At 39.6% G+C, this 282,930-nt stretch overlaps 16 protein-coding genes across 28 annotated transcripts in view; 5 read left to right on the forward strand and 11 right to left on the reverse strand.

Moving 5' to 3' along the window:
- Positions 1-1,315: 1,315 nt before the first annotated feature.
- fam76b (family with sequence similarity 76 member B) lies at positions 1,316-7,452 on the reverse strand. The gene is made up of 10 exons (XM_078266091.1): positions 6,918-7,452; positions 5,778-5,842; positions 5,617-5,671; positions 5,321-5,476; positions 5,054-5,232; positions 4,495-4,545; positions 4,305-4,382; positions 4,029-4,164; positions 3,846-3,947; positions 1,316-2,459 (listed from the first exon to the last, which is right to left on the reverse strand). Exons 1-10 carry the CDS (start codon positions 7,002-7,004, stop codon positions 2,370-2,372), a joined length of 999 nt encoding a protein of 332 aa, XP_078122217.1. The 5' UTR covers positions 7,005-7,452; the 3' UTR covers positions 1,316-2,369.
- Positions 7,453-9,966: 2,514 nt separating this feature from the next.
- On the reverse strand, positions 9,967-17,058 carry mtmr2 (myotubularin related protein 2). 2 transcript variants are annotated; one of them, XM_078265754.1, is made up of 16 exons: positions 16,786-17,058; positions 15,106-15,208; positions 14,984-15,007; positions 14,772-14,835; positions 14,552-14,646; positions 14,364-14,468; positions 13,912-14,016; positions 13,743-13,826; positions 13,512-13,661; positions 13,230-13,418; positions 12,905-13,090; positions 12,581-12,787; positions 12,390-12,482; positions 12,188-12,301; positions 11,856-12,032; positions 9,967-10,803 (listed from the first exon to the last, which is right to left on the reverse strand). In XM_078265754.1, the coding sequence occupies exons 1-16, from the start codon at positions 16,863-16,865 to the stop codon at positions 10,639-10,641; spliced, it is 1,941 nt and encodes a 646-aa protein (XP_078121880.1). In that variant the 5' UTR covers positions 16,866-17,058; the 3' UTR covers positions 9,967-10,638. The 2 variants fall into 2 exon arrangements, with proteins under 2 accessions (XP_078121880.1, XP_078121879.1); XM_078265753.1 differs by having other exon boundaries at positions 14,772-14,838.
- A 1,061-nt stretch (positions 17,059-18,119) lies between these two features.
- Positions 18,120-20,684, reverse strand: cwc15 (CWC15 spliceosome associated protein). Its single transcript, XM_078265755.1, has 7 exons — positions 20,581-20,684; positions 19,553-19,703; positions 19,240-19,352; positions 19,032-19,126; positions 18,837-18,947; positions 18,552-18,700; positions 18,120-18,440 (listed from the first exon to the last, which is right to left on the reverse strand). The coding sequence occupies exons 2-7, from the start codon at positions 19,687-19,689 to the stop codon at positions 18,311-18,313; spliced, it is 735 nt and encodes a 244-aa protein (XP_078121881.1). The 5' UTR covers positions 19,690-19,703; positions 20,581-20,684; the 3' UTR covers positions 18,120-18,310.
- A 2,129-nt stretch (positions 20,685-22,813) lies between these two features.
- On the forward strand, positions 22,814-36,440 carry LOC144528037 (uncharacterized). The gene is made up of 8 exons (XM_078266442.1): positions 22,814-22,920; positions 23,676-23,722; positions 23,842-23,953; positions 26,833-26,910; positions 33,033-35,315; positions 35,433-35,495; positions 35,627-35,726; positions 35,847-36,440. The coding sequence occupies exons 2-8, from the start codon at positions 23,713-23,715 to the stop codon at positions 35,955-35,957; spliced, it is 2,757 nt and encodes a 918-aa protein (XP_078122568.1). The 5' UTR covers positions 22,814-22,920; positions 23,676-23,712; the 3' UTR covers positions 35,958-36,440.
- On the reverse strand, positions 28,812-31,774 carry LOC144528038 (uncharacterized). The gene is made up of 2 exons (XM_078266443.1): positions 31,445-31,774; positions 28,812-31,045 (listed from the first exon to the last, which is right to left on the reverse strand). Exon 2 carries the CDS (start codon positions 31,038-31,040, stop codon positions 29,742-29,744), a length of 1,299 nt encoding a protein of 432 aa, XP_078122569.1. The 5' UTR covers positions 31,041-31,045; positions 31,445-31,774; the 3' UTR covers positions 28,812-29,741.
- A 632-nt stretch (positions 36,441-37,072) lies between the features above and the next one.
- On the reverse strand, positions 37,073-39,719 carry plp1b (proteolipid protein 1b). The gene is made up of 7 exons (XM_078266745.1): positions 39,587-39,719; positions 38,822-39,008; positions 38,564-38,720; positions 38,132-38,309; positions 37,801-37,874; positions 37,506-37,571; positions 37,073-37,244 (listed from the first exon to the last, which is right to left on the reverse strand). The coding sequence occupies exons 1-7, from the start codon at positions 39,717-39,719 to the stop codon at positions 37,173-37,175; spliced, it is 867 nt and encodes a 288-aa protein (XP_078122871.1). The 3' UTR covers positions 37,073-37,172.
- Positions 39,720-44,536: 4,817 nt separating this feature from the next.
- On the reverse strand, positions 44,537-57,472 carry LOC144527623 (neuroligin-3-like). 3 transcript variants are annotated; one of them, XM_078265808.1, is made up of 6 exons: positions 56,819-57,472; positions 54,884-54,943; positions 53,762-53,911; positions 52,759-52,944; positions 49,962-50,751; positions 44,537-46,478 (listed from the first exon to the last, which is right to left on the reverse strand). In XM_078265808.1, exons 1-6 carry the CDS (start codon positions 57,297-57,299, stop codon positions 45,686-45,688), a joined length of 2,460 nt encoding a protein of 819 aa, XP_078121934.1. In that variant the 5' UTR covers positions 57,300-57,472; the 3' UTR covers positions 44,537-45,685. The 3 variants fall into 3 exon arrangements, with proteins under 3 accessions (XP_078121934.1, XP_078121936.1, XP_078121935.1); XM_078265810.1 differs by lacking the exon at positions 54,884-54,943; XM_078265809.1 differs by lacking the exon at positions 54,884-54,943 and having other exon boundaries at positions 53,762-53,904; positions 56,809-57,472.
- Positions 57,473-65,610: 8,138 nt separating this feature from the next.
- Positions 65,611-74,612, forward strand: cchcr1 (coiled-coil alpha-helical rod protein 1). Of its 2 annotated transcripts, none has more exons than XM_078266413.1 (19): positions 65,611-65,990; positions 66,220-66,514; positions 66,616-66,783; positions 66,887-67,004; positions 67,202-67,396; positions 67,803-67,966; positions 68,068-68,182; positions 68,396-68,506; positions 69,160-69,303; positions 69,425-69,535; positions 69,799-69,905; positions 70,060-70,172; positions 70,272-70,344; positions 70,782-70,972; positions 71,090-71,278; positions 72,648-72,749; positions 72,914-73,047; positions 73,130-73,277; positions 73,815-74,612. In XM_078266413.1, exons 1-19 carry the CDS (start codon positions 65,921-65,923, stop codon positions 73,943-73,945), a joined length of 2,679 nt encoding a protein of 892 aa, XP_078122539.1. In that variant the 5' UTR covers positions 65,611-65,920; the 3' UTR covers positions 73,946-74,612. The 2 variants fall into 2 exon arrangements, with proteins under 2 accessions (XP_078122539.1, XP_078122540.1); XM_078266414.1 differs by having other exon boundaries at positions 70,854-70,972.
- Positions 74,613-91,348: 16,736 nt separating this feature from the next.
- gria3a (glutamate receptor, ionotropic, AMPA 3a) lies at positions 91,349-162,757 on the forward strand. 2 transcript variants are annotated; one of them, XM_078265733.1, is made up of 15 exons: positions 91,349-91,436; positions 91,851-92,009; positions 106,780-107,019; positions 123,466-123,653; positions 133,209-133,262; positions 133,516-133,677; positions 134,060-134,227; positions 134,681-134,785; positions 137,146-137,253; positions 139,200-139,406; positions 140,815-141,188; positions 143,695-143,893; positions 149,238-149,485; positions 150,198-150,312; positions 162,512-162,757. In XM_078265733.1, exons 1-15 carry the CDS (start codon positions 91,349-91,351, stop codon positions 162,755-162,757), a joined length of 2,661 nt encoding a protein of 886 aa, XP_078121859.1. The 2 variants fall into 2 exon arrangements, with proteins under 2 accessions (XP_078121859.1, XP_078121860.1); XM_078265734.1 differs by lacking the exon at positions 150,198-150,312 and adding an exon at positions 161,256-161,370.
- Positions 162,758-167,312: 4,555 nt separating this feature from the next.
- Positions 167,313-195,043, reverse strand: thoc2 (THO complex 2). Of its 2 annotated transcripts, none has more exons than XM_078265219.1 (39): positions 194,933-195,043; positions 191,670-191,725; positions 190,513-190,604; positions 190,244-190,295; positions 190,024-190,094; positions 189,564-189,685; positions 189,340-189,473; positions 188,773-188,933; positions 188,445-188,537; positions 188,046-188,201; positions 187,313-187,485; positions 186,914-187,109; positions 186,787-186,825; positions 186,504-186,634; positions 185,988-186,089; positions 185,204-185,288; positions 184,545-184,638; positions 182,375-182,455; positions 182,159-182,255; positions 179,882-179,999; positions 179,575-179,754; positions 179,296-179,460; positions 178,556-178,831; positions 178,162-178,303; positions 177,052-177,209; positions 176,446-176,574; positions 176,216-176,347; positions 175,908-176,092; positions 174,968-175,143; positions 174,508-174,610; positions 173,982-174,367; positions 173,610-173,668; positions 172,098-172,133; positions 169,938-170,069; positions 169,618-169,684; positions 169,377-169,522; positions 169,170-169,246; positions 168,257-168,303; positions 167,313-168,166 (listed from the first exon to the last, which is right to left on the reverse strand). In XM_078265219.1, the coding sequence occupies exons 1-38, from the start codon at positions 194,995-194,997 to the stop codon at positions 168,276-168,278; spliced, it is 4,695 nt and encodes a 1,564-aa protein (XP_078121345.1). In that variant the 5' UTR covers positions 194,998-195,043; the 3' UTR covers positions 167,313-168,166; positions 168,257-168,275. The 2 variants fall into 2 exon arrangements, with proteins under 2 accessions (XP_078121345.1, XP_078121344.1); XM_078265218.1 differs by having other exon boundaries at positions 167,313-168,169.
- Positions 195,044-195,442: 399 nt separating this feature from the next.
- stag2a (STAG2 cohesin complex component a) lies at positions 195,443-214,891 on the reverse strand. Its single transcript, XM_078265747.1, is given in 35 exon segments — positions 195,443-197,459; positions 197,983-198,060; positions 198,914-199,040; positions 199,196-199,306; positions 199,454-199,694; positions 200,012-200,217; positions 200,318-200,446; positions 200,568-200,716; positions 201,099-201,200; positions 201,291-201,430; positions 201,545-201,719; positions 201,829-201,921; positions 202,350-202,430; positions 203,109-203,196; positions 203,411-203,481; positions 203,583-203,786; positions 203,883-203,972; positions 204,068-204,160; positions 204,265-204,368; positions 204,563-204,680; positions 204,877-204,985; positions 205,537-205,644; positions 205,998-206,077; positions 206,269-206,367; positions 207,026-207,149; positions 207,422-207,495; positions 208,200-208,351; positions 208,469-208,673; positions 208,860-208,936; positions 209,036-209,132; positions 209,338-209,449; positions 209,451-209,497; positions 209,905-209,983; positions 210,143-210,261; positions 214,668-214,891. Coding segments are annotated over 34 exon segments (3,831 nt in total). The 5' UTR covers positions 210,187-210,261; positions 214,668-214,891; the 3' UTR covers positions 195,443-197,435.
- Positions 214,892-217,578: 2,687 nt separating this feature from the next.
- On the reverse strand, positions 217,579-219,009 carry epd (ependymin). Its single transcript, XM_078266130.1, has 6 exons — positions 218,888-219,009; positions 218,736-218,767; positions 218,476-218,613; positions 218,198-218,384; positions 217,993-218,074; positions 217,579-217,857 (listed from the first exon to the last, which is right to left on the reverse strand). The coding sequence occupies exons 1-6, from the start codon at positions 218,961-218,963 to the stop codon at positions 217,731-217,733; spliced, it is 642 nt and encodes a 213-aa protein (XP_078122256.1). The 5' UTR covers positions 218,964-219,009; the 3' UTR covers positions 217,579-217,730.
- A 6,562-nt stretch (positions 219,010-225,571) lies between these two features.
- LOC144528291 (uncharacterized) lies at positions 225,572-228,545 on the forward strand. The gene is made up of 5 exons (XM_078266815.1): positions 225,572-225,653; positions 226,891-227,049; positions 227,175-227,276; positions 227,573-227,764; positions 227,872-228,545. The coding sequence occupies exons 1-5, from the start codon at positions 225,618-225,620 to the stop codon at positions 228,052-228,054; spliced, it is 672 nt and encodes a 223-aa protein (XP_078122941.1). The 5' UTR covers positions 225,572-225,617; the 3' UTR covers positions 228,055-228,545.
- On the reverse strand, positions 228,437-241,425 carry myo1ca (myosin Ic, paralog a). 6 transcript variants are annotated; one of them, XM_078266810.1, is made up of 33 exons: positions 241,277-241,425; positions 240,860-241,107; positions 237,920-238,078; positions 237,715-237,830; positions 237,104-237,302; positions 236,779-236,859; positions 236,449-236,628; positions 236,267-236,365; positions 235,730-235,843; positions 235,563-235,634; positions 235,342-235,461; positions 234,737-234,819; positions 234,466-234,571; positions 234,282-234,362; positions 234,077-234,168; positions 233,851-233,945; positions 233,665-233,711; positions 233,444-233,524; positions 233,109-233,214; positions 232,487-232,604; positions 232,269-232,382; positions 232,004-232,080; positions 231,515-231,583; positions 230,937-231,021; positions 230,680-230,839; positions 230,461-230,544; positions 230,266-230,359; positions 230,111-230,190; positions 229,871-230,006; positions 229,334-229,404; positions 229,150-229,247; positions 228,942-229,041; positions 228,438-228,824 (listed from the first exon to the last, which is right to left on the reverse strand). In XM_078266810.1, the coding sequence occupies exons 2-33, from the start codon at positions 240,875-240,877 to the stop codon at positions 228,798-228,800; spliced, it is 3,162 nt and encodes a 1,053-aa protein (XP_078122936.1). In that variant the 5' UTR covers positions 240,878-241,107; positions 241,277-241,425; the 3' UTR covers positions 228,438-228,797. The 6 variants fall into 6 exon arrangements, with proteins under 6 accessions (XP_078122940.1, XP_078122936.1, XP_078122937.1 ...); XM_078266811.1 differs by having other exon boundaries at positions 236,455-236,628; positions 240,860-241,425; XM_078266809.1 differs by having other exon boundaries at positions 240,860-241,425.
- Positions 241,426-246,377: 4,952 nt separating this feature from the next.
- Positions 246,378-257,384, forward strand: arhgap35b (Rho GTPase activating protein 35b). Its single transcript, XM_078266808.1, has 7 exons — positions 246,378-247,180; positions 248,924-252,826; positions 253,234-253,375; positions 253,768-253,845; positions 254,033-254,164; positions 254,392-254,497; positions 254,629-257,384. The coding sequence occupies exons 2-7, from the start codon at positions 249,107-249,109 to the stop codon at positions 255,038-255,040; spliced, it is 4,590 nt and encodes a 1,529-aa protein (XP_078122934.1). The 5' UTR covers positions 246,378-247,180; positions 248,924-249,106; the 3' UTR covers positions 255,041-257,384.
- Positions 257,385-262,187: 4,803 nt separating this feature from the next.
- The window catches only part of LOC144527753 (cell adhesion molecule DSCAML1-like), a 52,392-nt gene continuing 31,649 nt past the window's right edge, over positions 262,188-282,930 (reverse strand). Inside the window, exons 6-33 of one of the 2 annotated variants that reach the window (XM_078265985.1) lie at positions 282,890-282,930; positions 282,278-282,574; positions 279,615-279,887; positions 278,460-278,744; positions 278,154-278,273; positions 277,887-278,063; positions 277,114-277,313; positions 276,694-276,790; positions 276,418-276,546; positions 276,165-276,332; positions 275,963-276,033; positions 275,119-275,359; positions 273,903-274,088; positions 272,457-272,612; positions 270,540-270,679; positions 268,098-268,251; positions 267,378-267,495; positions 267,087-267,250; positions 266,878-266,976; positions 266,389-266,577; positions 265,527-265,814; positions 265,291-265,446; positions 265,138-265,168; positions 264,896-265,014; positions 264,611-264,763; positions 264,188-264,388; positions 263,221-263,532; positions 262,188-262,621 (exon numbers count right to left, since the gene is read on the reverse strand). The exon at positions 282,890-282,930 is cut by the window's right edge and continues 235 nt beyond it. In XM_078265985.1, the coding sequence (XP_078122111.1) occupies positions 262,188-262,621; positions 263,221-263,532; positions 264,188-264,388; positions 264,611-264,763; positions 264,896-265,014; positions 265,138-265,168; positions 265,291-265,446; positions 265,527-265,814; positions 266,389-266,577; positions 266,878-266,976; positions 267,087-267,250; positions 267,378-267,495; positions 268,098-268,251; positions 270,540-270,679; positions 272,457-272,612; positions 273,903-274,088; positions 275,119-275,359; positions 275,963-276,033; positions 276,165-276,332; positions 276,418-276,546; positions 276,694-276,790; positions 277,114-277,313; positions 277,887-278,063; positions 278,154-278,273; positions 278,460-278,744; positions 279,615-279,887; positions 282,278-282,574; positions 282,890-282,930 (4,999 nt within the window). The remainder of the gene's footprint in view (positions 262,622-263,220; positions 263,533-264,187; positions 264,389-264,610; positions 264,764-264,895; positions 265,015-265,137; positions 265,169-265,290; positions 265,447-265,526; positions 265,815-266,388; positions 266,578-266,877; positions 266,977-267,086; positions 267,251-267,377; positions 267,496-268,097; positions 268,252-270,539; positions 270,680-272,456; positions 272,613-273,902; positions 274,089-275,118; positions 275,360-275,962; positions 276,034-276,164; positions 276,333-276,417; positions 276,547-276,693; positions 276,791-277,113; positions 277,314-277,886; positions 278,064-278,153; positions 278,274-278,459; positions 278,745-279,614; positions 279,888-282,277; positions 282,575-282,889) is intronic. The other variant, XM_078265986.1, reaches the window with a different exon arrangement.

The raw sequence follows: 282,930 nt of genomic DNA on the forward strand, positions 1-282,930 counted from the left end.
ACCAAGTGACCCGGATGGACAGGGTGATGCGTTTAGGCACTCCCTGTAACGTGGGAAACTGTTGTGTTTATCACAAAGGATCTTCAACATCCAGAAAGTATTATTTAGCAGTCTGTAAGTATGCATAACAGAGCGCGGCTGCCTTTCTAAGGGAATATTACATTGTGCTTTATCTAATTATAGTGGATTTCTGCTACTAATATCCCTTAAAATATTTAAAGTTCTTTCTCCCTACTATCAGTAACGTTAATACTGTTGGATACCACGCTCCTTAAAATGTTGTTTTGTAGCTAGCAAACAGTTTATGTTCAGTGTCCAATGCGTTATTAACTTACATGCATTGTTTATATGACTAGACACATTATGTTGTTTGCAAGGGCCGAGTGCTTTTATTATGAAGCCTGTAGAGTGCCAGCGTTTGAGGCAGGTCAGTGTTGTCCACACTAACAACTTTGACAGCTCTGGTTTCTTGTAATTCTTACTTTAACTAATATCGTATCTGATGAAAGCTCATATAAACGAACTAACTAACTAACAAATGTAAGCATTAATCCTCAATTATAAGTTAGAGTTTTGCTTTATGTATCCTAAATATACATTTAATAAATGAAATGACCAATTATTCCTTAGCATTGTGCTTTCATTCTTGTGGAAAGTAGCTATCAACTTGTGAGGACCAGAAATATAAAATATATATATATATATATAGTAAATATATTATGTTTTGTTTATATTGTATGAATTAGAAATCTCATATATTTAATTCCACCTCTTTAACTCGCCTCTCTAGACTAAGGATTTGACCATTTAATAGTACTATATTAATTGATAGTAACCATGAGTGCATATTGCATGTTTGAAAGCTGTAAGTACAATTACCAGACCTTTACAAGCTATGAACAGTATGTGTCTCAGTACATGCCTTATCCTAGTCACTCCAGTTTCCCTTGGCCACTAGGCTTAAGTATAAATCCCCAAATTGGACTTTTATCATGGTGGATTTTTTTGCACTCTTCAAGCAAACATCTTCGCATTCACATGGCAGGATGTAATGTAAAATACCATTAACGTTAAGTACAGTAAGAGGTACTAATCCTTTAGTGGCAAAATAGGATAATACTTAAAACTGTTATTTTACCTCAAAGATGATGTCGTCAGTTCAATCAGGTCTTGGGGACATCATTACTGAGAATGTGGTTGAAAAGTGAAAGTTGATTGGACGTCTACATTACAGATATTTCATACTATTATAACAATAGGAGGTCCCAAACATCTAAAACTTAAACGTATATGGTCAATAAAAACAAACATACAGTAACAGTTTAGCCAGTTTTAATAGTTTTAAAACACTTGGTTTGGAAAAAAAGTACAAAAGTGATCCTGGACGCCACAGTATGAAACCAGCCCAATAATGCAAGGTGATAGGTGTGTTCCTTTAAAAAGCATCTTCTACAGACATGTTAATTTCAACTGGCCTTACCATACACATACTGTACTCACTAAAACAGATACAAGCAATAGTTTAAATACAATTGGCTGACCCCAGTAATACATTTACAAGTGATTCTTAAAAAACTAATTAAAAAGGGAGGGAAAAGAAGAAGTCCGACCACAATGCCAACCGGTGTCTGGCAGTAAAATCATGCAGTATTACAATCGTTCCACTAAAGAGAAACAGCAAAGCACTACAGCTGTCACACAGTGAGAAAGAGGGCAGCCAAGAGGTGTCTCTCTGTCAGACAGCCTTTTAAAGTGTTCATTGGTTGTTGTATGAATTGTTACTGAGTGGGTTGTCTACTGTTGAGCAGTAGCTCAGTGGTCACCCTTCCCACGTTTGCATACATTGTAAAGTTGCGCAGGATCTCCATTAAGGAGAACTTGTCTCCCACAATCACATAAATTTAGAAAAATATAACTAATTGCTATTGAAGGAAACCCCAAAATGTGGGATATTCTCTTAGTATGTTGTGAGGAAATAAAAAAGCTAAGAAATACAGTTGAATAAATAAATTGCATGACATCCATAAAAATTAGGTGGATACATTAAGTTGACAGAATGCAATCCACATATGCACACCATGCTTTTTGTTTTGGCCCGGCAGTGTTAAAAATGAGGGCTCCATCCTCTACTCCTTTTAAAGTCACATCCTATGAACCCGTGGAAAAGTCACCCTAAAATATGCAGACATTTAGAGAAAGGTGTCTTTGATTCAACAAGGTGTCTTTTGATTTCCATGTACAACATGGTCTCTAACGTTACCAACTGAGAAGTAATTGATGTTGATGGCAATGAGGAAACACAGGAGGGAGACTTTCACAGTGTTACAACAATGAAGCCACTGTGTCGTTACCCGTTGGCTGGCCTATTGTTAGGGCAACAGCAGTGAACTTCCTGTCCGGTCAAACTTTTTTCCTTTAGAGAGGGCAGCCACTTGTTTCATCAACTCCCGGTTCTTGCCCTGTGAAAACAAATGATAAACGGTGTTAAAACCAGATGCGTAGTTCTGACCTTTCTAACACCTTAGTTGAGGCATTTGTGAAATCGCAATGCACATTTATATCGCAATTTACGTGAAATCTTGATTGTGATTTTAATGCCAGCAAACACACACTAGCTGGCTTTAGGACTTTGCGGTTTCAAAGCATTTAAGTACTCATCATTCATCCGACACTACAAACTGGAGGGTTTGCCCAACATGCACTCCCTTCAACTGGTAGAAAAAACACCTTTGGCGCATCAAACAAAGGAACACGTCAGTCAGAGTCACACTTACAAAATAGCAACCATGATAAAAAAAAAAATAACACCAGAGTCTGACAGGAAATGGCCCAACTGATGCATCGTATCCATAACGGACTGCAAACTTATGCAACAAGTGAATCATCCCTGGCACATATATGACACACAAACATGATACGGGTCTGGATACTAATTAACATTTTTAAGCAAGTATTCCCCAATAGTGATAGCTATACAACCTGATTCATTGTACACCCCTACGTGAAATCACGTGGGCATTTCTGAATAAATCACAGATAACAACAGATAAGGATCGCCATGCAGTGTTTCTCCAACGTGCCCCCTGGGTAATGTTATGTATCCCTATAAACTAAAATGCTATTGTATGCAATATTCAGAAGGAATCGGTGTGCAGGACAGTGTGTGTTGAACAACTGTGATGTTAATTGTTTCTAACAATATTAGTGATTACAGATCAGTCGGCAAAATTACAGAGAATGGGGTGTGTACTCCCATGCATTGTCCTGTCAGGTGCATGCGAGTTACTTTTAAATTCCAATAGTGATATCTGCATATTCAAACAATTGAAATACAAGATGTGTACTTGAAACAATAATCTCAGGAACGGTCATTTAGATGGGACTGGTTTTGCTTGAGGTTATGTCTTAAAAAAAAAAAAAGATGGTATTTGAACTGATGTGACTGAATATCAGTGATGGGCAGGACTAAAATAAAAGACATGCTTTAGTAATGATTATATTACCACACGTACTTGGAACCTGCACATCAGAACCTTTGGACTCTGTAAACCTCTTCAAACCCACATTACCTCTTTAGATGCAACAAATATGTATAAAAACAAAATAAAGTAATATAAAGTATATATTAGTCAACACACCAAAGTGCCATTACAAACTGATACAGTGAATACAGTGTGAACAGTTTTGAGCTGCTGACAGTTTTTGTAACACCACTAGTTAGCTGGAGGATGTTTTACGATGGTGGCAATAGAAAAATGAAGCCCAAGTGTGGTGTTGAAAACTATCATGTTTACTTTGGTAAGCATTTTTGTGACATGTCACATGTGCATAATGTAGTTTCCTACCTGCTGTTGCTCCATAGACTCTTTGTGCGCTTTCTCCATTTGGTTCATCTTAACTCTCATGTTGGATTCCTGGTACTGAAAGTCTGCTTTGAGCTCTGTGAGCTAGAGGAGAAATTAATAATCAATATGTCAAACATGCAGCAAACAGTGATGCGACTTTGTCAGGCAAGGCTGATAACCTACCTTTCGGTCCTTTTCGAGAATGGTTTGATCCCTTTGCTGCAGAAGTCTCTTCAGTGACATCACTTCCTCTTTCAGCTGGCTGATAAGAATGAAGTTGTCTGTTCCTCCAGAATCCATGGACTGGGTGATGGAACTACTGATGGGAGAAAGGAAAGAGCTTGAGGCCAGTACTTAGATGGGTAGTTAACATAAAAAAAACATGGGCAGGATTATTTCCAAAAGGAATGCCCATTTTTATATAACCACAAATGTAAACAATTGTATCACTTATCATACCTGTCCCCATTGGATGGCTTCATCTCCAGTTTTGGTTTCTTCTTTGGAGTCTCCTTCTGGATTGAAGACGATTTATGGCTGCAAAGAAAATCAAAATGGCAATGTACAATGTTGGGCCTAAAAACGCAATAAATACATTGTTTTCTGATACACATACATCATGCAGTTCAAATGAGAAGGAAGGTTTTACCTCTGCTTCCACAGTCCCTGCTCCTGCTCAGGACTCAAGCTCCCACTTAGTCTGAGAAAGATAAGTTAGCTGTCAGTTGACTTGATCCAATTTTCTGCTTTTCATTGCTTCATGTAAAGAAACATACAATTAGGGCTCCTTACTTCAGCTTAGTTCTCAGCCGAGATGGACGGCATAGCGCTGCAGTGTTTTAACATTGCACTTACATGACATAAATTAGCCTAGCGGCCAGTGGAGTTTCCCTTTGCTCATAGCTTAATCCCGACAAAACACCATGTAGACTAACATTTTTAAAACAGAGCTGCTAATATTGGCAGAGAGAGCAGCAAGTTAGCGGACTGCCGAGTCGCCCTCTCACTCTGCTCAGCTGCGCTGCAGAGCCACCGCTCCGGCAGTGTGTTAGGTGTTACCTTTGGCGAAACTTAACTGCCATACGGAGGCGATACATTGTTCTTCACCATGGTGAGAAAAAAAATTCATACCGTCACAGCCCTACATATAGTAGCATAAAACAGACACAAATCGTTTCACTATTCTGTGACACAACAGGGGACATTACTTGTGATTAGAGCTGCTGTGTCTGTGTTGGTGGTGATGATGGTGAGGTCTGGAGTGGTGGTCTTTCTCGTTCAGAGATGAGGAGTTGGAGGAGCCGAAGCCCTTCCTCTGCTCCTTGGTCTTCTGCAGGACACGGCGGTAGGACAGAGTACAGAGCCAGCAGAGCAGTTTCCCGTCCACCTGTAAGAAAAGTAGGAGACAGTAGTTTGTAAGACTTGGTGTTACACACTCACTGTCAAATTAGACTGTATGCGTGCAAGATGTGTACCTTTCTCCTGCCTTCCTCCTTACGATCAAAAGCACATTGCTGTTTGCACTGCTCACATGTCTGTGGAGGTCCATATTTCTTCTCTGAGTTAGTACAACGCTGGCACTTTGTCCCAATAAAAGCTGCAATGATGTTACAGTACTGGCAGGGTTTGGGCTGTAAAGACAGACAAAAGAATGTGTTAAAGGTGTTTTTACACATGATGGACTATAAACAAATGTAGACTAGTGCAACTCGATACATACAACTGGAGTTCAAGGGGTTTCAGGAAACAACTGGAGAAACGGGTTACTCACTGTTCCAAACTGTTTGACGTTCTGAGCACACTTCTTGCAGATTGTATTGGTTTTACTGTAAAGAATAAACATGGGTTTATATCCAAAACAAATGACATAAACTATTAATACTAATAACATAAATAAATGCTGATATGTATTACTAGGAGCACATATCTCACCTTTCCTGCTGAAACTCAGATCTGCAGTACGTGCACTTCACTATTGGATGTGCGATGCGACACTCCTAGGGCAACAAAACAAAGAAATGTTCTCATGAACGTAATGGTGCTATTACAACAGAACCAACACGGCATCATAACTCGTTCTGTATGGCAACACACCTTGATGTTTATTGCTCTTGGCTACAACACCTGTGGAAATACCTACATTTGACTATGTGTGTATACGAGCAGTGAAGACTACCGTGTATTTTAACTGCTTTTGTTCAGTCAACCTAACACATTATTGCAGTAAGGCTGGGCAGTGTGGAAAAAAATAAGCACACTTGACCAGAGCGATTGTTGGATAACTTTAGGTGGCATGCAAGAATTTTTTTGCCATTTGCACAGGTACAGGACATTAATAATTAATATAAATAAATATAATATAAATATAAATAAAGAATTTAAAAATTAAAATATGTACACACTTCATACCCTAACTACACACTGTGAATATAAATAATATCTTTCATAATAAAAACATAGAGAAATCTAACTGTAATTGCATTTTAGTGTTCATCTGTAGACCTTGTGCTTTAACTATCCTGTGCAAATCAAAGTTCTCTGAATATTCAAACTTCTCTCATGATGTTTACAGAGTGATAGCAATGTCCATTTTGTCTAACCTCCCTGCTATAAAAAAAAAAAATATGATTCAGTGCAGACAGTTTAGTAACGTTAAAGAAAGGTAGGAACAGCTGGCAACAACACCTTTCTCTACAGAAAGAAAATGTCTGTTCCACAGCTGTACACTGAAATTCAACATCTGGGGCTCTACAAGAGCAACAAGTTGGCAAGTATGTACATCGATGACCATAAAGTATAGTTCTTTACATAAAACAAAAATACTTTAAAGAATTGTCATCGGTGTACATACTTGCCAACGTGTTGCTCTTGTAGAGCCTCAAATGTGTTATCAATTCCTGTTCAGCAGGTAAAGATGTGGTGAATGCGTTAATAACGTTACTCTTTAATAAACAGGATCGTAGTGCAGAATGATCTAAACAAGATTACAGTCACTTTATTAGCGCTTCCAGGTTGGACGGATAAATGTTACATAATCCGAGCCTGCCTGCGATCACACACACATTCATTTACCTTGCACAGCTGCTGGCCCTGCGATAACTCCTCGAAGGGGTACCGCTGGTTACACTTCGTACAGGCGTACAGAGCCGATGTTGCCATTCTAGCCCAACTAATGTCACCGAACAAGGAGAGGTTAGCAGAGTCCAGCTGCAAACTGAACGGATTGACGGCACTATTTCTTTTCTAGCTGTTTGCTAATTCAGAACTAAGAACACACAAACAGGGTTGGCATCCAGTGTTAGCTGACGTTAGCTAGCTCGGCTAGGTAACGTTAGCGTAGGGCAACACAGTAATAGCTTAACGCTAGCTGGAGGGAGCAGGCGAAGAACAATAAACTCCAAATATTTGTGATCTTTCACTGCTCATACGTTATCCGACCATAATAACTTGAGATAAATAGGTAGTTATGCCTTCATAAAAGCAACCCGTTAACATAGATCTGGCTATTTATATTAAGTTTCCGCTGTTCTCGCCAAGAAAGGTATTTTCCTGTTTTCCTTCGCTCTTTTTGTATCAACGCCGTCGTCGTCATGTAACCGGAAGTGGTCGACGGCTCCAGAAGAAGAAAGGAAACCTATCGCGACACAACATCCGTCCGCGGCATTCACAGTTTGAAATGCGCAGAGCCAATCACATGCCTTGATTTACTCAACACAGCTTCACATCTTGTATAATCATGTCATTAACTTGTGTAGTTTTTAAATAGTTTAATCACACCGAAGTCACGACTACAATGGAACTGGACACCAATGTTATTATTCCACCTATGCCTTGTGAATGTATTTGTATGTGCAATTATTGAGTCATCATTTCAAATGAAACCATCCCTATTCTTTTGAAGTCTGCAAACTCTTAATTTTCTACAAATATTCAGAAATGGCATCCCAGTTTAGTCAACCATGCTGCAGAAGTGTCACTAAAGTCCCCAGGCCCTAGATTGTCAGGAGCTCCAGAAAGTCACAAGATAATCACAAGTCAAGATACATTTGCAACATCTCTGTTGATTCATCATTTGTTTAGGGGTATTAGTAGAATTATATTATATAGCATGTTCTATAGAATGTAGTCAGTGTATGGCAGAGCTTTCATATTAGTTTGGCTCAACAAGATTATGTTCTGTATATGATATTCAGTATCATACTAACAAGGTATTTGTAACTCAGTACTTATTTCAACTAATTAGATCTCAGGTCTGAACATTGTGTTACATTTCAATCATTGTCAGAATGAGGTTATGGAAGGGTTGAGTAATTCATATCTGGCTCTATTGTTTTCTATAATGTGTTCAGTGATTCCTCCTTACAGTGAGGGGGTTCCTGGATAACCTTGTTTGGTGCCTAATTCTGTGCCTCATTCTGTTATTTGAAAGAAAAAAAAAAATACTTAAAAGACAGCCGTAACATTTGGTGTGATTTCAGAAGCTGTAATAACAACACAAGGGGTGGGTAAACCCAACTTGGAAAGATGGACCTATCAGTTTTTTTTTTTCTGCCCCATGACTCAGTTCAACAACTAAACCTTATGTTTACTGCGTCCCCTTTAGCATGATGTGTTTCTCCCTCAATTCTGTTTTCTCTCTCATGTCTTTGTGTGACTTTTCGGATTCAGTTGCTTGTTAATTAACAAAATACAACCAGGAATAGAAATAGGAATAACCTTGCTGGATCGCGATGAAAACCTTTACAACATACTTTATGCAAATAGGGTTTCCTCCATTACCCTTTTTTTTTTTTATATACACACAAAAAAGAGCCCAAAAGTTCACAAAAAGTTGACTACATAATATTAGCATTTTAATTGATATTAAACATTTTTAATATATTTTGACATTTGCTGTGGCCTGCAGTATCAATTTCTGAAAACAAGTTTTGAAGCAATGAAGTGCTTTCAGCATCGCAGTCTCACTTAAATCGTGTGGAAAAAAACCGTCATACTTTAACAGCTGTACATTCTTAAAGGGAGAGTAATGCAATTTAAGTGGCAACATGAATTAATTTAAGTGATGTAATAAGCCTGCTGATGGTTAAAGAATGTCTTAAAGCCAAACTTACGGCTATTTATTTAATACTTAGAGAGGGAAGCAGCTTGAATATGACCATGTTAATGTTTTCAGAGCCATTGCAGTCTAGTTTTACCCTCCAGCACAGTCGCACTGTAAATTTCAGACTTCATTCTTAATAAAAAGCACTTTTTGTTATGAAAAGCCCACAGTAATAACAATATGGATAATAATTAAAGATACATATAGCCACAAGCAGCAATGATCAGGGTATAAAATTGAGGAAAAGTTGCAAAACAATTAGCAGAGCAGAGGACCATTGGAGCAAAGATGCAGATCTATTGAGAGATTCAATCAGAACGACGACAATAGGGCTCCAGCTTGGACCCCAAATTATTGCTAATGTGATTGGGGTTCTGCTATTATTTTAAACAATTATAGGTAAAACCAAGAAATAAACTGGAGGTTGTTGTGTTCACACCACGCTAATGTAACCGTAATGAAGTTGAGTCCTGTGTTTATTTATTTATGATTATTTGATATATATATATATATATATATATATATATATACATACACATAATATGCAGAGGAAAGGCTAACTAACACTGTATTCACCCTTTCACCTTGGCAATTAAAAAACTGCACACTTTTATGTTGTTATTCTCACAACCAGTCATTCAGAGCAAGGCACAGATATTCATTAAACTGAAGAACAAAAAATCCTAAAGCAAATTAGTTATTACACATTCTGCTCCCTAAAAAAAATATTGGCCGATTCTAGCTTTAAAAGCATCTGTAAGAAATGTTCACACATTAACATTTTAGTTAAGTAATAGTCTATTAACTTCAACTAATGAACTGTTGCATATTCGGTGTCGCTTATTAATATTGCATGGAAACAACTCTAATCAATTTATGACATGAGACAGATGTGTTCATGAGCCATAAATACAAGTCTGGACTAAAGGATAATAAATAACTAGTTAGAAAAATGAAACTTACAAAACCTAAATCACTCAGTGAGAGGAATGCCATACATGACACATTATGTATTAATAAAAAAAAAACAAAAAAAAAAAACAGATATGGATATTTGGTCACAACAATCTAAAAGCACTAACTTGTAAAGATAACCTGCTAACGGTTTTTTAATGCACTCTTTTTACATTAGAAGAAGCTAACATTACAGCCCTTTAGCTACGTTTTTGAATACGATACAACTCCCGAGCCATTTAGTTGGTGTTAGTACTAGAGCTCTTCAGTAATGTACATCTTCACAATTGCTTTCAAATCAATATCTAAACATTTGCAGTGCAGAGGAATGACGCGAGTGTTCTAAAGTGTATAAGGCATTCATATTTTACCAGAGTCATATTTTAGTGTACTTCAAAATTATTAACACTGATTGTAGGTAGGTCGATATGCTAAACAGTACTCACTATTCTGGTTATGTGTCCTCACAACCCTGGATGAAGAGTACAATATGGCTGTAGTAAAGCCGTCTGAGTCAGATCCTCTTCTGTTGCATGCAGACTCTACATCACCTGTGAGAGGTGCAAATAGATCAGACTTTTGGTGGAGGTGTATTTACATGGTATGTGTCACCCAAAGAGCCAGTTTGGCACACAGGTCCTTTCGTGGCACTAGGTGTGGCGTACTGATTACTACTGTACGGGACCTTCTCACAGGTAGGATTCAGCTTCTGCGACCGCCACGAGGGTCAAAGGTGTGTCAAACAAAGGTCTGCACTGGAGTGATGGAGCGTGTGGGGGAGCCCGCACGTTCAGAGGAAGAGGAGGCTGAGCGATTGGTCACCTCTCGCTGTAACTCATCCACTCTCTTCTGCAGCTCAGCGCGCTTCGCCAACAGCTCCTTGTAGCGCTGATGAACAGGTTCCTGGCAAAAAAAAAAAAAAAGGCCAATGTGTCAGACTTGGGCGCAATCTATTTTTTCGTACCTTCCTGAAATTTCACCAGGGTAGATGGTATTTGTGTTAAAAAACAAAAACAAAAAACGCAAAAGCTCAGCTGCTGTTGATAGAAGTCATCGTAGCATGCATGACATTGTCTAGCCTACAATGCTGTGTCAAATATGCTTCTCAGACAGATCTTGCTGGATTTAAACTTATGGCTCATACTGTAGAATATGGGGTGTATGTATATGGGGGTGGAAGAGGCTCAGTCCATAGGGAGTTGGGTTAGGAACCGGAGGGTCACTGGTTCAAGTCCCCGTATGGAGTGTGGACTGGTAGCTGAAGAGATGCCAGTTCACCTCCTGGGCACTGCCAAGGTGTTCTTGAGCAACGCACCGAACCCCCAACTGCTCGGGGCGCTCCTCACTCTGACATCTCTCCATTAGTGTGATAGCATCTACAGGTCCTGAGCATATTTGTAATTCAGCCTGTGTTTAATGTGTGTGCAACTGTACTAACAGAGTGAAAATTTAAGAATTTGAAGAACCCACACGGTGGGCTTAACAGAGATAATGTGTGGGTGTTAATGGCAGACAGGCCGTTGACTAAAATCATGCACACAGCTTTGTACGTGTTGGCTGGCTCACCTTCATCATCAGGGCTAAACCCAAAATACTCCAAAAACAGGAGCAGAGGCAGTTTTCTTTACTAGTCTAGTTTACTAGTTATCCCATCCACTTTGTATCGCCTTTTTCAACTCAGTTGCCTATTCCACCAGTAGAGACTGACCTCTGTTGGCACCTGCTGTGCACTACAACACATCACCTCAATACAGCATATCTGTGTCAGTTTAATGGAAAGAGGAGCACCTGTATTTTTGACGGTACTGAAAATCATACCTTCGGGGTTTCTAAATACCCCCGTATACCGTAATAAACTCATAGTTCAACTACTAAAATGGAACATGTATGGAGTGCAATTTCTTTTGAAAACAATAAAGGCAGGCCTTAAACTAGACACAGGTTTTTCGACATACCTGAGGTCTCATGCGAGGGTTCCAGCGGATGTAGTAGCCAACCCAAAGCTCCAGGTGACGTAAGCTGACTACAGGGAACAGCACATGGTTGGAGTAGTTCACATACAAAGGATTAGTAAACTCCTCTAGCTGGCTGTTTATATAAGCCCAGAGCGATACTGTCCTCCTGGGAACCTCCTGTAAAATAAAAGGTGTGGTTGTCATGACACTGCATGTGAACCTCCATCCTAGTAACAAACTATCTACTCCACACTTTCCCCCAATATTTTACTTTAAAACATCTCATTTTGTAACGGCACCATAAAATGCTGAGCGAAACAAAATGCTCTTACTTCTTTTAACCTCTGCTGTTCGCTGTTGCACAAGAATGTCCCAAACAGGCAGCTGTACAGGTGGTCCAGGATGGTTACCAGGAAGTATTCATTAAACTCAAAGGCTGCAGGAAACTTAAATAAAAAAAAACAGCCTCGTTATTGTCCTTAAAAATCATGTTCTGAAGAAATTTTCCACATATCTGCACCACTTATGGCTTACCTGGCGAGTCAACTGCCAGACACAGTCGATGAACTGAATAAAAACAGGTGAGCGGTCTGCGTCTGTGTGGTTCTTATCGCCATGACCAACACGCTTAAAAAACAAGACAGGACAATCAGAGATGCAACTGGAAAGGCCATCACACCTCATGCGGTTTCCGAAGCATCAAAAGTGTATGAAAACGTGTTTACCAGCTGGAAGCGGTGACCAAAGCTCAGCCACTCTTTCTCAAGCAGCACCTCGAAGCCGCGAATGGTGCGGTAGTAACCGTCTAGCATGAGCATGGCCAAGGAGGTGAGCTGGGCTGTGCGGTCCCAACCGTCACTACAGTGCACCACCACTGATGTTTTCCCAGACTCCACCTTGTCTGCAATCCGCAGTGCTCCTGCCATGATCAGCTGACACACACACACACACACACACACACACACACACACCTTGGTCAAGAGCCTGAGAATTGGCTCATCTTCCTTTCATTCCTCTTCCAGTTCGCAACCACAGTGATGCATTAGTACCTTGATGTGTTCGAGCCAATGAGTGGACTCCAGATTGGAGAGCCAGTGGGAGTCCTCAATGTTGGGGTAGACCACATCCTTCAGCTTACGGAGTGACTCTCTCATCACGTGGATATTGTGAATATCTAAGAACACCAGCTCCGCATTTTGATACGCATCCTCACTTTCAAAACCACCGCCTTTCATCTGAAGAAAAAAACAAGTGGAGACAGGGTGGGTGGTAAGATGGTTCATCCATTTAGCAAGGATAGCCTGAGCTTCCTTCCTATATGAAGGTTTTCATTTTATAGTTATAGTTTTCCCGGAAAAGAATCATCTAATAAACCTTGTTGGCAGCAGCGTTGACACTGGGCCTGGCATCAAAGATGAAGAGTTTATGGGACTGAGCATTAGCATCCATGATCGCCTGGAGGTATTTCTCATCCTCTTTACTGCGCTTCCCGTTTACTCCGACCATGGGCTGACTGCAGCGTGTCACTGTTGCCTGGCTCTCTGGATGGATCCATGACAACACCTACACACAGAGTATAAAAGAATATGATCACATACGGTCTAGCAATCCAGATGCACAGGACAGTTAGATTCATGCTGAAGACCAGTCACTCACGGGTACCCTCCCTTTTGCTCGGAAGGCAGCTACTCTCTTAAGCTCTTCGTCTGGTATGTTGACAGGCACCGCCAGAGTTGATGGGTAGGTGTCACAAACCTCGTAGTGATCGTTGACTTTTGTTATCCTCCAGCTTTCATTGGGTATACCCTTTAAAAACACAAGCAGCAACCAATGTCATAAGCTTTCTGTAACATTAAGCTAAGCAGACGGACCGTGTCGTTTAAATACCTGTCTTTTGTATTCCGAGACAGCGTCATACACCTTCCATCCGTTTTCAGGAAAGACTTGCCCATATTCAAAGGCAAAGATTGGCTGTGGAGAGTGGGAGAGAAGTTCATCCATCGGTAGCCGGTGCAGAGCTACAGTGACATAGACAGTGTGGCTGAGAATCACTCACCAGCCCGTTGGAAACAGGAAACGCAAATTTCATCAGCACTTCGAAAATGGACTTCCTGAGTGTGTCCTCCATTTGTTTGTGTGCAAATCGTAGATTACGTATATCCTGCGGAGAGGCAGAGCAGCAGGTCACGGTCAAACTCAGGGGTCAACAGCTGTATGTAAATATGATTTCATAGCAGTAAAGCAACTACATGCGGTAACAGTATGCTATTGTGGACATAATGTAGAGCTTGTTCATAGACTCACTCTTTCTTAATGACTATGAATTCTGATAGTATTGTTTACACAGCAGAGATGAGAGGAGGTTCATCCTCTTTGTCTTAGGCTGTGCACTGTATAACTTCTATTTACTGTGCTGTCTGGAGGTTCTTGCATCTGTAGCCTGTAAACATCTGAATTGCCATATAAAGCGAGTGTGGCTATTCCAGACCATTTCCACATTTTACTCACCTTGCAAACTAGCCCGTAGGACACATCACCACGGCTTGATGCGCTTCCAATCTTTTCCACACGACTCACCACCCCGAGGGGCAGGTCCAGCACAAATGCTGGCTCCTAGAAGCCAACAGCACATTAACAAAAACAGAACGATTCTTTAAAAATATGAATAGTGCTTCTGGAAAATTCACGAAGCATACCCTGTCCATGCATTTGAAGAAAAGTCTGTAGTTGGTAACTGTCACTGTTCCCCTCAGTGCGCCAATGAAAGGACAGAAGTAGGTGACATCTTGGGCTATAAAATAAAATAAGAAAAAGAATCTTGATTTAGCAAAGAACAAAAAAATATATTACATACTTTAATATGGAAAAAAAACAACTAATTTGCCTTTAATGCATGTAAGCAAAGAGAGGACCTACCCATGTCTTGCACGGTTTCATTTGGAAGTAACTGTGGCTCTTCTTTGTCTGAATCTCTAAGCACCTGCTGTGAACATTATATTAATTAGCCATGATTGTGGAGCAGTCTTTTGACCCAAAGCCATGACATTTGCTAAGCTAATCATAATAATTGTTATTATTATTATTTAAAGAGATGTGTTAGATAGTATGCAATTCACGAGATGGCATACCTTGGCAGCAGTTTTGGGCTTGACCTGAAGGGTGCGGAAAAGAGGAGAGTCATGCTTCGCTCATTATTATTAGTCATTAATCAAGCAGCAGAATGTGAGTGAACTATGTGCAGGCTACTAACCCTGAGCTCTGGAGAGAGCTCTGCAGAGGTAGCCACAGAGTCGGAGGACATCCCAGAGGGTGGCTTGGCCTGGGCAGATCGGTCAGATCGAGAGGTGGAAGAACTGGTCAGAGATAACATGACAAACAATTAAACGAAAGACCAGTAGGCTGTAACCATAGACATAAAACAATAGATGTTTTATATCTATGGGTGTAACCATTTCACTTGTGCCGAAACAGTTATTTGAATAAATAATTAGATAGATAGATAGATAGATAGCACTTTATTGTCCGTGTACACGGAAATTTGTCTTGCAATACAAGCTCCAACAATTACAACACAACAATCAAAAAGCTAAAAACATAGAGGGATCAATAAAAACATAAATAGATAATTAATATGAGGGGGGGGCCCTGCCCTGCAAGAGTGGTGGTCTTAAATAGCCATACATATATAGATTAAGTGAAAGTGTGTGTGTGTGTGTGTGTGTGTGGGGAGTACTATCACTTCTTTGCCCTCCTGTATTGATTCAGCAGAGATATTGACAGAGGAACAAATGAGTGTTTATATTTGTTCTTTCTGCAGTCTGGGACCCTATAGCGCCTCCCGGAAGGGAGGAGTTGGTACACCCCATGCAACACGGGAAGAGCCCTGGGAGGTTTTATCAGCCAGTCTGACGATGTGCAGTAAGTGGCTTTCAGTGAACGCGTTCTACGCGTTCGCCACTGACTGTCCCACCAATTTGGAACAGATTCCCAGGAGCCGTAGAATCCTGGCCTTCAGATGAACCGAGAGGCCTCCAAACCACACTGCGCCTCCATACTGCAGAATGCTTCGAATTGTTGACACAAAGAAAAGAGACAGGATTTTGCTGCTCGCTCTGAATGACCTAAGTCTCCTTAAAAAGTAGATTATTTGCTGTACTTTGCTGCAGATATAGTCTACATGATAGGTCCAAGAAAGGTCACTGTCCACATGCACTCCAAGATATTTGAACCACGATTTTTGTTTTATGGTTTGATTGTGAATGATTATTGGTGTAATGTGGCACTCATGAGAGGTGCCGAAAATAATCTCCTCAGTTTTCTGTGTGTTGAGGATGAGGGGATTTAGATCACACCACTTTACCAGATTATTCACAGTTTCCACATAGAGATCAGACCCCTCCCCCTCCTTCATCAGAGCTACCAGTGCAGCCAAATAACAAACAATAATGAATAAATAGTATTCTGTTTTTACTGGTTGAGTAGCAATTTTTAGTCAGTCGATAATGTAACGTTAGCTACTGTAGGGTTTTTAGCTGTTGGTCAGACATGCAAACATATGACATTACTCTGGACTCTGGCGATAACTCCTGATGGCCATTTGCTTAAATTCTCACACCTCACAGTGTAAATGATTATTCGAGCTTTTGATTAAAAGGGATAATAATACAACTAGCCCATAATGACAACAGCCATTAAATGGTGCCCTAATTTACCGTCATCATCAATGGTCGTTTCATGGCAGTGTGTTAACCACATTAAATTTTTTTGTGGTTTACAGGTCACCTCTTAAGGGTAGCTAACGTTAACAAAAAGGGCATTAGGATTAACGTTAGACAAGTTAACTTACAACACATGAATATAAAGCCGTCTGTCAGTTTCCAAACTTTTTAGCGAGGTTAAAAAAGCAAAGTGTTGTGGTGGGTTTAGCTACCTGGACAATGAATCAACACTTGGATGTCGGGAAGAGGAGCGCTTCGATCCCAAACTGTCGATGCTCCCACTCTTCTCCATGTTCTCCTGCTTCAAGTGTTTGAATAACTGGCAGTGTGAACACCGAGTATGCGATGGAGATCCGTCTATCTACTGAAGAATGTCTTTAAATCCTCTTTCGGAGTACAGTAAATCCGCACAAACAAAAGGAAGCTGCCATGTTTTCCCAGCAGCCTCCCAATCCCTGCGTTGGTCTGTCACAAGGGAGCGATTGTTGGAGAAGCGCGCCCCCTGCCGGCTGAATGTTGACTAGTCGCATGCTGCGTTCACTGCTCATGGTAACAGCTGTTACAGACATTTGGTGGCCAATATTTGAAAAGGATTACATATGCATTTAAAATGTGGATAACATATTTTCGAACAATTTTGAGGAAAACATCATACGTACATATCTCACGAGACACATTCTCCACGTTCCCTGCCCCATAAATGCCACATCTATGTAACTTAATTCTTTCAGTTATATTTATCTACTTGCTGCTAGAATAGTTAAAAAAGACCACACTCACTGCAATATAGTTTAATGTTGCTTATTTTTGCACTAACTCCTAAACATTTCTCCTTTATATTAAAGGTTGAATATGAGCATTTAAACATGTGAAATGTCTATCCCAACATGTTTAATAAAGAGTATACTTTAAGTGAATTGTTATAGCCCAAATCATATTCATGTTGGAACATAGGTATGTATTGTACTATCGCATCAGGTTATGTTGCACAATGGCTATTAGACAATAGGTACCGTGTATGGGTAAATAGGAGTATAAAAGAGAAGTTGTTATTCCCCACAAAATTCCACAAGACAATGTGTTCATAGCTTGAGTATGAGGTTTGCTTCAAAACATTAGTGCAGACATCCTGAAATCAAAACTTACACCTCAGATGACATTAAAGAAATGTTATGGGATTCAAATGTTGTGGTTATGTAGAATATTTTGTATTCTGTAAAAACTACAAAATACAAAAATATATTGAACTAAGTTCCTGATTAATATCCTGTCCCCTGTTCAAGTACTTTAATTTCCCAAGGTTTATAAAAGTTTGTATTTACATAAATGTATAACACCCATTCTGTCTATGATCATGCTCAATGAGAACTGCAATAGATATATTCAAAACCCCAAACAGACACATTTAAGAATAAGGTAGAATACTTAAAAAACAAAGCTGTGAAGACATCATTCTCAATGACATCACTTTTCCTTGAATAAATTCCTGCGACAGTCTTTAAGTCTTTGTTTATTGAAATGAATCTTTAAAAAACTATGACAAGACTTAGATGTTGAATCTCATTTAACATCTGTAACTCACCAAATCATTTATATACAACATGTTATGTGTTAACTGTACAAATACTAATGCATTTGTATACAGTTCTTCTTGGGACAGAGGGAGAACAGGAGGGCAAAGATCAAAGAAATGAAATTAAAAAAAAAGAAAAACAATAAAATTAACAGACACAAAATCTACTTTACATATTTCTCCATGAATTTCTTATGAAACTCAGAGCGCAGTGTGTCATTGATAAAGCGTTTCTCCTTCCGTGCTTCGTCCACTCCTTTGGCGCAATTCTTGAACACAACATCATCATCCCACCTAGAAAGATATTAACAAATTGATTGTTGATAGTTAGTCAAAAGTGAAGAAAGCATTTTTCTTCAAATACAACACTCATGTTGTGCATAAATGTGTGTGTTTGTGAGATACCTTCTCTTGACTCTGAAGGTACTCTGACTCTGGGTCATCTGCTGCTGCTGTTGTTGCTGTTGCTGCTGCCCGGCCAAATTGATCAATGGATTGCCACTCAAGATATTCTCCATGCGAATCCTCTCCTCCTCTGCCTTTTGCTCCCGCTCCTAAGATGGAAAAACAAACAAAGTCACTAAACAAAATTACGTAACATTTGCCTGCTCTCAAACGTAACCCGCGTCTTAATTTGCCAATTGTGCCGTCAGCCCCGTTCAAATACGTCAGTCTGAAATGATACTTTACTTTGCGTTCTTGCTCTTCAGCCCTCTCCTTCTTGATCTTCTCCAGTTCTGCAAGAAGAGCTGCAGTGTCGTCGTCATCACTGTCCTCCTCAGAGTCCTCGTCCTCGTCATCCTATAAAACAACCAAGCATCATTGGTGAGGGAGCTTAATGAGTGCTAATCACCACCAAGTGTCCACTAACAAGCAAGCACTTACATCAGTGAGAGGGTCGTCGGCATCAAGGTTGGCCGCTGGGATCTGATCCAGTCTGGGCCTCTTTGAAGATGATGATGATGATGATGTTGTATGCTCTGGAAAATTAGGGTCAAAGCAGTATTTTGAATATTTTTTCTCATGGGTATACACTTTAGATAACATAAGGGACTTGGTCCACTAAAAGTTTAATATCTGCAGAAAGACCAACCTCTTGGTCCCCTTTCTCTGGTCTTATCACGTGCAGCTACACGCTCCCTCTCTTCCAGCTCCCTGCGGAAGTCACGGGCACGCACCTCCTCTGGGGCATCCTGGGTTGGTTGCCTGAGGGCGGGAGAACATTTGGTGAAGAAAATATATAATTTGTTTTGCTTCCAGCATATATCCACCTTCAGATTGAGCAGGTGCAGTAGGAATGATTCAGTATCGTACCAGATGTAAAACCATGCCTGTCTAACCAGCCAGCAGTGCCCTCAGCAACACACTGATTACAACCCAAAACCCAAATGCACTGATATACTGACCTGTACTTGATCTTGGTGTGACCCGGAAGATCTCGACTGGAATACTGCTTGGACAAGGCACTCAAATCACCTCCACCTTCTCCTTTACCCCTCCCTCCTCTCGCTGGCTCAAATGTCGGTCTTGCAGCTGTAGTCATCTTTGATGGGTCTGCTGTAGGAACACATGAAAGGAGAACAAACATGAACTAAAAACCAAGTCATGTCGTTCAGTACAGTGCACACCAAGACCTGAGAATAATTACAGAGTGGGAAAAACAAAAACAGGCCGCTCCTGACACAAATATCACGTAGACCTGTCAATAATGAGGCAGCAGTCCCCCTCATTTAAATCTAACATCTTACCATACGTACGGAAACTCTGTCAACAACCTACAAATCACCCATCCACAAATTGTGTACAGGGGAAGTGTAAAATCCCTTATAAATTACAGATGATATGTTTGTGTGGTAATAAATGTCGATGCTCTGCACAACTAGCTACATTACCGTAATGTAGCTAGTTGTGCAGAGCATCGACATTTATGATTCTATCATTACAGTTGAGAGACACTGAGATAATAAGTTATGCTACTGAAATGACCAATTTCCCAATTGAGGCATGAATTACAACTAACGTTAATGTGTCCATTCGTCAAACATTAGCTAGCTAAATGAAAGAAGCACATCCAATAACAAGCTAGGCAACATGTTAAATATGTCAGTAAGCGTTTTGTTGATCAACGTAACACCTATTTTGTTGTCTTTGTAAGACATACACCCTCTTTATTGACAATAAGCATATACGATTATTAAGTTAATGATAACGGAGAGAACACAAGCTAGCCAGTTAGCTAGTCACTAACGTGAACTTGCAGCTAATAAGTTGCTAGCATGCTAACCTGGTCTTAAAACGCTGTTTAGGAAGAAAACAATGCTATTTCCTCTCGCCGGCCTACACAACTTTAATAGAAACTTATTTTTATTTAAATTAAACCAAAATTCAAATAATGGGCATTTTAGAATTTTAATTTGAGAGCAAAAACACATACTTAGCTGCTACCACACGACTAAAAAGAAGACCCGATACAATGAGTTCCGGTAGGACTTCCGGTAGAACTTGCGTGTGAAAAAGATGCATTCAATAATACTCGGAAATTAGAAAACACTCAGAAATCTACCTACCAAATAATCATAATTTATTGATATATTTGTCTAATTATCACTCAAAACATGCGTTGAAGAAGACTTACTAAACAACTATTCTAAATAAACTCTACCTTTACTTGCAAGAACGTAAAGTAAAGTGCCTTCATATGAATGTGCAATGTTGTAGTGAGGAAGGTAGGGGCAGATGGTTATCAGATGATGCATCAAAACTCAACTTGCCTCTGGTTTTGAGTAATTTGGATGCTTTGAAAGTGTTTTGGCTGCATTATAACCCTGATTGCCAGATTTACAAGATTGTATTGGTTACATTTCTACATTATGTGTAAACTATACAATGTGGATGCCATACACTACACATTTGAGTTATACAGTGGAGTGGGGTTGATAGAGGCTGGGGACAGATTTAATAGGCACAGACAATAATCGTTTTTAATTATAGAATTTTCAGGCCAGCCTAGATATTTCAAGATGAGGTCTCATAAAATCAAATCTTTATGGCCAGTTTTCCAAACTAATATGGAAATAAATTACAGTGTAAACAGCCAAACAGAAAAACAACACTGTTAAACTGTAAGTAACTTTCAACTTTCCCCTTTGTTGTCCCAAAGGGGAGATTCTTCTTGCAACCAGGTAAAACACAGAACACACACTTGAAAATAAAAATCATAACTGAATACATTTAAAAACATAATAGACAAAGCACACACACTGTACAACATTTTATGTTTATATTTTAATTATTCTGTGAAATAACAATTATAGGACAGTCTCAGATTTGAAAGTAAAAAAACCTACCTATACCTTTTCCTACTTTAATGGCATGCAGTTTACTGATACAGAAAAGTTCAGAATGTACCCTTCTGTTTCTTTAAGCAATACACATTCCACCATGTGAGTTCTGTACAGTATGTATCTCGTTGATGATCTCAGTCTTGTGCTGTAGGAATACTAGGAATTTTTACCGAAGATTTTGGCTGAGATTCAAGGAGCAAAAACAACAGAGGAGGTTCTGCTAGATTCCTCAAATAGTATGTGTCTAAAAGGTGTGTTTAATGTTCTCAAGTGCAAATTATCCCACAGACAAAACCCCAGAAAAGTGAAGACACAATGCAGAATTTCTGGTAAAAACAAACTATTAACAGTGTGACTGGGATTTATTTCAAGTAATACTGTAATGTGATCTTATTCATACAATACACACACACACACACACACACACACACACACACACACACACACACACACACACACAAATATTTTATGAATGTAATTGGCCTATTCAGTTGTTACAAAGGAATTTATATTGTCTAAAATAACGAAGAACTATTGAGGATGTTGAGCCCGTTTTTTTAATTTGGGGAGGGGGGTATTTTAATGTAAGTGTTCAAATATGTAATGTTTTTCATTCACATAGTAGAATGGACCCTGTATGATCTCAGGGAGAAAATAAACTGAAAAAATGTACATTGAAATATATGAAATATTTTTGCATCATAAATTTGTATATAGACTTAATAATTTACTAAAGGGTTGCTGTGTGTGTGTGTGTGTGTGTGTGTGTGTGTGTGTGTGTGTGTGTGTGTGTGAGAGTGAAATAATGTGTGCTATTGCCTTTTTAAATGTACCTTTTTTAGGGCACATTTAAAGGGTGAGTTTATTATTTCTTATCACTTACCTCTGTATCCAGCAATGCAGATAATTTTAACTGCAGGTTTTGATATATATGTCTATCCAGATACTCTGAATAATCCACCTACCAAACTTTGAACATTTCAGTTGATTACATGTAAAATTACTCAACAGAAAAAAACTGAAGTGGGTTGGTGCTGATTCAGTTTTACTGGAGAAGATGCACAATTTGCTTGAATGATATTGAAAGTCTCTGATAAAGCAGTTGATTAAATAACAAGTCTCTCTTGATTACAAGTGTCCCCCAACTGGAACAGCATGTTTGTGAAGAATGTTTCTGTGGAGCCAAGAGGAGAAAAATGCAAAAACATATTTCAACCTGTCATGAAAAGTAACCCACCCACCCACTTGATTAACCTGCATAGCAGCATCCAGGCACGTCACCTCAGATTTACAGGGGGTGGAATCTGAAATGACAGGGGGTGGGGGCTCAGGCTGAAGTGACTTTACCTGCCTGCCTGTGTGAGACAGAGACCCAGAAGAGGCTTGACACCATTCTGCGCTGACAACGCTGACACAGCTGACCTGAACAGGTAAGAACACAATGTGGTGCGAGAATGGACTTCACACTAGTTCTGATTTCATGTTGGCTCTGCGGTGTAAGGGCTCATTACAAAGTCAGAATTGCTTTTATTTTCTATGCATAATAGATGTGATTTGGTTATTTGGTGCTGGCACATCTCCCGTGAGATTCATTATACATGAGAATAAAGCACTAAGTGCAGGTCAAAATGTTAAGAGAAGCTCAAAGTGAATAGAGACAAGATGCAGTGGGATAGGACATGACACTGTGAACACAGGGAGGGTTAAGATCCTGAGCAAAAGAGCGGATAGCAAATATGGACACTATTATGCAAGAACACTATTACACAACTCTGTCCGGATGATATTGTTTACTCTAGGATGACATTTTTTCAACAGGTTTTGTTTTAACATAAAATGTGGTGAGCACTGACAAAAGCATAAAAAACGTTACCTTAATATACAATTTTAAAGTGTATGCTTCAAATTCTGATCCAACAGAACATAGTTGTTCAAAATGGCTAGTACTGTAACAAATGATAAATACTTCAGTGTACAAGTGGTTTTGCTGCAGAATTCAGTATGCCAAGTTGTGTAAAGATGCTGGGTTACTGAACAGGTCTGAAGTCAGTGGGGAGAATATGGACAGAAGCCAGTCAGGAAGCAAATGCAGTATATCATAGTTTTACACGCAGTGAGTCCTGTTTTGTTTGCACAAAAACTTATAAAACAAACCTGTGATGAATTTGAACATTTTCATCTTTAGTTTCATCAGGTTGAAGATTTGAGAAAATATCAGCATCATGTCAAATGGTAAGTCACACTTGAATCCAATATTTCATCTTTTTTCATCTTTAAAGGATAAAAATGGTATGCAAGTATTCTTGGTACCCAGCACTGACGAAAAGAGTGTGTGTGCGTTTGTGTTGTAGATGTTAACAGGCACAAGGTGTTTCAAACCACCAAAGTGCGGACTTCACTGAAGAATGATAGCTGTTGGATCAAAAAGACACAAGAGGAAACAGAAGAGCAATACAAAGCAAGGTATTCTCAGCGATTAAGATGCAACAATAAAAACAAAGACTTATTTGTTAATATTATTATTACAAATTTGAATCTAATGCTATCTTGCTATCCTGCATTTTACTGATGTACTGTACTGTTACTATATTTTTGAGGCCTTTTTGGTCTAGTTTAGCTTTTCTAGTTATACTAGAATGATTTTGCCACCTTCTTCAAAGACAAAATTCAGAAAATTAGACAAACAGTCAGTGCTTCCATATTGAGTACAGGGTATGTGTTGTCACAGTGTCCAGGCAAAACAAATTCCAATATGACCCAATTTCATATGATTAACCGTAAAAACCTGGAGGACATTATCTGAAAACCTCCTCCTGCTGCCTTGATATTCTACCAACGGGCATTTTCAAAAATGTTTCGAATTGTTTGGCTACAGATCTACAGATTGTAAACACGTCTCTTTCTCAGGTATCTTCCCACAGGCCCTGAAAACTGCAGTCATTAAGCCACTCTTAAAAAAGAACAATCTAGACATGTCACTAATGAGCAACTATAGGCCGATATCAAACCTTCCATTTTTAAGTAAAATCATTGAAAAAAACGGTTTCTCAACAACTCAACCTTTTCTTGTCACTAAACAACAATTTTGATGCCTTCCAGTCGGGTTTTTGACCACACCGCAGCACTGAGACAGCTCTTGTTAAAGTCTTTAATGACATCCACTTAAACACAGATAGTGGCAAAATTACTTGATCTCAGTGCTGCATTTGATACGGTCGATCATGACATATTACTAAACCGATTGGAAAACTGGGTTGGCATTTCTGGCTCAGTACTAAAGTGGTTTGAGTCTTATTTAAAGAATAGGGACTACTTTGTGTCTGTAGGGAATTATACATCTGAGCATACAAATATGACGTGCAGAGTTTCCCAAGGCTCCGTTCTGGGGCCTCTCCTATTTAACATATATATGCTTCCACTGGCTCAAATTATGGAAAACAATAAAAATAAGTTACCATAGTTATGCGGATGACACACAAAGTTATATAACCTTATCGCCAGGGGACTATAGTCCAACACAACAACTGACTAATTACATTGAACAAATTAATGACTGGATGTGCCAGAATTTTCTTAAATTAAATGACGTCACTAGGATTGAAAGACAGGGGGGGCTTAGCCCCCAGGGTATTTGTAACTTGCGTTTGCAAAATCTTTGCGCTCACATCTTTTGTTACTGTATTAGAACTACACTTATGTCAACCACCAGTCAAGAAACCAATATGTTGTATCTTCTTCCATTTCTACTCTGTTCCTTCTGTCTTATCCTTTAAGATAAAACAAAATCATGATGCTAATTTCATGACTTCAAAATGCAAATTGGTCACATGAAACAACATCCAAAATGTCCAAAAAGGCCAGACAGCTAATACGTTAGTAAGTTAAACAAATATGACAAACAGCAGGTAATTAAAAACAACTTACAATTTCACTCTGTATCACTACGTGTAATCAATCTTCCTTTCACCAGGAGGGTGCATAGCGAGTTCAGACCAAAGAGTAGCGACGAGACCAGATGAATCCCCCAGTTACTTGCAACGCGCCGGTCTGCAACGCTCTGAAAGCTGCCAGTTCACACCAATGCAACGAGACGCTTCGGTGCATCATCTTGATAGCACGACGACTCACTGTACTTCTGTCTAACTTTCGACTTTTCGGCTATTTTTTTTGTAGCTATATGTATCATTTGTTGCGTCTAAATATCATTGAGGATAAATCAAATTGTTATTGTTGTTCTTATTATTATTTAGGGGGGCTTAGGAACATTTTGGGGTAGCTTCAGCCCCCCTAAAATAGGCCTAACGACGTCCCTGACGAAAAAACTGAGGTGGTTGTTTTTGGAGCAAAAGTGGAACGATTAAAAGTCAGCACTCAGCTTCAAACGACAATGTTAAAAACAACAGACAAAGCCAGAAATCTTGGTGTAGTCATGGACTCAGACCTGAATTTTAACAGCCACATTAAGACAATTACAAAGTCAGCCTATTACCACCTTAAAAATATATCAAGGGTTAAAGGACTTATGTCTCAGCAGGATTTGGAAAAAGTTATCCATGCTTTTATCTTCAGTAGACTTGACTACTGTAACGGTGTCTTTACAGGTCTCCCTAAAAAATCTATCAGACAGCTGCAGCTGATTCAGAACGCTGCTGCTCGTGTCCTCACTAAGACCAAGAGAGTGGATCACATCACTCCAGTAGTGAAGTCTCTACACTGGCTTCCACTGCCTCAAATAATTGATTTCAAAATACTTTTGCTGGTTTATAAATCACTAAACGGTTTAGGGCCAAAATACATTTCTGATCTGCTGCTACACTATGACCCACCCAGACCTCTCAGGTCGTCTGGGACAGGTCTGCTTGCTGTCCCCAGAGTCAGAACTAAACAGGGGGAAGCAGCATTCAGTTTTTACGCTCCACATATCTGGAACAAACTCCCAGAAAACTGCAGGTCTGCTGCAACTCTCAGTTCTTTTAAATCAAAGCTAAAGACCTATATTTTTGATGTTGCCTTTCTTTAAATAACTGTTCATTTGTTATACTGAAGTTGCATTGATGACACTGTATTACATTCGATAACTGCCCTTTAATGTTTAATTTCTTATACTGCACTGTCAATTTTATTCTTGTCTTTTATGTTTTAATCTGCTTTGTTGTTTTTTTTAATCGTTTTCTAACTGCTCTTAAATGTTTTATGTAAAGCACTTTGAATTGCCCTGTTGCTGAAATGTGCTATACAAATGAAGCTGCCTTGCCTTGCCTTGCCTACACACAAGCACTGACTTTTTGAGAAAAATTATGCAACAAAGATGCTGCAAAATCACAACTTCTTCTGTCTTGCAGAACGGACCATGCTGTGGAGATCAGACCCGCGTTGGTCAAACAGAATTCATACGTCCTGTCCACAGCCAAGAAATTTGCGTAAGTATCAGACAGATATCGCCGCTTTTATTGAACAAGATAACAATAATTAAAGCAGTAAACCCACTTGTGTTCTGACTTAACTATTAATCTTTCAATCAATATAAATGCAATATCAAGGTTTGGCCAACAGAAGATTTTCAACACAAGTGCTTCAGTGGCAGTGCTTCTGAAAGCTGCGTTTCCCACATTTGATTTGATTAAATTTATTTTGAACATGTTAAAAAATAAAATTAAAGATAAATAAGAACATGTACTGTGCATTTCAGTACAAGCAAGACAATCAACCAAACAAAATGCATCAGTCACACACATCACTAGTAAAAGTGTGAGATCTGATGACATATTTAAAGCTATAGTGAGTGGTTTCTGTCGCCCCCATGAGGAATTCTATAGTCGTATAGTCGTCAATGCAAGCCTTCAGTGATCGCTCACCACCCCCACCCCTCCTCCACGCAGCTGCTAGTAGTGTTTAACCCGTCAAATCAAGGACACGGGGATTAAAAAAAACATGATGGACTCTTCAGAAGAGGTAATTATCTTGTCATTTGTATGACCTCTTTGTCTCCAAAGCTGAACGCTGCGGTTGTCCTTTCTAAGCGGTGACGTAGAACACATCACTCGAGCTGCTGCGCGCGAATGTCGCCGGACTACACCACTTTGTAAACATAGCCATACTGACAAATACAGAGAGTTGTGTGGAGCTGATGGGCTTAATTAGCTTTGTATCAACTCATCTGGCAATGGCTTGAATGTAACGGACGTTCATTAATATGAAAATGTTGTGCACTATAGCTTTAAAAATAAAATGTATCAATTGTCATTTCTATTATAGATTTAGTTAACAAATTAGCTTTTTTGGGTTGAAAAATGCAGTAAAGCAAAAAGAAAAATTAAACTGTAAGTAATATTTAAATATTAGACCCCTGCAACATCGGCAGGGGTTATAAAATGTGTTGCCATGACCCACTTTGAAATGAACAATGTGGTGGCAGTTCTGCAGGTCAAACTGAAATTCCCCGATGACTCTGTTGTGTCAGTGAATACAAAAAAGTATAAAGGCTTCAGGCAAAAATCACCATCTGTGATATTGACATACCTTAACATTAACTTGGCCCTGAGCAGCTCTGCTGCACCCATAAATACCTACGGTGCACTGCAGGCAAATTTCTGCTTTAGCTGGTTCATGATCATTGATCTGAACACAATTCTTACTTGAGTATTTCCTCTCAGCTTCCTAATGAAAACTACACATACATAAATCCCCAATTTCAGCTGTACAACTATTTTACCAGCCATCCATTTTTAGTGATCATGTGTTAAATACTAATCTCATTGTTTTACTGAGCACAAAAAGTCATTTCCTGTAATATAGTATTTAATAATCATACTTTTAGACTGTAGAGATGTTCTGAAACATTCATTTACACTGTAATCATAATTATTAATACATACGTTGCCTGCCTGTGTATTGTTGCCAGCTGTACCTATTGCATTGACATTACATCACCTGACTTGAACATGTACAAGTAAATTATTAAGCCTATGGACACATTTGTGATGCAAAAATATTTCATAATATATTTCAATTTACATTTTTTCTGCATTATTTTCTCCCTGAGATCATACAGGGTCCATTCTTATTATATACATATTTGAACACTTACGTTAAAATCCCCCCCTCCCCAAATTATTTTACACAATATAAATTCCTTTTGTAACTACAGAATAGGCCAAGTACATTCAGAATACTCAAGCAAAGGGATATGATTCACAACTGAATTGAGTTAGCTGTTTCAAAGACATGTTATCGTTTTCCTTCTATCAGTATTAAAAAACATTGTTACCCCTCCAGTCTCTCAGCTTGTTTCATAGCAGGCCTGAACATCACAAGTAAGAAATAACTTAACAAGTTTTATTGTCTACAGCTTTTTTTTTGCAAATCTTCTGCATGGATACTGGACTATAATACATCGTGCCAGACCACAACATCTACATTTTCACATTGTACTTTTTTTAAATTTAATTATGGAGAGTTTCAAACAAGATAACGCTTGACGATGTGGCTTAGTTTTAAATTTTTCCTTTTTATCTAAATATGTTAAGAACAATAAGGTAAATTTGTTCTCATGCTTTAATATGTGAGATGAATACACATTGAATTATTAAACCACTTGTTTGATCAGTCTAGAACAGTTGGCAAGGTAGCTCACAGAATAGCCTCCCACTTACTCCACTAAAATAGAAATCAAGCACAACTTTGTCTCTATTCATACTGCTTAGTGTTAGTTTGCTTAGCTAGCTGGCCATCAATCACAGGACAAAATGACAGAGCTTGAGTTCATTGAACTTGAGTTGTACAGTAGTAGTTCTCAATCTTTTTGGCTCGTGATCCCCTGAAATGAATAAACACATTTTTAACCCTCTGTCACAGGTTATGGCCTTAATGTGGACATGATTTGGGAGCAGTTCAACCAAACACTGTTTTTTCTGTCTCCGCTTGTTTCATTTGAATGATTTCAAGGGGCCTGAAAGTGTCCAGTATTTTACAAAAAAGCAATAATTAGAGACATCTTAGAGAAAATAAAACATAATTTTGTTTATATGAAAATATATTTTTCTTTCTTTTTCCATTAAAAACCCTTTGACCACAACATTGACAAGTAATTAATATCAACACCCCTTTCTTCTGGCGAGATGACAAACGGAGCACTCTGCAAGGAAGCTGGAGGAGGTGGTGAACAATACTAGTCAAGTTTTGTTAAATTATGCAGTCACTCGCTTTCCTCAAAGGTACTGATGGCTGACTGATAGTCTTGAGCAGTTATGAGTTAGGAGGAGGGTCCAGCAGCTATGACGTCTCCTACAGTGTGCACCCCCTGTGCTGATGTGGACAAGGAGGGACCAGCTGCAGGGCCCATGCTGTGCAATGGCATTAAATGACCCTCGTTGATGGCGAAGTGGTTTAGCGGGTAGATGCCACATTTCCTAAAGCCTTCCTTCACAATCCTGACACCCTCCTCCTCCTTCACTACCTGATACGTCTCTTTAAACACACCTGAGAACTCCTTCTTGCTGACTGCATAGTGAGTATCAGTGGCACAACCATCACCTATGAGTGCTGCAAAATGCTGCTTTAGGAGAACAAAGAGACCTGCGTCGAGTGGCTGCAGAATGTGAGAGCAATGAGGTGGAAGGCACAGAAGGATTACATCCTCCTTACGAGCTGCTTCCACCACCTCAAGGTTTATGGGAGACTTGTGGCCGTCGAAAATCAGCAGCAGGGGACGCTCCTTCGGCGTGTGTAGGAGGAAGTGTTTGAGGAACCATTTCTTGAAAAGGTCAGAGTTGATACAGCCAGAGTCTGACCATCCATAGAGGGCATTTGGAGGCCCTTGAGTCTTGTAACATACTCCCCCTGGGTATGCCTTTGAGTAGATAATAAATGGGGGAATGTCCTCTCCAGTTGCGCTAAAGCAAGCCAGGATGGAGATGTGGTCCCTCGAGCCTGGCGTTGGCTTGCAGCCCAGACTGGCAGATTTGGGGAGAATCACCCTCTTCCTGCCCAGATGAAAGCCCACCTCGTTGCAGTTAAGGATTTGAAGAGGCTTGTCTCTGATCCCATGAACTTCCATGACAGTGCTGAGTAAATGAAAAAACTGATCCACTGCTTCCTTCCTCACACTAACCGTCCTCCCACGGACAACATTGTCTGCTGACTGAATGGTTATATTCTTTTCTTGCCTTTTTCTAAAATTGAGCCACCAGGTCTGGCCTAGTTTAGAAAATGCCACCCTCCGATGTTGCCGTTTATAAATGGATGAGGCGAAGGACACCAGCTGTTGTTTCGTCAGTGGGAATCCATGCTTCGACATGTATAAAGAGAACTCCACCAACAGCTCCTCGTCTGCAGATGTTATAAGCTGAGCTGGCCCGCTGCGACTCCCTGGTGTCACCCGTCCACTGACTCTGTCCCCCAGTGAAGACTTAGGGACTCCAAACTCTTTGGCAGCCCGTCTCACCGTACACCTTCCCGACTTCACCTCGATCAGAGCACGTTCCATAGCCTCCTCTGTCCATTTCTTCTTCTTCTTCCTCCCAATTTTGTCAAGGTGATTTCTCGATGGCATTTTCTCTAGGACAGCACAGGAAATGCAGGCATGAATAACACATTAAACAAATATGATACGCATAAATCAGCCTAATTATGCAAATGTGTTTCACAATCACAAACCTAAATATAAACAATACTACTTTTTCACATCACTTAATTTAAATAAATCTTAATCTGTTTTAACACTTCCCAACGTTAGTACAGGCGCAGCCTGCTTGTATTTCTGGTCTAGACTTGGTCGGTGTCTTATTTTATTAATAGTTTCAAATCGTAAACAGGGTCTAAAACAGTATATATATATATATAAACACAAAAATGTTAACGTTACTATAATAATAACGTTACTGTCCTTGTACTTTCTGTCACAGTCAAAGCTCTGTTTACGTGTAGGGAAACCTGTTAAAATACCAACTGACTTACTGGTCTTGGGGAGTCGTCGAAATGTAGCTAGCTAGTAGTGTGTGGGAGACAGAAGACGACTCGGACTCGTCCTGTGGTGGTTGTGAGTGACGTCGCGCACCGTAACGTTACTGTTTGTAACCGTTAAACTAGCTCGCTAGCTACAGTACAGACACATTTACGCTTAAAAATACAAACCAAGTGACAGTTTGTAGTCGAAATTCGCCGCTACATGTCTGTCGGTTTCAGAAAGTTTAAATGAGGCGGTCATGTTTTAACAGAACCGCATGTTTCCCTGCCTAGCATGAAACGGCTAACGTTAGCATCACAAGCCAGCGGAAAAAACGGAAGTTAAGTGACGGTGTCTTCAAAATAAAATAATTAAAATTCCTATTACAAAAATAAGTGTCCAACTTTACAGATATTCAGATACAATCAATAAATTGCATCACAATGCTTATATGACGTGAAACTATAGTTATAAAATAGATAAAACAAGGCTAAGGGTTTCACAACAATATCATTCTATATCACTCCAACATGGTTGTATTATTCCTTCTTGGTTGGGTTTGGATATTTTTAGGTTAATACCACCTTACCTAATTAGATATAAAGCATTTTATATCAAAATATTAGTGTACTTTCCTTTCTTTCCTCGACAGATTAAGATACATCTTTATCTATTGCCATTTCTGAGGACAACACCATGGCAATTCATTTGAATAATTAGTTCCAGTCACTTAACGAATGAAAAAGTTCACATGGTTATATTGTGTGTGCAGGTGGGCCATGACCTTACAATCTTTCAAGAGTTACATCATAGTCAAGATGTTTAGCTACTGCAAGCATAATTGACCCAATCCATTTGTGCATGTCTCTCATCTATTATGAGTCAATAGATGAGAGACACAAACTGGGACTGAATTGACTCAAGCATGTAACTGGATCACATTCCTTGTTCAAGAAATCATCTCCACACCCTCACTTCAGTGCAACATGTTTGGTGATATTTACATCGTAAATAAGCTTTGTGTTGACATATTTGTCAGCTTTGCTTCATCAATCAATTTAGCTGGCCCCTTTTTTTTACCACTCAGCTCATATGCTGGTGTCCTATATGTGTGATTTATTGTGCTGATCTTCCAATGCAGGTCAGACTTTTTGTGCAACATTTTTTGTGTAGGTTATAGATGAACCTGTCACGTATGTAAAAGAAGAAACTGAGTCATATTCTGAAACTGCCATTCATCTAATCATCCCTTGCAAAAGTTGTATCTGTTGACACTATATTCAGTAAGAAATTATACGTTACCCGTCGTAAAATTGTACATTTACATTATCCCTTGCAAAAAAAGACTCTTTCAACCATCTCAATATGGAGCATTTGGCTTTGATGGCAATTTTGAGCTAAAGTAGTTTAAAGGTAATCAAATCTGAATTTGCTCCAAAAAAGGTGCTTAGCCTGAGGGATCAACAAAGGCGACCACAGACGATGCAAAGTTAGTACACGAGAGCATCTCTCTACTGACTGTAACTGCTGCTGAGTGTAGGGATTTTTGTTCATGTTTTTTTTTGCATAATTGGGAATAAGTAACTCCCTCTGTTACAGGCCCCAAGCACTCACAGAAGAACTTATCCAAAAGTGTGTGGAACAACCAGAAAAATCAGTTACCAACACATCTGCAGAAAACAAGGAAGAATATACTGCAGCAGTTTACCAGTCAAATGTGCAACACAATGACAGGGTTGCTGAGGTCTCTGCAGAGGTTCATTTTGCAGAACGTATCCAAAATGGTGAAACCCAACCAGTTTCTTCACCAAAGGAAAATCCAGAGCAACCAACTGCCAACACAACTGCAGAAAACAAAGGAGAACATGCTGATGCAACAGTTGAGCAGTCAAATGTAAAACACAATGAGGCCAAGGTCTCTGCAGATGCTCATGTGGAAGATCCAGTTGCAGAAACCTCTGCTGCGGCTGGCACAGAGGAGAGTAAAGAAGCAGTTGAACTGAAACCTCAAGAGGAACCTTCAACCAAAACAGAGCCAGCAAATGCAGTCGTAGAAACAGCTGTTCAACCTACAGAGGGCAGTTGTGAGAAAAGTTCTCCAGAACAGGCTGCAGAAGAGAGTGTCGAAGCTGTAGCTGAGGTTGTGGCAAAGTCATCATCTGACACGGGTGACGTGGTTAATGCAACACCAGGAAAAGAGGCTGCGCTTCCAGACAGTGTTGAAGCTACAGCTGAGGTTGTGGTCAAGTCATCGCCTGAAACAAAAAATGTGGTTAATGCAACGCCTGAAAAAGAGGCTGCTCTCCCAGACAGGGGTAAAACTGTAGCTGAGGTTGTGGTCAAGTCATCGCCTGAAACAAGAAATGTGGTTAATGCAACGCCTGAAAAAGAGGCTGCTCTCCCAGACAGTGTAAAAGCTGTAGCTGAGGTTGTGGTCAAGTCATCGCCTGAAACAAGAAACGTTGTTAATGCAACACCAGGAAAAGAGGCTGCTCTCCCAGACAGTGTAAAAGCTGTAGCTGAGGTTGTGGTCAAGTCATCGCCTGAAACAAGAAACGTAGTTAATGCAATGCCTGAAAAAGAGGCTGCTCTCCCAGACAGTCGTAAAGCTCTAGCTGAGGTTGTGATCAAGTCATCGCCTGAAACAAGAAACGTGGTTAATCCAACACCTGAAAAAGAGGCTGCTCTGCGAGACAGTGTGAAAGCTGTAGCTGAGGTTGTGGTCAAGTCATCGCCTGAAACAAGAAACGTGGTTAATCCAACACCTGAAAAAGAGGCTGCTCTGCGAGACTGTGTTGAAGCTGTAGTTGAGGTTGCTGTGGCGCCAGAGAACCCTGCTGTGACAGATGCAGCAGGAAAAGAGGCTGCTATCCAAGACAGTGCTGACACTGTAGCCAAAGTTTTGATGAAGTCATGCCCTGACACATGTGATCTGGTTATTGCAACACCAGGAGAAGAGACTGCTCTCCAAGACAGTGTTGAAGCTTTAGCTGAGGTTGTTGCAAAGTCATCATCTGACACAATTGACGTGGTGAATGCAACGCCTGAAAAAACGGCTGCTCTCCAAGACAGTGTTGAAGCTGTAGCTGAGGTTGCTGTGGTGCCAGAAAACCCTGATGTGACAGATGCAGCAGGAAAAGAGGCTGCTATCCAACATCTTGTTGAAGCTGTAGCTGACGTTGCTGTGGAGTCCTTACCTGAGACCCCTGCTGTGACTGGTAGAGCAGGAGAAGAGGCTGCTCTGCAAGTCAGTGTGAAACCAGTCTCTGACTTATTGGCAGAATCTGTATCTGAATTGTCCACTCAACCTGCTGCTGAAACTGCTACAAAGAGGAGTTGTGAGAAAGGTCCTCCAAAACAGGCTGCTGAGGAATCTGTGGCGCCAGAAAACCCTGATGTGACAGATGCAGCAGGAGAAGAGGTCGCTCTCCAAGCCAGTGTGGAACCAGTCCCTGACTTGATGGCAGATACTGTGCTTGAATCACCTACTCAACCTGTTGCTGAAACTGCAGTTAAGTCTGTAGAGCGTAAAGTCGAGTCAGCAGCCTCAGCAGAGCCAGTTTTAAAGACCGGAGCTGAAGAGGTTGTTGAGTTTGAAGTCACGCCTGTTGTCAACACTGTTGTCAAGCAAAGTGTTGAGCCAACGCCTGAGAGAGCAGCAGACGGTGTGGTGGAGTTGAACACCAAGGATGCTGTTGAACCTGTCACAGCTTCAGCATCTGAATATGTTCCGGATAAGTTCTCTTACATACCCATTGAACTGTCCGAAGCATTAAATGTGGAGCCACCAACAACTGAAACTGCTCCTAAGCCTCTGAAAGATCCAAAACAATCCCACACCGAGGAAACCAAGCCGAACCAACACTCTGAGCATACCAACACGTGAGTAAACTCTTATAATAAGGAACCACCTCACATTTATTGTTTTTCATATGATATTTGTTTATACTTGAGCAATAAAATGCATCTTATTGTTTGCTGATGTCTATTTTCTTGTAGATCTGAAATGTTTAAAAAGTCCAAGGAGAAGGAACAGTCCACTCGAAAACAGAATGGGACCAGGTAATGTCTCACAGTTTAAAATTTCAAACATTATGTAAGTTATACAAAGTAACTTAAATATACTGTTATGGTATAGACACAAAGTTTGTACAGAAAGGTTAACAGTGATGAACACTTTCTCTCTGCTGCAGGATTACCAATGTTTGTTCATTCTGTGACAAAAGAATTGATGGAAATATCAAGCTCCACCTCAGTGAACCTGCGGTGACCTGCCACCCTGACTGCCTAAAGGTTTGTTTTGTCATTTAGGAAACATAATGCACATACCACCTATTTGTGGTTATATATACTGTATATTGAATGACAGGCTCTTGTCATTGCATAATGTTAATATTGAGTATATTTTTGCAGTGTGGTGTGTGTGCTAAGGTCCTGGGATATCTGCTGACCACCATTTTCTTGCATGACCAAGTGGTCAAATGTGGTGGCTGCTTTGCAAAAGCTCTCGTTGCTGAAGCTTAACTGGAACAATTATGTCGCCAGAGAAGACTTAAAGCCAGTTGGGACTGAGGACCTCACCCCTGTTGCCCTATTGTTTTTAAACCATTTTTTTTTTTTACTACTGAATGTTTCTTTTAGGACATAGTGTAATGTCAGGGTTAAGGGTTAAGGTTTTTTTTTTAAAGATTATTTTTTTAGGGCTATTACCTTTATTTTGAAAGTGGATAGACACGAACGGGGGAGAGAGATGTGGGACGACACGCAGCAAAGTGCAGCAGGTCGTATTTGAGCCCTGTGCCGCTGCAGGACTCGCTCTAAGACTCTAAGGCTCTAAGACGCTCTAACTGGGTGAGCTAGTGGCCGCCCCAGGGTTAAAAATTCTGTAATGAAAAGGTTGTTGGTGTTGGCATATTATTTCTTGTAGTAATTGCCTAAGATGCTTATATGAAATACAGTTTTTATTGTGACATATATGGTTAAATAAAATCACAAATTTCTACCTCAGATTTAATTGGTTTAATCAGTAATTAAAAATGAGCACACACAACACAACCCAGCTCAGTAAGTAGCAGGGCTACACATCAAACATGAGTCACCTGGCTGCATGTTATAGAAGCATTAACACCTCAGTAACATAAAACAGCTCATTTTAAGCAGTAACCCCGAAACATCCAGAAAAATGAATACATGTCTTTGTTTCCCTCCTACACAGTGGCATTTAAACAAAATACATTATGAATGAATGCAAAGTACATGTATTGTAAGTGAAAGCACGAAGGGAGATGGGAGGATACACCTAACCCATGCAAAGAACTTTGGTACATTCAGCCTCCCTTGCTTTAGTTCACACAATGTTGCTACACAAGATGGTGATAATGAGGCAGCAGCAAAATCATATTCAGAACCAAAATATGCATCAGTAAACACTGAATGGAGTGCAGGCAGTTATGATTTTATGTCATGCATCACAATCTGACAACAGCATCAGCACCAATGAAGCGTCACAAAAAGAAAAAAAAATGAGAGATGCAACCTGCTAGAGGAAAATGAACAACACAGCTAAGAGAATCATCTGAGAGGAGGATTTGTTGAGGAGGCCGGAGCTTGCTGCTGAGTGTGAATCTAGGTCTAAAGAAATACTATAGCAGGTGATCCAGGTTTGCTGTTTCCCAGAGGATGAATGGAAGTGTTGACTGTCCATCTCATAGCCAAAGGGTGGGGGTTGACTGGGTGCACTTAGCGGACCCCTTTCCTGCCCAGGAACCGCAAGACTGCGTAGTTGTAGGTGGTGGCTGCCAGATACAAAAACTGCAAAGCAAGAAATTGAGACAGAGTAGGAAAATAAAAATGAAAAAAAGTTGCTCTTAAGTGGGCCTTTCGTGTTTTTTACGTTAGCTGAATGCCCCCTGTAGGTTTTACTACACTCTTGGAAAGGGAGGAGTGAGGGGTGAGGGGTGTTCTGACAGTTGCAATCTGCAACCTCACCGCTAGATGCCACTAAATCTAACACACTACATGAAATATTGAATCTGACTAGAAATCATGCAAATTGCCAAAGTCATTGCTCACCAGTGCTAAGAGAGTGACAGCGGCACCAGCAAATGCAGCTATGTACAAGTCATAGGTGACGTAGAACTGTAAGACAAACACAGGTTAGTTTAGTGTATATTTAGAGAACTGAACCAATCCCTTGTATGTTTGTGTTATTTCATTAGCCTATATAAAGATGTCTGCTTAAACACCCATTCATTAATGATTTAGAGTAGATTTTACATTGATTCTGCACAATGATTTTAACATGAGGTTGATGATGCTGATGAAATTCTGAAGTGTGTGAAAGGAAATATTGGATTCAGCTACTCACTTCGCTGGTTTTGCAAATAGATGCCAAGGTCAATCCACAAGCCTTGCCTGGCATTGCATTCCAAGGAAGCAGACCTTAAATGAAGACATGACTTAAGTATCTCTTACCATTGCTGCATCATGATTAGATATGACGCATTTTAGTTCCTGCTTGCATACAGCATATCAGTAGTGAAGAAGTTAAGATAAAGGTCCAGTTATCTTTAATATTTTATAACTAATTCAACAAGCAGTTTTGCATCCACCCACCAATGACTAATTCATAGCTTTCACGGATACATTGGCATTCTCATCAGGTGGGCATGCGGTCAATCATTATAAGAACAACGCACCATACTGTCTGGCGTCCATGCAAATCCAGCCGTGCTGATTAATGCTGGGGGTTGTTTCAGCCAGGATGTTGATGTTGTGGCAGGTCTGCTCCATGTTGAACAAGAAGAAGACTGGGATAGCAGTGAAGGCAAACACTGCCAGCCAGATGAAAGCCAAGATGTACGTCACTATGATAAACTGTTAATAAAAAGTGCAGAACATCAGGTCACAGAGATGTAGCGTAGGTAGCCCAGGTTTCAGTGTGATAAATGTGGTGCCATTAAATCAGCTATCAACCATAATTCATGATTCTGTTTAGAAATTGTGGAAACAAAGAACATTGCATTGAGCTTAGAAGCTTAAACAAACCAGTATTCAGCATCTTAACAATGAACTTACATCATATTTCCCCTCCCTCTTTACTTCCCCCTGTCCCTCCTCCCTGTTCTCACCGTCAGGCTGAGGCAGCGGCCACATTGGGTGCTCCTGAATTCACCAAAGGTCTGCTTTACAGCACTTGTGGTGTAGAAACCCTCAGCCAACAGCAGGATACCATAGAGGAAGAAAAATGATGCCAGGCCATAGATCACGTACTGGAAGTATTTGATACTGGGATAGTCACAGGGAGAAGTCAGGTCAAACAGTAAAATGAAACAATTCTCGAGAGGTCAAAAGTCACAATTCAGAGAATTAATTGACGTTTCACTCACAAGGAGGCCATGACAACAAAGTCTTGAACATTGCGGGCGAAGTAAGTTTCGACGAGGACTTCGGTCTGGGACAACGCTTCATGTCCACAGCCACAAAATAATGCCATGCCAGCATAGCACAGCAGGGTGGCCACCAGGGATGGGTAGGGCACTGCCCCAATGCACCGGATACAGCACTCATAGCAACCTGAGGGGGCATAATACATCAGCACACAGGCGGCACACACCGCACATATAACCACACAACACATCTACGCCACGGTGGGGAACTATTTTACCCTGTTGGGAGAGCTATGAAAAAGGCCTTGCTCTGTGTGCAAATCCATGAGCATACACCAAAACCCCAGCAACAGGCAAGAAAGCAACAGAAAAAAAATTAGTGACAATCAAGAGTTCAAGTAGCAGATCCCAATAAAGCGTCCAAACAAAAGCAGTCACCACTGACTTTACAATCTCATGCACTTCTTCCAGTGTAAGCTGTGCTGTTGAAGCGGGTAGCAAATATCCACAGTGTTAATACATGCATTGGCAGAAATGGGATAGAGGAAAGCACCTAAGGCTTTGCAAAGCCAAGGCTGCCTGACCGGAAACATTTGCTGCTTCTGATCCTGTACTCCACAACAAGAGAGATCCCAATGCCAACCAGTGATGTACAGTGCTGCCTACGAGCTATTGCCACAGTAAAATAAGTCCCTGCGCTGACTTCATCTGTATGTGGCAGTTTCTTTGCTGGTACCAACACCTCACAGCTCAGCCCCTACTAACTCTGGTCCTGCCCTCTTTCTTCAGCGGTCACAGGCGTCACCAGGCGAGTGAGAGATGGTGGAGAGTGGTGAAACCCTGGCTTCAGGGGCCTGAAGAAAGAGCTTCTCTTTGTGGCTGCAGATACAATATCCATTGTCTTTGCCATGATCAGGAAGGAACAAAGGGCAGCGATGTCAAACAAACAAAGACCATAGTGCCACATTACACACACACAGTGGTGGCAGAGGGGTCACCAGGAGCGTCTCTACACCACTACTCAGGCCATCCTCCCTCCACAGCTGGCTAAGACTGGTACCATGGCACTGAGTGTCAATGCCGGCGGGGGTGTTCAAGAGTGGGTAGAAGCATAATGAACGAGAGGGGCAATTTGAATATCTTCCCAACAACAACACTCCACTCAAAAGTAGAGTTTTGTCGCTACACATTTTGAAATCCTTAGGTGCATATAAACTATGTCAGTGCAATATAACATTCTGATAATTTAAGGTTATGGTTACTTTATTGTCTCCCATGGAAGAAAATTGTCTTGGATTTAAGTAAATTGTTGCATCAAAACCAAGCATTACAATAACACACATTAAATAAGAACATACATGCAAACATTAGTCTGAGATAAAACAGCTAGCCTCCCTCATGCCAATTTCACAAATGATTGGATTTTAGTTGGAAGGAACAGAGGCTCTGAGTTCAACAAACTGCTACTAAAGTATAAATAGTAACTGCAGGAAGACTGCTAGAGTCCCAAAATGATGACGCCCACGCTTCAGCTGTGCCCTGCTGCAACAGTGGTTGGTTGCAGTGATAAATTGATACAGGCCATCATAGCCTCTATTTAAATTCAGTGCAAAAGGCATCAATGCATTGACAGTAGATGCCAGATAATCAATCAAGACTCAAAAGCTGTCCAAAGAAATGTATGAAAGCACACAAGTTGTTTGTAAGTGAGAAAAAAATTGTTAGCAGAGGTTGTTTGGGTGCACAGCTCTCATTGTAATTTGCTAATTTATACCCGTGACACATGTGGGAGTATCTGACATCTTTCACATGAGTGACCTGGCATGGCCTTGGCATGATGAGATTCAATGCCCATCTCTGTCAGCCACTCTTATTCCAGTCTTGTGTATGGTGAAAAGGGGTTAGAAGAGGTAAAGAGGAGTTCTTTCTTTATTGCAAAGCAAGTAATCCTGGCTGAGCCCATGTGCTGTTACCTTTTCAGTCTTCTGAAATCATCCTTGTATGTTAAACTATATAATTAACAAGGGTGAATCAGCGATAAATCAATGATCCATCTGTGGATATCAAAATACAGTACTTTTGATAAATGAAACATAGGATTAGTTTGCAGCAAATCTTGCCCCCAGTGCACGAGACATGATGTCTGAGGACAGAAAGGATATATTAAAGGCAACATTAGTAAGTTATTGAAATCCATATTTTCAAATCACATTAATAATAGATGATAAGAGTTAATAAAGATTGTGTGCACTCACCCATGTCCAGAAAGAAGTGCAGGGGGTTATTGAAGTTTTGCTGGGTGGCTTTGTGACTGTGATATGAGGATATGAGAGGTTATTCCCCGCCACTCCTATATGAATCTGACTCGCGCTTTTGTCTCATCAACAATAGATAGACCACATCTCCCAGTCACATCTTAAAGTCACAAAGTCCCATTTCAGCTGCCAGTCATTATTTATGGAGCCATTGGTTCAGAACTTGGAACAGAGAGTGGGTTATACATTCTAATATGAGTAATTGTTTCTTGGTATTTGGTGACATTTACTGTATTTGAGCTTTTTAAATCCTTTGATTACACTAAAATATGTGGGTAATTTAATAATTTGCATGCATTCTTTAGACAGTATAACAGTCACAAAGATTAAAGATTAAATCAGTTGAGTCTAAAAATATTTTTACATTTCATTTGTAAGGGCAAAGTTGCAGAGTTTTTCTCAAATTAATATGCACAATGCAAATAAACTAACAACGATCCAGAGATGTTTTACATGTTCTCACCTCAGAGGTGTTGAATTAGTGCAGGGTACATGTCAATAACTTTCAATAGTTCATCTGTTTATCGTCGACATGCATGTGTTGTCTGTCAGCAGTCAAGATACAATTAACATGTCTGAGGGTCCTCATAGCAGCATTCTCAGAAACACACAAAAGAGTGAAATAAATCGAAACACCAGTGACTGACATCGATGAAGTTGACTAACAAGGGTGACATTGACGGTTGGGTCCAGCTGCTGCCCTCCTTCCCTCCCTCCCTCATGTTTGACCCAGTTGATGTCAAAGCTGGGTTCAGTACAAAGGAGCCAGTGTGGAGCAGGAGAAAACACCATACTATCTTTTTTTTCTTTTTTTGGAGAAGCCCCTCATATTTTAGGCTTATGACAAACAAGACATAAGTCAACATTATACAAATACATTGATGATCCCTTTATATATTACAATATTGCATTTCAATGAAATGTTACACTTTGTAAGGTACCATCACTTGCTAAGGGAGCTACAGACATACTGCCATTCCAACAATTGGGCCAGATAATCCACATAACAATCATCTGGTCTCCTTACAAATCAGCCCATTTGAGAGACTGATCTGTTGTTGAACATACATTCACTTCTCTTAAGATGGTGTGTTCACAAAATAAAAGCCTTGTGGATTGGAAAAAAAATGTTTGGTTTGACTTTAAAGTCTGTAACATTCTCTTAAAAACCCAGAGCAATGGCACATCAAGTAATTAGTATGTAGAAAGGATAAATCAGAAAGTGAGAGAGCGGAGAGGAATGATGCTTTTCAAATCTCTGAGAAAACCATGAGAGAGAGAGAGAGAGAGAGAGAGAGAGAGAGAGAGAGAGAGAGACGAGGAGCATTAATTAACCTCGGCGCTGTATGTGAGAGCATAGAATGGTTGTCAGCTTTACTTTCGAGATCTGAATTAGCAATAATGTTGACAATCAAAGGACGGAATTAGGTAGGAGTACAAGTTTAAGAGGCTAGCTGTCTTGGGTGACACGAAGGGAGCAATTCATTCATTTATGAATAAACTATATTCCACAAAAGCTGATGCATATGGTGGTCGGGGATGAGAGTAGCTCAGATTATGAATTATTTGGTAACACTTAATAAGACTGCCTAACAGTTATAAGTTAATGCATGAACTGATTTTGAACTACCACATTACTCTCTCACTTTCAAGTAGGTTGCAAATGCTATATTAGGATACATACATCAATATATGTTTTGCATAATCACATATAAAATGGTACCTATATCATGATCAGCACCATGGACAGCAGTGACTACATTGTGAGTGTACTATGTATCAATGTATGTGACTGTGTATGCAGTATGTATATGTGATGTGGCACAGTGCTCTATCTTTGAGTCATTTTTATAATTGTTTGCATTGTGATAGATACACTCTGGAAGTGGTAATATGCATGTGTTTATAAAGGGAGGAGGGGGGCCCTGTGAAAATATTTGCACCACCTTCTATCTGTTATGGTAATGTTTGCTATCTTGTGACAAAATGAACAAACAGACATCAAACAAACCAACAAGCACTTGGAGGACAAAAACACTTCAGGCTTAGTCAGAAATAAATTCAGTGGCGATGACCTCCCATGGTTAGTGCCCAAAGTATTTGTTTTACCGCTCGATGAAGTAAAGAGAGGACTGAGCTGTTCTCCAACAGGGTGTTAATTTGCTTGCGTGTTTGATTGTCTTTCATGATAATCTCAGACTTCTCTGACTGCGTGTTTGAAGCCTGGGGAAACTGCAACCAGGCGCTGTGTTCCAACATTTTTTTAAGATTTACCCTGAAACTCCAGGAGGAGCAGAGCAACAGCTGTTAGAAGCACGAGTGGAACATTAAGATTGCTGGAGGTGGATAAACATAAAATTGGAAGTGATGAGCAAGCATGGCAAAGCAACTCAATGAGGTTTGGATAGTGAAGTTATTCTCTGACAGCCCTTAAGAAATAATATTTAACTTTTACAGCAGTCACTGTGAATTACATACAGTGATAAATGGTAAAACGTAATGTAACAATGGCAAAAGTAGAGAATAGTTAGTAAAATGACTCAGAAATGTCAGTTACACAGCATTATTCTATTATCCCATGCATTCTTCTTTGTTCTTAAAACCTGGTGCCTACATTACTGACAGTTCAGTCAGAAATTTGGGTGTGCTAGTAGTGGCTAATGTAGCCTGGAGCCACTAGCCTCAAGCAGAGACGAGAAGCAGGATGCAGAGGTTTGGTAAACTCACTTCTTTCTAACTCCACACCCCCAGATTCTTTTTCTATTTAAAAATGTCTAGTATTCATAATGCCTGGTTAGCTCAGTTGGTAGAGCGGGTGCCCATATATCAAGGTTTACTCCTCGATGCAGCAGGCTGGGGTTTGACTCCAACCTGCGGCACTTTGCTGCATGTCATTCCCCCTCTCTCCCCTTTCATGTCTTCTGCTGTCCTATCAAAATAAAGGCTGAAAATGCCCAAAAAATAATCTAAAGGAAAAAAAAATTCTAGTCTTCAAGTCAGATTTATAAGATTTTTTTTATCAGCTCCCTCTGGAGCCACAAACAGTTTGATGCAACATGTTTCACATATGCAGTAGTACTCTCCATGACTGTGTAAACAGAATTTGATGTTTCTCATGCATTAGCATACATGAGAGGCACACACTGAGGCTAATTTAACCTCAACTCTCAACTCTGACCCAGAGACTGTATAGCTTTGGACTACACTTCACACGGTTATAAGTATCCTTTTAAACTCTGTAGACACATTATTCCAACTTTTGACAAGACTCATCTTTAGTTCCAAAAATCTTTTAATAGTCGTCTCATTTAGATTAAACAACATTATGATAGGTTCAAAGAAATCAAATCTCAAAGTTTGATGTCCATCATTTCTATTCAGTAAAGAGTAGTGACCCCTGCATATATCTTCGTACGGACGGGGTCCTAACGACTTGGAGTAGGAGCAATAATCTGTATGTTTCATCAAACTCCCTTTAAATGTGAATAATTGAGTTGGTATACATACAATTACAATATAATTACAGTTATCTTTCCGAAGACCTTACAGTATTCATAAACAAACGACAAATAAAATGTTGGTCTAAGTTTATTCTGTACAAAGAAGCCAAGCCATAAGTTGGTTGGAGTAAGAAAACACATTTTAAGCAATTCTCTTTTATAGTAAAGCAGAAGTTATATTCCTACAATGTATTAAGCAAAACTGAAGACACGTGAAACAAAAATATAGCAAGGATACTCAAATAGACTACAATAGATTACACAACACTACAAATGCAAAACTAAATGATTAATTTCAAACAATGGCAAATTTACTTTTGTAGCACATTTCTCACCACACACACACACACACACACACACACACACACACACACACACACACACACACACACACACACACACACACACACACACACACACAGAGGAGTGCTATATTTTGCACTACCAGATAGAAATATTTTGGATAAACTGGACATTTTTACTACGTTTGACCAGTATTTGAGTATAACTGGATTCCACAGTAATTCTTTATATGAGCGAGTTACAAGGCATTTAAAAGTAATTACAGTAAAAATACATTTTCATAATAAGCAATGTACGATGAGAAATATGTATAAAATAGCTTGATAATAATAATAATAATACTGCTTTTCAGCTTTTCCCAGATCTCATCACTGTCCACCACGAGTAATGTCACTTCGTTCCACGAGATCAAAATCGATATCACAGAGTAAGAAAAAGCTTCCCATACAAATCCAACTGTATAAACATTATACTAAGTTCTTGCTAGGTAAAGTTCCAAAAAAGCCAAAGTGGAAAATGAAATGCACTTTTTCTTTTTGTCTGCCTTTGAAAGTGATTATTATAAAATGACTCTGCAGTTAGACTTCCTATTATGAGAGAGCAAAGGCAGGATGTCGGCGGTTGTACACCTTTGGAAAAGACAGAACAAACATATTCAATCCTATTTTACCTACACATCCTAAATACAGCTAAATACATTTCCATGTTTTATGTACGTCACGGTTCTCCTCCCGTCTCCGGCTAGGCTATACCCGAGTGGTAGAGTGGGTGCTTGGCAGGCCTGCAGAGCTGTAACCAGCAGGGAAGGTGCTGTATGGACTCATGTTGGAGAGGCCCATCAGGGAGTTGGGGATCATGGTGATGTTGTTTGGGGTCATCAGAGGGATGTCGTCAGGGGAGCGCCGTTGGCTCAGTGAGTAGTCCAAGCTGGGCGAGATGTGAAGAGGATCGTGAAGGGCTTCACACTGGTTCCTTTGCTGGGACAGGGTCTCGTCTACAGTGGTGGTGTGGCTCACGTTGTTGCCTTTGCTGTCATGCTGGGGACTGGGCTGCTGGGAGGTGTCCTGCCGACTGCGCTTGTCCTTGCGGTAGTACAGAGCGGCGAAGGCCAGGACGTTGAGGAAGAGCAGTGACGCTCCTACAGCAATGGTGACGCTGAGCTCTGTGGAGTAATCCCTCGGGTTTGGCATAATCAGCGGGCCCATCTCCCTCCCGTCCCCGTCAATGTGGGCGGTGGATACAGGAGGCCGCCCGGTGCTGCCGGACCTCTTACCGTTGGACTGGGTGGGATCCAGTGGGGTGACCTTGGTGGTGGTGGAGGAGTAATGGAACATGTCGTGGAGGTTGTAGAGATGGGGCACCAAGTGTTTCCAGAAGGCCACCTTGGTGGCGCGGTAGTGGTCACGGATACGAGGCTTTAGGCCAATGTGCAAGTACAGCTGGTCGAAGGGGTCGTACTTAGACCAAGCCACCTCCTCGAAGCGGTTGGCCTTGGTGTGGATGAATTTGGTGTCCTGTGGCACTGGTTTGTTAGGATCCCTGCAGACACATGATAGACAGAAAACTTAAGTCATGAGAAATACATTATGGAAGAAAGCTAAATGGTAGTATTCCTATCCCAAGTCCTCTCTTTCCCTGTGTCCCTCTCTGTCCATGCGCAGTAATTCAGTATTATTGTTTATGAACTTTCAGCATATCATCATACTGATATAATCTGATCAAGATATTGATCGTGAAACATCGGTGTCCAAATGAATGATTCAAAACAAGCTGTAAATAAAAACAGGTTGCAGAAAGAAAATGATTTGATTTTTGTTATTTTACACACAGTTTTTTGCTTTGAACAATAGTTTGATTATTTCATATGTGATTTTGCTTACATTTGCCATACCATGATCGTTACTGAAAAATATCTTTATCCTCACTTATATTGTGATAAGGATTTTAACCACATAACCCAGCCCTAGGTATTATACATGCAATGTTGCCATTCCAAATGCAAATGAAATGCAAAAACAAAGATCCAATTGTTCAGAAGAACATAAATCAACTCAATGTAATATCACCATCTCTCCTCAAGGGCTCAGTATTCCTTTAATTCTACACACTAAAACAGCAGCCTACTGTGACCTGTGCTGTGCTTCATCCTGCTAGAAGAATCATCCACAAAGACTCATTACAGCTGTGTATTCAATATGCAGGAAGATTTTAGCCGGCAGCAGCAGTGGAGTCCTCGACTACAGTGCAACTCACTTAGGTGTCTCTTATCTTCACAGACACAGCAAATATGTGCCTCTGTTTGACAAATTGCAAAACAAGCTGTCAGAAGGTGCAGAAGCTGCAGAAGCTGCAGAGCTTCACTCTGTTGCACTTTCAAAAGCATGTTTTTGCAGTGCTGAGTCACTGTTAGTGTAATATGAGGTCAACTGTTAGCTGTTGACCTGATATTACACAAATTATATTTGAAAACCTTATAAGCTAAATATGTCTTCTGCCATCCTAGGAATACTTTGAAAGTGTCCCTGCTTCTAAAGTTAATCCAAAAAAAGTAACTTTAAGTCTATGCCTAAATGTATACAGTACCTTTAATAAAGACATCAATATTGTGTATTGCAAGCAAACCTACACAGTATGTAGATGATATTCCTGTACTGATTATTTGTGCCAGCCCTATTTGAAATTACAACTCCCTGTAAAGTTGGCAGAGGTTTATGGAGTACATCTTAACTTCCTTCTTCAAATGTTCTCTTCAACGTAACCTTTTTGTTAAACAGTGAATAACTGCTTTAAACATTTATGTGAATTAAGCAGTACATTTTAAAAGCCATCACCTTTAGGAAGTCTGCCCAAAATGATGAAACTTTGTTATGTATGTATTAAAGAGAGGTTATACAGAAGCCTAAACTGGCTCTTTAAAAAAGAGACAACATGGCATTTATGGTATGGTGTGTGCTCATTTAATGTGACTGTACAGTGAAGCATCACCAACATTTGTAGCATTTTGCAGGTAGTGTACGCGATTATATATCTTCATGGCGGGGTGGTGATGGCGCAGTGGATATGACACATTCCTTTGGTGTGGGAGACCTAGGTTCAATTCTCACTGCAATACATCAACCAATGTGTCCCTGAGCAAGACACTTAACCCATAGTTGCTCCAGAGGCGTGCAACCTCTGACATATATAGCAATTGTAAGTCGCTTTGGATAAAAGCGTCAGCTAAATGACATGTAATATAAAAATTAGGGCTGTCAGCATTAACGTGTTAATCGCGAAGTGATTAAGGGCCGAGCACAACACGTTAATTTTTTTTAATCACATGCCGGCATTTATTCATTTGTTTTACACTTCACTCGGCTTTGCGTCGTGCCTAACAGGCTACTATTTTGACCCTTTGCAGCACCGTTACTTATCAACAAGCTGCCACTTCCTCGTAACACATCCTGCTGCTGCAGGCTGCAGGCATAATGGAGAAAGACAGCAGCAATAACTCTGAAAGGAGCTTTTATTTTCCAAAACTCCCGGACAGCTTGTAGACAAGTCGAAAGCCATATGCACATTGTGTAAAGCCGAATTAAAATATCACAGAAGCACGTCAAGCTTGAGCTACCACCTACGGAGCTAAGCATATAGTTCAGTTAACGTGATGCTACCCGCTAGCATGCTACCCACTCAGGCAAAGCAGTATTTTGGAGAGTGCTACTTGCCGACCTGTGGATGAAACCAAATCCCAAAAAATGACTACAGCTTTTGCGAAACGGGTGGCAACTAACTGCAAACCTGTCAGCATCGTAGAGGACTCGGGTCTTAAAGACGTACTACGGTTGGCATGTTCTGACCTGTCTCATTGCCGTCGAGGCAGACAGCAGCCCCACACACAACCTGTATGACACGGAGAAAGCAGCCACAGTGGAACTGCTGCAAGGTGCTGCAAACGCTGTCTCGTTACCGGTGATCACTGGACGTCAGTGAGACAAAGCACTATATTGACTTTAGTAAGGATAGGGATTTTTTTGTTTCTTAGTTAGGTACTTGGAGGAATTGTGCAATAATGACAGATTCACACATTTTTCTTTTGTTTACAGTAAATAAATAATTACAAATCTTAAAATCAAGTTCATAAAGTAACTTTCTTTGCATTCATTTGATTCCCAATCAAGATACACTGGTAAGAATTGCTTTCGATTGTTAATATGTACTTAAAAACTGTTCTGAAATGCAAAATAATATAATTTTAATCATGTGATAAAATACGTGATTAATCGCGATTAACTATAGAAATTCAGCGATTAATCGCGATTAAAAAAATAATCGTTTGACAGCTCTAGTAAAAATATCTAGTAATTATAATTTTACATGTATAGTGAGGTCAAATAAATCTGAGTAAGGGGGAGCAGACCTAATTTACAATAAGAAGTGTGCATTCATGATACAGGTAATTTATAGACTTTCAATGTTAAGGAATTCATATTAATTACAAAAGCACACCGTTCCATGTGAGAGTTCATGTGAACTAACAAAGGAAGGCTGGAAGACATAGCAATGGGAATTCAGGCTGCACTAATTAGGAGGCACTACTTAAAGGGTAACTACCCTGGTAACTACCCAGGTTTTTGACAAAAAGCAAGGCTCCACAATTGCCCCATTATGTTACATTGTAGTTCGGTTCGTTATTACGATCTTGCTCAATACTGGATCAAAATCAAAGATTTTTGGTCACATCAGTCTATTAGACCCAAATGCATGGGGAAATGGGGCCCAGGTTGAAATAAACGGTAATAACCCTTTAAGGCTGGATCCTGCAGTCCTTTAATCAGCATGATAAAGGATGAGTGAATGTAGCAGAAGTTAGAGGTTGAACATCTCAACACAAATAAAATCTGCACAAGTGAGGCCAATAATGTTATACCACAGCACAGGCCAAGAAAGGGGTGTAAAGTGGGATACTGAATGCATGGCAACTATATGTAAATAAGCCTAATTAATGTACTTCGGTTTGTGCCTGGATTTACTGTTACTCACCCACTCTTGGCAAAGTTGGTCCAATAAGTCATAACCACAGCGCTGAGCATGATGTCGTTCCTGGAGAAGTTACAGGGGAACAGGTCAGTTGGGCCCACCATCGGGATGCCAAACACATAAGGCACCTCATCTCCGTGCGCTGAATCCGACCACACTGGCTTCATGAGGCTCTGGCAGTGGTGGTAGAAGGCGTAGAAGTATGTAGGCGACCCGTAGCGGGCGTGTAGGTCAGCAGTCACCACAGAGGGCTCAACCCATTGGTGGTCAGTGAAGAGGGCCACCAGGGTCTTCCTCCTGGTCTCCGGATTGTCCTTGTCAGCCCAGTCTGTGTACATGAATTTAATTGTCTCCCTCAGTGTGTCCTTCCCTTCTGGGTAGCCATACAAACTGTCCACAAAGTCTGACACTGCAAAGTCAAAGTCACTGCCAGACACGCCGTCCTCCAGATCCATCACGTTCTCCACAAAGCGCAGCCCTTCTCCTTGATTAACACCCAGCATTATATCATAGTTAAGGAACTCGCCCTGCTCCATGAGGATCTCTGGGTCATCCGGGATGACGTCTCCGTCAATGACAGGACCAAAAGCGACGCGGTATCGGGCAGGTTGGATGTCTTGCTCCACCAGCTCCCTTGCACTCTTCTTCTGCAGGCAGGAGACCATGTCCACGGTGTCCAGCACGTTGCAGCCAACCCTCTCGGCCAGCATGCGAGTGTACTTGACTGGTTGGTAGTTGACAGCCCAGCTAGACAGGGCTGAACCACTTTGGATGATGGCTCTGTGGAACAAACCTTGAGATACAAAATTCAGAACAAAAAGACACAGAAGGCAGCAGAAGCCCAGAGAACAGTGGTTAGTATTAGTGATCTTTTTCAGCACAAACCTCTAGAGCATTTAGAACTGCCCTAACAAATATTCACTTTAAACTTATTGATATTCACAATTAAATCCAAGGTTTGTTGACACACAACAGTTAGGTAGATAAAAGCAAACAAGCCCACGTGCAATGTTCTTTAAATACTAGCCAGGGAGATAAAGCATTAGAGTAAAAAGCGAGTGAAAAGGCCAGATTGAGCCTTGCTGATGTTGAAGCTGCTCAGTAAAGCAGCTGGTGGAAGAAATGAGCTGCTAATGGGATGTTGTCCCATGTTATTGTTATTATAATGGTAAAAGAAACCTGACAAAACTACTTGCTTTCCTCTGTTGATCAAATTAATGATCAATTTGCAGCATTGTTTCAGTGTGGAGGTGTCTAGTTTTCCCTACACAGTTATTCACACACGTATACTGTAATTGTAGAATTGTCATTCCTGTGTGTCTAACAAGCTGCATAGCTTACATATGGACTTCTGATGCCAACTGTGCGGTGGAGGTTCTGTGCAGGGAGCTGAATATGCAGTAACCCTGATCCTTCAATGTTGATACAGTAAACACGGTGCTCTTTTGAATTGTTTATATACAGTGCATCACCTATGTCTCATGGGATTTTGTATCTACCACCTAAAAATGACAAGTGATATGTATCAAGTCAAAAAATACTCTGCTGGGGTTAAGGCATAGCAGTGCAGGAAAAAGAGTGCAGGGACAGTGTCACTTTCTCCCTCCTTTGCTGTCATTTATTTCAATTTTGTTTTAGGGCAACAGCTAGCTAGTCTTCTTCAAAGACAGCCGGAGGTCTTGGTGCATTCTCTGCAGCTGAGCTAGGGCATCAAATACAAACCTCACAAAGGACAGTTGTCGCAGCCTCCCTGGCATTGATGAAAACACAATTTGTGCTCTTCTTGTGATTCTGTCCAGCATCAATGGGGTGGGCCGGGGCAATAATACGGCAAAGATAATATGTTCAATTCCCTGTGGGCCATCCATATTGAAATACGCACCTTTGATTCCTGCAAAGAGCTTTGGATAAGTGTTTACCAAATTGCATGATATCCACTGAAAAGAAAAGTGGATCAGACACAGTTTCCTTCGTGTATACTCTATTTTAATTGAATTCATATTAACTTATATTATCATTTCAAAAATGATACAGTTGATAGGATGAATTTGTAGTGTAAGCTGGACTAGGCTTCGATAAAAGCACTGCCAATATACAGTACGTGGGAGATAGAAAATATCAATTTAGAAAAGAAAAGAATAGAAGAAAAGAATTTGGTCTTTTTGTTCGGGTCCTGCTTCATTCTCAAACCAACCTTGTCTTTTGTAAACACTGTCTTTACTCAGGGCTTTGCAAATAAAGATGACAAAAGCAAAAAAGAAGGTTTTATATTTTTTTCTTTGAAACATTTCACAACGCAGTGCAGGTGGTTAAAGGAGAGCAAACAAATCTGATGCTGAAAGACGGAAATATTAGTCAGTTTGAATGTTGAAAACTGATGGACACAGGTGAACGTGATAGCATGGTGAAAGTTTATAATGCCAGCAGGCATCTTTCAGAGCTTTGCATTTTAAGAGGCAAAGCTTTTAGGCTGATTAGACTGAGTAGAGGGGAACAAAAGCAACCACTTACTTAATATACCCCCTTTACCCTACTCCCATAATATAACACTTCATCTCACTGACAGACCATTTAAAGCTGCACTTGAAACAAAGAACCAACTTGAAAATGATTAAAAATTGTAGTTCAAATTGACATCTACAAGATAAGAAATTAATATGATTGTGATATGAAGTTTGTGGATTTTGACATTACTTTTAAGTTATTGCATTAATTGCTCAAACTTGAGCTAATAAATGCATATCTGTATAACGAATCTGAATTGATTAAAGTCAGTGATGACTGAGATGGTGATTCTTACCCTCTGAGTGGTGGGACAGAGTTAGCAGACTGACACATGAAGCACCGATTCCAGATCCAAAGACTGTGATGCGACCTGGGTCTCCTCCAAAGTAACCAATGTTCTTACTGATCCAACGGAGAGCTTGAATCTGGTCCAGGAGTCCATAGTTTCCTTTTGCTGCCTGGTCACCAGTACTGAGGAAGCCTGAAGTATACAGAGAGACATCAGAGCTACTCTGCTGAAGTAGAGCTATACAGTAGCCTATATGCTACAGCTTTGATCTCAAATTGTAGCCCTGCAGGGCATCTGAGTGAGCTGACACGTTTACCCTCAGGTGCAGATATGCCTTGCTCTCTCCCACAGTATCTTGACTACTTTAGTCAACTCCTCGTAACAGTCTCCGAGCAGCGACACCACCCAGGAAGTGATCAGGGCTCTGCTCATCGAATCTGAATTCTCACCTCGCATGTGACTTCATAAAATTCAATGTGCATGTATAAATAAATCGTTGCCTATTTCTCTTCATGAATTTCATAAAACCACGCAGAGGTCACTGGTGTTCTTACAATTGATCCTATTCCTTATTCCCTTGTCTAGTCTCATCTAAACAACGTTCTGTTTTGAATGTTAAACACAGGGGAAACTCTTGACCTTGTGAATGCTGCATCCGTCCATACTGTATTTAAATTGTTATTCTTTCAAGAATGGCAAAGGCTGATCATCTTTTACAGATTAGATAAAACCATCTAAAGGAAGATAAATTGTGTTTTCTAAATAAAACAGCTTGTGTGCAACAAGGACAGATCATGATAAGTATTTGCATCACTTTTTCTCTGAGGACATTTGTATGCAAATCATGAGCTATGCCATTCTACCAAGATCTCAGTTGACTATATTTTCTTATACTGGTTTACATTTTTTTTTTTTTTATTCTTTTTAATAGGTTATAATGGCAACACAAGTGGAAATTAATAGCCATTATGACACTTTATTATGGGATAAATACCCCATTTGTCATCACCTAATATTCCAATTCTGTAGTTGAGCGTGACGACAACAACATTCCCATAACTGGCCAGCACGCTGCCGTCCATCATGTTCCCAGTGCCCTCCATATAGGAGCCTCCATGGATGTAGACCATCACAGGTCGAGCCTCAGAGTCCCTTATATCTGCAACATCAACACACACACACACACACACACACACACACACACACACACACACACACACACACACACACACACACACACACACACACACATATATACGCTGAGCAAACAACTGCTGAGGCAACAGTTATGAAATGAAGAATTACTAGAGCATTGTTATTAAAATGTTATATCAACTGTTCAGTATGAGGTATGAGTAAAGACAGCTTAGAAAAGGTGCTTAGAAGCAGTGGTAGGCTTGTGGGTTGTAAGCTGTAATGACATTTAGAAAATGCATGGTCAATACACTCTGACAAGGGGTGTATGAATAAAAGGGTCAAATGTAATTAACAGCAGTTTTTACAGTGCATGTAAGTGCACAACCAAGCATACTTAGCTCTTTATCATATCTGAAGTTCTCTGGATTAGAGGTAAAAAGAGAAAAAAATTGATCTATTGATCTGAATTGTAGTTTGATGTCAGTTAAGAAGAAATTCCTGTAATGATGGAATTTTACAGATCAACATATAACATGCATGCACAAGCATAAACACATTTTAGTGTAGACTGAAACTACACTGAGCTTGTTATCTACTAGTTCATGTTAAAATAGAAACTGTTATTTTTAAAATAAAAAAATAGAAAATATATGCTTCATGTTTGGACACCAATTTGTTATATTGACCAACCAGTGTCTTTAAAAGGGACTATCAGATGGATAATAATGCATAATAATCTTGTCGATCAATGTGCATGGCAACAGAGATGTAGCTCTTACTGAACGGATTGTGACAGAGCTCAATCCAAGACAGGTGCAGCAACAGCATACTTATGTAATCATACATCAGAAAACATAAATTTTCTTATTCCACTCAAAATAAAAGAACCCCCACGGTTCCTCAGGAAAGTAAAAACTAAGAATTGCAAGATCTTCATCCACCAAACTCAAGCTAAAAGAATCCATGCATCAAGACTTTAAGCTCTTGAAAATACCTTCAGATATATGAGTCTCAGCATGTGAGAAAGCCGCCCCCTTTTTCTTGTGTTGGCTCCCTGCGATTCACATAAGGAAAAAGAAGTACAAAATTCAAAATAGCATGGTTGACTGTGCCTCTTATTTAACATGGTCGAAATCAAACTGACAGAATCAGGAGAAAAAGATCCATAAATTATAGGCAAAGAGATGATCCTATTTACATAGAGCATGTTGCACTTTTACCTGTAATTGCTTCCTGACAAAATGTAGATGACATTATGTAAAAATCTTTAGAGATGTATAACACAATTACATTCTGAGTTAGAGTAGAGGTACACATTAATCAGTGTTTCTGTTTTCATTAAGTGAACACATTTTTGTTCCTTGTTAGATATTTTTAAGAAATGGCACAGTGTGTATACGCACACACACACATGCACACTCCTACCTTTGAATGGTTAATTATCTGTTGTTGTTTTGATCCAGCTGCCTCAGCTTTGACTGGAGTAATACATCATTCTTGTTTTATTATTTTCTCTGTGAACAATTATATTTGAACCCTGTCATGTTGATTCTTCAGGTAAACCACTGCAGCATAGTTACTGAAAATGTGATGGTGGATGATTAATAAACTCTGACTTGAGGTGGCAACAAGCCAAAAAAACACATATTCAATAGTGGAAATTTGATTTGCCAAAAAGACTAGTGCAGATAAGTAAATATGAAGTAATACAAATAATAAAGTAACAAAATACCCAAGGTGCATTTTAAATAAAAAATGATGATGATGAGGAATAAAAAAATGTATAGAACCGATGGGTTATGTTATTTCCTTTGAAATGTGAATGCAAGTGTGAGATTTAATTAGCCTGTTTGTGTGCCGGGTAAGGAGGCCTTTAAGCAGCACTCAGACCAGGAGCTTTACAAAACGTGGGCTGCACCATTTTGGACAGCTACCTCTCAAGCAGGCTGTTTATCTGTTGCTACGCTACCATAGAAAAGTCGAGAGTGGCATGTTACAGACAAAAGCTGAACACGGTCCAACTTTGAATGCTGAATGTTTTGTGTTATACTGAGTGCTTGTGAGGGAGGCAATATAAAACCATGTTTAACTGGTGTATTGAAGTACCATTAATTAGAGAAATCTGTTTGTCAACACTATATTTAGATACATTACATATATTACATAGTTCTACTAATCAGATTCACAGCAGAGTGAGCAGACACACAAACCCGTTGCTTGTTCATTTCACAGTTCTATTAGAAACAAAAATAGGATGGATTCAGCCAGCGATAGACATTAGTTGACTCCTGCACCTGACTTATTGGCCCCCCAACAGACACACTGTCTGAACAAAGCAGCGGTTCAGTAAAATATGACGAAATTGTAATATTTAACAAACATGAAAAGCTGGCACTGCTGGCTTCACTATATCTCCTAAGTCATTCTTCAGGATTACCTTTGATGCTCAGTGACAGCCCAATATGCCAACTCATCATTTTAAATGCTGAAAATTATTGTTCAGTGTAGGTGGACCAATACTTGAACAACACCTTACCTCAGCAATATTTCACTGGATTTCGATTAGTGGGGAAACAAGCACATACCCCAGTACATTTAGGTTTAGTTGTGCCTCTCTGTGCACATTCATTGGCATCAGGGTATCTTTAGATGCCACAACTACCAATATACAGCATGAATACATTTCTGCTTATCAACATGATTGTTATTTCGAATGGAATATGACATTATATGTATATATATATATATATATATATATAACAATTGAAACATTAATGACATTGCTTTGGATGGTAAATCAGCCCTTGGTGGCAGCAATGACATGAGCAGCGATCGCACACATGCTTTGTAATGATAACAGAACAACATCAATAATAATGATAAACAGATATGGAGAATCACTGCTCTCTGTTTTACCACACCAACTCACCCTCCTCTGTCGGAGCGTAGATGTTTAGATATAAACAGTCCTCGCTCTGATCCTGAATGTATGTGGCTACTGTGTCCAGGTTATAGGTGAACCATATGGGCATCATGATCTCTGGCACGGTGTTGTGGATGTTCTGAGGGCACACAGGCATGAAGTGGGTAGCATTCTTGACACCTGACCAAGAGGCTGGCTGGTCGGGGGGCATGAAGCGCTTCTCACCCACAGGTGGAGCAGCATAGGGGACCCCCAGATACTGATCAACAGGCCTGAGCACCTCGCTGGGCACAGGAACCCTGAGGCCTCGCAGTTTCCCAAACTGAGTGGTCACTGTCGGGTAGAATTTCTGGCTTGTTGCCTTGGTGAATGACCAGCAGGAACATAATATCCACCAAAGAAGAGCACAGTGGGTGATGGTAACAGTCCCTTGATGATGTAGCAGGTGTGCAGGCAACAGATGGTCTCTAAATGTAGCCAGCCACATGGTCTGGGCTGGACAGTGCCCTTGCACAGCACAAATGCACACTGTAGTGTCCGCTCAGTCCCTTTGTACTGACTCTGTCAAACAGACATCACTCACTGTGCCTTTGACTGCGATGGTTATCAAATCCAAAATCACCTTAGCCAGGTATGGACCACCCCCACTTCCACTTTTCATTGCAGTGCACACAAATCTGAAAACAAGATGAGGCAAGAAAACATCAAAACTATGTGAAAATAGTCCTAAATACCTGTATAATTGACTAAGTTTTGATAAAGTATGATCCTCTTCCTGTATCTTGGGGTGCTAAATATACTTTTATATACGCTTAATATCAGTATGCCAAATCCGCTGTAACCCTTCGATGCTAATAACCTTTTGGGACAAATTGCTGTCTTAAAAGAGCAAATGTATGCTTTGACATGTACAAATCACTGAATACTGATTTCTGTGTATCACTGGGGGAGATGTGAAGAATGTTAAAAAAAAATGTTGGAGTGATGCTGTAGTGTTAAACACCCATTTTCTTATGTAAAAGAAACAGTGAACAGCAAAGAAAGACAAACCTTCAATATGCATTGAAGAGAGATACACTGAGAAAGAAATATCTGACTTGAGGGTGATGTTCAAAAACACCAAATGTCTCACATCATGAATAGGGAATGTTTGCATTTTTGTGTGTTTTACACCTAAGCAACACTGTCAGCAACTGACTTAAAGATGCATAATGGAAGTATCACAGAACAAACATGTCTGATTGGACCGCAGTAGCTCATCCTTCCTTATAAAGCAGAGTAATTGCAGGTTTATTGAAAGACTTGAGGAAGGTTTATAAGCAGTGAAAGACCATGTGTGTTCAATATTAGAGGAAAAGGCTCCTTTGACTTCTTCTTGAGAATTTGATTTGTGATAGTGTTTGTCTGCTGCATCCACCCCCCGCCCCCCTGCACACTCCTTTCAATAAACACTAATAGTAAGTTGTTTAGCTTGAATCCATGAATGAGTTCCTGCTGATTCCACATTTTTGTGAAAAAAATCTTTGATCTTGGATCTTATTTCAGCAATATTGGTCTGATTGATGCAAAGATGCAAACATTTACATTTAACCTGTTTTCTGATCCAGCTGCAGTTACTAGAGCTTCTGTGTGATGATAGTTTGTCTAGTTAGTGGTTCACCAGCGTGCATGCGTCAGTGAACTGGGGAATACACATTCACCCCTAATCCCACACTGTATTCAAATTAGGTATCAAATGTAAGATCACCCATGGAGAACTACAGAGAGTGAATTGTGTTGTGCATCTCCAGTTAACTACTTTGTTATCCAAAATGCATCCCGTCTTAGTCCTTATAACGGTCTAGGATAGCATTAAGCATAATATGTTCGACATCAGGTTCTCGCTGGCTCATCAATGAGAAAAGCAAGAACAAGCTTGTTAACCTAATCACATCTATTGACGAGTACTGCCTTGAGCATTGCGAAAGACTACAGCTAAACAGCTCATTGTCAGCCTGATGAACCTATCTATTAAAACAGGGGACAATATCTCCCTCCTAATATGAGAAACTAATTAAGCATGTGGTGCATTGGCATCTTTCCCTGCAACATTTTGTTTACACTATAGCAGGAACATGCACACTGCTCATTCTCTCTTTCACAGGTGTAGCACATTACCTGATATGGACACCATCCTAGTTTGCCAATGTTTAAAGAATGAGACAAGTCAGAGTAATATGAGAAATATTGTACATCTCTGCCCTAATAGGCCAGCTTTGTCTGTATTAATTAACACTTGTGAATGTTCCCCATAGCCAGAAAAAGACAAACCTTGTTCAATCCCCTATCTGTTATGTGACAATGATATACGGCTCCCAAGACATTAAAATGGGAAATATATAGAACCTGATTCTTTTTTTTTTATACATCGGGGCACATCTCCTGGTTTGGAACTGACACTGATAATAAATCATTTGGGGGTACAAATCCATTGTTCACAAAACCTGCTGTGAAAGTGTTCATCAAATTACAGTTATGGGCTGTACAGTGGACGTTACCCATCAGACTTGGTTAGCTGTCTGTAGGTTGCATAGCAGCAGTCCTGTCCCTGCTGGGGCTGCTGTAGATCAAAGGATTACTATGAATTCTTAAAATGAGCAGCATTTCCATTTAAATTACACATGCACTCATAATATTAGTATCAATCAATGTGCTTTTTTTTTTGCTATTTGACATCAAATCAAAGTTTTGTTTAATTTAAATCATTGGAGCAAAGCTAAGGTATACATGGTATACAGTACTTTCATTTTGTTTTACTAATTGTACTGCAGACTGCCAGAGCAGCTGAATACTTCCTACAAAAGGGCTGCAGAGTATTCTTTTTCCAACTTGTAGTCTGCGATAGGACAGATGTGGATAAAAGCTTTATAGCTAACACCAAATGGGCCATGTAATAAAAATGAGCCATCACCCAGTCAAGTTTGATACACTGCAAGTTTTTGTGCAATTTAGACTGGCAACATGCCCAGCAACAGGGAAGTTTAAATGAAATGCTTGCAATAACTCAGCAACTGATTGAAAAAAATCAAAAATCAAGATGTTTTACAACCATATTATTCTAATAGACTATTTTTGCAACATCAGATGTTTATGCACCACAGAGGTGGTTTGGGTCAAAGACAAGGTTTTTTTCTGGAACCCAAATCCTTTAATTTGACTGACTTGATCCCAGATACAGACCTATTAGAATGATAGCTTTAATCATGCTTCTCTCCCACCATTACTATCTCTACACTAACATAATCGACAGGCACATAATTCAACAGCAATTCACCACTAATAAAAATCTCTAGGACAACATCTTATCGACCAGGTTCTGGTAGCCTGGGGGGGGCCTTGACATGAAAGCATTTGAGAAGGAGCCCAGTATGCTATGTCAGACAACAGTAGGCTACTGGGGTCCCAATGCCCTTGTAATTCGACTGGTGTGGATCAAAACCGTTTTAGTGGATTCCCCAAATCCTCCTAATTTAGCAGTGCAATAAAAAGGAGCAGGGATTGACGCCGAGGAGACTACTTTATAGAGAACATGCAGGTAGCACTCAACATAATGATCAGTGCTTTATCAATGAATGCAAGGATCCAGACCCACAGAAAAAACCAAGCCACAGCCCAGATAGCATCGACAAACTGCTGTAGCGTATGTGTGTGTGTGTGTGTGTGTGTGTTTGCACTGCCTCACGTTGTGACTGGTAATCTTATTTAATCTAGGTCTAGGACGGTGTAAAATTGGACAAAATGGGGAGAAAAAAGCGACCCAACAAATGTTCCACCATAGCCTATTGCTAAGCAAGAGATTTAATTGAAACAATTAGCTTAGTAATGTCAGTGATCAATCTGAACAAAAATTCGTCTCACGGAAAAAACAGAATCATTAGGTTAACTCACCTGCTTTTACAGAAGCTGATACGCGCTCCATCTCTCCATACCATGCCCGTCAGTTTCGCTATAAGACAATGGGGCTGTGTGAAATATTCCCCGGGTTTCAGTATCAAACACGCGGATCTTTACTCTTATCTCCTGCTTTGCACAGCCTGTGTGCTTTGCGCATATACGACGCCAAGGTCAGGAGCGCCAACGGTTTTAATGGAGCGCCCACCATAGAGATCTCTCTACGGCGCCCACTGCCAGCGCGTTACTAGGCAACCACCGGGATACGCCAGTGCATTAAATTCACCCTCCAACAACCGACAAAATCCCAATTTAGAAACCATTAAGTAACCACCGTAACCTCGGACAGCACTCACGTACTCACACGCTTTGTTTTCGGGCGAAACCAATCTAGCCTACCTTAGAACAAGTGAGGCTATTCAAGGAGTGTGCAGACCTGCATGGAGAGAAGACGTGCATTTGGAATAGGCCTACATTAGATTTCATTGCCATAAGCCTTTTAGCAAATCTTGCCAGCCATGAAAATGGGGTAGGATAAGAAAAAATGCAAAACCATACTCCAATATGTTTTCCCTATGTTTTCCCACTGGCTTTGTAATACATTTTATATTAGATTCCTATACCTCCTGAGCAAAGTCTAAACAAAATGAGTTCACTAATGAAAGCCTGTTCTCTCATCATTATAGACATTAGGCTAAAAGGAAAGAAAGAAAAAGCAGTGCTGAAGAGCCTTGTAATGGCATCTCTGAAACAGCAGGCCAACACTGGTTTAACAAGCAGATTCATTCATTTCATTTATTATACAGGAAAGGATTAAAAGTAGCATTAAGTTACAGTTTAAACGGGCCTGACTCAGTTTAAAAACTGGTTTCCAGCAGGTTCCTGTTCTGCAGCAATATAGAACACAGTTATGGCACATGAAGACAGATACACACATACAGGACATTAGCATGGGCTAGACAGATACAGACAAACTAAAAACAACAATACAGACAGTGCAAACAAGACTTGGACAATACATGAACAATCAATGAGTGCAAGTGTAACTGTTGAGAAGGAACAGTTTGTATGCCTTTTTGAAATATGTGATGGATGGTAGTGTTCTGATGTGATGGGGACTGTCATTCCAAATTTTGATTGGATGGGCAATGCATGGAAAGACCTCCTTCATACTCCTTAAGCCACAATAGCAAACTACTTTGAGACAAAAAAAAGACCACGAATGGCAGGAAATTAGTCCAGTGCAGGAAAGTTGCTCCTCTCTTTATAGAACACTTAGAAAAATCATGATTGTATTATTGCTTCGTACACTCCTTCCTAGCTTTCTGGCTGCTTAGCCTATTTAGAGATTTGAGCTTATTCTTCTGTTGCATTCTTAGGTTGAACTTGAATTCAACATATGAATATCAGTCTGAAATCTGCCCCAACCATACACAAAAAAATCTATTAAGATATACAGTATGAGGCGAAGTCCAGGTTGCTGAAAGAGCAAACATTTTTCTCACATATGCTTTTTGTAGGCTATATAATGCCCAGTGGCAATAGCTGTGATTAGTGCATGACCTGAGGGATCGTCTTCATAGTTCTTGGGAGTGATGCTGCCTAGTGATGTTTGTTTCATGCTGGGTTTACCAAAGCAAGAGAGAAACAGGACCCACATGTATTGTCTGTTGGTGCTCATGCAGATAACAGTATCTGTTTGATAGGCATTCTAAACCACATATATAATAGATCATATGTAAATGCATTGAGAATATTATCTTCCTTTGAGCAAGTTAGTCTAATGCATTCCAGGTCACCTGTGGTTTTAGCAGGGCCTTATGGATCCACTACCAGTACTATGTTTTTAATGAGGGCATTTTTCTGTGTGTTCTGGACTTACCAATTTTACCCCTGTGGCATACGAAGAGTTCAACAAGCACATTTTGAAAGGAAGACATTTTAATTAAAGACACAATTTCCTGTCCAGATATTTGCAGTCATGGACAGTTTATCCACATGAACCCTACAGTAATTGTGGGCTGAGTCAGCTTGACAAAGAAAAAAGCAGTTTCCGTGGCCATGAGTGTTCCAGGATATCCATTGTCGTTATATGAGAATAAGAGAAATATTTACATTCTCTATCATAATGAAAATATTCACACCTAGGGTTGAACTGACAGGGGTTAAGTCTGTCAAGAGGACTGTTGCCATGGGTATGGCAAAGTCATGTCAATCTGTCAGTCACCATATATTTAATTTCTGCATATGTATTTGCCCTGGTTCATGTACCATAGGTGTGTGTGTTCAGGGATCAGTTTGCCAAGTCTCACTTCTGTCTATCAGCTTGACTATTGCACTGAACCTTTACCTGTAGGCCAGGCGCACAAACCAATGCTGAGCCTGACTGGGCCCCATGGTTGCAGGCCACCAGACACTATGAGCTCCTCTGCAGGTCATGCTCAAGGAGGATTTTTGGGGTGGGCAAACTCCGGTGTGGGAGGAATTTGGTGAGGCAATGGAACAGGACTTTCAGTTGTCCTCAAGGAGGTTTTAGAAAACTGCCAGATGGGTCAGGAAGCAGGTATATAGGAAACCTGACAATGTAGTGTAGTGTTGGAAGGAGAACTTTCAGGAACTCATGAATCCAACTGATACTGCCTATGTGGTCACCTATATAGTTCATGGTGGTCACAAGCAATGGGTAGTGACAGAAAACAACGTGATTGCTGTTACAAATGACCAAAATGAGCTTCTGTTGCACGTGTCCGGCCTCATCCTTAGGATCTGGGTGTGGAGACATTTGAAAGGAACTTGTTCTCCCTGAAATTAAAAGGAACCAGTTGAGGCGGTTTGGGCATCCGATAAGGATGCCTCCCAGGCACATCCAACTGGGAGCAGTCCCTGGGGCAGACCTCCATGGAGGGATTACATATCCCATGTGACCTGGGAACTTCTCGGGAATCTCCAGGAGGAGCTGGAGGACGTGGCTAAGAAAGGATGTCTGTGCTACACATTTCTGGTGACAATTCACAAAAATGTCTCAATCTGCTGTCTGCCTTTTTCAAAATGTTCATTTTAGCTGTCCTATAGTATTTCAAGTGTGATAGGCAGTGGAGGACCATCTTGATTAGCTCTTAAGTATCCTTCAAAGAAACAGAGCTGAATCTTAATTCTGCCCTCTTTCTGAAAAGGATCGGTATTGTTTTGTTTTCTAGATTCCCATATAGCCTCCCATCCCTCTTTTCTTCTGCTTTGTTCTTCAGGACCTGCTGCATTGTGTGTGTTGAGTACTAAGAGAGGATACAATACCAGCATGCCCAAATGATGCACAGCACTCACTGTTCTCCAACAACCATTTCACGACATTATGAATATACGAGGTCCACAGTCTTTGCTGCACTGGCATCAGTTGTCTGTCTTGGCAATGTACCTGCATTTTCATGCATCTTTTGTCATTTGTTAAGGTATTTATGTTTTGAAGCCATCCCCTCTATCCTTTATTTCTTTTTAAATGTTATTGTATTGTCATGGTTGTATTGATATATGTGATCATTTACGTAAACAAATCAAACTAAAATGCCTCTTTGTTCATTGAATACATCATGAATAGATTAGATTAGATTATATGAAAATTTTATGAACCCCTGGGGGAAAGTGGGTCATGGCAGCTGTAGAGAAGAGGATACACTTTAGGTAAGACCAAACAGAAATGGGTGGTGAAGATACCACAGGAGAAAAAAACATGAGAGGATATATGAAAATAGTGATGATAGCCTTCTGAATAGCGAATATTCTGTCAATCATACAAGCAATAGATGCAGTCCTTCATTTGAAGGTAAGCTCATGTTTGCAGTTTGTACAGCATGAATGCAGTGTGTGCTAATGTGCATCACTTGAGATAGAGGAAAGTAGTAAGCACACAGAAATCTGTCGAAATATGCAAATGCATAATGTAAATTATTCATATAATTGATAATTTCACAGTTGGAGGTAACCTATTTACAGATGCACCTCAAACCACACAGTCACATAATCAAATTATCACCAACTACCATTCACAGCTGCAATTATTTGTTCCCTGAAAGCATGCTCCATTGCTTCCTTTTCTGCAGGACTCGAAATATCATGCAGAAATGGTCTGGTTGGGCGCCGGGATAGCTCAGTTGGTAGATCGGGCGTCCATGTGTGGAGGTTTGCTCCTCGACGCAGCGGGCGCGGGTTCGACTCCGACCCGCGGCCCTTTGCTACATTTCATTCCCCCCTCCCTCCGTTTTCATGTCTTCGGCTGTCCTGTCAGATAAAGGCCTAAAATGCCCAAAAAAATTACCTTAAAAAAAAGGGTCTGGTTGTCAGATGTTCTTGAGGTGAGGGAATCCCGAGCAAAGAAGGAATGGCTTAGTTTTAGGATGTAACTTAATTAAGTGCATTTACACTGAGTCCCTTTCCACTAATCATCACAATAATATATTTCAATATCTCAATGATATCTGAATAAGAAATCCTTATGAAACCACCTTAAGAATAAAGTGGAAAATTCCCCATAATTATTATGACATATAAACATATGTGGAATTGTCCCCCTCACAGAGCAAGTGCAAGAAAACTGTGGATATGGACTTTCGTTATCCTGACTTTGGTCTATCAGGTAAGCTGATTCCCAGGTTGACCATGATATACATCGTGGATGTATTATACATCCATGGGCATGACCCGCCCCTGCCAAACTCTGCACCAGCCAATATATACTGTATGATAAGGGCCAATGCAGGGTTCTTGTGATAGAAGCGAGATTTGAGGGCAGCCTGAGATGAAAAACACCCTGCAAGAAATAACTCAGGGAGAAGTACTATATATTTGCCAGGTTCCTTCCACTTTCCCGTGATGCACTGCGCGATTATAATGTGTGACAGCAGTTATGTTCGATAACGTTACATCATTTAATTTATATTAACTTCATAAACATACATGTTTTCCGGGATGGTTCAGGTAAACGTAAATAAACTGAGCATCAAAAGTTGGCTAGCTGAAAAGTTTAACGTTGCAACGTCAACCCGTAACTAAGGCAACCACGAATAACATGACTCGCGGGAGAATAACTCAAAAACAGCACCTTAACAACCCTGAGCTGTTTAGTTAGTGACTTAGCTACAGTCACTTTGCAGTAATAGCTTAACGCTAACGCTACGTGTGTTGATCATGGAGAGACGTAACGTGGGAAAAGAAAGGCTCGTAGTACCCACTGATTTTACCTCACCAGCGGTTTCAAGTAAGTTTCTTGCTCCTAACTTCAAGCAAATGTTGAGTTCAAGACAATGCTAGCTAACGTTATCCTTTAATGTAGCTAACGTAGCTAGAGTAATGGTGTTCCGTACACTGCACGATGTTCCGTGCAGTGTACGTATTTACAAGAATATGCTGTATTTCGGGGAGGGAAGTTGTCATGATTATCTTGGTAACTTTTTTTTTTTAAATTTTTTTTATTTGATGTTATGTAGGTAATATCCAGGAAGACCTGGTACCCCCATCGCATTTCGCATCAAGTGTCCAGTCTGCTGGAGCACACAGAGGCGTTCAAATCACAGGGACACTGCCACCCATCTCCTGGATAAACCCAGGCGTAACATCAGTTCCATCAGGGGATCCCAGTCCTGCCAATCCATGGCTTGCCATCACTCAGGCCCAACAGGAAATATTGGAACTGAGGAAGGAAAATCAGAGAATCATGATGCTACAAGGAGACAGCATAAGAGGAATGATTCCAATGGATCACCCATCAGACCTTAGGGCAAGGTATCCCACAATATGTTGTGTACCATTATAGAAATACCATTATTCATTGTCAGTAAGATGGCATATTAGGTACATGAATAGCTCCTCTTCCTCAAACACAGATGTGCAGAGAGAAGTGAGCAGTGGTCCAGATGGGAGTCAGAGTGGCGTCTGGAGGCAGAGAAGCACAAGGCTGAAGCTGAGAGGTTGAAGGGGCAGGTGGAGTCCCTGAAGGAGGCTGCAGGGAGACACAGGGAAGATATGAGAGACAGAGGCAGCACTCAGAACAGGTAGAACATATGCTTATGTTATGCAATCGAGCAATTTTACATTTCAGAGATTACCAATGAGTCATTTGAACCAGCTTAATATGGCGTAACCTTTGTACGACAGACAGAGCCATGAGTTGGAAGCAATGCGGGAAGAGCTATGTAAGGCTAAGACTGAACTCAGCCAAATCAGAATGGAGCTCACTCACAGCAGTGCAGAGAAGGAGAAAATAAGCTCACAGGTAAGGCTATTCACTAACAAAACATTTCATTTTACAAAGATCACCTGAGAATTGATGGCATATTGTAACAATTTTTTGCAGTTTGAAGTCAGCTTTTTTTTAGTACAGTCTTGTAGTCTTAATAATAGCTTACAGTCACCTGAGCAGGTTTCACTATTTTTAGTTTAATATATTCTCAACATTTTTGTTTCTTGCAGCTTGATAGACTAAAGAGAGAGTCGGGTGAGGAAATTACAAAGCTGAGGAGGGAGGTAGCGAGGAGCAAAGAGGAAGCCCAGGAGCTCGCTCTGAAGGCTGAAATGGGCAGGTTACAAGCTGTGGAGGAGGCCAAACAGCAGACTATAAGACTGTCACAACAATTGGAGGAAATGCAGAAGAAGCAGGAGGTGGAGGTGTGTGGCAAATTACTGTAAGGACATTTAAACCATCATAAACTTTGTACATACTCATTTGAGTGATATCAGCTCAAGGTCCTGTATCCATGAACCCATGTAAATATAGTCTCGCTTTGCCAGACCTTCCTTCACAGTGCTGTGGAGGAGGGTCTGGCTAGTCCACACAGTATTTTGGGATGGGAGAAAAACGTGCTCTTGTTTATTGGCATTTCTTTAAACCAATCACTATCGTCATGGGTGGCGCTAAGCGCCGGACGGAGCCACGGTGCTGCTGCAAAATAGCCTCGGGAAGAAACTTGTTTTGGTGGAAGTGGGACGTTGTGGATATAGACTAATGTAAATAAGATAGTACATCAGTATATGTGTCTTAAAATGTTCATTGTTTGTCTCTTTAAACTTTCAGCTGCAACAGTTGAATGCTTCCCACTGTGCAGAGGTGGGTGCAGCAAGAAATACAAACAGTGATCTACAGGACAGACTTCAATCGATGACTTCAGAAATGCTGCAGCAAAAAAGCACTCTGATGGAGGTATCTACTGAGAGAGACGTGCTAAAAGAACATTTAAGGTGCCACATTCAATCTAAACTGAATAGAGCTAAACATGTATAGCCCTTTGTAGTCAGATTCACAGATTCTTTTTTGGTGGTGGGGGATGTTTATTTTTCAGCCAAATGGGACAAGCTTTTGAGATACAATCAACAACGCTGCACAGCCTCAGAAATTACATCGGCCAGCTTGCCCCGGAGAAAGGAGAGAAGGAACAATTAAATAAAGCTGTTGAGGTGAAGACAATAAACAGTATCGATTGCAATCAGCCTACTGTAAAGTAATTGCACGGTGAAAAAAACATATCTTGTTCTGTTCAGCAGGTTAAAGAAAGAGTGTTAAATAATGAGTTAACATGAATAACAAGTCATCCCATTATTTATTTATATATATATATATATATATATAATATATATAATATATATATTATATTATTGTCCATTGTGTAGAAGCTGAACAAAGAGAAAGCAGCTCTTCAGATGACCACAGAGCTTTTAACAGTCAGGCTCAACTCTGTGAGTGAGATACTCGCCCTCCAAGAAGAGAAAATAGTGAAGAAGGTGAGTGTTGCATAACAATGCATGCTATGCTAACACATGGTGAGCAGTAGCACTGCTGCTTGCAGGCTTCCTATGTAGACCAATCAAGTACCTACCATTCTGTTTGCAAAAGTATGAGAAAATGGTATGAAGGATGGATGCTCTTCATGGTTCTTAAAGACGCTCATGTTAACCATTTTCCAAAGGAGACCACAAGGTTTAAGATTGATGATAGAGCAGCTCCAGACAGGATGGCAAAGCCCTGCAGGAGTAATTCAGTTGGCTAAACACTTCACCTGAGGTGCTCTATCCAAATGTTGTGTATATACAGTATGACTCTGCATGTGACATATAAAACATAAAACAAAAGGGAAAAGAACGTTTTTCTTTCTTTTGGAGTGCATTTGAATTAGTTTGGAATGAATGTCAACTTGCAGAAATTTGACATTTGTTGTATGGTGATGCATTTGAGAGCAGAGACTGTTTTAGAAACTCTTCTCTGATAGCTTGTTAATATAGTTGTGGGAAAAAGGAAAAAGCACTCATCGTTCTAAAACACCTTCAGTATGCTTTGGAAAACATCAAGGCAAATTTGTATGCAATAATTACCTCTACTCATATTAAGGATTTGCTGAAGTGGTGTGTGCACTTACCATACGTGTGTGTTTTAATAGACCTTGGCAGACCCACTTGTGAAGAATGGATGTGAAGGCCTTCAAGTGCTTCAGCTCTGGAGAGACAAAGTATTCAAGTTATGCGTCCAGCTTCGCTCAAAGGACATTGAACTAAGAGGAGAGAAGGATAAACTTCTTTCAACAGTATGAAAAGCGTCATCTATTAATATACCACAGTACAAAGATGTCCATTGTGTTTGAAACTGTAAAATTAACCGTTAAGTTGTTTTTGTACTGTATTTAGTACTGTATTGCTGTGTTTTAGGTCAGATTCATGGAGCAGCAGCTCCAGCAGGAGCAGCACCGGGCTAGTGTGCTCCAACACAGTTTAGATGACAGGATAGCTGAGCTGGAGCTGGAGAGAGTGGAAAAGGAGGTTAGTACCAGAGCAAGTGATGTGATTTACGTGGCTGTCTGAAATTTTGATGATACACAATAAATTTGAGGCTGCTTAGGAAAGTGATGAACACTCATGCATTTTTACCACAACAGAGGATGCTGACTATATGAAAACTCTGCTAGGTTCCTAGAGCAGTTGAGGTTTTAAGAACAGCAGCTGGGCACAAAGACATTCTGAAAACTGAGCATCACATTTGAGTACAAAACTCTACAACATGGATGTGTTATTTTTTCCCCCAGACACTGAAACAGGACATGGCCCAGGAGCAAAAGGAAAACTCACAGCTAAAGTCACAGAGCCAGAAAGAAGAGGCTGAACTAAAAATCCTGACAGAGGCAGTGCGTAGGTAAAACACATTTATCTGAATTAGATAAGGAGGATTAGATGGTAAAATAGAGGAATAAAAGGAAAAACAAAAACAAAGCAACTGCTCTTGTCAGTGTTTAAAGTTGTATTACAGTTAATGCTGTATTTTCCCACATTGTCGCTATGCCTCACAGGTTCAGCCTGGCATTTGAAAGCAAGGTGGCAGAAGTAGACGCAGCTCAAGCAAGGCTCAACACTTTCACCCAGAGGCTAACTTTTGCTAAAAGACGCATAGAGACAATCCAAGGTGCAGTCATACTGAAGGTTGATTGGGTGATCGCAGTGCTTCACTTTGAATTGCATATTTCTGGTAAAGAGAGTACGTCACAATGTTTTTGTTTTTCAGGTTTGATCATAAGGAAGGTTGCTCTGCAGAAAGTTCAGCAGGCCAGTAAACAGACAGAACAAGCTGCTGACAGGTTTGAGGTTTCACCGATCATTTTTACATGATGAATGCACCTAAACAATCTTTTCCCAAAGCAAGAAAGCCTTCTTTTTGTGTCTAGTTTTACATATAAGTTAGTGAACAATACATTAGAAAGATAGTTTACTAATCTAAGTACTCATATAAGACTGAATGCAAATAATTTATAAATGGCTGAAGTGGTGAATGCATGTTTGTGTGTGTGTGTGTATGTATTTATTTTTCTTTTCCTAAATATTTGTGAATATGTGTGCTTTGGAAGAGGTTTTGTAATAAGGTGTTTCAGTAGTCTGCAACTCACTGCCAATTATGTTTTTTAATTAATTGATCACAATATTTTACTCCGTAATGCCAAATGCACAATGTGCATACACAAAGGCAAATGTATGCAAAGTCACTCTTGTTTGGCTTCCTTTGTTGTACACCATGCAGTTGCTTCTCCACCCCTGTGCTTGACTCCTCCACCTTTATTTGCTCTGCCATCTTGTCTGTGTTGCCCTGCAGCCTCACAAACCTTCAGACAGAGCTTAGTTTGGTGTGCGAAGAGAGAGACAAGCTCACACAGGAGCTCAAAAGAACCCCGGAGCTCATCGGGAAAGCTCTGGCTGATCTGAAAGAACAATGTAAGCACCCTTACAACTCACAACATCTTTTATTACAACACATTATCTGTTTATCTGTTGGGTATCCATGTTTTGGCAATGTAGGTGTCTCAGTTTACTTTTGTACATCCTTCTCAGATGAAAGCAAACTGAGGCTGCAGCAGCAGGCGCTGGAGCAGAACTGGGTGGAGGTCCGGCAGGCTGTGGCTGGCAGAGAGGAGGCCGAGCAGAGCCTGCAGCAGGTCCAGGCCCAGCTGGAGGAGAACAAGGTCAACCTGGAAAAACTCCGCTCTGTGCTGCTCAGCCAGCAGGAGCACAGCGAACGTGGTGAGGCAGCGGCTACCTTAGGCCACATGACTGTTTTTCAGCCTTGACTAATCCAGGGAAAGCACACTGAGCACTCCTGCTCTATTTCAGAAATGCCCTTCATCACCGTCTCCACATATCCACACCTGGCCACCCCGCTCTCCTCGGTAGCTTCACTGGAGCAGTTGGGGATTAAGTGACATGCTCCAGAGCACCTTGATTGTCATTGATCAGGGAGAGTTACTGAGTTTCCCTGATACATTTTCCCCAGTCGGTACAAGGATTTAACTTGGCAACTTAGGCCACTTAGAATACACAAAAATAGGGTCACAATTTTTTAAATAGTCAGGTGGCCTATATGCACGTTGAAATAAGGTTTGCTTGCTGTAATGTGGACTTCGTCCCTTATCACATATGCTGAAAGTGTTTAGGAAGGGATCTTTTAATGGCCTGTATAAACAGGAGGAATAGTTAAAGCAAGCAAAACCTGTTTCAGTGTTCATCTTGAAAAATTGTAAAACTATCCCTTAACTGACTGACTGGCCACTTTGTGGCAGAAACAAGTTGTAAACACAACTTGCCACCTTTTTTAAGTTGATATGGCATACTTTTTAGCAAACAGTGGCCTATGTACACACACGGAGCACCATTGGCATTCATTGGTAGTAATGTTTGTGTCCACCTAATGAATGTAAGTCCAATATTCACTCTAACTTTATCCCTGTTTTGCTTTACACCTACTCTTGAGGGAAATATGTCTCTTTAGCTGCTAAACGCTCTAATATTTTCACCAGAAAGTTGTCTGCCGTTGGGTGCTGGGCAAGTAGCGTGCCGTTGGTGAACCAGAAAAGTAAAGTTGCGGGTCAAAAAAACAAACAAACAATGACCTGAAAGTCGAGGGGAACTGTAGAGTCAGGTCTTCATTTTCTCTGTGGAATGTCATCATTATGATCGACTCCTTTCATATACATGTCATCATGGGATCCATTAGTAATATACAAGTATTGATTATAGCTGCTTTAATGATGCAGACATCAAATCCACACTGTTAGATTTAATTTCCTTTAAATTCCAGGTCTTTAATTGCTTTACTCTATAGCCCTCCTTTCTTTATTGAAAGAAAAGATGAACAAATAGTTGCCACTAGCTGACCCTTACGCTATTGCCACCTGGCTTTGTTGCAGTCCTTTATGTGAAACCGTGGTGACATTGTAATAATTGATGAATCTGGAATTGATTTAATCAGCTTGAATTTGTGGAGGTCTTGCTGTCTATGAACATGTGCACTCAGATGCAATACAATCCAGTTTATCCCCAGAAGTACATACAAATACAGCATTAGACTCTTGTATGGGATACTGTATTAAGGAATGGTGTTGTTTCCTTTCAGCTCTGCAGGAGAGAGTGTCTGAGATCGAGGACTGCTGTGCTAAAAAGCTAAGAGAGATGGAGGTTCAAGTCAATACTGCCACGAGAGAGCACACCAAAGCAGGTAGCAGGATTAGAACCATGCTATCTCAGCCCACAACAGCTTAACATTGGGGGATGAAGTCATATCTGTAATGCTGGCTGTGATCTAATATGATTGGAATTGTTTACACAGTATATAGCAGCATCTCCCCATGGCTTTTGATCTGTCTGTATTGTCTCTTGCAGTTATGACTTTGCGGCAGTTTGAGAGAGAGGCAGCAAGGCAACAGGATGAGATGAGAGAAACTCAACAACACACAAAGAGGGAAGTCCAGAATAAACAACTGAAGGAGATGGAGAAAGAAAGACAAATACTGCTGGTAAGACTTTTTAAAGCAAAGGATATTTGTGTTTCTGTCGTCATTTCTGCTGATGAACTCCTATAACCTGAATCTGTTTTAGGCCACTGTTGCTGATAGAGGGCTGACAAGTGAGTATACAAGAACTCACACAACAGCTCTACAAAACTCTGCTGTTCCCAGAAAACATCGAGAAAAACCCTCAGAGAGCAGTCGCTCTGTGGGAACAGAAGTCCAAGTACCTGCAGCCGGTAAGTAGTGTCAGACACGTCCTAGTCTGTATCGACGACAATTCATTTACGGGATTGTTCTGCCTCACATCCCTCATTTTCGGCCAGATGTCCCTCACCTTCCGCTTTCTTTGTGTTGGCATTCTAAACTCCGACCGATTTCTGAGGACTATGATTAACTGCTCCTCAGATCTCTGCAGGGTAAATCCAGACAGCTAGCTAGACTATCTGTCCAATCTGAGTTTTCTCTTGCACGACTAAAACAGCTTTTGAACGTACACATGTTCCACCAAAGCAAGTTCCTTTCCGAGGCAATTTTGCAGAAGCACCGTTGCTCCGTCAGGCGCTTAGCGCTGCCCAAGACGATTGTGATTGGTTTAAAGAAATGCCAATAAACCAGAGTACCTTTTTCTCCTATCCCGGAATGTTGTGTGGACTAGCCAGACCTTTCTCCGCAGCGCTGTGGAGGAAGGTCTGGCAATGCGAGACTAGATACATCCTAACATTTACACAGACATGATGACTGATCTGACCAATGGCCTGTCTGTATCCTGTTAGGGAGACTCCTGTCTGTTTTGGAGGAGCTCCATTCTCTCAGTGCTGCAGTGGTAAACAGCTCTGAAGACTCTGCGGAGGAGGAGGGACAGAATGACAGCGTGGGACCATCCACTGGCAGTCTGCACAGCTGATACCTCATGATGACTGACTGGAGCCAGTGAACGCACCTTTCATTTGTACAAAAGGTGGGCAGTGTTGAAAACCTACAGTCAGTGGAAACAATTAGTTTGAGCCAAACATCAGAAAACCACGCATGTCATATTGCTACTGGGTGTATATGAAGAATGATAGCTATGACACAGTATGCTTGAATATAACACAAATGTAAATTTAAGTTTATAAAATTCTTTCCCTATGTTTACAAAGAATACTGGAAATACATGAATGGACAGATTTGACTCAAAAAGCAAAGTGGTATGAAAGGTTTAGATGTTTATGTGAATAAACAGTTTTTCAATCTCTTAAGACTTATGTTCCACACTTTCATATAACAGAATTGTTGCCATTGAATCAATGAAATGCTTTAAAGTTTATATTTTTACTGCATGTAGAATAATATAATTAATGACAAATCAGTGGACAGATGATGATGACTTCAATAAATGCAAATATGTGACTACTAGATTTGTTAGTTACCGTGAGCTTTTTAGCAGGTAGCAAAGAAAAAGCTATTCGTACACTGCTAATGTGCAATTTCTGTTCTGTTGACTTTGATCCTAGAAGTTTGTGATTCTTAGTTATGCAGAATCGTGTATCTTACTTTTTGTTGTGAATTAATAAAGTATTTTTATATTGCAATTCTATGGCGTATTTTAATAAATATCGTTGATGCAATTGATAATTTGATATGAATATGAATTCACTACTCACTGGTAATTTTCAGTAGGAAGGTCAAAATACAAAGAAGAGCAACTAACATATGTTAGCAGTTTTTAAACAAATTAGATCTTTAAATAAAATTAGATTGTTGCATTAAAACTTTGAATTAAAAATACACAAGAGTTTTTCTGGTTTATAGTTGGCTGAGAATGTTGACTTTGTTATGATAAAGCAGGTTTTATTGTGATTGGTGCATCTGCCCTGTTACTCTTTATATTACATAGGTACAATTTGGAAGGCCTGTATGATTTCATGTTGAAGAAATCAATATTTTCTACTTGAGGTATGGAGGTCAATTTTGCAATCATAGGATGGATGATGATAAACATCCTGATGAAGCAGTTAATTGTACTATTTGTCATGGTGTCATGAGTGCTAATACATTCAAAGTTTCAAGCCTCTAGGTAAAAGCATCTCATGGAGAAATGAGAGAGAGCAGAGAGAAAATAGGAAGTAGGAAAGTCTAGACTTTATTAGTATTTTCAAAAAACATCAAAAGTAATTTGCAGGGACACACTCATTGCTGGAGAGGTGATTCATCACAGCAAGCAGAGGATGAATGCATCAAATTCCATTTTTTTAATGCAATATTATTGGATTTAAGCGGTGCACTTTTATAATCTGCTGCTTAAGAGTTTGCAAAACAGCACAATCCAATTTGTATTGTATTTGAAGCCTCTGATACAAAAAAATCCATAATGTCATCAATGACACAGTGAAGGAATTATGTAATGGTCTAAACTTACATGAATCATGATGGATACTTTTAAAGGAATGTGCCACCAAATTCAAGATTCCATCTTGGACTATTGGTGTTTTTACATTGTGTGATGTATTTTAGATCACAGCATGCATTAACATCATACATTATATTACATATACAGTAATAATAATTGTGAGCAATGATAGCAAATATTCAAGTAGGCCTACTGCTGAAAGAAAAAGCATGACGTAAAGCAAATCATGTGTCCCCATAGGCAGTTTAAAACCAGCAGAGGGCAATGTTGTCAAAGGTGAGAGCAGCACATCTTTCAGCATTCTTTTAGGCTATACTTTGTAAAGTGCAGTTTCCTCAGTGGAATATTATTTAGAGGGTAAAGAAAAATATGATTTCTAAAGGTTACACGGGTGTTCCTTATTTGCAGCTTTAAAAAGGCTAGTGAGTAAGGATGGCTATGTGCACATGTTCAGGATGATGCAAAATGAAAGTTAGGATATACAGCCTTAATAAATGCATTTATACCATAGACTGTATGATTTATACGTCTTCACTGCCTCAGCAGTGTGGAGAGAATTGAACAGCAGCAAGTGAACACCGTGGTTAACCTGATGAATAATGTAGTAAAGCATTGCAATCCAGACAAGACATGGAATAAATGAGGTGATAAAAAACAATCAATAAGCTCCCGACGGATTTTTATTAACGGAATTAATGGCATGTAAAATTAGTGGTTCAAAACAAAACACGTGAGTGCCAACCAACTGTGTTTTTACATATCTGACTTTAAAGGGGTGGTTCAGAATTTTGGACATAGGACCTCATTTCCAAGTTAGCCAGTGTGTTATTTATCAGTGAAGACCGTTTTCAACACTTTTCATCCAGCCCTTCCAGTTGCAGAGTTTGCTGGTGCTAGGCTAGCGCAAGTCAACAGTATCTGCTAGCCTGCCACTAAAAATAGTCGTACCCACTCCACAGTACACCCGAGGCAAATAAATTATAACGCCAGACTATTGATGTAAATGTTTCTGTTGATAGAATAATGTTAGAAATAAAACTACCCTTGCATATATTGCAATAGTTATACTTTGTTCCCTGTAGTTGGTAGCATAGGCTACAGCAGCGGCAGAGTGATATTACCTAGGCTACTGAGAAAGCCGGTTTCCATGACAATCACACAAGTTTATTTACCTACTGCTGCAATTTGCATGTAAACTGTCCGAGCTTACATGACATTTCTGTCAGTAATTACCTAAAGTTAGCGGTTAGCCCAGCCAGGTATCTACCAAGAGTGTAGCTATACTGTTAGCTAACGTTGTCACTCTCCACAATGCATTGAACTGTAACGTTATCTCCACTGACGTTGTCAGTCTAAATCGATCAGTAGCAGCTAGGCTAACGTTATGAAAGGGGCTATATTTATTAGCTAGAGTAGCCTACTAAAAGTTATTACCTGTTCATCAGTAGCTGTTGGTGCATCTGGAAAGACGGATGGAACCGCATTCGTTGTCAGTGACTTGTGGACTTGACAGTGACTTGTGGACAGTGGAAGTCGTCTGGTCTAAAATGATCACTACACATTTGCCACTTGAGTAGAGTCTCCGCCTTGATGTCCAAGCCAGCAGCAAGAAGCCACAGTTGGTTCCTTTCTGGATCCCCCAATGGAAATTTGTGGAAACTTTGTGGTGCCCATTTGTTTATTTTTACAATTTCTAAATGCACACTGAATCACCATGTTGCCTAGTCCTTAGTTTCCAATCCAATGCTTCAATACCAATGTACTAGGCTACTACTAGGTGTCACGACTGTAGTGCGCTTCTCTGTTTACTTTTCGGCACAGTACTACTAACAGGAGCAAAGTAAAATTCCGCCGCTGCTGAGAAACTAGTCCCTCAAAATGTAATGCAATCATTGAGATGCAATGGTAGTTTTATTTCTAACATTATTCTATCAACACAGACATTTACATTGATAGTCTGGCGTTATAATTGGGTGTACTGTGGAGTGGGTAAGACTGTTTTTAGTGGCAGGCTAGCAGATACTGTTGACTTGCGCTAGCCTAGCACCAGCGAACTCTGCAACTGGAAGGACTGGATGAAAAGTGTTGAAAACGGTCTCCACTGATAAATAACACACTGGCTAACTTGGAAATGAGGTCCTATGTCCAAAATAACATGGGGTGTGAATTCATAGATTGCAAAGTATTTTGTGCTTGTCCCCCTGGTTCTGAGGCTGATACTGTGCTGTCAGAGTGCAGCGTGTCAAATCCGAACATCTGCTGTCATCGCCCCTGCCTGTCATCAAGTGTCTGCGTCAAAGCTCAGTTCTATACTTCTTTTTCTAGTATAAACAAAGCGCCCAAACCTGCAGGTTCTTTCCACTGTTTGGATCCTGGGGAAAGAATTTTGTCCTTTCGCTTGTTATTGGTTTATTTTCAAGTAATGATTAATGGCCTTATTATTGCTAAACCTTGTATCAAATATTTATGTGACAACACATAAAAAAAACCTATTCTTACAAATACCTTAGCGATGCCAGAATGAGTTTGGAAGTTGGGGGGGTGGTCACTAGCTTTGAATGATGTAAAAGGCTAGTGAAGTATTTCAACATCCTTACCATCGCAGCCAATCTGTTGTACAACTAAAATATGGTATGGAATGCATTCCCTCTTCTCATCAGGGTACATACAGATCAAATGGTAGCATGGTATGGTACTCGCCTACTACCATACAAATAGACAGCACTGCAGCAGAGTGAGGTTTAGGCTTATTTTCCAAAGTACTAAGTGCGTCTGTCACTCCCTAAGCAAAAGCTATTTAACACTTTGTTTATGTCAAAGTTGTCAGGTCTTTGTGGAAGTGCAGGAAAAGCAGGTTGTTTAGCTGTTTCTCTTGTAGATCGGATGCAGGTTTTCAGATGACCAAGACTTCAAAAACGCCGCTCAGCTATGCCATTGGTCATTGGCACATTGAGGTAGAGATGCTTTTCCACCTCACTAAAAACATGTGGTGCATCTCCCGCTGCTGCCAGAACATCAACAAGGGTGGCAATTTTGGTGACTTTTGTGATGCATGTAGAGTTGTGAACACCTGAAAGTGGGGGGTACAAAAAGTCTTGATGTCCCCCGTTTTCCGGCGCCGGTGCTTGGGATTGGAAGTGGAGTGCTGTGTTGTCCACCACATTGAGAAATGTCTGCCAAACGTCAGGTGCATGCCTTCTCCATGTTCCAGATGACCAAATTCATATTTCTGGATTATGTTGTTGATATACAAGGCATACACTTCAGATGTCTGAAGCGTTGTGGAAACTTTATCCTCTGCCTGTAAAACGTTCTGTCACACTTTGCCAAATGTCCCCAAAGTCCAGTCCTCTTGGGGCCAGTCCTCATTCAAGTTTGCTACAGACAGTAACTGGAATATGCTACAAAAATATCTTAAACTAGTCAATTTTTACCACTGTATATTCTCTCAAGGACATTATAGCTCTTCTCAAACATGGTATTCAGAGCATCCCATTAATCTACCTTATTTGCTGCCCCTAATATTTAATATCTACAGTATAGTTTATACAATTTGCACTCTGGAATGCTAACTCCTTGCAGTTGATTTGAGATTAGAGGACATCAAAAAACATCACATCCTCAGTCCACATCTTTGCAAAGTTTTTGCAGGCCGGAGGTCAGAGCAAACTTAAAGCAGTGTGTGAGGTTGATGTGATCCAGTAAGTCAGGGTTGTCGACCACCAGTGTTGCATGCTGCATCAGAGCCTGGTGGATGGTTGTGTACTGCTGTGGCAGGCCATGCTACAGGGCAAAGCATTAGCCACGGAGGAGCAGTGCAAGGACATGCAGCCAAGTAACCCTATTTATAGATGCAGGCAATGTGGGGCATTGTTCAGAGGGTCGCATTGGGCTAAAGTGGCCAATCTTCAAACTACAGCAACAGTATCTACAGTAACTATTTTCCCGTAGTAGGTGTACATTATTATTTATTTTTGGTATGATACACTGTATTAACATTTGACCACTGCCAAAAATAGATGATAAAAATACTGTTGTACTCAGTATTTTGTGTTCTGGCCAAGAGCATGAACTATTAAGGTGTATCATAGAAGAAAACTCATCAGCAGTATACATTAATAATACAGTACCTTACAGTTTTCACACACATTTCAATTAATTTTAATCAATAAAAAAAGGAGCTTGAAGCCAGACCTCTTTTACAGAAAACGTTAGAACGATCCAACTTATGGTTTCTTTTCTAAAAAGCAACAGTAAACATGTCATCATCCATGCATGATGAGGTCTCCACCTGTGCCAATCAGTCACCTTGTTTGCGGCTGTAATTGCAGTTTGGGATGATCAGTGTAGTTTGGAATGCAGCGGTAAAATGCAGGCAGTGTTTACCAGATGCATGAATGAATGAACAAATGTTGTAAAGGATATGTCTCACCTTTTATTACCACACTGCGACATAAGAAAAAGGCTTTTGGCCTGCATGTGTTTTACCTGTTCTAAACAATTTTTTTCTTAAATCCGGCAAAGTCTTGATTAAAGTCATGATTAGTGACATTTTTGCTGAGGTGGAATCTCTTAATTAAAATTATGATAAGTGACTCATTTGGAGGGATTGGTGTAGTTACAGTATATGCTTGTCACTGTGGGTGCAACTAAGCTATTGAAATTTATGTCAAGAGTAACACCTGCACAGGAACTTCAATCAAACAGTTTTCTTGAACAATTAGCTTCCAAAGTTTCAATCTAGCAAAAAATATGATTTGCATTGGTGTGCAAGTCATTATTGTTTAAAAAGATATATATTGACTTATGTGGTCAGCAAATGTGCAAATTATTTTACATGCCCTTTTTACTAATGCTACAGTTTTTTTAATAAACCTTAAGAGCACTTATCTGCTTGTTCAGATATAAAAAAAACATTCAAAATTGTATCTGTTTTTCCCTTGCACACTTGCAGCCCACCTGTTTTAAAAGCCCTCAGATTATCTTATATAATCGAAAATAGAGTGAATCCCTCAGTCTAAATATAAAAGTTATTTGTAGCTGTGTAGGTTGCAACCAACATTGTATTTTTCCATAATTAACCAGGCATTAGTATCTTCATATCTCCATCAGTGTCACAGATGCCTCCTGTTTACCACCTCAGTTTGAGTATTTAATGAGTTTATACATATATTACCTCGCTGAGCATCCAATATGCATTTAAAAAAAACATCAGAAGTCCCTTGTTCCTTTGTGTTTGGAGCATTGGGGAATATTGGCAGCAAACATTGCATTTAAAAAGTGCTTTGCTGTCGGATGAGCTTACAAGCAATTTTGACGTGGATCAGCTTCTACTGGCATCACTTGCATAAGCAGAATGGAAAAAAGTCTGCAGCACTCTCGAGCCATATTCACAATTAGTTTTCTGAATATTGTCATTGAATATTTGACATAACACTGACACATTAGATTATCACATGAAATATCCTGCAGAGTGTAGGTTTACTCCACAGTTTTAGAGGTAATATGGAGAGCATCAATGGAAAGTCAGCCAAAAGGCAGAAAGTCTGTTAGTTCTGTCCTTTAAAACATCTATTGTTGCGATCTCATCAGGCAGAAAAAGAGGAAACAGAACATTGATAATTAAAATTGCCAGGCTAATTTGTTTTGTTCTGTAAGCGCTTTGCCTGTGGGATATTCTGTTAAAGACGTGGGGATGTTTAATCAAATTTCCATTAATATTACGTGCTGCTGCACCTTACCTCCCTCTGGTTACCAACATGCTGTTCAAATAAGACTTCCTAATTACCAGAATTTTAGACTTTCATTTCATGCTTTTCTCAATTTGCAGGCAATCTGTTCTACTAAATATAATTTGATTCAGTTGCTGCTCTGTTAGAGAGGGTTGCCATGTGACAGTTTAATTACATACTCAATATAGTAATGGACAAGTGGACTTTTCATCCCAGTGGAATAGACTCTTTTCAATTATGTATCGTCACAGTTTTTCATCATGCCAAGAAGAAAAGAAATAGTAGTACACCGAAGCAATTCTGCCATCTGCAAACAATAAATACCTTTCAGTGTTTGACTTGAAGAAATGAGCCTAATGATTACAAAGCATTGGGATTAATTTCACTACATAAAAACATTCCCTTGAGCTGCCCTTCTTTTAACAGATATGCTAATATTAGGTATTAGGAACTATAAAATGGAAGATAAACTCACCTAAACTGATATTACAAACACTTTATCGCTATGAGATTATCTCATTGAAAAACATAGCGTATGCACGTTTTGGAAAGAAAAGCTGACTACAAATTACTCTCAGTGGCCCCACTCATATACGTCATAGCAGGTAATATTAAACTGTGTGTTATACTGTATGAAGATGTAGTCGGATATTTCAGGGAATGAAGCATAAACTTGTGATTTTTCCTACCATGTAACAGGTTGTGTTGTATGTATCAGTATCTGTATACTTTGTGAGTGATTTTAAGTAAAAGGAGATTTAAAGTTTTTGGCAAATCTATCTATTTTGATGGTCATTTAAGTGTTTTTTTTTTTTTTAAATGAATAACATGCTGGTTTCAGCTTCTCAAATGTGAGGATTTGATGCTTTACTTCGTCATACGTAAAAGTAAACTGGATACTTTTAAGTTTTGACTGTTAGTTGGACAAAATATTTTATAGACAAAACAATTGAACGATAATTCAAGAAAATAATCAACAGATGAATCGATAATGAAAATAATCATTAGTTGCAACCTTAGTTACAATATCCCTACTGAGTGGGAGAGCCTGTCCGACACGCAACATCAGCATCTGACAGACAAGGACCTGGAAGGAATTGACTCGCTAACGGGCCCTTCTTGGCTCATTATCACAGTATTGCCCTTTCTTGAAAAGTAATACAGAAGTACAGTATCTCATTCAGATACATGTTCACTTTTGAATGCCTTTTATATGCATGAGCTGTGAGTGCAGTTTTGAGTCTGTATCATCTTGGTGCATTTGAAGTTTGGGATTTTGCCCCATTATTCGTTGCAGACATGCTCCAGCTTTGTGGCGATGGATGAGGAGTGACTGTGATCATTCCAGGTCTTCAGTGAACGTCTTATCAGAGCTTTAGCTGGGTTATTTAGGGATTTTCTCATTCTTGCTCATGCCTTTGTCACAACCTGTTTACATTATTGTGATGCACTTTGTACTTACATAACACAGTCACCCTTAAATAATCTTCAGTTTGTTTAAAAATCCTGCTGCAAGGCTCCAAGCACAGTCTCCTTACTAAGACTCATGTGTTGTGTTAAAGCCTTGTAACACTCTCAGTCTCTCAGCACATTTTAAATTGATTTTAAAATCTGGTTAATTATCTTTACTGTAAGTACTTCCATGGCAGAGCTCCAACCTGTATTCTTCTAAATGTATATAGATTTATACAGATTCACAGTTTGAGTTTGGGCTTTAACACCTAAGAATGCAGCAAAGTGAAATGTGGGTTAAATACTTTATGAAGGCATATACACATCATTTTCTGTTTTTAACTTACCACTAAATCACTGAACAGTACTGCACACAGCTCGGTCATTATTTTTGCAGTAAACTTGCCAGATGGCATATATACACTTTAGTCTCGTCATTAAGCCCATAAACAGTGATCAACACTGTGTGTCTCCAGTATTTAGCAAATTACAAATACTTTTAAGACTAAATGACCTATTTGCTACACGATTAAAACACACTATTTTGAAACAGAATAAATAATGAACACATACAATTGAAGTGCTCTGAATGTTTTTATTGGATGGGTGAATCCATTAAGTGTTTGTCAAAAAGTGTCTTTCTTTATTAGCAGCTTAGTTTTTAGCAATGTTAGCTGCATGGTAATAGGTGGCAATGCTAGTCTGTTGGTCGGCCCATTGGCTATTCCCTGACTTTTCATAAAGTGCCATAATGTCAACACTTTGGTTTATGACTTAATACCTGCAAAACTAATGACATATCCACTAGCCTCAGCTGTACTCTGTGATAAGTAGTAGTTAGCACTTGTTAGCAAGCACTCTAAACTAAGATGGTGAACATGGTAAACAATATACCTGCTAAACATCTGCTTGTTAGCATTGTCATTATAAGCATGTTAGCATGCTGACGTTAGCATTTGGCATCACAGCCTCACAGAGGCACTATATGGCTGTAGATTCCTTCCACAATATTTTCTTTGTAGGAGTTTAGCCATATAGAGCAACTCTTAGATATGCAGTGATAAATGAACAATTAAAGATATAAGTTTACTAATTTGTCTCTTTCTGACCAAAATTGTATTATAACACATGCAAACATTGCCAAAGTAAGATATTCTTAAACAGATATAATTAGCTAAAATATAATGATAATAAAAGAGTTTTGTAAACTTAAATATCTTGTAACCCCCTAAAATGTGTGCTATCATAAGCAGAGTTGAGCTGATATCTAGAGAACTGAAAATAAAATAGAAAAAACAGAGTATAATAATTATATTCACAGTTTCTATCTTCCATGAGGTTTGCAGTTATCACCTGTAGGTCAAACAGAGAGACATCGTCTGCTGTGGACACGCCGCAATGGATTAATTACTCGGTTGTCTGCTCAAACCGGTGTCATGGTAGGACACATCTGCATCCTGCTCTTGTCGACTCAGCTGCTCCAGAGAAATACTGTATGTTGGCTCTCTTCTGCCCACAGCAGCCTATGTACTCAACACTATAACACTTTTCTTATACTGATGAACTCACTGGCTCTGTACACAAATTATCTTATTATCACTTTATCTGGTGTGTCTGCTTGCACTTCCTAAGTCATATTTCTTCTGTTTCTGCTCATAAACACATTTGGGCTGAAACTTAAACCTCAATATAACAGTATCAAAACTGCTTCTAATGATGAGAATTAAACATATTAAATGAGATTTCAATGGTGAAGATTAGACGGACAATCTCCAAGTCAAGAGCAATACAATGTCAGCCTATATTGTAAGATGTGGCATGTTGAGAGGCTTGGAGCACTCACTGTAGCTAAAACTCTATGTTGAGCAATAAATACAGGCAATTTACAGGAAGCCTTAGGAGAATTAAACATGAAAGGTTTTAATGTGGAGTTTTATAGCACTCAGCGTGCTCTTTTTATCTCCTGACGTTTCTGGGGATCTCCAGTCCACTTATTGCAGCCCTGACCCTGGGTACCATAACACAAAGTACAATATCATCATTTCATCTCAAGAATATTACAGGCATTACTTTTATTGTTTGGTTACACATAAAACCTCTCTTGGGAGCCACTTTTCCGGGCTTTGGCTCAAATATTAGTAATCCCAGTTAATCCACTGCACACTATTCCCTCAGGCCGTCTCTTTGTATATGATATTGGCTGAATGAAAGTTGTTATATTATAGCAAAGTCTGCTGCAGTTTTATCTTCTGAGCATCCAGGAAAGCAACACCTATCAAACTTTATTAGATTGTATTTGCTCCCTGTGACATTGTTTCCAACTAGATTTCTTGCCTTTAATTATTCAGTGCCAGCCCTAATTTATGTTATCTGCCTAAATGAGGCCACACATGCATCAAAGCACTTAGGCGGTGCACTTTTTAATTCTGCAGAGCCGCGCACATGTCTGCAAAGTTCCACATCCAATTTCACAGGTTCCAGCTCTGAGTAATGACACTAACTTTTACTAAATAAACAATGTTGTGAGTTCCAATACTGAAAGCAACTGTTAAACAAAAGGAGTAAAAACAATACAAAATAAATACATACCTAGCTCTGCTTTTTGCCTGATAAATAAAAATAAGAAAGTATGACCAGCTTTTTATAAAATGTACTGATGAAGACACTTGCACAGTGAAAATCATTTTCATTTTTATGTTAGACAAATGTGTTCACACAGATTTTTTTATTTTTAAAGAAAGATTACAGCTGAGTAAGAATCTGTTGCCTTTTTGATGACTCAACTACTGTGGATGTCTTATGTGTTTGATTGTCACTGTGTGCTCTCTGTTAGTGCTATGTGTATCACTGCCTGTATTTAGGCCACTCTGCCCCCTCAGGCTTACAACTTGTGTGCATAATTCTGTGGGTTTTAACAAGCAATCACTATACTGTATATGAAACAAGGTTAAGTTCATAGACTTTGATAGATTGTATTAACAAGTGATTGAAAATGTTTGTTTTGTGATATGTGGTTGTTTTTGCTGTATCACACTAGACACATTATTCTGTTTAAAACCTTAAAGCAGTGCAGGGGTTTGGGATTTATCATCACATTGCTCATGTTAGTGTCTTGGATCAACGCCAGAACAACACCATGCTATTTCTTGCACCCACCATATGGTCGACACCTCATAACTGCCATTCTTACTTAAACTCCATAGGAAGTTCTGGTAAGACCTGCTGACATTTACACTCAATTGAATCTTGCTAAACAGGTTGTGTATCAGACAGAGAGTGAGAAACTCCCTGAGCAGATTTCATTTGCCACGGTGGAAAGTGGGAAGCATGCCCAAGGTGTGCTGAGTGTCAGTGTGATGGTTACCTGAATGCTCTCTTAAAGACTTCTAACACTTATTGAAATGCTGTCAGATATTTGCTCAGGAACTTCTCACTAAGGGAAAATGTCAAAGTTACTGTCCTCTTGATCCCAGAGAATCAGAGGCTACAAAGTTACGCATAAATTGTACCATCAAACCAATTCCAGTGATTCCCCCAAGAGCATGCATGAATGCGTAAGTGCGACAGTGGCAAGGAAAACTCCCTTTTAGGAAGAAACCTTGGACAGACCCAGGCTCTTGGTAGGCGGTGTCTGACGGTGCTGGTTGGGGGTATGATGAACAATGGCAATAATAGTCACAATAAAGATATTGTAATAGTTATAATAGTTCATGGTGTCGTAGAGCACAGCAGGGCGTAACAGGGCGTGGCAGGGCGTTGGCCGGACATAGCAAGTTGAAGCCGGGCATTGCAGTGCGTAGCAGGGTGTAATAGGGCACAGCAGGGCGTAGGGCAGGACCACGGCGACAGCTGCCACCATGATGTAGGTGCCATCATGATCCAAGATGATGATGCTGGGCGGAAAAAGAACATAAGGACTCCGGGGAATAAGCTCCCCGGAGCTATGTAAGTAACAAGCATTTCTGTGACACAAATACACACAGATGGAAAGAGAAAGGAGAGAGAAGCTTAGTGTGTCAAAGGAGGTACCCCGGTAGTCTAGAACTATAACTGCATAACTAAGAGCTGCAGAGAAGGGGAGATAGGGAGGCTGCGTTCCGTGATTGTCGCTACACACCTTCCCCTGCCAGTCTAGGCTAACGTTGTGAGTCATTACTTCCTAAGTATATGTAAGCTTTCTATGGGGAGAAGCAGAGATAGGGTGGGGGTGCGCCATGACTGTGGCTATACACTCAGCCCCGCCGGTCTAGGCGAACGCTGCAACTCCTCATACCCTAAATATAGTAAGCTTTCTATGAAGAGAAGCCGAGATAGGGAGGCGGTGCGTCATGACTGTGGCTACACACCTTCCCTCGCCGGTCTAGGCGAACGCTGCAACTCCTCACTCCCTAACTATAAGCTTTATCGAAGAGGAGAGTTTTAAGTTTACTCTTAAAGGTGGTGACGGTGTCTGCCTCCCAAACCCAGACTGGTAGCTGGTTCCACAGGAGAGGAGCCTGATAGCTAAATGCTCTGGCTCCCATTCTACTTTTAGAGACTCTAGGAACCACAAGTAACTCTGCATTCTGGGAGTGCAGTGCTCTAGTGGGATAATAAGGTACTATGAGCTCTTCAAGATATGATGGTGCTTGACCATTTAGAGCTTTGTAGGTCAGGAGAAGGATTTTAAATTCAATCCTGGATTTTACAGGAATCCAATGCAGAGAAGCCAACACAGGAGAAATATGATCTCTCCTCTTAGTTCTTGTCAGAACACGCGCTGCAGCATTCTGGATCAGCTGGAGAGTCCTAAGAGTTTTATTTGAGCATCCTGATAATAGGGAATTACAATAGTCCAGCCTGGAAGTAACAAATGCATGGACTAGTTTTTCAGCATCGTTTTGAGACAGGATGTTCCTAATTTTGGCAATGTTACGAAGGTGAAAAAAGGCTGTTCTAGAGGTTTGTTTTAAGTGGGCGTTAAAGGATATATCCTGATCAAAAATAACAGACAGTACAGTCTGACAGTAGTGCTGGAGGCCATGGCAATGCCATCTAGAGTAATTATATCTTGGGATAATGATGTTCGGAGGTGTTTAGGGCCCAGCACAATAACTTCTTTTTGTTAACAAAACAATTTTGTTTGAGTTTAGCATCAGGAAATTGTAGGTCATCCATGATTTGATATCTCTAATGCATACTTGAAGTTGCATTGCACTGACTGGTTTCGTCTGGCTTGATTGATAAGTATAATTGGGTGTCATCCGCATAACAGTGAAAGTTAATTGAGTATTTCCTAATAATATTGCCTAGAGGAAGCATATACAAGGAGAAAAGAATTGGTCCAAGCACTGAGCCTTGAGGAACGCCATGGCTAACTTTAGCGTACTTGGAGGATTTATCGTTGATATTGACAAATTGAGATCGATCAGAGAAATAGGACTTAAACCAGCTTAGTGCGATTCCTTTAATGCCAACTAAATGTTCCAGTCTCTGTAAAAGGATGATATGGTCAATAGTGTTGAATACAGCACTAAGATCTAATAAGACAAGTATGGAGACAAGTCCTTTGTCAGCAGCAATTAGAAGGTCGTTAGTAATTTTCAGCAGTGCCGTCTCTCTAAATCCTGACTGAAAGTCCTCAAACCTCAAACTCATTAAGAGGCAGAGAAGAAGGTAAAATTAACATGGCATACGTCTTTATTCTTAACATGTTTAGTAAAACATTTACTGCAGCAACATTTCTCTCTTCATGTCACTTTCCCTGCTGAGAAATATGCTTGTATCACACATGTTGGGGACTGTTTTTTTTTTTTTTTTTACAAAGTGAACAACAAGGTCCATCACACCTGTAACTTTCATACAGTCCCTTATCTGGTTCAATGACTGTGTTCCAAATTGCATACTAACGTACTGCATACTACATACTCAATCTGTATGTACTGCATACTGCCTACTATATGCTTACTACAAGCAATACACCTTCGCTGCATCACGTGACTGCATCGATTACGACGTTACCGATCCGAGCGACCATTGAATGAATATTGTTCATTCCTTTCTTCCTACTTGCTAGAATACATTCAAGCATTTCTTGTGTACACAAAATCAATATACTATGCTGTTGGAACGCACTACATACTGAATTTTACATCATACTTGGTATAAATAATATGTTGGTATGCGTTTCCGAAGGCAGCCGTAAACATAGAGAACTTAGTTAACTGTAGTTATAGCGACACTTCTTGTGTTTAGCAAGAATTTCATTTAAAAAAATCAGAGTTTATGTTAAAGTGAACCTAATTGGATCATTCTTCAAGTGGCAGGGAACTTACATCAACAAACGACATACTAACAGTGTATGCCTGTGAAAAGCTCATACCATCCAGACATTGTTTTTTTTCATGAAATTACACTTATAGTGCAGTTGTTCTACTTGCTACTGTGTCCTGTGAAATATTAGCGTTGTATGCCAAGCATTAAATCACATCTAGATCAATAAGCATAGACTCTGTAGCTGTTCTGCTGTGCTGGTTTTGCAGCAGTTTAAATAGAAAGCAGTAATGATTTCTACCACTCCAGCACATATATATTGTGTATTATATATATATATATATATATATATATATATATATATATATATATATATATATATATATATATATATATATATAATACACACACACACCCCCCTGTTCAAACAAATTACACTTTGTGAACATAATTGATATTGTATTTGTTCAGTTACTCTAATGGAATGTAAGAGTTGCTCAAAGTGAGTAAGCAATGCTGAAGTGAAAAAAGCGATTTAACTTCATTGTCTTGAAATAGATAATTGATTAAAGAGAATAAACTTCAGGCAGAAGAGTGGTTGTCCTGAAGAAATGGAGTTCAATAACTATTTAAATCACATTCCTGTACAGCGCTGCAGCGTGGAGTACAGAAAGTGATTTAAATGACATATTACAGTATAATAAAAAGCACCATGAAATGTTGAAGACTGAAAATCAGCTGTAAACTTACTCTGGCGGTGTGATTTGGTAAAACTGTAGATGCTGCATTTTGTATAGGCTGCTGACATTAGCGGCAGTGTCCTAAATGAAAAGCAAGAGGAAAAACCAAAAGGATAACAATAAGTTAACACCAACACACACACACACACACACACACACACACACACACACACACACACACACACACACACACACACACACACACACACACAAACACACACACACACACACACACACACACACACACACACACACACACACACACACACACATACACATATACACAAATAGAATTGTATTCTCCATTACTGGAGTTTTAGATCCACTGACATCATTAAGTTTTAAGGCCATCAACTCGTTAGGTGATAGAGATCACTGAGTGCTGCGGTGCCGGTGTACTGATGTTGTCCGTGAGTCCCATTCCTCTCATGTGTGTCTGATTCCCATTGGGAGCACAACGTCCTTGTCATGTTGATGGTGTGATAATTGGATGGACCATGTTAAACCACAAACACACGCTCAAACATCTGTCTGCACTGATCCCTCCCTTGTGGACTCTCTGCCTGAGATTCAGCCATTTTTAAAGACAAACAACTAATTGTATCATAATTAATAATGATGATAACTTCAGGCATCTCAGACATGGTGCCTGAACATGTGTAAAGATGCAAACAGTGAAAATCATATGCTCTGCACTAATTTATCACAGAAACTGGCCTCTTTTCCATGTGTCAGTAATGTGCATTCAATTGCACATGGTTAGTGATGAAAAAAATACCGAGTGCCGCTGTTTTTCATTTAGAGTTTTACCACTAAGAAACACACAACTGCAGCATGATGGTTCTCGGATGAGTGCAACAAAAGTACGTGTAAGTCAATTAGGATTCAAATATATAGCATTAGTGAGGCTACTTGGCAACCAGTGATTAAACAGTGATAAATCAGTGCATTAGCTCCCACATGTACAGTCTCTGCACTCAAACACCTGCAGGGGACAGCCTAAGATTATGCTGCTAGTGTGCAGGACTAATGCTGCTGCATGAGTGTGGCTAACACATCTGATCACAACAGGGAGGGAGACAAGATGTACTGTATTTGAGAAAAACGATGGATAGATAGATAGATAGATAGATAGATAGACAGACAGACAGACAGACAGACCTACATGGCCTGTACACACATTGCTTACACACACTTACAAGTCAGCAGTATTGGTCTGTATACTAAGATGCTGGTGTGTGCTACTCTGCCTTTGCACCACACACACACCAACCCAGCAGAGGCTACACCGCCTCACACCAACTCTGCAGTGACGTGAGGAGAAAGGGAGCTGCTATTATAATTCAACGTCAGACCAACTTTGATAAACGTCCCCCCCCACCCACCCACTTCTCTCTCTCTCTCTCTCTCTCTCTCTCTCTCTCTCTCTCTCTCTCTCTCTCTCTCTCTCTCTCTCTCTCTGTCTCTGGCCCTCTGTGGTCCTTATCCACAGTAGAAGAGATCCGATTTCTCTCTCCTCCGCCACCACCATCTTTGAGATAAAACACTGGCTTTAGGTTTCCAGCAGCAGAGGGCTGGCGCTGCAGTTGCGCTGGCACACATTCAACGTGGGCGCACACAGTGAGTGAGCGAGACCCGCCGCATCTTGTGGATTTCTTTGCGTACAAGCCCGTGTACATGGTTGTCCCCGCTTTCCCTCTGTCACATCCAGACCAGGAGTTGATTTCACTTCTCGGAGAAAAATGTGGCATCGCACAATAGCGACAGTCCTTGTTTTATTGTATTTTTGGGGGGACTCGCTGGCAGGGTTTCCAAATCAAATCAACATTGGTAAGTTCAATGGGATACGTCTTTGGTCACATCATTTAAATAGGACACGTCTCTGCAAGTCGCACTGATTATTCGCATATTAGCTACCAAGTTCAGTCCTATATACAACCAAAGGGTTGTGGGATCCTGCGCGTGTTTATAGGCGGTTTGGTAAAAATAGAGTTGATACAAATTGTGAAAACGTTTCAGTATCTGCAGTGCATTATTTTGTGAGTGGTGACACATCCATTTCTTGGCGTCCTTTCTTTAAATTAAAGGATCAATCATATGTCCAATAATGCGTAATTGTAGACTACGGCACACTGCCCTCACTCTGTAAATAAGTAATACCCTGACGACGGGAGTAAAAAGTGCATTCTTCATGTATGGGAATGAATTAGAGCGCTGTGTTATGTGACATTTTCTTTCCTGTAGGTGGACTGTTCATGCGCTCTACAGTGCAGGAGCACAGCGCCTTCAGGTTTGCTGTCCAGCTGTATAACACCAACCAGAATGCGACGGAGAAACCCTTCCACCTCAATTACAATGTTGACAACCTGGAGTCCTCCAACAGCTTCTCTGTCACCCACGCCTGTGAGTAGAACAGATTGTACTAGTTAAAAAAGAGTGTTCCCTGCACAAACACAGAACATTATTTTTTAACAACAGGAAAACCTCATGCTTTTCACTGCTTTTTTGTAAGTTGCTTGTATAAGTAATGAGTCTAACACACACACACACACACACACACACACACACACACACACACACACACACACACACACACACACACACACACACACACACACACACACACATAGTATGCCAATAGGAAAAATGATCGATATTACGCTTTTAAACAACACACCTGCCAAGTGTCTAGCATAATTCAGAAACTCCTCAGTCATGCCATCCAAAACTCACCAGCTGGATGATGAAGCATGATGGTCTGTAATTGGCCAAACACTGTGATTCTGTAAACTGATTAATTCAGTAATTCCAGAGCCACTGAGGAGCAGCACTAAGATGACTGTACTTGAAAGCGGGGAAAACAAACATTGCTATTCTTGTTGTTGTAGTATCTGGCTGTGACATCAGATAATGGCTGCCAGTTACATGTGTATAGACAGGTGGCTACTGGTTAAGTTGGTTGTTTTGTGCAAATTGTTGCATTTGATCTTGTCTATCTCCTTAAACGTTACCGTCTCTCCACTGTCAAATGAAAACAGAAATCGTCATTTCTCGGCACTAGTCAAATATATTGCAGCTTAGTAGCCATCTTGAGGCAGTTGCCCATTTGTCCATGTGTTTGGGTCCGTAAAATATCACATTAGGTTATACTGGCAGAACAGTGGCGTAAATTCTTCTGACTACACCTTTGATGTATAAATAGCCTACTGTATCACCTCTCACATGCTGTAATCCGTGTAGTCATCTCTACAAACGTGATGGATTTCATAGGAAGGGCTGTGGAGTGTGAGATGGCTTCATAATTGGTCTACCAGTCATTCCTCTGCCATGTAGGGCACCAAGCTCTGCCTGGAGAATTAATTTGTTATCCTTCTTCCCACCAACTGCACTTCACACTTCACGCTTAAGGATCAGCTGCGGCTCACCAAACTCTGTTAGCTGCCATATAATGAAGTCAGAAAAAGGCTAAAAAAGAAAAACACAATTGTACCTCGTACATCTAGGGCTTGGCTGTGATAAAAAAAAAATGCAAAATGCTGTTAAGGTGATGTAGTCAATGGTGAGTGTAACAGGGAGGAGGCAGCAGCTTTGGGGAGAAGTTGCAGTGAGATGCAGGTTTACACACTCAGACACACTTGGCGCAGCTCAACCACAGCCTTGCACTGTCGGCTGCTGAGTGATTACACTGAGGGCGGCTGTGGGGTCAGTGCTTAGCTCAAGGGCACTTCAGCAGTTGTCACTTATGAAAAGATGAATATTACATGCTTGGCTTGTCATGATCAGGTGTAAAGCACAATCTCTACAACTTTAGCCTATTTTTCATTTCAAGGAGGCCAAAAGCAAGCCATTATGTAAATCACTCATCCAGCAGAAACATTTCTTGTGACAGTGTCGATGAGCTGTTTTCCCTCCAGTGATCTTTAACTCGTGGCTTGTCTTCGGTCCTGTGCGTTTATTCTACAGGATAATGCTTGGATTTATTGTCATTTCATCTTCCAACATGTTGGTGAATGGAATTTAAAAGATGCGTAGAGTTAAACAGGGGAAATATTGGCCTGTTGAATTACAAAGCATCACAGTTTATTTTGGGATTGTGCACCTATTAAAGATTCAGATCCGAATTCTTTTTGAACCTCGATCCACTGTTTTTAAAAGAAGCTTCCTAAAGTAAAAGAATAAAAACAAGAAAATCAGGAGGATTCATTTTGGCGAGATAAGCTAATGCAAGCTAAGCTAGATGCTTCCCAGTTGAAAAAGACAAAGCAGAGCAGCTCATTATGCAGACGAGCCAGGCCAGTTTATGACTAAGATGTTGCTTGAAAATGCACCAAACTCCATTATTCCTATTTTAGTAGTCAGGATTGCATAATGCCCCTGCTTGCCTGGCAGGTGTTGATGTAGCAAATGAATGTGATGATTATGATTTGACACATTTCTATTCTGGCAAGAATGACAGGTTAGTCATTGCTTTCTCACAGCTCACATTGTCAATTTTGATAAGATAAGCAAATGACTGAGAATTTAAATCTGCCTATTGCTAGTGATCTTTGGGATTCATTGCCCACAAAACTTCCACTTTTGTATATTGTATAAATGAGAGGAATTACTTTTTGCTCAGAACTCATTTGTAGCTTTTGTTGTATGGATCCTGAATGGAAAAAGCAGGACAACACTGCTGTCCTCCAGCCGGGTCAGTATATAATGATTGTTACAAATCCCTGATGGCAAATGACTATGTTATTGGCAGTGTGGATCAATAGTTGAAAGGCTACTACACTCCAGCAGTATTTGTGTGTGTGTGTGTGTGTGTGTGTGTGTGTGTGTGTGTGTGTGTGTGTGTGTGTGTGTGTGTGTGTATGTGTGTGTGTGTGTGTGTGTGTGTGTGTGTGTGTGTGTGTGTGTGTGTGTGTGGCTCCAGTTTGTTCTCCAGTATGGAAAAATCAATTCTCACCAACCTTTCTTTTTCTCTATCTCAGTCCCTCTCTACTGATATACGGCTGTTCTCCAACTTCCCCTGGCCAGATACACTGAATCTTCAATTTGATGCTTGCATAGCAACTATGCACGTTAAAAACAAACAAACAAACAAACAAACAAACCTGTAAGCAGGCAATGATACACCACGGCAAACTATTTCCAGTCATTGCAACTTCATTAAATTGATTTCGACAAAGAGAACTTCACTGTGCTGATGTGTTTATTATCTCACCAATTTGTGGCTGGCTGGAGTGAAGCTGCAGGATGTATTGATGTGACACATTGCTCCAGGCCAGGACAGATTGTGTGCATAAATGCATAAATGGGAAGGTTATATCCATTAAAACTGAGGTCAGGGCAGGAAGAGACAGCAGAGACAGAGCTGCTGGCCTGGATGTACAATGAGGAAGGAGTGAAACTGAGTGCATGTGGGATTAGAGTTTTTATTTTAGTTTCCAAAGCATTTACTCAATGTATAATTACGTGTCACATTAATTTACATGAGTGTAAAATGCTTGTAAATGTATTTAAATTTCTGAAACTTCGCTGCATCATGCATTTTTAAAGACATTCCTCTTTCACTTCTCTTGTCTAAAGTGGCAGCAGCATGAATCTGCTCAGACCAGAATTATCCAGAGATGAACTGGTTATTTGATCAAATGTCAACGAGACAGTGTTTTTCTTATTAGAGCGTTTATTATAGCCACCTATCCTCCCTCTGTTGTGACTCAACCAATGTGATGCAGCTCAGACAGAGGCTAATGTTAGAGCACTTCACTGTGTAGGCAATGGACAGTCCTACTAATGCAGCAGAGACCAGTTTATGTAGCCAGATCGCCTCCTCCTCCTCCTATTCTTCTTCTTCTTCTTCTTCTTCTTCTTCTTCTGCATTATTAAGACTGTGGTGAATACACTCATAAAATGTGTCCAAATAAGGACATTTTAGTTTTTCCAATGCTTAAATGCAAATGTAGCATGTGAAAGAGTATTCCTACGACACTGATGGTATGAGCTAAAACTATCCTATTGTTCTTTGCCTTGTTATTTGCATAGAAACAGTGCAGGCAGGGGAAAGAGTAGCGGCAGCACACATCGGCACATTCAAATTTTTTATGTGCAATTTTAACAACTTGAAGATAAGTTTTTAGTAAAAAAGAAAGGGAAAGGATCACCTTTGTCTGGTGTGAAAGTCATATTGTTCATAATTGGCTGTGGATTCTTGATTACATGCTCTGATGGTGTAGTGTTCAATATCATTTTGCGAAATACACATATTCACTTTCTTGCTAGCTAGCTTGGCTCTGTCCAAAGGCAACATAATCTGCCTACCAGCACCTTTAAAATTCATTAAGTAACATGTTCTATCTTATTTGTTCAATTTGTACAGAAACCGGAATGCAAAAATGACTTTTTTTGATTATTTCAAATAATAAAGCAAAATTATCATCTTAAAATAGAAGATATACTGTCTCTCACATCACATAAATTATAAGCAATCTCTGTCATGGTATTGACTGTCTCTCATTTGGACTCAGCCTTGACTTGGACTTAACCTCTTTGGACTCGGTCTTGACTCGGTCTTGACTAGTCCTGGTCTTGGACTTGTCTTGGACTCGACAAAGGTGGACTTGACTACAGCCCTGGCTGGCGGTAGCTTCAGATTTACTGTATAAACAACAAGAGTGGTATCGATCTCCTTCTCTAACTATCTCTGAATGCAAAACGTATATTTCACAAGTATCTACGAACGCTCACACACAGCCATCATTTCATAAGAAGAAAAAAAGCTCATCAGAGGATGTCTTCACCAGTTGGATAATTAGAGCTTTAGAGCTTTTGGAAATATTGTAAAATCTAATGGTAAATGTTTGGCAATGCTTTACACAATTTTTGCAGCCGTTACTGTAGTAAAACATGCTGGAACGTAACCAAACAATACATAACAACCTTGGATCTATCATAACTTTGAGAACTCATTTCAACCGACAAGTCATGAATGATGCATGAGCACCAGAGACAAGGTTGTCAAATTGTTTGGCCTGAGGGAGAGCATTCTGCATGATAGTGTCTATCTTAATACACACTCTTTGCCTGGTGTAATAAATGTGACACACAATAAATTGTTATTGAAACGGTTACTTATTTACATAGTAGCATCAGAGTCCCTGAGGTCACTGATAATCAGAGGAAAAAAACACTATGTTCGCCTAAATTCCATTATTAAAACTTGCTCAGCATGAAAAACATATTCAACATATTCAACAGCTCTGCTTAGATATTTGGACAACCAGACATCTTGTATGTTTGTGTTTTATTTAAACAGAAATAGACACTTACCCAAAAGCATGTCCTTTTATCACAATGCACTGTTAAAAATAGCTGAGCTGCTGCTACTGCAGTCAGAGTCCTGTCAGTTTGGATGACCTGCCCCAAGTTGACAAGTACTCATCCTCAGATTTGTCATGGCTTTCTCATTGGGGAGCATAATAAAAACATAAAAGCTTTTAGAATGTCTTTAGAATATTTGTATCTACCTAAAGCGTCATTTCACTTGCAGTCAATGCCTGCTATCTGATACTTTCACTGACATGAATACATGCTTTGACCCTTAGTTTAACAAGAGCTTTTAGGGTGTATTGCTGTGGAGCAACACAACATTCATGGGTCATCATGTAGCATACATACATCAGCTTTATTTGAAAAAGGGAGTACAGATGCTAAAGAAATGGCCATGACTACAACAGAGGCTTTTAAGTATTAGTTGACTGAAGACATCACTGGCAGTGAAGTTCGAAATGCTACATGTATTTGGCCAAAAAGGATTACAGCTATTTGCAAGAAAGGATATTATTTCTTGTTTTTCTTACACAGTCGCTCAACTCTGGCTGGTCATAATGCTGTACAATGGTTGAATAGTACTGAATAGATTTGGGGGCAAGCTACTGTACTAGAGATGTGCAGTTAGTCTTTCATCCTGTGAATCAGAATGTGCGTACATGTCAGCGCTGTAACCGAGCGACGGTGATCACTACTGACAAGCTACAGTGATGCTGTAGCAGTTTGTTGCAGTCTTACACAACATCCTTCATGGAGGCTGCCTCGGAGAGCTCTGCTGTTATTAACTAAATGTTACCTGAGATGATCCAAGGACAACAAGCTGTGAACTACACAGAATAACGCGAAAGAAAACCAAAGATGCCGTCGGGGCAGTGAATTATTTAGAGGGGCTGCTTTCATAGTTGTGGAAAAGTTGTATGAGCCTCAGCTGTTGGATGTTAAAAAGAAAAATCCCTTCTAATGCTTCAGTGCTTTTGGTGTTTAAAATAGACTTGAAACAAGAAACAAATCTATACCTCATTAGTTTATTATTCATGATTTTCTGTTCATAGTGAGACATTTGTGTCATGTTATTTTACAAGACTGAGCACCAGAACAGATTATTTCAGTTAATGAATTACAACAAGGTTAGAAGTTGTGTTTTATAATTCATTTTAATCCATAAAATGAATTAACTTAATTGGATAGAATGAAGAATTTGGATAAGTTAATTGAAACTGTTTTGACAGAGTCATAACACTTTCCACGTAACTTCTTTTCTTGTATTTTTCCTTTTTTTTGTGTTTTTTTCTTTTTTATTCAGTGTCTTCTGCAGCATTACAGCATTCCAACCTTTTTAATTTGAGTGTATTCCTCTGTCTCTTGTAATAGTGCTCCTTGGATGATGTTTTTACAGTATATGCAAAGCATGTGTAGGTGGAGTGTTAGCAGCGCTTTTTCTGCGGTGCAGTGAATATTAAAGTGTATTCTTCCATACAGGACTCCAATAGCCAAAGCCCATGTCTGTGTATCGCTGCTGTAGATTTCCTTCTGTCATGTTATTTTAGCATGTGGGTTGAATCCAGTTGTATTCCTCAGATTAGGGCTAATCCAACGAGTGTTGCCCCGCTTTTTGCGTATAATGAGTATCTGCTCGGGGTAACCCGCTGGAAGATGTGTGCTTTCACAAAGCTGTAATCTGTAGAGAAGAGGGAATTCCAGCCAACATGCAACCACACTGCCTGAGGAGAAACACCTACTCAGGCTTCAGTCCCTATATGCCCTCTGCTTTCTCTGTGGTTGGTCAACTGGGATGAATTGCACAACAATGCAGACTGTAATGCAGATACAAATATAAGAACACTTAAATGTCATAACACAGAGATCATTTAAACGTGGTAAACTTTGCCTTAGGTCAGATTATCATCGCAAAACAAACATTTACTGTGATTTTATGGTGAAATTGAACTAGCAAATCAAAACAAGCCTTTCAGTAGAATGAGTGTGGCTTATTAAACTCAAACTAGTTTAGATGAGGTAAAGATTTACTACTTAAAGGCTCATGTGCAATTTCAGAAACATAATAATGCATTTGGTTTCTTTTTTTATTAGCCATGTTGTATGTCTCAATAACTATTGATTACTATTGATTGACTATTGGATGAATTGCCTTGACATTTTGTCCGGACATTCCTGTGGCCCAGAGGATGAGTCCTAATGAGTTTGGTGATCCCCTAATGTTTCCCCTAGTGCCAACTGCAGGTTTAAATTTGTGGTTTTGACTGAAATATCTCAACAACTAGTGGATGGATTCCGATATAATTTGATTGCAAAGCTAATCATATTTATATTAGCTTCAGATGTACTGTGTGTTAAATGCTAATTACTGTAGCAAATGATAGCCTGCTAACACACTAAGTCAGATGGTAAACATGGTAAACACATAGCCCAGTTTAAATGTATATTTGAATGTCCATTTGCAAAATCCATTTCACAGTCAATTTTATTGTATATTTTAGTTCCACTGAGTTATGCTCCAGAGTGAATTGTGAAATATATTGTATGTCAGTGAAGTTCCTATTTTATTTTTGACAATTGTGATGCATTTTTTTTTAAGATTATTTTTTGGACATTTTTAGGCCTTTAGTGACAAGACAGCTGAAGAAATGAAAGGGGAGAGAGAGGGGGAATGACATGCAGCAAAGGGCTGCAGATCCGAGTCGAACCCGGGCCAGCTGCGTCGAGGAAAAAAACCTCTATATATGGGCGCCCGCTCTACCAACTGAGCTATCCGGGCCCCTTGTGATGCATTTTTAAACATGGAAATTAAAATAGGATGACTAATATTTGCTTTCAGGTTTGTCCCACATTATAACTTACATATTCTAACTATGTTAAAAAGGCTTGCAGGCATAAAATGTTCAAATGTAATGAAACAAATCTTTAGAATTACAGTTTCTTAAAGGTCAAACACTGTAATGGATTCATGTGGAAGTTATTGGAAGATTTAAAGGATCGGCAAGGAGAGAAATCTAATTTTATGCTTTGGAAACAGAAATCAACCATGGTTAGGGATGGAAGATGTGCTGAGACATTGCCTATAAATAGAGTGCACTTTATTTTTTTGATACATGTGCACAACAATTGCATTAGAAAGTTACCGTTAGGGCAATATTTAGATAAAAACTTAAAATATACTTATCATAGTTATAAAGTATTTAGGGTTTCCTGCATTGTGAGCTTCCCTTTTACAGTCCAAAGACATGCAGATCAGAAGGAATCTAGAGACGATAGTATAATTCCTATGTATGAATACCATACCAAACACCCACAAGCCACAGTACCAGAAGTGGGTGATTATATGTGTGTTTATCCAACCTCTGTTTAGCCAACCTCTTCAATGTCTCTTTGCCTGCTGCCCAGTGCATCCTGGGAGGGCTTGAGCCCCTCAATGCCTCTGTTAAAGCAGAAATGGAATTATTGAGGGTGAAAATTGGTTCTCAGTGACATACAGCTGTGATAATGTTTGGAAACACCTGCGACCCACTGGAATGTGTCGTCACTCAGGTGTCAGACACAGACAGAGTCCTGAGATATTCCCACAACATCCCTGCCCAGCTGACACACTAAACAGCTGCTGGCACAATGCAAAGGAGGCATGCTACCTGGGATAACAGGGGAGGGATGTTGGCTGTGTGTTCTGACCCTGCAAATCATCATTCAGAAGACCAACGGCACAGCTTAGCCGCTCAGCTTGTTTCCACGAGGAAACACTAAATCTGCTGAGTGTCTGTCAGTCAGCACATTTACAAGATTAGTTGGCATCCTCAGTCCAACCTAGTAATGCTGTCTCATTTGAAGATCCCCTTTCAAACATAAGTGGAAAGAGATCATGATTACTTTCATGTTTTTGTGACCCAACATTTTCTATCCTTGCAAGTATTATATATATATATATATATATATATATATATATATATATATATATATAAATAAAAATAAATAAAATGTGTCAATATTGTTGGTTTGGCAGGACTAAGCCATAAGTAGTCTAGTGAACTGGGTTAAGTTAGAGACAATCTGTGTTTCATGATGGGATCCATGGATCACCTTGATTTACAGTGCATAGTTCTTTCCACAGTTGTAAATCATGCAGAGGTTAATGTGATATCTGGGGTTAATGGTCTCATATAAAACCTGATGTAAGAATCAGTCTGACATTTTGATTAATTTACAGTAGAAACCCAATAGACAGCTAAGATTGACCATAGTGAAGTTGACACAGACCCAAATAAAAATAGGTATTTCTTGTGTTAAAGCTACATTGTGTAAGAATTTAGTGGTGAAATTGTATATGACAACTAACTGCATATTACTTTCTAGCCCCTCCCATTCCGAGCGCATTTTAACTCCTACGGTGGCCGTACTATTCCAACAAATACGACTTCGTCATTGAGTGTTTCTTCTAGTGTAATAATAGTTTTACGTTATTTTGGTACCATTTCATTGCTAACATCAGCTATCAGGTTCCCAAACATATGCAAGCTAATGTTAGTAAAGTATCAGTGCTATCGTTATTCTGTATATTGTACGAGATTAATAGTGTAAGGCAATGTTTACAGCGTAGGAGAGAAGCAATGGAGGTTTGTGTTTTTAATATATTTCTCTGAGCAGTATGAACAATGTCAATGAAACCGAAATGAGCTCTTAATATCTCCATCGTTTACACGCAGCTGTTCTAGCTGTAGCTAGTCTGTGTTACAACTGCACATGATGTGAGTTGTCTGCCAGGGGAATCACGACACATATGATTACGTTTATGTTACAAGGTAGACAATCCTTTTTCATCATTGACGCGAGGAAAAGTATCCTAGACGTCGTTCTAACGTTATGCATAACCATGCTATAGTTAGCCAAGCAACTATAAAACTTTGAATTTACACAAATAGGCAGAATTACCTTTTGAGAAGAAAGCAGGCAACTTCGGCGTCCCTTTTTAAAATCCTTGCTCCTTATGAACTCCTTCCATCTTGGAAAAGCCACTCCAATATTAACTTTGGTCTTGTTGCTTTGCCTGTCGCGTTGTCGTTTTAATTATCTTTTTAACTTCCTTGGCGACTCCGTTACATGTCCTAGAGAATAGGCGTGATACTCAATCTTCAACAGGCTTTCAAATCTGCCGGCAGTGAGTCGCGAGTAATCTTCTCCCCCTCCCTGACATTCGTCACAGTGCCACTGAGTGTAAAAGCGCGAAAGGCGGAGGTATGTCCCTCTTTGGCTAATGTATTTTAAAGATGGAGGCGCAACATGGCTGCCGCCATTCGAGTGACTCGCTCGTATGTATTCTGAATGATTCTAAATGGCAGATTCTACGCGTACGAGAATACTTTGATTAGTTGGTGGAAGTAATTACACATGAATGAGCACATATTTGTGAAAGAACAAAGGGGTTTTTGCTAAGAATCAACTCAAAAAATGACACAATGGAGCTTTAAATAGAGGCTGTAACTTGTGCTACAACCACCGTGTGTTAGATGGTTCTCCTGCTTTCACGTACTGAAAGGATAAGTTATAGCTAAATGGGTTTACTTACCTACTTGCTTGTAGGCTTGTGAGCTTGATCCTGTCCAAGCTTTCAGCCTCTCCCATGAAATCCAGTCATCATGACTGTCGGTTGATTGACTCCTTTGGTTCAGACTGAAATATCTCAACAATTACTTGATAGGTTGCCATGACATTTTGGACAGACATCAATGGTTCCCAAACAATGAATTCTAATCACTTTGATGATCCCATGACTTTTCCTCTAGTGCCACCTTTAAGTGAAATGTCTCAAAAACTATTGGATCGATTGCCATTACAATTCATGTCTGCCTCAGGATTAACTGTTAACTTTGGCGATACCCTGACTCTTCATCAAGCGCCATCAGAACTTTGGTTTATGTCTTTGTTTAGTGCTAAATAGCCAATGTTAGCATGCTAACATGCTAAACTAAGATGGTGATCATCGGAAGCATTACATCTGCTTACCATCAGCATTTTAGCTCTGTCATTGTGATTGTGTCATGTTAGCATGCTAGCATTAGTATTTTGCTAAAAGCACCAGTAGCACCAGCTAGCATGGCTGTAGACTAATGATTCATGCTGTTGGATGTTGAAAGGTGCAAGTAATTCAAATGTTTTTACGTGCACAAGGGCAGTAAGAGGCCGTATGTAATATAGTTAGTATAGTATACATGTATGGGTATTTACTGTGTAAGGCTTTGAATGGATGTGTTTGCATGGCAGTGTTTCTACTTTCTCTTTGACCCCATCCTTAATAAGTTGGTAATTTTGGGACAGCAGCTGCATGTTTGTGCCGTGTCCTCTGCCTTCTTCTCTTACTGAACATCTGACCCTAGGACAAGGCAGGTATTCCCATGTGGCTGAGACCAACACGGCCTCCCTCAGGAAAACAAACTGAAGTCCTGCCCCTCTCGTGTCCTCTAGTATTGCTGCAGGCACTGCTCTTAGACAGCAGTAGATAGCAGTAGATAAAAAAACTTCCCACCAGGTAGCAGCACACACATAAACAGGTTATTTGTTATTGTCACAACAAGTAAAGTAGTTGTCCTCACTTTGTCCAAGTGCACTATCCAATTCCCTCAAACCTTAAGGCTCTCACATGTGACTCAGTCCAAGAAAAGTCCCCTCCTCATTGAGAGTCCTCCTCTATCCTTTTCCTTATTTTCACTTTCTTATATGCATAAAGTTCAAATTTCTTCATGCGTGCAGTGTTTCCTTTTCAGGCGAGGACAGCAGCTTCCCTCAATTCCCCCTCAGCAATAGCTTTAAGAATTCACTTTGTAGACACGGCTCTGCTGTGCACATATACCACAGGTTCATCCCGACATCAGCAAGTTTTATGATTCCGCAGCTGTCAGGTTTGGGGAAGACTTAAGACAGTGTTGGCGCTACTGAAGCTGCTGCAGCTACCTGTAAAGTTTGACGAGATGGCGAGAGCTAAAGAGAAGCAGAGAAATGGATGAAGGAGAATAGGAGAAAGCAACAGCAATGAAAGGAAGAAGAGGGTGTTTGTTAGATGATGGAGGAAGTGAGATGGACTGAAAGAGAAAAGGGGGTGGATTATTCCAGTTGGATGTTAATCATGCATATAAAGCATGTGTTAGTATTCTGAACAGAAATTCACAGAGCCCGCAGTGTAAAAAACACAGTTCCACTTCCCCTCTGTAATAAAGTAAATGATGCACATCTTCATTGCTGACTGTGATCAGGGGATTTTACCGTAGTTGACTTGTGTTTACTGCTTCATGAGCCCAAATATAGGAGAACATGCTGTCTATTTAACCTTGACAAACAAAAATATATTGTTCCCATTTTGAGAATAGAATAGGATGAGCTGAGAAGTGTTAATTGTATTGCTGCCCCCTTCTAACATGAGCTGAACATTGTGTGTTGCAGACGGAATTTGTGAATCTGTAATTTGAGTGGGATCCATGTTCTGTTGAATAATGCTATCCGCTGAAAGCTACTGTGAAGCATGCAGAATCCAAAACTAAATAGAAGATCATCCGCTCTGACATTTTTCTGTTTATGAAGGGAGGTTTAGTTAACTGTTTACGAAAGGCCCATCGAGCCCTTGAAATGAAGCTGAAAAATTGTCCTTCAGATAAAAAACAATGGTGCAGCAGCCCCTGAAATATTTTTGTCCTGAAATACAGCATCATCTTTTACCAGTAACACTAAACAGGTGCAGGTTTTATTTCTGTGGATGCATGTGTTTTAGTATTTAAACCTAAACTGGCCTTTCAACACACATTAGCAATGTGATGTGTGTGAGTTAAGTTGAAGACTGTGAAAAAGGACGTGGGAATAATAAAATGACGATTGAACCAAGCTATCAATGATGTGTTGATGAATGAGTGGTTGTTTTAAAGGACAGCTGAACAGAAGCAGCCATTGAAAAACATACAGCATTGAACCCCAACTTAACACATGGAGAATTCACAGAACTGTGAAATTATTTTATTGTGTTTGCAGACATGAGCCTTATCTAAAGTGCAGTTCCACCTAGCCAATGCAATTTTTCCCAAAAGGGGGACTTTTTGAAATCTTAAGTAAGTAATGATGAACTAAAAATTAGCAAATACTTTCATTCAGTAAATGTTCAATAAATAATTTGTAACTTAGTATCAGGACGTTACTTGAATCAGCATTCATTAATTCATGATTGGAGTGTTACAGTATGTGACTTGATCATTTCTTTCACCAATTCCACTGATTTTACTCATCAAAGTCTGTTTGCAGGTGTTGGGGAGTATGACTGCATATGTGAAAAAGGTTGTATGAAATCTTTTTTGGCTTCAGAGGGAGCTCAAGTGATGTTACTTGAGTCAGCGTCACCCTCATCCAGAAAACAACCGTATGGGTTGATTATATAAGGAGCTCATAACGACCCACAATTGAGTGTCTTGTTATGCGGCGACATCTCGTAGCTGAAATTATCACGATAATGTGATGTCCAGCTGCAAATCCCTGATACTACGGGCTGTCACGTCCCACGATTATGGTCACATGATTACGGTAACATGATTCAACCACCACGGTCGTGTCATTTTAGGATTCTTTGGAAATCAACTCATAAAGTTGTTTAGGTATGACGATGTGTTGTGTGAGCTAAAGACTACAAGTAAAAAAAGTGGGGTTAGAAAGAAGTGATCTTACCAGACCTCAGTTCCTCATCTCTGCCTAATAGCGTAACACACCTTAATCTCAGACCAAACTGTTGGTGGTCGAGTTGCATTGTGCGTAATGTGGGCACCAGGTTTTGACTAAACTGGAATAAAAAGACGACCAATCTGGTTCTGCTGCATGAATTTTCATATTTTTTTGTCTATCGTGAGTCGGGCATGGCGTGCAATGCAAAATAAGTGGAGGACTCTTTTAAGCATGTGTTGTACCCTCCTTTTAAAGTGTTACCAGAAATTCATATAGTATGTTACAGGGTGACTTCCCTCAGAGTGACTCGATTTCAGCCTACAGATTCCCAAAAAACGACACCTCATTACATCCAATCAGTTAGATAATAACATAATCAAACATTGCTTAGAGATACTGAGCAGCTTCAGTGAACATTGTTGGAATCTGCATTGAGCAGAGGGTCAGAAATATCACAGCAGCTCTACTTGTTTGACCAACATTTGCCTCAGTTATTTCTAACATTAAGACAAGGGTCTTATCACTAATTCAGTATGGCTTGGTGTTATTAAAACCATTTATTATGTACAAATAAAATAAAATAGTTAATGCCTTGTAGGACCAAGTGTCTGATGCACTTATGGCCGGAGCTCGTGTCCGTAGGCCCGCAGATGGCAGCAGATAGGGCTTGTTATAAATCTTTTATACTGCAGCACAGCCTGACGCTTGCACATTTGCATGCTCATGTTTCAGGGTATTTGTCCATTAAGAGCTGTGGCCAATGCACTGATTTCCCCATTATTTCTAGTTGATTACCCAAGCATTTGCATTAAAACCAAGGAGAACTGAAGGGTACTGGGCAGCAGAGCTTGGCTATGGGGAGCAGACATCCCACATGGCACCCATTTATTCAGATCGCCGCTGCTTCACTCGCTAGATTAATGCCATCATGAATCCCCCCACATCTCAACCTTGCATTAAAGTTTTTATCCCTACATTGGCCATTAATGATCTAAGCAATTTTAACTTTGAACATGTTCATGTTTTTACCGTAACTTAGTTTAAAAGGCCAGTTTGTGCTGTTGGCATCCCTCCTGTCTAAAAGAATAGCTGATCACAAATGACTCTGTTTTGACTCTGTGCTATTCCCTGACCTGAACCTGCTCTTTGTCTCTGCCACCAGTCTGCTCCCAGTTCTCCCGGGGAGTCTACGCCATCCTAGGCTTCTACGACAGGAAGTCCATGAACACGTTGACCTCCTTCTGCGGGGCGCTGCACACCTCCTTCATTACTCCCAGCTTCCCCATCGACGCTGACGTGCAGTTTGTCATCCAGATGAGGCCTGGTTTGCGAGGAGCTGTTCTCAGTCTGCTGGACCATTACAAGTGGGAGAAGTTTGTCTACCTTTACGACACTGACAGAGGTAAGAGCGGCCAACTGGGAAAGCAAAAAACACACAGCTATGGAAACACCACAGGCTTTCAGTAGGCAACCAATGAGTAGTGCAGAACATTGCGTTGCTAGAGAAAGTGGAAATAAGTAATTGGCACGCCAAGCCCTACTCATGCAGAGGTGTTATTATACAGTGTATATGATCCGTCTTTAATATGTAAATCCTTCATCACCAATCCTCATTCTAAGTAGTCTGATACATTTTAATCTATGGCAGTAATGATCCTAAATTGCTTCACTATAGTATGTGGCTGAATGCTGCTCTCAGAGGCAGTCAATAGCTCCTTACTTCCGAGGAATGAGTCATTTACAGGTGCTGCTGATCTGCCGCCATAGTACGACTCCAGCTGCCTGAGCCTCTAATCCTCTGAACTCTCTGATTATAATTTAGCTCTAATTGGATTATATAAAGACAGAACACAACATACTGTAACTTCAGCATGGCCTCCCGCTCCCCTCATGTAGGCCAACTATTTACAGACTTTGGTTCTTTGTCGTCCTCTGAGGGTCAGCATCTGGAGAGGTTGAGTTAAGAAAGAGCACAACAATCTCTCTGTGTGGTTTTTAACAGCAAATATATGTATGACGTGATTCCATTTGGGTTTGTTACTTGTATTGAAAATCACTCGGTAGATGTAGAGATTTTCTGGGTGCAGTCTCTGCTAGTAAATGTGCCAAGCTGTTCAGAACTGTGCATTCCAAGTATTTTTAAACTGACATCGGGTATTTCTAGGACAAGTGCACTCCTTTTTTCACTCCCCCCCGCGCCTCACTTTATATATCTCCCATCCCGTTCAGGTAGGTGTCTAATCTAAGGCTCAGTCATGAAACTGATTCTCACTGAGCCATTCTGTGCATTTTTTAAAAAAATCTGCAAAAACACTTTTTTGGGTCAGTTTTTTAAACAAATCTATGTATGCACACATTAAGAGCTTCTTGAAACCCTTATGACAAACAAAGACAACAGCAATACTTCCATAATTGTGATTTACAGTATATGCTCAGAGCTATCTTTGACCTCATTAAGGAGTCAGTTAGTGCTTGTAAATTGGGAGGGGGCCTCGGTTTCATTGGCTGGCCGATGTGTCTCTGTGTTTTGGTGGCAGATTGTAGAATCTGATAATTGGTTAGCTTGTGTGGTTGTTTGCTGAGAGGCTAGTTAACCATCCTATTTTGGCTGCCAGTCCCAGCCCACTCCTCACCGTCAAGGCTTTGGCGCACTACACTCAACCAAATGTCACTTTAATATTTATAATAGGAAGAGGGCTCTATTTAAGGCCGGAGAGGTGACAATGATACGTGTAATGCCTGTCCCTTAACAAGACACTTTCCACATCTGAACAGAGTCTCTTATGATAAGAAAAGAAAAGGCATCTTTAAGTTAGCTTGAAATTGGAAAAATCATTAAAATGAAACAGTTGATACCCTACTGTATAGCTTGGAGAAGTGGACTCTGTCTTCCCTTTCATCACCATACTGTAAAAAAAGATTATTTTTTTTTATCATGGCCTGAAGGCATAACTACCATCAAAACGCTATATGTATGAGGATTTTGACTGTAATATAAAATAAAATGCCCAGAGATGCCACTTAATGTACCCATGCATAAACTACACAATATAACAGTAATTTTCAATGTGAATTTCAAATTGGAAATAGCATTGTCATCAAATAGGTTCAGCTTCTTGTTTCATGTTGGAGATGCCCTCCTCTGACAGCAGCATTGTACTGATTTAAACTGCTTTAACTGCCTTCTCCGTAATGATGATCAAATAAAGAGTAGAGTTTGTTTCCCGCAGCTGCTTCGTATAGAATAGTAGTCTGTTTCAGGCAGCCCACGCTCATTAGAAGAATTAATTGTTTGACAAACATAACTGATACAAAAGCGGAAACTGAAGAAACCACACAGATGCAAGTAAAGCACAACAAAGACTTTCCGCCTTCACACACATGGGTCATTAACGACAGGTTTATCTGCCGCAGTGCAACATCACCTATTTATCCTGGATTTCCTGAAATGTCCTCATTAAGCAGACTAATGGCTGCTGGCAGAAAAGACCTCTTGAACCGAGGAACATCTGGGCATTACCAGCTGGCCACTGAGGGTAGGACCATACCAGGTTTTTTCATATTTACATAGTTTACTACAAAGTGCATACATGGCTTAAATATTTTACAAGGGGTACCAGAGTATACCATTCATGCCAGTTATTAATACTTTATAGTACAATAATCCTTGTCAAAATGATGGCAATTTACAAAATAATCTTAATAATTAACAAATCCTTCGTGGTTAAAAGCAGCTACAGTAACATGCTGTGTATAGAAATGCGTTTTGGTAATTCTAATACTGTAGCTGTAACCAAGAAGAAACCACAGAGGCTGAGTGTTAAAATAACTGTCTATGTGCCTTGAGCGGCAGTTCTTCTAATGGCCTCAACAGGCTGGCTCTTAGATAACAAATATTGTACTGATGTCAAGAGGAACAAAGTCCAACTGCTGTTGTGAAACATAAAATAAAATAAAAACATTTCCACAAGTCTCAACAGATGAAATCTCTTCTTGTAATGTGTGTCTTAGAGGAGGCTTTTAAGAACCGTTGTTTCATTAAAAAAATATTAAGAGAAGCACAGTATTTTTCCCATTTGATACTTAGGGAGACTGTTGTATTGCATTACAGTTTGCATCTCGGTCCTAGTCCTCTCATCTATTATGACCGCTACAGTAGGTATTCTGACTATCGCAGTAATGGAGGGTTATTAATCAGTTTGCTGATGTTGCATTCCTAAAGTCTGACACATATAGTATTATGATTGAGAAGCAATGTCACTGTGTTTTTTTATTTTTAGCATTGAATATAAGTACTCATATCCTTAACCAATACAACAATTTAAAGATGCTTTATAACAAATAATGTCCTGAATTGAAAAAATACATCTTCTAACAGCAAAATGTTCTTTAAGTATCAAAGGTGAAAGTACTCATTATGCAGAAGAATGCCCTTGTCAGTGTTTTATTGGATTGTTAATATTATTAATATAATCCATACATTATGCCTAAAGGTGTATAAAACATTCTAATGGTGTAGCTCGTTGAGGCGGAGCAAATTTCAACTATTTAATACATAGTTGGATAGTTTAAAGTGAGACTGTGGAACTTTTAAATGACAAAACCACACAATCTTCGTCAGTTCAATAAGCAGCAAAACACATCCTTGTTGAACTCAACGCACTGTTGTTTTGCTGTGACAGCCTTACTTGGTCTGGTATGACCATTAGCTTGTGGTGGCTAATGTTAGCTAACTATAGAAGGATATGTTTTAGCATTTACAATTGTCCCATAATTGTCACTTGTGCCCAGAGTGTTCAGCTAAAGCTATGTAGTCTCTAGTATCTTTAATCTATAATAACATATTAATGCATCATCTTATACTGAGATTATCATATGTTTTGTATGTAAAATCTTAATTTGTTAAGTATCTTTAGCTGTTAAATAAATGTAGCCGATTAAAGAGAATAATGTTTCCATTTGGAAAATTGTAAGTACAATACTTGAGTAAATGCTTCTTTGTGGGATCTCACTGTGTAATCTAATCCTCACTGTCTAATGTAGTCCCCCTGATTCATGAACTCTAGATAATGCAAACTCAATCTTAATTTCTTTTTGTTGCCATTAAAATGAAGGACTACAATCTAACAACCTTAACTGCAGCTTTTCCTGCATCCTCCTGCCCCTCTGACAAATGGGGATGGTCGGGATGGTGGAGAATTTGCATTCGGTGTGTAATCACGCTGCCCTGCTGCTGAATGTCTGGTTGGTTTCGTATCCGCAAGGAAACGTCTGATTAATTGCACACTGCTAAAGAGCTGCACTCAGCAGTCAGGCACACAGGTTCATCAACAAAGAGTGGGGGGGGGGGAGAGAGAGAGAGAGAGAGAGAGAGAGAGAGAGAGAGAGAGAGAGAGAGAGAGAGAGAGAGAGAGAGAGAGATAGAGAGAGAGATAGAGAGAGAGAGGCACAAAGCAGCTGTGAACAACTTACTGCACCTTCACCTCGAGATGGACATATAATATTGGGCCTGAGGCAGAAATGTATCAATCAAACTCCTCTGCTTCAAGAGAGTTGTTATCCTCCCTGTTCAAGGACTCTATTATGCCTCATAGAGAACATAGAAAGAGCAAAGGAGTGAGTAACTTGGATACACATGTACAACAGAATAGCCAAGTAGTGACTGAAAGGTACTGTGAGATGGGTTTCAAAGGATTCTGAAAAATATAGAGATGCAGATGAGAAAGCATGTGACTGAAAAAAACAGTGTCTTTTTTCTGTTTTCTTAGGAGAACATGTTTATTTGGCTCCATGTTTTTGAAAATCCTCTCTGACTCAGTGTTGAATGAATTGAAGATTCTCTGTGGGAATCAGATTGCCTTTAGTTTACAGCTGGGAATGGAGTGTGTTTAGAAAGGCAATTTAGATGCTGCAAGTGTGTGTGTGTGTGTGTGTGTGTGTGTGTGTGTGTGTGTGTGTGTGTGTTTGTGTGCGGTGACGTCATTGGTGAAAACTTCAAAGAGTGGTGTGCATTCAGTGAGAAGATACAGCTGAGGTGTTAGCTGTAGTGTTTCTGCATGAACCAAACCTCCTCTGTTATCAAGCGCTCACTCCGCTCTGCCAGACGCCCAAAATGGCACCAATTGATCCATGCACATCCATGCATGCAGAAGCAGTGCAGCTTGAAAACAACATCAAACAACTTGTACAGTACTCTACAGACTTCTGTTCCACACTGCATTATCAAGCCCATTGTATCTGCAAAATTACATACTGTATGTGAATTATTTATGCAGAATAACAAACATTTTCCAGCCTGGAAGTGGGGATTTATATAATGTGATGCTTATATTTCTCAGCATGGACAATTTGTTCAGTCACTTGTTATTGACATGCTTGCTTGCAGACACTAAGACACATTTTCTCCATTTAACAGATTGGCCGAAGGGCTTACATCGCAGATAATGTAACACACTGTAGCTACAGCAACCTTCAGAGAGACATTACATAACTTTAAGCAGTTGCAGCTCTTTGTAAATCTTTGTTCTTTGCTTGAAAAGGGGAGTTGCAAGGCTTGGCCTCATTACAGTTAGTCTGTACTTTGGGAAGCTCTACATGAGCAGCTCTATACAGTAGAACAAAGAACCATTACCTCACCAGTGCATTAATACACTGGCAAGTGTAGACAGAAAAAGGAACATTGGATCATTTTCACTTTGCATCCTTTCACACAACTACTTGGTAGTTTGCTTAAAGCAACCACTATTCCAGTGTAAATACAAAGGGCACTTTTCTCGATGCAGAGATCATTGTTTCAGGACCTTGGACAGTTCCTACATCACTCAGCTTTCTATGCCTTCCATTCTGCAAGCGTTATAATAGAACTATAATATGGAATATAATCATCTATAATCTTCTATTCATACTTCATTGTGTATTTGGGTGTTTAATTAAATGATAAACCTGAATAAATATGTTGAGAAGCGTACCAAATGCTAATGCTTCCATACAGGGTATAAAGGGCCACTGAATACATGGTTAGAGTATGACAATGATGTGAATCATGTGCTGTTGCCTTCGCAGTCTCAAGATATCAACACAAATAAACATCCATGGGAGATTTTGGAACAGTGTGTTAAACAGTGCTCTCTACCTCCAACATCAAAACATCAATAAGGGAACATCTTTTGGCAGAATGGTGTTCATCCCTTTAGTATAGAGTAGATGCAGTGATGGCCCAACATCTTTCTGATTGAGGCGGGCGATGTAGCTAAAATCCACTATCGATATATGTCATTTTATATCACAATGTTGTTTTATATTGTGATATAAAACTGGAATGATTGAGAAATTGTTCATTCAAACAGAGACACCTGCATCAAAGAATTGACCAGCGAAATGGCTACACAGTTAGATATGACGGAAAAATAAAGATCAAAGAATCTAAGCAGCAATGAGGATTTGCCTTGAGAGCTAACCCCCGCTTATTAAACATACAAGATCGTTAAATCTTAAAAGTTAAATCAACAAAGAATGAGGTTGGGGAGGTGGAGGAAGTTGTACCAGCAGAGTAAGAGTAAGAAGTATCAGCTTATAACGTCTGTGCTGTACACTTGCATGAAAATGACTGGATGTTGCTTGCCACAGAGCTGTGAATGAGCCAACGATTGTAAAGCATATAGGATATGCCATACACCAATACAGGCGCGACTTCATTGCACTGCCTAATGCTGTTATTCATTAGAAAAAAATAAGCAGACAGGAATGTCTGTTTTTGGCTACTACAGCAAATGAAATACCTGACAAACAAAAGTACCTGTATTGCCATAAAGCAGTCCACTATATAAGTTGTATTACATGCTGAATGCATCGTTATATTGTCCAACCCTACAGCACTTACACAGACACCTAATGTAGTTTTAATTTGTCATCTGTACATGATAGCCCGAAGCTACTTTCTCTCGATCACCCTGATGTATGGTCATAGGAGGCAGTATAATGAGCTGTAGCCCAGTATCAAATGTCTGCCTATGTATGTATGCACATATATATGCATTTACAGAGACAACCAGGCTTTTGCTGTAATCTCACTTACTTGTGTTTGTCATGGATGCATTAAAATTAATTTGAGGCCTGAGGCATCTTGAAATCTTGTCAATAGGCAGCCTGAAGCTTGATCAATCATATTTACCTCTTTACTCATAATGCTGCCACCTAAAAAGATTAGAAATCAATACACAAGATGTTTTTAATTATTGATTATCTATGTGTGGTCTGTAAGGTGTGACTCCATTTATCCTGCTCTTATTTTAAATGTCTATTTGCTCCTGTCTGCTCAAAGAGAACACAGGAGCGAGCAGTTCAGGAGCAAGAGGTTTATTCCCGCTAAAGTAAAGATTTTCCCCTCAGCTCAACATTGTTGTCTCCGCTGTTCACAGGGAAGGAAATAGCCAAATCTTCAAATGTATATAAAAGAAAATGAAGCTGTATGGAGACGAAGAGTGAGGGAGGGAACAGAGGAGTCAGCAAAGCCTTTGTGCCTCTCCTGTGTCAGAAAACAGCAAATGGCACATGGGGCCAAGCACTGTCAGACATGCTGTCAGATGCACCGAATGTTTTTTACTCCGTGAATTCGGAGCCCCCTCTCCTCTTTTTTCTGTTAGATCCAGCTTGTCATATCTAATCTGCTCTAACCTCACCACTTTCCATGGCCGTATAAGAAACCAGGTGACTAATAGAGCACCCCACTGCTGCACTGCTCTGTTTATGCCTCAACTCCTGTCTCTGTATTGCTCAAATGTGTCTCATCTATTTCAGGACACTTGCTTTCAGGATAACACAAGGCCATTTACAACAGTAGTCTTTTTGCATTATGAAAGAGATTGATGTGATGTGCACTTCCCTTTTGCCCAAGAGAAAATGCCATTTTTATTTGCTTAAGAGATGGGAGGGTGTTTTTTTTAATTTATTTTTATTTTATTTTATAGGGGAGCTGAAAAAAACAGACAGATAGTGCAGCTCTCACTGATGGGCAGAAGCCAGCCTGCTCCATTTCGCTGTATGTGGTTCAAATAGAAATATCTGTGCTTTATGTGTGTGTGTTTCAGTCTGTCTTCATCTTTTTATGAATTCAGAATCTGAATTATCGTTAAGTGCAACAGAAGGTCACACACTACTTAATGCAATGTGAATAGAATTTACATTAAATAAGGAAGGAAATGCTCAACATTCTGTTAGGAACTTTGCAGCTGTCATTAGATAATCTAATGTTTGATTAGCTCTGATCAGGGATTTGGCAGGAGTGAGTGGTGTGGGGGTTCAGGGTTCTTTGCAGTTCAGCTAATTTGGAACAGGGAGATGTTATCTGCATTGGTCTGCATTAGGAGTAGGCGTTGTTAGGCTAATTGTACTCAAAAGTGTCTTTTTACTGTCATGTGGCAGCTTTAATCCTTTTTTATTTCACCGGCTCTGTAAGCATTGCCCACAGAAAACAGTCTTCTTTGCAGAGCCACATATAAGCATTGAGATGTTTGGAGATTTCTCTGAAGTAGGTTCAACGGCTTTGTCTGAGTCCCCTTTGGTGTCACGCTCAGCTTTGGGCATCCCATGACAACGGCGTAGTTCAGATGCCTGCAAGAGAATTTTAAAGAGGTCACCTTCTTTAGGGAGGGGGAGGGACGGCTGAGACTGCACACCACGCTCAGCTGTCATGTGAGCCGCTGCCCAAGACAGACAAAAAGAAACACACAGCCATGTGCCAGCAGAGCCTCAGTCAGTCTCTGTCTTCCAACTCTGTCTGTCACAGAGGAAAATAACTCTCTGTAGATGTATTATTCTACATTTGATCAAAGATTTTTTCCTACAGGATTTAAAAATCTAGGTCTTGGCAAATGTTTAGCATATTTTAAGTCAAGTAAAGAAAAACTGAAATTATACAATATGCCATTTAAAAAATGGTTTATTCCAACACTCGCTGTGAGTAACCTTCAATGTTTGTTTTTTGCAGTTGAACCCAATAGTGCTGTAACCCCTCTATAAAATTAATCCTCTGAGCTGCAAAGAACACCATATCAGAGTACATACTGATCTCCTGGGCAGTGCTGTGTGGGCTACTAAGCTCATACTCAGGACAATTCTGCTTTGTGTTGCTCGCTCTGAAAATTGCCGTCATCTTTAGGCATTTCTTTAGGTGCATTTTCTGGACAAACTTCAAAGCAAATTGTAGACTTGAGCATGAGTACAATATGGAACATAATCTCAGCGCTGTGCTTATAGTATGGTAGATTGAAAGGATTTTTTTTTTGAGACGGCATATTTTTGTGTTGCTTATCTTATTTCTAGTATTTTCGCCACCTCATGTTACTCATTGGACCGACAGTGTGACCGTCGTTGGTTCTTGCGCTGCAAATGGTTCATGTAAATACTTATCTCTTTAGGAGAATACTTGTTGTCTCTTTTTTCTCTTTAAGAAGCAGTAAAGAAAAAACTGATTTCAGTTGTGCGTTGATGACAGCGCAGTCTGTCCAGTTGAGTACTGGTGCAGAATGAATCGCAGAGGAAACAGATGTTGCAATAACTTAAAGCTTTTTAAAGTGTGTGTGTGTGTGTGTGTGTGTGTGTGTGTGTGTGTGTGTGTGTGTGTGTGTGTGTGTGTGTGTGTGTGTGTGTGTGTGTGTTTCTATGTACTTCTGACTTCAAGGTGCTTGCATCACTTTATTAAATGTCCAAAAACATTACATTAGATTTCAAAAATAATTTCAAATTTTGTGAAAATGTCTTTGTTTATTAAAGTTATTCTTGACTTTCAATATTTACAAGCTGACTTCTTACGTTTACTAAAGGGGCTGGACTCAACATTTCGAACATTAATAAAGCAGTAAACAACTACCGTATTTGCTATGTAAAGCTATAGTGGAGTAATGGTGTCCTGAGCAGAGAATGAAGCCACTCTCCCTCTGTGTGTGTTGTAATCTAAGTTTCTCTGTTATTTGTTCTGATAGCCGGTCCTGCAGCGCATGTATTTGAGTACCTTGTGCACAGTATCAGACACTGAGGGCCGTGACAAAGCGTCAGTATTTGATGAGTTGGGGAATGGTCTTTGAAAGTTGTGTGGAGGCAGTCGAGCAGTGGAAACAAGCTGTGAACACACACTGACATATTATCTATTACATTTTTCTTTTAAGTTGATATGACAACCTTGTTAGCGAACAATTGCCTATTTACACATTACACTGATGAGAGCTGAGAAAGTGAACTGAAAAGGGCCGTAAAACCACAACGATGAGCTGAAAGACGCTAAAATGTTCCGTAGAGCTGAGTTGGATAATAATTCTCTGCGGGTTCATCAGTACTAGCGACCCCTTTCACATAAAAGTAGTTATGGAATCTATTGTTAATACAAAAATACTGATTATAGCCACTAAGGTAGCATTAATTAATGGCCACTGAGGCAACTTCTGAGCAACCTGACAGATACACTGACAGACATTAATTTGGCCAGTGTATTAAGCAAACAGTTGCCTATTTGCACATCAAGTAGACACACAGCAACATTTGCATTCATTTGGAGTTGTGTTATCCATGCCTGATGCAGAAACTGAAATTTAGCACTTAAGTATGGTATGTTTTGCCTGACATCAAGGCTGTCTTTGTAAAACATTTTACTTGAATCGTTTTTCCCTGCTACAGCATATATATATATATAGCTTTGTAACAATATGCTCCTGATTTTGAATATGTATTATTTTACAGGACAGTGCTGAATAATTGACTCTGTGAAATGACCTTGATGGTTGTCCTGCCTGCTGGCTGTTGTAAGATGTACCATCTGTTTACAAAGTCAACCAAAACTCTTGGACCAAATGACTTTGTCGTTTGTGCACCGACTGATAAATTACACCAGAGTTGATATTCACCAAGAGACCTTGGATGTCCTTTGACATTCAGATTTCACATTTGTGGTTATTGAAGTTAGAGGACACTAAATGTCACTTTCAGATACTTCCTTCAGTTCAGGACTTTCAAACTTCACACTTTTATTTCCACATTAATTGTAAGTATACTGAATAGCTTCACATCCACAAGCTCATACAAATGTTTAAATCCAAAATATCCAGCTTAGTTTAGTGACAGAAAAGGAATGAAAATAAAACTCTCAGGGAAATCATTTGTAAATCCCCCAAAATCCTTTTTCTCAAGCAGCTACTAACATGTTTCAAAATGTCATGCATATCCCAGCTTATGGTGTTCAGTACTATGTGTCAGAATACTGATACTCGGCCTCTGCCTTTTCATTCCCCCTCCAGAGATACAGTGTGCAGGATTCTTGCTTTGATATCTTCAAACTGATAAAAACAACAACATGTTTGACCTGATAATGTCTGGATGTTGGCATAGCAGCAGCCAGTCTGAGGTCCGCTCAGCAGTTTCTAATCTATGATCAGACTCTTCACAATGCACTTAGACAGGAAAGTCGCACTAACATGCATTTTGAATTCCTTAACCTCCCTGAGTGTCAGACATGTGGACACACATCTCCTCTGCCTCCTTAGACTCCTGAGTGGCTGATGTGGTGGCACCCAGTGAGAGCCACTTGTCTTTAAAGGCCACACCTGATCTGAGTGCTGTCTGCCTAGCACTTCCCTGTGAAGGTCACCAGCAGGGGAATGGAGGGCGGACATGTCAGCTGAGTCGCTGTGCTCTGAATACTTAGGAGCTCTATTGGAAATATGTCAGCTCACATGTCCATCAGTGCTGCCACCAGTGAATGGTTGAGCTGGTTCAGAAGAGCCGGTTTCCTTTTGCTGTGAATAGATGATTTCTTTTCTTTTTTTAAACATTCTGATTAAATTATGCACATCAGTCAGAAGCACAGGTCAGCGTTGCCTGAAACAGGGAGTGTCTTCTTGCTAAAGCCCTGCTAGTGGTGCCAAATGGACCATGCTATGCTTTACATCTACTTTAGCATAAGTGTTACCATAAGTAACTTGTCAGATGTTCTCAACTCATCAACTTTCAACTCATCTCATGAAACTTACTTCTTGATAAATGGGCACTATTCACAATGGATCGCTTTTTAAATGAGAACACCAATTTTACACATCAAATAGTTACAGGTGTTGCGGAGTACTACTGCATATGTGAAATAAGTCGTATAAAGCCTTTTGTTGCTCCAGAGAGATTTAACGTTTTTAAGCTGGTCCCGTTGAGATTCATACTGATTCAAAAGGATACAGCATCTATAATTTAGGGACTGTTCGGTATTTATGGATGGATGGATGGATGGATGGACCACCGGAGGAAAATAGGGGAGGGTCATGTCTTTTTATTCTTTGTTGAGGGGAGGGTCACCCAAAAAATTTTGTCTAGGAGGGAGGGTCATCCAACTTTTGTATTCATGAAAACAGCAACATTTCAAAGTCGCTTGTTCATTTAAAATTAAACATTGCAGTTGGTGCTAAGTGAAGTGTGTGAGCGCTGATCGCAGTTACGTGTCAGTTAAACTCCTCATCTCCAATCCTATCTGTATTTGTGAGAAGTGGCGCTGTCCTGAGTTGAAAGATAGCCTACTTTACGGCTTTACTATCAAGGCATGATAGGCGTGTGTGTTAATAGGCGTGTCGGCCGCTGTCCATTTAATAAGTTGTTGGGGAGGGTCATGCATCTTTTCCCAATCATTTTGGAGGGTCATAGAAAATTTTAGTGCTGGCGAAGGAAGGGTCAAGTCTTTTTTGACTAAAGATCCCAAAACTCTTGCGGTAGCCCCTTAAATAAAAACAAACAGTCCCTTAGTTCCTGCAAGCATTTAAACGTTTAGAGAAACACCTCCAGAGATCCCCTCCAGACATATTTAAGACATTTAAAAAAATGCTCTGCTTTAATTAATAATTTGTGTCTAATATAGTTTTTCAACCAAAAAAGTTCCATTACACATGCTGCTTCACTTCACTCTTAGTCTATAAATATCCAAATATTAATATTTTTCTGAAGGTTTAACTGTTGGACACAAGATGTCTCCTACTTTACTTTTATGGCTTCAGGGTTCCACATCACTCTTGTGTAAATTGAATACTGGACCATGATCGGCTTCCAAACTAGCTGTGGTGTCACAAAAGCATGCTCGTACATACACGTCCTAAAATCAGAATTAAGAAACTTTTCTCCTTCAGTAGATGATTGTGAAAACAGCCTTCTAGAGTCAAATTCATCACCAATCATTCTGCACAGTGAAGCTCAAACATCCAAGCCAAGTGAAAATAAGCAGAACACATTTTTTAGTGGAGAAGGACTTTAAAATTCAACTCTAATAGAAGTAACAATTCAATTATTCAAAAAATTATTATTTTTTATTATTATTATTAAAAGGGCATGTTCAACAGTCTAAGGGCCTCACGGAGGCTTTATAATACCCAGACGTTTACAAATAATGCATGGATAACTGTGTAACCCACTGGAACTCTGTCTAAAGTATTAATAAGCACTGACTGATATGCATAACCTATTAAAAGCATACATACAGGATGTGATATAACAGCTTCAGCAGCCATGATGTATAAGAGCAGGCTGGTGTGTGCTGCAGGGAGGTAGTGCATCCCTTGACTGTGATACAAAGTGAGAAGCAGTTCTCATTTAGAACATGTAATGCCAGCTTCCATTCGAGACTCGGCTCTGCAGCTGACTTGTATTTACATAAACACATTTTAAACAGATTTTTTTCAGCACCCGTAATAATATCTCTTATTTTATGGAATCAGCAGTTTTATCCCTGCTCTAAGGGGAAAAGAGTAACGTAACGCAGCATGTGGTGCTGCTTAGCTCTGCTCATTTATTCCAGTCAGGTGTCGTGTGTTGGCTGTGGTAAAGCATTTTCTTTCTGTTTGTTAGTTATGACCCAATACAGCACGTAATGAGCTCCCAACACCTTGCATTGTCACCACCACTCAACATATTGTATGCACTGTTCTTTAGATAATGGAAATATGCACATTTATGATGTACGTCATTATCTGTCTTAGGAGCTGTTATTTATTCAGTTCTTTTTGTGTCAAAAATACATTTTCCTGCTTAATAAGGTGTTACCCTTTCATAGGTCTTTGGTCTTCCTACATGATGCATTTTTTTAATGGTTGCAATTCCAGTTTATATTTTTCTCACACAGTCTCAATAGACAATTAACTAAATTTGTATGGAGCTGCAGTCATTTTAAATAAAGTTTAAAAGTTACTTAGATTCTACACAGGTTTGAAATTTACATTAGATACCACACTTCAGCTTTTGTTTTCAGAGATTTTTTAAAAACAAGCATTTTAATCTCAGGATTTCAAGATATTGCTAAAATAAAACTGTTGTGCAAGATACAGTACGGCATTTCTTTGACCAATCAAATACAAACACAAATTTCACTTAACTCTAATAACAAAAAACCTAAACAAAGCTAGTTTGAGAAATTGATCACTTTAGAAAGCCACACAGCCTCATGCTTTTGGCAGGGATTTGTTTTCTGTCAATCAGTCAAACACTGTTTATACTGTGGCTGGTTGGCTCAGTGGGTAGAGCAGGCGCACATATACTGTGAGGTTTATGCCTTGACGCAGAGATCCAAGGTTTGAATCTGACCTGTGACGATTTCCTGCATGTCTTCCCCCTTTCTCACCTAGCTGTCCTATCAAATAAAGGTGGAAAAGCCCAAAAATAATCTTTAAAAAAACACTGTTTCTACTAATCTTGTACATATTACTCACAAGAATAAACATAATGTAAATAGAAATACATAACCTAATTGTTTGAATGCACTTAATATATTCATAACGAATACTGTACATAACAGTTTGAAATTAACTTATGTAAAATAGCCTGTTACACTGTTGTGTTATTTTGACACAGTTATGGTTTATCCCTGTTAGACTGACAGGTGCAACATTGTGATACAAATTGCTGTAGACTCAGAAACTTAGTTTATTACTGTAGTGTTATGATAATGTACAGAATTAAGATGGATAACTTAAATAGTTACAAAGTGCGTTGACTGTAAATTCTTAAAGGTCCTTTTGAAAAAATAACCAGACAGATTAATTGGATGTTTTCCAAACCCACAATTCTTATTATCTCATATGGTCGTAAGCATCTATATGACACTTAGCTCATAGGACAGTGTGTGTGTGTGTGTGTGTGTGTGTGTGTGTGTGTGTGTGTGTGTGTGTGTGTGTGTGTGTGTGTGTGTGTGTGTGTGTGTGTGTCACTGTGTTTGTCCTAACATAACAGATGTTTTGTTGAATCGGCTCCATGAAAGCTTCAAATAGCTCAGCAGGACGTTCTGGCTTAATCAGACAGTTCACCTTCACTTCCTTTTAACTGCACTAACTACATATCCAAATTTTCCAATGTCACCCAGTAGCTGATAATATCACCTATGATTAATACTGTAACATCATCAGATGAATGAATGAATCAATGTTATGAACAAGCTGTATGATTAAAGGTGCATAAAATGACCCCAACATGTTCTTTCTGAAGGGAAATTGACAGGCTGGTGGCTGTTCTTGTTAATTTCCTAGACAGAAGTCTTGTTTGTTTGTTTTTTCCAAAGAAAATGTCAAAAAGCCACAAATGACTTTCCTCATTTTAACTTTTTCAAACAAATACAGCAAAAGCTTTCTTTTCTTTTCAGCAAGAGTCACTGATGTCTCCATTTTCTGCAGATTTTGAAACTGCCTTTGTGGCCCATCATGTACCCATAACACCTTTAGTAAACTATCAGTGGAACCATCCAAATTCCTGCGTGGGAATCGTGGCCTTTCAGTGTCGCTACTTAGCCAGGTTACTGTTAGCTCAGCATCTTCCTTTCATATACCTCATCTACTGATTTATCCCATGGCACAGTGAGCTCTGCAATGAGTTACGCCAATTGTGCTCTCTGAACTGCTTCTTTAGCAGTCCATTTCACTACATTTGCTGATGTATGTGCTACACGTCTTTTTGTCATGTCTTTGCTCCCTGCTTGTGTTAACTCGAACCTTAAATTTGCAAGTTTGAATTCCTCAGTGAGGCAAGAAAAGAGATAAGTGAGTTGACCTCCTGTGACCCATTGCCAAGGCAGCATGGGACACATTTCCATTTTCCAGTTAATGGTTAGTTAATTATGCTCTGTAACCTCTCTATCTTTCTTATGGGTGCCAAAGCTTTAACTTAATCTTTTGTGGGTATATCGACCTCTCTGTGGACTCTTGTTCCATCTCGACTTTATTCCTGAATCTGCTTTGTCTGTCAAAGTTTTCTTATTCTTAAACTTTTATTATGATATATTTACTCTAAAATGAGTCATTAATAGTCTATTTGACAGCAGTTATATTTAAATATACATACAACGTAAATGCATTCATTGAAGTGCATCATGTTTAATTCATACAGAAGGTCTCAAAGCATTGTTTCCGTGTTTAAATTTAGATTAAAAACACACAACAGATTCTTTCGATTATTTTTCCCAGCCATCTACTCTAGCAACACTGTCTTTAATCATTTCATTGTAAAGAGACTGTTTGAATACCACTTAAATGGATACAAATCAGACCTATTTTATTCTAATACCAGTTGGTATAATACCTTGTTTACATGCTATATATTTTCTGTCTCATTTTATTTCTTACAAGGAGGTTTTATTGTTCAGATAAACATTTCATTACTGCAACATGAGCATGTTAATAGTTGTAATAAAAAACTGGTCAAAAGCTGTTCAGACATTAAACATGTTGCTAACCATAGTCGAAAGCCAGAATACCCTCGCAGCAATTTGGATTCCCAGCACATTTACCTGCTGCTGTTCTCTAAAGAAAGACACTTGCGTGATGGAGCTCTTCTCTCTCTGCTCCTCCAGGTTTTGCGATCCTCCAGGCCATCATGGAGTCGGCTGTAGCCAATAACTGGCAGGTAACAGCTCGCTCGGTGGGGAACATTGTGGACCCTACAGAGTACAGACGCATCATCGAGGAGATGGACCGCCGGCAAGAGAAACGCTTTCTCATTGACTGTGAGGTGGGAAGGATCAACTCCATACTGGAGCAGGTATTGAGCCAACACACACTACTAGTGTCCCCTGCTTTATTTGGGCATTTCTTTTCTCATATACCTGTCCTAAAATGCATTCAGCCTCATGGCTCTGCATGTTCCAGTTTTTCCAAAGGAGTAAATGCTGTCTTTTTCTCACTTTTTGCCTTGAACATCATCTCCATCTACACACTCAGTGAAATAAGGCACCTTCCTGGCTTTGTTTGCTCCCCACTTTTAATTTCTTTTTTGTTATTACCCTAAACACTTGGAGTGCATCATGATTGCCTCAAATCTCAAAATTCCCATTTAGAAGACGTGTTAAAACAGGCGAGACGGGTACACTCAATTAAGGCTTGTTATTTGTTGTTTTCTGTGCGCATGTTGTTTGAGGTCACCTGGGCTTAATTCCCGTGGAGGAATTAACCAGCCTCCTCATCATTTGTTTCCTAGGTGATCATCAGCCACAGTTTTCCCACATGAGTCTTGATTCAGATTCAGTGTTTGCTAATGTGTGCTGCTCACTGTGGCGGCACTGTAGAGAATACGTTATTGTCAGAAATGTATTAAATGAGGGTTAACTGGGAATTTGCTTACTTACTCAGAAGATCATTAGTGTTCATTTAGAGGATTAGAAGCTATGTTGCACCCGTGGTCTCATTGCAAATTAAGTGTAGTGTATTGTTTGTATTGATTTTCAAGATTTGCGCATTAAAATAGATGCCTGGATTTCTCATCTGTTTTTCTTTTGAACGGTGGTCGACTACACTTGCTTCAAGCAAATGGATAGAATTTTATTTGGATAGATGGATGTTGATAATATCCCATTCTAAAAGGTTTAGTTGTGTAGCTGCTTGTGATAGTAAGATGAATGAAGGAAGATGAGTGAATGTGATGTTTATGTGATGTGATGTTTTATGTATGTGAATGTATCCATGTTTCATATTACTAAACTAAACCTGATTCTGACCTAAATGTTTCTAACCTTAAAATGACACTGAACATCTATAGACTATACAGTTTTGTGTATGACTTGAAACCGAGTCGCCATTTTTGCGACACACTATTATCATAATCAGTTACACTAGACTAGTTAAATGCGAGACTGATCTCGCCAGAAAATTTATAGCACTGATCACTTAATTCTTGGATTGTTGGGCATATAAATAGTTTGAGCTTGACAATGGAAACTGCAGTTTATGCCCTGTCTCTTATTCAAGCCGATCTTTCCTAACTTTGACTGTTTTAAGTGTCTAAACCAAGCCTTAACCATACAGTAGAGGGATGTTAGAATGCTCATACTGTATAAATGTATGTATGTACAGTACCAGTCAAAAGTTTGGACACGCTTTCTCATTCACTTGACAAAGGACCGATGTTGTTGTTTTAATATGAGGACTTGTTGGCAAATAACATGACCAATTTGACAGCTCAAAGTGATCTGTTTCCCCTCAGTTTGGGTTTTTGCAGCTACTGTACACAGCTGCTCAGTAGAGTAACGTGTTACAAAAACCGTTAAAACCCACAAGGGTGTATTTTCTGTGTGTGCTCATTTGAACCATTAATCCCGAGCACATCTTAACCTTCTGTTCCTTGCTGAGATATTTGTGTGTAAAGGCTTCTGCCCTCTACATTATGATCTTCATTATTGCCGGCCTTACGAGTTTTACCCTGACCTTTACTGTCGATCTGTCTTCATTTCCTCTGACGCCACGGAATATTTTTTGTGACAGCACAGAACATCTCCATTAGTTAGGAGAAGTTTGCTTTTCTCTGCCCTTCACGTTGATACAGCGGGTTTCTTTAACTGTTCTCAAATTTCCTCCATATCAGATTCAAGTTATCGAATCAGATAATGGCGGTCACGTCAGGCCGGTCCGATCATAATCTCTTTACTATGGCGGATTAATGCAAGTGGTGGCATTGTAAGCAGCATCTGTCAGACAATTGTCTCTCCAGATGCTTAAGAACAGCACGACACGCCTGCATCTCTCTCTCTCTCTCTCTCTCTCTCTCTCTCTCTCTCTCTCTCTCTCTCTCTCTCGACGATTCCTTATAAGAGCTGTGACATCAACACTTGCTTTAATGTCATATCAGCTCCCAGTGTAAGTAGGACACACTGTCCCATAACAGCAACAACAATGAGCCTACTAAAAATAGCCTACCCTCTTAGCCTGAGGGAAGATCTCTCACAAAGGCAGGAGTGAGCAAACACAACCGAGATCACACAGGCATCCGGAAGCAACCATTCTGGACAGGATTTTTTTTTTTTTACCAGTGTTTAGGATTTGACCTCATAAACACTATAGTTAATAAAATGTAGTTCTTTTTATACCTGCCTTTACGCTATTATCTTTACCCAGTGCATTATAAATGAATGCATATGCAGAAATCATTCATTTTGTGCTAATTACTTTTGTCAGGGTAGTTTCACTTGTAACAGGGTTGATAAATGTGCTGTGTTTTTGTTTGTTTTTTTGCTCCCCTGCTGGCTCTTTCACCGCCTTTTAAAGTATCCGTCTTCTCATCCCTTCACTAAAGTAAAGACGGAGCGATAAACACCTTTAAGGCTTCTCATCAATAATAGAAGCACAGTGGATTTATAATAGCTGCCAGAGGACCAGTCACCTCCAGCCTCCTCCTGCACAGTGGACAGACAGTGAAAGAGTCAGAGAGAGAAAAAAGAGAGCTTGTGGGAATTGAGCCATGTAGTGTGAGTCTCCCTGTCTAATACTGTGGAGGGAACTAGGAGAAGTGCTGAACACCCAGAGGTGCACTGGAATTCCACACCCAGTGAGTAGGATAGTAAAGCAAGATGCTGCGTTAGGGATGAGATTACATCTGTGTGGATGCTAATTAATCCTTTAGTTTTGTATGTTGCTTTGCATTGGCATTTGTTTCAAAGGCTGTGACATAACAAATGGTTTCTGTAGCATTAATATTTTCTCTTTTTATTTTTTACATGGTTGTCAATTCCCAAATATACAGTTTATTTAAACAAGAGTCTACAGCCATGCCAATAGCTGTTTGAGGCTACTACTTAGGTACAGTTGTGCTTTAAGCTTAATTCTAACATCAGCATGCTAACATGCTCATGTGCTAAGGTTGTCAGGTAATATTTTCTAAATTACCATGTTCACCATCCTAGTTTACCCTGTTAGCTAACATTTGCTAATTAGCAATACACACAAAGTGCAATGGAGGCTGATGGGAGTGTCATTAGTTTTGCAGGAATTTGGTCATAAATTTAAAAAAAAGTATTGAACAATTAAAATGTTGACCTACTGATGGTACTACATGAACATGGAACAACAGTCATTAGAAATTGTCCTTCATGGGCCTTACAATCTATACAAAAGTTCACTGCACTCCATGCAATACTTCTTTTAGACATTTCACTTAAAAACACAAATGTGAACCTTGTGGTAGTGCTAGAGGTCAGAGAAAAGTCAGGGGATCACGAAAGTCATGAGGATTTATTCCCTGAGAACCATGAATGTCTGTACAAAATGTCATTGCAATGCATCCAATTGTTGTTGAGATATCACAGTCTGGACCAAAATGGTCGACTTACTTACAAGAGTAGGCTTACCGCAGGCTCTAATGCTGAGTCGGTTCAGAGACAGAATGCTGAATGCTCAATATGTGCTTGTAACAATGTGGTTTAAGAAATTGCTCAAACCACATTGTACCTTGTAGCTTATTAAAAGCTAACCAGTTCAGTATGGGCCACTAGTACCACTGTAGAACAATGTGTTTTGCATAGGAGGTCATTGTATAGGTTGTATTTCATGTTCCACCAGCATTAGCATGACATTGTGAGTACAGTACAAGGGGGTGATGTGATCGACTTTTGTGCAGAGTGCAGAGTGCAGAGCACGGGAATGTGCCTTTAAGGTTAGCAATGCATCATTGAAAGAGGAGATGAAGTAAATGATACAAACTATGCAGTTTTCAAAACACTCAAAAGGTTTTGCTAATGTTTTTGGAGGTCGGAAATGCATTCAGTGTGTTAGCAAGGCTTTGAAAATACTAGAACTGAATTTCGGTGAGAAACTTGAATGTAAGGAATCATTAAAATGAAAATTTCCACAGAGTACGTTTAATAATTTTAAAGGAAGACGTATACAATACACAATTCATATGGAGTGAACTAGTGAGTAGTAAAATATATTCTATAAAATAATGGAAAATGTATAATATTCATATTAGGGACCATACAAACATTATAAGAGAGGAGCCTTCACATTAAGTTGCCCCTGGAATTGTCCTTATTTCCTTTGTTTTCTGAGCTTTCCTTGCTAGTTAACCATAGACATATATGAAACCTCAACCTGAACTACAAATAAAAATGTGAAACAACAGCATGGACTATAATTTCCTGCAAATAAACCACAACAACAAGACAACTTTGTGTGTGTAGACCTTCATTTCCTTTTCCTTTAGATCCATTATAAACAGGAAAACGTGGCTACTGAAAAAAAAAAACATTGACTGTAAAATAGGACATTTTTGTAGAGTCTTCTTTGTAAGCCCAGGCATCCAAAGCAGTCCCTAGAGAAGTCTGTGTTAAAAGCAACCAAAAATGAAAAACAACATCAAACACGCGTAAGCAGCAGAGTTGGCAAGTGCACAACTGCAACAAGGATAGTAAGGACATTACAACTTCATACACATTTTTTATTTTGTTGAATTGGCATTCAGTGAGACGTGTTCAAACGTGTGTAGCTGATGGCTGCTGAAAACAGAAGAACCATCACACACCCATGAAAAAAATTATAGTTTAAGAGCTTGTATTATATTGAATCAAAAAATAATAATAATGTAATGTTTTTACATGTAATAACAATTTAAATATTAATGCCTAGAGCTAAAAAAGTCAAGGAGCAAGGACATTCAACATTTTCAAGGTTTCATCAAAATACCTCTAAAATACATATATTGTGTATAATGTAGTTTCATAACAAGGCACAACTTATTCAAAGATTTAGCTTTGTGGTAAGGACTGGTGAAGAATAAAGCATTTGGAGCAATGTTTAACTGATACACAGCCATGTCCTTCATCTGCTATATTGTCTTTCTTTAACACACGTCTTTGACAGTTAAATTCCTCCTCACATTATGCCCTGTTTCAAGTAGCTTAACAATAATTTGTCGACTGGTGAAAAGGGGCAGTCATCAATGTTAGGATGCCCATTCCAGTTCTAAAGAAGACAGATGACACATCACTGTAACAAAGAGAAGCATCCATCAGTGGGAAGAAAGTCAAATCCTCTAGAAGGCACTTGGGCAGACATCCAGCTCTGCAAATGACTGTGGCTCCAGTCTGCTTAATTAGAGTCCATTCCCCAAGGAATATTTAGGCTGATCGCCCCGCAGCTCGGGCCCGGCTCAGACCTGCTTCAAACGGCACAGCACAGACCCGCCCGTCCAGACAGGCAGGCACGAGGAGCCCTGAGGATGGACAAATAAAGATAATTGAGATTGATTTGATTGATTGTATTGTGCTGATGAGAGTTGGAAGATGATGTGCAATATTTTTTAACTGCAGAGTTTTAGGACTATTTATTCTGTGTAATAAACCATCTGACGCGTCAGGTTACACAAGTTTGACATTTTGCCCGTTAGATGAGAAGATCAATACCACTCTCATATCTGTCTGTTAAATATGAAGCTTCAGCCAGCAGCCAGTTAGCTTAGCATAACATAATTACTTTTCAATATGATCTGTGGAGTATTGTATGTCCTGAGGGTTAACAAAGGTATACTTTGTTAACTTGTTAATGTACTGTATTTTCTTCCTCATAAAACATTTGCAAAGCCAAATTCTTTGCATATTTTAAAACCTGAATTGTTTACATCCGTGTTTGCTAGCTTGCAGTCTTCTTTCTTACCTTAGCTGGCTCATTGCTATGTTTCTTGGTACATTATCATTACATTACATTACATTATACCTCCCTCCCCCCCCGAGCTGTTTGAAGAAGCTGTTTTGTGAGAAATGGATTTAGACAGAGAGAAAGATATGAGTCCTGTGACAATGAGAGTGTCGCTCTCTCAGTGATGATAGTGCCTGACCTCTTCCAGGATCCAGGTGGTTTCACATACTTACAAAAAGTGATTATCCCAGGGGACCATGAAACTGGAGCATCAGGATCCTTAAAAAAACATTTGTTGTTCCCAGATGCTTTCAGAACAGCACTGCCAACAGAGGGATGAAGCAAATCCCACAGCAAATCAAATAAAGTAATCCTTTACAAGCTCATGTAGTGGCAGAAAAAATGCTCTTGATATGTAGCTAATTTATGTTTTTGAAGGTAATCATTTTTTTCTGATTACGTTTTCTTTCAGAGGGTTTAATGAACAGAACGATGTACATGCACTACCTAATATTTTTCTCAACCAAGTAGTTGGGAAGTCTATTTATGTTAACATTTATTTATTTTACTGAAGCTGAATATTGCCACAATATACAAAGTTTTCTGATTATAATCTGTTGTCAATATGATAAATCGTATGTAACTCCATGGTATATTTGTAGGAAGTATTATATCAGTGTGATTTTTTTAGATGTTCACAATGGAAACAAGGTGACTAATTATGTAAAACCAGAGTGATAGAAAATTAGAATTAAAAAAAATAATGAGTTGGTATCTGACTGAACATTATGTGTTAACTTTTCATAGCTTTTTCATCTATAAGGAATGTATTTATTCCACTCTCATTTAATCATTAACTGTTCTCACTATGATCTGTAGCTACACTACAATGTACAGTACTGTATACTTATACGTATACTTCGTCAATCTGAGCTTGTACAGTTTGTAGTTTGGTGTTGGCTCACTGATTGATTGTGTCAATACAAACCAACCAGATATCCCGACTATAGAATAGTTGTCAGTATTCGTGCTTGCTGCCAACCCATTGACTACTGTCAGGGGAATTTCATTTTTTCAAGTCAAAACACTTCAGGTTGTCTTGAAAAGAAATACTTGACAAAAAAAGCCAAGTGGTAAATCTATCAACGAGAAGATATAAAATATAAGTATATACAACTAACAGTGAATGAGGCAATACGACCATTTGGATGCTGAAATATGTTTGCTTTACATCACACCATCACATTAATTACAGTAAATATTTTAATCATAGCTGCACCACCTTGTAGCATGTGACGCTAAGCTGTCTTATTGGTTTTTGTGTGCCTCGTAGCTACAGGAAGCAATACATGTTTACAGTTGATTATTTTTGAACAGCTAAATGCAGTTTCAATCAGTCTGTTGAGTTGTGAGTTGAGTTTTGGATGCTCATATAGAAGTGTGAAGTCTTGTGCTTTCTGCCTGAGCGTGCTGGTGACAAACATGAGGTTGTAGCCAGTCACTCTAGGCGCTACAGCTTCATTAAGTGCTCGCCGTGTTGCTACACTTGGGTCACTGCGGCTCCCTCTCACACAGATGAATAGAAAATGAAAAGCTTTTCAAGACAATTTGGAAGACAATAAGCAGAAAAGCTTCCAAGAATGTATGATGAAAACGCAGGATGTGTGGGGCCTTCAGAGTCGGTGGTAGGAGGTGCAAAATGTCGAACACAATGAAATCATTTTGCATTTCCAAGAAAGGTAATTGGATTTATTGTGGAAATTTGTCAGAGTGTTAAAGCCGGTCGGAGGGCCAACCTTGGAGCATCAAGGACATTCCCTCTCTAGAGACAATTACAATACATTAAGGCAGCAGTAAGCAGAGGAGTTTAAAGTGCACAGGTGTGAATGAAAGCACAGGTGTGAGACTGCATGCACTGAATAAGAAACTGGATAATTATTAAAGCGTTGTACGCCAGGCCTAAAAGAAAAATATGGAAATAACCCTAGAAACATACCACAGGGATGCATGTCCTTGTTTTAGTCCTGTTGTAAAATTTCTAGGGCAGTCAGCATTAACGCGTTAATCGCGATGCGATTAAGGGCCGAGCAGAACGCGTAAATTTTTTTTAATCACATTAATCGCATGCCGCCATTTATTAATTTATTTTACACTTCACTCGGCTTTGCGTCATGCCTAACAACGCCCCTTAGCTGTTCTGAAATCACTAGAATCTACGGCCTCTTGGGGCTAGGCTACTATTTTGACCCTTTGCCGCACCTTTACTTATTATCAAGCTGCCATACTTCCTCGTAACACATTCTGCTGCTGCAGGCTGCAGGCATGATGGAGAAAGACAGCAGCAACACAATTCTGAATGGCGCTTTTTATTTAAAGAAATTCCACGATGCACGTCAAGCTTGAGCTACCACCTACGAGCTAAGCATAGTGGCACAGTTAACGTGACTCAGGTTGACGCTAGGCAGGCTCAGGCAAAGCACTATTTTGGAGAGTGCTAGTTGCCGACAAATGTCCTGCTGTGGCATCTGGTTTTTGGACCATTTTGTTTGTATAAGCAAAGTGTTAGTGTTACATCTCAGTTAATTGTTGTGGTATAAGGATAGGGATTTTTTGTTTTTTAGTTAGGTACTTGGAGGAATTGTGCAATAATGACATACATTTTTATTTTGTTTACAGTAAATAAATAAATAATAAACAAATACAAATCTTAAAGTCAAGTTCATAAAGTAACTTTCTTTGCATTCATTTGATTCCCAATCAAGATACACTGGTAATAATTGCTTTCCATTGTTAATATGTCTTTCAAAACTGTTCTGAAATGCAAAATAATAGAATTTTAATCATGTGATAAAACATGCGATTACTCATGATTGACTATAGAAATTCAGCGATTAATCGCAATTAAGAAAAAATTAATCATTTGACAGTAGCCAGAAAAAGTTCTCATTTGTATTCAGGTCCTCTAAAAAATCTCTCCAACATGATATCACTATCATTCTGAACATTCAACATTTAGCTGATTTCAGTGCCTGAGTACACTTGTATCAAAACTGTGTGGGAGTGTAGAAAGTGAAAAGACACAGAGAAAAAAAAAAGCATATCCACCCCCACAGTATCTTTTTGAAGCTTCGTACTCTGTGATGGAGAATCAGAATTGAGGGAGATATGGATAGAGAAAGACAATGCGTGCAAAAGAGTGTGAGACAGAGAGGTTTGGCTGGTGAAGAAGCTGAAAGAAATCAGCGAGTGCAGCTCTCTGTGTCTGCTCGCTTAGACAGGTGCTGTACAACGTTTTGGGTTTAATTAAGTCTAGTGTGCAACTGAGACGGGTGGAGCAGGCAGAGGCAGCTGCAGAGAGAGAGAGAGAGAGAGAGAGAGAGAGAGAGAGGAAGAGGGTGGTTTGCCAGAGCCTTGACCTTATTTTAGATGTTGAAGTTAATGGAAAGAAACAAGTGCTGTCATCACATTTTCTTTCCTCTCAGTGTGTCTCATACAAACACACACAAATGTACAAATGTGCTCACACGCTCCCTCTCGCCTTAGCAAATGTCATTTTAAAATGTCTTCTTTTAACTCCTTTCTTTTTACCAACTACTATTAAAGGTCTTTCTCAGCGCTGAATCTTAGCCCTCTAAATGTTCTCTGTGTTATAAGATGTGAATGTGACTCACTGTGTGTCTCCTCCTGCGACTTGTAGGTGGTGACCTCGGGAAAAAACAGCAGAGGATACCATTATATCCTTGCCAACCTGGTGAGAGCTCACAACATGAAACAATCCAACAAAGCCCAGAACAACACTGCTCAGTGTGATGCAATGCAGTGCTAAGAAATGCAACACTCTGTAGTATAGTCAAACTTCCTAATATGTAGTTATGATGAATATGAATAATTGAGTGCTGTAGAACTAAGTAATAAGCGGATGATGGGCAAGCTAAAGCAGTTTTGACTTTGCTGCTAATGATCTCTCGTTCCACTACCAGCCAACTTGTGCTCTTTGCTCTCAGGGTTTTTCCAACATGAGCCTGGACAGGGTCTTTTCTGGTGGAGCCAACATCACAGGCTTCCAGATCATCAACCCAGACAGCCCCATTGTCCAGCAGTTCCTCCAGCGCTGGGAGCGCCTGGATGAAAGAGAATTTCCAGAAGCCAAAAACACTCCACTGAAGGTCAGTGAGGCAAAGCTGCCGATGCTGCAGTTACATTTTTATTAACATCTTCAGACACTTTTTCTCTCCCCCCTCTTCCTACAAGTTATAAGGTAGTAACTCTGCTGAAATACTTAAATCTGAATATTTTCAGTGAGACGTTGCTTAAATAACTTGTCACCTGCTTGCCCTTGAATAGAGGCTCCTTTCATACTCGTGCAATTTTTTATGTCAATCACAATGTGAGGCTTAGATTTTTTCTACTTTTTACATCAGTAGCACTGCTCTCTGTGTACATATACCAAGTACTGCTGCAGAGATGATAACCTTGCTTTGATAGCAGTGCAGTCTGCCTGAATGATGTCAGTGATGCATCTGGGGTTTCTTGTGGCCTTTGTCTCAGTACACATCAGCGCTGACCCACGATGCCATCCTCGTGATTGCGGAGGCCTTCCGGTACCTTCGGCGCCAGCGAGTGGACGTGTCTCGCAGGGGGAGTGCAGGTGACTGCCTTGCCAACCCCGCTGTGCCCTGGAGCCAAGGCATCGACATAGAGAGAGCCCTCAAAATGGTAGGACCGAGGGAGTTCACTGTCTCTGTAAACAGCTCTGCTTTTTATTTTATTTACACCATAGTTTAATCTTTGCTTTATATCAGGGTATATATATTATACATATAGGATTCAAACCCGGGCCGCTGCAAAGGACGCACACTATACAGGGTGAACTAGAGGTCGCCCCAGAACAGTATTATTTTTTAAATATAATCTCTTCATCTCTTTGCCTTCACATTGATCTGATGAAACCAAGCCCCACTGTCCCTCCAAATTAGCCTGCCACAATATTTGCCTCTCTAATAGAGAGAGATACATATTTATCAGACAACACACCTGGGAAACCAAAAGGCGCTGGAGAGAACTTTGGACGCCATATATCAAGACCGTTTGTCGCATGTTTACATTTGGAGTTTGCTCACTTACTGTATGTAAGGAGTGTGTTATTATTCTTTTTTTGGTGCTTGGCAGGTCCAAGTACAAGGTATGACAGGAAACATCCAGTTTGACACATTTGGTCGACGATCTAATTACACAATAGATGTGTACGAGATGAAGTCTGGAGGCCCCAGGAAGGTAAGTGAGCACACAGCCTCGGAAACATCTTTCATGATTTAATTCATGTGTAATGAAATATTCTAAGCAGGATTAGCCTATGATATACTGTAGATGCCAGAGCGGTATGTTTAGAGTAGCTCTGTGATCGGGATTTTACTTTCTCTTGTGATGTTGGCAGTACACCAATAGTAAGGTTGGTTATGATTTGGACAGAAGGATCATGTGAGCTCATATCCCCTCTGAGATTGAATCTGGAAAACATCCACTGAGAATCAGTCGAGCCCTACAGATGGAAGCTAGACCAATCTACATCTCTGTGTAGCGCTAGTTTAGATGATGACATGGCTCAAAACTCAGAAAAATGTACAAACAGCTATTTAAACTACATGTTGTAGCTTCAAAGTAAGGCATTACTCTGCTACTGCAGCGCCTATATATTCCCTCGCTCTTATACAGACACAGATTAAAGACGATAATTTAGAAGAACTTTGGTGTTTCCTAAAGAGCTGTATTGTGTTTCCAACTTTATAAATTGACACTAAAACCACTTCCAGCCCAGTGAGTTTTGCATCTGTACAATCAGGTGTCTGAAGGGTTCATGCTGATGCCTGAATGAACTGTCAATTAATCAAAATCACATTAGGCAAATGCCTATGGAGCGTAGGCAGACAACAAGTTTACAACAAGTGTAATTTGTGGGCTTGCTTTGCAAGATTATAATTATATATAAGTGTACTGTATTATGATGTGTGTGTGTGTTTATTTAAATGTAACTTTTTGAAGTTCTGTTTTTGAAGTTTTTTTTCTCAAGGAAAATCCTCTGACACGGCCCTAAACCACCATCACAGTAAAACTGTCAATAAAACCTCACTATAATGAAGCTGCTAAGTGGGACAACTTTGTCCTCTTTTGAGGAAATCAGTATCCAAAAGGGAGGAAATGTATATTTGTGGTCATGTTTACACTATGTTTGAATACATATCAGTGTTAGACACAGACAGAAAAGAGCTAAGAACCGCAGCACACATTTGCTTTCATTTCATCCATTTTGTCTACAAGCATGGACAAATTCTTGTTTTGCGCCTTGGCTTGCTAACCGAGCTAGCAAACAAACAGGGAGGAAGCGCACTCACTCAGAAAATCATTTAGCTGTTTAGCTTGACAGCTGTAACACTTGTCATCGTCTGTTAGTTTAGATGCTGAATGTTTTGGTCCTTTTCTTCAATACCACTAACAAAACACTGTCTATCCCCTTATTAGCTTGTAAACTCAAGTTAGCAGAGTAAGTCTGTTCACAAACACGTGCATTGACCTGCTTCCTCTGAGGCTTGGAGGCTCAAAGGTCATTTCTGATGTTTGTCCATAAGTTATTATAAGTCTGTAAGATTTTCCTGCATTCGATATTTAAAAACAACTATTAACAATACATTTGAAAATCACTTTGACAATGATTTTTGACAACAAAAAAGAAATCATTTCAGTTAGACTTTTACAATGATGTATCTCCACATACTGGGGGGGTCTCACTGCACCCACATGATCCCTCACTGCTGTGATTTTTCAGGCCAAGACACATACACACACACACACACACACACACACACACACACACACACACACACACACACACACACACACACACACACACACACACACAGTGCTGTAGTGTGGCTAGCTCCCTGACCCTGAACTCTGACAAGGTCCCCACAAAAGCTGGCATCAAAAAGGAAGTGCCCCCATACTGTCCATATAATTCAGCTCACAAGGCAACACACATCACAGTGGCCCGTTCATCTAAACTGTGTGAGACAATCTGCAGTGACAACAGAGTGAGTATTGTGCATCATAGCTACCAGAAGTGGGAGACGTTGACTTGTTCTTGGCTGAATATATCAGAGTGTAACAAAAATAAACATAATGCCACTGGAATCATCTCAGGTTCAGTAGACACAGGCCAGTGTTTGTTTTGTGTTGCATGTGTGCTATGCGTATTATTAATAGAACAGTAGAACAACCTACCGCATTGGCTAGATAAGGCACATTTAGACTATTAGGTTTGTCTTGCTGGTATTAATGTTATCAGTCTAATAGTGCTCCATTGGTGGTGCTTTCTTGTTATGTAAGAGAACATTTGCTGAGCCAGGAATAGATTACACCTACTCTGCTGAAGTGTAGCCCAGGTGAAGTGAGAAGCACCACTACACGCTTTTTATAAAATCCTACATCAGGCAAAACTAGCACTCTGTCAGTCTCCGGCTGTAGAGATAGAGCCGACCAACTCGCACATACTGTACTTAGGAGACTCCACTTTAAAAAAACAAACAAAAATGTCTTTCTGCTTCTTGTAATAACTGTGAACCTTTGTGTCATTTTTTTAGATCGGCTACTGGAATGAGTACGAAAAATTTGTATTTATAATGGATCAGCAAGTCACCAACGAGTCCTCTTCTGTGGAAAACCGAACAATTGTGGTCACTACTATTATGGTACACTCTCAAGCAGGTTTTAAGTGTTTCACCTTAAGATTTCTGCCACTCAAGGTCAAGGTATCCATTGTTGCAATCTGTCCTGGGAGGGTAGAATTATTTTATTTTGAGTTGCTTTCCATCCACTCACTACATGTTGAAACAGTCGATTCACAAAGAGTGTTTCAACTGTATCCGTGTGGGTGCCAAAGCATTTTGGTTTTTTTATATTACGGTGGGCTGTTGTAGTAGTGACATCACAATAACGGCTTTGGTAATAATAATACCTATAAAGATAGACACCATTGTATTCACATTCAGTGCATACGTAAGTAAACCTGTTTCCCTCTCATTAAGTAAACTGTCAGTGACGCCTGGGTAAATCAGATGTGTCTCACTGGAGACATGAAATGATCTGCACACAAGGAGGACATAAACAGTCAAAGGCTGCAGCCTTTGGCTGTTTATCTCTTTGTTCAAATTTACTTTGGCACTGAATTTTAACACATCTATCGTAGGTATCTCTAAAAAACAGTGCTCCCAGTATGCCAGGCTCAGGGTTAGACACAGTGCTAGTTAGAATAGTTACAGACAGTTATCACAGCTTAGTAATCATCAGCCATTTTTAAATGTAAGATAAGGTGCTCCTTATCTTACATTTAAAACCATGGCCTCTCCTTCCTTCTGACTTTGCCTATTATGTTTTCATCTTAGACAAATTCAGAATGTAATAGTCATACATTCTCATCTCAATGTGTAGTAACTCATTATCCTCATGACCAGGCCGGAAACACAACAATAGCGAGGAAGTGAGTGAGGAAGGGAAAACAGAAGAGTAGTGTCATTGTATTATTTTCTCACTGCCAGGCATGCCTTTGATTTGAATAACTTTGAAATTGAACAACTGTTATTTTAGATATACGTCACAGTCATGTCATTAAATTCATGTTGCTTTTCTTACATTCCATAACTTTAAAGTGAAATGCCATATTTAATGAAAAGCCATCCTATTATTATAGGGTGCGACTCTTTCATTTTGTTTTTTTGTAACATTGTACATGACTGCAGGCTGGAAAAGAAAGGGACTAGTTCGAACAACCAAGGAGTGAAACTGTGAAAGCATTACGTAACTCTCCTCTAAAGCTGACTTTTAATAGTCAAAAAACATGTTCATGCCGTATGAAAAAGTAAATCACCATTGCTGAAAATCCTCAAGGTGACATTAGTTCATCGAAAAAAGGTTTGATGGCAAACATGTTTTGTATTTTGGAGGAAATACGTGATATTTTATTTAAATCCAAGGCACAGAGGTAATGTGGAATAGTCAAACGACATAATCGAGACAACAAGCAGATTATTTTATTGTCATGATAGTAACGAATGAAAAGAATCAGTATGACCTTTTATGTGGTCATACAACTACTCTTCTGACGTGGCTCACACGTTTTTGTGCTTAATATTTGTTTGATGAATGAATTATATCTTTTAATGTATCGCTCTACTGTCACTGACGTTTACTTGATGAACTGGAAAAGTGCTCCATTTAGCTTGTCCCTGCCCCTTGTGCCACGCTGATGCAAGGCACTTGCAACCCCCCGCCTATCACCCATTTCCACAGATTTAGATTGCGGATTAGGTTTGCATGAGGGAGGCCTGACATCCTGCTTTGCTGCCTTTATAGGTGTTAGATGCTTCGCTTCTCCTGCTGGCCCAGTCGGCCTCTTACCTCCAGCAGTGGCCCGCTTTTGTAGTCTGAGTCCCCCTATAACATGCCTGTAACTGATGCTGTGTAGATCCTTTTAACCTTGGCTCTGTTTGTCTTTTTATATTCCATATCTGTTTGCTTGTCACCCCTGCATGTGTGCATGCTTACAATACCAACACAGCCTTGTGTGACCCATGAGGTCCGGCCACTGTGGATGTGCGTGTTTCTTTACAATGAACTCAAAATTATGTCTAATTAACAGGAAGCGCCATATGTGATGTACAAGAAAAACTATATGCAGATGGATGGGAATGACAGATATGAAGGCTACTGTGTCGATTTAGCTTCTGAAATTGCTAAACATGTGGGGATAAGATATAAGCTGTCAGTAGTCCCGGATGGGAAGTACGGCGCCAGAGATCCAGAGACCAAGACGTGGAACGGGATGGTGGGTGAACTGGTTTATGGGGTAAGTGTCAGTCCGCCTGTGTAGCTCATAAGGGGGGCGGGGTTAACTGTTGATTTTTTTTTTTGTATCATTTCCTGTTACTTCACTCTCTGATTTGTTCAGATTATTGTGAAGCATAGTAAATGTCTTGAATTATCCTCTACATTTGAATGTAAGAGAGGTTTTTATAAAAGTCACTCAGTCCATTTTTAGTCCAAATAATCCATATAATGTAAAATTATAGTGAATATTACCATTTAAAATATCAAACTTTATCAATTTCACTGGCCCTTCTCATCAGCCAAGTGAATTACTCCATGTCACAATGAACAGAGGACGGGATTAAAGCTGTTATCTTGAAGCAGTAAAGATAGCAGCAGTTGGTGAAGAAGCCTTGTTAAATGATCCCCCTGTGCTGTCATCATTTTACAGGCATGTTACACCTGATGAAAACAAAACAGTGATAACCAAGCGAAAAAACACCCAATTTAAAACATAGATGTTTAAAATATGTTATACTTTAATCAAAGTGGGCAGAGTGGGTTTTGGAAAGCCTTCTTTAACTGTTACATCACTTAGTCTTTTTATCATGCATCTCGTGGCTCACTCACACTTGAAATGGCTTTAACAAGACGATTTGCATCTTTTATGAGACCTCAGCTGCTGAATGAATAATGTTAAAAAAATCTTACACGGCAGACTGGACTCTAAAAAACATCTGCATGCAAACAGTGCTCTAATGCAATAGATGCCCTCCCAGTATTGATAGCTTAGACAGAAAGAGATGTAAAATGGCCATGACAAGGCCTCTGCCTTATTTATTGTATCCAGAATGGGACACGTTCTAACTTTATCTAAGATATGAATTCTTTGTGTTAAATATTTCCATATTTTGATGTTAAGTTACAATACCACCCAGCATCTCACTGCAAACAATTGTCACTGCAGTGAGATACTAATCGACGAGCCTGTCAGGTGATTGCAGAGGATCTGATGGAGGTGACTTTAACAGGCTGATTCACATTTCATGGACTGCTTACATAAGCTCCTCTACCTCTGACTTCCAACCCTCTGCTTGATTCATGGAGGAGATTTGGATCAAGACAAAGACATTAGCCAACACAAATGCTGAGTGACTCATTTTGAAATGGCAGATATCCCTCTCACAGGCATGATCACAGATCTGCTATTCAGTATATTCTAAGCTGTCTCATTTCACCGTGTCCAATCTCATTACTCCATGAATTCACTCTAAAGCTGAGTGCCTGTGCATGTATATTTGAATTTAAGACAGTGTGACTTATGTATAATCATGGCTATTGGTTTGACTTTGGGTTTATCAGTATTTCCTTTTATTAAATTAATATGCACTGGTTGGTTATTTGTTCTGTAAGACTAACTCCCAGTGTGCCTGTTCCCATTTTCACAGAGAGCTGACATAGCCGTGGCTCCTCTAACTATAACGTTGGTACGGGAAGAAGTGATAGACTTCTCTAAGCCCTTTATGAGCTTGGGCATCTCCATTATGATTAAGAAGCCTCAAAAGTCCAAGCCTGGGGTGTTTTCCTTCCTGGACCCACTGGCCTATGAGATTTGGATGTGTATAGTTTTTGCCTATATCGGCGTGAGTGTGGTGCTCTTCCTGGTGAGCCGTTTCAGCCCTTACGAGTGGCATCTGGACGAGAATGATGAGGCCAAAGACCCTCAGAGCCCCCCAGACCCTCCAAACGACTTTGGGATTTTTAATAGCCTGTGGTTCTCCCTGGGTGCCTTCATGCAGCAAGGATGCGATATCTCACCAAGGTTGGTTGTTGTGTTCACTCTCCACCACCCCTCAGTTGTCCATGTCATCTCTCTGCATTTTATAGTCCCATACATACATCTCCTTCCTGCCATGGTGCATATAGGTTATTTTGAGCTTTTGTATTTCTGCTGTCCACATAACTTCACGCTTCACTTCACTGCACTGCACTTTCCTTCCATCTCTTTCTCTGAGCAAACAAACCTTTGTTTTAAAACTGCATGCAGGCAGTGATGCTTTGCATCCACAAAATAACTTATATCCACCATGCTGAGGGCTGTAAAATGCACAGGGGTCATTACATTTCATTCAAAGTAGCTGCTGGAATTTCTCATGACTCTTGGAGGGCTACCGTGTTTTTGCTGCATGTCCTATTTTACGGTCATTTCATTGGTGCATATAATGCATTTTGTGGGGCAAAAACGTCATCAGCACAATCATTCCATTATGTATTTTCCCAATAGAATGGGCATCCCCTCTATTTATTCATCCATTCATCTCTTTACTCATCACTGTTGTGCTGTCCCTGACCTCTTCAAGGATTCTTGCTTCTGTCATCCTTTCATCTGGGACTTTGGAAGGTTGTATAGAAGCTGGTTTTATTCTTTTTTTGGGAAACACATTAAGAAAAACCCTTTAATTATTGGTATCCACTTAGAAGAAACATCTGAAAGATAGGGACAGGTAAAAAGTGTAATAATAATAATAATAATAATAATAATAATAATAATAATAATAATAATAATAATAATAATAATAATAATAATAGTCTGATACAGTGTAGTTTCTGTGTGAAAGCCAGTAAATACTATTTCATTGTCTATATATTGTGGACTGGATGTCAGCCTGGAAAGTTGTCCCATTAGCAGATTGAGATGGATGGCTTCTGCATCTGACAGTTATGGTTTTGATGGCACAGGCTCAACATACTGTAAATTCAGGTATGCAGGTCTACAGTTAAGCATAACAATGCCACTGAGAAGTATAGAGGAAGCAGCTTCTGGAAAGCTGGAATTTATAAGTTGTGGGTCTACACAGTTTAAGGTCAATGACCATACTTGAGATGAGTTGGTTCAAACATGGTCAAGCCAGAGGTTGTAGTCACAAAAAAGCACTAGAGATCAGCAGAGTAGGTGTGATTAAAGTGCAGAAATCAGATAATACACTTCCTCCTCTGGTGACTATAGTGGCTGTTTAGCAAAAATTATTGAATCAGCAGTTTCCATTCTAAAACTGCATGTACTTTGGAGCCAAAATAAGATCCCCAATTTGCTACTTAATTGATTTTTTATCCCTGATGTATTAATATGATGCCATTCTGGATAATTATCCCAATTATAAGCCATCTACAGATAAGACTTTAATAAAAAATCATAGCGTAGATTTTGATTGCTGAAGGACACACAGAATATTTACAACTTGAAAGCGCCACAAGGATAGCATAAATCCATAAATAAGCTATATATTAGAAGAAATCCAGAGCCGTACAGCTGTAATGCAGTGATGTGGTGCAAATGGATCCTCGTTTGAAATAAGAAATGCAAGTTCATCTGCCAGCAGCTCATTTGGTGGAATGTGTGAAGTTGGGGAGAGAGTACCAGAGAGAAAAGTTAAATGTAAAAATATGAATCCAGGGTTGCTCTCCAAGGCGCGTATTTAATGTCAGAGCCTTTACGCTGATGTGGGCCGGTGAACATGATGGGAGTATCTGTTTGAGGGAGCAGTATGGCTCATCATACCCTGAATTCAACAGCCGACAGAGTCTCATGGTGCTTTTACTTCAGACTTGTTCTGTCCCCTCTGGTCTAAATTTGTGGTTGCGAGTGTTACATTACAACAGTTGAACTCAAACGTTCTAACGAATATCTGCACCAAACATGGCTGCAGCTTTAAACCAACACCTGAAACACCAATAAGACCAGGACCTACTTTATTTCACCAAAAACAAAAGGAATGTACACAACCTAGCAGTACTCTGGCTTACTTTGAGCCAGTGTTGTCCCTGGAATTAACCCAAGTAATCTTGAACAGATTCTGGGACATCGCTCATCACAAGTCTGGCATCCTTCTGCAGGCTTCTGGATTTAGGCTGCTGAGTGGCTGAGCATTTCCTGGGATGGTTGCTCACCTGAATTAGCTCCAACATTAAATGTAGACAGTTATATTGAGTTAATGAGGCTTATTATTCATTTTTAAAGAATTAATCAGGTGTAAAGGCAGCTATACTTAGTTAATGATACTTCACCTAAATGCATTTATGCAAACAGCATGGAGTACCAGGGACTTGCAGAAAATATTGCAGTTCTCATCACTTAATGGGTTAACTGGACACTTTCTCCAAAAGTATAAAATTCCTCAAATTAAGGAGATAGTTCTGAGCTAAACATCTGGGCTGATAACGTGCCAAACACAGGAGACACAGCGGGAAATGATCCTCCTTCCCTTCCCTATGTAGATTTGAGCACGTTGCTCTTATGTCTCTCTGTCTGCTCTGTTTCCTCCTCTCAGATCTCTGTCCGGGCGTATCGTCGGAGGAGTGTGGTGGTTTTTCACCCTCATCATCATCTCCTCCTACACGGCTAACCTGGCTGCCTTCCTCACGGTGGAGAGGATGGTTTCTCCCATCGAGAGTGCCGAGGACCTGGCCAAGCAGACAGAGATTGCCTACGGGACGTTAGACTCAGGCTCCACTAAGGAGTTCTTTAGGGTGAGTGTCTCAACTGGCTGTCATCCATGCTGTCGCTGCACTGTATAAGAAGAGCTGCTCTAACTGTAGTTAATAAGCTCAGAGCTGAATAAGTCCCTGGAGCTTTCCTTTGGGTTTTGATTTATTACCTGCCAGGTAAAAAATTGAATGAATAATCAATAATAGAATGTCTAAAATTGTTTTTCCCCTGATACAGCACTTCCAAAGTACTTACACTACAACTACACTTGATTAATTCAGTGCATCATAAAACAGGGGTACAGTTACTAAAGGAGTAAGCAGCTACGGGATAATTGCATTTGTTTGATTTCAAAGACGTTGTTTAGAGATGGATAGCCAAGATGAGCTCATATTTTATCCAAGAGCATCAGTCCTTCTGCGTCTACCACAAAACTAAATTATGGTTTTAGGGTTATGGTTTTAAATCTATTTCGTCCACAAAATGAACTTTGGTTTTCTCTCTCTATCAAATCTCACTTTGTTTCTTTACACTTTCTGGCAACCGGAATAATTCATCAAGGTCTTATAAAAAAAGAAGAAAGAAGAAATATAGCTGCAGCCTTAAAAACACTAATAATACTACATTTAGTGTTGGCCATTCAGAAAAGCAGGTGACAGATTGTGTAAGCTTGTAGGTTTTTTAATAAATGAAACGTATTAAATCATTGTAAAAAATATAAATTTTTCTGTCTCAGCCTCCGAATCGTTGCCCACATTTCTGATGTGTTCAGCAATTCATAAAGAATTAAGTGAAACGACAGTTCAGTCTGATGATCAGGTCAGTTCTGTTTATGTTTGAAACTTTAGAAAAAAAACTTTTCCAATAAGAACTACAAGATGTCATTATAATTCCAATTTGTGGGCTTCTTTCACTAAAAAGCAATCTCTAAGAAGACGTCCTATTCCTCAGAAATTGAAATGTCATTCACATCCAGTGTCCGGCTCTGAGCTGTGTCTATTTTTAGTTCTAGTCGGTCTCTTGGTGTGAGTGTTCCAAGTGGGTCTGAGACGTTTGATAAATACAAACCCTGTAGTCTCTGTTAGACTCCGGAGTGATCAGGAAGGCACTGTGTGTTGGTTTCAGACTCTGCCTCAGCCCACCAGGAGTTATAAAATTACATCTTACAATCTCCTCTGAGATTTACAGACAGCTTATGTAAATATGCTTAAATGCAGTAAAGGTAGAACAGCTTGTTTCTGGCTGTAAGGTTTGGTTATCTGCTCCATTTTACACTCACAGCTAATAGGAGAGGGTTTTCTTGTTAGGACAGCGTCAGTCCAAACATAATCAAATAAAAGCATGCATAGGTCTCAAGAGAAAAGTGTGTTTAATAGTGGAGAGGAATGATTTTGCAGGGATGTGACCGAGTGGAGGCATGTACGTTTCTGTGACCCTACCAATTTATAAAGGCGTTCAAGCAGAGTGGCATGGTCTGCTGTGCCAAGCTAAACTCAGGTCTAAAAGCATTGATTTGGAGCAATCAACATGATCAGTGTGGAGGAAGTCATCTGTAACTCGCTGTCTTCTGCACTGCAGTGCTTTAAAACATTACTTGTGTGCAGAAGAGATTTTATTTTGCAAAGAGAATCCAACAAACTGCAGCATGTTGAAACTCACTGATTATAAAATATAACATTTTAACTGTTTCAAAGATCTGGATTTAGTTAACATCTAGGGGAAGGATAATCATTTCATATTAGATGTAGTTTTCTCTAAAATCACAAAATAAATGTATTTAATACAGCACATCCCGAGTCACATAGCTGTGTTGATGCTCTCCTTTTTTATTGTATAATAATTCAAACTAAAGTTCCGTCATAATGACTGCAGGGACAGACACCAGATGTGATATTAAACAGGACACTAATGTTTCTTGCACTTGCGTGTTTGCTTAAATACCCACGTTGACGTTCAAGTTGAAAATGAGTTAATTATAGAAACTTTTCAGCAGACTTCTCCATTTGTAGTGTTAACATTATAAAAGAGATGATGAAGTAAAGAAAGAATATCTTTAGGTGATTGGCACATGCAGCAGCCCTAAAATACCCCTTTTGACATGTCTGTTAAAGAAACATTAAATTCAACTACATCATTGATTATTGTTGAGGCTTCCTGGTGAATCATCACATTTAAAAGCAGCTCCATAAGCGGCAGTGGATGTGCTAATCCACAATGTATTTGGCAGGCTGCAATTTGTCAGAAGTGCTCCTGAGGAGATAATTGACAGGCGTGTAGTGACTTCATCCTGAGTGACAAATAGTCTGCCTTTCTTCCTCCGAACTGAAATTGTCATTACAGAGAAGCTATTCTGAGCAATTCTTATTGAAATCTGGTGATTCAAAGTTAATAAATATTAAGAGCTGTAAATAACTTTTATAGTGATCTGAAGATCATACAGCTTCCTCAATACACATCATATACAATGATAACCAACATACCCGTTTTTCAAACACTTACATTTATTCTTTTCTGGTTTTCAGAAAAGATTTGAAACATGCTTTTTTCTCAAACCTGGGCTTTGCAAAGGGGTTAGAAGACTAGACTAGAAGCAGGGGGAAACAGCTAGCCGTGCTCTGTCCAAAGTCCAAAAAAATCAGCATACCAGAACCTCTTAATCTCACTTATTAAGATGGCATACATTTGTTTAATTCCCATTTAACCCACATTTTCCAGAAGTACTTTCAACAAGCCGCTGAGACTGACAATTTATGTGGATCATTCAGTTTGTGTGAGATATTGTATACAGTATACTAAAGTCAAAGGGGTGACAGTGAATAATGTTAGCAACAGTGGGAAAGGAGAGCACAAGTAAGAAGCAGTTTGTTTACCTTTTATTCAAAAATCAAAGTGTGTTATTGATCATTCTTACTTTAATTACAGTGGTGCTGCTAAACAAGCCTCGCTATTATTTAGTTACATTATTCATTTGTGTCCACTGATCTAACTAAGAATTGCATGCAGATAAAAAAAATTAAAAAAAAAACACCAGAAAGAAGTCGTCTCTGTTTCTGGATGACAGTGTGACAGACGCACACAGAGTGCTATGACTCACTCTCAGCCCTTCAGTCAGTTGCTAACAGATGAACTAGCAGCTGGAAGAATTTGAGTTTGGACCAGTTTATTTCCAGAATGGATAAGGGGCAGTTAACCCACATTCCTCATGTGCCCTGTTAAAAGACTGTTGTGGCTACACAAGTCATTAATTAAAATTGATTTATTGAATAATTTGTCTTTGTTAGGCTGCTGTAGTGAGAATAATGAATCTGACAGCAAGAGGAGCTGTACAGATTTCAACACAGGCGACCAACCTGCTCCTGACAAGCATGCATCTTCACATAACCCAGAAAAGAATCACTGTTTTCACACTATGGTCAGGCCTGTCTTCAACTATTACTGTCATGTTAAGAGTGTTTAAATGAACACTCAACTGAACTGTAATCGTGCATATGTCAAGAATGATTCACTTACTAGCCTGAGCCCACAATCCCTTACAGCTCCGGTGAATTGTTTACACAACACGGCCGTACACACCACCGAGCTGACATAGTTTGTCAATTCACTCAGTGGTTTCCTTTCACTGACCAGATGTGATGTGGGACTGACTCAGACAACTTCTGAACATACAATCTGGATAAAACCAGTCCAGCACACTTGATTTCTGTATATCAAATACTATAAATAAGCAAGTAAATACAGGCGATAGTGCCCGGTTAGCAAGGACAACTCAGATAATTAAACATGCAAGAACAAATATATAGGACCATCAATAAATGGAAATAAAATGTCAAATAAAATAATCAGATTTTCTCTGAGAACTTGCTCCAGAGTTTCGGAGTTCTGACGTCAGGTGCTCGTTCACACTTCTACTTCCTGTTTGACTGAGCAATTATGAACCTGCCTGTCATGCCCTAAATCACAATCCTGACAAGCAGCCCCTTGAATACATGTAAGAATATGCAAAGTTTCAATCCAAAGATTCCTCTGAAGGCGCTCCCCCGTCACCGAGCTCAGCAGAAGGTCACATTGGCCCAGTTTACTGCAGCTTCTCTGTTCTTCCCTCTATTGTAGACAGCTGGGTACTCTAGCTCCCCGGTGATCGGCAATCAGCCTTTCGCTGCCCATTTTTAGCAGCGTACTGAGTGTCAGAGCGGGGCTGTGCTGTGCACGTCTGTAGCTGCTCCATCTGGCAGCTGACTGGGCCACAAAGGTGAAGCTGTCAGTCTTGGAGTACACGGGTCAAATGTGTTAAAGACAACGCCATTACTGTCATACAACACATAACACAAACTATTTGAATTAGTATTTGGCTTAACATCATGTGGATTCATGAATATCATGTTAGAACAGATGACTGCGCAATAATAAGTGAATGATCACTCACGATTTTAATCTTTTTTGAGCTGGATGGTTTATGTGAGTGTGAGAAAAAGGATGAAGACAATCTGTCAGCTGTTTTAAAAAAAAGTGGACTCAAAAGATAAGAAGAGAGAAAACAACCTGCACAGGATGCTATATATTATTATAACATCATGTATAACATATTAAACAATAATAATATTTAAAAATGACTGTTTATAATAACTTAGCCCAAAATAAATATATCAAAATGCCAAAATCATCCCATAGTAAACCACGGTATAAAAAAGGAATAGTTATTGACTCGAGGCACTTTACATGAATGCACACTGGCCTTTGGGTGTTGTAGTCATGAGTGTGTGTATGTGAAGTCTTTGCACTTAAACATTCATTATTATCTATCTATTATCATTGTTATAGTATCATCAAGCTGCACGCTATAATTGTACAAATGTAAATGCTGCATAAGCACAATAACTTAATTAAACTTAAATATTTGAATAGAAATGAAACAATGATGATTGTGACTCCAGCTGTGACCTGCTGGTAGGGACATAAACTGAGGAGCAGGAGGTCACTTCTATCTGTTAATATTGATACCAAACATGGCCTGCATTTAGTTTCTGCTGAGCTGCCAGATTGTCAGACTTCAGGCTGCTGGCAAAAAGCCCACTACCTCAGCTGCACTTTTTTTTGCTTAAAGGGTGAATTCACTCGGATGTACAAGAGGCCAGGAAGTGCAGCAGTTATTTTCCATGTGATTCTTAGTTACTTTTAAAGATCAGTTTGACATTTTGGAAAATATGCGTATTCTCTTTCTTGCTGTGTACATGAGAAGATTGATACTGTATGTATTTCCCAAAATGACAAATTTTTCCTTTTACTCAAACCCACTGCGGCTCATTACGAATGTTTTCATGGTTGTCGATGTTTAATTAAGTGCATAACTAAACAGTTTCTGTCTTCTCTCTTTGTCCTTAAATGCAGCGCTCCAAAATAGCAGTTTATGAGAAAATGTGGTCATACATGAAATCAGCTGAACCCTCAGTGTTTGCCAAGACAACACCAGATGGGGTTGCCAGGGTACGAAAGTCGAAGGGCAAGTTCGCCTTTCTACTCGAATCCACAATGAACGAGTACATAGAGCAGCGGAAACCCTGTGACACCATGAAAGTGGGCGGCAACCTCGACTCTAAGGGCTATGGTGTGGCCACACCTAAAGGCTCTGCATTAGGGTGGGTGGGATAATATAACAATATCCTCCATGTTGTTATAGTATTCCACCTACCCTGATGTCTCCATTTGCCATTCTCTTCTTCCTCACTCCTTAATTTGCCTTTTTGTTCCAAGTGCATCAATGAGTGAACAGTATTATGAGTTTAATCAAAATGTTCAGCCATTTTCTGTTGTGTCCTATGTATCTGGTTTGTTTCTCTGTTTCTTCTTTCTCTTAAGGTTATTGGTATATTAGTCACACTCAGTAAATCCATTTGAATGTCAACGTATCACCTTCCCCCATTCTTGTTTGTTTAACCCTTCAACCTCTCTTCCCTCCTCGTTTCTGTGGGCCCCTTTTGCATTGCTTCTAATTCAACACTGAAATGTTTCGTTTTTGCTAGTTACAATGCTGGTCTGTCAATTGTGATGAATGTTAAGCTGCATGTTGGATGTTCTTTCTAATTCAACAATGACAGAATGTCCCCATCCCGCACACTTCAGTTACAAGCTATGTAACCCTCCATGCCACCTCTCTAATATTTAACATTTTCTTTGCTGTAAAACAAATGCTTCTTACCCTTCCACACCAGTGAAATTCTTTACCAATTTGTCCCTTCCGTGCTCCCCTTATGAACCATTGATATTCATCACTATTTTTTACTAATATTCTATATTAGATTTCTCACGGACCTGTTCATTTTCTTACAAGTTATGTTTTATCGTTTCAAGAAATGCTGTTAACCTGGCAGTGTTAAAACTGAATGAGCAAGGCCTCTTGGACAAATTGAAAAACAAATGGTGGTACGACAAGGGAGAGTGCGGCAGCGGGGGAGGTGACTCTAAGGTCAGCCTCAATGTCACCAAAGTCGGGTATCCTAGAACAGAGTAATCGGCAAGGCTGTCGTCACTGATTGTAGTCTTTTCGGCCCAAATATCTGTTAATAAGTTACAGATAAATAAGTTTGTTTTTCCATTTTAATCATTTGCAACTGTGATCAACTGGGAACCCTTTACTTGGCTAATGGAGGAGGAAAAGCCCAGTAGTGTGAGATAAAGCAAAGTGCAGGAGTAGGACAGAGGAAGATCCGATTATTAATTGCTTAATATTGTGCTTGTGACAGAGTAGTTGTTTCTATATTTTTGGCCTGTAGTTATGAAAGACAGAAACCTTCTTTCCCTCTGTTTTTTATATCTACATGCGAAAATCGCAGCTTTGTATCTTCAAACTAATGCCAGAAGGATTACAGTGTAGATCTGATCTTATTCAATGATTAATACCTCAGAGTCAAACAATGAATGCACTCTCCAATTCGCCGCCTGGGCGTTAGGGCAGGCACGGGGAACAGCGTTGTCTTGAGGGGACTAAGCATCGCAGGCAAACGTGAGAATTCTAATGACAGAGTGACAACTAACGGTCCAAACTTTTTTGTCCAATATCCTCTCATCGAAATCCAGCGTAAGACTGACAGAAATCTTTGGTTGGTCTTGATCTAAGGCCAGTCAAAGTCTATCCATGGCCACCCTGACCTGGTAAACCCTGCAGTAGTAGAGTGTAAGATATGACCAGGGGCCCCATTTGTACAAGAGGATTTGATTTGCATCTCATACATTTTTTTTCATATTGAGCATAAAGCTGAAAGCTAAATAACTGAGTGAAGATGCATTCAGACCTTAAGGTGAGACTATGCAACTTTTGCTAAACAGCACAAAATTTAAAATTAGCTGCCATTAATTCCTGGTCATAGCGGACCAAGTGAGGCTGTAGCCACAAAGTGAATACTGAAGCAGGGCGAAGATGTATCGCTTATGAATTTAACTTTTCATTTGTCAGAGGAAGAAGTGTTATTTCTTCTCTCAAAAGTCACATAGTCTCACTTTAAATGTTTTAAAACCAAGAAGAGTAGTTAAATATAGAAGGAAATTATTATTATCGTAAAGCCTGTGCACATTATCTATCCTTACTTACACTATTTTAGGGCTGTGCACATGAGGCTCATCTCTGTAGAAGAGCTGGGGCCTTTGTTCCCGATGAGGATTTTTTTCAATCAAATCTGTTGTACAACCTTTCCATAAATGAGGCCCCTGATCTTTTTGTTTCAGGGCGCAGTGACAGCCCTCAACTGTGGATCCATCTCTGCCTCTGCTCTTCAGCTTGCATCATGACCACAGTACACTTGACATATTGCGAGAGAAGAGACGAGGCAAACTTTGCTGTTATTGACTCTAGTCATCCATTCCTGAGTGAGCAGGACATGGATACTACCGGCGGGATAACACAAAGAAGCTGTCTCCTCTCTCGCTGGCAGTTTGCCTCGAACCCTTGGTTAGAGAGAGAGTAGATGATCAGTGGAATACTATCACTGTCTGACTGCCACATTTCTTTGTCCTTATTTCACTTTCAGAAAGGCACGTATGGGTAATTCAACAATGAGATGGAAATATATTGTATGTAACTACCACTGAGAAAATATGGCATTCACAGCATAACATTACATGCATGTCAGCATTGGGCTGCTGAAATCAAAATTAGCATTTATTTTCATATAAACTAGAAATCAGTAGAGATATTATAAATGTTTTACTAAAACCAAACAAAACTCCAGACAGAACATTAAATCACATATCTACTTTCATTAATCAAAGCTAAATGATTTAAAACACTAATTTCTGTTCATACTGTGTGATGTTTGTTTTATTTGATATCATATACAGTATGTGATTTATGTCTTAATTTAGCCATGAGAGTCAGAATTGTGCATGTTTTTTTTTTCATGTGAATTATTTTGTGTATGTCGTGAGTGCTTTTAGATGCTTCTTTCTGTTTTGCAGACAGACTGAAGGGTAAAGTTCTCATGTGACTTAAATCAGATGGCGCAGAGGTGAAGTCTACACTCAGGTACAGGGGGTGGACACAATAAAAGAAACACCTGTTCATCAAATCCAACATAATAATAAATACTATATTTGTGAAGCTTACATGTCTCATAAGATACTACAACAACACAAACTATGACCCCAAAAGATTATTAGAAGTATGATAAGTAAATTCCTTTCACACCACTCCACCAATCTGTTATATGAATATTACTGATGAATACCAGCATGATCCTCCGTGTCTAACAAAGACAATGGTGTAGTCTCATCTTAAAAATTCTAAATAAATGCATTTGGAATGTTGGTTTTACAATCGTTTGTATTAAGTGTTAAGAGTAGGGGTGAGCTCACACAACCCTGCACGAGGTCTGATTTAAACAGAAACATCTATTCTATCTGACTGCATACAACCGCATTAAGAATGTTAACAACGTGATCTGAATTATTCCCTTTAAACGAGAGAAAAAAAGCATTAATTTGCTAACTCTTCTTAGTTGTCTGCCACCAATGCTTTCTGAGTGGTTGACAGTCCAGTCATCAGCCTTCATTTTGTCCCATAAGTGTTTGGTATTTGGGAGTCAATACCACTCTGACACAACCTAAAAAAAACTGAACATTGTTAATTATTAAACTTCACAAATGTAAGATGTATAGCACTAGTTGTATTGCATTGAAATAGATTGCATAGGTGTCCTTGATATACTGCCCACCCCCTGGACTTAATGAGAGAGTTGGATTCATAAATTGTGATAAACCTTTAAGTTGCTGATGACAACCAGGCTTAGAAAAAACAATTTCCTGCAGAAAATGCCTGTGAATGCTGAAAAGCTAAATTGCTAAACTGGATTGCTGACATAATTGCGTAAGAAGAAGGCGAAGTAATGGGAAATGGGAATGGTTTTAATTAGTGAAAATTTCATTGAAATGTTGAATAATACTAATAATGTAATAAACAAAAGTGGAATATTTTTAAGATAGAAAAGTCATAGTATAGCATGTCAAAACGTCATAGTATAGGTATGTCAAAAAAGTGATAAAAAGTCATACAATAGCATGTCGAAAAAAGTGATGAAAAAGTCATAGTATAGTTTATCGAAAAAAGGGATAAAAAAGTCATAGTATAGTATGTTGAAAAAAGTAATAGTATAGTATGTTGAAAAAAGTCATAAAATTCAGTATATTGAAAAAAATTATAAAATCATAGTATAATTTTTCGAAAAAAGTAATAAAAAAGTCATTGTATAGTATGTCGAAAAAAAGTCATAGTATAGCATTCGGGAAAAAGTCATAGTATAGTACAGTGGTTCTCAAACTGTTTTCAATAATGTACCCCTTTTGAATTGTTTCTTTAAGCCAAGTACCCCCTGACCAACGCTAATCATTTTTGGTAGAAATAAAGTCTATATAAACTGTATAGCGCTGTCAGCGATAGATTTACTAAACAACAGCCTTATAACTGAAAATGTTTAATTATCAATTAAATGCTAATGAGAAAAGGAGACAAAAACTGTAAAAAAGACAAAAACTTGGAAAAAGATGAAAGAAGGAAGGAAGTAAGGCAAGAATAGGTCGAAAATAGTATCAAAAACAGTGACATAACTTTGAAAAAAGCTAGAAACTTGTAAAAAGTAGGACAGTAGAAGGAAGGAAGGCAAGAATAGGTCCAAAGAAGGCGACACAAATGTCACATTTTTGGTAGGAAAAAAAAAAGTTGTGTTCTGGACAACAGCCTTGTAATTATTAAAACATAAACATTTTGTTAAATATCTCACATACCCCCTGCAGTCCTCCAAAGTACCCCTAGGGGTACACGTACCCCCATTTGAGAAACACTGGTATAGTATGTCGAAAAAAGTAAAAAAAAAAGTCATAGTATAATATATCGAAAAAAGTCATTAAAAAGTGTCAACAAAAACTCAAAGTATAGTATGTAAAAAAAAATCATAGTATAGTAAAAGGTCATAGTATAATGTTGAAAAGTCATAAAATAGTCAGAATAGTATGACGAAAAAGTCAATGTATAGCATGATGAAAAAAGTCATAGTATATCGAAAAAAGTGATTAAAAAAAGTCATAGTTTAGTACGTCGGAAAAAAATGTCATAGTATAGAATGTTGAAAAAACTCATGTGACGAAAAGCGTAGAAAAGTAGCTCATGTGGTAGAGCGTGCACCCCATGTACAGAGGCTCAGTCCTTCCTGCAGCAGCCGCCGGATCATTTCCAACCTGCGGCCCTTTGCTGCATGTCATTCCCCCTCTCTCCACTCTCATGCCTAAGCTGTCCTATCAAATAAAGGCCTAAAATGCCAAAACAATTACTAAAAAGAAAAATGTCATAGTATAGAATGTTGTAAAAAGTGATAACAATGTCATAGTATAGTATGTCAAAAAAGTGATAACAAAATCATAGTATAGTATGTGGAAAAAAAGCCATTAAAAAGTCAAAGCATAGTATGTTGAAAAAAGGCAAAGCAGGTATCAAACCTGGGTCAGAGACTGCAGTGACTTCTTGCTGGAGCAGTGCTAACCACAGAGCCACTGTGCCACCGAAGAAATTATGTTGAAAACAAGCCATTCAAAAGTCATAGTATGGTATGTTAAAAAACGTCAAAGTATAGTATGTCCAAAAAAGTCATAGTATGGTATGTCATGAAAGTTATAAAACAGTTATTATATGTCAAAAAAGTGATAAAAATGTCATAGTATAGTATGTCGAAAAAAAGTAATTAAAAAGTCATAGTAGATAAAAAAAAAAGTCATAGTATAGTATGTCGAAAAGAAGTGATGAAAAAGTCATAGTATATTATGTCGGAAAAAGTCATGGTATGGAATGTTAAAAAAAGTCATAGTATATTCAGTTTATGTTGAAAAAAGTGATAACAAATTCATAGTATAGTATGTCGAAAAATGTGATAAAAAAGTCATAGTATAGTATTTAAAAAAAAGTGATAAAAAGCCATAGTATAGTATGTTGGAAAAAAGTGATTACAACTACCACAGAGCCACTGTGCCACCAAAGAATTTATGTTAAATACAAGCCATTAAAAAGTCATAGTATAGTATGTCGAAAAAAGAGAAAAAAAGTCATAGTACAGTATGTCGAAAAATGTGATGAAGAAGTCATAGTATATAGCACGTCGAAAAAGTCATAGTATAGCATGTCGAAAAAAGAGAAAAAAAAGTCATAGAATAGTATGTCGAAAAAAGTGATGAAAAAGTCATACTATAGCATGTTGAAAAAAGTCATAAGAATTTCACAGTATAGTACGTCATCAAAAGTTCATAAAAAGTCATAGTATATTATGTCAAAAAAGTAATAAAAAAGTCATAGTATAGTATGTCGAAAAGTGCGATAAAGAAGTCATAGTATAGCATGTCATAGTATGTTGGAAAAAGCGATAATGAAGTTATAATATAGCACGTCGAAAAAGTCATAGTATAGCATGTCATAGTATGTTGGAAAAAGCGATAATGAAGTTATAATAGCATGTTGAAAAAGTCATAGTATAGTATGTCGAAAAAAGAGAAAAAAAAAGTCATAGTATAGTATGTCGAAAAAAGTGATAACAAAAGTCATAATATAGTATGTTGAAAAAATCATGGAATAGTATGTCGAAAAAATTGAAAAAAGTCACAGTATAGCATGTCGAAAAATCATAGTATAGTATGTCTAAAAAAGTGATTAAAAAGTCCTTGTATAGTATGTTGAAAAAAGTAATGAAGTCATAGTATAGCTTGTTGAAATCATAGTATAGTATTTCTAAAAAAGTGATAAAAAGTCTTAGTATATAGTATGTCGTAAAAGTCATAGTATGCCATAAAAAATCATAAAAAAGTCACAGTATAGCATGTGTTTAAAAGTTCTTTTGTTTATTTGTATTCATTACTCCTGTATTGTAGATCTTGAAAGCAACAGCACCATACAGGATTCGAATACTCAACCTTCTGTTTCCCAGCACATTGCTTATCACTCTAAGCTATCTGACCTGAGAGTGTAGTTGATGATTTTGGCATATTCGTCACTTTCATTTAGTATATTGGCCCTCAAAACCTCCTCAAACATAAGAAACACTCAACCTTCGGTCTTCCAATCATCCTCTTATCACCCTAAGCAATCTGCCATGACACATAAAAGTATGTTTTCGTCATTTGTCTCTTTCACTTAGTATATTGGACCTCAAAACCTCAAACATATAAGATTTGAACACTCAACTTTCTGTTTTCCAATTAGTCTCGTATCACCCTATGGTATCTTCCTTGAGAGAAGAGCTTATGATTTTGGCATATTCGTCTCTTTCACTTAGTTTATGTTTTCGCATGTCGAAAAAGTGATAAAAAGTCATAGTATAGTATGTCGAAAACAGTGATAAAAAAGTCATAGTATGTATGTCGAAATATTTCATAGTACAGTATGTAAAAAAAAGTCAATGTATAGTACGTCGGGAAAAATGATAAAAAAGTCATAGTATAGTATGTCGAAAAAAGTGATTAAAAAGTCATAGTATAGTATGTCGAAAAAAGTAATGGTATAGTACATTGAAAAAAAAACGTCATAAAAAAGTCCAGCCTGGACTGGGTATCAAACCTGTGTGGGAGCTCCCAGTGATTACTTGTTTGTAGAATGTTTGCAGCAGTGCTCACCACTAAGCCAGTGTGCCACCATGTTTTTTTTTATGAAAACCACGATAGCACAGTATGTCGAATAAAAGCCATTAAAAAGTTAGCCCTGGTAAACTTCCCATTAAAGAAGCCTGAAAAAAAGCCTAAACAATACCGGATATCAATATAATGACCTCACTGTGAGTACCAGAAAGCATTTTGACGTATAATTTGTGTGGATAAAGTAAACAAATGTGGGCATATCAGCGATTAGAAAAACTGGTACATCCAGAAATATCGAGGTTGTTTAAAGAGGGCTGTCAATGAAGGAATGCTTGTGGCTCTTCTCATTTGGAGGCTCACTGAGCCAAATGTATAAGTAAAGTACATCTACGTTTTGACGTATAGAAGGTGTATAAGAAGTAAGAATTGTGGCTGTGAGAGCAAGTTAAAGAGAAAGTTTTAAGACGATGTTCTCTCTCCTCTGCACTTTAGCTGTGACATGGCCCACACTGAGCAGCCCTTAAAAATGCATAAAAAACCTAAAGAAGCACTAAACTTAAACAGTGATAACACAAAAACTGTAAAAGACATCAAAACGCTGAATCAGTTTCTAATAGCTGAAGGTTTTGTGAATAGTTAAAGTTTGAATGACATCTGTAAATGAAAGTATGTGGGAGCAGTAGCATTTAGAAGTAGAAGAAGCCTGAAAAGGATTTAAAGATTGCTCCATTGACTTTCAGTGTAAAAAGAAACAAGCTTAATATTTTATAAATGTTGAAGAAAATCCATTCACACAATAAGCAGACAACTCTTTTGAAGGTGTAATCCAATGGAAAACATATTTCATATAGTCAGGGAAGTCATTTTTGAAGTTAGCCAGTTTTCAAAATCAGTAGTGTTAAAACATGTCACATATGTCCTCTGAGGAGCTTTAGTCCTCGTGAGAATCAAGGCACTTCAGATCAGATCAGATCAGATCAGATCAGATACATCTTTCTGCTTCCCTGGGAAAATTATGTGAAATCTGATTGGTCAACTGAATGCATAATTAACGAACCTTTGCATAATCAGTCAACCAGAGAGAAGGCAGAAGTGAGAGGAGACAGAGGCTGAGGTGTCTGATGTGAACTGCTGTATCCAGTATGCTGGTGCTGGTAACGAGTACTGACTACATGACAATAATGTGTAGGTTTGTTTTTTCTTGGACATGAGCTCAATTTTAGCCATTAAAGTTCCATTTTTAAGATACCAGTATGCAGAAGGAAACATTGAATTAGTTACAAATAAACACAAAGGTTTTATTTGTCACATACACACTCATAAATATGTGCAGTGAAATGCAGGGTTGGTAGCCTTGTGTGCAAAAAGAATAATGATAAGAAAATAATAATAATAATAATAATAATAATAATAATACAAGGAATAAAAAGAATATAAACCCAAAGATTAAAGAACTAAAAATATATGTATACATATATTGGCCAGCTAGGTGGGCTTCTATAAAAACTAAAAGTATGATAAAGATGTATTCAAATGTATTTATTCATATGTATTTCATATGTAATTATGTTTATTATTATTTTATTGTTTAATTAATATAAAAAGAAATATACGTTTTTATGCAAAACTATATGAACTAACAAGCATGAACCAAAGAAAACTGAAGGGATGAAGTTCTCTTGACAGATACATAAGCACATACATATATCCTGTATGTGACTTACTATCAGTTGTAGGTTTTGCTCAGTGAGCTGTGACCCTTAATTAAACTAAAGAGTTCAGTTTCAGTGTCACTACAACTCACAATCAACTTGTTTTTGCTCGCTACATTTCCCAATATTTTGTATCTGTTGTAATCTGGTGCCGTAGAAATTCAGTTAGTGGCAGCACATTATTATTATTGCTAGTTTTTGCTTTAATTTAAGCTGTTTATTGCATAAATGCTCTCAGATTTCTGTAAATGTGAGTGAACCCAGGTCTGATAAATCACCTTTTCTATGCGTTTGAGTTCACTCTCTGTGGAGCTGTAAACTGCTATTACATCAGAGGTTTGGGACAGGCTCACAGTGTTTTTCTCTTTGACAGTAAATGACAGGTGGAGTTATTCGCCAATATAAACTGCAACGGGCAATGGAGCAAAAATACTTTAATACTGTGATATTATGGCCCTGGGACAAAGTAATTACAAACCCCGGCTGCTTAGAGACTCGGAAGGGGAACAGATGTACAGTTTTGTCTTTTTCTCTCTGTTACTGCCATTGAGTGTTTTTAGCAAGTGGTCTTTTTCACCTCTGAAGTCGCTTTGATTTCTCTTTAAGGCTCCAGCAGGAATGACAGCATAGTATTTAGTGCTGTACTCTTTGAATTTAGATGTTAAATCTTGAATGACTAAATGTAATTTAGAGTATTTCCATCCACATACAATGATCTAATAACCAAACATCAAACGTGTCCTTCCAGCTGCTGCTATAATCTGTTTATATGCATAATATATAATATATACTGTATGTGGATTACATTCTGTTTTTATTTAGGTTTTTCAGATTAGAAAAGATACAGGGAAATATTTAAGTGTTTCTAAACTGAACCTGGAATGTGCTCATCAGTGTTATTTTAAAGTCCATGGCCACCACCTGGTGGTGTGTCTGCGGCCTTTATCTGATGAGAGTGTTCCAGTTCACCCTTTTTTTCTCAGAGCTGAAATGATGTAGATATAATTTATGATAACAAGAGAAAAGGCAAGTCAGTAAAGTAGATCATCCTACCCACAATGCTGTGGGAAAGAGTAGACATTATCCGATGACCACTAATCATAATCTTTAACCAGCCATAGTTATTTTTATGTGACTAAAAGTTATTAACTGAGGAAAAAAAGAGTATACATTTGACACAGAAACTATTACTGTAGCCAAATTTGATTCTCTGTTCAGGGAGGTCAAAGGTCAGAGTCAATGACATAGCAGCAGTCCCTCCGTGGGTCACATGGAGACAACAAAAAGTTATAAATCATTAGATGCTCATCAGTAATACCTTGAAAATGCTTTTAATTAAGATGAATACATTACCCTTAAACAGAATTATTATGAAAAAGTGTTGCTTTTTAGCTGTACGTCCCAAATAGAAAAAAACACTCCACTTAAAAGCTTATTTTGTTTGCAATGTATCCTCATAGTGCCTCTAAAATGCATCATAAGAACCAAGAGATTACATCCAAAATGTGTCATTGTCCAAACTATAAAATTACAGCATATTTACTAGCTTGATTTATAAAGTCTAACAAGCATTTAGTTCAAAGTTTGTGTTCAAATATTTCACTCCTCTCTGCTCCTCTGCCAAGAAAAGTCAAAAAGCAGAATATGCAGTAATGAGACTGATAAGGCTGCACCAGAGAAATTATAGTTTGTGTTTGCATTTCAATTCATGCATCTAAGTTTCTAGTTTTCAACAATCAAACAAAATCACCATAACTTTGCCTTTCAAAGAGCTCTGACTGGAATACATGACTGCACATCAGTCACTTAACATCATGCATGATTTCTTAATGTTTGTTTCTTTTGTATAAATAATCAGAAAACACAATTTGTATTCTATTCAACATACAAACAACACAGTGGTGAATACAATATATTTGATGATGTTGGATTACAACGCTGATCTTATTTCTGAAAGGAAATAAGCCTGGAAATCTATCAGTCAAGGAAATTGAACATAATGTCTTGCAAAACAAAACCCCAAAGTATGACTCCCCTCATGAGGGATTTGGTTCGGAAAAAAAGTGTCTTTACAGACTTCTTGACCACATCTGGCTTTTAACTATTCAGTCACACTTTGTTTCTCTGTGTGGGTGATTTTGTAAGACGTTAGCCTCTAATAGCTGTTAATGAAATTGGACTGTTGTGTTTTGTCTGTTAGTCAAGAAAGGGTTCCTGTTAGATCCACCATCAAAAGGGCTGCCCATAGCAAAAAAACATGTGCCCTCAGCAATAATTACTGCCTCTGTTTTCTTTCATTCTGTGAAAGCTATGCAGCAGCTGCTTTATTCTGCAAGTTCAAATCTTTTCTCTTCTTGTGATCAGTGTGTGCCGATTACTCAAAGCGATATAGGTGGGGTCTGGCATGCTAGGGTAGTCATGGATTATGAAAGGTCATATATTTCCACACATAAATATATATATACTGTAGTGTTGCTTGCTATCTGTGATGTGTTGGCCAGGACCCTACTCTATCGCTTTGCACAGTATAAAGTAGTTTAAAGTTTAATAACATAAAATAACATAATAAAATGTTATTTATGTTATTTCCCACACGAAGAACTCCTGTAAACCTTGCAGTATTGAAACTCAGTGAACAAGGCATCTTAGACAAGCTGAAAAACAAATGGTGGTACGATAAGGGTGAATGTGGAACCAAGGACTCTGGAAGTAAGGTCAGTCGCTGCAGGTCTTTTTATACTGATTGAAAAATGCATTTTGACCTAACTGTTCATATGCAAACATCTAAAACATACATTCTCCCAGACATGTTCATCAGGACATGATATTTATATATCTGAATACTTGCAGAATAACACATGGAAAACATTAAAAACTAGATTTACTTCACACATAGTCTATTTTCTTTACATTCTGAGCATAATTCATGACATAAACATGACTCCATTACTACTGTATGTAGACAATATCAAGATTTGTAAAACTGCAGCATGATTCCACACTTTTAATCATACCATAAAATTTTGAAAAGTTGAATCATAGAATTGAAGCCATTATACTGCTATTTTGATATCCGAACCTTTATTGAAATTTAGTTTATTGTTGACGTTATTCATTTGTATGCAAACTGCATATATTAACTCCAATGTGACCAGCTAGTTTCACAAAGGCTTCCTTATTCTGACAAAGTCCAAACTGACCTTTAAACACCATCTGAGCACAAAGTGTTTAAATGGTATTTAATAGTCATGTCTTATAGTGGAGTGTCGGTAAGGAACTTTTTTTGCAATTTTAATTAATGTAAAGACATTTATAAGATAGAATGTACTGCATTTAGGACTACAAACTGTCCTTAAGGTTTAGAATGCAAATGGTAATACTCACATAAATTAATTTCAATATCACTGTTTGGTTTTTAATAGCAGCAAAATGGTTCAATTCACCCTCCACAGCTTACCACTTTGATTGTACAAATGCAGTGTGTTGAAGCAGCTATGATAGTGAATTGAGGGTTAAATCTGTAGACCTGTACGACCACGACCGCCTTCCTCTAGACGTGACCATAAAGCAGGATAGATAGCAACTCTGTCTACATTCACCTTCCCAGCTCTAAGGGTAGAACGAACTTGATAGGAGGAATTATATAAGTTATACCAATTTATCTCAGTTATTGGCTGCATTAGGCATCTGTATCTCAGAGGGTTTTGTAGACACGATTAGCAGCCTCCTCTGAGTACCTGTTTAGTCATAGAGCAGTAGGATGTACATTGTGTTGGTGTGGGTGTACATGTTGTTTGAGATCAGCCTCAGAGTGCCAGTTAAAAGAGTCTTAACGGTGGTCTTTACCTCCCCCAGGACAAGACAAGTGCATTAAGCCTAAGCAACGTGGCAGGAGTCTTCTATATTCTGGTTGGGGGGCTTGGCTTGGCTATGACTGTGGCTTTGATTGAGTTCTGCTATAAGTCACGGCAAGAAACCAAAAGACTGAAGCTGGCAAAGAATGCTCAAAACTTTAAGCCAGCCCCTCCAGCAAACACCCAGAATTTTGCCACGTACCGTGAAGGCTACAACGTCTACGGGACAGAGAGTGTTAAGATCTAGAGGGTATGTCCTTTATTGTTGCTCCCATGTCTGTATCACTTTAAACATAAAGTACACTGTCAAACATAAAGAAATCTAGTGGAATACACTCATCTTTTATCATTACCTTAATGTAAATATTCATTAATTTCAAGTAATTTCCTTTTTTCTTTTTTTTTACATTAGTTGTTCTGACTTAAAGTCTTTTCATTCGAAATGATGAGTTGAATGAATGCAGCTGTGCTGCATGCATGCTGAGGGGTCACTCACCATGGTCAGCACATTAGCAGACTTCCCAGCATGCGTTGTTTGAGATTTAAAAACTGCAGAAATCCCACTGTTTAGTTGGAAAAGTTATTGTTTGTCTGACCATGATGAAGGTTAGTATTGAATTCAGTCCCTACCCCAGTGCACTCATAATTCATCTGATTCTGACATATGTCAGTGTGATTGAACATTGTTTATTGAGCTTAAAGGACCCATTTTATGCTCATTTTAGTTCATACTTGTATTTTGGGTTTCTACTAGAACACTGTCTTTTCGCAAATGCTTTCTGTCTGTCACTGTAGAAGCACTTTTACCTATATATAGAATAGTTATGACATCACAACTGTATGGAAGTCCTGATGGGTCGTTTAAAGGCACAGTTTCTGAATACGGGCTGTGTGCAGTTCTCTGTGGAGTGGGCATTTTGATACTTTCACAGTAATTATATAGCACCTCAACCTGCTTTATAATAATAAAAAAATACATGTAAATCTCACTTTTTACAATATGGGATCTTAAATATCTAGAGTTTATTGAATTTGTTCTCTCAAGTTCAGCTAATTTAGCTCAGCTGGTTTTCTCACAAGATAACTTTAAACTGATTATTCAACTTAAGTTCAGTCAACTTGCCTTTTGTAAGGCAGCAGGGGAACTTATGTTTTTGAGCTGAACCAGCCAAATATGAAAAATGAACAGTGTAGTGGCAGCTTTTTCATTTGCTCCTCATCCTTTGCACATCTCTTCTGCAGCGGCAAAACATGTTGATTCCCACTGGTGCATCTGGATGGAAACAGCAACTGTGTGTGACCCCGACACCCCAAGGCTGGCATCCCGGAGGCAACAGCTTCTTTGTCATCAGCTTGGACACAAGCCTACAAGTCAACAAGTGCTCATTCTGCGTTGTGAGGCCCGTCACACTAAGAGAGGGCAATGTCGCAACAGGACTTTTACTTCTGGAAACATGAGATTTGCCTCTTGTAGTGCCTTATGGAGCATTTTAGCGTCATAACAATGCAATTAAAATTGAATTCACTTGAAAAAAAAAAATCTGTGGAACTATAGGGCAAAAACATTGCTTCAAATGACAATTAGAACTGTTGTAATTTCCGTTGTTTTCTATTTTTAAGAAGAAGAAAAAAGCCATGATTTGCAATCGAAACATCCTGGAGTACTTATTAGGTCATTTGAATCCTTTACAGACATTTTTGTGGTGATATCTTAAGTTGGATAAATGTTATATTTAGTGAAGTAAAGTAATTTTCTTGTTTTACTATAAGACTACTTTTAGTTTCATAATATTTAGGATCAAGCATCAATCAATAGGGTTAAGCATCAATTAAAGTGACAAAATTGTACCCCAGTTTTTACTCAGAAAATGTCAATAATGTGAAAGTAGAGGTCATCTGAAACTGCTTAGGTGGTGTTATTTTCAAAGCCTGTTGGACATCGTACACAACTGACTGTATTCACTTAGATGCTTGTTTTAAATCAACTGCCACTATTTGGAAACAAGACCGTTTTTTTATGAGATGATGAAATGAGGTCCGCTTTTAATCACTTAGTGCCATATTGTTGAAATCAAAAGCATTATAAATCCTCTCTGACAGTGACCCCTTTTTATGTGACAGCATATACAAATGGTTTAACTGAGCTTATGGTTTACACACTTTGTACACACTTAGAAGCCGTTCTCATGTAAATGCAGTATCTGCAGCTGTGAATCTCAACATTTTTGGTTAATGATAACACACCATAGCTTATTTGGTTGTGATAAGCTTTCTGTGTCTATGCATCATGCAGAAGGTAAACTGTACATTGAGGAAAAAAGCTACAAATGAAACGTTTGTCTGTTTGTATAAGTGAACTTTTTATAAACTGAAGGAAAAAAATGCTACAAACCATGTACGCCTACATTTGTTTAATATATCAAACTTTCTCATCCTTTACTCCCCAGATAAAGTGCATGTGAATTTGGTGATAGTTTAACCAAACTGCAACTCGAAATGGACCCTGGTTTAGTTTATAGTTCCATAACAACATTTGATCCAGTTTGGTTTTTATTTTTTCCAGTTCATTTGTAACAGTACCTCAACCATGGGAGTTGCATGTATGGACACATGAACCTCTGTGGAGAGGTCATGTACAAAGGATTTTATTACATTTCCTTAATAAAAGCAGGTTTATATTCATCTTTTGGACTTTTATCTTTTTTACATGTAAAAAGAACCATGAACTGTCACTGAAGAAATGTATCCACTGTCATTTATTAATCAGAAGAATTTGTTCTGCTGCAGGTCATACAAGTCTTATTACAGGACTTCTCTCTAGAAATAAAATCATCTTGAGTCAAAGGGTATGGAAGCCCATTTGCACCAGAAAATAAGTGAAAAGTTAGACATGATAAAAATAAAATTTCTCATGGTAAATCATAATTGTGACTTACTAAGCCCAAATTATAAGGAGCACCTTGGATACAGAGTGAGATCAGAAAAAATCGGTTACTTTCATCCCCTTTAAACACAGGGCTTTCCCCATCATGAGGCACTGACAGTTTGAGAATCCTGCAGAGTTTTATTCAGAAGAAACTTAATGAGTTTCAAATATGAATACAGCAGCTTAAATATACAGCCAAGAGCAGATGATGACTCTTAAAGTGGAATTCACTTTTTTGGACATGGTGAAGATCCATCACCATGCCACCAAGTTTTACGTGTGCAATAGTGCATCACTTTATTTGTCATCACAATGATCCATACAAGAACCACCTGGACTTAAATACCACAGTAGTGCCATAAGTTAAATGAAAGAAGACTTTACAATGTGGTCCAGTATTTTTGCATGACACAACTTGACAACGTTGACTGTTTTACACTTTACACCTTACACAAAATAGTTGCTGTTTGATCTTCACATTGCTACATACACAGGATCCTGGTAATGATCCACAAATAAATTGGGAATTTTAAAGTAACTGTTTTATTTGTCTGGGAACACTACTATAAAATGTAACCCGGACCATCACGGTCACATCTGCCTGTGTTATAATAAATGCGGAGCTCCAGGCGACACTTTTGCCAGACGCTTAAGAGTATATATCTATGCTCAAGAGGATGACCACGTTGTCCCGGTTACCTGGTGTTTTGGACGGAGACTCCAGGAGACAATTGGTTGGAACGGCTGCTCATGACATAAGGGAGTTAGTTATTGGCAGAAAGATACGCCAGTTGATTTGCAGTAGAAACTCTGTAGAATAATTCATAAAAATGAAGTTTGCCGTGCACATAAGCACAAATATTGCTGTGATTATTTTTTGCAAGTCTGGTGCTGGTTGCACAAAATGAAATGTAACCAGTGGATCTGCCCTGCGTAACATCATTTCAGTTAGTTTGCAGGTAGAGCAGATAACCTGACCCCTTCAGTGTAGTTTTCTTTTTCTCATGTCTAACTTTTCATCAATTTCTTCACATGGCATATATGGGTTTCCATGTTAGGAAAAAAAGTGTCCCTTAACACTTTATTTTACAAGTCCAATAATTTCTGAGTAAATTTCCTAAGACATTTTCTGGAAGGAACTGTGATTTGGTTTGGAGTTATTTGCGTTTAGTCGTGTTTAATTTATAAGCAGGTGTGGATTTTCAGAGGAATTTTTCCTAAAAACTACTAAAATACTAATGGCATATTAACTAAAATAGAAACATTGATTATAGGAAGCTTTATTCTCAATCTTTGCCAAATTGTATGCTTGCCTATAGACGCTTTTTACATTTGAATGCTCTGCTTACCTGCTGAGTACTGACCTTAAGACTCCATAGGTTTTGCAAGCAATTAATTGGAGTGCATCTATTGAACACTTTGTCCATTGTCCTTACAATTACCAAATTCATTTTTCCTCCAGAAACTTTCCTGTGACTTACAGTCCCTTTCTAGACATTTTTAGGAAACTGTGGGACCCATAAGATAAAGTGTCACCCCTGTATCATCTTAGGGGACATGAGGGAGGTGAAGACAGCAAAAGTCACTTTGACCATTAAACACAGTTGATTTAGAGTAAAGAGAGGGTAAACATACATGATCAGGCTTCTTCTGGATTTAACTAAATCCACAATAAACGTTTTTGTCAAGCTAGGCCTGTAAGACTCATCAGCTAAATGTGTTTCAGTGTTCTGGGTCAACAGGCTATACTAAGTGCTAAGAACATGTAAACTATCCAACTGTATCTGAGGTACAAACTGTTTCTACAGATGCTAAGTAACTATTCGGTGGATTACCAGCTGAGAAGGAAAGAAACAAAGGAAGGTAAGAGACAATATCAAAGTAACACACTAGGAAAACTATTATTTATTGTTTTTTTGTTTGTTTTTTTAAAAAGAAAAGCTTACACTCATTGAGTACAGCAGATAAAATCTCCAAAAATCATTTCGAAACAGTGGTATTTGGAGTACAGAGGTTCAGCATTTTTTTGTCTGATTTTTCTTTACAATTCTACATTTGAATCAAGATCGAACTGGCATTTTTATAAATTATGTAAAAACCTGATTAACACAAAATCACAAAAAGGACTGTAAGGGACACCGGGAAAAAAAGAAGAAATAACATGATGTGAATTTCATGTTACCCTCTTTATTATTGTACACAATATACAAACTGGTCCTTTGTATCATTTTCCTCACATCATAGTTTACTGTCTTATTCAGATTAAAAGGTAGAGATAAATAAATAAAAGTATCTAAGTATCTCAAAAGGATATGAGGTAAGTGAGTATGGAAAGCATGTTAACTCCAATGAAAAGAGCAAAAAGCAAAGCCTGACAACATACAAAAAATACAAAGTTTCAAGCATGAAGATTATTGAATCCATGACCCTGTTACCACGAGATCATTTCATACAGTAACCACTTTTCTAATTAGAATAACATTTTGATAAGAGCAGCACATTGTGCCCATACTGAGTAATAAAAAAAAAAAAAAACATTTCAGCTGGTTTACTGTATACTGAAACCGAAAAATAATGAGGTGATCTGTAAGTTGAGATAACTACAGCTAACAACACTTGGGAGGGGAATTTACAGCAAAACAACACAGGCAGAAATGAGAGCACGGGTTAATAACATAGCACAGATGAAGTTGCAGATGTCTTGCAGATAAAAACAAAGCTTCTCCAGTTCTGCTGTGGATCAGAGGAGAGAAAGTACATGAAATACTGACCACAGAGATGTTGTATTGAGAGCCGTTTACAAAGTTGAAAGCGCCTTACCTTCACCGATGAGTGCACATTATCTGTGCTTGTCAGAGGATTTATGAGTATGATTGTTAAGGAAAATGGTAAATTATTTAAAGACTAAAAGGCTGACAAGTACTGAATTAGTGATTGTCAACAAACATCTGTTGGTGTCATTGAACAGAGACAAACCTTGAAGTATCCAGGCTGCTTCTTTTTCATCGTCTAACTGATATTAAAATGGTACAATCCAACACCAACATGATCGAGAACCCCAAAATAATCATACCTTTTTTTCAATTTCAGGAAATGACTCAAACTTAATTAATACTCCTGAGGAGTGCCAGTAAAGTGTCAATAACGGCCTGCTATAAAGTGAGTGAGCAACAATATTTACGAAACAATGGCTCTTCAAACTAGCCAATCGAAATTACGAGATCCAAGTTAAAAAGCACATCATCAGTTTAGCTGGGCACGTTGTATCAGAGGGGGCTGCGGGAACTGCCAGACAGGAATTTGCCTACAGTAGAATGCTCAAATTAGACAAGTCGGTTACAGGCTAAGGATTAGTGATTACATTACTAATTATGTCTACAAGCAAGTCCTGTTGGCTGGCTCCTCAACATTTATTGCATCAGAGTCATTTAATGACACACAAAGGATAAAAATGCTGGTACATCTCTCATAATGGAAACAAATGGATGTGCTTAACACGTTGAAACGCTGGTGCACAAACGTTTGCATAGTTTTAAAAAAAGCTACTTCATCCCTGACCAAAAATGTGGCCTTGAGCAAAGCAGGTAACTCCAACTGATCTGGTGAAGCAGTGACGTTTAAAAAAAAAAAAAAAAAACTACAATTTTGAAAGACCATACCTTTAAATATTTAAACTAAACAGCACAAATCACCCAGAATTTAGATTGAGCTGTCACTCTACTTTTAAGGATATTGCTTTTTGTCTTCCTTTCCTCCGCTGCTATCCCTCTTCTCTTTCTTTTCAGATTTCTCTTTGTCGTGTCTGGACTCCTGTGGCACAACAACACAAAGAAGTCTAAATTGAAAACATATCAGCAGACAACAAGTTGTTGAATTAAAGGCCATGCAAACAGAGCAGGACAGAGTGTGACACTGGTGGAAGGTGACGAGCTAAGTTGACCTTTTTGCCTCCAGAGGATGTTCGCTCAGGTTTCACAGACTCAGCCTTCTCTTTACTGGAAGATTTGGATCTTTTACTCTTCTCCTTTTCAGCTGAAAGCGGGGACTCACAGGAAGGACTCGCACTCTTGCTGTTTTTGGTGGAATCTGGGAAGAGAAGATTGAGTTTGTTTTTATATATTGTGTTTACACTGTACTTGCTAGGGGAATGGATACTTTGGATTTGTCAACAACTAACATACTCGTTCCATTCTCATCCTTTTTACGTTTGGACTCTTGGCTCGTCTCACGGTCATTGACAGCATGGTCCTAAAAGAGAAACGCGACATACAGTACATTAATGGTGGTAACAACAAACCCTGACCACAGGATGTATGGAAATAAATTAACCTATCACTTGTTGCTACTCTTAGTCCAACTAATATGAACACTGGCTAACTTTAGAACAAGAGGTATATAAAAACGAGAAGAAAAAAAACTTCACATACGTAAATTCACAAGCATGACCTTTCCAAAACCCATTTCTCAATGTGCAGTGGTTTTTTTTTTAATAAATACTGACTCTTTTCTTGTCTTTCCGATCCTTGTCTTCCTTCTTCTCTTTGGATCGGCCTTGTGTGTTGTCTGAATCTTTCTTCTCCATCTCTCTCTCTCTGCTCTTGGACCGGGAAACTGAATTGTAGTTGGCGTGGTGCTGCAAAGACAATTATATTTGAACAGAACGAGAAACAAATATTTGATTAATTTATATTAATTGAATTAATTCATATCGAGTGTTAATATCACTACAAAGTTATTGTGTTACAAATAAATAACACACTTTGGTAACACGGGTGAAAACAACTACTGAAATTACTTGTTACTGCATGTTGACCTAAACAGTTCAAATATTGACTGATTATATTTATATTTCACATATCTACAGTATATCTAATACTGAGATTTGTTATACTTGGAAAAGGAACCAATGTGGTTGAAGCTGACAAAGCTTTACCAAATAAACTGACGCAAAAATAAAGCCTATTAAAGCATGAACTTTAACATAACACTCACTGCAGTTCCATTTCTTCAAACCAATATGATTTTACAAATATCACAATGGTCTTTGACTCATGGCTCAAGTTGAAAACAACGCATAATATTCTTTAAAACAGTTGTCCATAATCTATTATAGTATATGTCATAACAGTGGGCAACACCTTAGTTCAAGTCCCCCTATTTCGCATTTATGAGCAGTATATAGACATTTCATAAATGGCTTATAACACACTAAAATATTGTTGGAAACATTATTAATGAATATAAAGTGGAGGCTTGTGGATAAAAAGATAATGACAATATAAGAAAACACATCTGTAATAACATTTCTTTATATAGTTTATGTTATTAGGGGGACTTTAAGTAAAGTGTTACCGTACAGGACATGTATACTTCTTTTTGTGTGATGTCTAACAGTAAATATGGTCCTAAGCAGGCACATGCAGTTCAGTGACTGTGATGTTTTTTTAATAACAGATGTTTTAGCCACCTTGTAAATGTTACCGACAGTTTTCAAAAGTATCCAACCCGCAAAGACATTAACACTGACGCTGATCAACAGTAGTGTACAGATGTGCAGAGATGATACAAACATATCCACAAGGCAAGAATTGCTGCCTCTTCTAAATATTATCTTGAAGGGAGAGAACACTAATTAATTGATTTGTTCTTAATTTAGGTCAGTTAAGATGTGTCTTTTTGTTAATCGGTGTCAAAAAATCTAATTACATCCAATGTGATTCAATGTTGTGACAAACATAACCCGAAGAGACCCACAACGGTTTGGTGTTTATGATATACCTGTGTTTTTTTTTTTGTTTTTTTAAATTGGGTCTAAATTAACTGTAAAATATGCCAAAAGATGAACCTTAAAGCTAAGCTCCTCAATATTCTTTATCTTACAAATCAATCAAGTGATTATGTGTAAAGTGAAAGGGGTTGTTTGTAGTGAAGACGCCACAGAGATTATCACCTAACAGCAGCCCTATGGAGCATTTTAGCTTCTTTTCACTCATTGTTTTAGTTGCAATTTGGTGACGTATGGATCAATCCATTACTACTGTCCTTTAGGGCTGGGACAATATGCTTTTGTCCCGATTCAGTTCTTTCACGATCCATGGGTACCGATTCGATTTGTATTGCGAATCTAGAAGTATTGCGATTCAATAGTATTAAGTATTGCGATTTTCTTTTCCTTCTTTAACAAAAACAAAAGTTGAATAATAAACTTCTAGATACAATATATGACACATTTCTAAAAACCAACTTTTTTCTAAAAATAATGCACATCACGTCAGTCAGTCTGACATTTATTTTGTTTGTAAAGAAGTACATAACATTTTCTGCATTCTGCTTTCCGTCTGTTTTGCTGGAAATGGATATGCTGCAGTCGCCGTCAACGGTACCGTATAAACAGAAACTAGGTGAATCATTGGTAAAAAAAAAAATAATATTGATTCTAAGGAAAATAACTGATAACTTGTCGCAAAAAGAAATTAACGATACATACGATTTTCGACCCCCCACCCCTTATTACATAGTGTGAGAATATAAAAAAAATGGAGAGATGGAGACATCTCAAATGACTTATTTCCTGTTGTTAGCAGCTGTACACATTTTTGGCACCTGAACAAAGAAAATTGACAATGTGAGAGAAGGTACGAGTAGCAGAATCAGTTCAAACCTTGGATGTGGACTCCTTGGGTTCGTTGCTATTGTCCTGTAGGGATGAATGGAGATGACAGATGAGCTGGGAGGGGGTGGGGGGTTTGGAAGGAGGTTGTCAGACAGCAGTAGAGAGTTGGAAGAAGGGGTGGGGGGGGGGGGAAGGGGGGGGAGAGTCGGGGCTGGCCGGACCAACAGCATACTTCTCCCTTGACCTCTGACCTTCAAGGACTAAGGCTTTGACAAGGTTATTACATAAAGGCGAGTTCATAAGCTCAACATCTGGAATGTCAATTTTTAAAATAGAAAACCCTGAGCATATATGAAATAACTGCTCGTCATACGACTACAGACATGTCTGCAATATCAGGCTGCTTCATATAAAAGCCCTACAGCGCAGCTGGTAGTCAATACATCTAAAGTGCAAGTGCTGTAAGTAATGTGTATGCCTGTGCCTGTGTGTGCAAGACAAATCACTCAATTCTTATGTGCATGACTGCATCCCTACATAGGTAACTGTTGCTGTCACTTACAGTTCAGGAATGGATAGGACACAGGGAGCCTATTTCTCTGGTGGAAGGGTAAAATAAAGACCTATCACAAGCTTCCAGGTTTGGGCAACGCTCCAGACGATTCAGGCTTCGCCCACTCTTTCCCTCACTCTCGCTCTTTGTAGGGGCAGGCTTACTTTCCTCTGGATTTTTGGCTGATTAAAAACTGTGACATTCACTTTCTCCGTTGATCTCGGTTGCTGGTGGCTTGCCAGGAGGTAGTACGACTGTTGATGCCGATGGCTGGTAGTTGTGGGGATGGCGTTGTAGACTGGTCTGACTGGACACGCACCGTGATGTGAAGGTGGCATGCAGGCCGTTTCAACAAACGGAGATAGAAGGGGGACCGATGACTCAGCCGCAGCAGAGGCGCTCCTACAGCAGAGTGGTTTGCTGGACACCATCCGACTCAGACGTTGAGGGGAAAGTAAAATACTTCACATCACTTTAACCAGGATATCTTCTCAGCTTGCAAAAACGGGGGAAAAAAATCTTGGAACACCATTTCAAGTAGTAAAATACGGTGTTCCAAAAAAAAAAAAAAAAAAAAATTGCCATTGGAGAAGGCGCAAGCTCTTGATTTGGCAAGCCGTTTTACTTCACGTGGATATTATTCTCAAAAAATCCTCAAGATATATAGAAATGCTTGAAAAAAAAAAAAAACATTTCTTCCAAAGGCACACTGACTGCTTTCATTAATATGAAAATAGATAAATATTTCAATATGAAAATACTCAATATACACAATATTCTCTTGGCTAAGTCTTTGAGGGGTTTTCTCCCAATTCTGCAAAACATTATGCTGATGTCCATGGAATGCTTTCCAACTCCCATGGATTTGGTTGGAATTTCCAGACGTCATGCCTGCATGTACGACAACACTCCTTGGTGATCTTCGGGGCTGCTGGAATGTGCAACGGCAGGGAACACTCCGGCAGATAGAGAAGAAACTGGCACTGCCATCCTCAAGCCATACTAACCTTAACAGACGAGGAGTGGGACGGAGAAGAGTGACTGTCGAGCTTTCGTCTTTTGTGATCTGTAAAGACAAGAAGAGGGAAATTTGGGTTTAATTGAGCTACACATTCAACCATCACCAAAAGCTTCCACTTATCCACTCATGACTGACAGACTTGTTGCAAGGGCCGAGAAAATTCATACACCTATTCAATTTAATGTATTAAATGAAATGTGTCAAAATAACAGATCATCAGGATTTTTAAAATCCTAATTACATCCATGTGATTCAATATCGTAAAACAAGAAAACACAACAAAGTCCCAGGGGGTGGATACTTTTATAGAGGGTGTATGTGGACTGACAGTATAACAGAAAACCAGAAAGACTCGTACCCCTCTCCGATTCGGCTGACTCCGATCTTGGAACTGGTGACTTGAGGGACCCGGCCACAGCACCTCTGTCTCCTTTCTCCTTGCTCTTGGACTCCTTGATGGCATCGCGCTCCCTGGACGGCTCCATGGGCTCCCCGTTGCCGGCTTTGGCCTTGTCGTCTTTGCTGCTCTTCTCCTCAGCCTTCACTTTCTCCCTGTCTGCCTTGGGGGTCTTCTCCTTACCCTCACGTGCCACCCGCTCCTCCTTCCCTGCTCTCTCGTCTCTCTGCTTCTCCCGACGGTTCTCCGCCTTGGTCTCAGGAGTGCTGCCTGGTGTCTTTTCCTTTTTCTCTTTTTTCTCCTTCCCACTTTTCTCTTTGTCGTCTCGTTCTTTAATGGCTTTGGTGCTGCAAAGGGATGAATTGTTCATTTTCAAAATTCTTTATTCAAAAAATGTTTTACAATTTCACTAATCACAGAGTTTTGATGCTTTTTTTAAGCTTTGTTTGAGATAACTTTGCGTCATAGCAGCTCTTGAGATACCTACCTGTTAAGAGCACCGTTCCCATTGCTGGTGGTCACTTTGGCCGCTGCACTGTTGGCTTTGTTCACTGGCTTTGTGGTCCCCTGAGATTTATCCTTGCCCCGATCTGCATAATAAAAAACCAAGAACTGTATGAGCACAGGATTTATTAATATTACTAACCAGCATATTAGGATTTGTAGCACCAATCTTTAAGTTTCATGGCATTGAACCTATTATTTATATTTTCAGGAGAATAATATTGATAGCCAACAGCTACAAAAATAGCCTAACCCCATTTATCAGATGTAAGGAAACTACAAATGGAATGATTCAGCTGTGGCAATGGCACTACAGATGAAAACAAAATTGAAACTAAATGTGGTATGTATAATACTATATTGTATCTGGCTCCTTACTTGTGAACTAAATACAATTCTCATGTACTACATTCAAAACAGTCTTGCCGTTTCCAATCACTCACCACCATCCTCTGACATCCCCTCCTCTGTTTTGCTTGTGCTGGTGGCAGGCTTGCCTGTGCTGCCTGGGCCGTTCTGTTGATTGGCAGGGGTGGCACTGCGTGCTGGCTGCTCTTTGTGGTGAAACTCATTCTCGGGGACCATATGCACCTTCTGGCCTTTCAAACGACCTGAATAACTGTAAGATGCATAAAGGGTTTGCACAAGGCAGAGACAAAACCTCAAAAGGAAAACACACATTGTACAAAACTTTAAAACAGAGACAGGAAAATGTAAGTAATTGAGCCCAGCACATTTGCTTGAAATTACAAACACCTGCATACTCTGTACTTTGCATACTATAAATAAACACAGCCATTGACACTCATAGATGGTGATCAGTATCTACTTAAGTACAGACCTCCACCAAGATAATGATTTGTCCCTGAATGTTTTTAGAAATACATGTTGTGCTCTATCAAGCAGATGAGAAACAATGCAACTGGAATTGCAAAATACTGTTGCTTAAAGACTCAATATTGCATTAGGAATCAATGGACAAGATTATCCTTTTAACAGGCACTTGATTAACACTCAAAGGCCGAATTATAGACAGTGTAGAAAAACCAACTGTATTTCATGTCCACTCTAGAGCTAAAAATATAAACGCACTAGCCATCTTGCAAATTGTTAAAATCTTCAGCAGACAGTCTTAATATCCCTATGTCAAAATAAAGCTCAAACATCTGTGTTACAGTTACCACTTGCCACTCCTCGGTGTCTGAACAGATAAATAAAATAAAATCTAATTTAGGTAATGCATACTATTCTTTTTTCTGGACTCCATCTTTCCACGTTTTCCATTTTATTACCACAATAATATTTATTTATTCTATTTATTTCCATAATATATGTTAACTGTATGCTCCACAAAGAGCTGGACAGCACACAATGCTGTGTTACCCCATTGCTAAGGCATAGAGGTCTGGCCTCTTGTCCTTCTCCTCGAGGCAGATCTTGTGGACACGGCACTCCAGCGCTTGGCCCAGGTTTAGGACCTTAGGGTAGCAGGGCAGGATCTTGGTGAGCACTATGAGAATATTCCGGATGTGGGTGTAATCTCCTGTCTCCAGGCAGTGAACCGAAGCCTGGATGGAGCAGAGACAGAGGACATAGTCATAGACAAATACACACCTTCCACAGAGCCCTGACTGCCATTATCTAGACAGAATTTTCAAGAAGAAAAATAATGATGAGGAAGGATGGCTTACTTTGGTCAGCATGTAGTGCCATTTGTGCACCACATGCCTGAAGTTCTCATAATCCAGTTGATCTGCTTTGTTCCCGCCATCGAAGCCTGTGGCTCTGAAGATGGTCAGGAATCCTGGGTAATTGACGCACTCCTATGACCACACAATAAGAAGAGAGATCAATTCCCAGCTCATCTTACATCAGAAGTCTATCAACGTGAAAAGCGTAGAGAACACATAGACATGGACACCTTCTCATAGGTTGCGCGGTCGCTGTGCCAACGGGTCACTGTCTCTAGCATGCAGGAGAGGAAGCGTCCGTAGCGGTGAGACTCATTCTCCGTACAGCTGGCCACAGTGTAAATGATGGCGGAGAACACCTGCAGAGTGACATAATGTAGTGTGTTTGCTTAAATAACAAAGTATATTGTTGGAAAAGGTATGCATACATTTTGCCAAATGATACGTCAAAGCTGTGATGCTCAATATCTCAAAGCTGCACTTATTTAGGGGTTTTACAAAAAAGGTCTTAATAGGCTAGCAGTTATAAAACTTCCCATTCAGGCTTTAATTTGATGGTGCACTTGAGTGGTTGTTGAACCACTGAGTGGATTTTTTACACTTATATTTATTCTTTAGTGTTATTTTAATGGAACTTTCTACTACTTCTGTTCTGCTGACTGGGCCAAATTAGTGCCTTCAATATCCCCTTTCATTAATCGCATTATTAATGTTTATTCTTTTTCTTATAAATCACTGTAGCTTTAAGAAGACTGCAGTTAAAATGTAGTTTGTTTAATTAATTAATTAATTAATGTGTATGAGAGTCTGAGCATGTATGTATACAAGTGTCTTACCCTGTCATAGCACAGGAGGGTGCAGAAGTTGGGTGTCTTCTGCTGGTGGACCAGCTCGACAAAACGGGCACAATACACAGCGTCGATGGAAGAGAAGATGCAGCGAGGGAACAGACAGAGCTGCAGGAACTTTGTTATTGTTTCGTTCTTTGTGGATTCTGTCAGTAAGCATTTAAAGTTATATTAGTAACAGAGACAGAATTAACATTTTGACATTAGATTTACTGATGCTGTGATTATGGCTATATATATATATATATATATATATATATATAGGGCTGTCAAAATAACGCGTTAATTAAAATTAACAGATTAATCCATTCCATATTGACGCTTGCATACAGACGAAAAATCTGGTGCCACTGACATGTCTGCACTTCTCTCTGCTGCTCTGAAACAGAAGTTACAGGAAACACAAACCCCGCTGCACGTGACGCTAGTTAACACAATACTCAACAGCAGCTAACGTTAGCCTACCGCTAGCTAGTTAACACTATACTCGACAGCAGCTAACGTTAGCCTACCGTTAGCTAGTAGCTGGATTAAACACGGTTACAATGCTGACAGCTAACGCTAAACGGTGTAAAGTTTGACTGTGTTTTACTAGAGGATTCAACACCGGTATGTAAGATATTTTGTAGCTGCCTTCGGAGAAACAACACCAATGGTGCGTTCAATGAAACTGGTAAACTACAGCCTCGTGGTGCATATGAAGTTATTGTAAATGTCCTTTTCCCATCTGATGGTTTAACAGCAATTTACTACTGAAATTAGTTATTGTTATACATTATTATTAAATCATTTAATTTTGACCATATGGCCTTAGCAATAAACAAGCCGTTCTTTAATGTCACCAACTGTTGTTTAGTACCCTTTTTTTTTTTTTCTTTTCTTACTTTCTTAAAAAGTAATGGTTCAGGCACCGTTAATTATGTATGCGATTAATTAATCACAGAGTATGTAATTAATTAGATTAAATTTTTTAATCGATTGACAGCCCATATAAATAAATAAATATATATATATATATATATATATATATTCCATCTGTAATATACTTCTGAAAGCTTAATTCCATTTATGTAGTTTAGTGTAAATTGGGATACTTACTTGCCAACAACCAGTTGTCTTTCTCAAGTTTGAGACGGTGTAAAACCCTTTGGACGTGCTCCAGCTGTTTCTTCTCCTCCTCCTGCAGTTTTTCTTGCAGGGCAGTGCAGCGTTCCTTTTCCTTCTTTTTCTTATTCAAGGGCTACATTGGAAGGAAACAATATTCACATTGTGAAGACACACAACACCAACAGCAACCTATAATTGTACTCTTTTACAATCACAGAGTCTTGCACTCCTTTGCATTAGCTGCTTTTTGTGATCTAAATGTACAGGGACTCTACTGCTGCAATTACTGTAAGTCACACTGCACAAATGCTTCAGTTTATTCTGAATTGGTCATGAGTGGTGGAAATGTATGCTGTTTAGCAACAGCTGTGGAGCAACTACTCACTATCTCCGGGTTCTCCTCAATGGCCTTGATCTGGACCTTGAGCTTGTTGACCTCACGCTCGTAGGCAGAATGTGGAACGGCCAGGTCATACATGGTGAGGGACCAGAAGGTGGCGTAGAACTGAGGGCGGAGATCGTCCCAGACCCTGGCTGGATGGAGGGATACTACAGCCTCATGCACTGGTGTCATCACCTGTTCACAGGCTGCCACATACTTGTGTACCTTCTGCTGCTGCCGGTTGCCTTTCTCAGTTTTCTTCAGCTCATCGTACTTAGACTGTGTGAAGAGGGCATAAAGTAAGGGCTCCATTTTCTCCAAATCAAAAAACAGGTTCTTAGTGATACATTTATACAAATAGCACAAAAACGTAGGCGATATAAAATGTGGAAATGCAGTTAAACTTTTTAAATGTTTTTGCTCCACATATGGGATCAGCCTTGAGGCACTTGAAGGCAGTCTGTTTAGAAGAACACTGCTGTTACTTGCTCCATTTTAGGTAGGAAAGTCAAAGTTAAGCAAGGCCAAACATGAGCTCAAATTTTGAAAATGAGGAAGAAGAGGGAAAAGGCAGAATGGTCTAAACATCATTACACAATTCTAAAATAAAAATCTAACTGCCGTGAATCACCTGGCAAAAATGTATACCTAATCACTGTACTTATTATACAGACTAGAATCTCTCTCAGTAACAGAAATGTGACTTGATGCATACGGGGGTTCTGACGGAGTAGTCTACTCACCAAAATCTGATGGGCATACATTGGCCGAGACAGGAAGAAGGCAGCATCATGTGGAGTGTGAAACTGGTTACAAAGGATGTCAATGGAGGGAACCCGCTTGATGTAGTCCTCAGTGCTAAGGTTGGAGGCCAGAAAGCCACCAAACTGCAACAACGTGTCATGACACTGCAGGAATATAAATAATAATATCATAGAAGGGAGAAAAAGATTTATCTTGTAGGAGCTGTGTAGAGTGTAAAAAAAAAAATCAATTAGATTATATTGAGGGAGGGTGCATACCTGGTCATAGAGGTGGCCAACAAGTTTAAGGTGTTTCTCTCCACCCTCTAAGAAAACCACACCATTTCGTTGCTGGGCCATGAGTAAACACAGAGGCAAGGCCAATTCATGGTCCAGCAGTGCATCCTTCAGACGCTGTGATGACTTCTTAGTGTTCCTGATCTGGCCGAAGTAGCCACCCTGTTGACAAAGTCACATACATAATGAAAATTACCTAACCTGAGGTGCAGCACTGCTCAAGGTAGTCATACATATCTTGCTCAAGAGACTGCATCAGGGAATGATAAGTGTACTTTAGTCTATATACCTCAGCTTTGAGTTGCTCCCCTCCGGTCATGGCCTCTAACTGCTCTGAGGTCATCTCATCTGTGATCTCAATGCCAGCCATTTTCTGCACCACCTCTTTCAGGATCAACAGGTCAAAACTGCCGGGAGAGGAGGGACATATTGATCCTTTGTACGTGACGTCACGCTCCACTCGCGCGAATTATGAACGCCATGACGGACGGCGGAAGAGCTATGCTGTAGATGGACGGCAAGCTAAACTCTTACGTTTTCGTTTATGTTCTCACATTCACAATCTACAGAGTAATCCTCACCAACACAAGCATGTGTATGTATTGCCTTCCTGTTTTAAATTAGTGATAAATAAAATTATCCTCAACCAGCTAGCTGCCGTGCTAACCAGCTGTCCTGCTAACAGGTCCAACCTGATGATGACCCACATAACTAGCTAACATCGGTTATTCACTGACCTAGCTACACATCCAAAAAAGAAAGCCGTTCCCTTGATCATTTAACTTAACACACATACAAAAAATATTGAAAAACGGAGGGAGAATGAATTAAGGGTCGGTATGCAATCCTGCTATCTCCAACTTCTCCAAATACTGCTCTTTGTGAGCACCTACCAGATGCCCTACCTCGACCGATAACGGCTCGACAACTCGTTGTTCAATAGAAGAAGCCATATAAAGCCATAAATACAGTTTATTTAGTGTTATGTATTTCAAACTGATTGAAACTATGAAACTTTCCGCTCGTCCTCTACCGTTTAGCCTGTGCTTCCGCCGTTCGCCAAGGCGCCGTCACGTGGTCGTGTGACGTGTTTGCAAAGGGTCAATAAAGAATAGCACATTTAGACACATAAGAAGACGCATAAGGAGTGAAGCAATAGTCAGGCATGGAAAAAAAATGCCTTGTGCTCTTTCCAACACAGACACATTTAAAATATAATGCAGAATGTTCAACATCTCCTTAAAAAGATTTTAAAATGTTTTATTTTCAACTTGTTTGTCTGCCCTAATGATATTTAAGGCAATGTCAATGTGACAAAAGTGTGTCAAACCCAATGACTACTATATTAAAAAGTCCAATATGTAATATCTGTAATAAATCCAAAAATGACCCCAATGCGTCATCAGATATTAAGGAAACATGCTAAGTTGAAATACTATATATATATACACTATACTTTTCTGACAACAATCCTAATGCCAGTATTTTCTCCTTTTGAAATTTCCCTTCCTTGACGGAATTTCTGTTTGTGTTTTGGCCTGTGCTGTTCTCAACTGCCCAGTTTGACAGCCAGGCCGGGTTGCCAGATATACCTGTAAAAACGTAAACCAAGCACGCTACAGCTGTAACATTAGTACAGCCATGAAAGCTGCAAACAAAGGAATGGGATCAACGGAGATAGATTCTACCTGACCTAAAAAAAAAAACAAAAAAAAAAAACAGCATGTTTCTAAGGGTAAATAATGGAGATGTATTTCAAAGATGGAGACAGCTTAGAGCCCAAAAGGACGCAGAGTTGGCTAATTTCCCCCCTGAACAGGTAAACATTAGCTTCAGGCTACTAGGTACAGGCATTTTATGTCATTTCAACATTTGTGTAGCTACTCACATTGAATTACATAGCTAGAGTACCCAAGTTGGTTACTTGCAACAACAATTGAGACACCCTGCTAACTGCTAACGTTACCAGAGGACTAGGCAAGCGGGCCAGGGCTGTTTACAACGTGTAGCCTGTTCAGCGGCCGTAGCCGACAACGGTGAGTCATTTGAAGCCAAGAGAGGGGGGCTGTAAATCGGGAAGAGAGGACCTTGAGTTTGCAGTGTGTTTAGCGATTGTTGCCGTAACTCTAAGCCAATAAAGTGTGTCTGTCAGTTGGGTACAGAGCTCCACGTGAGCACGGGCTTTTATGACTGTCAATATAGCCAGCATCTAATGTTAGCTACTCCGCTGTGCTGTGAAGTAATGTCTGGCTATGTGAGACAAGCTGCTAGCAAAATTGTTGGATGCTCCGGTCTCAGCCTGGCAACCAACGTGAACTTCGAGTCTGGGGAGGAGGGGGCAGGGAAGACGACTCTCCAGTATTTTTAATTTGTACTGCAGTAACTATTTTAAACATTAGCTGTCAGTATTACATATTGCACCTTTAAGACCGATTTTGCAGAATAACGTGTAATCACTCATTACTGTAGTTGTAATGTGATTTGCAGTGATAACAAGGCCCCACTGGTGCTTGGACTCAGCATATCCTGTAAACCAGTCATCCTGTTGTCATTTGGAGCTGCTTACCTCTTTCCTGCTTTTAGCTGATTAGTGACATATTGAAGAAGGCCAGCCAACTCAATTGGGTATTTTCTGAACACGGCTCCACACAGGCTTGCCAGGCCTTGGTTGACAAGATGAACAGGTGTACGTTAGATACTCATTAAAACATCAAACAGTTTCTCTCCTTTTGCATGCAAATGAATGTTGCGACTGCTGTACAGTAACTGTGGAGCCACATACTCTGAAGCCATGAGGAAATGGTGGTGTCATCGTGTTTCATCTTCTCCTTCTCGGGATTTGCCAGAGCCTCAATGATGCAATCTGAAGACAAAGTTAAGTCAAACAACATAGAGAAAGTAAAGAGGCCTCCTTTACACTCACACCCCTTTCTTTCCAACAACACACTCATACACATGTTGTTAGTAGGGATGCAACGATTAATCGGCAGAACATTGGTACCGGCAAACCTTGGTATTGGCCAATATTTTCGGCAAATAAGATGGCATTCACCTATGGCAGTGGACGATGTTAATGTGTTGTTTTTTAGGTCAGACTTGGGCAACAGTCCACTAGCATATGCTGCTACTGCAGCTGCTGATTCGGAGAAGAAGCCACTGACTGGACACGACTAGAGCAGCAAAGATTAATCAATTAGTTGCCAGCTTTTCAATTATTGCCAACTATTAATACATAGATAAAAAAAAAAAAAAAAAATCTCTGATTCCAGCTTCCTAAATGTAAATATTTTCTAGTTTCTTCACTCTATGACAGTAAACTGAATATCTTTGCGTTGTAGAAAAAAATTGACGGAGAAAGATCAGCGACATAAACCGTCACCAACAAGGGAAAGTTCAACAAAGCAGTTAAACTCCAAGGATAATATATAAATATTGTATTGCTTTGCAAATAGCTTTTACATTTAATTTATGTTTAACAAAATGTTGTTTTTGGGCTATGTAGCGTAAGGACTGAAAGATTATTGTCACTGAGCAGGTAACGTTAGTTGTATAGCAGGCTAAAAGGGTTTTTGAAGCAGTTATTTTTCATGGGAAAGGATATATTAAAAGTAGGGCTGCAGCTATCGATTATTTTAGTAATCGAGTATTCTATCGATTATTCCATCGATTAAATCAAGTAATCAGATAAGAAATACTTAATAAGAAATACTTAGTAAACAGCAATAGTAAATATTTATTATTGCTGTGTACTAAAAAAAAAAGAAAAAGGAAACCTGTCTTTTGTATATATACAAAAGAGTGTTTTTTTTTTTGAAAAAGCAACATTTTTTATTGCCAAATTCCAAGTACATTTTTGGTGGCCCAAATGTTAATATTTTTCACCCCCTTCCCCTTCTTGCCGCTGGCTCTTTGCAACTGGATATGCAAAAGAGCTGTTCACCAAGCCCAGGTAAATGTGACGGTACAAAGCTTACAGCAGGGCTATTCAACTACACTGTTCTGGGGGACACATTTTAAGAAGGCTAATACACAGTGAGGAGAAAGAATAAAGAATGCAGACATCACCGGCATGATGACGTCATTCACGTGCATATTAAGTGGCCATGCTGGGGGGAGGAGCCGGTTTGTCTCCGGCAGCAGCTAAGTTTCCAAAGATTAGTAGCAAACGAATAAACAGTTAGACTACAAACCGACAGCTCTCGTTTTAACTTGTTGGCAAAACATCGCTATTTGCAGAGTAGCATGCTGTAGGCTAGTTGTGTAAAACAGCGCGGTGGACGAGAGCAGCAGACGTTAGTTAGCTACCTTGTGTCGGGTTTGCTCCGTGGAATGGATGAGTAGACTGGATGTTTTCTACAAAGATGATGTAGTAGCATGTTTGCAGCTTAAAATGATCCCAAACTTTGTCGTTTTCTGTCGCCTGTCTCTTAGACTCTCGCTATTTTCTTCATCGTTCATTTGTAATCTGGGCCGTCAGTCTCGTGCTTAGACAGTATATAAACGGTCTTGTGTCCACAGAAGTGTCAACCTGTTGTGTGCGCTAGTAATTATCCTCTGTGCGGAAACACAGTGAGCCGTATAACCTTAATTACATTGATTTAATGAAGCTTCGAGGAAAAGAATTTTGCTTCGAGGATTTTTTGTAATCGAATTATTCGAGGAATCGTTTCAGCCCTAATTAAAAGGTTGCTTTATTTTTGATTGCTTTATTTAGGTGGGCTCATTTAAACATAGTGTAATGAAGAGATTAATAACTTTAAGACAGGTCAGTTATTTTTTATAATAAAGATTTTTTTTTCTTTCCATTTCCTTGTCACAAAAGGAACAACAACAACAACAAAACGGTATCGGCTAAATTGTTATTTTAAACATCAGTATCGGTCCAGAATGTCTACGTTCAGTGCATTCCTAGTTGTTAGCTGACTGAATAAACAGGAAACAGTGTAGGATACAGGCCAAGACATCATAGTTGAGGGATGTGAGGTATTTCAAGGAGTCCACCACTGGAACGATTAGGTTGTCATACCATTGGATCTGAGACAGCATCTGATGTACAACAATACAGAGGAGGGGTTAAACATCACCAACTATACATTATAGCTGACCTGATACTACCACTTCACTCCACTGAGTGGCCAAACAGATCTGTTAAAGTCATCCTGTGTGCATTCACATTTCAATATCTACAGATCAAGTATGTATAAGTGCCCACTACTCAACATGGTAAATCCTCCTATTAGTTTATGTGCAAATATTCTTGACATTAAACAATGTTCATTTGCGCATCTTCCATATTGTAATTGCATTGTATAGAGCTATTACATACACAGAGCAGTGGGAGACATGTGACATGTTAGTGCAACAGGAATACAGTGCTAATCTATCAGTTTTTACAAAGTGGCTTTTACTTTGATTCATGAATGCATGATACCTAGGCGGAGCACTAAGTAAAAGCAATTCTCAGATCAGATGCTATATTGCGCCCTCCCATGCCCTCGCAATATATATAATTGGTATATGCTGTAGGACACAAATTAATTTGTCTTTGGAGTTTGTTGACATCATTCAAAATGGGACTTAAAACTTAAAAATCACAGCAAAACACACTTACATAATCAAAGAGGATGGTGGGATTGCTATGGCTCAGTTTTCCAATCTGCCTTCCAGATTGTTTCACATTCTCTTTGGTCAACCGCCTAGGGAAGGAAAAAAAAGATGGGAAACAGCAGATTAAAAACAAGACAAGGCAAAGAGTGCTGTAGGCAAAGACTGTCACTTCCGTAAACTTCATAGCAATTTCAAAATGCTCTTATGGTTGTCAGTGTAAGATAAAAGGAGTGTCATTGATACTTTATTGAAGAATTATTACTTGACCAGCACAAAAAAAGGTCCCATTTTTTAATTCTTGTCATGGCCGTTTTAAAATGATCCTTTCAATACAGCTCAGTTTGAGACGGCTGGTAAAAAAAACAAAAAACATTAACAAATCTCTGCTTCTTTGCGTTATTAGTAAGTTTCAGTATCTGAAGCCTCCACAATCTGAAGTGACCTATCACAGATGATGGGGAGGTTATGTGTGATGCAGGGTAAACATAGAGCAGTATATTTCAAAAGCAAAAGACAGAAAGACAGAGAAATATCTCAGAGATGTTCTTGGCAACTGACAAACTGCATAGAAACTGGACTTGAATGAATGGGAAGGGCTTCCCAATGTTTACTTTATCTTTTCCAAGTAAACAGAACAGGACTGAATTAGCTGGGGAACTGATTAGCTACAGATTTGAAATGTGTGACTGACCTGGTGTTTGGATTAGAGACACAGTAAAAGTCAACCAAAGCTACAGAAAGACAGATGGTTGCACAGTAATAGAACACTGGGATCTGCAAAATCTTACTTCATTATGTATTTGGCCCTTTCCACAGTCTGAGCTTTGACTTTAACCAACAGTGGATGGCTGGTATACGTCTCATTCTTCCACTGTCCATATAACCGGTACCTGAGGGAGCATCGATAGAGAAAGCATAATTTACAGTTTAGCTACGCAACATTCCAAAACAAAAAAAACAAACCAAACATGTCGGCTTGCAATTCAAAGCAGTCCTAGAATAGTAAATTAGCCACCTCCTTAGCATTATGCTAAACTGCTGTTATGTGTGTTTGACTATTTGCCAGATAATAAAAGGGTTCCTTTCTACCTCATTTGCAGTCAGCCATTCAGTTTAAAATCAGATAAAGTAATTTGCTGTGTGTCATATTTGGAGCAAACAATGTCAAGGAATATTTAAAAAGCCCTTAATATGCATCAACAAATTCAGCACAAAGAGCAACCCACTGTACAATACACCGCAGGAGAGTGTGTGTGTGTGTGTGTGTGTGTGTGTGTGTGTGTGTGTGTGTGTGTTAATCTCACCTGTGCTGGTAGGGAAAGAGTTTAAAGAGACCCCACAGTTCCTCAGACATGCAAGCATTACACTCCATCAGAGAAAGAGAAGGGAGTAGCACCTGATCTGCAATGCTCAGGAAACAACTCAATAATGTTTCCTGCGAAGAACATACAATTAACATTAATAAGGTCCTCATGGTAACGTATACTACAGAGATAAACTGGCGGATCCATTTAAGCAAAACAACAGTGTTTTTACTCTTAAATATTAATCTACAGTGCATTTCTTTGTTATAAAGACAGTTATTACCATTTTGTCTTTGACATCAGGTCTGCCATCACTTTGGTACTGAGAATCAAAGGACACCAAATATAAGTCAAAAAAAAGAATCAGGCTGTAGTGCAGTTGTAGTAATGTAGTGGTGACAGTTTTGTACCTCTTTCATGAAGGACTTGCCCAGACGCACAATCTTGGCGAAGAGGATAGGGTCATGAGAGAGGTGAGGACCTAGGTAGCAGATCATGCTGAATGTGTCCCTGCGTAGGTCCTCGAAGCTCTCTGCAGGCCGAGGGGCTCGCTTGCTCCTCAGTGGATGCATCACACATCCCCTTGCCCCTTTCGGGAGGCCAGCCCTGTGAGGAACAGAACAGTGTGTCAGAGCCTGTGTTTTCTTTTCTTTTTTGGCTTGGTTATTTATTATTATTATTTAACTTCTATGCATGAAATATTGGCGTTGGCAGGAGTTAAAGTAGTCAATTCAAGCTGTGTAATAAGAGGTAATTGTACATTTTTTTTGGTATGACTAGACATCGTGGGCAAGTGAAAAAATCGGCACCTTCTGTAAAGAGGTTCCACAGTCAGGTGCACAAGCTGGCAGAGTGCCAGCGCAATGGCCTTGTGAGAAGTAGCATAGAAGGACGGCATCTGGTCCATAATACTTAGGGCGTTGTGCCAGTCTCCAATTCTAAGCAGCGCTTCCAACAGTCCAAGCTTCTGGTTATCAGGCGGCTGTGGGGACAGTAAAGAGCAGTAACTGAGTGTCTGTGTATTATTAAACATGCCAACGTTCAGTAACACTCAATAAGGCAGTTAGAGCAGAGCCGAGACAAAAAAAATCAACACAGCTGCTGTCACAATCCAAAGTGATGGATTTTAAAAAAAACTAAACATTCCCATCTATAGATCTATATCATGTTTTGAAGACTGACAACATGATATATTTTCTAAAAGGTAAATAATATTGTAGTATCTGAGACAATTTGGACAGAAAATGCAGGTTTTACTATTTACATACTATTTGATTAGAAGTTGGTTACTGTAGGTGTAATTTCCCGTATTTCCCACCTTACTAATAAACCTTAAATGTTCAGACAATTGGATGTGAATTTTTCATTTCAATATGATTCTGTCAACAACTCACATAGTTCCCCTATAGGTTAACTTGATTTCAGGTGATGCAGAAATGGCTTTAAAAAAAAAAAAAGAAAAAAATCCTCTGACTCTCAAACATCCGTCCAGACTGAAAGCATTCCTCCAGAACAGGCTTATATTTACAAATAATTTGATACCTTCTCATTCTTCTCCTCCTCCTTTTCTTTCTCCTTGTCTTTGTCTTCACTTTTCTCTGAGGGCAACACAACCATGACCAGCTTGCGAGCAATCTGCTTGGCCTCTGAGATATCTCGTTTGTGTTCCTCTATAATGGTGGCATCTACTGGCATAAGCTGGAATGACAGAGAGGCAACTAAAGAGCTGAGTTTTCAGTCTCAGACGACGTAGGTGAAAAAACATTACATTTTGAATATATGCGTCACATAAATCATTCTGAAGACATCACAGGATTACAGCTTTTAGCTCTAGGTTTACAAAACTCATATTCCCAAATTCTGACTGACATTTGTAAATGAATTGGGAATCTCTTAACTAACGTGACATGTAGCTGGACTTGAGCTGTTTCTTTTCCTTACATGTACGTAGAGATCTTCCAGCTCTATCAGGTTATGGTGAAGCAGAGCAGCAGCAATGTGGTAAAGTGACTTGGGGGTTTCCTCATTGGGCTCCTGAATAAAGACACAAATAAATGATTATCATCGAAATGAAATATGACTCATGCTATAATTATAGTTTGAGATTGTTTTCTTCCATTTAAGATTTGTTGCAATGGGCTTGGTAAAAAGCTCTTAAAATCACAATATAAAATTACGAGGATTCATTTTTAAAATATACACACAGCTTGTGCTATTGGACACATTCAAGCTTTCAGTACAACTGATTACCCATTCTTGTAATTCTCACCTGGTAGAATTTGAACTTAAAGCCCAGGATGTGGCAAAGGGTGAGTGGCTCACACATGTAGGACTTGATGAGAGACAGGAAGAACTCGTCTTGGTCAGATCGACTCTCGTACACCTCCAGGATGATGTCCAAAACACGATTAGGGTCCAAGTTGAAACATCCTGCAGGCAGAAGAAATAGGAGGACTAAGCAGGCAATTGTGGAAAACTGATCAGTCAGTAAACAGTAGATTATAGTAGATACATACATATATACAGTAGATTATATAGAGAATATAATTTGAGACCACAATATAGAAAAAAACATGTCCACATAAGTCTTTAATTAACGAAAACAGGTTATTCCAAAGCCTCTGTGCTACTGAGGCCAAAGTCCTGCCAACTCTAGCTTCAAGTATGGGCGAGGCGACTGGCATTCCTTGGTGTTAAGAGACTGGCAGGTAGTATATGGGGATAGACTTTCTGCCCTATATAGGTGTCTGGCCATGCAAAAAAGAGGCATTTTTTAGCTAAAGATATCGTAGCACCACATTCAATGCAGTAACCCTGAAAAAGACTTGTTAGGTACCTATGAGGGACTTGATGCTCTCCAGGACAAGGTGGCTGGTGATGTTGCCTGAGAGGTCTTGGCCAAGCTCAGTGATAAGTTTGGCATAGCCCTCATTCTCCTCCCTTAGCAAGTTAAACTTCTGCTGCTTGTAACTGAGAAGAAATACAAGATTACAAAACATCAAACACACCTTTTCTATTTATGTATGTATACATCTCTACTAAACTGTGCTCTCTACTTACAATAGTTTAGTCTTGATTTTTACAATCTTCTGATTGAACTGATGGGCTTGTTTTATAAGTCCAAGAGATTCAAGGGTTTCTGGATCCAGCCTCTCTTTCAAGATGGCCTCAGGAACAAAAAACTGAAATAAAAAAAATTAACTAGTTGATTAATTTGTTTTAGTAGTTTATTACAGACCTGGGTATCAAAATCAGTAATGCAACTATGACACCAATAGACAGTGTTATAAACTTCAGAAATTCTATATACTAACTACCCTATCACACAATCAGGAATTGACCATTTTTGAAAACATAACCGTGCTGCAACAGTGAGAATTAAGTGAAACACTAGGTCATACAAGCTCTCGTTTTTTAAGATACAAAATAGCTTTCTTCAGGTAGCCTTTGTATTCTATTCTAAGTGCATGAAGTGTCTGTTATGTAAAATCATTTGATGTTACAGAAATAGTATTCTTACCAAACATGCTCCCACCAGTTGTGTGTAATGTTCACGTTTGTTTTTTTCTTCCAGTGCACCAGTCTCTAAATCTGTAAAAAATATCAGTCAATAAGTAAAAATATGTCAAGTTTGCTAAAAACTAAAAGCTATTATAACATTGCATACCATATTTCACTTACTTAATGCAATAATTCAGATACAATAACACTTCATGTTTAAAACAAAAAAACAAATGTACCTAGTATACTGAAAACATCTGCTAAAATTGATGGCATGTCATCTCGGAGTTCCTGAAAGAAGAGAAAGTTAACAGAAAATGTACAGATATACAAAAATGTAGAAATTCTGAACCAATGTGCCAGAAAAAAAAGGTACTGCAATTTCTGTGCAGTCACCATGATGAAAGTAATGAACAAGGGATAAAAGCTTTGTCTCTTTCAATATACAGCATAGACACTTCTATGTGTTTAATATTGTTTTAACCCTCAAACAAAAAAGCACTTGTACCATCATGTCCCCAAGGACGCTGGCGACAAGCTCTAACTTCAGGTTCCCATGTACAACTTGCCAGCAGAGCTCATATAAGGCGGCCTGTATGTCTGGAGGGGTAAATAGACAAGACACAATTCATCTTGAACTGAATTGACAGAACTGAAAGAAAAAGACTCTCTGTTGTTAAATGTGAAAATGACACAGAAGTGGATAGGTCTGTGTTAGCTTTGAACAATAGGACGCTGCAACTTTTCTCTGTTCCTCTTTGCAAGTCTAACCAACAATTCTGAATGTCATTGAGGCACAGTCACTGTACTTTATGCATGATTTGTGCATGAGGGCTAGGACCACGAATAGACTAACTACTACTACTGCTAACTAATGCAATGTAAAGCAACTTCCTTTTCATGCATGTCTGTGTTTTGATCACTTAACCAAAATATTTCAGTTTTAATTTACACTAAGTTTACTGTTGTGCAACAACAAAGGTGGCAAATGGTGACATTCAGCAACATATTACACTGAAGCAAACACACTGGGATAGGACTGGGCTATCTGCAAATCACAGCTTGACTAAAACTGTCATATGAAAAACCAGGAAAAACAGCCTAATTACCAGGTCATTTATCCCTGCAATTAATAATTATTTAACTGAAAGGATATTGTTTAAAGGATTTTTAAATGCATTTAGTTATGTTGATAAGTGTTTAGTCGTTCCCCTCTGGCACGTACAAAAACAGCACGTTGTGGATGAACGATTATCTGTTTAATGGATGCATTTTCCAATAACATAATAAATGGTAAAATGATTTACAAATATAAGTGGCATATTATTATAATTACCTGTGTTCCCATTGATGGATTGCAAATTTTTTCATGTCATTACATCCATAAAAACACTGTTATCACTGTTTTTGCCATCCTTAACCAAACTGCTGTAAATTGACTACAAAGAGTTTCTTTTGGTCTGATATATTTTACCCATTTTGTTCTAAGTTTAGTGCATCATTTCGAAATATTTCCTTTTCTTACATAGCTGATTGGTACAAACTACCACAATTCCCATGATGGATGTGTGTCTGTGTGTACAACAGGGAAGTTTAAATATATTGATAGGCAACCAAAAAACAAGACTATAACAGAATTGAGGTCATTCTCATATTTCAACTTACCTCTAATGTCACGTCCATGATCTGTTTTTTCTGTAAGTTCTTTGCAGAGTTGTACACTATGAAATAAAGAGACAAAATTCTGGTCAGACTACTAAAAAAAAAAATATATATGATAATCCATAGCCTTTAAAACTCACTCTAACATTGCTTAATACAGCTTATTAAATTAATTCACAAAAAACAATGCAAACACAGTGGCTTCATTGGTTACAATTACCTGCACACCAATATTCTTGTAACTGGGTTATGCATTTAACACTATGCTAACACCATGCCCCATCTACAATATCCCAGATAAAATGAGACATTTGGAGGGGAAACCTTTGATATATTATAACTCCCATATATTACAACTCCCAGGAAACCCATCCAATCTGGATGTACCCAAGCTGACAAAACCAAAGACCTAACTCAGGGCTGTCCCCAGTTGACAGCTCAACTCAAAGAACTAGCGCTGACAAAGGCAGACTGATCTGATACTTTGTGCCGCCTCAATGTCTTTAACTTAGGATGCTAGAAGCACTGCGAGAAGTACTGTACATGCAATGGTCAGTCAGAGAATCTCACCGGCGCCAAACTGACAGCGGCGTGTCAGGGCCCTGAGGTCAAATACAATTTGACAACAAGACAGACCATTTTCATTCTTCAAATAGGTACAGCACTGAATTAGGGTTGGGCGGTTAGGTTAGGCTGGTTGTTCGCCCAATCATACACTGAAACAATTTTACACCCCAGCCTCTCTGTCTTCAGTAAATTCCATAGCACAAACTGATATCAGATACATACAGATCCAGATGTTCACATGTTAGACGGCTTGTGAAGAAAACACATTTGACCTGAAAAATGGTTATGTAATACAAATGTGACACCTCGATTATGAGCGCATGGAAATTGCCGTTTCACTTGCTGCCCCCCATGATGTTACTGCACAGGATGGCATCCTTGAAGAGACAGGGAGTCTGTAGAGCTTGCTAGCATGGGGCCTTTAACCACCTAATTTGAGGATTTACCACTGTGCTGCTCAAACAGAGACACACTATAAATCAAGTATTTAGCGGTTTTGAGTGTAGGGAAATAAGTATTTCTTTAACAGAACATTTATTTAGCCCTTTATGTATGTAGCTACTGAATGGACTTCTCAGCTCTGCCCAGCAGCTGAGATTGAGTATATAAGTATATAGTATAGTATATATAGTAATATAGTATATTAAATATAAAATGTTTTACAGTCAGTGCAAAGGGGGGGATGTGTACCAGAGTCAGAGACGTGCAGAAGGGGAATATTATTTATCTTTTGAAAACATGCATGAGGCAATGAGGTAATTGTAGTTAGCCCTGTGGATGAGCCTATTGTGTCTCCGCTTGTAAGTAATGGCTGCGCTCAATATAATTGGTTAAAATCTTCACACAACATTTTCTCTAAGAATAGAATAATAAAGCTAACAAACCCATTCTGGCCAAGGTTTTGATTTTTCAGATGTTAGGGTGAACTTCTATGTTGCTGCCTAAGGTCAGGTTAGCGGATTTGATGCTGTGCCAGTAAAGTTGATGCCCGCTGTCCAGAAATTGTCAGTTAGCACCAAGCGCATTTAATTTTAGTCCCAAAATGTAAAATGTAGCTAAACCACTGTCAATTAGTTAGCTAACCGATGGGTTAGCTTTACGTTAGTCTATATCCTCGACCTTCCACTTCCGGGATTGCCCCGTTGCTGCCGGAAATTCTGTTGTATGTCCTTATTTTCGGCCAGATTTCCGTTACCTAACGCTTCTTTTGTGTTGGAATTTTAAACTCCAGTGGATTTATGAGGAATATGGTTAACTGCTCCTCAGATCTCTGCAGGGTAAATCCAGACAGCTAGCTAGACTGTGTGTCCAATCTGAGTTTTCTGTTGCACGACTTAAGCAACTTTTGAACGTGCATGTTCCATTAAAACAAGTTCCTTCAAGAGGCTATTTTGCAGCCGCACCGGGGCTTCGGGGAGCGCTTAGTGCCGCCTATGACGATTGGTTTAAAGTAATGCCAATAAACCAGAGCACCAGAGCATGTGATTGTTTATGACCGAATTACAAACCGGATATGGATAATTTGCGTCATGTCCTTCCTACTGCACTGCTCTAGAGAGAGAGAGAGAGAGAGGGAGAAAGGTCTATGCTGTTTAAATTAAGTTTTACATTATATAGGATATTATTGTATTAGTTTATTTTGTAAAGTGTAGCTATGTAGTTTAAAATAAGTTTATGTTGAAATAAATATACCTATATAAGTAATTATGTCTCCCTATCGTATTAGTTTGCCGTCTTATGGACATAATGCACAAAAATAGCTATTTGAATGTATTCAAACCTATCGTTTTTTTTTTTTATAAGGAATATTTAAACGTCGTTTTTGGCCAATTTTGACAACCCTTTTTCTACTCGATCTTACTGTAGTCTCCTCACCCAATTTTTTTGTATGTATCAGAAGATAACTTTTATTGAACAACATCATGAAATATCAGTTTATTTTTTATGCTGCCATGCCTAGGCAATTAAAAGCCCAACAAGGCAGTCAACGTCACAGACAATTAATGCCGTAGCTAACTTGCTATGATATTTCATGATCAGTCGTTTCCCTCCATTTGATTAACTACTATTAACGTTACTGTTACGTTACTATTTGTTAACGTTACTGCTAAGGTTACTAGGAAGGGTTTTACCGTTGGCTAACTAACGTTAACTAACTACCTGAATGTTAACATCAAATTTACTTCAATTAAGAAGCTGAAGTATATCGATGCAACCGGAGGGGTAAGCCGTTCTCTTAATACATCCATGGGGTAAGCTACATGAATGCTAGCTAACTAGCTTAGCTTTGATAGCCACCGTGTTTACAAATGATAGAATGGTTAGTGGGAGCGTAAGCTAGCCAAAAGGCTAGCATGCAGGTAACGTTAGCTATTTAAATTGAGGTAACACTTCGACTCTATATAACGGTTTACTAAAACGGTCGACTGTATTCACTGCCTAATCGGCCCTAATGCCAACTATTTAAAATATAATTTTTTTCAAAAAGCGGCGTTAATTAACGTTAGCAGGCCACTTGAAATGTTTTTTTTTAGCTTGCTAACGTTGCCGCTTACGTTAGCCCTAGCGAACACACTTGAAAGACTGGCCTTAAATTGCAATGCTAGCTACGTACTTTTTTTACTAGTTAGCTTATGTTAGCCAACAACTGTTAAACCACTGTAACCTCTGACACTGTGTTGAAGTTCAGATCTACTCACAACTCGTGTTTTCCAGATTTTTCCCAGTTTTTGATCCATTCACCAGGGAGGATAAGTGTCGCCATCTTCCATACGCACAGCCCGGATGTCTAATTCATCATGGCACACGCAGGGTCAAATGTGGTGGTTAGCTGCTGCTGCTAGCTCACTGTTGCATGGTGGGACACTGAGGCTGTCTCCGAATGCTTTGTTATTACGGAACTTAGCTAGTGTTCCATGAGGGGAAATGGTACTATTTAAGTGCACATTAGGGCTCAGTTTAGTCAAACTACGTTAAAATGGTAATTATGACAAGTAACACTACATTTGACTACCCTTAAATAACAGAATTGCAAACCAAAACTATTTCTAGAAATTGAAATATTTCAAGACGGATTAACTAGAACGAAAACAGTATTGCTATACATCCTTCAACTTTTCATTAGTGCACTTAGATTCAGATCATCATTATCGGTTCATGTTACATCTTTAGACATATACAAATCTTAAAGGATGCAATGGGACACAAAATAAAAAACACAAATTTAATATACACAAATATTTAAATATGTGTAAACATACAGATGTATGCACATTTTCAGCAGTTTAATGCAAAACAAATTATTCAAAATGAAAGGATTAATGTAAATTTACAAGCAATTCTAAGATGTATTTTTCTCATCTGCCTAATATGAATAGTCAGTATGTACTGTAAATGGTAATATTCAAGACCATGTGATCTGTTTCTCCAGTTTATAGTGAGATTCTGAGGATATTAGGGATTTGTTTCTAACTACAATATGAATACACAGTTTTCAATCAAATCTGAATCTGCCAACCAGGCCAGTACACACTGAGGTAAAGAAATATGGCAACAATCCATTTAAAAAAAAACAATATACTGTACGCATACTTGCAAATTAGTAGGTTACTTTAAATAGTTACATTCTATTTAACCTTTCCCTAAAATTACAAGCAAACAGAAACTGCAAATGTAAAATAAGCACTGATTCACAATATATTACACATCTGTACTTGTATAATATACAATTCTGATACTATGATAGTTGACTAAAGAGTTCTAAAACTTTGTAATTTAGAATAATTCTATAACTCTTATACACGCAACAGTGGCTCATCAAATAAATTGGCTATTTGGAAAAAAAAATCCTCTGCACACTTCCAAACTAGAAACAAAACAAACAGCACACACCTTTCTCAACCATTTTTCAAATCCTTTTTTTTTTTTTTTTTTTAAATTGCAACTATGGCATTTCTTGGATATTATTAGATACTATACAGTGGAGAAAAATAGTCATGATATAGGAGAGATACATGTTTAAGGTTGAGTCAAAATTTAATGTATGACACTGAATGCTCCCAATATTAAAAAATATTTTTAGATGCAGCCATGAATTTGTCAAATTACTACGTTTGGTTAATGCATTATTTTTGCACCCATTTGTAATAGAGTGATGAAAACAAAATACAAACGGCTGGCCATATCTTTAGTAACATAATCATTTTCATTAAAAAGGATTATTTCAGCATCTACGTGAAATAACATGATTAGAAACCATTAATTTACATTTGATTGTCATTACAAAATATCTATAAATCAAAGTCATCTATAAGGTATAAAAGCAGAACACATACATTTCTAAAAAATACCATCACAAAGAAATCTGAGAATGTCGTATATCATTTCTGGCAAGGCCTTTGAACAGTATGAGACGCCAGTTCACATTATACTTTACTGTGTACATGTTTCAATATATGGCTACATGCCATGCCAAAGTCTACAGTTTAAAAGTACAGTAGGTAAATGCAATATCACTGACACCTTTATGATGTTATGCAGTCCAATTCAATAACCCTGCAATAAATGCTGTTTTTATAAAGCTTATGATGTTCAATTTCTGTTTAGATTGCGTCAGAGAGACATTGATTGGAGCCTATGATAACTTCTGAAAAAAATATGGCTGTAAAATTATCATTGACTTGAATTAATACCTCTGTGACAAAGTGCAGTGTCATCATAGTGTTCAACAACAACTGAACGCTTCAAGCATCACAAAGGTAGTATTATTTTGCAGGGCTATATATTTCTATCCACTGGTGTTTATGAAATTGTGTTTACCCCTCCTGTATATTGGCCATTATGTATTTACATCAGACAATTCTTGTCTACTGAATGAAAAAGTTTAAAGGTATATATTAATTTGAATTTCAGTCTGGTATTGTCCCCTCACCATGCACCTGCCACATGTCGTGAGCTAAGCTAACATCAAGTTGTTTTTAGGGTAACTGAACCGAAACAAACATTTCTGCTGCAGTGTGACAAAAGTCCCGTGTGTGAAAATGTCAGAATCAAATTCAAATTCAAGCTCTCGCTCTAAGTTTTAACAAAAGTGTTAAAGAGGCAAACCATTTCTCTCCATTCTGATCTTCACAGAGAACTGTCATCCCTCTTATCTTCCAAGGATTTTGATATCACATTTTCCTTGATGCATCCAATTTGTTTTTAGAACATTGAAACATTGAGAACCTAAAGACATACAAAAAATTTATTAAGAAATCTACAATCTTATAAACAGGAAAAACAATGTTCTGGCACAATTTATTGCAGAGAAAGATTTGTTTCTAGGACATATTATAGTTATGACATTCAGAAATTGAAGTTAATGTCAACTGTGAATATAGGATAATATAGGACTGAGAAATAACTACTAAAGAGTTTTTATAGACATTTCTATAGAATGGAATCCATTGTAAATGCTGTAAATTATGTCTATCGCTGCCGTCCTCCGTGATGGAGAAAGCGAGAAAGTGTTTCAGAGCCACCTTGAAAACAGCAGGTAAGTATTGGATACTCCAACTTGTAATATTCAAATGTATGGATAACAAATTATATTCATAACACATCCTTTAATAATGATTCATGTTCATGAGAAAATCGAGTTACCTCAAGAAAACAGGCCTAAAAATGATGAGCAAACATGGCCACTCACATTTGCCTATTAAATAAAAAGAAGAAGCAAATGGCACCATAGGAAGTGGAAAATCCTTACCGAATCATCCATGATGGAAGACGGATCAAAGTAGTCTGGTTTTAGTTCAGTTCTTTCTCTGCGATTCTTTGAAGCGGGCTGAAAAATAACAGCTCAGTCAGAACAATGCATCACAAAATGTAATGGAAATAAGAGACAACAAAAAGGCTATTTGAAGCTCATAGTCTGTAACTCTAACTGTGGCAATCAAATGCTGACAATTATACTGGAATGCAAATTCTAATATTTGGCACCACAGGGAAGCAACAACACTTTAGTTATTTGGAGGAAACTGGTTTGGAAAGTTTGCTCCCAGTAAAGCATGACCAGGTCATACAGACTGATTTACTGTAAATAAGGCACTGTCTGTTTGTATTGGTACTGGGAATCCACATGAGTAGTGGCTATTAGTGTGTGGCTATAATCAATATTTTCATAATAACAATGTATTAAATGACAATGTGAAATGGGTTGCTCGTAGTCATGAACCAGCAGATACTTATCACCTGAATCTGTAACTCCCCTCGACTTTATGGAGCTTTATAGTGAGTTTCAGTTTATTGTTTAGCTTTTAGGCCCACAAGTTTACTGTTTTGTTTCACTTTCACCACTCCCATGAAATCGTTTTCAAGCAAGCAGCTGTTTTGAGCCCACTGTAAACGAGCTGGTCAGCACCAAACAACTGACAGACACAGTCAGGGACTAGCTGGGAGAAGTAGTGGAGCATTTAGAGCCAGATATTTCCCTCAGGAGTTGGTAGAGACCAAAAACAGAGCTTAAAGAGTGAATAGTGGACTTACATGCTCTGTGTGGACACAAACACTCACTCTAAATGAATGATAATGTTGCTTCGTCACTGCTGAATGTGTAAATAAGCAACAGTTTGAAGAAGTTTGCCATATTGTTTCTTTTGCGCCCAATTAGCCAAAAAAGGATTGCAGCTTTAAATTACCAAATCGATGTCGATTGTGTCAAAATCCATGCCCTCATTAATATCCTCCAAGCGGTCCTCTGATGACATCATCACATCCTCCACTATTGGCTCCTCATCATCCTCCATCAGGCCTGAGCCTCGACGACTGAGGAATACACATAGACACTTGTTAGGAGATTGTGCTTTTCCACATACTGTGTATTATTATCTGGATGTTATTTTAAAAAACTGTTACATTTCCTGGGTTTTCTTCAAAATTCAAACCTATTTAATGCACTCTGAAGAGGAGTGCCATCTTACATTGCTTGCTGCATGTGGTTCCTCATCTTGGCATAGTGCATGCTAACTCGCTCCTGCTGCTGACGGGCCTCGGCTTGTTGCCTCTGTGTCAACATCCAAGTAACCTGGGTACTGTGGGGACAGGAGTTCAGTATTTAACATAACCTCATAATTCCTGTAGTACAAACGTAGCACAAGATGCTGTAAACCGCAGCAACATTTGCAAATATTCATGTCAAGGTAAGGTAAAGGAATGGGTATGTAGAAAGGTTTTCGTACTTGTAGTCAATGGCAACCTGGTGGTGATGGTGTGGCTGCTGTTGGGGAGGCACAGGCTGATGGGAATGCTGCTCTGTTTGCATGGTGAATGCAGGTGTGTAGCTGTCCTCTGGCCTCATCTTCTTTGGATCCCTCAGTACAGTAGAGGTGAGGTGGGGAGAATGCATCATCACCGGCGTCTGCACATTCTGCTCACGGTTCATCCAAACTGCATCACTGCTGCTGCAGCTGTTCTCTTCTGCTACAGAAAATAATGTATTAAACAACAGAACTCCTTGTACTTGCAGAGGTTCCTCAGAGGATCAATGATCCCCATTGACTGACAAATTGTTGAAATACACGTATGACAATTAAAAAAAAAGAAAAAAAAAGGGGTTAGGGTTCCAACTTTGCTACTGTGTATTTGTCAATTGGTAATATTATTTCTGAGAGGGGGCACAGAAAAATATTTTAAACAAATAAGTTAGTTTGGTGAAGATTACCTCATGTTGCAGCTCATATAGTACACAAGTCAATCTTAATCTAATATAATAGTATAATGATTTAAAAAATGCTCACCTTCAGGCAATTTCCTTTTGCTAGAAGTGGCAGGCTTTGACTTTTTACTCCTGGTGGACCCTCGACTGCTGATCCCACTGACAACAGACATGGTGTCATCATCCCCTCCAGCCTGCAAGGAGTTCCTGTATGAGATGAGGGGCAACCAGCAGTCCTCTCGCTGCAGGGCCATCTGAACCGTCATGAATCGCTCTAGGTACATGTGACTGTAGAAGTATCAGAAAACAACAGTCAGTTTTGTTCCTTGTCAGCTTCATGCTCAACACAAACATAAACCACGACACACGTCTTGTGGCTACAACTTACACTGATCTTCTGTCCTGCCGAATTAGTTTGCTGGAGAACTCGCTCAGGATATCCAAGAAAGCTAGATTGAGAGGTGGATTCCCCTGTCCTTGGGGACTAGGTTCCTTAAAAGCAAACTCAATTCCATCCCTAAAATACAGAGGGAAATAATGATTTGCCTTGCTCATGAAAAAACACAGATGTCAGTGTAAGAACTGAGTTGCATGCAAAGCTGTAAACCACAAGGCCCTGGCTCAGGACTGTTACTTACTTATGTAACATGGCAATAGCCTCCCTGGTCTTCAACTGATCCAAGCCAAAAGTCAATGAGAAGCGTCGGGCGAGCTCTTTTATGCCACAGAAGGCTGATGTTGAGCGGTCAACATTGAAGCCAAGTTCAGACAACATCTCATTGAATAACTATGAAAGGTAACAACAGAAATACACTTTTTTAATATTTTGTTACAGGTATTTTCACAGACTGAGGGGTCTAAATCCTGGACTAAATGCATTTGTGATCTGCTGTAACTTAAACCAGCTCTATCCTAATTTATTTTTTATTATAATTCAGTTTGAAGAAGACCCCCATCTTCCTCTGTTTACATGGCACAGTGGAGCAAGCTTTTGTAAAGGTGATGCCTCATAGATTACTATTAAAATCAGTAAATGTTTTAGATTTTGTTTTCAATAATCTGGAAGATTTGCTGGCATCTTCTAATGTATCTACAAAAATGAAACGGCAACAATTAATATGTTATCTTTTTACAAATGATCGAGTCTCAACCTGGGCAAAGAATCTTACCGCTTGCAGGCTCAAGACGAGTGTCTTTGCACATTGTACTTTGTCGATTTGCCTTGTTTTACTCAATGTGTCCTTGATGATATCTCCATAGTCATTGTAATACTAAGAAGAAAGAGAAGGAATACTGTTATTAAGAAGAGCAGGGTAAGATGAATGCCTTATAAGTGATAAAAAAAAGGGATTTAAACCTACCTTCATATACTGTTTAAATATATCTGCTGCGGTGTTCATTTCCACCACATTGTAAATGATTAATTTGCAATAGGCAGCTAGAAGGTTTCTTCGCTTATGCAGAGCCTCAATTTTACTGGCTTCTTCATCTTGCTGTCCGTCTGGAAAATACAAAATATTACAAATATTTACAAAAAGAAATCATAAACAGTACATGCCTCCTCATTTTTCAAATTTGAGTGTGGTTAGTTGACACACTGCTGACCGACTCTGACCTGTGCTGTTGTTGTCATCATCCTGATCAATGAACACTTGATCCAGAATGAAGTTGAGGAGATCTGCCTGTAAAGAAGAGTCTGGCGTATAGACCAGAGGCTCCAGTTGTTCCCGGCCTGAAGACATAATTTGGTGACTGAAGATCATTAGCAGATCACATAGTATGGTGAAGGCCTGGAATAAACACAACACTTCAGCATTGATGAACATTTTCAGTAATACTGAAAAATGGCCATGTAGAGAAGTAAGGAATAAAAGAACAGTCCTATCGGCATAACCCCACCTGTTCTTTAACTGCGTTGTTGATGCTGTTTAGGTAACGCTGACACATCAAGCAGAAAGCTCTCATTTGCTTTCTCAAGTTCACCATATCACCCTGAAAGGAGACAATGTTCAAGTAGACAATCCATTAGTGCCAAAATCAGTCTTTGGAGAAAAACCATAGCTTTCTTGATACATGTTTTAAGTATGAAGTAAAAGATGTGTAAAAGGTACTTTAAAACTCCATGTACCGAGTGCCAGCCATTAAGGGAATACCACTTAGCAGATGCAATCCAAAACCCAAATCTCTTTAAAGAACTCAGTGTTAATATTCTTTTAATAATGTAGTAAATGGCTGTTAGCTGTCTTGCACATTAGGAGGTAGACTACTTTTAAACTGACTGTGATACTGTGATAATGTATCTATTTGACAAATTATAAACATGTTTTGTTTGTTTTAACTGATATCCTTTTTATACCTTTCCTTATACACTTATTTTGCCAAGTATACCTAAAAATGCGTCATGACCAATATGTAAATACCTTTAATGAACTGCCGTCTGAAACCTTCACTAGATGCCACAGGATGATGTAATGGGTGCACTGCATTGCATGAATCACAATCTGGGGGGGAAGAAGGCAAGGAGATCAGATGAGCCGTACTGTTCCACACAGTCCATGCATTTACATACATACATTACAGTAACCAGGTTACTCAGAGAAATCCGGTTACGCAGGTAATCTGCTTATAAATGCAACAGGTCAGTTATCATATTTCTCCCCTATTCCAAACGGACTGCTTGCTTACTTTAACTGTATTAGTTACAGAGGACGCTGCTTCCTCACAACACGAATATGTGTGAATTTAAAGAATAGTTCCATGGTGGAGACAGACTTATTTAGACTTCTACTACTTTGGCTACTTTGTGTTAGTTTCAGTCAGACTTTGGATAACGCACTGATTGACTGAAATTGTCGGTTTTGCATTTTTGGGAAGTTATACCTCTTTTCAATTGGCCAAAAAAAAAAAAAAAACACTTACACCCACTAACATCTGGCTTTTGTCTGCAGTGGGAAAGGTTACAATTGGCATTCATCACCAGGACAAATGACTCTGCAGTAGGCACGGGTATTTATCAATGGTTTTGTGCACTGTATCGTAGAGCTGCAGTAGGAAAAGTTAACACCTGTTTTCCAGATGTTATTTGCTATTATTAACGGGTTTACAAAAATCTACATATACGTGCTAATTTGGTGGAAAAAGGGTATTACTGACAAAGTTAAAGAATACTCTGCTGTTACCTGTTCAGGCATATCCCCATTCTGCAGGCCTGTGTTGAGTAGCCTGTAGTTGCTGGTGAAGAGATCCCACTTAGAGAGGTCATGTGCACTGGAAGCAAAATGAAAACACAAATGATAAATAATACATAATAACATAATGCATGCAAATGGTATTAATCACATCTTACCTCATAAAAGAAAACCAAAACTCAACTTAAATGCCAAATAGTATAACTTTCTATAAAATAGCCTACATTCTATGACTCTCTCTTTAACTAGTAAAAATGAATTGAAATCATGAGAAAAGATATTGACTGCTTTACTTGTGGAAAGCACTGATTTTCTTTAGTGTAGATAGAACTTGGTAGGCATCATCCTCATCTGGTTCTTCACCCTGACAAACGAGAGATTAAACCTGTAACATTCACCCCTGCCTCTGCACCTGCGAACATGCTTTCAAACAATCCACGCAAAGACAAATCTTACAACACCCACCTCTTGCAGGAAGTCCTCCAGGAGTCTATTGAACTTGTCTACAAGCTCATCGAGAAGCTGGGAGCGAGCGATGTCCACGCGGTTGAAGATGGTGAACTCTTCGTTGCAGAGAGCGTGGTAGGTGGTAGAGCAGGCCTCCAGGACCTCAGTGTCTGTGTGCTTATCCTGGACCTCCCAGATTTGCCGCAACAAGGCATCCAAATGCTTAATGAGAACATGAAAGCACATAACGTTGTTTAACTGACACTGGCTGAAATTTACAAGTTGCATAATCTACAACAGATATAAAAATTGACAAACCTTTTCTAACCGGCCAGTTGTGTAGATGTCAAGATCAAAGTACTTTGGTATTTGTAGCAAATTCGTCACCTTATCAATATCAACGCAGTACTGGGACAAGAAAAGAGAAAGCATTTAGGATGAATGGTTGGGAATCAAACCAACTCTGACAGCTGGTGGCTGTAGTGCAGAACACAAGTAATCACCTTTGCCAATAACAGAGGTAATGCAACCGCAAACATCTCTGTGATCCGTGTCCGATCATCCAGCTGTGTTTTCTTTTCCTTTGCAGACAGGACCTTTTCCATGCACAAAAACCAAACAATGTTTATAACATGAAATCATTCAAGAGACACAAATAATCCTCTCTACTGTATGTCGAGCATGACGAGCAGACACTCACCCTCTTCCCTGTGCCTCTGCCTACTGGAGGGTGGCATTCACAAGCCTGCCGAATGGCACAGAGCATGATCTCAACCAGAGCCGTCTCCTGGCGATCAGTCAGGGCTACAAATCACAGACACAAACAGTTACTGACAATATAATGAAAATACTTGCCCAACTACCTGAATACCAAGCAAAGAAAAGAAAGAAAAAAAAGAGTAGAAATATATAAAAGAACACCTTTAAGGAAGGTTTCCTTTCCTCATACTGGAGCTAAACATCTGAGCCAGTAATTGTCTGAAAGAATGGATCTTTACCCTCCTCTCCTGACATGGGCTCATCCAGCAGCAGGCTGATCATAGTCTCCCAGTCTTTTAGCAGCTCTGACGCACAATCCCACAAGCTATCCACCAAGTAGGCCCCGTGTTCATGGAGCTGTAAAACATCAAATGATACAGCTTATTGAATCAAATTGAAAACATACACTGGATTAAAAGAATTGGAATGATCTCATCCAAAACTAAAATGAGATCATAACACTCAAAACTAGAACTGATTTCTTACAATAAACATATGTATTACAGTGAGCACAGGGTTAACATCCAGGCGCGAGACACAAAGGCCTGGTTACCTCACTCTCCAAGAAGAAGAAGACAGTAGTCTTGATAAGGCTGCCATTGAGGCTCTGCCTGCCCCTCCTGGGTAATCCCTCCTCCTCAGGATCTCGATGGCTGAAGAGCCTTCAATCAGCACAATACAAAAGGCTGTTAAAAATGCCTCGAAAAGCCAGGTGGAATAAACAACTGCTCTGCCTGCAGTCCCTTTGGGAAAGCTATGAGGTGGGACAAATATAGGGTGTCACACACACATAAAGACCAGGAGTCACATAGTACTAGATTTCGTGATTTAACAGGATTTTCCCATTATTATCCTACTATTTCTATAGGGATACATTGTTTAGATGCTCTCTTGAAGGGGTCGTATGATGGATTCAACATACCTCCGAATGCATAATATTGTTTCTACTTTAATATATTTAATGTGATCTCACACAGTTACTAACTGTGGCAGGCACACCAATTCTTTGCACTTCTGTTTTTGCTGTAAAACAAGATGAACTTTGGAATCTAATGTAGGCTAATGTGAATCCAACCTGACTATAAACAGGCCTCTTCTGCAACACTTCTGGCACTTAAACCGTGTGATGTGACCTAACATAAATGTGTTGAAAATATGATAACCACTTCCATTAGCAGTTACAAAATTTCAAAAGACAAAAGAAAAAACTCACTTCTTAAAGAGAAATTCTCCTGCTGAAACAGCGATGGGTCGATGTGCTGAGTAAACCAGATGATATATGCTCTCACAGTCCTCTGCTGTCAGAACCTCATCACTACTCCTGTGAAATGAAATGCACACATTCTTAGTCAATCAAAGATTAGCATTTAGAATTAAATGTGTGAAATGGTTTGTTTACGGAAGCTTTAAGGGAAAAGAATATAAATAAAATACGGTCATATTCTCCCCATTTTAAACCCAGTAACAGTCACCTCAGCTATAAACAAAAATGATGAAACTAATGGACATGGGTAATGTCTCTTATTTGAGACAAAATAAATGTAATCCCAACCTGTTGCAAATTTTGTGTTTATCGTGTTGACTTTAATGAGTATTATGTCTTTTCATATTATACGACTTCATAAGACAAGATCAAATGCAGAATGTCATTCAAGAGGAGGGGAGGTTACTCACTGCAAGACAAGTGTCAAAAGTTTAACGGCTTGCACTGCAACATCATATTCCTTGTCCAGAGTCATAGATACAATGCGGTCCTGTCAATGAGAGTAGCTTTCAGATACAGTATTTTTGCTAGATGATCTCCAGAACATTAGTTGTCATATCATGCATGGGTATACTTAACCGGCATATAACGGCGCAATTAATGAAAAGCCTGTACACTTACAACACATTTTTATGACGCACAAGACTAACTAGCACTGAAGTGTTGCCGCTGCTGGCTCACCTTGAAGCGACTTGTGAAGAGCTCCAGTCGTGCGCCGAGCTCTCTGCTGTAGAACAGACCTTGTAGGGCAGTCAGGCACTTTAACCGCACCTCACCTTGCTGCAGTCACATTAGAAACACATAAATTATTTACCATATTTGAATGCCAAAACATTTAGGGGTTACTTTGCCATTATCCCAATTAAACCTGTTTATTATTATGTACCCCTATAGACACAATCTAATTATTTAATGAAGTTCAGTTTTTTCCCCATTCCTTTGCCACAACCAAAACAATTGATCAGATTTTGATAAAAAGGTGATATGGACCCAATAACATTAAGTCCTCCAAAAATCATGGGATCTGCTGGTCTTATGCTGATATGGATGCACATCTCTTCATGATTTAGATTGTAAAAACATCATATGTCATAATCTTGAGCACAAGCACCGAGCCCCGGTGGTGCTGGAGAAAGGGACAAACGGGGACCTTTTGTGATGTTACCATCCTGTTTGATTGAAATACAACACTACCAGTAGCTGCTTCTCCCAGCAAAAATATTCCAGCAAAGAGGACTACGTATGGCTTGTATTCTGAAGTGACTGCAAGAAGTTTGACTAAAAGGACTGGCTACTTTGATTTAAACTGAGGTTAGAAGTTAGTGTAAATTTGGTCAATATATCTGGACATGTATGTATATATGACACAACATCTGGTTTTTTGTCACTTCATCAGCTTTTCTCAAGTTAAGGTTAATTTGTTTAGACACAGTCTCACCTTGTCATGCATTGTCCAGCCAACATACTTCAGGTAGCTGTCATTGAGGAAGGCGTCACTGTACAGCTTCATCCACACTCCAATCTCCTCAATACAAACAGCTCGGATCTCAGCAATGGCATCACTGGCAAATGCAAGAGAATTGATTTAATTTAGTCAGTAACATAATATAACATGCCCTTGTGTAAACACAGCAGAGCTGTTGGGTGTCAAACTAAAATGATATGGACACATATTGGTGTTGACATTAATTTCACACTAGAGGGCGCCAAAAAGCCAACAACGAACATTGATAAGTCCCTGCTTGTTGCGATAAGACTCAAGTATGATTTGAGGCTCCTCAGTAAAATCTCTCAGTCAACATACAGCATGCAAATCAATCAAGCATTCACATACCGATATCTGTGAACAAACACTCCTTTGAAAATTGCATTCATCATGTTTTCAATTTCATCTTGATTTTCTTGAAGCTGAAAGATAAACATAAAGTGATACATTTTAAATGCATGAAAATAGCCAAAACAATGAGATTTCATAGCCTACAGTAGGTGATGTTACACCGTTGGTGCAACAGAGGATTAAACTGGACAGCATTATCTTAGTTATACATTTTTATTTTAGTTACTCCAGTAAATTCAAAGTTAATTCAGATTCACTGTTATTTCAGGTCAGATGTGACATGTTTTTTTCCCTTTGGAGAAAGGCAGACTATCTGTTGATGATTCGTATGACAGGTCTGGACCACTTGTAAATTCTGTACGCACCTAAAAGAAAATTCTAAATACGTAAAAATTGGTAAACGCCACATATTGTCTTCAATCACTCGTACAGGCCACATAAGAAAAAATCTGTTTGTATGAGGGATTCATGCATGAGGTCAACTATATATTTGGATTAGACTCTTAAATGCTATTGTCATTGCACACAGTAACTACTAGTTCAACAAAGTGCAGTTTAGCATGCAGAGATGAATAAATAGATGGCACAGACATAAAATGTACAGTGTGGATGAATGCAGCTATATGTCATTAATGGAACTATGACATGCACAGAACGAACAGACCCGGTATTTGAGAGAAACATTGAATACATTCCAAATGCTTTTCTGTTAAAGCATTCGGAATGATACAAAATGTGTAGTTACAAGTGTTAGACAACTTGTATTTCTTCTCACCTCTTTACGCTTCTGTAACAGGAGCTCCAACCTATCATTGGCCCTTTTTGCAACAACCTTGTTCCTCTCCGCCTCATACTGTCTCTGCGTGTTGTCCATATTGATGCTCAGGTTGAGAGCGACATTCACCAGGGCTGTCATCAACTTCATGGCTGCAGGAAATGACAAAATTCAGATACAGCTTATGCACAAAAACGGCGTAAGTGTGCGGGCAGGCAGGGAGCAGAAATGCAGAACACCAAAGTGAAAACGTGCACATTAAAACTAACCTGCTAGTGTGCTTGTATGTCTAAACGCCCTGACCTGTGAGTCAGACAGGCCGGTGAGCAGTGAGATGACTGTGTCCATCATATACTCGTCGTAGATGATGCTGTACTGACACTGACGCACCAGAACTGCAATGAAGTCACAGAAGCTTATCCTGAATTTCTTCCACTGTGGTCCTGACATAGTTAACGGATAGTCACCGCTGTCCTGTTTGATGATAGCAGGGAGATGATCAGATTCAGGTCAGGAGGATCACTGTCGATTCATACTGTTTATTTCCCTTTATGTTTTGTCACATGCTGGCATCTAATAACTGCACAGATTTATGGTTAGATTCTTCTTTGATTTAAGCATAAATAGTGTAAATTAATGTAAAAACACAGCCTGCATCACCTCATCAAACTCCTCTGTCATTTTTCGGATGATTTCGGAGTTCTGCATATGTCTGAACATCTCTGGACTCACAGCACCTGTGTAAAGAGTTAGAAAATGTCAGCAAAGTTCAGCATTAATTTACTTTTAGGCACCCGACCTGCTACATATTTAGACACATCATATCAGATACTTACCTTTACAGCCAGAGCACTGAATGAAGAAGTTGATTAAGTCCAAGAGAGCAATGTCCCTGTCATGTTTGTATGCCTCGATCCAGTCATCAACAACAGACTAGAAAATAAATAAATGACCATGACAAATACAACTTTGGAAAAAAATCTTAAAATATCACTGCATGTTCGGGATGATGGTCCTGCCCCAATACAATTCCATCGAGAGAGAAAAAAAAAAAAAAAAACCCACAGCTACCACCCCAGTTAAAATATGTTAACAACAAAACAATGAGAAGAAGATGAGAAGAAACTACAACACCCACCTGTGTGGCACTCTTCCCCATTTTAACCACCTCGAACAGGGTCATATTCTCCATCCCGTTCTCCTGATGATGGCCATTCACCCTGCCAAGACCAGGGGTCCTCCCTGCTCCCCCCACCTTTGGCCTTGTCTCCAAGCGCCTTCTTCCCCTTCTTGGCTGCCTGTTAGGGAGAAATATATTACATGAAAGATGAAAGTGTGTTATTGTGTTGTAACTCTGAGCACAGTTCATGAGCATTAAATGTGCAGTTGTTTAGACTGAATAGTTTATCAGGTTACTGGGGGATTTAAAAAGCTGCCACAGTGTGGGACTAAATCATATTACAGACATTTGATGTAGACAGTGATGCGGCATTAACTTATTTTCTGATCAAACACAGCTGTTGCGTAACACCACACTGTTTCTACTCAGTGTTAGTCCTGTGATGTACTGGGAACCAGTCCAGGATGTTTCATTGCCTTTCACCCAATGCAAGTTGGGACTGGCTCAAGCCTCCCTGTGACCCTGATTACACATGGACAGATATGGAAAAGGAATAGATGAAGATCAAAGGTTTGAAAAACATACCATGCCCTTTCCTGTCTTTGCATGTTTGCCATCAGGATCATCAAGGTCAGTATCTGAAGACAACTGAGATTCTGCCTCTCTGTACACAACAGATGAAGTCATTACAACCACCATGCAGATTTCAAAAATAGCATTTAAGTTCCTAGAATAACATGACAGCGTACATGCATACACACACAAAAGAAACATTCAAATGCAAGTTTAATTTGAGAATGCATATCTGTGATGCTGTGCTTACTGAGGAAATTGAAACTCTGTGTGCAAATCCTGCGCTGCTATCATTTCTTTAACATTTTCTGGATCTGCTTGAGTGGGTGCTTCTACTGCTCTGGACCCCAAGCAAGAAGGTATCTGCACCTGGAAAATAAGCCATGTGAGAATGTTGTTGATGACTGACGACACAGACAATAGCTGCAATACCTCACAAACAAATCCTAGTACATCTTATTAGGGCTGGGCAATATATCAATATTATATCAATATCGATATATGAGGCTAGATATCTTACATTTTTGATATTGTAATATGAAGATGAAGTGTTGTCTTTTCCTGATTTTAAAGGCTACATTACAGTAAAGTGATGTCATTTTCTGAACTTACCAGACTGTTCTGGCTGTTCTATTATTTGCCTTTACCCACTTAGTCATTATATCCACATTACTGATGATTATTTATCAAAAATCTCATTGTGTAAATATTTTGTGAAGCACTGACTGCCAACCTTACAGTACCGCCACAATATCGATATTGAGGTATATGGTCAAAAATGATTGTGATACAGTCATGTGAACAAATTAGGACACAGAGGAATACAAAAATCATCTTTAGGAAATTGATCTTAATGCCTTAATTAAAAAAAAAAGAGGAAAAATCCAATCTTTAAGGACACCAATTTTCTTTGTGAATGAATAATGTATCGTAAATAAATAAATAAATGTTTTTCCTTAAAATACAGGGGCCATAAGTAAGTACACCCCTATGTTAAATTCCCATAGAGGCAGGCAGATTTTTATTTTGAAAGGCCAGTTATTTCATGGATCCAGGATACTATGCATCCTGATAAAGTTCCCTTGGCCTTTGGAATTAAAATAGCCCCACATCATCACATCCCCTTCACCATACCTAGAGATTAGCATGGGGTACTTTCCATAAAATCATCTCTCAATGCAAATCAAACCAGCTATTAGGCTAACTGAAATAAAACCATGCCAGTCTCTAGGTATGGTGAAGGGTATGTGATGATGTGAGGCTATTTTAATTTCAAAGGCCAAGGGAACTTTATCAGGATGCATAGTATCCTGGATCCATGAAATAACTGGCCTTTAAAAATAAATATCTGCCTGCCTCTATGGGAATTTAACATAGGGGTGTACTTACTTATGCCCCTTGTATTTTAAGGAAAAACATTTATTTATTTACGATACATTATTCATTCACAAAGAAAATTGGTGTCCTCAAAGACTGGATTTTTCCTCATTTTTTAATTAAGGCATTAAGATCAATTTCCAAAAGACTATTTTTTTATTCCTCTTTTTAGTCAACTTTAGCACGGGTGTCCTAATTTTTTCACATGACTGTATTTGATTTTGTCCTCATCTTTCAGCTCTACATGTTATACAAGATCCCATCTAACACTCAAGACCAGGGATGAAGAGAACATGTTTGTTTCTATTGGCGCATCAGGCTCACCTAAGATGCACCAGCCTGGCAATGAACCACTCAAACACCTCAGTTACATGAAACCAGTGTATATGCCATGATGATTACCATGCAGAGATATTATGTTTGATAAAAGACAAAACGACAGCATTTTCTGGGTCTCAGCAATAATTACACTGATAGCATATCTCTACAAGTTTTAGGAGTCATGTACCTGTGTATACAAGAAATATTTTTTAAACCACTAGGTGGTAAGTCCAAGTCGTTGCATGGCAGTAGTAGTCTAGCTACTTGAAATGTAATGTAAAATATCAATGTAAGGGACTGATTTCCCCCAATATATACACTAGATTGTGAATTGTTGCTCATGAACTCACGACATTTTGTTCTGCTAGCTAAGTTACATTTACACCTTAAATAGAACCCTGTTAACCATTGTTTTTCACCGTAATGCATGTTTATTCTTAAGGCCAAACTGACATGATTGGTGCATTTATAGCTTAATAAACATTAGCAAAGTCTGAAAAAGCAGAGGTGTAGGCTTAATAACAAAATTAATAATGGCTGAATTACTTTTAGCTGTTTCAGTTTCAGGGTGCTGGTATTGTTCATTTTGGCTCACTGTCACACTGCCATGGCCTACTGGGACATGAGCTGTTGTTAGTGTTATAAGTGACATCTGTGCTTTTCCTACTACAGTATGTCAAAAGGTCAGCTGTGAAAAAGGCCTACAGACAAAAGTTTTAACACCGACAATTTTGATATTTGATTTGATATTTTCTGGTTCCAGCTTCTCAAATGTGAAGATTTGCTACTTCTCTCATTTTTGGACAATTGGTCAAACAAAAAAAGCTATTTGAATATGTCATCCTTTTTTCCAATATTTTCTGAGATTCTGTAGACAGAACAATTAATGTAATAATCGTAACTGATTGGTGAAGAAAACAATCATTAGATGCAGCCCTACTTTAAATCACACATTTTGTTCAGAGCTCTCCTCAACATCCAAGCTTTTGTTACAGCCTTAATGGGGGTGCTTTTGTCCGTTTCTTCCACTCTCTGTTCTACAATTTTACACACTGAGAACTCCTAAATCCTGCTTCTATCTCCAACTGTGCAGATAATCCAGGGCTTGAAAATCAGTTATTTATATTAAAACTGCACATTTGGAAATACAGATAACGCATTTTATCATCATTTTTGTCATCCTCCAGTTTTCTATGGTGTATTACTACCTAGTGTTGATTGTAATCAATTAGTTAATACACATTATGATGATTGATGTCACTTTTGGCAGTTTAATAACAGTTTTTCATTCATCAAATAAAAATACAAAAAATGTGCTACATAACATAGATGACAATTTTATGTATTTTATACATGTTTTTGAGGGTGGACTGTGACTGTGGGAGAATGTGCAGCTGGGCAGTGAAAATTAATTTAATGACCTTATCAAAATCATGCTTTTTTTGCTTCCTCTCGTTAAGTCAAATGATAAGAATGGGGGATATTACAAAGGTGATTTTGTGTAGTGTTTAACTTGGTAGCCACACTCACATGGAGTTAATGTCTGTTACTGTTAGACCTGTATTGACCTCTTGACCCAAAGTTGAACATGAATTCTACTGAGCAAGACAAGCAGATGGTTTTCTAAAGGCAAATTGCCCATCTTCCATTGGCCAGGTGGTTATATGACACCAGTACTGAAAAACCAAGGCTAAATCTACAACTAAGTTCCTGCTGACTGACACAAATGAGCGAATGCCAGCATGCATATGGCTGCAGACATGATTCATACGTTTCTGGGCCCACCACAGTATTATTTTCAACCACACTGTAGGCTACTGACTGATGCTTGGGTATGTGGTCTTCCAAACTAGGAGAAAGTGTGCATGGGCCTGGAAAACATTAAAAAAAAAACTATTTTCGTTTGGTTTAACAAATTCCCTGTGCTGACTGAAATTCTCCAGTCATATCATGTCAATGTCTTTAAAAAACAACCCAGCTCCTCCAACAGTACCTGTAGGACGGTGTGGAGTGCCTGTCTCACCGCACATAGGCCTACTTTTTTGCAGGTAGGGCATTTATTAGTTTTTCGACTAAGTCGAGTACATTAACCTGATATAATTATTTTCTGTACGGTTATGTGGTTCAACCGGACAAATAACGTAAGGTATACAGATGCCGATGCTTCACAACTCGGCAAATAAGCTGTTACAGCAGATAAGGGAAATCTGTGGGGGCGTGTTTACACAAAACAAGCACAGTAGAACTGTAAAGGGCAATACCAAAATGCGGTGTAAACATGACATGGTTGTCCTTGTCCTGAACAGACGAGGGGCCTGACTTCGGACTTCAAGGACCATAAATAGGAAGCGTAGCTACTGGTTTCGAGTGCCTCAATATAACGTTCGTTACCTGCTTGGATTAGTAACGTTAACGTTAATGTAATATCCTCATAAGTATTTTCCAGGTTTTTGTGGTGGTTAACTCTAATCTTACTTCGAATATAGCTAAATAAAGTTATCCCACAACAGTTCTGACACGCGCAGTTGTATACTTCCGAGCTACAAACGCAACTACAGAGGTCTCCGAAGCTGGTGATGATTGATTCCTATCCACTCTCATCTCTTCCTGACGACCCGTCTTTCCTAAGACGGCCGTGCCGCACAGGTCTCTGGCTAATGGGAGCTAACCTTAGCTACTGATTGAGATGTTAGCCGATACAGTATCTAGTTACCTTTAGACCCTCTCCTTGGCCACTTTATTCGTACCGAGCAACTAACTTTGGGATTAGGATTCACTTTAGAATTAGTTTGATACATTTTCAGCATCAGATTAGTTGCTAGTTTGGATAGCATTACCGTTAGCTATAGCTGCCCAACGGGACCACTAGCCAGCTAGCTACTTCACACCAGCTGGAATGTTACCTCGCCATTATTCATCACGTTAATTTTATTCTGAAAGTCGTATTTTTATGTCAATTACTCCTGACAACACTAATGTCAAGTGCCTGGTCAGCTAGCCAGTAACGTTATAGCAGCATCAATGACAAACTCCCTGGATGTTAACGTTAGCTATCCGCCATTTTACAACTTACTTACCTCGTTTTAAATCAAAGACGGACTGAAATCAAATAATCCAAACGTTGCGGACTTTGCAAAGAGGGTGATATCGTTATTTTCCTGCACAAACTGTCATTTCCCAAAACTCAAAAATAACAGTTTGTTTGCAAGCTAACGTTAAGAAGCTTCTTGGTGGCTAACATAGCAAGGTACAGTTTGTATTTTCGTTGTTATGCATGTAGCACACACACCACCTGTCGGTGGCTGCGTGAACTGCTAGTCAGAAGGGGCCACATATTGTCAGTGTTCTCGAGCTTCTGACTTTTCTCTCGTGTTTGTCAAGCTTATTGACTCACTGTGTTGGACAATATCCACTTCAAGCAAAAACATCCAAGTCTGAAATCAATCTGCATGTCTCTGTGTGTGGAGAGAGGCACTGTAACTCACCATATTGCGTATCACAAATGCATTTGTATATTGCAAATATGTAACAATATAAAAATATAAAAATGTTAGGCTAAATTCACAGGTAATTAAAAGAAAAGTAGGCTACAGATTACATAGAGGCCTATAACTTCAAGTAAACACTTTGGAAGAAGTTGTGTGATAACTTGAAACCTGACTCTAATTTCAATTTAACGAACATTAACTCCTGTGTTAGCCCAGATTAGATTTAGATTGATTGTCCTACATAAAAACAGCTAAACATATAATCCATACAATAGTCTATTATACATTATTTACAAAATATTCAGAGCTCCTTCCTACTGTTTTGAGGTGGTTAACCATGAGTGGTTTAATAGGAGGAATAAATGTTATCGAAACATTTCCACACCATCAACCCTTCATGACTGAAGTGAACCATTAAAGTCACTAGTTTATACCTGCTCAGCCTATTGCATGTACAGAGTAAGCTGCCCTCTTGTTTTATATAGGCTACTCTGTGTACTCCGTACTGTAATAGGTGGATAGACTATCATGAAGCAAACACATATATACTTAAAACATTATTTTTGGTAACTAACATCAATATGTGATAATAATTGACATCTTGAAGACTTGGGTCAGTTTGATGATGTGGACAAATGTTTGAACATGATGGAAATGGCCTACAACTTACTGGACACCCTAAAAAAAGGCAAATCATTTAGTATGAATGAATGAAGAATGATGAAGAAATTTATATACAAACACATATAAAAAATAAACCAAACAAAACATCAAAGAAATGTACAAAGAAGTTAAATAAGCAAAACATTCAATAAACAATAAGAAACATTAACCAACATAGACATGTCTGAAAAGGAGTAGGAAGAAGTACACTTATTTAATCCTACCCCTTTTCCATAGCTCAGTAATTCATTATTGTTATTATTTTTTTTAACTTCCCTTTCTGACCCTTAGTACTGTGGAACACTCCTATGTAACTATATACAATTTGCTGTTTTAAATGTACAATCCATATACAGATATATATCGACATTTAAACATACACGTACATACACATACATACTCTTCACAAAAATATATTTACATACACATATTTACATACACACACATAATATAATAACCCTAACATATTTGACCACATTTCTCTAACTTATAATATAAGTACTTTATTACCATACAATTATAATAGTAAATCATCTGATGCAAACAAATCTCCCATAAGCTCCCATAGCGTATGTTTGTTTTAAGCCCCTAATAAATGGTCTTTACCCCAAATGCATGGTTTCCTGTTTCAGCACAAATGACTCATAAGAAGCTAAAAGTCTGACTTATCAATTGTCTACTCAAAGAAATATATATAAAAAGCTGCCAGCAGTTGCCCATAGCAATATTTGTTAAACTGTCTTGTAACATGCATGTTACAAAAATAACAATAACCGTTCTTTTCTGGTCCCTTTTGGGAACCTTTTTTGCCTAGCAACTGCTTCTGATTGGACAAATAGTTTCTGATATTCTTTCCTCCACCATATATGTTTATGGGGTTAGACAAAACATTCACTAGACAGTATTCATTGCAGGGCTGTTAATGGACATGTTACAAGAGTTCATATCAGTTTAGTATATTATAACTAGCAAATACTAATAATATTTAGTCCCTACTGGGTATCCCTTGAAAGACAGTAATTACAAAAATAATAATTTTAAATATCTAGTATTCCTACAGTAAAAGTTGTTTCTCAATCCCTAGAAGGCAATGCACATGACAATTGCTTTATTGTTAGTTTTTCTATTGTCAGATTTTGGTTGCTTAGTTCTAGGTAGCATGCTAGCCTTGACACTGGTATGAAGAAGATCTGGCCTCCAGACCAGAAAACTCTTACTAATACAACTCTTACTGTTACACTAATATAAATTCATACATACTGTACTGATTAATAATGTTCTTACTCACACTGTTGTTGGACTATGTTAGAGACAGTCAGTTCTTAAAGTTCAAACTTTGTTTAGCTGATATTGTGTGTAATCAAATTACCAAAACCTAATTGCTACTGGATCGCTGGACAGAAGATAATTAATCTGCCATGTGTAGTACACTTTCCTTGATGGATATTTACAGAATGCACAGGTAAAAGGAACAGGGAGTCAATTGGGGCCCAAACCTATGTTTTTGCCCCAGGGCCCCCTCGTGCATTAATCCGACCATACAGCTCTGAAAAGTTTTGCTGTTTCTTGATGCAAAACATGCGTGTTCAAAAGTTGTATACAAAGTCAAGTCAAAACAACCAATAAGGAAATAACTTTGGATGAAAGAACGTCTCTTCACACCATTAACAGCTTTGACATTTTATTGTTCCATTAAGCATATCTTACAGGTTTTGTAAGCAGTACCATCTTGAAAAGCAACCAAACTGTTAGTAATTATGACTAATTCTATAATCCAGGCCATCTCTTTCCTTCACATCAAAGTGTATGTATACAAGATGATCCATTCAAAGCCATATTTTCATAGGGGAGCGGAAGATGGAAACAGATGTGATGTAGTGCAGTGCCACACGAAAAACTTGAGTCACACATGAAAAGCAAAGAAAAGTCTAAGGTTCTGGCAGGCCACACTTGGATAGGGGGTTGGATTTTCTGCTGGCAAGGTGTCATCTACATGAACTCGTTGAGGAAGCTATGGACGGTCCCTTCAGGTGTCTCCTCCAAAGGCTGTCCCAGACAAATGGTTGGCACCAAGAGGAGATCAGGATCTTTGATCTCGGTGTCAATCTCTGTGAGACTGTGAGAAAATTATACAAAAATGACATGGAGATTTTTTCGATGACATTCATTATAACCTGTGGTGCTAACAGATACTAGAAAGTCGCATCAACATGTGTCATTTGCCCCAAGAATTTAAAAATAATTCCCCAACCTGAAAACGAATGATGAGGACTCATAGAAGTAGAATGTGCCCACAGGCAAACATCCCATGGTTACAGCCATGGAGTACTTGCCTGAAATACAGAAAGATGGAAAAAAAATTCAAGTCATAATGAACCCTGTCACATATTATTATTATTATTATTATTATTATTATTATTATTATTATTATTATTATTTTATAGCATCTCTCTTACCTTTCTTGTCTGGCATTGATCCTGTCCATGCATTGAGTTTTAATCCCTCCCCTTCAATGGATGGATTCCCAGTGTTTACTGTAGTCATGAACGTTGCATCATCGGGGATATCTAGAGGGTGCTGGGTGCATTGCAATGTTTTTTTCTCACAGCTCTGGTTTTTGCTGTCAATCTCGTAGAATATCCCCTGCCAGATGTAGACACAGATTTAGATGTCAAGGTGAAAAACAGCATCAAGTGAACTGTCACATTTATAAAAAATTAAAGAAATCAGTTACCTCATCGAAAAACATCAGCACATCCAAACCTATGGATGTGTTGATGGGGTGGCTCTCGTTTGCTCTGAACCGTAGTTTCTTGCCCATTGAGTCATAAGTGAATGCACCAAATGCTTTCACTTCACCCTTAAGGCTTATCTGGTGTCATTCAACAACATACATTCAGAGAGAAAGAGAATAGATTTAATGCTATATTTTAAAATGCTTTAAAAAGTACAAGAAGGACTATTGGTCTTGAAAGACAAATTTGAAGAACTCACCACAGTCATGAATCCTGTCATATTGGGTGCATCTGAAAGACAACCGTGTCAGTTAGATGGGTGTTACGCATGCTGATAACAAGATATAAGACATTAGACACATTTTAAACCAATATAACAATAACCAAAATGATGGAACTATAAGGTCTTACGACAAGGCTGATGGTGATCTGCATGGGTGGTAGCAGTCAAGCAGATGAAGACGAAGAGCGTAAAAGCTGCATACATTTTCCTGGTCCAGAGGGAGTCACAAAATACAGTTCGAGATGGCAAAAACAACCCTTTAAGCGCATCTACCTTTCAGTGAAGTTACGGCTGCTTTTATAGGGATAAAATCCGGTCTAGTCAATAGATATTGCGTAAAAAGGACCCAGGACTTCAAACATCAAGCTGTCTAAACAAATTAGACCCAGCTGGTGGTGACCCAATAAAAAATATCTTAGGCTATCTTTTCTTTTGTGATTGTTCAGCTGTCCTCACATGTTTTTGTGCATTGTTTATCTCTGCGCCTTTCAGAGGGTCGTATGTAAACCAGAGGTCGAGTGGGGACGATTGTGGAGGTTAATCAAGGCTCTTGGAGCAAAATAGAGCTATCTTTAAATACTTTTTTTTTTTTTTTTGGATTTATTTAACTGTACAGTGAGTGATAACAACTTACCATTTACAGTGATGATATGGTTAAGAGGTATGCACTGTAGACCTACTGCTACGTTTTTTTTCTGCTAAGAAAAAGCCTAGATTGACATGGATGCAGCCTGTGTCTGTCAGACACTGAAACCTCGCTTTGAATGATGAATTTCTGTTCCATAATGGCAGTGGACCAACATTTCATGTCACCTTAGGTTCAACAAACTACTTCCTCCTCACTCAAAGTTAGTTGTATGGATGCAGGATGGCTGCAGGTCCCATTTAAAGACATCTAAAATACTCTGCTTAGAATAACAAATGTTTTTTTGCTCATAGGGTGGAGGTCAAACATCCAAGCGAAGTAACAATAAGCAAAACACATTTCTGAGTCAAGGGCGACTTGACTCACTTATCAATTTAATTTGATTTCAATTTATAGGGGTCTTAATTTTAGAATGAACATCTTATGTCATTACCTGTGATTTTCTTCTTTGTCAGAAGTAGACAAATCTTTTCAGGAGTGGAATCAAATCCCATCAACCTTGATTCGATGTGTTTACTTCAGTTTAAATTAAATCAGTTTAATGAGCTTTATGGCTAGCTAGAGCGTAGGTGAATGCCACAGGAAAAGGTTTTTACCATCTGCCAACTGACTTCATTAAAAAATGTATGTTGTGCATGTAAATGCAAAGTGCAGATTACAACTTAGATAAATAAATATGGAAACACCAGACATCCCTGTATTATTTCCCAAATAAACACCAAAGGCGAAAGCATGTTTCATGTGGACTAAATGTAATTATCAGCAACTGTGCAAAATCCAGATTAAACATGTATATTTTGGATTCCTGAACAAAAATTTTGTTTTTAGTGAACAAAAAAAAAAGTTTTGTGTTTGATACATTGTAGCGCTTGTCTATTCAAAAATACAATAGACATAAACTATGAAGAAAAACAGTCAGGTGTATGCGTAATGTCTCAGAATGTCATAGTGAACAAACACATAAAAAAAAACATTATGAAGCTGTGTACAACACGCTGAAGAGTGTTGTCCAGCAGTGCATTAGGCCGGCCTCCTAAAACAACCTCACCCTTTCTTTTATAAAAGAGATCCAAACTAAATAGAAAGCCTGCAGAGTTTTTACCAGGTCAACTACATGAGCGAGCCAGCTCAAAACTGTGTTGTTGTCACAACTACACATTCATGCAGCTGTCTTTTGTTCTTCTGCACATCAAAATGTCCCTGTTGTGTCCGTGCGTTCAAGCAAACAGCTCAGTGCACTCTGTCAGACAGGTGAAAACCAGCAGTAACTGGTTTACAGTATCTCATGTGTGCTGCAGCTCTGTTGGCCTGACATGATCTCAGATATTAATGCAGTAACATACTAACATAATAGCTGATTCTATCAGACTAAAAATATATGTAGAACATTTTAACTTTGTATTTTTTGGTCCATTTTATGTTAGTGGGCAGACTTGGAATCTAAAAGGCTGCATTTATATAAATGAAAAAGAAGCAAATAAAATGAAGTTTCCTTTGAAATGAATTTGTCTTTTTCCATATGATGTCTTCATAATGATATGTTAATTTGAAATATGTATGCAAAGACAACATTAATCTTAGTATATAAAATGGAATAAAACGTGTGTGTTTGTTTTGTCATTTTAGTTCATTCAGTTACTTAAATGTTACTGTGCATTAGCCCTGGTTTCTTCACAAAAGCAGAGTGATTTAAATATTGATATATATATATATATATATATATATATATATATATATATATATATATATATATATATATATATATAAATGAAATCAAACTTTAATTTAGACATTTTAGATTTTCCATAACTTTCCCCAGCTTCAAGTTGCAGTTATACTGTATGGTTTGTTCACCTGTTTTCACTCTAATCATTTTGCCATCTATAAAAGCAAATTGGTCAGTTTGGTGGGTTGTTTTTGAATCAATTGACTTGTTCTATTAACAGGTAAACACACCCTAGGAAGACAGGCAATTATTGTTGTATTAGAATTGAATTATGTCCTAAATGTTAACTACATTTGTTATGCATTATTAATCAGCATTAGGATTTCTGAAGGCTTTATCGACTTTTAAAGACTAGTGATTGCTGCGTAATAGCCCTTTTATCACAGCAGCATTTTTTCTTTCTGTTTATCACAGCACAGCATTTTTCGTCATAGTAGGAAAAGCCTTTGGCAACATGTGATTATACTTCATTTACCATAATCTGAATAAGAGAACTGGGCATCAGTTTAGCATTAGCTTTCTACTGTTTATTGAAGAATTCTCAAAAAGGGAAGGAAATACATAACAAAACTAAAGGGATGTCTGAAACCACAAATGAATGAGACTGAAAATAGAGTAATTGCGTGTGCCACAAGGGAAATTTAACATTACTGTATGTGGGAAATATGGGGGGGGGGGGGGGGGGTTATGAAAATGAGGGAAGCCCTTCTCCTTAAGCACCCGTCTTACTGACAATATAATGAAATAAAACTTCAGCATTTTCTTTTTCTGAGAGGAAGTCAGCTTGTTTTTGTCTGTGACTCACCCACTGACCCAACGTTTATTGTCCCATAGTTTCTACAAATTCCTATTTCCTCAAGTAAAGTATGTGGCCTACAGTGCTTACATCTAATGATGACTAATAATAACAGCATCATATTATCAACCAAAACATAATTTGATAGCCAAGATGTATTTGTTACAGAGACCTGAAAACTGGATTTAATGTCTCAAATTACAGTTTCATTCTAGAAATGAGATGCATACTACTGTAAACCAGTATTTCCCCAGTTCAGAGTTGGTACAAGGAACTTTCAAAGCTAACCTATATATCCTGTGAGCTGGTGTCACGGTTGTTCACTTTGTACTCAATAAGGATGTTAAATATATCTTGGCAACGTAGATACCAAGGCCTTATTAATGAAAACACAATTATGCTGATGTGATGCCTATTGGATTTCAGTGATGACCTTCCGACTTCATCATATACAGTAACAGTAATGAATCTAATGACAATGAGTTAAATGGCATTGGTGTCTGTGGATTAAGCGGTGTTATGAATCCCACTGCTTGTCTTGAAAAGACATGCTCTGGGTAGCAGCTGAGTGGTTAGGGACAGATAGCGCTTTGATTAAGGGATAGAACCTGAACATATTGGGTTTCTGGTACCTTGTGCAAGCATGGCCATCCAATTTGATTAAACACTTTATCTATGCACAATACTTTGGGGCAATACATTCTTATTTACAGTGAAAAAGTCACATGATGTACGTTAATGTAATAAATTGGATCATGAATGTCTTGGGGGTTATAGATTAACTGCAATCAGAAAGTCATGAACTGTAAATCAAAGAGAAAAGTTTACAAAAAAGATTGTATCTTTTGTCTGTTTGTCCCAGTCACACTGTAACTTTTCTTGACACCACAACCAGATATGCATATTTTGTCTTATATATTTGGTCTCACAGACCTATTAAATCCAGAAAAATAACCGCTACTCTTTTTGTCACCTTTTCCTAATGGAAGCTCCTAAAATGATCTTTTCTCATGTGTGGTTTATATATATATCTTTGAATAGTGATTTATGAAAAAAGTGTTAGAATAAGCTGTTCATTTTAACATTTAAGAAACATTTTTTTACCTTCATAAGGTAAAAAAATATAAGATAAATCCCATCCTCAGAGAATAATCATGCCTTTGACTCCGTGCACCTGTGGGTTGGTAGGTGTAGGTAAAGGAAGAGACTGCTTCATTACTCAATGACAAGTTTTTAAAAAATCTAATTATGGGTGAAGCGGGTGCCTAAAAAGTGACAATCAAGCCATACATTCTAATTATAGATCACTCAAATCTATGACATTTATGTGCTAGAATGTAAAAAACACAACTGGAAATTAATCAGAATCAGGTTTATTGCCAAGTAAGTACTTACAAGGAATTTGTATGGGTGGTTGGTGCATACATAAACAATCACACTTATTGAACATTAAAATGAACAATGAATACAGAAACACATGTATGAAAAGTAGCTGTTTAGCATAAGAGAAAAAGAAACAAGAGGCTGAAATGAAGAAAAAAAAGACCAGATCATTCAAAAGTTATTATTTAATGCTGCACTGTTAAAGAAGATCAGCAGTCCTGTATTTTGTACACTAAACAAAATTACGCCAGATAAATAAACACCTGTACTGGCACTGTACACATCTTCAACTATATTTCTTCAAGTTTGCTGATCACTGAATACAAACTTTAATCAACACATTTTGTTTAATTTTCAACTTGTTGACAGAACATCCCCCCTAGTTGTCATTCCTTTGAATGTTGGGTGACTTCCCATATTAATCGCATAAGATTTATCTCTGGTTGGGAATTTACGTCCAAAGAATTATCAACCTCTTCATGGTTGCGCAATTTTCTGGAAGAGAGAGCTGTTTCTGAGACATGAGGAAAACCGTAAACATATACTTTCATTAACACTTGACATGATACTACCAACACTTTATTTACTTTAAAAAGAGCATGGCAGGATCCTACTAAATAATGTCGAGTGATGTGACCGAAGACCATATGGAAATCTACAGTCAAATCTACAGCAAATGGCATGTAGAGGTTATGACTGTAATGACTCTGGATGAGTGGCAGATTAGAACTAAAAAAAGCACAAAATAGAAGCAGTCAATGTAACAGGAAAGTTCATCTTTACTTAGTTCAAGGCATGCAAAGTTTAAAACCAGGAGACCATGCAAACAAATCTGATGAGGGGCAAGCAGGGAAATCTAAAGTCACAAAGGTTCAAACAGGCAGATGAACAATGAATCAATGGAACAATGGAATGGAGGGAGTGACAGTTAGTGATATGGCATGAAAACAGAAATGAGTTAGCCTAAAAGTCAGCAGTGGCTGTGACACTGACAAAGTTTAGTGTTTATTATATCCCTCATAACGATGACTTTAAATGACAGCGGTGATGCCTCAGTAGATTCAGCACAACCTCAGCTTTTGTTTTCCCCAGAACCAGAGAAACAGATGTATTACATATGACACAATTAAAAATATCATTATTATCTCTATTTGAAGAGAACTATTTAACAAACAAGCTACAAAGGCTGCACACTAAAAAAACAACGACAAAAATGCAAATAGAATAAACTATTGGTATTGAAAACAATGCCAGTGAAATAAAATGCAGGAAATAAAGACAAAATCGGGATAAGGGCTCCAATACAAGTATCCATTAAGATGACTGAAGGCTCTGTCCCCTCTAGGTCTAAGCTACATATAACATACTGGGAAGCCAACTTTACAAGTAATAAAACAAGTGGGGATGTGGTAGGATATATAGATGTAAATTAAGACATTAAAATAAAGTGGAATAGAAATTGCCGGGGATTGTGATAATTATGATAGGGGCCTTTTTCTGTGCTTTTTTCTTTTTTTGTGAGATTCAGTGAAACTGTGTCAGTCATTAGTCATCTACATCATGAGACTCTTCAAATATTCCCTTTAGATGCACAGTCAAGACTGAACACTTGAAAAACGTTTCAGATTTTAGTAGTTTTTATCAGCTCGTCACTTTCTCTGTCATAGTTAATTCATCTTGAAATGAAACTCTGCAGAAATAAAGCAGTTTATATATTTATTGTTTAAGTGCACATCAATACACATTGCTGTAATTATGTCACCCTTAAATAATATAAATCAAAGCAGTTATTAAAACAGGATATCAGCAGGCAGAGCAATAATACATTAAAAGTGGCATAAAGTTTACTCTGAAGATTTTAGACTCAGATTCCCATTTATTTTCATTCCTTATGTCTGTCTGTCTGTCTGTCTGTCTGTCTATGTGACATTTAACTTTAAATAACCTGGTAATAAAAAGTTAATGCATCTTGCATACACAGCCACACTCTGTACATAAAGAAAGATCATAGAAAGTTCAAAATATTACCTTAAATAATAATAGGTATTATAGACTAGCTACCTAAACAGTACATCAGTGCTCCTGAAAACACTCATTCCCCCACTTAGAAAAATCCAACCTACACCTCACTTCACTTCTCATATTGGTGACCACAAAGATGCTGAAACAGAGAGAGAGTTAGAGGGAGAGAGAGAGAGAGAGAGAGAGAGGAAGAGAGAGAGAGGAAAAAAAGAAAAAACTCCAGATCTGCCAGAAACCGAAAGCAACATGACAAATATATAAACAGTACATGAGCTTCACTATAGTATGAAGGTATCTTGCTTTGTTCACTGCTGCTCCAAGGTAAGCCCACCTTAAAAATATAGATACTTAGGACAGTAGTTTGATGGTATTTATACATATATATTTGAATGTTTTGAATGGTTTACTGTATCACCATTTGAGCATATGTAAAAAAAACACATCAGTCAATTGTATCGACACATGCACATATGCACACGTTTACAGCAATGCATATGTAAATGGTATCCTTTGTACAGTAGGTAACATTTTATTTTACACAGTGTCATGTCAAAATTCAAGTTAAAAAGCTTGTCAGAAAGTTGCAGTGTTTCTGTATGCTTGATAACATATGTCATCAGTATCCACTCAGTTTAATAACTTTTCTGCTGTTTATTTGTGTAGAACTGAGGGAGCTTTTGTCATCAGCGCCCTCAGTTCTACACAAATAAACAGCAGAAAAGTTCAAATTAAACTGGGAGATCGTTAGAGAACACTGTCTTGTTGTGACATGTGTAAATGTGTGTGAATGGTGAATGGTTCCTGTACTATGTTAAAGCGCTTTGAGTAGTCGTTAAGACTAGAAATGCGCTATATAAGAACAGTCCATTTACATTTTACATTTGTTACAGTGAATGAGAAATATGTTGACTCATCAAGAAGACTGTGTTGCATCAACAACACCTGATGCAACTCTGACAAAAATGAAAAGGAAGATTAGCAACTTAATTGCAACAGCAGCCAGCAGAGATGAGGTGTGCCAGTAAAGTCTGTAATCAGTAGTCTGCTAGGATTGAAGACCTTGCACAGACATTTTAGCATGCAAGGTCATGAAATTAAAAGGGGACAATATCCTGAACACGTCCTTCCACACTGAAACCATTTAGAGGAATCAAGACTTCTGTTTCCATGCATGTGCAACTAGTCCAAAATGTGTGACTGAACTATATAAGAAAGAAAGCACATATGAGGATGCCGTGTGTGGAGGATGTGTGGGTGGATTTTCTTTCAGAAATATTAATGACTTCCTTTTGGTCACCAAGTATGGACACTGGCAAGTTAAGTTCCCATAAAGTGTATCAGTGTACTTAACTGGAATGCTGTAGTTTTGTGTGTGTGTGTGTGTGTGTGTGTGTGTGTGTGTGTGTGTGTGTGTGTGTGTGTGTGTGTGTGTGTGTGTGTTGTAGACAGCTCTCCATTATACCTGAATGTGATGTAATGGCACTTGGATTGCAATCATTAAAGATGATGAACTGTAAACAATAGTTAATATACTGTATATCTCATATCTCTGTTTCAGATGACTGTTTGGTGGCGGGCTCTCATCTTCCTTTGTTGTGTACTCAACTGTGTGGAGTCCTCTTCTCCATCTCCAGTCCTCCAGAGGAATAAATATAACAACTCCTTTCGTCTCACGAGGTTCACCCGAACCCGTGTCCAGCTGCTGCAGAGGAAATATGTGAGTACTGAAAACTAGTCCCTGCTCTCCTGACTGGCCATCTTATTGCTGTGAGCCTTGTACACAGCCAGCATTAGCTTTTCTTAAATACAAATATTTAATGGTTACCATGTTGACTTTAATAGAAGGAGCAACAGTTGGGAAACAAGCATTTTGAGGATAGAAGCCAGCAGTTGAAGGACCTGCCATTGCTTTCTACAGATTTCTACAGCTGGTTAAAGCTGACGGTTAGTATCTTCTCAAGTGTTTCAAAACAATTCAATAGAAATAATTGTCATTACTGTCTTGGTTGGTATTCTGCAAAACTGAGTCTACATTTTTGACTGAGAATTTCTTTTCCTTTTCTTTTGAGATTGTATTTCCATTGTGATGAGGGGAAAAAAACAAAACCTTCTGCTCTTGCAGAATGTAAAATTTTTAAAAATTTGAGTGGAATTCCCCTTTTACAACTTCAAGCACAGAAAGGGGGTTGTGCAACATTTTGATTATGTAATCATGTGGCTGTCTCTTGTTGTGCGTTCAGGACTGGGAACGACTGCATGCTGCTTTCTGGGACATGCAAGCCTTTTGGAATATGCTGGAGTGGAAGAGAAAACAGCTGGAGAAGGAGGAGAAAGAGCATATGGTGGTGCGGGCGTTCGGCACCACTTTAGCTCAGAGAATTAGGCACATTCAGCTGGACCTGAGGGACCTGATGAGCCAAGTCAGCAGTCAGGTATCCACAATCTTCTTACAAAAATCCACTCACATATCCCCTTTTGTAGCCCACGCAAAGACTTTGGAGGAAGTGACTGATAAAAATATTTTTTCTTTCTTCTCCAGATGAGTTACATGAAGAGCTCTTGGACGAAGCCAACCTCTACTACAGCCTTGAGCCCACAAACCAGATCTGAAACAGTATGGGACAGCCGAGTGGAGGGTTACATCATTCTGAGGGATCTAGACCTTTACCTCACTAAGCTGGCAAGAGACTTTCTCCTACTGGCTTCAAAAACACACTTATGACGGACACACGGGCACATGGGCACTGTCACACACACACACACACACACACACAGGCAAAAAGGAAGAAAAGGCTGAACTGACAGTCAGCACCCTAATTGGAATAACAGTTTTAACTTGAATCACTGCTTTAATGGTGTTGACTTTACATGGAGCTCTCATTTGAATTTGAGCCGGTCACAATTTTTTCTTTTTCTTGGGTATTTCCCACAGTTTCTGTCTCACCTCTAACTGTAAGTTAGCAATATGCTTCCAGAACAGAGACACTTACCAACATCCTGTTTTTCCCCAAAGCCCTCAGCCTCCTGGACTTTCCAAAGATATATTTACTATTTATTGACATATTTATTAACATGCTATTTATTTCAAAGTAGTTTATTTTATTTCTCTTACAATATAGAGATACAGTGTTTAACATTATTATATTTGATACAAGTGAAGTGAAAATATATTTATATATGACTGTCAATAAAGCGATGAAGCATTTAAAACAGTGACGACTTCATGTTATGATTTTCTACTCTTTAAAAAAAAGGATCAGTCATTACTGCAACATTAAATACATTCTTGTAATAATGATGATGCATATGAATTAATAAGGGATCTTCCTTCAGTTGAGTATGTCGTGTGTGCTTGTGGTATCATCGTGTCGGCAAACAAACTACAAACTAATACAACTTCTGAGTGGCAATCCTCCAGTTAGCTAAAAGGATTACTGTTTGTCTGGTTGCTGTTTTTCAGTTTCTTCATGTGGAGTTGATCCGCGGGGCAGTCTGCAGAGTGAAGTCAGATTGAACAGTCAGCTGGCCGAAATGTTTTTTAATATTATAAAAAAAAAAACTTTCTCCCTGCAGACTTCACACATGACACCAGAACAGCGGCTGACTCACCACTAGCAGATGTCCTCGCTTGCCTTTGGTAACCTTTAGCTCTGAACCCCTGACGAAATCAATGATTCCCTCTTTGCCTCGAGCCATAGCAAACCTAATACTAATAATAATAATAATAATAATAATAATGATTAAAAGACGGGATAGAGAGATGAATACTGTTGGGTTGCCAACGACCACAATAGAGAAGCAGTCAGAGAAGCCTCACCTGCCCGGGCTGATGTTGACGTAGTTGACTTTGCTGGCCATCATGGCTAGTTTTGTCACCAGCTCGATCACATGGTTGCAGTGTAGGACCAAATCGCCCTAAGGGAGACACAGCTGGATTTAGAGTGGTTGCATGGTTGTGAGCTAGTCAACAATCTAGATGACTGCTCTGTGTCTTACTGTACCTTCTGCTTATTGTCCTCATTGGGCAGGTGCAGAACAAACATCCCATCGCTGAGGGAGCTCACAGAGATACCTGTTTAAAGAAAAAACCTGCCTTGTACTTACTGAACTAAAGAACACAATCACAATGAATTAATCAGTAACATTAGCCACGCTCTTGAGTCAGTAAAAAGCAGAAAGCTATGTCCCCATCTCCTGATTTGGTTTAATCATAAATGGTCATCCGCCCAGTTAAAAGTACCTTCCTTAGAGAAACAAAAGATTGGACATACACACTACTTGGTTGCCATGGATATTTCTGTAGAAGTGCACAGGTAACATACAGTGATTAAGAGGTGTAATGACTGCTGAAGCTCAAAGAAAAATAAACTTAATTTGAAAACTGTAAAAACTGTAATAACTCCTTCTTAGCAATAACAAAACAAGAGAAATTAAAATGAGCTGAGCAGTGATCATGGATTCCAGGGCATTGATAAATATAATAACATAATACTTTTTCTCAAATTGCACCCCCTTCCCAACTCAGGGCTGGTTTTCACCTCTCAGAGCGGTGTAGTCAATCCTCTGTTTGAGCTTGGTCCGGTCCACCAGCACAGCAAACGTGTTAGTGAGGAGCAGCTGGCGAGAGCGAGGCTTGAAACCCCTCCTGTCGTGCTTTACGACTGAAACACCATACTGAGAAGCACAAGGAGATGCGTTACTGTGAGGCAGCTGAAAAAAAGTTATGTAGCACTTTTATAATCATCGCATAGGATAAAAAAAAAAAAAGTCCATCCCACCTGCACTTTGTCATTGCCGAGGGTCTGGATGACTTTGAGATTGATTTGCTCACGTTCTATATAAAAGAATGGGAATGCCTCTGTAAATATTATTACATATTCTGTATGGTGCTTATTAGTACAGTGGTAATTAAAATGCATGTATCAACACGTACCCAGCCTAGAGTCCAAAAACAGCCTTCCAACACCCTGAGGGTAGCTGTCTTTCTGATCCTTGAAGATCTCACTGGCTACAACCTTTTGCATCATCTAGAGGAAAGAAAGGAAAATTAAGTAAAATGAACAATTAACCAGATGTCTTTCTTTAAAAAGCAAGAAAGGCCATGCCTTCTGTAGTACAGTAAGTGTACCTGCTTCTTCCATTCAGGTTGGACCCTCCTGCAATACTTCATGACCATGTTTCTCATGTGCACCCTCCGCAGATGCTCAGAGGCCTGTAGGGCACCGTGGAATTGACAATGCAGAATTTGCCTTAATAACTCTGCATATTCTTACTTACTTCTACTACTTATTCATTCTTTTATCTGTTTGTAATGATGCAAGTCAGCAAAATGACCCTCTGTGTGTACCTCAATGAGGGAGGGAGGAGGTGTCGGCCAGTTTCTGTCCAAAACGCTCTTGGGCAGGTTTTTACGTAGATTCTTGAGGAAGGAGTAGCGCACATGATCCAGGAAATACTCATTTTCAGGGCAGTATTCCTCATGGCGGTAGATGAAGCCCTTTATAAACCTGAACAAAAGGATACATACAAGCAAGGAAATTAACTGTACATACAGTTGCAAAAATACATCCAGAAACAAACAGTAACAAAGTATCAGTGAAGCACCTGCGTATTAACTCAGCAGCCTGTCGACGCCTCTTAGCCCTCCTGCGTGCTTTCATCCCTCGCCACCCAGACTGGATCACAATCACTACACATACACATACATGCTTATATTAACACCAAGATAAAGTTTATACTCAGTCAAAGTGAACATGCCAAGGTTAGTATAGTACAGAAAGACAGCTTAGGCCCAAATAGATTTGTTGAAAAATTGAGATTAGGAAAAACTACACAAAAGCATCTACACCCAAACACATGAGCTGGAATGTAGACCAAATTTTGATGGCCAAAGCAAAAGTATTTTTATATAGCGCATACATTTAACAAAGCACATAGTCCCAAATATGACAATGGAGGATATCCAAAATCAATATTTAAAAAAGTGAGAGTAAAACCCCACCTAGAAAGGCACTCAAACCAAAGTGTGTTTGCAAGGCTAAATTTAAATACATTTAAAATATACAAACATAATAAAATGTAGTTGTGTCTGTATTCATTTCAGTTTTAGGGACACAGTGAGACTGTTCTGTAAAGGAGAGGCAGAAAACTTTGAGAGAACCAACAGTGGGAGGTGCTCTGACCTGCGCGTCTGATGCGTTGGTACTTGGCTCTCTCCCTGTAGCCTCTCCATGACGTCTGCAGGGTCAAAGCTGGAACGCAACAAATCAAAGAGAGTAGAGGTGGATTTATGCCTTTTCATCAAGATGTTGCTGTGGATGCTGATTCATAGTTCAGCGTAGGAGTTGTCCTACTGATTACATATGATGTGCTTTAGCAGGCCATGTTGTGTATTCATCATATATTCACGTGGTCAAAATGTGTTCATTGCAATAGAGGGGGAGGGATTGCAGTGAGGAGATAGTTTGCTATTTAATAGGTGTATACACAATAATATGGACATCTCACAACACAACAATACCACAAACTATTACCTCAAAAAGAGTTGAATCATTACCTCCTTGACACCATAAACAAATGTACTTCATAAAGGTAATATTTGACACAGGGTCATTAGCTTCCTTTTTCATTTCAGTTCTGAAATGTTTACAATCCTTGCCACTGTTACTTACCTATGTCTGGTTTTTTTGCTTCAAGTGCATCCTCAGTGGTGAAGAGAGTTTTTGGGAAACGGATGAAGATTTTTGACCTGCAGGAAGTAGACAAAGCAATGTGTGACCAACACGACGGCACAATGCCATTTGATGAACTCTTCAATCCAAATTGCTTGCATGCATTGCCCCATAATCTGTCGTACCCACTAAGCTACTCACAGACCACCGTTACCAAACTCTTCTCCCACTCTATACTATCCCTCTCCCTCCAACCACACATTACCTGCCCAGTTTGTACTCCTCTGCTTTGTAGCCTAGGTGGTTGACTAGTGCCGAGACACCATCTGCCAGTCTGCCATGCCAATTGGGCCACGTCTCAGGACACAGGGGCTTATACCTAAGGCCATTTGTACATAATTATATTGACAGTAGGCTGAATATAGAGCAAACAGAACAAACAGTCAGGGAGGCTGTAAGCCATTCAGAGAGAAGCTCAGTCACCTCTGCAGGAAGGCTTCAAAGCGACGTCGATAGGCAAAGCCAGCTCTCCTGACCCTCAGGTTTTCCATCAGGCCCAGGTACTTCACCTGGTGTCTGACCAGAACTTCATCAAACCTTCCTGCAGAGAGAGATCTTATTTACTTGTGACAGTAAAACACTAACTATACTATACATTAGATTACATACGGTAAGTAAAAAAAAGATGTAAAAATATTTACCTAAAATATTATAAACTGCCTTTATTTCAGATTTCTTTTATAGGTTCTTTTTTATTTTTTGATAATAAACCTTATGTTTTCTGATTGTATCCCCTGTTTTAAACCCAACACTTAATCAATCCCTTTCACATTAAAATGCCTCGGAGGGCATCATTTATTCCCTTCCCTGGAGACTTTTATTGTGAAACGTCTGCAGAAATTGTTGAGTTTTATTAATACCAACACTAACCCCCACCAGTGAGAAGGGCGGGGGTAATACATTAAATGAAATCAATTAAACTAATCAGTGAGTGAGAACATTGTTATTTAAAGGAGTGTTCAGCATGTCATGACTACGTTGTACCAATAACTGTGTGGAAATTAGATTTTTATTTTCAATTCAATTACAAGATGTAAAAGTGTACCTGGCTGCTTGGCATCATTAGGTTTGATACAGCGCACGTAGGATGGCTCTTTAGACATGAGGATCTCCATAAGTTTCGTCAGGCTGTTTTTAAACTGAGTGGCTGCCTAAGGGACAAATAAAAAACAAAACAAATATGAAACTATGGGAAATTCTCTGTATATTTGTCTGCATGTGTTTGGGTTTTTTTTTTTAAATGTTCGGAAGCTACTTTATATGACTATATACCACAGAAATACTTTTGACTACTTTGAGACAGAGAGAGAGAGAGAGATAGAGAGAGAAAGAGGGAGAGAAAGAGTGACAGAGAGAAAGGAGAGAGACACTCATTCTCACCATCTCTGGACGTTTCTGGTCTATCACTTCCTCTCTGCGGAAGCAGTGACTCAGGATCTGGTTGTCTGACTGGCACATGACCTGAACAGAGACCAAACCACACAACCACATGTCAACACAGCACGTCCCCCTCTTCCTTTTCCCTCAAGCAATGACACTAAATAAAGAGGTGTTCAAAGGTTGTGCTGAGACTCTACCTTGTCCATTTTCATTATTCTCACCTCTTTCAGGTTCCTGTTCAGCAAATCATTATTCTTATCTAGGAAACCTGAAAGGACATAAACAATAACATGGCAGCTTGTCATTAAGGAATCAGTGGGTTGTGGGTCATGCTCTGAAATAAGTGTAGAATGAAAGCATGGATAAAAATAACCAACTGGTTAATCTAGTGATAAACTACAGATTACCATTGATATTGTAGTTGACCTCTCCAGCATAATGCAGCAGCCTGAACTCCTCCCTACTCATTACCCTGCGAGTTTTTCCATTTGCCAACTTGTGACTGAAAGACACACACACACACACACACACACACACACACACACATTAAACATACATAGACCTGCTGGTATAACAAGCTGTAGGAGAGTCTCTGTATTGTCAAAATAATATTGGACATAACATGATGCTTACGTGACAAAATGGGGATGGCTGCCCAGTGTGTCTTCCAATTTCTCTAAAAAGGAGACATCACAGGTCTCTCCAGGTCTTAGACACTCCTCGTCCTGAAAAAAACAGTTAAAACAGGTACACTATTTAACTGTACCTACAATGACAGAGGGTAAGACAACACCATACAGACAATCATATAAATGTATGTTGTAGTTGTCACGCGCACCAGAATGGAGATGATGCCTTTGTGCTTCTCCTCTATCAGGTCACAAATGATCTTGTTGTCAAAGTATTGCACCGTCTCCCACTGAAATTAGAGGTAGGGAGAACAATGTTGCATTAGCATGGACATATAAATATACAATATATCAAACATATTTGCTTTGAGTACCCAACAACGACTGACTCACTGCAATTCCCTCTGTCTCATACTCCTCCTGCTCAGATCTCAGGGTGAGCTCAATGAACAGCTGCTGGAGCTTCTCATTGCAATAGTTGATGCAGAACTGCTCAAAACTGTCAGGAGAAATAAAAGGGAACACTTTGGCCAAATGCATGCTAGAGTTATGTACAAAATATGTATATATATGTGCATTAGAGACAATTACTGAAGAATTTGGTTAAGAGACTGTGAAGCAGATTAAGAAATGACAGAAAAATGGAAATGAATATAACCCATACCTATTGTGCTGTAGGACCTCAAAGCCATAGATATCAAGAAGCCCTATAACTGAGCAGCCCTTACCGCTGTGGTAGATTTCATCCTGCATAACGTATAAAGTCAACAGCATGCAATCAATGGTAAAACACAACAACAGCCCCACAACATGATAGATAGATAGATAGATAGACAGACAGACAAATAGATAGATAGACAGACAAATAGATAGATAGACAGACAAATAGATAGATAGATAGACAAATAGATAGATAGATAGATAGATAGATAGATAGATAGATAGATAGATAGATAGATAGATAGATAGATAGATAGATAGATAGATAGATAGATAGATAGATACTTTATTGATCCCCAAGGTGAAGTCCCAGTAGATTAAAGACACCACACACAACATACACATACATTATAAACAGGAAGATAAAATAACAAAAAAACAAACAAATCCACATGAATAATATGGACAATAAAAGAAAAGATATTTAAAAAAAAATCCACATAAATGTACTAAGGGATGTATAAGCATGAGACGCTTGCAAGTAAGGTGCTCTATGATGATGAAATTGCCACTGTTGTTTTGGGGTTGTTATCTGAACTGTTACTGCACCTTTAGAGCCAGCGACTGATTGATCTTCTCCACCAACCAAGTGAAGGTCCGACCATACACGGCCTTGGCTAAGGCATCACGGGCAGACACTGCCTGCTCAAAATCTAGTGGGCTGATCATCTGTAATGCACAAGCACGCAACCATGACACAAAATGATAAATTCTCACAGTACACACCAAACGAGTGAAAACATGAGAAACAAGGACAAAAAGGCCGTCACCTCCTCTCCTTTGGCAGTGAGCTTCTTGTGAGTGAGTGCCTCCCTGAGGGCTGAGCCATCAACACCCAGCAGCTGGAAAACAACAACACATCTGCTCTCAGCTAAGCCTTTTTGCAAGGGTTTTTGCATATTTGAACACCCAATAATACCAGTGGGACTGTTCTGACCTTCGCAAGATTTGTTATCTGAGTCTCAGTGGTGATATAAGTTTCTCCTTCCTCTCCTTCCCCAAACTGAGTGTTTCCCAGATGGAGAACACTGGCGATGATATTCAGTAATTTCTGAGGTCAGACAGGAAAGACAGTTAACAACAACCACACAGATGTACTATCTGTTTTTTAACTAAATGAAAGACTGGACATTCACTGAGAATATATTCCTTCATACACAATTAAAACCATATACCGATACATTTTACTTTAAATGAAAAGATATTTTTCAAAATAATGATCATATTTAATTGGTCACAACAACGCAGGATTCAAAACCTTTTAAAAAAAAAGCCTTTGCAAATATTTTGGGGTTAAGAAAAATACATTATTAAACTGTACAGGGTCCTGTGGTTTAATATAACACTATTTTTCTGTGTAGAGTACAAGAGAGTTGTCCTGCATATGATGATAAGAAATGTGATGTTTGAAAATAATAGTAGGATAATGCAAATTGTAAGAACACCGCTCGCATTGGATTGGATTGCTACGGACCTGCACTTCTTCCTCGGTGAAGCCAATGACAGACAGGGCCTTCATCACAACTTTCCAATTGTTCTTGTCACTGACGGAGCTGAGTCTGGGACAGTTGCCCTGAACAAGACAATTCAATATTACATAACAACTGATGGTACAATTGCATGGGCCTCAGTTTTAAAACAAAACACCACACACACCTTTACCAGATAATGGTAGTTCTGAGGCTTTCTTTCCAGGTCCAGCGTGGTAAGCAGGTCGTTGTCTCCTCCATCCAGAAGCTGATAGAAGATGTGGAAGTTCCTCTCACCGTGGTTCTGGTGCACTACACGGGATTTTTCCAGCAGGTAGTTCAGGATGTGACCGCCCACTGGTGCCCCCTAGGAGGAGTTACAGAAAACAGTTAAAATGGTTAAAAGCACCCTAGATGTTTAAGTGGTTGAGCTTTTATCAAGGATATAACTCAACTAACTGCGATTATTAGTATGGTGTAAGCATATATGATTTCTATAGAGAGTGAGAGTGTGTACCCTAAAGTCAAACTGGACATCCATGTATTTTCCAAAGCGGCTGGAGTTGTCATTCCTAAGTGTTTTGGCGTTGCCAAATGCCTGTGCAAAGCAAAAAAGGCAGGAAATTAGAGGGAGGAAGTGAAATTAAGAGCAACAATAGCATAATACAAATCAGACAGTCAGGAAAAAACATTAAAAGTATTTACAAATAAAAAATGTGCAAAGGTCATTCTGATTTCTCAGATCCGACAGATAACACTACATATTGTGAAAGACAAATAAGTCTAAATTCCCTGTGCTTTTAACTGTGACAGTGGCTGTTCAGGTTGGACAGTTTAAATACCTCCAGAACAGGGTTCGACTGCAGTAGGCGGTCACCAAGGGTAGCCATGTGATCATTAGTGGGGCAGGTGACAGCGTAGTAGAGGAGGATCTTCTTGGACGCCTCTGTTTTACCTGCTCCACTCTCACCTGATATCAGAATACACTGGTCCTTCCTTTCGGTCCGCATGGCCCGGTAAGTGTTGTCTGACACGGCGTAGCTGAGGGAAACATGGTGGTGGAATAGAGTCACGCAAACACTTCACACGTCACTTCATTTAAATGAATGAAATGGAATGGGTTTTTTTGTTAGTCAGTTGTTTACATGCGTTATATTATTACATTTATTTGTAAACATTACATTATTATTACATTATATTTTTTGTTGTTGACATTTATATTTTTTGAAGTTATGCATCATTATGCAGTATATTTATGAGCTATAAAAATAGTATTAAAGCATATAATATACACCTATCCAGAATATCATTGAATATCTCATGCATGCCTCAATAAAATCAGTTTGATTGCATGGTTCTCAGCATGCCATGTGATTATTAGCTGGGCAGTTGACAGCTGAGGAAAGTGGAGGAGTTTGATAAATAAATGTCTGAGGACCATGAAGTGACTCACATGTGCGGCGATATCTCATAGAAGCTGACCCCTCTGTAGCGTTCCATCTGCTGCTTGGAGTAAATCTCCAGCTCTTTGTAAGGGTTCACCGACACCAACACTGAGCCAATATACGTCTGAGGCAAAATATTAGAACACATGTAGATATGTTTCATCACATCAACTGGAATGTTTTGGAAGATATGAAGGAAATTGGCTTTGTTACATAGATGAGATTTTCTCCGAAGCGTCTCCGTAGGTTCTCTATGAAGGCTGCCTCACTGTTGTAGTTTTCCAGCAAGACAAAGTCCTGCACCCCGACCCTGTCCCGGGCGGTCAGGGAGCTCTCCATCACCAGGCGCACTCTTCCTTCAACATCCACCTCCTACAGGAAGAGAGACAAGGAGGAACATTACAGAGAGGTACAGACATGAAACACACAGTTCAGCAGTACTGCAGAGAGAAGATTTCTGTTACTTCTGTTAACCTTCCAATAGATGCAATTATACTCTGTTGACCAGCAGGGGGCACAAAAGGCCTAATTCCATTTCATCTGATGATAATACATTCATCCAGTTATGAAAGAATTAACATCTGGCGCTCAATATTACTTACTTAATATTATTACTTAATAATTGCCACATAATTATATTACAAGATAGAATCTATGTATGAAGAGAGACATATTTCAAATGTCTCAAGACTTACTAACAACATTGCCAGAACAACTGTAAACACACAAAGAGAACAGTTCCACCAAGTCTTGCCAAGATTAAACAACAAAGACATTTAAGGAATCCAAATGATAAACAGACAGGACAGACCTCTATTAGCGATAGTGAGACAGTGCATTATGATGTATGTACATTACACACAGCTCTATATCACCAGACGGGATTTAACCAATGCCACATAGAAAGTGTGTGTACATGTCAACACCACTGTGATTGCAAACATTGTAGTGCAGACAAGAAATAATGACCAGTCAGAGGTAGAGTGGCAGAGTGAAAATCTCAGATATGCCCTAAGGTAAGATATTACACACAACCACATGCAAAGTCATATAAAGAGCTCAAACTCAGCAGACAATACTTACTGATGATAAATATCCAGAAACATAATTCAGTGTGTAATCAATGCACTACACCCCATCCAAACAAGCTGCACTCTATCTTCAGTATCAAAGAAACATTTATGTGATAAGCCCTGCTGTTTTTCTTTACACATTCATATAAAAAAACAAGCAGAAAGTGGAACAAAGGGGCTAGACTTCCACAGGACTTCTGTTTTTCTTGAATGCAGGAGCCTCTCAAGGGTCTCGTTTGGCTGGTTAATGCCAGTAAAAGGTCATTATCTGTGAGCACTGGATGCAGGAAAATCCTTACAAAAACAAGAGGACAACAGTGGAAGATAGCCAAGAAGGGAGAGCAAAGGAAAGTCACTGGACACTTCCACAGCAGCCCCTCCTCTCTCCTTCACCTTGGAGTATTGTTCTCCCACTCTAGCAGGTGGGCTTCCTACAGATAGCAATTACAGTTCACAGTCAGATTTTCCAAAGGATACAACTAAGGAATGTTAGGGTCAGGTTTAGGGCAGGCGTTCAGTGGATGTCACTAAGTGTTTCTATGCTTTGTGTCAGCAGCTCTGCATGCTTTCATATCCAACACTGACGATATGTGTTTTTGCATGCAGGGTCAACAAGAAGTTGGATTCACAAAGGCTAAATTGGAATAATTAGCAGTGCAGACCAAAATGTATCCTTACACAGCTTGAAGTGTGTGGGGATGCCATGAAGGTGCATTTGTGGCTAATGGCAACATTTCCCATTATTCTTTGACAGTGGTAACTTACAATGAAATGTGGTTTATGTATTGAGGTTACGGGGAAAAATGTATCTCTCAATGTAGTGACTTGAATTGCACTCAAAAAATGTTTTTATCAGTTCATGTGGTTGCGGTTTATCACATAATGTATCATGGAACATCCTCAAGGTGGGCTTGCACATTTTTATGAAACTTTAGAAAACACCTCCATGTGTTCAGCATACACATCAACCTTTCAGGGTGGATGACGCTGACCAGCACTACCTGCCTCAGAACTGTAACAGACTCTTTTTGCATGGATCTTTCATTCCGTAATCCTCAGATCTCACGTCGCTTATGTTCATCTGTGATGCTGTGCTGTGCTGGCAGCTTCTAGGCAGTGTCCACCTTTGCAATGTCTGAAAACATCCACATTTGTGTAAAAATGTTGGTATCCTCGCTTGTTTGTTTTTTTACTTAAAAACACAGCAAATGTTGTTTTCAAGAATCTCTCAGCAGTCATGAGTTATATTTTTTTACTTTTATCCCCAGGATTTTATCCCCATAACACGTGGAACTAATTACATTTTTATGATGAGAAGCCTCATCCAAAACATCTCCACTTCTACCGCTGGGGTTGAGGAAATCTTGAATGAAATAAAAATCGTTTTTATGGAGACACTGTGGCTGAGATACCTTCAAGGCCACAGATCTGGAATGGAGATATAACCAGAATGCAATAATCAATGCAGCTTTGTTGTCAGTGAACTGACCTGAGGCTCAGTTGTTACAGCAGAGAGAGTCTGATCTAACTGACAGGCTCCCAGCAGCACTGAAGTGCTTTACGGGGGATTTGACACCGAGTACCACAAATCTGCAGGTTTGTAGGTGCAGCCACAGTGACAACCAGTGAGGAGGCTAACCCAGCATTGCGACTTGGCTCCAGGCCCCATGACTAAGCTCTGCTGGGCCGACTACATTCGAATTGTCTTCCTTATAAGGCATGCCCCACCACTCTGTCCCAGGGCGAGCGGCTCTGGTACCACAGCTGGCTCTCTACCACTGATGTGCTAGTAATGCATATGGTGGAAAAATACCAAGTTTATCTTCTTTGGGCTGCTTGGGTTAAAGCTTTTACAAAAACCAAAATACACACTGACTCATACATGGGAGAAAAAAAAAAATCTCAAAGCGACTCATTGTTCTGTTTTGCTTTCCCCTCCATGAGTGAGACGGTGAATTGGTTGATCGGATCTTGTGTTTCACTGTGTAAGCACAGATAATGCACACACATAAAATGCAGTCAGTGTGAAGCACTAAACATGAAAACACAACAAGGAGCATCATAGTAGTCAGGATCTTACCCTGCCTTGGTACCTCATCCTGTCCTCTTATTGTTGTTGGAAGAAGATGGCTGAATTGGTGGTTCCCCCCCAGGTGCTCCTCCTCCCGTCTCAGACTCCTCAACTGTAACTTGTCATTCACCTTTGCCAGTGGGCGACAGAATTAGGCAACTTATCTTCTTCTCCCCCCCTCCCCGTCAGTTACTTTCTCACTTTCTCTCAGCTTTAGTCTCTTTCTCCACTTCTTTCCTCCTCTTCGTCTGGATCCCCTGTGAGGACAAACGATACACACTTTGGCCAAAACACAAACAGCCCCTCTTGTTTATACCTTCAATTAAACTTCCCTTTGACAAGTAAAGTAAATGTCCGCCTCTACGTGAGTCCCTCTCCTTCCCTCTAAACTATATTGCATGAAACAAGGGCAGGAACTCCACTCACACGTCACGCAACTGGACAAAAAAAAAGTCAAGGGAAAGTAAGCTGCTGGGAAGAGCCAGAGAAACAGAGAGCCGAGAGGGTTTGGAAAATTTTGCTAAGAGCCCCAAACTACAAACTTGTAATCACTATGCAGCTATATAAAAAGGGAAAAACTAATCACATGATGAGATCTCATTGCATTCTTTCTTTCCCTCCCTCCCTGTTTAGTTTGAACCCTCCCTTTTCTCCCACAAGCTGAGACAGATTCACATGGGATGTGAGTTATGGAAGTGTTTTAACAGCAAGACTGCCTGTCTCCTCGTGGCTGTCTTCCACTGTTGACGAAATAACTTCCATCATCATCATAACATCACTCTGCAGATATTTGAAAGTTTGTTATCGATACGGTATTAGTCTGAGCTGTCATATTCCCCAACTTGTTGGTTTTCCAAGCAACATTCAGAATGCAACAAGTTCAACACAGCCTAATACTAATTTTACATCAAATGGACTGTCTGCATGGACCATCAGATTCCTCACTTCTTATGTTCCCTCCCGTTTTAGGCATTTTTGTGAGTGCTGTCAAGGCCACATTGTCTCTGTGAGAGAACAGCACCCTCCTCTGGTCTCCCTCCCCTTGTGTTTAATGTGCTTACCCCATTTTTCCTCACTCTGTCTCCATGCCTCACTCTCTTTTCTTTGCCAGCATCATCAAATATCCAACGCTGAGGAATCTGAATAATGTTACCCAGATGGGGAGAGCCTCTTGCTCTTTTTCTCAATCTCTGGCTGTCGCAAATGTTCTTAAAGCAAGGAGGAAAAGATTCTCCATGTGTTGTGCCAATTGGTGTCACTAAAAACTTCATTTTGGTGCTTTGCCTCTTTTACTATATATATAGTAAGCAGTCCTGCCAGGTCTACCCTAGACTATATATATTTATATCTATATCTATATCTATATATAGATATAGATACAGATTTATGACAGAAATTTGCCTCAAGGGGCTTTCACACCATCTTTCCTCACTTGAACTTTGCCTCTATGCCCCTGAGTTTAGTTACCTCATTGCACTCAATTGTTTAGTATGTGCTCTATTCACACCAGCATACCTCAAATGATTAGTCACTGTAGGTCAATTTTGTATAGAGTGCAAAAATCAAAAGAAACTTGTACAATGAGATGGTGGTTGATCATTTAGTTGGTACAGGAAAAGTTGACTACAACCGAATGGTAGGCATTGTTGTGTTTCTCTATCAAAGCCTAACAGTGCTCTAAGGAAATATTCTGGACAAGCAGTTATGTGGTCTGTTCACTTTAGGATGCACAGTTTGGTTTCACATGCTTCTGACGTATACATGTGAAAATGAATGCATGCTAAACAATTGTGCCTATTGTTGGTAGCAAATGTTTTTGGAAATATGAGTACAGTATGTTGAATAAGAGTTTATATTCACAGGAGCATCATGCGTCCATGATTGGCCACCAGGTGCACTTGTGAGCTCCACTTTCAGGTTTCAGGCCCTGGTTTGCCTCAACTGCGTGTCATATGTCATATGGGCCTTATTGCCTTGAGTCTGGACCCTCTCTTTGTACAGATTTAGCAAGGAAGACTTCCCCAGCAGCTACTGCCTACAACAAGTGAACTACCAGGGTCACATGGACAAAAAGCTCCTCCACCACTGTTCGGTGAAGATCACTGTAAGCGGCCATAATTTATTCAAAACACAGCAATTGTCTAAAATAAAATTCTAAAATTAGAACACAATTTTGGAATACACTACACATCTATAGCTCTGATAGAGGTTATAGAAACCTCAGTTTCTGTTCACAAATCCACAGTATTTGGGTACTTCTTAAACCCCATTTAGTCTTAGTCATCAGTAAGGTCAACTTGAAGGTTTCTGAGGTCAAAACCATGCCCAGACGTCTCAGACAGAATATACAGCAGATTTGCATTTTGTGACTTATTTTTGAAGGGCATCCAAGATATAGTAAATGTAATGTGAAAAAACATGAGGGTGCTCTCCTAACACATCTGGTGTCTCTACTCTGCACACATAACAGCATCTGGCACATCTTACTGCCGATGAAATAAAAAAGACACTAAAGTCAACCAGAAAGAAACTACAGTTTCACAGTAGTGTTTATTTTCACCACCTGTAATTGCAAGTATCCTCCTGCACTATTTTCAGTAAGGGTTCCTTCTTTGTTTAGCAGTTCCTGTAAGTAGGATTTCCTTCCCTAGCAGTTTCCTGATGTTCAGGGTCTTCCTTCATGCCTATTTGTTTGAGCTCAGTTCTGATGTAAACTATGCTTTTGTAATTTTTTATCTCCTGCATGTGAACCTCCATCTAGCTACTTTAAATGGTTTCCCTCCAGTTTAAAATGCAGAAAACCCAATGTGTTATGCATGATAAACTGAAATCTAACACTTGCCAAAAGTGTAACTGCTATTAAAATGTGGATGGTTGGACTGAGCTGTTTGATTTAAACCAACTTCCTCTCAGGAGTACACCCACTTACTACCCACCTCAACTGTCACTTCATCTACTTCGGGATAAATATCAGACACTGAAATAAATATCTTATCTTTTTTTTTTTTACATTACAACCCTATGCCTGACTTCAATTTCAGTTAATTACATTAAAAACTCAAAAACTAATTCTGAACATCTGACATATTATGGAACAAATCCTAGAATAATCTTTCTTAAACTGCCTGTGTGCAGTGTTTGAGGCTGGCTGAGGTATAGTGATCGTTTTACCTCATTTTGTATTTAAATTGCAAAGGTTTTCCGTTTCAAAATAACAATGAATCACAGAGGAAAGATGACTTATTTGGGCGAGGTGGAAAATTAGTTGTTTCTCTCTCTACTTTCTTACACACACACACACACACACACACACACACACACACACACACACACACACACACCCCCTGTTTTGTTGCATTATGCATGCTTCAGTGTCGAGCTATTATGTCAACTGAAATAAATAATAGTGTATTTGAATTTTGTTTGGGTTACCTAATCTAGCTTCGCTAACAGTTTGTTATGTCCTTGGTAGAGACGCCTTTTGTCACCTATCCATATGCACTGCGCTCTCTCAGCACCCATCTGCCGTCTCCTTCACCCCATTCTCACCTCTACTGCCTGTCATCTCCCAGATCCCTGTTACACCACAAGGGCTACTAAATTGATCAAGGTGTAAAACAAAACCGCATGAATCTACAGTACACGCTGTGGAAACACATTTGTATGTGTTGCAGGAATTTTAAAACAAACACACAAAAGGAACAAATATCTATTGGGGATGTAGTCATCTTAAATGTCTTTTCTCTTTACAATAATAACCACTGTCACTATGAGGATGAGGTCAGGTCAATGCTTTCCTTGCATGATCACTGGGACAATAACACACGAGCTAATCAACTCCTCTTAAAGTGTTGAATTATAGGAAGGTGTAGGGCTCTGCCTAGTGGTAGTAATAGTAATTACACTGAACTGGCTCCTATGCCTCTATTTTTGTGAAAGGGATGGATTGCCATTACATTTGGTTCCCAGAAGATGTATTCTAATGAGTTTGATGACTGTAAAAGATTAAAATGTCCATTGTCTTTTCTTAAAACCAATAACAGAGCTCCATCTGCATGCAGGATTCCCCCCGTAATAGTATTTTTACACTGTGACAATTCTACTTACATTTAAGCAAAGAATATTAATATTAATGCTTTAATCCATTTAACCGAAATGAGGGTACAAGCATGACAGGAAAGTATGCATATTGCACGTCACAAGAATATACATGCGTACAAATACAATGTACATGCATATCTAATATACCATAAACAAATACAAATGTGCCTACCTGGTGTTCCTCAATAATTAGAGTGCTAATAATCAGACTCACTAAAGTTCAGCAGTGAACACTCTCTCCCATATCCCTCACCAGTAGCAGTCTGGTGGTGGCCACAAGTTCGGTTACTCGTAGATTGTACAATGCATTGCCAGGCTGACTTCCTTTTCCCAGCAGCCTAGATTAAATAAACCGCTGACCCAGACGGATAAAAATAGAACCCAGCAAACGTGCTTACTAGAAGAAAAAGAGAAAAACTTTACAGAAAGTAAAAACTGCGACCGCATTTGACTACACTGGAAAGGTGATAGAACAATTCATGTATAGTTTATAGCCCATAAATCCGCTAGGAGGCGTCAACGCTAAAGTTAATCATCAGTAATCAGATGATGGAGATGACGGATGCCAGACACTGTTCAAGGTACTGAATGGCAGTGTGTTATAGCCCACTGTGACCTTGTACAGGCCAATTTATGAGTAGCCTACATGGACTATAGGACTACGTGGTTGCCTGCACTTATCTAGATGTTTTGGAAAATAATTTCTATGAATTCTTTTTCCTCCTTTGCTTTGGACCTGGGGAACTCTCAAGGTCCCTCTGCAGTCTAATTTTCCTCTAATTGTTATTTTGTTGTGATTTATGCCTTTTCATCATTCAAAATTAAAGATTGGTATTGCTGATCCACAGAATGCGAACAGTATTGCATAACACTAACTGGACCTAGTCTGGCAAGTAAGAACTTAGACCTAAATTGATGCTCAGTAGCCTCTTTTTCTTCTTTTTTTTTTATGAATATTGCAATATTTGCAGTAGGCTAATACAAACTGTGTCTGGCGTGACATCGTCCATGCAGAAAAAAACCTATTGTACACAAAAATGGATACGTATAGGCACGCTTCTAAAAAACCATAGAAGATTATATTCTATGCTCTAGACTACTAAACTCTCAGCACAATTCCATTGCTTTCACTTAAATAGAAATTCTTAATCAACCAGTCCTGAATCTCAAGGATTGCCACTTTATGTTTAAAAGTAGTTTTTTCTAACAATTAAATAGCCTAAGTCAATCAATTTACTTTATTACACTTTATGGTGTAGGCTACAGTAAGATTAGTTACAAGTGTAGTTAGTTACTGCAAAGTCACATCAAATCTTTAGGCCTCTGGTCTACTTGGTTTAACCCAATGAAAACAGAGTCCTGAAACCTGTAGGCTACTTTCCCCTGGTGAACGTTTCAGTAACAAATGGCTGCTCTCGGGCGAGTATGGAACACAAAGTTTGTTAATACTTTTCAAATATGGACTTAATGCTGAGAAATCGATTACTGTCGAGTAACGAGCCCCGCATAGGCAGTTGGGTGAGCTCGCAGCAGAGAACCAACCTGCTGCAGTTGTGTGAGGGCGCCGCTGGGTGAGTCCCTCTCTCCGCTGCTTCTGTCTCCACAGCTCCCTTTTCCCAAAGAAAAGAAGAGGAGAACTAGGTCCGGGGAGGAGGGCCGCCGCCATTATCGGAAAGCTGGCAGAAATACCACTTTCACACACGCAGTCTGCTCATAAATTGATCCGGACATACACAATTTATGTTGCAGTAGAAACCTATTTCAGACGAAACATCTCGGCGATTGCAACAAACTCACCGTTGTCTCGTGTGCGCGACCGGCCCAGCGTTATGTGGGCACAACAATGGACAGAATAATGACTGGAAAAGCAACGTGGTGAACCGAGAAGAAGACGGCTAAACAGATTTTTATACGCCTGAATTTCTCATGAGGAAAACCCCTCGCAAGAACACAATTGGATTGCTCTATAATTTGGGATATTTATTTATTCCTTCCCCGTGTTTAATTGTAACGAAGATAGTGATGCTAAACAAGAGAATCCAGGCATGGGTAATGGACATTTAAAATAAAATTACTCCGTCGCACAAGTTGTGATATTATCAGTATAATCTGTGAATTGAGACGACATAGTGTATTCTGCGGCTTTATGCTTGCTTATGCACATCAGGCGGCAAGGGCTGCGGCAAGCTGGCCTGACAGATGCAAGAGGAGAAAGGGAGAAATGCGATGGTATGTACTACATGCTCTATCCTCTTCTTTATGGGCTATTTCCTTGTGAGTCGAGTGCTACACCATAGACAGCTGGGTAGATACTGTAAATGCCCTTTAAACATAGCCGGTGTGTAAAGTAGGATATCCCAGATTTCGGCTCTGCAATTTCATTATGTAGACAGCAGGCCTGGCGTGGTCAGTCCCTCTCTGTGCACCCTGAAGCCCATGTTAACTCTTAATCCTTTGCAAAACATATAACGTTACTAAATCTTATCTAAGTAAGTAGGTTACCGTATGTAAGTGGAATTGCTTGATGGTGCGCTTTAGTAAACTTGAGTTTTGATGCCGAAAGACAGCAGCAGTTTGGTTGTTTTTATACGCAAAGAAAGTCTGTTCATTTTTTGGGGATCAGGCCTAGCTCAGCTGAGCGGTGTGGACTGCCCATGTTTGCTGTTGACCCTAGCAGGAGCTGTTTGTTTCTAATGTGTGGCCCCTACATGTGACAGGTTATTCATTCAATTATAGTATATAATTCCACTTCTCATGACGTTTGACTCCAGTAAATCACATTACACATAAGTAAAATTCTGCAGTTGGTCATTTTTGTCCATCTATAGGAATTATGAGACGACTATTATTTCAGAATTGCATTAGTGTTGTTATAATGGAGGCATTGATCAATGCTATAATAATGGACACTGGCCTATTAACAAAGTGTCTTAACGGGTTGATTATGTTTCCTTTGGCAGAGATTACATGTGTCTGGCCCTCTGTTAATAGTCCTCTATTCATTCACCGTTTTGTCTGTGAAGATTGGGCTGATGGCTGCCGTTTCATTTAGGTTGAAAGACTTCAAGGTGCCAACAACATGCTCATGTTTGTCACCCTAGTCACTGATCAGCTGACATTTGCCTTGTAGAGAGGACCACTCCCAAGATGTTTTCTGGTAGGATTAATGTAACCATTTTGATCCTGGTTTGATATTATTATATGAAATTACCTTGAGATGAGTGGACCAGGGCTGACATGAGTTGAATAATCAGTAAGTTGATACATGTAAGATTTATTGGCAACAATTTGATAATTGTAATAATAATATTTAATGAGTAATATTTAAGCAAAAATGCCAGGAAATGGTCAAATATTTTCTGTTTTTCTATGATAGTAAATATAATACTTGGGGGGGTGTTGCACTGTTGGTCAGACAGAGCAGGAGGTGTCACTCTTGGATCAGGGAAAACTTAATGGGTGTTAAAACTAAGTGATTTGAGAAAATAATTAGCAGATTTAGTTAACAAGGAGAATGATATTAGCAGCCCTAGAATGGATAATATATCTGCCTGACAATTTAAAAGATTAGCAAAAATCAGTGTGCTTCCTACTTCAAAATTGCATTTACTTTACTTTCGTCATTGCTTGTACAACTTAAATCTGTGGCCCCTGAGGTGGAGATATATTGACTGCTCCTGTCCTGTAACATTGTCTTCATTATGCTTTTGCTGGTGGCTTGATATGATGCCAAAAATGACAACAGTGTTTAGTAACAACTTGGTGAACACGGTGATAAAAAGAATGCAGTGATTTCACACATATTACAGATTATTCCTTTTGACAAATCATCAGACTTGATACATGATCAAGGCCATACTCATGATCAACCTAGAACCTAGTAACCAGTTGAACTAGTTGAAGAGATCACACAATGTATTTCTGTTGATTGCCCAGTTTGTCTGATTTCTTTGTTGTTGTTTTTTTTGACAGGATCTGATTCATATAAGGAGTGAATGAAAGAACCCTCTGCTCATATCACTATTTATTAAAATCGAAGCCCAGCAGAAGAAAGGGAAATCTGATCCCTCTGTGGATCAGCAACTTTATGGACAAATATTCAAGTGAACTCCTTTATACAGTGCCTGTTTATGGCAGGATGAGTGTCAGCAGACTATGATGGCGAAAAAGCAAGATGCCCGGTCGCCCATTTACAACCTTATTGTGGTGGGTTTATCAGGAACAGAGAAAGAGAAGGGACAATGTGGGGTTGGCAAGTCCTGCTTGTCTAATAGGTTTGTGCGGCCTAGTGCTGATGACTTCTACCTGGACCACACATCAGTGTTGAGCACCAGTGACTTTGGGGGTCGAGTGGTTAATAATGATCACTTTCTGTTTTGGGGGGAGGTGTCACGGGTTCTGGAGGAGGGGCCTGAGTGCAGGATGCATGTTGTGGAGCAAACTGAATTCATTGATGATCAGACATTTCAGCCACACCGTAGCACTGCTATGCAGCCCTATATCAAACGGGCAGCCACAACCAAGCTGGCTTCAGCAGAGAAGCTTATGTACTTCTGTACAGATCAGCTCGGCCTGGAGCAAGACTTCGAGCAAAAACAAATGCCAGAGGGAAAGCTGCAGGTTGATGGCTTCCTGCTTTGTGTTGACGTCAGCCGGGGTATGAACCGCAACTTTGATGACCAGCTGAAATTTGTCACTAACCTGTATGGTCACCTTAGCAAGACTAAGAAGCCCATTGTGCTGGTCCTCACCAAATGCGATGAAGGAGTTGAACGCTACATCAAAGATGCACATACCTTTGCCATCACAAAAAAGAGTCTACCAGTAGTTGAGACATCTGCACGCTCAAATATAAATGTGGACCTTGCCTTCCTCACTTTGGTTCAACTTATTGATAAGGGCAGGGGCAAGCCCAAGATCATACCTTACTTTGAAGCCCTAAAGCTACAGAGTCAGCAGATAGCTTCTGCCAAGGATCGCTATGAATGGCTAATCAACCGCATAGTGAAGAATCATAATGAAACCTGGTTAAACACCAGTCGACGCATGAACACCTCCCCTGAGTACAAAGAATATGTCTTCTTGGAGGGAACGGCTAAATGCAAGAAGCTTTTTCAACAGCATGTCTACCGTCTGAAGCAAGAACATATTGAGAGGCGTCGCAAGATATACCTAAGCACTCTTCCTTTAGCACTTAGTTCTTTAGTGCCTGACCTGGATGAGATAGATCAGCTGAGCTGGTCTGGGGTACAGAAGGTCCTAGAATCCAAGCAGCACTTTGCCCACTGGTTTGTTGTTCTGGAGGACTCCCCGTGGGAGGATACATCTCACATTGATAACATGGAAGATGAGCGAATCCCTTCAGACCTACTGGAGACTGATGAAGCAGAGGACATATTTAATGCCCACCTGGAACATCTGCGTAATGAGTGCAGACGGGCAGAAATAAGGCTGGAGTTTAAACATAAGTTAGCTTCCTCTCCCTTTGTCACACCTGGAAGACCCTGGGAGGAGGCCCGCAGCTTTATCATGAATGAAGAGTTCTACCAGTGGCTTGAGGAGCCAGAGTACTTGGACCTGTACAACCGCCATCAGAAGGAGGTCATTGACCATGCTAAAGAAGACTTCCAGGAGCTCTTACTGGAGTACTCTGAGCTTTTTTATGAGCTTGAGGTGGATGCCAAGCCAAGCAAGGAGAAAATGGGGGCAATTCAGGAAGTTTTAGGAGAGGAACAGAGGTTCAAGGCGCTACAAAAGCTTCCAGCTGAAAGAGATGCTCTGGTATTAAAGCATATCCACTTTGTCTATCACCCTACCAAGGAGACCTGCCCTAGCAGTCCTCACTGTGGAGACTCTAAGATTGAGCAACTCTTAGTGTCACGTTTCCCCACATGTTACCCCTTTTTTGATGTGAAAGCTCATTTTGGGGAAACCAAGGCTGACAGAATTAACCTTGTCATACTAGGGAAGGATGGACTGGCCAGAGAATTTGCCAATGAGATTAGGGCTCTCTGCACAAATGATGACTGGTATGTGTTGGACGGAAAGATGTATGAATTGACGCTGCGCCCTATCGAGGGAAATGTACGTCTTCCAGTAAATTCCTTCCACACGCCCACTTTCACCCCTCACGGATGTCTGTGTCTGTATAATTCAAAGGAGTCCCTCTCCTATGTGATTGAAAGCCTTGAGCGACTTAGGGAGTCAACTCTAGGTCGAAGGGATAGCCAGCTAGCCCAGCTGCCAACATCACTACTTTTAGTCACTAAAAGAGGCGTAGGATCATATGTGGATATAAGTGGAGAAACTGCCTTAAACCTAATAACACAGGGACAGCAGGTTGCAAGGAGGCTGCAGTGTAGCTTTTTAGACCCTGCCTCCCCTGGTGTGGGCTATGGCCATACTGTCAATGAGACTCAAATCAACCAGGTGCTGAGGGGCCTTCTGGATATTAGGAGGAGCACATCCTTTAGTAGCAGCTCCCCACCCCTCCTCCCTGAGCCTCCAGGTCTCCGAGACTCCCCTCATCAGCCGGTGCCAGAGGCAGACCTACGCATCGTCATGTGCTTAATGTGCGGAGACTCCTATGACATTGAGCAGCTCCTGTCCCCTTTCCTAATGCATCAGCACTGCAGGCCCATGTCTAATAGTGGCACCTCTGTATTGCTGGAGCAGACAATTGGTGGACACAAACTAGCCATAGAGCTCTCTCTGCTCTCGTACCATGCCTCCTTCACTTTGCGGAAGAGCAGGTTAGTACACGGCTACATTGCTGTGTACTCGGTCTCCCGAAAAGCCTCCCTGGAGACCCTGTGTGCATTCTTGTGTGAGGTTCAGGACATCATCCCTGTTCAGCTGTTAGCAGTGGGAGATAGCCAGGCAGAGCTCACTGACAGCGACTATGCCTGTGAACAGCTGATCCAGGGGGAGGAGCTAGCCCATGAGATTGAGGGTCGTTTTAACAGTGTGGTTTGTGGATCTGGGGGGGTGGTTGGAGGCCTGCACAGGATAGAAATGTTCCATTCTTTTCTGATGGAGGTTGTAGAGAAACGCAACATTGTGGAGGCCACACACATGTACGATAATGTTGCCGAAGCATGCACCAATGAAAATGTGTACTCCCCACGCTGCAGTTCCCCTAGTCCTGTCACCATGTACCTGGATTCAGAGGATGACGTAGAGCCATCGCCACCGTACTATGATGGCACACTCACTTCTCATAGTGGGGGCTTCAACCTGCCTGACTTAGATTCCAGTGACATCTCTGTCATCTCTGAGATCCGAGACTTTGAGAACAAACTGAACAACAAAGTGCCCCCCCAAGTCAGAGTTAAACCAGGTGTCACTTTTGACTTCCGGAAGGTTAGCCGTAACCCATATATCGATACACTGGGTCATCGTCGCTCCCTACCCTCTGCTGTTACCTGGGTTCCTGGTGGGGATGTGGGCTACGATCCCTCAGACTATGCTGAACCCATTGACGCTGTTTCAAAACCCCGCCCTAGCAATGAAGAGATCATCTACTCAGTGCCACATGACAGCACACAAGGCAAAATCATCACCATCCGCAACTCTAACAGGATGCACTCCAATGGAAATGGCTCAGACAGCGAAGCAGACAGCAGCTCTCTGGAGCGAAGGAGGAAGTTCTCAGCAGCGGGGGTGAAGCCTCGTCTTTACCGGGACCGCTCCAAGCGGCTTGGCAAGTTCAGTAGCTTCCGCACAAGCTTCATAGGCAGCGATGACGAGATGGGAGCTCTTCCAAAGTCCAAGGAGGATGACTTTGGGACCCTGAAAGGCGAAAGTCTTGTTAATGAGGAGATTGAAGACCCAAAAAAGAGGAACATTCTGAAGAGCCTGCGACGAACAGCCAAGGTTTGTATAATACCACCTTTTTCTGTATTTAATTCAGTAAAAAAGTAGCTCTATATAAACTTGTTCATAGTGTCCTACAGAAATTGTTGTTGATTAATGAATTACTAGTTTTTTTTAAACTGATTTCGTACATATTACCCTTGTTAAAAATTGCATCAGTCATTTCTATAGGTATGATTGCAATATTAGAAACTGTATACAATATGTGGAGGTCACTGTTGAGTGAGCATGTTTAAACTGGTAATGTCTTGGGGAGGATCTAGATTAAGCTTGTGACTGAATGGGAGGAACTCTTGATTTGCTGCTGATGAAGAACAACACATGTTGTTAGAATTCAACGAGTGCCTCTATCAACATAATTGTCCCTGTTCAAGACACTCGAGTCCTTTGACTTTCCTTTTTCACAGAAAACCAGACCAAAGCCCCGTCCAGCTATTCCCAAGCCCCCGGAGAGCAATTACTTCGGAGTACCCTTAGTGAATGTGGTATCACCAGACAGACCTATCCCACTCTTCATCGACAAATGTGTCCGCTTCATTGAGACCACTGGTACGTCGTTTTGTCTTTTTTTACCCATGTTCGGGCTGCTGTACATGTGATGTATACAAATTTGATTTAATGTTTTATTCTGAGAAATACTGATGATGGTCGTTTATCAGTTTTTATTCTTCACTACAGGTATACATATTTTATGAAGTTAATGTCACCTAATAAAATGCTTATTGTTAGAACTGCTAAACCAGTGCACCTGTCCATGACCCTATTGTGATGAGAAAGTAATACAAGGGTTTATTCATTCAAGTACTCCCCGAGAAACTGCCAGCATCTGTATTGTCATGTCTGTTTGCAATGGGGCTAATGAAGTGTTTGTGCTTTGCTCGTTTCCCACTGTGCCCCCCACGTCTTTCCCCTTTTCTCTGCTGCGCTCTTTTTTTCCTCAGGCCTGAATACAGAGGGTTTGTACCGCGTAAGCGGCAACAAGTCAGAGATGGAAAGCATGCAGAGGCAGTTTGAACAGGGTGAGCTGATCATCAGACTTGTTTGAACCAGCTGTTTGACATGCAATTATGTGGCTGCCAAATCAAAACATAAACAGAGAGTTACCAAAGGAAAGTGACATGCAACTGATTGTTCAGTGCTGATGACAGCTACTACTGATGGGCTTATTTTCTCTGATCCCTTTTAACTCTCATTCTCCTTGTGCAGACCACGGATTAGACCTAGTGGAGAAAGACTTCTCCATAAACACTGTGGCTGGAGCCCTCAAAAGCTTCTTCTCCGAGCTGCCTGAGCCCCTGGTGCCTTGTGCTCTGCAGGTGGACCTATTGGATGCTTTCAGTAAGCAAACACTGCTGGGCTGGGAGGGTCTTTACAAGAACATAAAAAAAGATTGTTTCTTTAGGAGGGAAGAGGGTAGGGAAGGTTTTTGGCAGAACTGTTTTTCTCTGTTTTACTGTTGACAATAATAATTTTCGTGGTAGTTTTAAAAAGACATTTTGGTTTCAAATTACTGTGTGCGATGATGAGGTCTTAGTTTTAATGGTAACTTCTCTCTGTGTGTGCAGAAATCAATGACCGGGAACAGAGGCTATATACCATGAAGGATGTACTCAGGAGGTTCCCCAGGGAGAATTATGATGTCTTCAAATATGTAGTGAGCCACTTACACAAGTAAGTTCCCTGTCCACTGTTTAAATCACGTTCATGGCTTTGTTAGTCTTCTGTGGTAGACACCCATCTGTTTGTTCTGCACTGTATGATGACTGTTAATAATTTGTTGTCTGTTTGTGTGTTTTTCCCAGGGTGAGCCAGCTGAACAGGGTGAACTTGATGACCAGTGAAAACTTGTCCATCTGCTTCTGGCCTACCCTCATGAGGCCAGACTTCACCACTATGGATGCCCTGACTGCCACACGCACCTACCAGACAATCATCGAGAGCTTCATCCACCAGTGTGCATTCTTCTTTTACAACCAGCCCCTCCTCGACTCCCCCACCGGCCTAGCCGGCCTCCCTGCCTCACCCACCACCACCCTCAGCGGGAGCTCTGCCTACTCTTGTTACCGCTCCTCTCCTCCCCACACCACCACACACTTCAGCCCCCTGCAGCAGTCCCCGCCCACCACCCCCCAGTCTCCCCTGCAGTCTCTGCTCCCTCCCCTCCACCAGCACCCCCATTCCCACCATTCCCCTGCCGAACAAGAGACACTGTGAGAGACAGTCGAACCATGTGTGCCATGATGATGCTGGACCTTATCACCAACACTAAAAAAAAAATAAATAAATAAAAAAAAAGTGCACTTGCACACTACATTTTTGATCATGGACTACCTACGTTCTGAAGAGAGCAGATAGGAAGTATGAGAATCTTCCCTAACCTGCCATTTGTATCCATATTCGTGTGCATCAGGGCAGGCTACAGTTATCAGTGACTCTTCCTCTTCCTCTGCCCTCTTTAGCCCCTGATCGGCTACATTTTAACGTCAGGTCAGAAGTGGAGGACAGAGGTTGCTGTCACAGCAAGCCTCTCTTCTTTCAACTGTCACCACTTATCCTACACTACCAAGAAAATGAAACCTCTATGCCAAGCTGGAAGAATTGATTTGTGGCTACCATGTTTTTTTATTTGTGTAAAACTGTTTTTAGTTTTTTCTCTCATGAAAGTACTGCCACTGGATTTTTAGACTGCTCCTCTGTAGGTCCTTTGGGCAGCAGTTTGCTCCATATAGCCGAGGTTCCTCTGTCTGCCTTTGGGGTTTCTCTCATCGGCTCTACTTGAGCGGTCAGCATGGGGAGGGAAGGGAAGAGGGTAGGGTTGGAGGTTACACATCCAGGGATGCACTTTAATGATCACTGTTGTTTTTCCCTCAAAAGGGTTATTTTTGTTGTTGTTGTCATACTGTTTTCTTGTGTGTTTTTAATTTCACAGCTCAAACAGCCATACCCATTGCCTCTACAGAGCTCTGGCAGATCAAACTTTGTTTACATCAAACTTGTTTTTGTATCCACAAATGTATCTGAAGCACTTTGTGATAGTGTAGTGATCAATTTGAAGAAATGCCACTAGATTAATTGTCCATATTATTTGTTTTAGTGGCTGAATGTGGCATCGGTGCAGGCTTGTGAAACAAGGTCCTTTTGTAAAAACTTGTGTTCTTTAAGTTGATCCAGACGTCCCATTTTAGGTTGAGGGGAAATCTGAATCTACTCATATTCGTCATTCATCCAGCCATGTGAAAAATAGTTTTCTTTTAGAGTTTGTCCTATTTCTAGCTGTTGGTTGATCAGAGTGGATGTTTAGGGAAGTTTGGTTTAATAAGACCAATATAATATCAGAGAAGACTTTACCTTTCATCAGTCAAGTGAAGGAGAAGTTTTTGCCATTTTTGAATGTGTAATGTAATGTAATCGTACCATAACACAACTCTACATGGCCATCTGGTGTCTATTGAAACCAAACGCTTGAAATATGATAGGTTGCTGGATGTGTTGCTGTCGCTGTCTATCAAACCAAGCTCTTTGTATTCATCTAATATTAAGGACCTTTTACTCAGAAGGTTTTGTATTTTCAACGTTACTGCTAGTCCGGCTATACAATACAATGACCAGTATAAGTTAAATATTGGTGAATGGGACACATTCCGTAAGCACCACCGGCCATTTACTTGCTCTAGTGAATTAGTTTTGTGCTGGCATATTGTCCTAGCTTTTCATGGAAAACAATCAGCTGATTTTCAGTGGTAGCACTGTTAATGAAGACCTGATCATTTTAACCATTAAACTTATGAGAGGAAGCACTGTCTTTTCAATGGGCACAAGTAAAAATGGACCACCAGACACTGACGTTCTGGATGATTGTGGCTCTGATATGGTTCTTGGTTGCAACGATGGCCAGACTAGCTAGATCATTGGTTGACGTAGTATTTGGGATCATCACCTACTGGTACTTTTGGAATCGCAATACTTTTGGAAGTCAGTCGTTTTATGTGTTCGGGCTAAACTGAGGGCTCTTCTCGAACTGCTCAGAGCTGTAAGCTGTTAACATTAAGACTGGCACAGAACCAACCAAGCAACTGTCCCACTATAACACAATTCCTGGGAGTATATAATCTTACCGCATCACTTGACTTCTGACACAACCTTGGCAAATGTGCCGTTCCATGAGCAGAAATTGAGTGCATACTACTCTATAATGGTTGTTTATTTGTATGTTGGGGAACACCACCCGTTAGTCAATGGTAGAAAACATTTCTAGTGTGTATTTCAATGATTGAAAGTCAATTTTTACAATTTTTGTGAATGGTTCAAGGCCACATAAGTTTAGTGCATGATTTAAAAAAAACACACCAAGGGAGAAGGATGAAAGCCTCTCCCTGTTTTAAAACAGGAAATTAGTACGAAAACAAAAATACTAAAGTGAAATAGCTGAAACGTGAAAGTTTATGTACTGTGCACCAAGAGCAAACCATGGGATTTGTCTGACTGAGAATAGTGTTTGAAGATGAAGGCCTTATGTGAACTGTATAATAGTTAATAAATTAAATCTTGTAAAATTGTCCTCCGTTCTCTTGTGGTGCATGAGTTTGTGTCTTTTATTGAGCCTTTTACAATTTGAGAGGTACCTCGATTATCGCATCAGTGTCACAATTGGCGTCAATGTTGAAATGAAATTTGGACTTCATTGTCAAAAGTGCTTTTTCTGATTGTAGTTTACGAAGCCACACACATAGCGGCAAAATTAATATGGTCACAACAATGTAGCCCAGTGAATCAATATAGTTTTGTTGGTTAAGATTTTCAGTATTATGTGAAAATCTATGAAAGGGCCAATAACAGTTTTTTGAAAAGCCAAGCTGCGCTTTGCTGTCATCTGACAAAATACAGGCTATTAGTATCCACATTTTTCACTGTGGAATAGTGGAGTGTGGTTTAAACTATTTTCCTGATTGACAACTTGCTAAACAAACCCAACAAGGCATGAATATATGACTGCTGCTCCCAAAAGATAATCAAGAGGACCAAGCTTATTTTTTTTAACTCTGCTCTCAATGAAGCATCCTTCTAATAAAGAACATACACATATTCCATGCAGAAAGACCTCTGATGTAGTAACTAGAAGCTGTAGTATTTAGGCTCTGATGCAGGTGACTCTGAAAAACATCAATTATTTACAGCATATCCGTTGTGAGTGACTGCACTCTTTTGGTAGAACACTTTTGTCACAGTATCTGTTAACCTGTGTGGATGGCCCGGACATTATAATGTTATGACGCCATCTTGTGGCTGCTTAGCTGTAGAGCCACTGTAAAATGAGGTCAGATCTCACTACTCACTTTGGATTATCATGTGTAATTTGATTAAAAAGAGATGTGGCTTTACAAGTTTGTTCCCCTTTCCTGTCCACTCCTTACATTCCACATTCAACTCTGAGGTTATTGGGTTTATTCTTACAAGTTATCTGATGACTGCACTATGTTCAGATGCCTTACTGAAATCAAATGTGGTGCCACAAATCTTTTTTTTAAGACAGTTTACACCAGAGCCGTATATGAGCAGCTACAGTGCATCTTCAGTCTCCACCATCACCATCACCTCAGTATAGCACATGGTCTGGGCTGCTTTACTTATCTATGCTTACTGCCTATACTGTATAATGACACACATATTTTCAAACATGGCATAGCACATCTCACTGATCTCTTGTGTCATTCAGAGGAATGTGGTTTTGGCATTAGTTTGTATAATTTATGTGATTGTTTGATGTGAATTCAGTACAGTGTTACTACTACAAGTTCTACAGCCCGAGCACAGGCTGAGAGGATGGATATGTGGGATGTTTCCTAACATTATGCAACACATTTGACTGAATGACGCATAACACTGTAATTGTAGCTTATTAGCCTTTTCATTGATACTGTCACATAAAGCTCTCATAAAGAGAATATTAGCCTACTGACCTGCATTTGCTATCCTTTGTGAGTTATCAGTATTGTTATTGGCAATTGTGTTGCAATGTATAACCTTATTATATGCCCACAGTATGTTCCTGATGAACCTCTGTTTGTTCCAAAATAAAGACTCAGAGAACCCTGTAGTTATTCAAGTACCCCAAACCTTAAAAAAAAGGACCTACCGGTATGTAGTTTGCCTATCCTCTTTTTCGTTATTGTATTTACTGAGGGGCACTTAACTACACATGAAGTTTAATTTACTTGTCATGAGGTGTAGTAGCAGTGTTGCCTTTGAAAACAGTTGTGTAATGACTTCTGTGGCTCTGGAGGAGCTTTACAGAAAAGCCTGTGTTACCAGCTGGTTGTGTTGAGAGATGGAGGTTTGAGGTAGAGAAGGTCAAAATGAAAGACACTATTAAGTTGCATTATGGGAAGTGTAGGATCCAGTGTTTTTAGGACTTCAATAAGGACTACACGTCAGGATATATCTGCCTCTGCTGCTTTAATTTTGACAAATCTGTTTCTCACAAGCCCCCAAACTTTATAAAAGTAAAATAATAAATTGCTGGAGTACCCCCTTTAAGTCATTTTAACTGACCGGATAAATATTTACATATGTTTATACAAATGTTACAAATGTTTAGAATTAAAGTTAGACTTAGATTCAGTGCTGGTTTTGGTGTAATGTCAACCGGCCACAGGTCACTCCAATGATACTCAATCCAAGTTACACACTCCGAAGGAATTTTTTTCTATTGCAGCACTTTATCCCATCTCATCTCTTCTCATGATCGTGCCAGCATTAAATGCTGCTTTATTTGTTCAAACATTTTCAGATGATATGCAAACAAACCTGTTGAGAATGACAGAGGCCGTGACGTATGAAAGATAGCTTTATTGCACAAGGTGTTAGAATGATCTTTTTAGTTTTTGCTTTCTTTTCATAGAAAATGTACTTTTGAACACAAGCAATTGCTATAACAAGCAACTCAAACAAATGTTTGGGATACCCTCAACATTTTTTTTTGTTTGTTTTGTTTTTGATTTTCATACATTTTTTCCTTCAATTTTTCCCTTTTAGCATGCAATGACTTTTTGAGGATGAACAAAATACAAAATAATAAAAAAGTAAATAGGACAAATGACAACATCAAAAGACCTTTAAAAAAAGAATAAAAATTCAACAAATTAGTATCAAAAACATAAAGGGAAAGAAAAATGTTTTTTTTTGCCCATTTCAGAAGTAAAATATTTTATTTTTGATACCATTTCAATTTTGAAATTGGGGCATTCAACCCTGATGTGTCCCCTGATTTATTCTGACGAAAATAGCTCTTCATACAAAACTGTGTTTTATGTACAAGACTTAATCTATAAACAACACTGAAAAGGTAGAGATGATGGATCTAGTATGTTTAGGGCGGTGAATTTTACTTTAATTTATCTGAACGGGGCAAAAGGACAGGAGCCAGAGTGCTTCAGGCATGCAGACCGACTCCAGTCCAGTATGTACTACACACAACACTAGTTTGTGTGACCAAAAGAGCTACGAGTCCCTGATTTCACTTGGCTGAATTGGTTTAAGCCACATACCTTATTACTGTTTGGCCTCTGGAACCAACATTTTGACAAAAACCCAAACTAATTTAAATGAATATTATGAATCAAAATCAACAAATAACCCCTCCCCTAAAACAAACAAACAAATAAAGCAAATGGATAAATAAACATAAATCACAAAACGCTAACATGGAGATGCTTCCAAAAGACATTCCAATAGTTTCTTGTGTGAATGTACATCAGCGTAAAATGGAGGGGTATGGAGTTAAAGAAAGCGGGACATATACAGTACTTCAGACAGGGCAACAACAAAGATATCAATTGAGTGAACATTATATCATTTTCAAAACTGAACTCCCTGACATATAACATTGCTCAACATTATATTATTTTACTTCATTCACATCATGACTGGGATTCTTTCAGCTAGTTATCGGTTTCTTTGAAGAGCGAAAATCGCCAAGGCAGGCTGGGAAGTTGGTAGGATGTGTTACTGCAGCCTTAATTCTGTTATAACTCAAGCCTGCAACCACTTTGCACCGACCCTCCTCCAACATAAAACGTATTTGTGGAACCTCTGTGATGCTGATGCCATTGTATTTACCAATCACTCAGGCTCTCGACAAGCTCAATAGCGTCAAAGAGCCTATATTCTCATTAGCGGACTTAAATAATATTACAGGCTTTCTGCCATAATTGTTTCCGTCGAACACACACAGCAAACCAGGTAGGATACTATTTGTTCACCCAGCCAGCCTGCCTTTTTCAGGAACTGAAACTTAGTAGCCTATCTTGCTTCTCCCATCTCAACATGGGGCTAGAAAAGGGCCACTCTCTGTCCGTACAGGAGCGAAACACTCTTAGTCAGTCTACATACAGAACATCCCATATATATACTAAACTTTTTTTTCCCCCCTTTCTTTAGTCCAACCTTTTTTTAAATTTCTCTTTTTTAACTTTCATGACTGAGCGATTGTCTCGTTCTTAAATTTGACATTAACATTAAATTGCTGTATATACTACTACACTATTGTAGTACATACAATTTATACTTTGTCATAATTTCACTTAAATGTCAATAATATACCTACATAGAAATATATATGTAAATTCTTTATAATACCAAATATTCTCTATTTTTGTAATGTGAGAACGTATAGCTGGTTCATTTGGGTTGTCGTGATTTGATTCAAAAGTTAGACACTGTTCAGCTGGAGAGAGATGTGTGGAGAACATTAATGTGATTTTATCCTTCTTGGAAGTGAACCTGAATCATTTCTTTTGGAATCACCATTAAGAGAAAATCTGCCAATAGCTATTTGGGACTTTAAGAGACACAGAGGGTGAAAGATACAGTAAGAATAGGGAACTTAACTGGAAGTCCTGCAAATTGACAATAATACTCAAACTATGGAGGACAGTATGTGTGTGCATATGCGAGACAGGATGGCCACACAGCTTCATACTGGCTATCATTGTCTTCATCATCATAAACACAGAGCTTTCAGCTCCTCAATTACAGTCAATATTTCCAAATGACCACAGAATTGCTTCCCGTTTTTTTGCTGTGCTACTCCCGCGGGAACTGAGCATCAGCCGGCTGGAACTGTTAGTTGGAGTTAGTAATTCTTTTATAGAGTCCCAGGTGAACATGAAAAGTATAGGATAGCTGGGTCTCTGTCTTGGAGAACATCTATCCCGAGGAAAATTAGACAGAATGCTGGGCATTTCACCATTAGTTGGGTTTAAAGAAAGATGGTTGCATGCCCTTTCTGGCCCAGACTGAAGAGCACCAGATTGGGGCTGGCTGAGGAGTGGGACAGCAATGCAAGTCTGTGCAAGAGAAGGGACTACACTAGTGTGTATGACTTGGAGTAGGCCCCCACACTCTGTTTCTGCAGTCTCCCCAGTGCAGAGGAGCTGCTCTCTAGCAGCGAGTCTCTGGAGCCCCCCACCTTGTTACTGTTGGTGGGGTTGCTGCTCGTGCTGGAAGTGGAAGCTGTTGCTGCAGTGTTGGAGCTGGGCATGGTGAGAGTCCTTTGGGGCAAGGTGGCAGTGCCCGAGCTCGCACCCAAGCTGCTCAGCCCAGAATGGCCCAGCGTCAGGACCTGCTGCTTGGCAGGGTCTAGAGTCTTGTGACGGCCCTGGGTGTGATACGCCCGCTGCGTCAGGCTGCGGATTGAGGCTTCCCGCGGTGGCACAGCTGGGCACGGGTCATGCAGCTCCCCTTGTTTGCGGAAGAATGGGTCTGTCTTCATGTAGAGAGGAAGGTTGCAGAATTCACCTGAGAAAAGAGAGAAGAATTTAAAGCTGAAATATATGCCTGTGTTCTAAGACATGCCTTGGGGGTTTTGATTTGATCCTCCATGTGCGCAGCAAGAAACTGAGCCTTGGAGACATATAACCCATCAACCAAGAAACGTGACTCCCTTGTGTAGCTTTATTCGTCCTAGCCAACTGTCTGCAGGTAATTATTTAGCAGTATAAACTAGTTTTTGATTCAATTTGAATCATTCATAGTGACATAGTCATTTTCTGGGATTTATCTGCTGAGTAATGGTGTAATGAACACTTTCTCACACAGTCCAGTCCCCACTATGTGTTTGTACTGTATTTGTTTTGGTAAGATCACTATTCTAGGCCTTTTGTCTCTGTCCTTAAATTCCTACTGTTGGTTTAGGAATCTCTGGCTTCGCTTTACTATCAGTCCTGTATGTCAGGGTGCCACTGGGTCACAATAAAAAATATAGGTAGAAAAAGCAAGAATCTATGGTCTATGTTGAGTGTCAATACGTAGCACTACAGGCGAATTGAGTACAAAATGCCTTATCAACAATGATAAATCAAGAAAAAGCAGGTATTCATGCATCTTTTCGTACTTACTTTTGTTAGCGCGGTGGGGAATGGGCACAGCCACGTTTTTACCACGGTCGTAGTCCTGTGGTTTGGGCGGTGAGGCAGTGAAGCGGCAGATGCCTGGTTCAGACGGCGTGCTGAGGGAGGTCATGCTGTCTGCCGGGTCATTGGTACCTGTGGTCATTTGGTCAGATGAGCTATCGGAGATGAAACACTCTGTAATGGTGAACTTGGCATGCTGCAGGTGCTCCTCCAGCTTGGCGTGCTCGTAGGCCCTCGCCAGCTCCTCATAAGTGGACGAGGCGCTCTCTGTCGACACCATGCTGTTGCGACCCTTATCTGGAAAACATACATTGTATATTTAATATAATAATTGTGGCAACAATTTCCTAAGCTGGTTTAATTGATGTAAATAATACTATCATCTTTTTATTCAGAAAAGGATGTACAGACAGACCTTTGGACTCACAAGAAACTTTAGTCTGTGTTTTAGAGAAAGCTGTTGGTTGGGAGTTCATGGTTTAAGTTTTCTAAATTTTGGTGAGTGGGCAAACCATATTTTTTTGTAAATTTGTATCTAGATGCAATGAAATTACTGTTACATAGTCATTTTGTTATCTGCTTGTTCCACTGCCCCCATCCCCTTTTTTTTAATATTTTTTTTTAACAGTACCTTGTTACTTTGTGAAAGTGTTACAGGTATTGTTAGTAGTCAGAGGCTTAACTAGGACATAAAAATACTGAAGTCAAGAGATTTTGGGAAGGCAGAGTTAGGTAAGGAGGTTAAAGATGCAATATATTTTCTCCAGTCTTACATTTGGTCATTTGAGGATGCATGTCATGGTGTATATAGTGTTCATATGCTGCTGGATTGGGCTTGAATTTGACGAAAAAAAACTTTATTATTTTCATAAAAGAACTGCTCTTGGTGTAAAAAAAAATGGAAATAACATAAAAGCAATAGTATTAGTCGTACTAGTTGGGATTGACCCACCTGTGTCTTGCGAGAGGCTGGCGCTGTAACTGTCACTCTCAGTGGCGGTGATGCCGTGAGAGCCCATTGTCCGCCAGTCTGAGGTCAGAGTTCGCGCCGAGGCCGTCGACTGGCTCTGACTCGGTCGGCTCAGTGTCCACTGGCTGGAATATCTGTTCCTGGAGCTGTGGGCTGATTTTATACTCTTCCTGGACACGGGGTCTGAGAGAAGTCACAGTGATCAGAGAACTTGGTAGTACAAAGACTGTGTATTGATTGTGAAGAAGGTACTGTCTTTACTGTCTGAAGTGGATAAGGTGCAACTCAATACGAGATCAAAGCTTTCACCTGCGTTTATGTGCTCAACCTTATTCATGTTCTGCCACTTTAGGAGCTGAAGAATGTAACGCAAAAATCTTCATTTGAAAAGAAAAACAAACTCACTGGTGCCTGGGCGGATGTCTGACATGTCAATCAAAGGCCCCGAGTTCTGGATAAGGGCTTGGTGGTGCAGAGACACGCCTGTACAGAAGTTCTGCGGATTCACTGATTGGCTAAACTCAGTGTCTGTCACTGGCACTGCAGCCTTGTCCTCCCCTGTTGCAGAAAATAGATGAGAAAGTACAACAGTGAGACCAAAAAAAAAAAAAGAAGTGAATTATCAAATATAAGCTACTAGAAAATTACAGTGATAAATGATAGTTTGTGTAGTCGAGTGCAGCCACATGCCTATCTGTTTGATGCCTTCCTTGTCCTCAATGAGTAGCTGAACACGTGGGATGTCAATGTGGAGCCTTGGTCCTTGAGGAGGGCCCTTCACTGGTGTGTCTATACTGCGATTGTTCTTGCTGCACACAAACACATGTATACACACATATAGTCATACTCTTATAAGGTTTTCCAAACATATCTGAAATATTACTTCCTCTACACAGTAGGCATAACTAATGCCCATAAAAGCTGGCTCTTACCTGATAAGCATCTCTGCGAGGCTCTTAGCATCTATAAGCAGACAACATTAATTAGATTACAGTTGGCTGTGAAGATAATCGTTTCAACTAGTCACTCTATGTTACAATAATCCATTACACACAATGACAGTGATTGCCTTCTTTCTCTCTCACCTCTAAGTCGTTTAAGCCTCTTCTCCTTGCGTTTCTTGCGGATAATGAAGAGCAAAGCAACACCAAGAGTAACCAGGATGACGGGGGAGCCGATGGAGAACAGCTTCTTCACATCATCCCCTTCTCCACGAGCTGATTTAATGGGAGGGATTGTACCTGCGGAGAAAAGAAGGAAAATATTTAATACAGAAAATTCAGTGCGAAAGGCACTCAGAAAAGATGTAGGACACACTTACTGCCATCATAGTCGGTGGTGGCGAACTGGGAGCTCTGGTTGCCACACCCAGCACTGTTGCATGCCTTCATTTTGAGCTCGTACCAGGTGGCCTCACGCAGCTCACTGAGGAAGAGCTGAGTGGTGGAGTTGGCTTTGAGACTCTGCCACGCCCAGGTACCCTTGGGCCTAAAGTCCAGCATCATGTCAGTGATGGGGCAGCCGCCGCTGGTCCAGCCCTGCAGGTTGAGCCCGGCATGGGTGGAGTTGATGTGGGTGAGCAGCGGCTGATCCTTATTGAACACTGGTTCTGTAGAGAAGAGTGGCAAAGACACAGAACAACAACAAGAGGTTAGAAAGAGGGTGGCAATGCCAACAAAGCAACAGAATATGTCTGTATATATTTGTGATCTTTTAAATCTTGGAAAAACACTATCATTATTGTTACTATTTTACATGAGGATTTAATTCATTTAATGTTTCCCTACATACAAGGTATAAGTCATAGTGAGGATGCTCAGTATTATGGGACATAAGAAAAATAAATAAAAAGTCAGTGGCCCAGCTTGTTGCATTATTAATTCTGAATATTTCCATGTAGAGGCTAATCTTATTTTATATCACAGCAACACTCTGGAGTCATTGTGTCTCTCTTTTGTATTTATTTAATGTTTGGAGAATTTTTTGAATTGAATTAGTACAGCAAACAAATCCCTCCACATTTCTTTTGCAGTCATTTTGCCTTAAAACAAACAACATTAAATGGGATGGAACAGCAAGAGCCAAAAACAAAAAGCAAAGACAACTTTTGAGGCCCCAGAGTTCTAGTCTGTGTCCTGCTTCACTCACATGTACTGTACAACATGTTTGCTTCCACAGCTCACCTCTTCCATGTGTCTTAGCCTCAATGATCTCACTGATGCGCCCTGAGCCCACGCTGTTCTTGGCGGCCAGCTTGACCTTGTACCAGGTTCCACAGCGCAGATTGTCCAGCCTGAAGGAACGTTCACTGGAGCTGATGAACACATCCCTCCATTCCTCTGTGTTATCCACAGAATACTGCAGCACAAATCCTGCAGAATCACACAACACAAGTCATTTAGAACAACTGCTGTAAATCCAAAAACAAAACAATTCTGCTGCTGCTACTACATTTGCTGGACACCAGGGGGCAACAGTCAGCTAGAATCAGCTCTACTTTGACTACTTCTTGCACATCAATATTGTTTACACTGTTATTAAGTACAACTGACAGTAAGAGGGGGAAGCACATTGAAAAAGATCAGTCACAAAATCAGTTAGAAGCTCAAATAGATTTTCTATGAGACAGCTGCATGGTGGGCAGGTGTTTCTCTGTTCACAGAAAGTCTTACCTCTGATGGAGCTTCCCCCATTGTCCCCAGGGATCCAAGCCAGGGTGATAGAAGAGGTTGAGGTAGTGGAGACGGTCAGACGAGGCTGATCAGGAGGAACTGGATGTACACACAGAGACAGTGACTCAACAACATCATCACAATATCACAAAGCAAACACGTCCTCCACCTGCCAATTCCACTCAAATACATCTTCCGTTTCTTCTCACCTTGCACCACCAGATTGACTATGATGGTGTCAAAGCCCAGGGTGTTAGTGGCCGTGCAGGTGTAGTACCCAGAATCCTCTGCTTTGACTGAACGTAGCACCAGTGTGCCGTTGGATAAGATCTGCCGTTGATTATCAGCTGTCACCGGAATGGCAGAGTCCTCACTAGAAAGGTACAGACAGGTTACAGATGTTAATCTCATCATTAAGTTATTTTTTCTCTCACATGCAGCAGTATTGGTCGAAGTGAGTCATGGCGCTGACATATAAGTGGTATAGGATTTGCTCTGACCTGTCTTTGGTCCATTTAATTGTGGGGGCAGGTTCTCCCACTGAGCTGCAGGGCAGACGCACTTCCTTCATCCAGGGTGTGGTCACCGTGCCCCCAAAGGACAGGATCTTAGCCGGGACTGCACACACAAAAAATAAAGTGATTAAAATTGAATCTTTGACACATACTCACACAGACGATAGATACACCACGGCAAAACAAACTGCTTCGGCATCTCTCTCACAAAGATGTCTTTCTTTGTACTTTCAGATGTCTAACTTCCCCGTCTCTGTTATTTGTTGAATAAGTCTCCCAGTTTGCCTAAGGGGAGAGGCCTTTACTCACTGCTGCGAGAGTAAAAAGCTGTAGTGAAGTGTTTTAGCGTAGCTCCTCCTCTACCCTCTTAATTTCAGTCTCTTTTCTCCATAGATCCTCCCCTGTATTGATTCTCGCCTGCTACCTCTCTCCCCAAGGGTCATTTTACTGGATAGGCCCTGTTCATCACCACATAATTAACAACAGCGTTTCTTGCAACATAGCCGCTACTCAATCAATACTACGGCTGTCAATCAATAATAGAGAGAGCAGACAGGGAGAAAAGGAGAGAGAGTGATGAAAGTGATCTGTGTGCGGGAGAACCCGTCGCCGTTTCATAGCCATCTCTAGAGCACTCTCCCTCATAACCTTTACAGGAATCTCTCTTCCCTTCTACTCCACTACAGGATCGCCCGGAGGACCCACCTTTCCCAGCAGGCTCCACTGTGACCTTTGAGCTGATGTTGCCTCGGCCAGCAGTTGTCACGGCTGCAGACCAGATGTGGTATTGTTTACCACGGGTAAGGTGCGTGATACGATAGAAGAGCATCTCTGGGTTGGCCTCGTACTCACTGGGGGCCTGGGAAAGAGGGCACGCAATGTCATGTTAGCAAACTGTGATAACACAGTGACACAACGTGCTTGGTGGCAGCTCTTGTACTCCAAACTCTACGAGACTAAAGAAGTGTTGCAGGTTAAACATCTCAAATAGGTATTAAATAACACTTAAGTCTTCATTTTCCTGGGAAAAAAAAAAACATCTGAACATTCTGCCAATAGTTCTTAACTTCGAACATTTTAAACTCTATAGATCAACATATCAGCACATCTTCCTCTGACTGACATGCCTAGTGTGTAGGACAGGTGTTTCAATTTACTGAGTTCACAGGGCAAGTGTAGCAACTATGAAATTAGACATGTGAAATTCCTGTGTGTTATGACCATTATTATTTCCACGTAGACTCTTTCTATATAGAAAAAGAGTCTACATAGAAATACAATAATGGATTTTCCCAAATGCTTTTCTGTTTGCACTGTGTTTGATTTAGAATTCATTTTGAAGTCTTTGTTTCACCTTAAACACTGTTTAACTGTTAAACTGTTAAATGATGTGTATTCATATTCCACATAAATTTCCTTATTGCTTAATTGGATTTAACCATCCAGATGTTTTCTAAGTTGTTATTTCTCTTGTTTGTACTTGCTGGTTCTTTGAATAGGGATATATTGATATTGAAGGCCTTTCCCAGCTATGAGTGACTCCTCTATGGACTCCACCTCTTTGTTCATGTAGATTGCCCTGTGAACTCAGGCAGGACACCTTAATAAGTAGAATTGTGACTGTCTTGACTGAACGATGATAAAAGGGAAATGTTTTGGTTCAATTCGCGCTTTGATTCATTTATTTACCTTTGCCACACAAGTTAAATGTTTGAGTAAGTGACCGCCTTTTGCAGGACACATTAAGTATTACACACAGTAGAAATGAAATTGCATTTAAGGTTATGAGATTTGTAACAGTGTTTTAGAACTTCTACTGTACAATTAAGTATTAAGAAAAACATAAAATTGAAAAACATGCATCAAAATTGAGTGCATGGATTTCCCGGTTTGTTTTTTCCCTTGTTTTTGTAACAACAAAGAATAGAGCAGATCACTCACACCTCACACACACAGGCAGATTTATGAACTGGGTTAAGAAAAATGAAATGATGTGTTCCTGTTTTTCCTACAAACAGATCTTTGAGAACATATTCACACATACACCTGCAGGCACGCAAACACACATGCCAATGCGCGCACAAAAACACTGTTGTCTCTCAAGTCAATCCTCTGTTCTCTCTCTTTAATCTGTTCATCTCTCAGTGTTCATCTTCAGTTCCTTCACCATTTGCTTTTCCCTCTATCCCCCTCCGTCTAGCTCAGTGAAGAGGAGAGGATAGAGAGAGGGAGGGAGGGAGGATGTATGTGAGTGTGTGTGTGTGTGGGGGGGGGGGGGTGGGGGGGTGCGTTCGAACATTCCTCCAGCATAGTGGCGGTGTTGTGGTGATCCAGGGAGTGATACAAGGAGATAATGAAAAGACGGACAAAAGCACTCTCATCTCGATGTGACTGATACCCTCCTCTGCTCCTCCCTTCTTCCCAGCCTGTCTCTCACTCTCTCCCTCATCACTCCATTTTTCTCTCATTTCCCCCTTGGTCTCTCCCTACCTCTAATGGTGTTTCTCTCTCTCTCTCTCTCTCTCTCTCTCTCTCTCTCTCTCTCTCTCTCAACCTCCTTTCCTCCACCCTCGCTTCCTCCCTCTCTCCTCCCTGCCTGTGCTCATTTACATGGCACTCATGCACAGAGAGGGAGGCGTATTTGTGAATAATAAGAAAGTGAGATTCTTATCCTGATATAAGATTTCACTGTGTACTGGTGTTTGTGTGCACATGATCTAACCACAACTGAAATTCCGCGAACCTGTGTATAAATAGAAAATGTTGAAATGTGATGTCTGTGTTTGTGTGTGTGTGTGTGTGTGTCTGATGCGGCAGTGTGCATGTGTGAGCTTGTTCTCTGCTTCATTTGCATATCTACGTCTCATCACGTTGCCAAGACAACCTCATCTGTTCATCTGGGAGGGCAGGAAATAAAGCGATGGTGCAAACACCGTGAAAGAGACACACACACACACACACACACACACACACACACACACACACACACACACACACACTCTACAGGTTCAATTAATAATAGTGGTTACAAATTAATTATTTCCATTGGAAGATTTGTATCAAGTTTACAAATTTCTTGCTTCTCAATCACCTAGAAATATTTTCTACTGGCCCCTCATGAGTCACACCCACAGAGGAAAGACTTACCGGCTGCCCAGACCCCGGACTGGAGCAGTAGATGGTGTATTTGCGGATAACACCGTTTGGTTTGTGAGGAGGCAACCAGGACACAACCACACTACTCGGAGAAGAGGGAACTGCCTTGATGCCAGCCGGTGGACCAGGAACTATAGAAAACAAATAGGAACATCAGCAAAGCGGTCATGCGTGTGCTTCCAGTGTGTGTTTTTGTGTGTGCATGCACATGTTGGGTGTTGGATGCCTATTAAAGTGAGCTGGCTTGTTTGCAGATTGCTAGTCTTATCCTGCACTAAGCCGCTCTGGGAAGGACTTGGAAGAACGGCAGTGACATATGTTCATTCAGACATTGGTCAGCAGTTCTGACTCTGTGACACCCATCATTCTCTTAACTCTCAAACCCACAAACAGATTAGACACTAGTGTCTGATCCTCTGCTAGCCACTTAAGCTTGACACCCCTTAATACTCTCATTGCCATCTAAAGGCGTAAGAAGGTTTTAAAATGGATGCACACTTCACAAAAAAACACATCAAGACTGTGGATACTGTGAAAGGTAAACAATAATGCTTTTGTCACATTGGCCTTACAGTCCGGGGTTCACAGTGTCAAGCCTATTCAGTCCCCACCATAAATATGACTTGCACTTGACAGTGGGCCTCATCTGGAGCCTACAGAAGGTGGCTACCGCAGTGTTAGACCCAGCTCTCTAAACCCAACCCCCCTCATTCTTTTTTCTTTTATGTGAGGCCCCCTGATCCAGTCATTCACCCAGCCCATACACTCTACTCCTTCATTGCACATTACATGAGCAGGGATAAAAAAAAAAAAAACTCAAAAAGGATAGATGTAGCAATGGCGGTATTAAAAGGATGAAAGAATGGCGAGAATGATAGGTGCAGTTCCTGGGGAAGTGATGATGATGATGGTGGTGGTGGTGTTGGGGAGGGGCAGAAGAGGCAGTCATCATTATCATAACTGGACCTCCTTGTCAAAGTAGAAGCGGCAGTGTGGGGGGGGGAAGTTAAGTCCCATCTGGTGCCCAAAATCTGCCCAGGACTTCAGGCAGACATACAGACAGTCTTCTGCACAACCAGCATGGCCTGTGTCATGACGAGGAAGCGAGGCACAATGGTGCTCAGTGAGCATCCCCACCTACATGAATATATTATGCACTACTGTGCCAATCAGAGGAGGACGTTATAGTAAAGGGCTAAAACACTCAACCAAATACACAGGACATGCAAGTCTAGCAGTCTAATTTAAAATAATATGTAAAGAAATATCTGAGAAAAATAAATTGTTGGATATGGCATTTCTATTGTCTTTTTTTGGATGCCTTATTTGTTTTGTCAGCCAAGAACAGGTTGTGTGATCACCTTACTATCTTTCCATCTTCAACCCCCAGGCCTCTCCTCCCCCCTCCTTTATAAAGAGACATGGATCTGGCTGTAATCCTGCCTCCAATGGTGTAAGGAGAAAATTAATTCTCTCTAATCCAAGAGGAGTTAATCCCTATGCCTGTGGCAAGAGGGCTGGTGGAAAGGATGCGGGCCCAGGCTGATGGCTGACTCCTGGATGGTATATGCTTCGTGGGAGCACCCCTTGTCTCCCCCCAGTGTCTTCCGACAGCCCTCCCCTGAGTCCTGTGCCGTGGACCCAAAGCCTCTTAATTCTCATTAGCACTGCTAATGGAGCTCCCAGCATAAATTAGCTTTTGTCTTGGGTTTGAGATACAGCCCAGCACTCTTTTTATTTTATATATATGCCCCCTCCTATCCCCTTACCTCCTTTACCATCACCCCATGTACTGTGCAAGTAAGTTCATGCTTTCCTCTGTTTGGAGTTTTCTGTACTAAAATATATTGACAAATACATTAAATGCTGACATTTTTTTCTTTAGTTTCTGCCTGTGTGTATACTCACGGTCCTCGCGGGTCTGGATATACAGGACATTACTGCGGACCCCGTCTCCAGCTTGTGTGTAGGCCAGCACCTGAACACTGTAGTTGGTGAACTTCTCCAGCCCTCGCAGCTCCACCTGTTCACGTGTGGTGGTGATATTCTGCATCTCTCCCCATTCTGAGGAGAACAGGACAGAAAAACAGTTTTAAAAAGTACCATTGGTTATCTACATTAATATACTATGTTACGTTCCCTTTTCTAATTGCCATTGGCTTCAGGGGCTTTCCTGCAGGAGCTGGCAGTTTGGGAGGGTTAATGGGCTGACACCTGGGTAGGCTTTGGTTGAGGCCTAGATTGAGGCCTAGATTGAGGCCTAGATTGAGACCTAGATTGAGGCCTAGATTGAGACCTAGATTGAGGCCTAGATTGAGACCTAGATTGAGGCCTACCCAGGTGTCAGCCCATTAGCTCATTAACCCTCCCAAACTGCTAGCTCCTGCAGGAAAGCCATTAAAGCCAATGACGGGTAGAAAAGGGAGAGAACATAACAACCACTAAATTGCTTTGCTAAATACGTTTTGGAGGAAATGTGATGACTGCCTGGATTGCAAGGCAGCAGTTGTCAAGAGGACGTTAAGGTGGATGGTTGGTTATGCCAAGCACAAAACTTTAAAACAGAGAACAGGATTTTTGTTTTGTGTCCCACACACAGTTTAAAAGCTACTAAATCACTTCGTTAAGGTCAAGAAAAGATTTGTTGTTTTGGTTAAATATTTAAACACAGTCTTGAGTGCTTTATTAGCCTAAACATTAGGGCGGCCCCCTCGTTTCGGCTTTCTTTAGTCGATTAGTAATTGTTATGCTTTTTCATGCTAAATGACTTATTTCCAAGAAACGTGTGAGCAAATCTCTGGCTAACACAAGATTTCAAGTGGTGTTTTTGCATGATTTTTTGTGGAGAAACTCGGTAATACAGATCTGGCGATTAAATCAACTAATCGATTAGTCAACAAAATAATGAGTGTTAGTCGACTCATTTTTTTTCTAGAATTTCTTTAGTCCAGGACAACCCTACTAAACAAACCATAACAATGTTATTTGAGCTTTTGTTGCCATTTTATGGACGTCATTTCCCACAAAACATATTCACTAATGCAAATTAGTTGAATTTAACCTTCATTTTTTAGGACTCAGGGTGGAACAGACATAGGAGCACAAACACACTCAACTTCTGTAACTGTAATCTCATCCCATCAATATTGATGGTGTTAAAAATCTAAGACACAAAGAAACAAGGGCAAATATGGACAAATTCAAAGACACACAGGAACAGGAAGTGCTTTATGAGAAAGGTGCGGACACACATTAACACGTTATGACTCACAACACTGACAGGTAGATGGTAGGTGGGTAGGACGGACAGACGGTCGGTTTGGTGAAGTTTAGAATGAGATAGGTGATAATTACTCTGCATTGGCCACTGGGCCTGGCCCCCACAGCACCCACCTCCGTCGGGGAAGAGGGACCAAAACACAACCCGGTAGCCTTTGAGCACACCGTGCAGCGTCAGCCGTGGAGGCTCTGACCACGTGATCACCGCCTCGTCCGACGTCACAGAGATGGCTCGCACGTTCTGCGGAGGCTCACTGGGCACTGGAAAGAGCAGGGGGCACGTGTTAGTGCTGCGTGTTTCAAATATATGAGCTTTAAGGTTCTTTTAACGATTTCTACTAGTCAAAAATCCTTGGTTATTGCTGTCGCTAAGAAGACCTGACTGATCTAGCATGGCGACTGAAGCATAGATAATTAATGACTACTCAACACCAACAACCCACAGGCAATTTCTGCTGAAACAAATCAGTCAAAAAAGCTCAAATTAGATCTGAAAAGCTCCTTTTTCAGTGCTAGCTTTTAGAGCACGGCGGGGAGAAAGAGAGGAGGTGTAGAGGGGGTTCGGTGGAAGGGAGGAAAAGCACTGAGGGAGAGCAACGTGAATTGTAAAACAGCTACACCTTAACGGGTTAAAATGCAGATGAGCAGGGCGGGGTGAGCTGAGAGGTGAAGGATAGAATCTGAAGGAAGACGATGTTCGTCTTTAAGGTAATTGCGGCTTTAGGAGCAGCTTTATAATACCTACATATATATTTCTGTCTAAAAATTCAGAGGATCAGCAGTGTCAGAAAAATATATGAAATAAAAAGATAAAATAGACAGAGGGAGCATGAGGAGGAAGAGAGGGGAACCAATGGGAGGAAGAGGATGATAAAGGAAAGGAGAGGCAGAGTGGGCAGACATTTAGAGAGTAATGGGATTCCTTGTTCCTCGCTCGCTCTCTACCAGCCTAATGAGGGTGCTAATTAAAGTCAAAAGAAGAATGGGGGATGTGCTGCAAATTCATTTCTACCATTTCATTTGAATATGTGCGAGTGCATGTGTGTCTATATACTGTATATGTTATCTAGGGTTAATGTGTCTGCCATCCTGTTGCTGCATTTGACTATATTTTCTATTTATTTTTGACAAATCAAAGAGATGTTTTATGGATCTTTGAATTTCTCTCCCTCATGTCGTCCCACACTCTCTCCTACACACAGTCTAACAGCCCACTCTCTTAGTCTACACTCCCTTTTCCTTAATCTTGCCATGTACGTTTTCATCCATCCCTCTCTGCTGGCTCTCCTACCATCTTCCAATGTGGTGGCGTTGATCTCAGTACTGGATGGACCCGTCCCGGCTCTGTTGAAGGCCTGGACAACTACCCCGTACTGGGCATACTTCTTTAGGTTGTCCAAGGTGTACACTTCACTGTCCCCTGTAGCTTTCATCTCCACTATGCTGTACTGGCCGTTGCTGCCTGGACCATTCTCTCTGTAACCGATCTGGTAGCCTCGGATCACCCCGTTCTGCAGCTCCTTCTTAGGAGCCTAAAAGAAATGTGGTGACAACAGTTAATATTAAAGTCAAGCATGTCAAACTTAAACCTCTTTTAGCTGCATTAAAATCACTGGTGAGTTATTTTGGAAATTGGCAGGAATATGTACAGTAATTATTATTATTATTGTGTATCAATTTTTTCTGTTTCTTAGGTGATATTAAGGGGGATCCCAATGCGCTTTCTGGCAGTTTGGATGATGAGAGCTCTGTTTGCATAACTGTAACTGATACCTTAACCAATGTCTAGTTGTTAGCTCAGAGCTCTTTGGCCTCGATTGTCATTTTTTGACAAACTAAGCAGTTTGTGTATGTGCTTGTCACTCATAAGGCACTATGAACAGCGATAGCTTAAACATTTGCATGTCTAACCCTTAAATCCTGCTTAAGAATACAATAATTATTAAGCTTGTCACAATGCAGTGCATTAATAAAATAAACATTTAGGCTTGCCTAAAAAATATAGGTTAAGACATACAGGACATAAACTCATTTTTCTGGACAGTATTAACATTTTAATGAACTGTTTTGCAGACAGAGGTATGTGTTCCCTGGGAATAATAATATATATAGTGATACAATAATAGTGATTTTACCCTCCATGTAACCCGTATGCTCTGAGATGTCATCGGTTGGAGGATTACATCCATCGGTGGCCCGTCAGGCGCTGTTGATGGAAGATGTCAAATAAAGTGTTACTGTCAATATTCTTAGCCCTCTTCCATACAGAGAAAAAGTAAGGCAGACAGAGAAAAAAACAGACAAAAGTGATTTCTATAGGAAAAAACAATCACTTACGTGCTTCCTCAGTACTGATTGTGAGCTCTTTGCTGGGAAGGCTGCGGCCTATCTTGTTGTAGGAGTACATTCGAATGCTGTAAACACAAGCTGGGTGCAACTCTACAATGTTGGCCTGGTTGTTGGTGGGTGAGATGTTTCTGGTTGTATACATGTGATCCCAGGAGTCTGTCAAATACAAACAGAAAATAGATTTTTAAGATGCTTATCTTTAAAGAAATCTGACAAACATATTTAAATTCAGGATACATACCTGACTTGTTCTTGTACTCAATGTCATAGCTTGTGATGATGCTGTTTCCATCAAACCTTTGGATCCAGCGCAGGTTCATGCTCCTGTCCTTCACCTCCCTTACTTCCAGTTCAGGGGGATCTGGTGGTTCTGTGTGTGAGAGACAGGGAGAGAGGAGGTGAGAACATTTCCCCACTGGACTGTTTAAATAGCCACATCTATTGCTGTTGTGACGACAGTAATGTTTCATTAAATTAAAGAAGATTTTGAAATGTGAACAGTATGTGGTAGAGATACCTTGTACAGTGAGTTGGATGAGCCCTCGACCCTCTCCATAGGAGTTGATGGCGTGGCAGGAGAAGAAGACAGAATCTCCTCGCTCGGCTGGGTTCAGCTATGAGCATCAACACAAACAGGAAAAGGTTACAATGTGCCACATTGATCTTCTCCCAGCAATAATGCAAAATTTCCCAAAAGTTAAGAGGTGAGAGACATTATGTAGCATTAGTGCTGTGAACTGCCTTATGTAGCCTTGTTTTGAAAAATGCACAATCTTATTTCACAGAAAAAACCCAGGCAGAATTTATTTTAAGACAAAATTACGTACTGTTTTTTTTTAACCAAATTTATTTCCATTCCTCTTTGCTGTATATTCTTTAGGTGTGAGGGCATTTTGCTAAGTTCAGGGTCTGCTGGGTGTTGTATTCTGTATCTGACCTTAAGCGTAGAGATGACTTCGTCCCCCTTCTTGTTGATGGTTATGGAGTAACGGGGGTTTCTCTCAGCATCGATGACGGTGTCTCCTCTCTCCCAGCGGATGATGATGGGCTGCTCGCCACGCGCTGTGCAGTTCAGCTCCTTGGTCTGGCCCTTCCTCGCCATGGTGGTGTTGGGGTGGCTGGTGATCATGGCAGGAACTGAGCAGAATCGCAGACATATGTCAGTGTGACAAATGGTATTATATGGAGTAATGAGACGAGGGAACAGAGATGTGGTATTGAAAACCAAGGATAAATTACAGATGTATAGACATCTCTATTTCTGCACTTCTAGTTCTCCATTTTCATTTCACGCTTCAAGCCCCGCTGGCCCTCTTACTCTACCTCCTCCCTGTCTGCCTTATTCTTCTACTCCTGATTCTTTTCCACCTCCTTTTCTCAGACATAGTTTATTGATTAAAGGGGTTCCTGTGGTTTTGTTTTCATCACTAATTCATCAGCCCTTTTCCCCACGAAACATTCAGTAGCACACAGGCCGGCAGCCGGAACACATCAATCAATAGCAAAGATACCTTCAGTTAGTGTTGCAGGACGGAGACAAGGTTTTGTTAGGTTCAGTACAGGCCACATTAGCCTGGGGCAAAAGTGTATTTTAGAAGAGCTGATTCCCCTCCAAAAAGCTAAGGGTTGTCTCTGTGTAGAGTATATGTATAATCCAGGAGATGTGGTTCTGAAAGTGTTCAAGCCAAAGAGAGTATGATTGACACTTACTCTTGACAGTGAGGATCATGCTCTTACTGATGTCTGAGCCCACTCCGTTGGAGGCCTGACAGAGGTAGTACCCTCGGTCGTCTTCAAGCACGTGTCGGATGAGCAGAGAGCCATTTGACATGATCTGGATACGGCCAGTGAGAGGGACTGGGTGGTACTGCTGAGGGTTTCCTACACCTGCACCACACAAAGTACATGCATGTTAGTGCCGCTTTTTCCTTGTTCACATGATTTTGTTTATGATGTTGTAGGGAGGGATGCTGTTACCTTTGGCGTGTTTCCACATGACTTTTGGAGGTGGGTAACCCTCCACAGAGCAGTTGAGAACGCCAGCTTTGCCATAGATACAATCTTGATTGTTGGGCTGCACCACGAAACGTGGTGGCACTGAGAAACAAAAAGATGTGATTAACCTAAATGGGAGAACTAAAAGAATGTCTTACAGTAAAAGGTAGAAAATGGGATTGTTCCTAAAATAACATGTACAATTTTAAGCTCCCTCTGCACATTAGATATCAAATCTGATCTGACCTAATTCATCATCATACCGTACTCCACCGCTCAATCCCTCACCAGTAACAATCAACTGTCTTTCCCAGCTGACAGTGGCGGCGGCGTTGCTGGCGATGCAGGTGTAGTTTCCGTTGTGCTTCAGTGTCACCTTGGATATTTGCAGGGAGCTCATGAACTCTTTGGTCTCTATTGCGACGCCAGAGGCGGAGCCTGGCACGATGAGCTGGTCGTCTTTGTGCCAGGTGATGCGTATGGGCATGTCCCCAGATGACACCACACAGGCAATGTACATGAGCTTCCCCACTGAGGTAGAGGGGATATCGAAGGGCTGGATGAGTGGCGGCACTGGGGGAGAGAGGACGAGGGCGAGTCAGTGGAATAAGGGTAGCGATAGACGCAGAAGAGTGGCAGTGAGGCCATCTGGAGCAATGCTGAGAGAGAGAGAAGGTCATTGGCCAGTGGGCACCTCTTCCCCCCCCCCTTCAGCCCCCATCTCCTGCAGCCCATAATAGCTGCTCTGGTTAGAGTCCAATTGGCAGAAGGAAGTCATTTGGTTGCCATAGTAATGGAGGTTGGGGTGGGGGTACTACAGCTGAGACATCTGGGGGATTTAATCTAGGCTTCATTATTATTCATCTAATTAAATCAGAGACACACTCACACGCAGGCACATGCACACACCCTTAAACACCTCTGCAGCTGCCCTGCCACCATCACTGCCCCACTCGCAGACTAAACAAAATACAGGCGCACACTGAAACATAAATCTGTCCTAAAACACCATCTACCTCTGTCAAGCATTACTGTAAAGCAGCACTGCACAACTTTGAACAGTGGTGTCTCCAATTGGCAGTAGTTAGGACCTCTGATACCCAGAAATTTCTTTTGCTAACATCTGTAAACTGCACACATGCAGGTTTATTATTTTTTTCACCCACCAGACTAGTCTGTTGTTGCTTTTTCCTAAAGGGAAAAGAAAGGCAAAGAACTCATATCAGCTATTTCAGCTTTCTTTGGACAGATTGCTTTCTCACTACTGTTTTAGAAGAATATTTTTGATACAGTGATGTGTGCACAGAAATTGCCACAAGCAGGCAGGAAATCATCCCAATCAGATAGTCACTGGTGGGTCACTCTATCTGGATTAATTGGGTGTATTTGACATTGCCCAGTGTGGTTTTATCCCTTTGAATCCATTCTTCTCTTCACGCTTACCTTTGACAGTGACATGAACGGTCTGGTTGATTGACACCTGGGGCTGGATCAGGACGCTACACAAGTAGGTGCCCTCGTCTGCGCCCTTCTGCACGTCAGTCAGCCTCAGTGTGCCATTCTCAAACACCACTTGACGATGATTATCAGGCAGCTGCATGCCGTCCTTCAGCCACTTGATGGAGTAATACGGGTAGCCAATTACGCGGCACGTTATGTAGGTGTTCCTGCCCGCCACTGCGGTGATGTCCCGCATGGGTCTGATTCGGGGTGGACCTGGAGACACAGGGAAGAGAGGGAGGGGATGGAGGGAGGAGACAGAGAGAGACACAGAGGTCGAAGAGGGGGGCAGATGAGGTGAGGGAGGTCATGGCAGAGTAAAGGGAGCAGCCACGGAGACGAAAGGTGAAGAGATAAAGGTTGAGGGATAGAGTGATTGGGGCAAGTTGACAGGTGGAGAGGGAGGTTAGTTATGCTCCCTTCACTAAAATCTGATTGAGGATATTTGTTGATTTTAATCTAATCAAGTATTCTGTGTATCTAACTGATTGTGTATGTTTTTAAATTATCCCCAGATAGATAGATAGATAGATAGATAGATAGATAGATAGATAGATAGATAGATAGATTTACATAACATTTGGCCAAAATTGGGTCGAGATCCATTTCTGACTTTTTAATTTCTATTTTACAATATAAATAATTATATATGCCACATAAATGCTGAGTTTTCACGATAAAGGATGTAAAAGCAGTCTGTGACTCCACAAGCCTCCATACTGCACAGTGAAAACAGTGAAAAGGCCAAAAAGACAGCTATGGCAAGATAGCTAGTTATATCTAGCTAGCTGGTAAGATAGCCACGGCTAGCTTTAGCTAAGGCTTAAACAAATTGTACTTACATACTGAATTTTTCCCCCGCTGTCCTTGAAAAATAGCCAGTTTGATGTACCAACAAGTTGGTAAATCACTTCGTTATTCACATAACTAACATGAGACAAAGGTAACTACAGTAAGTTAGCTGAGTGGCTAGTAGCAGTAAACAAAATCTCAAGTAGAAATCATACTATTTGGTGTGGGGAAAATCACACAGAATTGTAAATTCATTTATATTATTGATTTAGATTTTAGGGCTGTCAAACGATTACATTTTTTTAATCGCGATTAATCGATGAATTTCTATAGTTAATCGCGATTAATTGCATGTTTTATCACATGATTAAAATTCTATTATTTTGCATTTCAGAACTGTTTTTAAGTACATCTTAACAATGGAAAGCAATTCTTACCAGTGTATCTTGATTGGGAATCAAATTAATGCAAAGAAAATGACTTTATGAACTTGATTTTAAGATTTGTATTTGTTTATTATATATTTAATCTAGTCACACATTTGAATCTAGAGTCAATATTAAGGTTGGGTATTGTTTGGTTTGGATACCGGTGCTAAAGCGGTACTTTTAAAACGGTACCGGTGCCTTAACGATGCCTGAACCAATACTTTTTAAGAAAGTTAAAAAAAGAAGGGTACTAAACAGTTGGCAGCATTAAAGAACAGCTTGTTTATTGCTACGGCCATATCGATTAAATTAAAACATTAAATGTTTAATAATAAGGTAATCACTATAACAATAACGTATTTCACTAGTAAATAGCTGTTGAATGACAAAAACAACGACCAGAAAAGGGCATTTAACAACAACTTTGAATGCACCACGAGGCTGTAAATTACCAGTTTCATTGAACACACCATCTGTGTCAGCAGCTGCAGATTGTTAGATCCCGGTGTCGGAATCCTCTACAGTGAAATACAGTCACACTTTACACCGTTTAGCGTTAGCTGTCAGCATTGTAACCGTGTTAAATCCAGCTACTAGCTAGCGGTAGGCTAACGTTAGCTGCTGTCGAGTATAATGTTAAATAGCGTCACGTGCAGCAATGTTTCTGTTTCCTGTAACGTCTGTTTCAGAGCATCAGAGAGAAGTGCAGACATATCAGTGGCACCAGAATGAGGCACCGAAATCCGCGTTGCTATTCCTGCAGCAGCAGGATGTGTTACGAGGAAGTACGGCAAAATAGTAGCATGTTAGGCACGACGCAAAGCCGAGTGAAGTCAAAATAAATTAATAAATGGCGGCATGCGATTAATACGATTTAAAAAAATTAACGCGTTATGCTCGACCCTTAATCGCATCACGATTAACGCGTTAATGCTGACAGCCCTATTAGATTTAGATATAGTTGATCCCTATGAACTATGGGCTGTAAATAATCCAAATAACGTTTATTTTTATTTTTATGAAACAAACACACAGTAAAAATGGACATGAAAGCTGAGAGGACACATATACTGCATTATCTGAGTCCATTAAGGATTTAAGGTAATATGTAGGTTTTATGGCAAATATTTCTGTTTTATTATATTTACATTTAATTATATATTTATTATATCTGTTTGGCAAACATTTTCCTCAAAATCACTGCTTCTGTAGTTACTGCCCTATACCTTTGTAGTGCTAGATAGATAGATAGATAGATAGATAGATAGATAGATAGATAGATAGTAACTGTGTGAAATGCAAACTAATCTATGCCTCTCACTAGCCCCTGTGTGTTTGTATAGAGTCAGGTGTAGAGTGCATTTATATTGAAAAGCAGACAGGCACCTCTTACGTTTATGCGCGCTTGGTACTCGGCGCTACCGGCCGAGTTGCGTGCGACGCAACGATACACTCCCCCATCTCGAATGAGCGGGCTGCTGACGTTGACGTGTGACACGGTCAAGCCGTCTGACAGGGTGTACTGGCTGGTCTTGTAGGTGGAGTCTCGGACCACGGGCTCGTCGTCCAGCGTCCAGGTGATGGAGGGGGGCGGGGCTCCTTTGGCCCCACACATGAGGGAGAAAGGCTCGCCGGGGTTCACCACCCGCTCGCTGAAGGAAGACACAATACGAGGAGTTCCATCTGAGAGGAGACAGAGAGAGAGAGAGCGAAAGATGAAAAATAAAGGACACAAAGAGAGTGGTGAGAAGTTCAGACAGAAAAGCAGCATTTAGATCCATTTATGACCATCTCTGCTGCATCTATCAATGGTATTTGCAACAATAAACACTTTAGGCACCAGTATTCAGATGAAGAATACAAGTCAACAGCTTTACATTTAAAGAGCACGGTTTCCTGTCACTTTGCTGTTACAATGCCGTGATAAAATGCCTGCTGCATCCCTGTTCATACAGAATGTGCCCTTGTTTAGTTTCCCGACAGTCTCTGTCCACATACCCTCTAGCAGAATAATGGAAAAGTCCTGAGCAGTGTGGCCC

Source organism: Sander vitreus, chromosome 13, assembly GCF_031162955.1.
Source record: "Sander vitreus isolate 19-12246 chromosome 13, sanVit1, whole genome shotgun sequence".
Taxonomy (NCBI): domain Eukaryota; kingdom Metazoa; phylum Chordata; class Actinopteri; order Perciformes; family Percidae; genus Sander; species Sander vitreus.

Bases quoted from the DNA above. Each gene is read 5' to 3' on its own strand.
- thoc2 (XM_078265219.1), bottom strand. From the start codon at position 194,997: ATGGCGACACTTATCCTCCCTGGTGAATGGATCAAAAACTGGGAAAAA. The intron at 185,289-185,987 runs GTAAGATTTTGC...TTCCTTCCCTAG, and splicing joins AGGGCCAAATACATAATGAA to GCGGTTGACCAAAGAGAATG. The intron at 179,755-179,881 runs GTATATAGACTA...CTTTGTCAACAG, and splicing joins GGGAGCAACTCAAAGCTGAG to GGTGGCTACTTCGGCCAGAT.
- LOC144528037 (XM_078266442.1), top strand. The intron at 23,954-26,832 runs GTATTCTCAGCG...TCTGTCTTGCAG, and splicing joins GAAGAGCAATACAAAGCAAG to AACGGACCATGCTGTGGAGA. The intron at 35,727-35,846 runs GTTTGTTTTGTC...ATATTTTTGCAG, and splicing joins GCCACCCTGACTGCCTAAAG to TGTGGTGTGTGTGCTAAGGT.
- LOC144528291 (XM_078266815.1), top strand. From the start codon at position 225,618: ATGAAGGTATCTTGCTTTGTTCACTGCTGCTCCAAG. The intron at 225,654-226,890 runs GTAAGCCCACCT...TCTCTGTTTCAG, and splicing joins TTGTTCACTGCTGCTCCAAG to ATGACTGTTTGGTGGCGGGC. The intron at 227,050-227,174 runs GTGAGTACTGAA...TGACTTTAATAG, and splicing joins AGCTGCTGCAGAGGAAATAT to AAGGAGCAACAGTTGGGAAA.
- fam76b (XM_078266091.1), bottom strand. From the start codon at position 7,004: ATGGCAACATCGGCTCTGTACGCCTGTACGAAGTGTAACCAGCGGTAC. The intron at 5,843-6,917 runs GTAAATGAATGT...TTGTTGCCCTAG, and splicing joins AGGGCCAGCAGCTGTGCAAG to GAGTGTCGCATCGCACATCC. The intron at 5,477-5,616 runs GTGAGTAACCCG...CTGTCTTTACAG, and splicing joins ACGTCAAACAGTTTGGAACA to CCCAAACCCTGCCAGTACTG.
- cwc15 (XM_078265755.1), bottom strand. From the start codon at position 19,689: ATGACTACAGCTGCAAGACCGACATTTGAGCCAGCGAGAGGAGGGAGG. The intron at 19,127-19,239 runs GTTGGTCTTTCT...CTAATTTTCCAG, and splicing joins CAGAGAAAGGGGACCAAGAG to AGCATACAACATCATCATCA. The intron at 18,948-19,031 runs GTAAGTGCTTGC...GTTGTTTTATAG, and splicing joins CCGACGACCCTCTCACTGAT to GATGACGAGGACGAGGACTC.
- arhgap35b (XM_078266808.1), top strand. From the start codon at position 249,107: ATGATGGCGAAAAAGCAAGATGCCCGGTCGCCCATTTACAACCTTATT. The intron at 253,846-254,032 runs GTGAGCTGATCA...CTCCTTGTGCAG, and splicing joins GCAGAGGCAGTTTGAACAGG to ACCACGGATTAGACCTAGTG. The intron at 254,165-254,391 runs GTAAGCAAACAC...CTGTGTGTGCAG, and splicing joins GGACCTATTGGATGCTTTCA to AAATCAATGACCGGGAACAG.
- mtmr2 (XM_078265753.1), bottom strand. From the start codon at position 16,865: ATGGAGAAGAGTGGGAGCATCGACAGTTTGGGATCGAAGCGCTCCTCT. The intron at 12,788-12,904 runs GTACTAATGCAT...TGTGTGTGTCAG, and splicing joins ATTGGCTCGAACACATCAAG to CTGATCATGGCAGGAGCACT. The intron at 10,804-11,855 runs GTATGTCGAAAA...TTTTTTTGCCAG, and splicing joins ACCCTCGCATGAGACCTCAG to GAACCTGTTCATCAGCGCTA.
- LOC144527623 (XM_078265808.1), bottom strand. From the start codon at position 57,299: ATGTGGCTGGCTACATTTAGAGACCATCTGTTGCCTGCACACCTGCTA. The intron at 54,944-56,818 runs GTGAGTTGGTGT...TGTGAATCGCAG, and splicing joins CTACGCTCCGACAGAGGAGG to GGAGCCAACACAAGAAAAAG. The intron at 46,479-49,961 runs GTGAGTAACAGT...ATGTGTCTGCAG, and splicing joins ACCAACTTTGCCAAGAGTGG to GGATCCTAACAAACCAGTGC.
- gria3a (XM_078265733.1), top strand. From the start codon at position 91,349: ATGTGGCATCGCACAATAGCGACAGTCCTTGTTTTATTGTATTTTTGG. The intron at 91,437-91,850 runs GTAAGTTCAATG...TCTTTCCTGTAG, and splicing joins TCCAAATCAAATCAACATTG to GTGGACTGTTCATGCGCTCT. The intron at 143,894-149,237 runs GTGAGTGTCTCA...CCTTAAATGCAG, and splicing joins CCACTAAGGAGTTCTTTAGG to CGCTCCAAAATAGCAGTTTA.
- cchcr1 (XM_078266413.1), top strand. From the start codon at position 65,921: ATGGAGAGACGTAACGTGGGAAAAGAAAGGCTCGTAGTACCCACTGAT. The intron at 67,397-67,802 runs GTGTGTGGCAAA...TTAAACTTTCAG, and splicing joins AGAAGAAGCAGGAGGTGGAG to CTGCAACAGTTGAATGCTTC. The intron at 69,536-69,798 runs GTTAGTACCAGA...TTTTTCCCCCAG, and splicing joins TGGAGAGAGTGGAAAAGGAG to ACACTGAAACAGGACATGGC.
- epd (XM_078266130.1), bottom strand. From the start codon at position 218,963: ATGTATGCAGCTTTTACGCTCTTCGTCTTCATCTGCTTGACTGCTACC. The intron at 218,768-218,887 runs GTAAGACCTTAT...GTTGTCTTTCAG, and splicing joins AGATCACCATCAGCCTTGTC to ATGCACCCAATATGACAGGA. The intron at 218,614-218,735 runs GTGAGTTCTTCA...GAATGACACCAG, and splicing joins TGACAGGATTCATGACTGTG to ATAAGCCTTAAGGGTGAAGT.
- LOC144528038 (XM_078266443.1), bottom strand. From the start codon at position 31,040: ATGCCATCGAGAAATCACCTTGACAAAATTGGGAGGAAGAAGAAGAAG.
- plp1b (XM_078266745.1), bottom strand. From the start codon at position 39,719: ATGGATATTGTATCTGCAGCCACAAAGAGAAGCTCTTTCTTCAGGCCC. The intron at 39,009-39,586 runs GTTAGTAGGGGC...ATGCCCCCTCAG, and splicing joins AGAAAGAGGGCAGGACCAGA to GTTGCTATGAGTGCTGTATC. The intron at 37,572-37,800 runs GTGAGTAGCTGA...TTTGTCTTACAG, and splicing joins CTATTTGCAAAACCAGCGAA to TTCTACGTCACCTATGACTT.
- myo1ca (XM_078266810.1), bottom strand. The intron at 237,303-237,714 runs GTGAGTCACTTC...TGTTTCCCTCAG, and splicing joins TATGAGATATCGCCGCACAT to CTACGCCGTGTCAGACAACA. The intron at 230,191-230,265 runs GTACGTGTTGAT...TAATATTTACAG, and splicing joins GTTTTTGGACTCTAGGCTGG to AGGCATTCCCATTCTTTTAT.